This window comes from Schistocerca americana, chromosome 8 (assembly GCF_021461395.2).
Source record: "Schistocerca americana isolate TAMUIC-IGC-003095 chromosome 8, iqSchAmer2.1, whole genome shotgun sequence".
NCBI lineage: Eukaryota > Metazoa > Arthropoda > Insecta > Orthoptera > Acrididae > Schistocerca > Schistocerca americana.
This window is the reverse complement of record NC_060126.1, coordinates 154,143,772-154,432,129: the sequence shown is the minus strand read 5'-3', so window position 1 is coordinate 154,432,129 and position 288,358 is coordinate 154,143,772. Positions and strand designations below refer to the sequence as shown.

Genomic DNA, 288,358 nt, shown 5'->3' with positions numbered 1-288,358 from the left:
CCTTAAGAGGTATGAGTACTTGTTTAGTAGAAGGGATGTTTCACAGTAGCAAGGGCGGAACAAGTTCTCATAGCTCTTAAAACATCTTTGGTGGACATTTTTTCTTGTTTGGTCCATACTAAATTTGGTCCATACTACTTATTCCCAAAATATGGAAAACGAAGGGCTTGAGGTAAAAGAGGTCCACTGTCAGAGGTATCAAAAGGATTTTCGCTTATAACTTTCGACAAGTTCCCTTAGGGTCCAAGGCCCTTACTTCAGATTGTCACATTTACCATTCACTGTCATTCCTGAAAGTTTGTAACATCATCAAGGAATCACCCTGTACAAATAAGTTTAATTTGCAGCTCCGTTATAATCCCTAAAGCCAGAATATAGAAACAAGCAATAACAGCGTAAAATTTCTTCAGCTCAATGGCAACCGAATAAAAATTTGCCCCATAGTATCAAAATTGCGCAAACAACAAAAGTTTACAATATATGGCTCCTGGCCAGAAGAACAATAATGACAAATGAAAATAGCTTCCTCATACAAGCACTAGTACAAGCAATAAATCAGAAAACAGCCATCCGTCTTAGTTGGGCTTCTCTACATTTGTACTCAACTACATCTACACTACCACTCCCGCCAGCAGCTACTCAGTAAAGCAACGTTACTACCAACAAACTAAAATAACACCTACGCAAATATAGCAGTACAGTTCTCTTTAGACTGGCATACAACAATTTCAGTTACGCCCACAGTGTAATAATAACAATAATAAAATGGCTCTTCCTTTGAGAAAACGACCGCACACCCAATGTCCCCGCAAATACAATAAGCCCAACACACTGCACTTCATGGACGGTCATTCTTTGTGGAATATTACTTATAATTCGTCAGACTCGATGCACAGCCTGTGTCCTCCACTGATGACTAATTAACTTCACTCAACTGACCAAAATACCACTGACTGATACTAATGCACTCTGTTAGTGCTCTTTTCTGGAATCGCCATCCTTTCGTCTGAGGAAAGACAACAACCACCCTCCTGGGTTGTTTGTGTCCACACACAGTGGCCATGCCCCAAAATGACACAGTATAGCCCCAGTCTTGGCTCCCCAGCACACCAATTCTAGGGAAGGCTTTGCAGTCCATCGACTGGCTAATAATACATTCTCGGGTTTCAAGCCGCTTCACGCACGAGCTTTCGGCAGAGACCGCCTCTGCCACTGTCAAGTGGATGTCATCCAGAGGAGATCTCTGCCGAAAGCTCGTGGGCAGTAAACCACTTGACGCTGTTTGAAACCCGAGAATGTTTTAATAACGTATATCGCCGTGGAAGCATGCATTCGTACACACCGACTGACTGCTCTCTCTCCGCAGCCCCGTAGCTGCGACTGTGGTCTCTCTGGCATCTTCAGCTCGCTGTTCTGATTGAGACGAGTCAGGCCAGTGCCCCAGTTCTGGTCCAGCACTTCGACGCAATTTCTCAGCCACTGGTACCATGGTTGCTGGCAGAGTCTCCCCTCGTCACCGCATCTCCTTCTCCACTGTCCGCACCTCCAAGGTAAAGCTCGGCTCAGTAACGTGAGCCACCATCCCCACCTCAGACAATCCTCATTCTACCTCCGGCGACGCCGCTAGCTTGCCGACAGCTACATATTCAAGGCACAGTTCAGAACTATTCAGTAGTTAAAAAAAAAAAAAATTCGAAGCTCAACTGAATTGCATAGACTGACACTACTATATACATATCTATATATATCTCAGTCTCTCTCTGTGTCTGTCTCCCTCTCTCTCTTAGAAAAACATACCCACACACACACACACACACACACACACACACACACACACACACACACACAACGTCTAATATTGTACTGCCTCATCGGTAAATTTCATCTCTTTCTGTCACTCTTTCTCTATAATGGCTACAGTACAATATATTACAAAGGGAATGAAAAAACTCTAGATATAAATTTTATTGTAAATATTATTTTTAAATTTTCAAACAACAAATTAAGCAGACCACTTTTCTTTTTCTTTTTTTTTTTTTTTTACACTTCCGCTACCATCATGTTTAACTTTCTTTTGCAGCACAAATAGTTTGTCATCTAATGCTGCCACACAGTTTAAACATATGAAGTAATATATATTCTTATTAGCCTTCAACACTATTTAGAATATCACCTACTGTGGACAGAAGTTTGTTAAAATTAGAGTAAATATGGGAAACATCTCCAGCAGTTAATCAAGTTGTAATAGTTGCATGAGACTTAATAAAATTAAACTGACACTGAATTGGATTTTGTGGTCAAACAGTACATGGTACGAACATATGTGCATCAACCGATCTTGCACTTACTGTGACCGACAGCTGATAACATTGGCAATATAATTCTGCCTGTATTTTCAGTTTTTCTTTGCAACTGAATATATTTCGCCATCTGTTCCTAAGATCCAAAGCGTGCTGTTCGATATGTGAATCGTAGGCAATAATTACGTGGATTGTTTCGAATTTGCCGAATATACATTTTGCGGATGTACTTCAGCTAACAGAATGTTTTCGTAAGAAACTTTCCACTCTGAAATTGAGTCTTCCACTTTATTTTCGACAGACATCATAAACTTCAAACAACAATCGCTGCTTACTGAGGGTCCTCTTCAATAGATATTATTTCGTTATGTTGTAAATTATTGCCTGTCACTTTTGAAGCAAGCAAGAACACTAATCACTTTGCAATTTCATTTGGGTTATTCCAGAGGCCGTATCTGTCATGTTTTGCTGATTTGTCGGGCAGAATTTTCTAATTGTGAATGAAAATTTTCATTCCATCCGCATGTGTACATACCCAGGCCGATATGTATGTCATCATCTCTTCACAATGATATGCTATTTTCATCAACTGCAAACATAATGACTTCATATATTCACAGCCACTGTTGGAGTTTTCTAATCTGTAGAAGACTAGATTTTCTAATAAGCATTGGTATCCCTCAGAATTTTACTGCAGTTTTCATTATCTCTTGTTGTGTAACTATTTTTATTGGCTTTCATTTTAAACAATAGATAATACACTCGTTCCCCATCTTGTGCCACAGGCCCACCTAGCATAGCAGAAGGATTCTGTGACTGACTCGGATGAAGACATCACAACACGGGTGATGCAAAAAACGTCAGTAACAGGGCAGAGAGGTGTTCTTACTTAAAAAGCAGTATTCACACTACGCTGACATTGCAGAAGGCACTGCCGAGGACTCTGAAAGGGGAAACTGCTATGTCATTGCAACGCAGGTAGGACAGTCAAATCGCTAACACGATGGAAAGGCTGAGACAGTGATGTCGTGGTAGCCCAGTGGCCGACCTTTATGCTTTGATTTTGTTGTAACCCAGGAGAGAGATATGCTACCGCTTCAGAAACCATGACAGGCCAGGTTCGTATAATTAACACCCATTTTATATAGGCAGTATCAGTCAGAACCAGGGGCCAGGTACGAGGGGAAGACTACTCCAGACATCGTTAAAAATGGATTATCTAGCTATTGCCGCCAGATGGTCTTCACTACCTGTGGGCCTGCTATCCACAATGAGTCCAAATGTTGCAGAATTGGTGTCTTCCAGCTGGCAGACCACATTCTGGTTAGCTTCCATCCACAGCGGGTTTTTGGTTCATGCTTGGTTCATTAAGCCACCCAGCCACCATACCCAGCACGGGCAAACTCCGTTTGTTGATCGACGCCATGTGCACGCATATTCTACTGCTGATCGAGATTCTTGCTGGAAAACTTTGTCACTATAAGCCACTGCTGTCAACAATGGAGTCCACAGGTTGGTTATGCATGATTTGGAACCCCCTGCATTAAGCATTTTATCAGTACCAAAAGCACAGCTGTCTTCTCCCAGCACTGCACTCTGATCTACGTCAGGTGTGAGTCAGTGCCACAGCACTGGTTACTGACAACATAGCTTCATCTGCTGCCTGCTGGATGGGGGTGACGCTGCATACTAGCTGTGAAAAGAGGCTATCTGCTGATCGAAGCCCACTTTACTGCACGATATCAGAGGCGCCTTGCAAGTACTAACCACCACCCAGTTCCCTGAAACTGATGTATTTTGGCACGAAATACATGTATGATTGGAAGTGCTGCTTGTATGATAATACATTGACAGCCACCTCATACCCATCCACCACATTACTGCAACCAGAGTGCAGAAGCCCTTCCTGACAACTAGCAACTCAGCTCCACCACCCAGCATCGAGTTAATACACATTCAACTTCTACACTTGGTACCTTACATTGTGAATTACTAAATCAACCCATAAACATCAAACAGTGAATCACCAGTCATCCACACTTCAGGAATCAGATCAGATCTGAAGCTGTATATAGTATCACATGTTTTATCGATTACTTTACTAAAATATTACACTGCTAGTCTACCTACAGTATCTGGTAAAATTTTCTTTTGTAACAACCCTTTGTCTTTATTATCATCATCATCAACAACAACAACGTTTTTCTCATTTTTTCGTTTCTTTCTTCGTTTCCAATATCTCCACCACCCTCTCTGCCCTTTGCACTCATATATACTTTGTTTTTTCTGGGTTTACACTCATTATCTTCATTACCATTGTATGCTTTCGTTTCCTCCTTTGGGAGCAGCTCTCCTTCTTGAATCAATCACTGTACCTATAGAGAAAGGCGTCTGATGGAAAGTCTAAGTGCATGCTTCTTGCCTGTCTGACAATACCTGGTAAGATTTTTCGTATCTAAGACTTGGAAAAGTTGCAATAGGGTCTGTCATTGAGACTAATATAATATCACATTAGTATCATCACTAAGAGAGGATAAGAGACTACATAAATACTGTATTTCTCTATATATTGCTTCACTGTATTTGTTGTGAATGCTAGAAGCAAATGTGAATATCTAGTCACATTAAAATATTCACTCAGTTACTTTATATAAAATAATATTTTTCAGCACAGTAGCTGTAAAATTATGTGCACCTATAAATATTCTTACTAGCAAAGTCAGTTTTCGTTTTAAACAGAACCATTGTAGCATCATAAAATTTATTCCACATTTATTAGTAGCCTTCTACAGTAAAGAACTTTCTATTATTTCTTTTTCCAGTTTGCTACATGTTTCTTTTGGTAATATGCCTCTATTCGTCTTCTTTTTGCACTTTCTCATGTTGCTGTTCCAAGATAAATGCGTAATACGAAACTGTATGTGACATTGCACAAGCTGTTACGCCGTAAAACAAAATGTAAGGAACTGTCAGTACAACACCATTTCATATCCAGTCACATACAAGCATGAAACAAAATTATAACAACTTTCCCCGTACTTTGCTATTGTTACCGTGAAGTTGTAACAAACTGCCCATGTTACAGCGAAATTGTAACAAATTGCCCAAGGCTGCAGCAAAGATAAAAAGAATGATCCCATGTTGAAGCAAATTCCCCCATATGTTGCTATTTGCTATTTGCTTGTAGATAAACAGCAAACAAAATTCTAAGAAATCGCGCCAAACATATCCGTCTTATGGCAAAATTGTAACAAAAAGAGGAGGTACTGGATCGAATTGGAGAAAAAAATTACGACACGACACAAATATGGAATTTGTTGATAGGACACATACTGACGCATGTCACGCTCCAGCTCTCAGCTGATATACCATACAAAGGGGCAAGTTAGGTGTTTACGTTTTTCTGCGTTTTCCTCGTACGCTATTAAATTTCGCGAGTGTTTTTTCTGTTAAAGAGGTTTTTTAGGTGTAAATTTATTCACTCTGTAGCGTAGTAGTTGCTTATTTGTTTTCGTTTGAATGGGACCGTCCATTCGTTTAGCAAGCCAGGCCAGTCTCTCAGGTTCCAACTTTCAGCTGATATACGATTACAGAGTGGCAAGCTAAGTGTTTTCGTCGTAATACGGTTTTAAATTTCATACATGTTTTTCCGTTTAAGAGGTGTAATCTCCCGTTCTTGCATATGGAAACTCACTCAGTCTGTAGCGCAGTAGTTCACTAAGCAGCCAGCAACATAGCTCATTACCGCATGAGCGTCCATTGGTGAAACATCAGGAGGGTAGCAAGTTGCTTTAATAATTTACTTCTTGAGTTAGTATTGCTAGGGTGGTTAGAATGTGTGCATGCTGCGTGAGCACGCAGGAGGAGCTGGCCGAAGTTTGCAAACAGCTGAATGCGCTTTTGGCCACGGTCAGTCAGCTTCAGGCTTCCGCTTTGGGGTGCAGTGGTGGCGGAGAATCTGCCGCGTCGCAAGGAGCCCCTCAGCTGTCGCTTTTTCTGCCCACTGGCTTTGCTTTCGAGGCACCTCCTAATGACCGCCCCCGGTAGCTGAATGGCCAGCGTGACGGTTTGTCAATTCTCTGGGCCCGGGTTCGATTCCCAGCTGGGTCGGCGAATTTTCTCCGTCCATGGACTAGTTGTTGTGCTGTCCTCATCATCATCCTATCATCCTCATCGATTGCAGGTCGACAAAGTGGCGTAAAATTGAAAGACCAGCACCCGGCGAACGGTCTGCCCGACGGGGGGCTCTAGCCATACGATTAAATTTTTTAAAAAAACTCCTAATGCACCCGACGCGGTGGATCCGCCCTCAGAGCCTGGTGAGTGGCTGTTGGTAACGCTTTCGCGTCGCTCGAGGCGAAGGCCCAATGCGGAGACTGGCCGCCTGGCCTCACCCAATCACTCTGTGAGTGGACAGGTGGCCGCTTCTACAGCAGCGTCCGAGCAGGCACAAGAAGGGGAGGGTTTATTAATTACTGTAAGCTCCAAAGTTTGGCGCATTATGGAGCCCCTTGAACAGGGCTGGAAAGGAAATCAATGTGCACTCGGTATGTCTGCATGCCTGCCACTGTCGAGCGTGCAAGGAACAGTCTTCTGAAAGTAGTGGCTCATGTCGGCACCAGTGACACCTGTCGCATGGGTTCTGAGGCCATCCTCAGTTCATACAGACGCTGCCGGAGGTGGTGAAGACTGCTGGCCTCCACCGCGGGGTGCAAGCAGAGCTCGCAGTTTGCAGTACTGTTCCCACAGTTGATGGGGGCCTCTGGTTTGGAGCCAAGTGGAGGGCCTCGACGAAGGCTTCATTGACTCTGCGATGGGCTTGGCTGCAGTGTTCAAGACCTGCGTTATCTTTTGGGGCTTTGTAGAATTCCTCATGATACGCCAGGGGTGCACGACACGAAGGAAGCAGCTACTCAGGTAGCAGAGTACTTGTGGAGTGCACTGAGAGTTTTTTTAGGCTAGGCGGTAGCTTGCAGTGCTCTGTCGTGCACTCACCAATAGGTATGCAGCGAGGGAAGTCAAACGGCGTTCAGAAAACAGACACTTTGTCTGTCATAATTTTATCAGTAAACTGTCGAAGCATTCGTAATAAATTTCCCGACATTACTGCCCTCCAGGAAAGTACTTGCGCTCTCAAATTATTCTAGGGGCCCACAGTTAGCTGAAACCCGAAGTGAAAAATTCTGAGAAATTTAGTGAGTCGTGAAACGTATATCTGAAAGATAGATTACAGGACATAAGAGTGGGAATGTTCATTGCAGTTCACAAAAATATTGTCTCTCTTGAGGTTGAAGATGAGTGTGAAGTCATCTGGTCGCCTGTAACAGGTGTAGGTGAAACCAAGTTAATTGTTAGATATTTTTCCTGGTCACTTGATTCAGCTATGACAGTTCTAGAGTCATTCAGAGAAATTCTACGGTCAATAGCGCGCAAATACTCAAATCATGCAATAGTAGTGGGAGCCGACTTTAGCCTATGGAGTGTAGACTATCATGTCTGTGGATTCATTACAGGGGGTATAGGCAAACAATCATGCGAAGTACGTTTGAACACGTTTTCTGAACGCTGTATTGAGCAGCTAGCTCGGTGGCCCACGCGAAATGGAACTATCTTGAAGCTTGTAGCTACAAAAAGGCCGGACCTTATCGACAATGTCAGTATAGAAACGGGGATTAGTGATCATGTTGTCATTATAGCAACTATAGTTACGAAAGTTAATAAATCAGTAAGGAAAACTATGAGAGTGTTTCTGCTAGGCAGAGCAGTTAGTATCTCACTTAGACAGTGAATTGACATAGTTCCAGCAAGAGGGATGCAGAGGAATTATTGGCAAAGTTTAAGCAGATTGTAAATCGTGGTCTGGAGACTTATGAGCCTAGTAAGTGGAAGAGACCCATCACCGTTTAGTAACGAAATTCGGAGGATCCTGAGACACCGCAGGCTGTTACACTCTCTGTTCAAAAGGGATCGCAGAAATGACGACAAGAAAAGGTTAGCAGAGATTTGTGCGTCTGTGAAAAGATCCATGCGCGAAGCATACAACTTCCTCCTTAGCACACCTTAACAAAAGATCTGAAACTGAACCCGAGAAAATCCTGGTCTTATGTTTACTGCCAAGTGGATATAAGGCTTTATTCAGTCCCTTTTTGACTAGTGTGGTAGCTGAAGATAGCAAAACGATAGTCGAAGTTTAAATTTCATATTCAAGATAACGTTCACACAGGAGAATCGTACAAATGTACCGCCATTTGCCCATTGGACAGACTACCTGCCGTAGAGAAATAACTGAAAGATATGAAATCAAATAAATCACCAGATCCGGATGGAATCCGAGTTCAATTTTACAAAGTGTACCCTATGGCATTGGCACCTTACCTAGCTTGCATTTATCGTGAATCTCTCGCCCAGCGTAAAGTCCCAAGCCACTGGAAAAAAGCGCAGGTGTCTCCAGTATATAAAAAAGGTAAAAGAACGGACCCGCCAGATTACAAATCAATCAGATCGGTTTTCCGCAGAATCATTGAACGTATTCTCAGTTCGAATATTGAAACACGTATGCAGCGATGGCGAGCCATGACAATCTCTGACCAGAGAGTAGTAGCGCGTGCGAGATGATTCAGTTGCGAGAGAACAGTTTCATGTAGGGAGTCAGTAGTGGGAGTTGCTAGTTGCACTCAGTCAGGGCTAGTAACGCGGAGAGACAGTCGCAGTTGTGTGAGGAGTCGGCGGGCGTCGACATGGGTCTCTGGTCAAGATGCTGAATGGGGTATATTGTTAAACAAGGTAATGAAGCTGCATTGCGCATATCAGATAATGTAATGTATATTTATTGTAATTAATTTTCAAGAAGTGCCCCAATAATAATTTTGTTTTCAAAGCATCTTTAACAAAAGAGCTATTGAATTGAAAAAATGTTTCCCTTGCATTCCTTAAACAAAAGTTTCAGTTAAATTCAAAGAATATGTGCGATGGCGAAGAATAAGAGCAGAATTTAGACATGCAGTTTTACTGAGGTAAGAATTCGTATTATTGCACAGGGCCAAAAGATCGACATTTCGGTCTATTTGCGTTTTCATTGTCACTGAGATTTCATTATCATTGAATTATCTTACATTTTGTGGGGAACTGACTTTGCAACATTTTGTATGTCTTTCATTATTTTTGTGGGGAGCTCACATTTGGGTCAGATTGCTAGTTCTCACATTCATTGTCATTAAATTTTGTTTTTTGAGGGAGGTTACACATGGCGAAGAATAAGAGCAGAATTTAGACATGCAGTTTTACTGAGGTAAGAATTCGGATTATTGCACAGGGCCAAAAGATCGACATTTCGGTCAATTTGCGTTTTCATTGTCACTGAGATTTCATTACCATTGAATTATCTTTCATTTTGTGCGGAACTGACTTTGCAACATTTTGTATGTCTTTCATTATTTTTGTGGGGAGCTCACATTTGGGTCAGATTGCTAGTTCTCACATTCATTGTCATTAAATTTTGTTTTTTGAGGGAGGTTACACATGGCGAAGAATAAGAGCAGAATTTAGACATGCAGTTTTACTGAGGTAAGAATTCGGATTATTGCACAGGGCCAAAAGATCGACATTTCGGTCAATTTGCGTTTTCATTGTCACTGAGATTTCATTACCATTGAATTATCTTTCATTTTGTGCGGAACTGACTTTGCAACATTTTGTATGTCTTTCATTATTTTTGTGGGGAGCTCACATTTGGGTCAGATTGCTAGTTCTCACATTCATTGTCATTAAATTTTGTTTTTTGAGGGAGGTTACACATGGCGAAGAATAAGAGCAGAATTTAGACATGCAGTTTTACTGAGGTAAGAATTCGGATTATTGCACAGGGCCAAAAGATCGACATTTCGGTCAATTTGCGTTTTCATTGTCACTGAGATTTCATTACCATTGAATTATCTTTCATTTTGTGCGGAACTGACTTTGCAACATTTTGTATGTCTTTCATTATTTTTGTGGGGAGCTCACATTTGGGTCAGATTGCTAGTTCTCACATTCATTGTCATTAAATTTTGTTTTTTGAGGGAGGTTACACATGGCGAAGAATAAGAGCAGAATTTAGACATGCAGTTTTACTGAGGTAAGAATTCGGATTATTGCACAGGGCCAAAAGATCGACATTTCGGTCAATTTGCGTTTTCATTGTCACTGAGATTTCATTACCATTGAATTATCTTTCATTTTGTGCGGAACTGACTTTGCAACATTTTGTATGTCTTTCATTATTTTTGTGGGGAGCTCACATTTGGGTCAGATTGCTAGTTCTCACATTCATTGTCATTAAATTTTGTTTTTTGAGGGAGGTTACACATGGCGAAGAATAAGAGCAGAATTTAGACATGCAGTTTTACTGAGGTAAGAATTCGGATTATTGCACAGGGCCAAAAGATCGACATTTCGGTCAATTTGCGTTTTCATTGTCACTGAGATTTCATTACCATTGAATTATCTTTCATTTTGTGCGGAACTGACTTTGCAACATTTTGTATGTCTTTCATTATTTTTGTGGGGAGCTCACATTTGGGTCAGATTGCTAGTTCTCACATTCATTGTCATTAAATTTTGTTTTTTGAGGGAGGTTACACATGGCGAAGAATAAGAGCAGAATTTAGACATGCAGTTTTACTGAGGTAAGAATTCGGATTATTGCACAGGGCCAAAAGATCGACATTTCGGTCAATTTGCGTTTTCATTGTCACTGAGATTTCATTACCATTGAATTATCTTTCATTTTGTGCGGAACTGACTTTGCAACATTTTGTATGTCTTTCATTATTTTTGTGGGGAGCTCACATTTGGGTCAGATTGCTAGTTCTCACATTCATTGTCATTAAATTTTGTTTTTTGAGGGAGGTTACACATGGCGAAGAATAAGAGCAGAATTTAGACATGCAGTTTTACTGAGGTAAGAATTCGGATTATTGCACAGGGCCAAAAGATCGACATTTCGGTCAATTTGCGTTTTCATTGTCACTGAGATTTCATTACCATTGAATTATCTTTCATTTTGTGCGGAACTGACTTTGCAACATTTTGTATGTCTTTCATTATTTTTGTGGGGAGCTCACATTTGGGTCAGATTGCTAGTTCTCACATTCATTGTCATTAAATTTTGTTTTTTGAGGGAGGTTACACATGGCGAAGAATAAGAGCAGAATTTAGACATGCAGTTTTACTGAGGTAAGAATTCGGATTATTGCACAGGGCCAAAAGATCGACATTTCGGTCAATTTGCGTTTTCATTGTCACTGAGATTTCATTACCATTGAATTATCTTTCATTTTGTGCGGAACTGACTTTGCAACATTTTGTATGTCTTTCATTATTTTTGTGGGGAGCTCACATTTGGGTCAGATTGCTAGTTCTCACATTCATTGTCATTAAATTTTGTTTTTTGAGGGAGGTTACACATGGCGAAGAATAAGAGCAGAATTTAGACATGCAGTTTTACTGAGGTAAGAATTCGGATTATTGCACAGGGCCAAAAGATCGACATTTCGGTCAATTTGCGTTTTCATTGTCACTGAGATTTCATTACCATTGAATTATCTTTCATTTTGTGCGGAACTGACTTTGCAACATTTTGTATGTCTTTCATTATTTTTGTGGGGAGCTCACATTTGGGTCAGATTGCTAGTTCTCACATTCATTGTCATTAAATTTTGTTTTTTGAGGGAGGTTACACATGGCGAAGAATAAGAGCAGAATTTAGACATGCAGTTTTACTGAGGTAAGAATTCGGATTATTGCACAGGGCCAAAAGATCGACATTTCGGTCAATTTGCGTTTTCATTGTCACTGAGATTTCATTACCATTGAATTATCTTTCATTTTGTGCGGAACTGACTTTGCAGCATTTTGTATGTCTTTCATTATTTTTGTGGGGAGCTCACATTTGGGTCAGATTGCTAGTTCTCACATTCATTGTCATTAAATTTTGTTTTTTGAGGGAGGTTACACATGGCGAAGAATAAGAGCAGAATTTAGACATGCAGTTTTACTGAGGTAAGAATTCGGATTATTGCACAGGGCCAAAAGATCGACATTTCGGTCAATTTGCGTTTTCATTGTCACTGAGATTTCATTACCATTGAATTATCTTTCATTTTGTGCGGAACTGACTTTGCAACATTTTGTATGTCTTTCATTATTTTTGTGGGGAGCTCACATTTGGGTCAGATTGCTAGTTCTCACATTCATTGTCATTAAATTTTGTTTTTTGAGGGAGGTTACACATGGCGAAGAATAAGAGCAGAATTTAGACATGCAGTTTTACTGAGGTAAGAATTCGGATTATTGCACAGGGCCAAAAGATCGACATTTCGGTCAATTTGCGTTTTCATTGTCACTGAGATTTCATTACCATTGAATTATCTTTCATTTTGTGAGGAACTGACTTTGCAACATTTTGTATGTCTTTCATTATTTTTGTGGGGAGCTCACATTTGGGTCAGATTGCTAGTTCTCACATTCATTGTCATTAAATTTTGTTTTTTGAGGGAGGTTACACATGGCGAAGAATAAGAGCAGAATTTTGACATGCAGTTTTACTGAGGTAAGAATTCGGATTATTGCACAGGGCCAAAAGATCGACATTTCGGTCAATTTGCGTTTCCATTGTCACTGAGATTTCATTACCATTGAATTATCTTTCATTTTGTGCGGAACTGACTTTGCAACATTTTGTATGTCTTTCATTATTTTTGTGGGGAGCTCACATTTGGGTCAGATTGCTAGTTCTCACATTCATTGTCATTAAATTTTGTTTTTTGAGGGAGGTTACACATGGCGAAGAATAAGAGCAGAATTTAGACATGCAGTTTTACTGAGGTAAGAATTCGGATTATTGCACAGGGCCAAAAGATCGACATTTCGGTCAATTTGCGTTTTCATTGTCACTGAGATTTCATTACCATTGAATTATCTTTCATTTTGTGCGGAACTGACTTTGCAACATTTTGTATGTCTTTCATTATTTTTGTGGGGAGCTCACATTTGGGTCAGATTGCTAGTTCTCACATTCATTGTCATTAAATTTTGTTTTTTGAGGGAGGTTACACATGGCGAAGAATAAGAGCAGAATTTAGACATGCAGTTTTACTGAGGTAAGAATTCGGATTATTGCACAGGGCCAAAAGATCGACATTTCGGTCAATTTGCGTTTTCATTGTCACTGAGATTTCATTACCATTGAATTATCTTTCATTTTGTGCGGAACTGACTTTGCAACATTTTGTATGTCTTTCATTATTTTTGTGGGGAGCTCACATTTGGGTCAGATTGCTAGTTCTCACATTCATTGTCATTAAATTTTGTTTTTTGAGGGAGGTTACACATGGCGAAGAATAAGAGCAGAATTTAGACATGCAGTTTTACTGAGGTAAGAATTCGGATTATTGCACAGGGCCAAAAGATCGACATTTCGGTCAATTTGCGTTTTCATTGTCACTGAGATTTCATTACCATTGAATTATCTTTCATTTTGTGCGGAACTGACTTTGCAACATTTTGTATGTCTTTCATTATTTTTGTGGGGAGCTCACATTTGGGTCAGATTGCTAGTTCTCACATTCATTGTCATTAAATTTTGTTTTTTGAGGGAGGTTACACATGGCGAAGAATAAGAGCAGAATTTAGACATGCAGTTTTACTGAGGTAAGAATTCGGATTATTGCACAGGGCCAAAAGATCGACATTTCGGTCAATTTGCGTTTTCATTGTCACTGAGATTTCATTACCATTGAATTATCTTTCATTTTGTGCGGAACTGACTTTGCAACATTTTGTATGTCTTTCATTATTTTTGTGGGGAGCTCACATTTGGGTCAGATTGCTAGTTCTCACATTCATTGTCATTAAATTTTGTTTTTTGAGGGAGGTTACACATGGCGAAGAATAAGAGCAGAATTTAGACATGCAGTTTTACTGAGGTAAGAATTCGGATTATTGCACAGGGCCAAAAGATCGACATTTCGGTCAATTTGCGTTTTCATTGTCACTGAGATTTCATTACCATTGAATTATCTTTCATTTTGTGCGGAACTGACTTTGCAACATTTTGTATGTCTTTCATTATTTTTGTGGGGAGCTCACATTTGGGTCAGATTGCTAGTTCTCACATTCATTGTCATTAAATTTTGTTTTTTGAGGGAGGTTACACATGGCGAAGAATAAGAGCAGAATTTAGACATGCAGTTTTACTGAGGTAAGAATTCGGATTATTGCACAGGGCCAAAAGATCGACATTTCGGTCAATTTGCGTTTTCATTGTCACTGAGATTTCATTACCATTGAATTATCTTTCATTTTGTGCGGAACTGACTTTGCAACATTTTGTATGTCTTTCATTATTTTTGTGGGGAGCTCACATTTGGGTCAGATTGCTAGTTCTCACATTCATTGTCATTAAATTTTGTTTTTTGAGGGAGGTTACACATGGCGAAGAATAAGAGCAGAATTTAGACATGCAGTTTTACTGAGGTAAGAATTCGGATTATTGCACAGGGCCAAAAGATCGACATTTCGGTCAATTTGCGTTTTCATTGTCACTGAGATTTCATTACCATTGAATTATCTTTCATTTTGTGCGGAACTGACTTTGCAACATTTTGTATGTCTTTCATTATTTTTGTGGGGAGCTCACATTTGGGTCAGATTGCTAGTTCTCACATTCATTGTCATTAAATTTTGTTTTTTGAGGGAGGTTACACATGGCGAAGAATAAGAGCAGAATTTAGACATGCAGTTTTACTGAGGTAAGAATTCGGATTATTGCACAGGGCCAAAAGATCGACATTTCGGTCAATTTGCGTTTTCATTGTCACTGAGATTTCATTACCATTGAATTATCTTTCATTTTGTGCGGAACTGACTTTGCAACATTTTGTATGTCTTTCATTATTTTTGTGGGGAGCTCACATTTGGGTCAGATTGCTAGTTCTCACATTCATTGTCATTAAATTTTGTTTTTTGAGGGAGGTTACACATGGCGAAGAATAAGAGCAGAATTTAGACATGCAGTTTTACTGAGGTAAGAATTCGGATTATTGCACAGGGCCAAAAGATCGACATTTCGGTCAATTTGCGTTTTCATTGTCACTGAGATTTCATTACCATTGAATTATCTTTCATTTTGTGCGGAACTGACTTTGCAACATTTTGTATGTCTTTCATTATTTTTGTGGGGAGCTCACATTTGGGTCAGATTGCTAGTTCTCACATTCATTGTCATTAAATTTTGTTTTTTGAGGGAGGTTACACATGGCGAAGAATAAGAGCAGAATTTAGACATGCAGTTTTACTGAGGTAAGAATTCGGATTATTGCACAGGGCCAAAAGATCGACATTTCGGTCAATTTGCGTTTTCATTGTCACTGAGATTTCATTACCATTGAATTATCTTTCATTTTGTGCGGAACTGACTTTGCAACATTTTGTATGTCTTTCATTATTTTTGTGGGGAGCTCACATTTGGGTCAGATTGCTAGTTCTCACATTCATTGTCATTAAATTTTGTTTTTTGAGGGAGGTTACACATGGCGAAGAATAAGAGCAGAATTTAGACATGCAGTTTTACTGAGGTAAGAATTCGGATTATTGCACAGGGCCAAAAGATCGACATTTCGGTCAATTTGCGTTTTCATTGTCACTGAGATTTCATTACCATTGAATTATCTTTCATTTTGTGTGGAACTGACTTTGCAACATTTTGTATGTCTTTCATTAATTTTGTGGGGAGCTCACATTTGGGTCAGATTGCTAGTTCTCACATTCATTGTCATTAAATTTTGTTTTTTGAGGGAGGTTACACATGGCGAAGAATAAGAGCAGAATTTAGACATGCAGTTTTACTGAGGTAAGAATTCGGATTATTGCACAGGGCCAAAAGATCGACATTTCGGTCAATTTGCGTTTTCATTGTCACTGAGATTTCATTACCATTGAATTATCTTTCATTTTGTGCGGAACTGACTTTGCAACATTTTGTATGTCTTTCATTATTTTTGTGGGGAGCTCACATTTGGGTCAGATTGCTAGTTCTCACATTCATTGTCATTAAATTTTGTTTTTTGAGGGAGGTTACACATGGCGAAGAATAAGAGCAGAATTTAGACATGCAGTTTTACTGAGGTAAGAATTCGGATTATTGCACAGGGCCAAAAGATCGACATTTCGGTCAATTTGCGTTTTCATTGTCACTGAGATTTCATTACCATTGAATTATCTTTCATTTTGTGCGGAACTGACTTTGCAACATTTTGTATGTCTTTCATTATTTTTGTGGGGAGCTCACATTTGGGTCAGATTGCTAGTTCTCACATTCATTGTCATTAAATTTTGTTTTTTGAGGGAGGTTACACATGGCGAAGAATAAGAGCAGAATTTAGACATGCAGTTTTACTGAGGTAAGAATTCGGATTATTGCACAGGGCCAAAAGATCGACATTTCGGTCAATTTGCGTTTTCATTGTCACTGAGATTTCATTACCATTGAATTATCTTTCATTTTGTGCGGAACTGACTTTGCAACATTTTGTATGTCTTTCATTATTTTTGTGGGGAGCTCACATTTGGGTCAGATTGCTAGTTCTCACATTCATTGTCATTAAATTTTGTTTTTTGAGGGAGGTTACACATGGCGAAGAATAAGAGCAGAATTTAGACATGCAGTTTTACTGAGGTAAGAATTCGGATTATTGCACAGGGCCAAAAGATCGACATTTCGGTCAATTTGCGTTTTCATTGTCACTGAGATTTCATTACCATTGAATTATCTTTCATTTTGTGCGGAACTGACTTTGCAACATTTTGTATGTCTTTCATTATTTTTGTGGGGAGCTCACATTTGGGTCAGATTGCTAGTTCTCACATTCATTGTCATTAAATTTTGTTTTTTGAGGGAGGTTACACATGGCGAAGAATAAGAGCAGAATTTAGACATGCAGTTTTACTGAGGTAAGAATTCGGATTATTGCACAGGGCCAAAAGATCGACATTTCGGTCAATTTGCGTTTTCATTGTCACTGAGATTTCATTACCATTGAATTATCTTTCATTTTGTGCGGAACTGACTTTGCAACATTTTGTATGTCTTTCATTATTTTTGTGGGGAGCTCACATTTGGGTCAGATTGCTAGTTCTCACATTCATTGTCATTAAATTTTGTTTTTTGAGGGAGGTTACACATGGCGAAGAATAAGAGCAGAATTTAGACATGCAGTTTTACTGAGGTAAGAATTCGGATTATTGCACAGGGCCAAAAGATCGACATTTCGGTCAATTTGCGTTTTCATTGTCACTGAGATTTCATTACCATTGAATTATCTTTCATTTTGTGCGGAACTGACTTTGCAACATTTTGTATGTCTTTCATTATTTTTGTGGGGAGCTCACATTTGGGTCAGATTGCTAGTTCTCACATTCATTGTCATTAAATTTTGTTTTTTGAGGGAGGTTACACATGGCGAAGAATAAGAGCAGAATTTAGACATGCAGTTTTACTGAGGTAAGAATTCGGATTATTGCACAGGGCCAAAAGATCGACATTTCGGTCTATTTGCGTTTTCATTGTCACTGAGATTTCATTACCATTGAATTATCTTTCATTTTGTGCGGAACTGACTTTGCAACATTTTGTATGTCTTTCATTATTTTTGTGGGGAGCTCACATTTGGGTCAGATTGCTAGTTCTCACATTCATTGTCATTAAATTTTGTTTTTTGAGGGAGGTTACACATGGCGAAGAATAAGAGCAGAATTTAGACATGCAGTTTTACTGAGGTAAGAATTCAGATTATTGCACAGGGCCAAAAGATCGACATTTCGGTCTATTTGCGTTTTCATTGTCACTGAGATTTCATTACCATTGAATTATCTTTCATTTTGTGCGGAACTGACTTTGCAACATTTTGTATGTCTTTCATTATTTTTGTGGGGAGCTCACATTTGGGTCAGATTGCTAGTTCTCACATTCATTGTCATTAAATTTTGTTTTTTGAGGGAGGTTACACATGGCGAAGAATAAGAGCAGAATTTAGACATGCAGTTTTACTGAGGTAAGAATTCGGATTATTGCACAGGGCCAAAAGATCGACATTTCGGTCTATTTGCGTTTTCATTGTCACTGAGATTTCATTACCATTGAATTATCTTTCATTTTGTGCGGAACTGACTTTGCAACATTTTGTATGTCTTTCATTATTTTTGTGGGGAGCTCACATTTGGGTCAGATTGCTAGTTCTCACATTCATTGTCATTAAATTTTGTTTTTTGAGGGAGGTTACACATGGCGAAGAATAAGAGCAGAATTTAGACATGCAGTTTTACTGAGGTAAGAATTCGGATTATTGCACAGGGCCAAAAGATCGACATTTCGGTCTATTTGCGTTTTCATTGTCACTGAGATTTCATTACCATTGAATTATCTTTCATTTTGTGCGGAACTGACTTTGCAACATTTTGTATGTCTTTCATTATTTTTGTGGGGAGCTCACATTTGGGTCAGATTGCTAGTTCTCACATTCATTGTCATTAAATTTTGTTTTTTGAGGGAGGTTACACATGGCGAAGAATAAGAGCAGAATTTAGACATGCAGTTTTACTGAGGTAAGAATTCGGATTATTGCACAGGGCCAAAAGATCGACATTTCGGTCTATTTGCGTTTTCATTGTCACTGAGATTTCATTACCATTGAATTATCTTTCATTTTGTGCGGAACTGACTTTGCAACATTTTGTATGTCTTTCATTATTTTTGTGGGGAGCTCACATTTGGGTCAGATTGCTAGTTCTCACATTCATTGTCATTAAATTTTGTTTTTTGAGGGAGGTTACACATGGCGAAGAATAAGAGCGGAATTTAGACATGCAGTTTTACTGAGGTAAGAATTCGGATTATTGCACAGGGCCAAAAGATCGACATTTCGGTCTATTTGCGTTTTCATTGTCACTGAGATTTCATTACCATTGAATTATCTTTCATTTTGTGCGGAACTGACTTTGCAACATTTTGTATGTCTTTCATTATTTTTGTGGGGAGCTCACATTTGGGTCAGATTGCTAGTTCTCACATTCATTGTCATTAAATTTTGTTTTTTGAGGGAGGTTACACATGGCGAAGAATAAGAGCGGAATTTAGACATGCAGTTTTACTGAGGTAAGAATTCGGATTATTGCACAGGGCCAAAAGATCGACATTTCGGTCTATTTGCGTTTTCATTGTCACTGAGATTTCATTACCATTGAATTATCTTTCATTTTGTGCGGAACTGACTTTGCAACATTTTGTATGTCTTTCATTATTTTTGTGGGGAGCTCACATTTGGGTCAGATTGCTAGTTCTCACATTCATTGTCATTAAATTTTGTTTTTTGAGGGAGGTTACACATGGCGAAGAATAAGAGCAGAATTTAGACATGCAGTTTTACTGAGGTAAGAATTCGGATTATTGCACAGGGCCAAAAGATCGACATTTCGGTCAATTTGCGTTTTCATTGTCACTGAGATTTCATTACCATTGAATTATCTTTCATTTTGTGCGGAACTGACTTTGCAACATTTTGTATGTCTTTCATTATTTTTGTGGGGAGCTCACATTTGGGTCAGATTGCTAGTTCTCACATTCATTGTCATTAAATTTTGTTTTTTGAGGGAGGTTACACATGGCGAAGAATAAGAGCAGAATTTAGACATGCAGTTTTACTGAGGTAAGAATTCGGATTATTGCACAGGGCCAAAAGATCGACATTTCGGTCAATTTGCGTTTTCATTGTCACTGAGATTTCATTACCATTGAATTATCTTTCATTTTGTGCGGAACTGACTTTGCAACATTTTGTATGTCTTTCATTATTTTTGTGGGGAGCTCACATTTGGGTCAGATTGCTAGTTCTCACATTCATTGTCATTAAATTTTGTTTTTTGAGGGAGGTTACACATGGCGAAGAATAAGAGCGGAATTTAGACATGCAGTTTTACTGAGGTAAGAATTCGGATTATTGCACAGGGCCAAAAGATCGACATTTCGGTCTATTTGCGTTTTCATTGTCACTGAGATTTCATTACCATTGAATTATCTTTCATTTTGTGCGGAACTGACTTTGCAACATTTTGTATGTCTTTCATTATTTTTGTGGGGAGCTCACATTTGGGTCAGATTGCTAGTTCTCACATTCATTGTCATTAAATTTTGTTTTTTGAGGGAGGTTACACATGGCGAAGAATAAGAGCAGAATTTAGACATGCAGTTTTACTGAGGTAAGAATTCGGATTATTGCACAGGGCCAAAAGATCGACATTTCGGTCAATTTGCGTTTTCATTGTCACTGAGATTTCATTACCATTGAATTATCTTTCATTTTGTGCGGAACTGACTTTGCAACATTTTGTATGTCTTTCATTATTTTTGTGGGGAGCTCACATTTGGGTCAGATTGCTAGTTCTCACATTCATTGTCATTAAATTTTGTTTTTTGAGGGAGGTTACACATGGCGAAGAATAAGAGCGGAATTTAGACATGCAGTTTTACTGAGGTAAGAATTCGGATTATTGCACAGGGCCAAAAGATCGACATTTCGGTCTATTTGCGTTTTCATTGTCACTGAGATTTCATTACCATTGAATTATCTTTCATTTTGTGCGGAACTGACTTTGCAACATTTTGTATGTCTTTCATTATTTTTGTGGGGAGCTCACATTTGGGTCAGATTGCTAGTTCTCACATTCATTGTCATTAAATTTTGTTTTTTGAGGGAGGTTACACATGGCGAAGAATAAGAGCAGAATTTAGACATGCAGTTTTACTGAGGTAAGAATTCGGATTATTGCACAGGGCCAAAAGATCGACATTTCGGTCAATTTGCGTTTTCATTGTCACTGAGATTTCATTACCATTGAATTATCTTTCATTTTGTGCGGAACTGACTTTGCAACATTTTGTATGTCTTTCATTATTTTTGTGGGGAGCTCACATTTGGGTCAGATTGCTAGTTCTCACATTCATTGTCATTAAATTTTGTTTTTTGAGGGAGGTTACACATGGCGAAGAATAAGAGCAGAATTTAGACATGCAGTTTTACTGAGGTAAGAATTCGGATTATTGCACAGGGCCAAAAGATCGACATTTCGGTCAATTTGCGTTTTCATTGTCACTGAGATTTCATTACCATTGAATTATCTTTCATTTTGTGCGGAACTGACTTTGCAACATTTTGTATGTCTTTCATTATTTTTGTGGGGAGCTCACATTTGGGTCAGATTGCTAGTTCTCACATTCATTGTCATTAAATTTTGTTTTTTGAGGGAGGTTACACATGGCGAAGAATAAGAGCAGAATTTAGACATGCAGTTTTACTGAGGTAAGAATTCGGATTATTGCACAGGGCCAAAAGATCGACATTTCGGTCAATTTGCGTTTTCATTGTCACTGAGATTTCATTACCATTGAATTATCTTTCATTTTGTGGGGAACTGACTTTGCAACATTTTGTATGTCTTTCATTATTTTTGTGGGGAGCTCACATTTGGGTCAGATTGCTAGTTCTCACATTCATTGTCATTAAATTTTGTTTTTTGAGGGAGGTTACACATGGCGAAGAATAAGAGCAGAATTTAGACATGCAGTTTTACTGAGGTAAGAATTCGGATTATTGCACAGGGCCAAAAGATCGACATTTCGGTCAATTTGCGTTTTCATTGTCACTGAGATTTCATTACCATTGAATTATCTTACATTTTGTGGGGAACTGACTTTGCAACATTTTGTATGTCTTTCATTATTTTTGTGGGGAGCTCACATTTGGGTCAGATTGCTAGTTCTCACATTCATTGTCATTAAATTTTGTTTTTTGAGGGAGGTTACACATGGCGAAGAATAAGAGCAGAATTTAGACATGCAGTTTTACTGAGGTAAGAATTCGGATTATTGCACAGGGCCAAAAGATCGACATTTCGGTCAATTTGCGTTTTCATTGTCACTGAGATTTCATTACCATTGAATTATCTTTCATTTTGTGCGGAACTGACTTTGCAACATTTTGTATGTCTTTCATTATTTTTGTGGGGAGCTCACATTTGGGTCAGATTGCTAGTTCTCACATTCATTGTCATTAAATTTTGTTTTTTGAGGGAGGTTACACATGGCGAAGAATAAGAGCAGAATTTAGACATGCAGTTTTACTGAGGTAAGAATTCGGATTATTGCACAGGGCCAAAAGATCGACATTTCGGTCAATTTGCGTTTTCATTGTCACTGAGATTTCATTACCATTGAATTATCTTACATTTTGTGGGGAACTGACTTTGCAACATTTTGTATGTCTTTCATTATTTTTGTGGGGAGCTCACATTTGGGTCAGATTGCTAGTTCTCACATTCATTGTCATTAAATTTTGTTTTTTGAGGGAGGTTACACATGGCGAAGAATAAGAGCAGAATTTAGACATGCAGTTTTACTGAGGTAAGAATTCGGATTATTGCACAGGGCCAAAAGATCGACATTTCGGTCAATTTGCGTTTTCATTGTCACTGAGATTTCATTACCATTGAATTATCTTTCATTTTGTGCGGAACTGACTTTGCAACATTTTGTATGTCTTTCATTATTTTTGTGGGGAGCTCACATTTGGGTCAGATTGCTAGTTCTCACATTCATTGTCATTAAATTTTGTTTTTTGAGGGAGGTTACACATGGCGAAGAATAAGAGCAGAATTTAGACATGCAGTTTTACTGAGGTAAGAATTCGGATTATTGCACAGGGCCAAAAGATCGACATTTCGGTCAATTTGCGTTTTCATTGTCACTGAGATTTCATTACCATTGAATTATCTTTCATTTTGTGCGGAACTGACTTTGCAACATTTTGTATGTCTTTCATTATTTTTGTGGGGAGCTCACATTTGGGTCAGATTGCTAGTTCTCACATTCATTGTCATTAAATTTTGTTTTTTGAGGGAGGTTACACATGGCGAAGAATAAGAGCAGAATTTAGACATGCAGTTTTACTGAGGTAAGAATTCGGATTATTGCACAGGGCCAAAAGATCGACATTTCGGTCAATTTGCGTTTTCATTGTCACTGAGATTTCATTACCATTGAATTATCTTTCATTTTGTGCGGAACTGACTTTGCAACATTTTGTATGTCTTTCATTATTTTTGTGGGGAGCTCACATTTGGGTCAGATTGCTAGTTCTCACATTCATTGTCATTAAATTTTGTTTTTTGAGGGAGGTTACACATGGCGAAGAATAAGAGCAGAATTTAGACATGCAGTTTTACTGAGGTAAGAATTCGGATTATTGCACAGGGCCAAAAGATCGACATTTCGGTCAATTTGCGTTTTCATTGTCACTGAGATTTCATTACCATTGAATTATCTTTCATTTTGTGCGGAACTGACTTTGCAACATTTTGTATGTCTTTCATTATTTTTGTGGGGAGCTCACATTTGGGTCAGATTGCTAGTTCTCACATTCATTGTCATTAAATTTTGTTTTTTGAGGGAGGTTACACATGGCGAAGAATAAGAGCAGAATTTAGACATGCAGTTTTACTGAGGTAAGAATTCGGATTATTGCACAGGGCCAAAAGATCGACATTTCGGTCAATTTGCGTTTTCATTGTCACTGAGATTTCATTACCATTGAATTATCTTACATTTTGTGGGGAACTGACTTTGCAACATTTTGTATGTCTTTCATTATTTTTGTGGGGAGCTCACATTTGGGTCAGATTGCTAGTTCTCACATTCATTGTCATTAAATTTTGTTTTTTGAGGGAGGTTACACATGGCGAAGAATAAGAGCAGAATTTAGACATGCAGTTTTACTGAGGTAAGAATTCGGATTATTGCACAGGGCCAAAAGATCGACATTTCGATCAATTTGCGTTTTCATTGTCACTGAGATTTCATTACCATTGAATTATCTTTCATTTTGTGGGGAACTGACTTTGCAACATTTTGTATGTCTTTCATTATTTTTGTGGGGAGCTCACATTTGGGTCAGATTGCTAGTTCTCACATTCATTGTCATTAAATTTTGTTTTTTGAGGGAGGTTACACATGGCGAAGAATAAGAGCAGAATTTAGACATGCAGTTTTACTGAGGTAAGAATTCGGATTATTGCACAGGGCCAAAAGATCGACATTTCGATCAATTTGCGTTTTCATTGTCACTGAGATTTCATTACCATTGAATTATCTTTCATTTTGTGGGGAACTGACTTTGCAACATTTTGTATGTCTTTCATTATTTTTGTGGGGAGCTCACATTTGGGTCAGATTGCTAGTTCTCACATTCATTGTCATTAAATTTTGTTTTTTGAGGGAGGTTACACATGGCGAAGAATAAGAGCAGAATTTAGACATGCAGTTTTACTGAGGTAAGAATTCGGATTATTGCACAGGGCCAAAAGATCGACATTTCGGTCAATTTGCGTTTTCATTGTCACTGAGATTTCATTACCATTGAATTATCTTTCATTTTGTGCGGAACTGACTTTGCAACATTTTGTATGTCTTTCATTATTTTTGTGGGGAGCTCACATTTGGGTCAGATTGCTAGTTCTCACATTCATTGTCATTAAATTTTGTTTTTTGAGGGAGGTTACACATGGCGAAGAATAAGAGCAGAATTTAGACATGCAGTTTTACTGAGGTAAGAATTCGGATTATTGCACAGGGCCAAAAGATCGACATTTCGATCAATTTGCGTTTTCATTGTCACTGAGATTTCATTACCATTGAATTATCTTACATTTTGTGGGGAACTGACTTTGCAACATTTTGTATGTCTTTCATTATTTTTGTGGGGAGCTCACATTTGGGTCAGATTGCTAGTTCTCACATTCATTGTCATTAAATTTTGTTTTTTGAGGGAGGTTACACATGGCGAAGAATAAGAGCAGAATTTAGACATGCAGTTTTACTGAGGTAAGAATTCGGATTATTGCACAGGGCCAAAAGATCGACATTTCGGTCAATTTGCGTTTTCATTGTCACTGAGATTTCATTACCATTGAATTATCTTACATTTTGTGGGGAACTGACTTTGCAACATTTTGTATGTCTTTCATTATTTTTGTGGGGAGCTCACATTTGGGTCAGATTGCTAGTTCTCACATTCATTGTCATTAAATTTTGTTTTTTGAGGGAGGTTACACATGGCGAAGAATAAGAGCAGAATTTAGACATGCAGTTTTACTGAGGTAAGAATTCGGATTATTGCACAGGGCCAAAAGATCGACATTTCGGTCAATTTGCGTTTTCATTGTCACTGAGATTTCATTACCATTGAATTATCTTTCATTTTGTGCGGAACTGACTTTGCAACATTTTGTATGTCTTTCATTATTTTTGTGGGGAGCTCACATTTGGGTCAGATTGCTAGTTCTCACATTCATTGTCATTAAATTTTGTTTTTTGAGGGAGGTTACACATGGCGAAGAATAAGAGCAGAATTTAGACATGCAGTTTTACTGAGGTAAGAATTCGGATTATTGCACAGGGCCAAAAGATCGACATTTCGATCAATTTGCGTTTTCATTGTCACTGAGATTTCATTACCATTGAATTATCTTTCATTTTGTGGGGAACTGACTTTGCAACATTTTGTATGTCTTTCATTATTTTTGTGGGGAGCTCACATTTGGGTCAGATTGCTAGTTCTCACATTCATTGTCATTAAATTTTGTTTTTTGAGGGAGGTTACACATGGCGAAGAATAAGAGCAGAATTTAGACATGCAGTTTTACTGAGGTAAGAATTCGGATTATTGCACAGGGCCAAAAGATCGACATTTCGGTCAATTTGCGTTTTCATTGTCACTGAGATTTCATTACCATTGAATTATCTTACATTTTGTGGGGAACTGACTTTGCAACATTTTGTATGTCTTTCATTATTTTTGTGGGGAGCTCACATTTGGGTCAGATTGCTAGTTCTCACATTCATTGTCATTAAATTTTGTTTTTTGAGGGAGGTTACACATGGCGAAGAATAAGAGCAGAATTTAGACATGCAGTTTTACTGAGGTAAGAATTCGGATTATTGCACAGGGCCAAAAGATCGACATTTCGGTCAATTTGCGTTTTCATTGTCACTGAGATTTCATTACCATTGAATTATCTTTCATTTTGTGCGGAACTGACTTTGCAACATTTTGTATGTCTTTCATTATTTTTGTGGGGAGCTCACATTTGGGTCAGATTGCTAGTTCTCACATTCATTGTCATTAAATTTTGTTTTTTGAGGGAGGTTACACATGGCGAAGAATAAGAGCAGAATTTAGACATGCAGTTTTACTGAGGTAAGAATTCGGATTATTGCACAGGGCCAAAAGATCGACATTTCGGTCAATTTGCGTTTTCATTGTCACTGAGATTTCATTACCATTGAATTATCTTACATTTTGTGGGGAACTGACTTTGCAACATTTTGTATGTCTTTCATTATTTTTGTGGGGAGCTCACATTTGGGTCAGATTGCTAGTTCTCACATTCATTGTCATTAAATTTTGTTTTTTGAGGGAGGTTACACATGGCGAAGAATAAGAGCAGAATTTAGACATGCAGTTTTACTGAGGTAAGAATTCGGATTATTGCACAGGGCCAAAAGATCGACATTTCGGTCAATTTGCGTTTTCATTGTCACTGAGATTTCATTACCATTGAATTATCTTTCATTTTGTGCGGAACTGACTTTGCAACATTTTGTATGTCTTTCATTATTTTTGTGGGGAGCTCACATTTGGGTCAGATTGCTAGTTCTCACATTCATTGTCATTAAATTTTGTTTTTTGAGGGAGGTTACACATGGCGAAGAATAAGAGCAGAATTTAGACATGCAGTTTTACTGAGGTAAGAATTCGGATTATTGCACAGGGCCAAAAGATCGACATTTCGGTCAATTTGCGTTTTCATTGTCACTGAGATTTCATTACCATTGAATTATCTTACATTTTGTGGGGAACTGACTTTGCAACATTTTGTATGTCTTTCATTATTTTTGTGGGGAGCTCACATTTGGGTCAGATTGCTAGTTCTCACATTCATTGTCATTAAATTTTGTTTTTTGAGGGAGGTTACACATGGCGAAGAATAAGAGCAGAATTTAGACATGCAGTTTTACTGAGGTAAGAATTCGGATTATTGCACAGGGCCAAAAGATCGACATTTCGGTCAATTTGCGTTTTCATTGTCACTGAGATTTCATTACCATTGAATTATCTTTCATTTTGTGCGGAACTGACTTTGCAACATTTTGTATGTCTTTCATTATTTTTGTGGGGAGCTCACATTTGGGTCAGATTGCTAGTTCTCACATTCATTGTCATTAAATTTTGTTTTTTGAGGGAGGTTACACATGGCGAAGAATAAGAGCAGAATTTAGACATGCAGTTTTACTGAGGTAAGAATTCGGATTATTGCACAGGGCCAAAAGATCGACATTTCGGTCAATTTGCGTTTTCATTGTCACTGAGATTTCATTACCATTGAATTATCTTACATTTTGTGGGGAACTGACTTTGCAACATTTTGTATGTCTTTCATTATTTTTGTGGGGAGCTCACATTTGGGTCAGATTGCTAGTTCTCACATTCATTGTCATTAAATTTTGTTTTTTGAGGGAGGTTACACATGGCGAAGAATAAGAGCAGAATTTAGACATGCAGTTTTACTGAGGTAAGAATTCGGATTATTGCACAGGGCCAAAAGATCGACATTTCGGTCAATTTGCGTTTTCATTGTCACTGAGATTTCATTACCATTGAATTATCTTACATTTTGTGGGGAACTGACTTTGCAACATTTTGTATGTCTTTCATTATTTTTGTGGGGAGCTCACATTTGGGTCAGATTGCTAGTTCTCACATTCATTGTCATTAAATTTTGTTTTTTGAGGGAGGTTACACATGGCGAAGAATAAGAGCAGAATTTAGACATGCAGTTTTACTGAGGTAAGAATTCGGATTATTGCACAGGGCCAAAAGATCGACATTTCGGTCAATTTGCGTTTTCATTGTCACTGAGATTTCATTACCATTGAATTATCTTACATTTTGTGGGGAACTGACTTTGCAACATTTTGTATGTCTTTCATTATTTTTGTGGGGAGCTCACATTTGGGTCAGATTGCTAGTTCTCACATTCATTGTCATTAAATTTTGTTTTTTGAGGGAGGTTACACATGGCGAAGAATAAGAGCAGAATTTAGACATGCAGTTTTACTGAGGTAAGAATTCGGATTATTGCACAGGGCCAAAAGATCGACATTTCGGTCAATTTGCGTTTTCATTGTCACTGAGATTTCATTACCATTGAATTATCTTTCATTTTGTGCGGAACTGACTTTGCAACATTTTGTATGTCTTTCATTATTTTTGTGGGGAGCTCACATTTGGGTCAGATTGCTAGTTCTCACATTCATTGTCATTAAATTTTGTTTTTTGAGGGAGGTTACACATGGCGAAGAATAAGAGCAGAATTTAGACATGCAGTTTTACTGAGGTAAGAATTCGGATTATTGCACAGGGCCAAAAGATCGACATTTCGGTCAATTTGCGTTTTCATTGTCACTGAGATTTCATTACCATTGAATTATCTTACATTTTGTGGGGAACTGACTTTGCAACATTTTGTATGTCTTTCATTATTTTTGTGGGGAGCTCACATTTGGGTCAGATTGCTAGTTCTCACATTCATTGTCATTAAATTTTGTTTTTTGAGGGAGGTTACACATGGCGAAGAATAAGAGCAGAATTTAGACATGCAGTTTTACTGAGGTAAGAATTCGGATTATTGCACAGGGCCAAAAGATCGACATTTCGGTCAATTTGCGTTTTCATTGTCACTGAGATTTCATTACCATTGAATTATCTTTCATTTTGTGCGGAACTGACTTTGCAACATTTTGTATGTCTTTCATTATTTTTGTGGGGAGCTCACATTTGGGTCAGATTGCTAGTTCTCACATTCATTGTCATTAAATTTTGTTTTTTGAGGGAGGTTACACATGGCGAAGAATAAGAGCAGAATTTAGACATGCAGTTTTACTGAGGTAAGAATTCGGATTATTGCACAGGGCCAAAAGATCGACATTTCGGTCAATTTGCGTTTTCATTGTCACTGAGATTTCATTACCATTGAATTATCTTACATTTTGTGGGGAACTGACTTTGCAACATTTTGTATGTCTTTCATTATTTTTGTGGGGAGCTCACATTTGGGTCAGATTGCTAGTTCTCACATTCATTGTCATTAAATTTTGTTTTTTGAGGGAGGTTACACATGGCGAAGAATAAGAGCAGAATTTAGACATGCAGTTTTACTGAGGTAAGAATTCGGATTATTGCACAGGGCCAAAAGATCGACATTTCGGTCAATTTGCGTTTTCATTGTCACTGAGATTTCATTACCATTGAATTATCTTTCATTTTGTGCGGAACTGACTTTGCAACATTTTGTATGTCTTTCATTATTTTTGTGGGGAGCTCACATTTGGGTCAGATTGCTAGTTCTCACATTCATTGTCATTAAATTTTGTTTTTTGAGGGAGGTTACACATGGCGAAGAATAAGAGCAGAATTTAGACATGCAGTTTTACTGAGGTAAGAATTCGGATTATTGCACAGGGCCAAAAGATCGACATTTCGGTCAATTTGCGTTTTCATTGTCACTGAGATTTCATTACCATTGAATTATCTTACATTTTGTGGGGAACTGACTTTGCAACATTTTGTATGTCTTTCATTATTTTTGTGGGGAGCTCACATTTGGGTCAGATTGCTAGTTCTCACATTCATTGTCATTAAATTTTGTTTTTTGAGGGAGGTTACACATGGCGAAGAATAAGAGCAGAATTTAGACATGCAGTTTTACTGAGGTAAGAATTCGGATTATTGCACAGGGCCAAAAGATCGACATTTCGGTCAATTTGCGTTTTCATTGTCACTGAGATTTCATTACCATTGAATTATCTTACATTTTGTGGGGAACTGACTTTGCAACATTTTGTATGTCTTTCATTATTTTTGTGGGGAGCTCACATTTGGGTCAGATTGCTAGTTCTCACATTCATTGTCATTAAATTTTGTTTTTTGAGGGAGGTTACACATGGCGAAGAATAAGAGCAGAATTTAGACATGCAGTTTTACTGAGGTAAGAATTCGGATTATTGCACAGGGCCAAAAGATCGACATTTCGGTCAATTTGCGTTTTCATTGTCACTGAGATTTCATTACCATTGAATTATCTTTCATTTTGTGCGGAACTGACTTTGCAACATTTTGTATGTCTTTCATTATTTTTGTGGGGAGCTCACATTTGGGTCAGATTGCTAGTTCTCACATTCATTGTCATTAAATTTTGTTTTTTGAGGGAGGTTACACATGGCGAAGAATAAGAGCGGAATTTAGACATGCAGTTTTACTGAGGTAAGAATTCGGATTATTGCACAGGGCCAAAAGATCGACATTTCGGTCTATTTGCGTTTTCATTGTCACTGAGATTTCATTACCATTGAATTATCTTTCATTTTGTGCGGAACTGACTTTGCAACATTTTGTATGTCTTTCATTATTTTTGTGGGGAGCTCACATTTGGGTCAGATTGCTAGTTCTCACATTCATTGTCATTAAATTTTGTTTTTTGAGGGAGGTTACACATGGCGAAGAATAAGAGCAGAATTTAGACATGCAGTTTTACTGAGGTAAGAATTCGGATTATTGCACAGGGCCAAAAGATCGACATTTCGGTCAATTTGCGTTTTCATTGTCACTGAGATTTCATTACCATTGAATTATCTTTCATTTTGTGCGGAACTGACTTTGCAACATTTTGTATGTCTTTCATTATTTTTGTGGGGAGCTCACATTTGGGTCAGATTGCTAGTTCTCACATTCATTGTCATTAAATTTTGTTTTTTGAGGGAGGTTACACATGGCGAAGAATAAGAGCGGAATTTAGACATGCAGTTTTACTGAGGTAAGAATTCGGATTATTGCACAGGGCCAAAAGATCGACATTTCGGTCTATTTGCGTTTTCATTGTCACTGAGATTTCATTACCATTGAATTATCTTTCATTTTGTGCGGAACTGACTTTGCAACATTTTGTATGTCTTTCATTATTTTTGTGGGGAGCTCACATTTGGGTCAGATTGCTAGTTCTCACATTCATTGTCATTAAATTTTGTTTTTTGAGGGAGGTTACACATGGCGAAGAATAAGAGCGGAATTTAGACATGCAGTTTTACTGAGGTAAGAATTCGGATTATTGCACAGGGCCAAAAGATCGACATTTCGGTCTATTTGCGTTTTCATTGTCACTGAGATTTCATTACCATTGAATTATCTTTCATTTTGTGCGGAACTGACTTTGCAACATTTTGTATGTCTTTCATTATTTTTGTGGGGAGCTCACATTTGGGTCAGATTGCTAGTTCTCACATTCATTGTCATTAAATTTTGTTTTTTGAGGGAGGTTACACATGGCGAAGAATAAGAGCAGAATTTAGACATGCAGTTTTACTGAGGTAAGAATTCGGATTATTGCACAGGGCCAAAAGATCGACATTTCGGTCAATTTGCGTTTTCATTGTCACTGAGATTTCATTACCATTGTATTATCTTTCATTTTGTGCGGAACTGACTTTGCAACATTTTGTATGTCTTTCATTATTTTTGTGGGGAGCTCACATTTGGGTCAGATTGCTAGTTCTCACATTCATTGTCATTAAATTTTGTTTTTTGAGGGAGGTTACACATGGCGAAGAATAAGAGCAGAATTTAGACATGCAGTTTTACTGAGGTAAGAATTCGGATTATTGCACAGGGCCAAAAGATCGACATTTCGGTCAATTTGCGTTTTCATTGTCACTGAGATTTCATTACCATTGAATTATCTTTCATTTTGTGCGGAACTGACTTTGCAACATTTTGTATGTCTTTCATTATTTTTGTGGGGAGCTCACATTTGGGTCAGATTGCTAGTTCTCACATTCATTGTCATTAAATTTTGTTTTTTGAGGGAGGTTACACATGGCGAAGAATAAGAGCAGAATTTAGACATGCAGTTTTACTGAGGTAAGAATTCGGATTATTGCACAGGGCCAAAAGATCGACATTTCGGTCAATTTGCGTTTTCATTGTCACTGAGATTTCATTACCATTGAATTATCTTTCATTTTGTGCGGAACTGACTTTGCAACATTTTGTATGTCTTTCATTATTTTTGTGGGGAGCTCACATTTGGGTCAGATTGCTAGTTCTCACATTCATTGTCATTAAATTTTGTTTTTTGAGGGAGGTTACACATGGCGAAGAATAAGAGCAGAATTTAGACATGCAGTTTTACTGAGGTAAGAATTCGGATTATTGCACAGGGCCAAAAGATCGACATTTCGGTCAATTTGCGTTTTCATTGTCACTGAGATTTCATTACCATTGAATTATCTTTCATTTTGTGCGGAACTGACTTTGCAACATTTTGTATGTCTTTCATTATTTTTGTGGGGAGCTCACATTTGGGTCAGATTGCTAGTTCTCACATTCATTGTCATTAAATTTTGTTTTTTGAGGGAGGTTACACATGGCGAAGAATAAGAGCAGAATTTAGACATGCAGTTTTACTGAGGTAAGAATTCGGATTATTGCACAGGGCCAAAAGATCGACATTTCGGTCTATTTGCGTTTTCATTGTCACTGAGATTTCATTACCATTGAATTATCTTTCATTTTGTGCGGAACTGACTTTGCAACATTTTGTATGTCTTTCATTATTTTTGTGGGGAGCTCACATTTGGGTCAGATTGCTAGTTCTCACATTCATTGTCATTAAATTTTGTTTTTTGAGGGAGGTTACACATGGCGAAGAATAAGAGCAGAATTTAGACATGCAGTTTTACTGAGGTAAGAATTCGGATTATTGCACAGGGCCAAAAGATCGACATTTCGGTCAATTTGCGTTTTCATTGTCACTGAGATTTCATTACCATTGAATTATCTTTCATTTTGTGCGGAACTGACTTTGCAACATTTTGTATGTCTTTCATTATTTTTGTGGGGAGCTCACATTTGGGTCAGATTGCTAGTTCTCACATTCATTGTCATTAAATTTTGTTTTTTGAGGGAGGTTACACATGGCGAAGAATAAGAGCAGAATTTAGACATGCAGTTTTACTGAGGTAAGAATTCGGATTATTGCGCAGGGCCAAAAGATCGACATTTCGGTCAATTTGCGTTTTCATTGTCACTGAGATTTCATTACCATTGAATTATCTTTCATTTTGTGCGGAACTGACTTTGCAACATTTTGTATGTCTTTCATTATTTTTGTGGGGAGCTCACATTTGGGTCAGATTGCTAGTTCTCACATTCATTGTCATTAAATTTTGTTTTTTGAGGGAGGTTACACATGGCGAAGAATAAGAGCAGAATTTAGACATGCAGTTTTACTGAGGTAAGAATTCGGATTATTGCACAGGGCCAAAAGATCGACATTTCGGTCTATTTGCGTTTTCATTGTCACTGAGATTTCATTACCATTGAATTATCTTTCATTTTGTGCGGAACTGACTTTGCAACATTTTGTATGTCTTTCATTATTTTTGTGGGGAGCTCACATTTGGGTCAGATTGCTAGTTCTCACATTCATTGTCATTAAATTTTGTTTTTTGAGGGAGGTTACACATGGCGAAGAATAAGAGCAGAATTTAGACATGCAGTTTTACTGAGGTAAGAATTCGGATTATTGCACAGGGCCAAAAGATCGACATTTCGGTCAATTTGCGTTTTCATTGTCACTGAGATTTCATTACCATTGAATTATCTTTCATTTTGTGCGGAACTGACTTTGCAACATTTTGTATGTCTTTCATTATTTTTGTGGGGAGCTCACATTTGGGTCAGATTGCTAGTTCTCACATTCATTGTCATTAAATTTTGTTTTTTGAGGGAGGTTACACATGGCGAAGAATAAGAGCAGAATTTAGACATGCAGTTTTACTGAGGTAAGAATTCGGATTATTGCACAGGGCCAAAAGATCGACATTTCGGTCTATTTGCGTTTTCATTGTCACTGAGATTTCATTACCATTGAATTATCTTTCATTTTGTGCGGAACTGACTTTGCAACATTTTGTATGTCTTTCATTATTTTTGTGGGGAGCTCACATTTGGGTCAGATTGCTAGTTCTCACATTCATTGTCATTAAATTTTGTTTTTTGAGGGAGGTTACACATGGCGAAGAATAAGAGCAGAATTTAGACATGCAGTTTTACTGAGGTAAGAATTCGGATTATTGCACAGGGCCAAAAGATCGACATTTCGGTCAATTTGCGTTTTCATTGTCACTGAGATTTCATTACCATTGAATTATCTTTCATTTTGTGCGGAACTGACTTTGCAACATTTTGTATGTCTTTCATTATTTTTGTGGGGAGCTCACATTTGGGTCAGATTGCTAGTTCTCACATTCATTGTCATTAAATTTTGTTTTTTGAGGGAGGTTACACATGGCGAAGAATAAGAGCAGAATTTAGACATGCAGTTTTACTGAGGTAAGAATTCGGATTATTGCACAGGGCCAAAAGATCGACATTTCGGTCAATTTGCGTTTTCATTGTCACTGAGATTTCATTATCATTGAATTATCTTACATTTTGTGCGGAACTGACTTTGCAACATTTTGTATGTCTTTCATTATTTTTGTGGGGAGCTCACATTTGGGTCAGATTGCGATTCTCACATTTAATTGTCATTGTCAGTAGAATTCATTGTGGGGAGGTTACACTTGGCTCCCATTTATTATTTTTTTATTTAAATATTTCTGTGGGGACGATATTGCTTCGTGGCTCCATTTTTATTAACTTTGTTAGTCATACATAATTTTCGGTGGGGAGGTTACACTTGGCGACACCCGATCCAGGATCGTATTTCGTTGAGAATCTTTTGAAAAGTAGTCAGATTTTGCTCTTATTTGCTTAAATATAATTAGGATTTGGCGCAACGCTTTTACTAATTTTGTGACTTTCTTTCCACAGATCAACGGCAATTCGTTGCTCTCTGTTGTACTTGTATTTGTTGAATTTTTGCATTGTTCTTGTTTCATTTGTGAATAATTGTGATTTGTGTTAAAATGCCGCGAAAGACTATTAATAGTACATCGCGAGGTGTAGTGAATGAAATTACCGACTCAAACAATTTTACCGGTAGGACTTGTGACACGCAGTGTAATGATGACAATCCTGCGTTCACTAACAATCAGTGCGTTCCAACCACTAATGATGACTTTTACCCTAATGATGAGCAAACGAACTCAATTGTGTCCTCTGTTAATTTGACGACAATTGAAGACGCGGGACGCCCTATTGTAATGAGCGATACCCAGCTTAACACACCTGGTTTGGAAAATTCAAGTAACGTACAGATAAATTTTTCTAATGAAAATGGACAGGGTACTGAAAGTACGACGGATCCATTTAATTCCGAAATAGTAACCGACAGTGTACATTTGAGTGGCAAACAATTTTGTAAATTACAGAATGACCAAATGGTCACACAGAACGTGGCAATTGCAGGTATGCCGTCAAATAGCACAGAGAGTAGAGGTTAGGTTAGTGTTTTTTAACGTCCCGTCGACAACGAGGTCATTAGAGACGGAGCGCAAGCTCGGGTTAGGGAAGGATGGGGAAGGAAATCGGCCGTGCCCTTTCAAAGGAACCATCCCAGCATTTGCCTGAAACGATTTAGGGAAATCACGGAAAACCTAAATGAGGATGGCCGGAGACGGGATTGAACCGTCGTCCTCCCGAATGCGAGTCCAGTGTGCTAACCACTGCGCCACCTCGCTCGGTTTCAGAGAGTAGAGTAGGTAATGTTACTGAGGATGAAATTACAGCATTATTGCTACAAGTTCTTGAATCGTGCGAACAACGTAATGAAAGTTTGAAACAATTGGTGAAAGAACAAGAGAAGTTTTCCAATAAACTTGATGAACAGCACAAACAACTTAGCGAAATGATTGATGAAAGTTTCAAACAGACGAATGAAACGTGCGACAAACTTAATGAAAGTTTCGACAACCATTTCAAACAACTTGATGAAAGTTTCGACAACCATTTCAAACAACTTAGCGAAACAATTGATGAAAGTTTCGAACTGACGAACGAAAAACAAGACAACCTTAACGAACAGAACAAACACGTTAGTGAACAGATTACAGGTGTTACCGTGCAATGTCATGACACTAGAGTACAATTACGTGAGGATACTAAGGCTTGTGCTAATAACAGTAATGAAGAAGTTGGCACTGTTGCACAAGAATTAAGTGGTACACGTATAGACACAGCAGAATCACATAAAGACGAAATTAATGCAGTCACTGAACAATGCTGTAAAAACGCAGTACAGATACGCGACGAGTTTAATTTAGAGTCACTGGAAGTTAAACACACTCTGAATACGGAAGTCAATAATAAAAGTGAACGACATAACAACCAAATTGACGAAAGTATTAAAGTAACAGAATTTAAAACTATTGCCGTCACCAATACGTCACAGAATCCGCCACGTTGCGAGCATTTGTCAGAGTCACGCAGCGCGTATAATTTGAACAATTTACAGCAACTACACGACTTAAAATCCGAAAAGCTACGCGACTTAAAATCTGAAAAGCTACGCAACTTGAAATCCGAAATGACACAGACAAACAGATTCTCGCAGAAACCTGAACGTGTTCATAAATTCAGTGATAAGAACGTTGAGTATAAGCAATTTGTATGTGTAAAAAAATCGAAAGAGCTTAATAATGACAGAGCACAGATACACGATTTGCACCGTATACGACAATTTATTTTTGTATTTTCACCATTATTGCCTATAATGCAGAAACTGGAATTAGCATGGATACAACAATTTGCTTTTGAAATTTTACCACCATTGCCTGTAACGCAAAAACTAAAATTTATTTGCAGTGCGTAATGAACCTCAGGGGATTCATTACGCTTTGATGAATATGTGCCGTAGCGTGCATAGGGCCCCGAGCTGTAGTAGTGTTGTTTCATCTTTAGTTTTCTGCACTGCTGCCTTCTCTTCTACTATCCTTTATGTCTATCAAAACAGCTCTTTAACTATTGCTCTACCTAGAATTAAGAAAAATGTAATGAAAACCGGATATGACAAAGTTTTACCGAATGTGACAATTTTCATTAGGCACTCCAGAAATGACAACCACGAGAATTTTAATATGAGATAAAAATTATAATCATCAGTATGTGTAAAATTAGCAGCAGTCGTAAATATATTTTAGTAACAATAGAGGTTTTTCACCACAACAGCATGAAAATCAGTTCCGCACAAAATCAAAGATAATTCAATGATAATGAAATCTCAGTGACAATGAAAACACAAATTGACCGAAATGTCGATCTTTTGGCCCTGTGCAATACTCCGAATTCTTACCTCAGTAAAACTGCATGTCTAAATTCTGCTCTTATTCTTCGCCATAGCTTGGAGGAAATGCATCGCACATATTCTTTGAATTTAACTGAAACTTTTGTTTAAGGAATGCAAGGGAAATATTTTTTCAATTCAATAGCTCTTTTGTTAAAAATGCTTTGAAAACAAAATTATTATTGGGGCACTTCCTGAAAATTAATTACAATAAATATACATTACATTATCTGATGTGCGCAATGCAGCTTCATTACCTTGTTTAACAATATACCCCATTCAGCATCTTGACCAGAGACCCATGTCGACGCCCGCCGACTCCTCACACAACTGCGACTGTCTCTCGCGCGCTACTAGCCCTGACTGAGTGCAACTAGCAACTCCCACTCTCGCACGCGCTACTACTCTCTGGTCAGAGATTGTCATGGCTCGCCATCGCTGCATACGTGTTTCAATATGCTAAATTTTCTTCAGCCTAAGAAGCTTATGTCCTCGAATCAGCACGGTTTTAGAAAGCATAGCTCGTGCGAAATTCAGCTTCCCCTTTTCTCACATGATATACTGCGAACAATGGATGAAGGACAACAAGCAGAGCCGGCCGAAGTGGCCGTGCGGTTAAAGGCGCTGCATTCTGGAACCGCAAGACCGCTATGGTCGCAGGTTCGAATCCTGCCTCGGGCATGGATGTTTGTGATGTCCTTAGGTTAGTTAGGTTTAACTAGTTCAAAGTTCTAGGGGTCTAATGACCTCAGCAGTTGAGTCCCATAGTGCTCAGAGCCATTTGAACCATTTGAACAACAAGCAGATTCCGTATTTCTATATTTCCTGAAAGCATTTGACACGGTGTCCCATTGCAGGCTGTTAACTAAGGTACGAGCATATAATGGCTCGATGTAATAGAGCTCAGTATGTTGTCCTCGACGGTGTGTGCCCCAGGGAAGTTTGATAGGACCGCTGTTGTTCTCTATACACATAAGTGATTTTGCGGACAGGGTGGGTAATAGTCTGCCATTATTTACGGATGATGCCGTGGTGTACGGTAAGGTGTCGAAATTGGGTTACTGTAGAAAGATACAAAACGAGTTAGACGAAATTTCCAGTTGGTGTGATGAATGGCAACCAGCTCTAAATGTGGAAAAACGTAAGTTATGCTGATGAGTAGGAAGAACAAGCCTGTAATATTCGGATAAAGTATTATTATTCTCCTCCTTGACATAGTCGAATCGTTGAAACAGCTGGACGTATCGTTGCAAAGCGTTATGAAATGCAATGAGCATTTGAGAACTGTGGTAGAGAAAGCGAACGGCGACTTTGGTTTACTTGTAGGATTTTAGGAAAATGTGGATCACGTGTAAAGGAGAGCGCAGATAAGACGCTGGTGCAACCTAGTCTTGAGTACTGCTCGAGTGTTTGGGATCCACACCAGGTCGGATTGAAGGGAGACATCGAAGCAATTCAAAGGCGATGTGCTATATTTGTTACTGGTAGGTTCGAACAACACTTCAGTCTTACAGAAATGTTTCGGGAACACAAATTGGAATCCCAGGAGGGAAAGTGGCGATCTTTTCGAGAAACACTGTTCAGAAAATTTAGAGAACCGGCATTTGAAGCTGATTGCCAAACGACTCTACTGGCGCCAACATACACTGCGCATAAGGATCACAAAGAGAAGATACGAGAAATTAGGGCTCATGCCAGTCGTTTTTCCCTTGCTACATTTCACGATTTTTTTCTTCTTTGTTAGCTCAGTCTGTTCATTTAAAATAATGCCAGGATGCTTCGTTATATATGACAAAACTTCTGTTTCTTTCAAAATATTTAGCATATTGACTTTTTCCACAAAATGTAGGACTGATAGGCACTGCGTCACGTCAGTGGCTCTGTGGTTTTCTTCTTTTCAGTGTTCACTAAATGAAGATATGTTCGTGCCAGTCAGGTTCAGATGTACTTTAAATCTTAAGTTGAAATTTAGTCCAATTTGTCCTATGGAGTTTTTCTCACAGTAAATTGACTTCAACATATAAACCCCTGAACTTGCAAATTTATGGGCCTGTTCTATTTTATGACAGATTTCTGATCGTAATATGTTTTGTGTTCTCAAACCTGTTTTTAGGTAGATTTTTTGAAGTGCGAGTCTGATTTTATCTTTTTTTTCCTTTCTAGTACGATACCGACTTGCTAATTTTTGTTATAATTTGGTCTTGTTAACGTAGTCTCGTCTTTTATTTTATTTTCGATTGTGTGTATTCCTCTGGTATAAATTTTGTGCACTATGGCTGGGTTGTAACCATTAATTTTTGCTGTTCTTTTTAGTGTTTTTAATTTATATTAGTCAATGGATACATCATTAGTCTCTTTTTACAGGTTCCATAATACGTTTCTTCACGTTCTTTCAGGTGATAAGAACTATTGTGTATTATATAGGCTGTGGTTGTCTGTTTTTATTAGACACCGAATTTTTGCATTGGTCCATTTCTTGTGATTTCGAGATGTAGAAAATTTATTTTATAGTCTTATTCACATTCGATTATAAATGTGACATTTTTATATGAGCTGTTCCATTATGACTGGAAAATATCTATTTCTTGTTTTGTTTCTGGATATAAAGTTAATTTGTCATCTAAATTTCTGCAGTATTACTGTATTTTGTTAGTCTGTTTGGATGGTTTGTAGAAAATTTACTCTCAATGTGGTGAAGAAAAGTTAGGTAGAATACTATCAAGGCAATATCCCACTGCTAAAACATTTTCTTGAATTTGTATTTAGTTAATGAACTCAATAATTGTGGAAGAGAGTCAGTTTTAATAAAGTGATAAATTCTTCTGTTTCGGTTAGATAACATTTTACCATGTGTGTGTAAGTTATGTTCTACAATTTCAGTAGTTTCATTAACTGCTACATTAATGCATGTGTAATTTGTATCTAAAGAAATAAGTTTTGCATTCTCTGTGATGTGAACAGTTTTAATTTGTTGTTGCAGGTCACTTGATTTCTTTACTATGAACTGATTATAATATACATAATTATGAGTCATAATATAATTTAATTTTGTGCTATTTCAGAATGCTGGACTGCTCATATTATTGTTGATTTCACAGATATGTTTCCTTTACGAATTTTTGATGGGGTCGTAATTTGCGTGCAGATCGGTTCATCATGGTGCAATATGCTTTTTCTCTTTTATATTTCAAAACAGCAGTTTTATTTTGGTCTTTCTTCATTAGAGCTCGAAATCGATCAGCTGGGTGTTTTTCATGTGAGTAATGTTTTGGCTGGAAAATTGTAAGATTTTATTTACGTAATCTTTTGGGGACAACGGTTACAGCACCACCATAGTCGACAAAATTAATACTAGAAAACTGCACATAAACGTAAATAAAAGGCAACATTACCTCATTATGCACAAATTATAGCATGCTGCGGAAAAATTTCAAATATAAGAAATGCACATTAGAAAACAAGTTAAAAAATAATCTTCAGAACACGCAAAACATTATAACCAGAAAAATGTCATAATGTGAAATAGTTTTGTAAATTTGTGCTTTCAGGTGTGTATTAATTCAAATGGGATAACTGTGAGAAAGTCTCCTTAGGACAAACAGCACTAAATTTCAGAACAACATTAAAGAGCATCTGAAACTGACTGGTATGGACCTATCTTCATTTAGTACACACTTAAAAGAGAAAACCACAGAACCACTGATATGACACAATGTCTATGAGTCCTACACGTTGCAGAAAAAAGGCAGAATACTAAATACATTGGAAGAAACAGAAATTTTCACATATGTAACGAAATATTTTAACATTGATTTATATGAACAAACCGATTTGGAAAATAAAAAAAATTGTCGAAATTTTCACTAGTATTCTTTAATGACGACACATTTCTTTGTTCTGCTAACAGAGATAATAACTAGAAGCAGCATTATATATACAGGGTGCGGCAGCGTTCATAGTAGGATATTAAAAACACACCATCAGGCAGTAACTGTAATTTATTTATTACCTCTTATGTCAATTAATAGTTAAAGGTGTGCCATTTACTAATGTGTAAGTCATTAGCCACAGCGTGGATTACTTTTTGAAAATGACTTCTGTCAAATGGTGCCCCCTCTGCACAACACATTTATCTAGGCGGCGATGGAAGCTTTCCATAACTCGGCGTAACGTATTCCCTGGGACACTGCCGACGGCAGTTCTCATGTGATCCTTCAAGCCAGGAATGATGGCCAGAATCTGCATGGATTTCTTGCGACAGATATTTCCCGGTAGTTTCCCGTTTTGGTGATATTTCCTGGCCACCCGCTCACCTGACTTTTGATGTGCAGACTTTTTCCTTTGCGGCTACCTAAAGCAAGAAGAGTACCGAACACGTTGTGCCACCATTCCTGAGTTGAAGGATCGAATATTACAACTGTGCCAAATGAATCGGACATTTGAGATAGAGTTAAGAGTACATAGCAATTTCACCCTAATTTCCTTGCATTACACAAGAACAGGTGAGGTTGCGTTTCAATGGATATAGTTTTTAATTGAGAACCGCAGTCTTACTCCTTGCTTGCAGAATTACGTTGCAGCACATGGGGGGAGGAGGGGGGGGGGGGGGAGTAATATATGTAAACTCATAATGTGAAGCCAGTGGTGTTACCAGACCTTCAACAGTACACTTCTTCTTCATTAGCAAGCACTCTTTGCAAAAGCAGTGGCTATGTCCTTTGTGAAGAGGTCTGTAATTTCTGTTGTCAATTTCACTGTGTGTCATGGGCTCAGTCTCCCACAACACATGAGAGTAAGGTGATTAACTTGTGATAAAACTCTGCTGAGCTTCTTATCTTTGACAACAAATATTGAAATATTTTTGCATGAAGAAAACAATCTTTTGGAAGTCTGCTCACACAAAGAATATCAATTGGAAGTAGCTTCCCTGGCTGATGTTACTCTCCATCTTAATTAACTGTATAAAAGCATTCAAGGGAGGACAATATTATTTGTGACCATTTCATGCACGTTAAAGATTTGAGACAGAAACTGATGCATTATTAACACAGCGTCAGACAAGAAATTTCTCACACGTCGCCAGTTTGCCAGTTGTTGAAGGGCCAATAAGGTTAAAGTTTTCCATTCTTACTTGCAGTGGAATCTTTTGGTAATCTGAGGGCGTTTCTCAGATTTAAATAGCCAATCCAAAGAGATTTAAATGTTCAAGAAACCCTTTTCCTATGAAGTTGAGGTAAATCATCGATCTACGGGCTGAGGACAGAATTTAGGACAAGTTCAAAGAAGGGAGCGCTGTTCAGTTTATAAGAAAAGTGCCCCACAATTGAAGTCTTCACGCATTGTATATTATCTATATTTGGCACTACCTACAAGAGTTAACAAACATTTTCTTTGCTGAAATTTAAAAAATCCAAATACAAAAACGTTTAAGAGATATTTTACTTATGCAACATACTAAGTTACAATCACAGTTTGAGAATATTTTGAATTTAAAAGACAGATTTCGTAGTCTCACTAAGTGTACTAAAGAGTAATAAAGCGCACCTGAGGTTTTCATTGAATGTTGTCTTTGTGTTAAAAAACAATAAAGAATTACATTATGCTTTGCTTTTTCAGTATTTGACAAAAACGTGTTATGTGGCTCCTGCTGAGATTCAAAATTTGATATGTGCCCCTCTTGCTCCAGTATTTTGAAGACCCTGCACTAGACAGCAGTCCATGAGACCAAAACACAAAAGTTTTCTACATATTATCCCAAGTTTATTGTAAATTAGGTCTCTTAGAGTCACTATATAAAACTGATATTTCACCATAGCTGCAATGACCATCCTCTGGGTCTTGTGTAACTGTGGTCAAAATGTTGGTTTTGTTCAGTGACAGTATTTTACAATATGATACAATGCCATGCCGAGGAAACTTTCATTTCAGTCGAGTCCTGCTGCAGAAACCCACACAATTATATCATATAAAACTATGTTACTGTCATGGTGTTCCTATAGTTTTACGTCTATTTGCATAATGTATGATATGGACACCACATTCACTTATGTGGAACTGGTACTGATGGCTATATTTATGTTAGTGCCCATACATGTTTAGAAATTTCTGCATAAATATGAGTAATCCTGGAAACATCAATAAAATAATTTTGAACAGTTATAAGTAAAAATGATCATGCTCATTTGTTATGTATATATCATTACATGGAAAGCCATTCAGAGGCCCACATACAACAATTAATGGCCATGTGTCTTCTATCCACTGAAAACTCTCTGAGATGTACAAGATATCTGTTTACTTTCCTTTTTTCAATGAAGAAAAAGAAATTTTACATTTCTTTTTAGAATAATTGGGCAAATTACTAGAATCCAAAATAAATTTGTTTCATGTTCACTGAGATTTCCATTATAAAAAATAATGCAATGAATTGAGATCAAAGGGAAAATTAGCTTTCCATAAATGTCTTGTGTGGCATCATGTCTCAGTGGTAAGGTATTAGGATTTGTATTAGGTATTAGGATTTATATTACCTCTTGTTTTAAAATGTAAAAAATATCGAGCTGCACTGTAATTCAAACATTGTAGTCTCTGACTGCAATGTAACTGGACTGATAGATCATTTCAAAGAAAGGTAAGAGGACACCACCATGAACAGGACTGTAATAAAGTACAACAGTGTTTAAACCAACATTATGACACAGGATGGCTTTACTGTATCAAATAACTTATACTAGTTTAGTAGTTATGAACTGATGGACTCTTTCCAGTGTCATTCATAACAATATGGGGGAGAAGAAAGACAAAGTATATATAATTAGTTTCTACACACAGTAGACTACAAATGATCATAATAACTAATTCTTACATAGTTTCTCATGTGCTCCAGTCCATTCAAGGAAGTTAGGCAAAACTCCTTGTATTTTGACAATTGCCATGTTTCCCACATAATAGAACACAATGCAGCACTCTCTACTACAGATGTTGCCACTGTGCAAACTTTTTTTCTGCCCATTGGCATCACTGAAATAAGGACATAAAGCCCTCATGCTTTCATATCATGTGAAGCATTGTATAAACATGCTTGCATGCACATAATTCTTCTTGTATTTTTCTATGTTTTAACTGTTTTGTGTCCTTTTTCTGAGGTGGAGCATCTTTTTGCAGCATAATGTTGTAGAACACTGCAAAATTTAAAAAATCAAGTGCAATACCATACTCACAGTATATTAATTGCAGACACTATGAGAAGATTTTACCATAGCCAACTGCGGCGAATTTTCGTCATTTAGTCTTAGATTTTCAAAGATATGAGGGATTAATCATAAGGAATAGGAACTATAATTATCTCTTACAGTACCCCAATATTTGGCTACCATGTTGTTCCTCTCTGTCTCCTTCCATTTATTGTCCCTTTATGTTCCATGTTTTTCTTGGAATATATGCACTTTGATGTCATGTGTCTGCATTACATTCGAATTCATTTATTAAAAGTACCACATTTTTATGCTTTCTATTTATTAACCAGAAGAACACTTCATTGGTGTTTATTAAAGGAACAAGGCACTGTACAAATACAGACAATAAAATAATTCTACACATAACACATTTGTAACAAATCTTACAAATAAACAACAATTATTTGAATTTCCAATTATAATGTCAATTACAGGACAAAATACTGAATAGGCAACGACTACATACACATTTCCAGGCAGTGACAATACATTTGGCACAGTGAATAAATGCGTGCCGATTTCTTCAAACAGTCTTTGAAGTGATACAATTACAAATGTTAAGGTAAATTTAGTTTGTAATGCTTGTATGGAGAACCGCACTTATGGCAAAATTGCTCTGGAGAGCTTTCCAAGTGATTTTCCAACCTGTATTCAGTGTCTTCTTTGACACCATGGCAGGTGAAGTTTCTCGTTATGAATTCATATATGATGCATTAAAATTACTGTTAATACACTACTCAAAATGTCTGCCTTATTGTTTTGTGCGATGAATGCTAAGCAGATACCAAGTGTATTTAGAAGTTCCGGTTCATGCACATACAAAAATGTTGCTAAAGCTATCTTTATTTCAGTCTTAATGACATTTTTCTCTACTGTGTGAAATACTCTTCCATTTCTATGGATCAAAAAGTCGGACACATTTCTTTGTCCATGTAAAAAAATCTCACATTAATCAAACTGATCTTTAGGAGGCGAAGCACACCTGAAGTACTTGCTGCAATTCACACACTTTTTGTTATTATGTCCCAAGAAGAACGTAAGTGACATGCTGGGTTGTCTTCAACTAAGAACTGGTTTCACTAGAGACATATAGCTAAATGAGAAACACTGTACAATAGTTCACCCTTCTGATCCCTTTCAAAAGTTTTGGACTACTCACAATGTATTCAGCTCCTTACCTAAAATTAGCATGCGGGCGTATCTTGCCTTGCATGCTTCAGTAATTACAGTGTAGTGGCAAAAAACAACAGGGGCAGCAGTCAAGGAATTTGTAACTCATACAGTATTGGTATCCTTAGTACTTGTACACACTATTTCTTAACACCAATGCTCCCTACTATGACAATTCTGCATTCTTGACCCAAGGAATAACAAGGGCTTACAACAACATCAACAGACGTGGAATTCGTAACCTCAGTTTTCTCTGAACTGTGCATTATTATAAGACTACTTAGTAGGTTAAACTTAAGATGACGTGCTATATTATATGATTGCACTGTACACCTGACGAATCTATTCTGAACGTAACACATTTCAATTTTACAATAAATAATTGTTAAATTGATACAAAATAGGCACTATGCTAGTATTACAACCATTGTTTCTGTGAGAGGGGTTGCTATGAATATTTTGTAACCATATAGACTTAGGAACTAAACTAAACTGTATTATTTATGACGCTAAAAAATGAAACGAAAACGTCGTATAATCACAGATATGAGGATCAAAGTTGGCTTTGAAAATTAGGTCTCATAAACAAGATTAACTATAAATCTTTACAAAAATCCAAGTTTGGTGATTGTAACCTGCCATCTTGTTGACGCAAGCTCTGAGTAAATGCAGTAATGAACAACTGTTTCTTACATGCGAACACAGTAGGAGTGCCAGTTGAGTATTGCTTGAGGGTTACTGAAAACGTGCGACAGTCTATGAACCAACGAGTGCTTGTGTGCAGAAGAATGGAGGGCATTTCGAACCTTCCTTGAATAGTTTCTGACGTTAGAACTTTCATACGTCGTTGTTTCAATAAAAATTTAGAACCTAATGATTTATGTACACATCCGTGTTGCCTTTTATCTTATTTTCGCCTCTTGAAGCGCCCGCCCAATCCGAATATCTATCCCCCCTGCCCCTCCCCCAAACCTGCCCCTTCCTGTAGTTTTAAAAATATTTGTAATACACTCTTTGTAAGGGTGTCTTTAAGATGTGGTTGGAAGATAGTTCAATGTGCGCTTGCCTGCACTGACCGATAGGACCAAAATCATTTTGGGTTCCAAAGGCATTTAGATACACATGATATCATACTCACCTTCAAAGAAGATAGACTGATGAAAAACAAGCTTATGTTTGTAGCATTTGTAGACTTAAAGAAATGTTTTGACAATGTTCATTGGAATATATTCTTTCAAATTCTCATGGTAAAACAGAGATAGTGAAAAGTTATATATATCTCTTACAGAAACTAGAGTGAATTCGAAGGACATGAAAGGAAAGCAGTAATTGAGAAGGAATGTAATAGTTGTAGCCCGTCGTGGATATTATTGAGCGAGCATTAAAGGAAAACAAGATAAATATTGGAAATGGAACTCAAGTTCAGGAAGAATAAATAAAAACTCTACGTTGTCGATGACAAAGTAATTCTATCAGGGACTTGGAAGAACAGGTGAATGGAATGGATAGTTAGTTGAAAACAGTTTATACGATGAATATCAACAAATGTAATAGAATGAAGTTGACTTAAGTCAACCTATCCTGATAGAGTTAGAGTAGGAAATGAGATATTAAAAGTAGTGGATGAGTTTTTCTATTTGAGCAGCAAAGTAACTGACGATGGTCAAAGTAATGAGGATTTAGAATGCAGACTAGCAATATTGAGAAAAGCAGTTCTGAAAAAGAGAGTTTGTTAACATCGAATACAGTTTTAATTATTAGGAAGTTTTTTCTAACGGCATTTGACTGGAGTGTAGACTTTTACGGAAGTGAAACGTGTACGACAAGCAGCTCAGATATGAAGAGAATGGAAACTTTTCAAATGTGGTACAACAGATGAATGTTGAAAATTGGGCACACCTTTACTAAAGGAAAGGATCAAGTGATAGGATGCACCCTGAGGCATCAAGCAATCGGCAATTTGTTGGTGGAATGGAGTGCAAGGGATAAAAATTTTAGAGAGAGAGAGAGAATAATGCTTGATGGTGGCACGAACCGATCGTTGCGGCAATACATATAAACAATTTCGCTTGCTGAGCTAGTATGAGTGTGTAATAGCTTTCTGAGCCATTAAAGTCTCTGATGATCTCTCCGGCAGTGGAAGACGAACGTTAGGCAGAAAATTATACCTTGAACCACGGCCCATACATCAGATTACCAGCAAAAACGGATGTAAACTGTGGCAGTTATGCAAAGAGAGTTTCATTGCTTTCATTTGGTTTGACGGATTATTTTGTGAATCGCCAAATTACAGAGGCTTTAGCAGGGCTTGAAGAGAGTGGTAGTGACATAACTGAAACTATGAAGGGAGGTCGTACGTCGTGGCTGGATATCTCAATTAGTAAGAGAAATATACGTGAAAGGTAAAACACTGGTACATCACAAAGCATTAATGTCGCAGCAGGTTACGGAACAGCTCATACTCTGCTCCAGAGTGACATATATTGGGTATAATAGGATTATGGACATAAAATTATAGTATAGGTGAGATGATCGACGTGAACTAGGAGCTGACCAGTGTGGGTGTGGTAGCTGATTGCTCGCTATAAGCTCGCATCTCTTGGCTACAGATCGAGTACGGCCCCTGACAAAAACAAAGTGAGGTGCTTCGCTGAATTGACCAGGATGCAGTTGCGAACGCAACACGACGAAGTGTTACACCGTTTCCTCCCGACTGCTTACGCATGAACCATATGGAAAATGCGATGTTTGTTGAGAGCCAGTCGAAGATAGTGGATGAAGAGACGGTACGTGTTCTGCCAGCAACAGGGCACCGGAAGGAAGACGCTGACCATCCCACTGGTCGACCGGCTACTGCAGACATGGCGGCGAGAACGGGGCGATGTTGATGGAGTCTCGCATGCTGAAGTAGGTGGCTGCCAGAGACGCGGCGATGCCCGCCACGACGACGGAAGAGACCAGCAGCGTCTCCCAGATAGACAGAGGGCCCTCATCCGAAGCTCCCTCCAGGGACAGCAGGCGACACGCGGTCGCTCGCAGCAGACCGCTGCAAAGGCCAACACACAATATACCATGAGCCGTGGCGTGGTGTGCAGTGTAGTGTAACACACAGAAAATAACCTATAGAAGTACACGATATCTCTCTTAAGTATACATCACGAAGCACCGTAAGTTCGTTGCATGCAGAAATGTCGTAAGATAAGGGGAAAATGTGATCATCACGTAACAAATGTTACTTTTAAAATATTCAGCACACACTTTATTAGTTCAAAAGGTAAGACATTCAAGTTTGTAGTTAGTGTTATTTTAGGTAATTAAAATCGTAATTTCTTTTTTGAAAAATCTTACACAGTTATATTTAAATGATTTTACGCAATTTAAAAGCTCAAATAAAACTATTATCCGCGTCAATAACTCTTTTTATTTCATCCCAAGACGCATTTCGAGACTTTACACTCTCGTCCTCAGGTGGAAGAATATTCTAAATGGATGCAGCCAGTTTTTTGTGGTTCATTTTGCCACAAAAACGTATAACAGGCACTTGTTATCGTAATATGGGACTAGGATTATAAATTTTAAACGATGATAGAGCTACTGCACTGGAGTACACTGTAAGTAACTCTATCACCGTTATAATTTATAATTTCAGTGCCATATTACGGTAACAATTGTTTGTTATACGTTTTTGTAGCAACATGAAACCACAACAAACAACCGGCTGCATCCAGTAGCAAACTTGAAACATAATATCATTGTTCCAACTGAAGATGATAGTGTAAACTATTGAAACGCGTCGTGGGAAGAAATGAAAAGAGCGACTGAACGCAGATAATTGTTTTATTTGAACTTCTATTATCATAAACAGTTGCAGTTCCTTTGAACAGTCCAACAAAGACGACCTACGTTTACGCAATTTAGCACAGAGTACACTTTAATTGACAAAACTATTACGTAAATACACACACACACAATAAAGGTGCGGCCAAACTTTCAGGAAACATTCCTCACACACAAATAAAGAAAAGATGTTATGTAGACATGTGTCCGGAAACGCTTAATTTCCATGTTAGAGCTCATTTTAGTTTCGTCAGTATGTACTGTGCTTCCTCGATTCACCGCCAGTTGGCCCAATTGAAGGAAAGTAATGTTGATTTCGGTGCTTGTGTTGACATGCGACTCATTGCTCTACAGTACTAGCATCAAGCACATCAGTACGTAGCATCAACAGGTTAGTGTTCATCACGAACGTGGTTTTGCAGTCAGTGCAATCTTTACAAATGCGGAGTTGGCAGATGCCCATTTGATATATGGATTAGCACGGGGCAATAGCCGTGGCGCGGTACGTTTGTATCGAGACAGATTTCCAGAACGAAGGTGTCCCGACGGGAAGACGTTCGAAGCAATTGATCGGCGTCTTAGGGAGTACGGAACATTCCAGCCTATGACTCGCAACTGGGGAAGACCTAGAACGACGAGGACACCTGCAATGGACGAGGTAATTCTTCGTGCAATTGTTGATAACCCTAATGTCAGCGTCAGAGAAGTTGCTGCTGTACAAGGTAACGTTGACCACGTCACTGTATGGAGAGTGCTACAGGAGAACCAGTTGTTTCCGTACCATGCACAGCGTGTGCAGGCACTATCAGCAGCTGATTGGCCTCCACGGGTACACTTCTGCGAATGGTTCATCCAACAATGTGTCAATCCTCATTTCAGTGCAAATGTTCTCTTTACGGATGAGGCTTCATTCCAACGTGATCAAATTATAAATTTTCACAATCAACATGTGTGGGCTGACGAGAATCCGCACGCAATTGTGCAATCACGTCATCAACACAGATTTTCTGTGAACGTTTGGGCAGGCATTGTTGGTGATGTCTTGATTGGGCCTCATGTTCTTCCACCTACGCTCAATGGAGCACGTTATCATGATTTCATACGGGATACTCTACCTGTGCTGCTAGAACATGCGTCTTTACAAGTACGACACGACATGCGGTTCATGCACGATGGAGCTCCTGCACATTTCAGTCGAAGTGTTCGTACGGTTCTCAACAACAGATTCGGTGACCTATGGATTGGTAGAGACGGACCAATTCCATGGCCTCCACGCTCTCCTGACCTCAACCCTCTTGACTTTCATTTATGGGGCCATTTTAAAGCTCTTGTCTACGCAACCCCGGTACCAAATGTACTCTTCGTGCTCGTATTGTGGACGGCTGTGATACAATACGCCATTCTCCAGGGCTGCAACAGCGCATCAGGGATTCCATTCGACGGAGGGTGGATGCATGTATCCTCGCTAACGGAGGACATTTTGAACATTTCCTGTAACAAAGTGTTTGAAGTCACGCTGGTACGTTCTGTTGCTGCGTGTTTCCATTCCATGATTAATGTGACTTGAAGAGAAGTAATAAAATGAGCTCTAACATGGAAAGTAAGCGTTTCCGGACACATGTCCACAGAACATATTTTCTTTCTTTGTGTGTGAGGAATATTTCCTGAAAGTTTGGCCGTACCTTTTTGTAAGACCCTGTATACACAGACCCACAAACACACACGCTCACATTTACCCACAAGCTCGCACGCACGCGTGCACGTACCATGATGTCATACGTGAAATTACTTATATCTGTCTACTTTTAAATTTTAGCTCAATTGAAACACTAACGATAATAATAGTAAAATTGTGAGTTATTGTCTAGCCGGCCGCGGTGGTCTCGCGGTTCTAGGCGCGCAGTCCGGAACCGTGCGACTGCTACGGTCGCAGGTTCGAATCCTGCCTCGGGCATGGATGTTTGTGACGTCCTTAGGTTAGTTAGGTTTAAGTAGTTCTAAGTTCTAGGGGACTAATGACCACAGCAGTTGAGTCCCATAGTGCTCAGAGCCATTTTTTTGAGCCAGTTATTGTCTAATGTCTACATTAAGGGTCAGCGTTAGGTCGAAACAGTTAGCCAAATGTTGCAGAATTGCTGTAAGGCTGCAGCTGTCATTAGTATGTAAGTTTTTTTTTTAAGTGAAAATGGTTAATGAAAAGAGAACATACATAGTGCAGGTGTCGAAATTTGTTAGGAAAAAAGTATAAGACCTCTTCCGCATCACGTAAACAAAAACCAACGAAAAATCCAGGACGTTTTCTGGGAACCAAAATGAACAGTTGTCGTAATCAATAACTTATAACTCCATTGATTTAATCAAGTAAAGCATCAGAGACCTTGTGTTACGTTTCCTGCTTCAAAAAGCTAAAGATTTCTCAAAAATCTCGTCCTGGCCACTTCAGGAAATAGCAGTTTGCGACAGTTACACCTTTTTGTGAAAATTTTCGTAAGTTTATACGTTGGAGGAGCTTTACGACAAGAACTCGAGAAAATAATTCGAACACCTAGAGTACATGGTAATGTTATCAGTAGATCAATACTAATTACAAAATGTGTTATTTCAGTCTTACTCAGCGTATGATGATTTTGAAATGTACTTCAGTATCCAGCATGGTGGCGTCGTCGGAAAAAAAGATGCAATATGTAGGCCAGCTGACTTGACGTTTACAGGTGGTCCCGATGTCTGATTTTTCTTCCGATGGGCCCCGCCTTACAATGAGCTGACGAAAGTCATGGGATAGCGATATGCACATACACAGATGGCGGTAATATCTAGTACACAAGGTGTAAAATGGCAGTTCATTGGTGGAGCTGTTGTTTGTACTTAGCTGATTCATGTGAAAAGGTATGGGACGTGTTATGGTCGCACGAATGCCATAAACAGAAATGGTTCAAATGGCTCTGAGCACTATGGGACTTATCATCTGTGGTCATCAGTCCCCTAGAACTTAGAACTACTTAAACCTAGTTAACCTAAGGACATCACACACATCCATGCCCGAGGCAGGATTCGAATATGCGACCGTAGCGGTCGCGCGGTCCCAGACTGAAGAACCTAGAACTGCTCGGCCACAGCGGCCGGCTCATACACAGACTCTGAATGCGGATGTAGTTGGAGCTAGACGCATGGGCCATTCCATTTTGGAAATCGTTTGGGAATTCAACAGTCTGTGATCCACAGTCTCATCAGTGTGCACCTGTTCCGATTTCACAGTCTTAGCTCCATCGCTTTCTGGGCCGACGTATATCCCTCGCCCAATGGGGAAGGCCGTAGCTACTCCTATAACGTCTCGAAAACACAGTGGTATAGTTACTCAGAAGATGGTGCCCAAAGACTTACAAGAAGCAAAGGTGAGGGGCGAAACCATCGAATGATCCCCTACACACAAGGCTCCACGTTGCACAGGAGACTTATCTAGCGCAAGTATGTTCTCCAGATCACAGGAAAGGCATTCGGAAGACAGGGAACTTTACCTCCTCTTCGGCCCCATGTCTTCTCTTCCTTCACGTTCGCCTCACCCTATACAAAACAATGGTGTTGTCGATACTGGAATATGTTGCTATTGTATGGGGCAACACAGCATAATGGAACCTACTGATGCTGCGGACAGTATACAACCGCGCCTTAAAACGTGAACTGGAAATATCTTCTTGGTATCTTACATAAAAGATTCACGATATGGCGGGGATGCTGCCCCTCCATGAGTGTTTCAAGAAACAGGCGCGACAATTCTATGAGAAAACGCCCACGGAAGCAGTGCAAAAATTCGTTCTCCAGGCCAAAAAGTCCAACTGCGCGAGACTACCACTGCCCGACCTGCTTCGCAACAGTGTTACTGCACTACCTGGCCAGGGCGCAATGACAATAGTGACGAACACTTTCAATTCCCACCGACTTCGTTGTGCCTGATGCTGCGCATCATGTTGTTGTTGTGGTCTTCAGTCCTGAGACTGGTTTGATGCAGCTCTCCATGCTATTCTATCCTGTGCAAGCTTCTTCATCTCCCAGTACGTACTGCAGCCTACATCCTTCTGAATCTGCGTAATGTATTCATCTCTTTGTCTCCCTCTACGATTTTTACCCTCCACGCTGCCCTCCAGTACTAAACTGGTGATCCCTTGATGCCTCATAACATGTCCTACCAACTGATCCCTTCTTCTAGTCAAGTTGTGCCACTCCTCTTCTCCCCAATCCTATTCAACACCTCCTCATTAGTTATGTGATCTACCCACTTAAACTTCAGCATTCTTCTGTAGCACCACATTTCGAAAGCTTCTATTCTCTTCTTGTCCAAACTGTTTATCGTCCATGTTTCACTTCCATACATGGCTACACTCCATACGAATACTTTCAGAAACAACTTCCTGACACTTAAATCTATACTCGATATTAACAAATTTCTCTTCTTCAGAAACGCTTTCCTTGCCATTGCCAGTCTACATTTTATATCCTCTCTACTTCGACCATCATCAGTTATTTTGCTCCCCAAATAGCAAAACTCCTTTACTACTTTAAGTGTCTCGTTTCCTAATCTAATTCCCTCAGCATCACCCGATTTAATTTGACTACATTCCATTATCCTCGTTTTGCTTTTGTTGATGTTCATCTTATATCCTCCTTTCAAGACACTGTCCATTCCATTCAACTGCTCTTCCAAGTCCTTCGCTGTCTCTGACAGAATTACAATGTCATCGGCGAACATCAAAGTTTTTATTTCTTCTCCATGAATTTTAATACCTACTCCGAACTTTTCTTTTGTTTCCTTTACTGCTTGCTCAATATACAGATTGAATAGCATCGTAGTTGTGCCTAATGCTGCACATCATAGTTACGATTGGAGAAATAGCGCGACGCCGCACTTGGAAGTACAGAATTTCCACTTATCAGCTGTCACACCTCCTTTATAGCGTTCAATGAGATCTTGTACTCCATCGTGTAGATAAACGATACACAATGATAAAAAATAAACAACCGACAGATGCCGGAGTCGGGTCACAATACCTCACGTAATGGCCAATTGAATTAGAGGCAGCTGATGTGTTGCCTAAGAGAAGAGCATAGTTCGGCGTGTCACGTAACTGGGATTACGACAAGCCGTGTACTGGCCATGGGCGTGACACCTGATTGCAGCCTGGGTAAGACCCACGGTATCACCTCTTCTGATCGCACCTAGTTAGTGGGTCGCATTGGCTTCTGGCAACTCACGCAACACTGTGCCATAGTGAGGCCCCTGAGTACATCGATTCGAAGAACTTCACCGCCGCCAGAGGCAACTGTCGTGTTGATCACAGTGGCTCTCATGACTTTTAACAGCAGATGGTTGGTTGGTTCTGAAGAGGGGACCAAACAAAGAGGTTATCGGTCCCATTGGATTAGGGAAGGATGGGAAAGGAAATCGCCCTTTCAAAGGAACCATCCCGGCATTTGCCTGGAGTGATTTGGGGAAACCACGGAAAACCTAAATCAGGATGGCAGGACGCGGGTTTGAACCGTCACCCACTCGAATGAGTGTCCAGTGTGCTAACCACTGCGCCACCTCGCTCGGTTACAGCAGATGTGAGGACTGCAGGCCAGTGAATTACGAACTATCTCGGTGCTGGGTAGCATCAATTCTAGACCAGCCATACCCTCGAGACTAATGCAGGTCGAGTGTGAGCTGTAACTATCGCACGGCAGCAAAACCTAGTAGAAGAGCTAACGCGTTAATGGGGTATCGATACGCCGAGAAAAATTAGTTCCAATTTCGGAGACCAGGTGCAAATCTGGCGCTGTACGCTGTTTACATGACGATACGACATCCACGGTGTCAGATGGTAGAGCACTTGCCCGCGAAAGGCAAAGGTCCCGAGTTCGAGTCTCGGTCCGGCACACAGTTTTAATCTGCCAGGAAGTTTTATATAGCACATACTCCGCTGCAGAGTGAAAACCTCATTCTTTCCATCCAAGGTGTTATTTGACAAGCCATGATGTGAATCAACGATATGGCTATCGAGAAGATAGAAATCTGTAGCTTTTACTAATAAGTCACAGTGCAGACGGAATGTCGCAACGAAGAGGAATTACGAAGTACAGTGATTCAGTAACCGCCCAAAAGACACATGGCTGACGAAACATCCAACCTGCTGACCACCGTCGGCGTTACGTCAACATGTGATACGACCACTGTAATTAAGCACGGCACAGCACTGCAGCAATCTTCCCTGCTTGCCACCCACCATCGGCCAGCAAAACAATTCGGTGTGGAGGGACTACCAACAAACAGGCTCGGTGGTCTGCCAGCAGCAAATAGTTCAGTAGAAGAGGGCAGCGGAGTTGGGTATCGGTTTAAACGGGCTCCACCATCCAAAAGTCAGCCAGACTCTTTGGGGTCCACGGTTCGATGTCAGCAGACTGTCCACAGAATCTTGTGCACGCGACGGGCCAGCGCCAAGTTGCCACTGGCTTCGCTTTTCGCAGTTGCTTCCGCCTACAAGAACACTGCACTGTCATTAGCTGACCACTAACTCACATAGCGCAGTGCCTCATCAGCGCAAGTTGTCTCCAGGCATGGCTGCCTTTGCTGCGTCTGTTACAACGACCACTGAATCGGCTCTAGGCCGCAGCCAGCAAATGAGGGCGCACTCCAGTGTATAACCGAGCTTGATGCAATAGTAAAGAGTTTTACTGTAATCTGTATGACTTGGAGCGGCCACCATCACCTTTGTCGGATTCCTGCCTCCTCCGTCCCGCCAAATGAAACCAGAACGCCTGGGCAGAGAAGAGGCTACGTCATCGTGATGAATCGAATCAAGGCACCCCCATCTGTGGAAACGATTCGTTATAGTAGAATAAACGTTAATAAATGCTGACAGCAACATACGAGTACGTCGGAACCCATATCAGATGACCCATCTCATCTGCCTTCAGGAAATTATTCATGTAGGTGGTGGAAGGACTTTCACCCGAGGATTATTTTGGAGGAATGAAAAAGAGTCCTTTTACGTCTATCGTCGTCAGTGAACTCGGCAAGCGAAGAGGTCTTTTAGTGAGGTAATGTTTTACTCCATCGCATTCAAACTGAGTCTGAACTGTTTGTAACACACTACTCATTTGAGTCCCTTGTGCGATTCTCACCCCCCCCCCCCCCTTTTCACAAATAACGTCATAGCAATCCTTCACTTGGTCGAACAGTCTCTGAGTGCGATCCATGATGTGTGGAGTATCTGTGGAAAGGCCAGGCTAACCCATAATCCTGAAGAGGGGCAGCGTCCTTTTTGGTACGAGCACAGGTTAGTGAACGCACCACAACAGTACGAGTGTATACGTCAACTATTTCTGCAGATGATGAAGAGATTGAAACAGTATGTCATAACGTGAACGAAATTATTCAGTTATTAAAAAGATACTGGAATTAGGTGGTAGTAAAAGGAAGAGAAGTAAAAATAGTAGGAAAACATGGATTGAGGAAAGGAATGACAGACACCTCGTAGAATTTTACGCAGAACATAATTTAATCATCGCTATCGACTTAATAATCGTGAAAGAGATTCTATATGTGGAGGAAACCTGGATGCACTGGAAGGTTTCAGACTGATTATATGTCGGTAAGAAAGAAAAACATATCTTAAACTCTAAGACAATTCCAGGGGCCGATGCGGACTCTGACCATAATTTATTCTTTATGAACTGCTGACTGTAAGACGCTGCAGAAAGACAGAAAATTAAGCAGAATAAATCTGGTAAATTGAGGGGACCAGAGATTGTTGACAGCTTCTGAGGGAGCGTTAGGTAAAGTTATACCGAAACAGGAAAAAAGGTATGCAACAGAAGACAAACGGGTAGCTTTGAAAAATGAAATAATGAAGGCAGCTGAGGATCATGTAGGTAAAGCAAGAGGATTAGTGGAAATCTCTGGAAAACATGTGAGATATTGAGTTTAACTGGCGGAAGGAGAAAATATACAAAAATGTAGCAAGCAAAGCAGATGAAAGGAAATACAGTCATCTGAAAATGATATTGACAAAAAGTGCAAACTAGTTGATCAGGAAAGGCTAGACGACAAATGCAAGACTGCATATCTAGGGCAAAGACAGATGTCGTGTACAGGAAAATTAAAGAGACCTTTGGAGTAAGGAGCAGTTGTATAAATATGAAGAGCTCACAGGGCAAGGAGTACGCAGCAAAGAGCTGAGCGATGCAACTGAACGATTATATAGAGGGCCTATCTGAGGTAAACAATCTTGAGGACCATATTACAGACAGAGAAGAGCAAGCAGGTGAATATGACATGGGAGACATGATACTGCCAAAAAAATTGTATAGCACACTGAAAGACATAAGCGGAAACGAGGCCCCTTTTGTAGACGAGATTCTCTCAGAATTGTTGGCATTCTTGTGTGAGCCAGACACGACGGAATTATTTTATCTGCCCACTTGGTCTGTAAGAAATGTGAGAGAGGCGAAATATCCTCACCTTTAGGAAGAATGTAGTAATGTTAACTACAAACACAGCATGTGATGACACGTTTGAATGCTACCGAACCATCAGTTTCGTAAGTTATGGTTGCAGAATGTTGACAGAGATTATTTAGAGAAGAATGCCAAAACTGGTAGACTTCAACCTGTTCTGGATAAATCTAGGAACATATGAATCAGCACTGTCCTTACGACTTATCCTAGCAGATACTCGTAGGTTGAAGAAAGGCAAACCTATGTATATGTCATCTATACATTTAAAGAAAGCATTTGATAATGTCAACTGGAGTGCACTCTACGAAATTCTGAAGGCATCAGAGACAAAATACATGAAGAAAATTTTAGCTCTGACAAACATGCTCACTGCAGCTTTCGTTTTAATGAATGAATACTCCCGTGCGCAACCAATCCTATTTGTTTTAGAGCTACAAATAAATTAGACTGTTACTTAACGAACCCAAAAAAACAAGAAAAGAGGTTCATATTATACAAAACAAGCTCCACCGTACTGGAAACTTCTGCCCATTTCTTCCTTTCTTTTCAAAACTTTTAGTTTCGATTATTTTATAGTAATATGAAGCAATTTTTTGATATTCTGTTATCTTCAGTTCACGTACTGGCGTCAACTACATGTCCCGATTTTTCTGTATCACTTTTACCATCGATATACTGTTATCGGAGCTGAAGTACTCAAGGCGAAGTAATTTATCGCGTTTTTGGCACGTTACACCGTGACTACTAAAACATTGGTCCCGCCACTTTACTCGTAAGCGTTGCTGAAGGCACCATAGAATTACGCTTCAAAACAAAACCAAAAAATGACGAACTACGAAGGAATTACTCAAATAATCAGAATGCGACGGGGACTGGTAGATGTGATGTTCATGTACAAACAAAGAAATGAGTACAGTCTCAGAAAAATTGGATGATTTATTCAACGGATAGAGTTTCACAAACTGAGCTAGTCAAAAGTGAGTTGGTCCACCTCAGTCTTTATGCAAGCAGTTGTGCGGTTTGGTATTGATTGGCAGATTTGTTGAATTTCCTCCTGAGGGTGAGCGTGCCAAATATTGTCCAATTGGCGAGTTACATCGTTAAAATCCCGAGCTGCTCGGAGTGCCCCGCACATAATTATCCAAGCGATCTCGAGTGGGGAGAGATCCGGCGACTTTGTTGTTTCCCAGACACGAAGACAAGCAGTAGACTCTCTCATCCTGTGGGGGCAGGCATTATCTTGCTGAAATGTAAGCGCAGGATGGCTTGCCATGAAAGGCGACAAAACGGGGTGAAAAACATCGTCGATGTACCGCTGTGCTGTAAGGATGCGGTGGATAACAACTAAATGGATCCTGCTATGAGAAGAAGTGGCACTCTAGACCATCACTCCTGGCCAGGTTTGTACCCCATCACTGTCTGGGGCGTCTCCAGACACGTCTTCGCTGGTCGTCGGAGCTCAGTTCGAAGTGAAACTCATCATTGAAGACAATTCTACTCCAGTCAGTGAGGTTAGAGGTCGAAGACACCACGGAGACCGTCTCAAGACACGTCTTTCACCAAAATAACGTGACCAAATTACGTATATCTAGCGTCCTGTCTGCTGTTCAATTCAGCATCCCAGTTTGGGTATTTCAAGGCTGCCTGTTGTGTATCTGTCTTACACGCTTATCTCAGGTATCTGTAGGCGCTTTTATGGTTCATACGTATGTTAATGTCATTATCACTATATTCCGTCTACTTGTGAATATAAATTGTTTTAATCTTTCTATTTCAGTCAATGAGATTCTAGGCCGAAGATGTCTCTGAAAACGTCCAGGACAGCAGTAGGATATGAACCTGAATGCCACGCGCCATACGGCTCTACAACCAGGAGTCTGGGGTCCATTTCATTTCATAGTTGGACCTCTCTGGCTGTCATCTGCGGCAGCTTTACAGCAAAGCGGCCGGTCGACTATATCAAAGTCCTACTTTGCTGCCCTTCATGGCAGATCATCCTGGGCTTACATTTCAGAAACACAATGCCCAACTGCAAACGGTGCGAGTTTGTACTGAATGTCTTCGTGCTTGCCGAGCCCTACTTTGACGAGCAACCACACTACAGTTATAAGAGTTGAAGGATATGAAAGGGTGGCCATAGTTGAGAAGGAAGCGAGGCATGGTTGTAGCCTATCTCCGATATTATTCAGTCTGTACATTTAGCAAACAGTAAAGGAAACCAAGGGGAAATGTAGAGACTGAATTAAAGTATATTGTGAGGAAATAAAATCTTTAAGGTTCGCCGATTTCGTTGTAATTCTATCAGAGATGGCAAAGGATTTGGAAGAGCAGATGAATTAAACGAATAGTGTCTTGAAAATAGGCTATATGATAAACATCAGAAAAAGTAAAACACAAGTAATGGAGTGTAATCTAAGTGAGAGGCCGTAGGAATTAGATCGGAAAATGAGAAACTAAAAGTAAGTAGATGAGTTATTCTGTTACTAGGGAATTGCGTTGACGGCTGTTTCGTTTGGACTCAATGTTAACTGCAAATGCGCAGACTTTCTTAGCACGCATTCGCTAATGCAACTCCCTAATAAGCAGGCGATCCTGAATTCGAATCCCAGTCCGGTACACATTTTCACTCGTCGCGCTGATTCCGCGTAAAGTTCTGCTGTAGCTGACTTCAGTAGTTTCTTCCCTTTCCTTTCCTTTCTCCTCCCTCCACCTTCAATTTGCATAAATTTAAGTGATGGGGTGTCTTTTCTTAAGGTATTTGTCTAGAGTATGGACGATAAACAGTTCAAGTAAAAAAAAGAATAGAAGCTTTTGAATCGTGGTGATACAGAAGAACGCTGGGGATTAGATGGATAGATCAAATAACAAGTGAGAAGATCCTGAATCAAATCGTGGGAGAAACAAAATTATGATACAGCTTGAATTAAAAAGGAATGGGTTGATAGGACACATCCTGAGGGAATAAACAATCGCCAGTTTGATAGTGGAAGGAATTGTGGTGAGTAAAAATTGTAGAGGGAGACCAAAGCTTGGATACAGAAGCAGGCAGTTACGCCGAGATGAAGACGCTTGCACAGGACAGACGAGCATGGAGAGCTTCATCAGACCAGTGTTTCGACTGAAGAAAGGAACATCTACATCGCAAAGCACGTGCAGTTGGGAGAAACCGAAGCGCATAACGTCAGCGCAAACTGCAGTCGGCTGTGCCATTAGGCGAGGCAGCATCGGTCATATTCGGCAGCTTCCGTCGAGCCACGAGAAGTTAATTCGCCCTCTCTCTCTCCGGTGTAGACCACGCGGATCGTCCGCGTGCCGGCAGCGCTCTACCAAAGCCTTCTAGGCCTTCAAGGCCTACGCACAGCGGCCATATTGACACGTGACGTCACATACTGTTGGCCATCTTATCTTTACGCGGCAGTCCTGTTGACGTGTATGTTGTGTTGAAAGTGTGCGCCACGTGAAACTGATATAGATTTCATACAATATTCGCCTACAGTTCATCGAAGTATGGGATACAAGTGTTGCGTTCCTTTTTGCCAGGGAAATTATAAATCCCAAAAAAACATGAAAGTGCACATGTTTCGATTTCCCAAAAGTGTGAAGTTGAGAAATAGCTGGATTGCACCTATTCCCAGACAGGAATTTGTGTCTACGCATAATTCAAGGGTAAGTAAGTGATAAAAATTTATAGGGCGTTATTTGTTTCCATTGCACCACATTTGCCACTTGTTTTTAAAAGCAGTTATTTATCATTTACCAGTATCATTTGTTTCATAATTCTGGACCATTGCTGCGAGGTTAATACTAAGCTGGCTGTGAAATATCTCTCATATTTGCAAGTATTGTCACACAGATTAGTTATATTAATTAGTGTGACTCGAAAATTTTTAGTATTCCTTATAATTCCTACCAGATTATTGAGTTTCCAGTACTTATATTTGGAAGAGCTACAGAATGATTTTTTTTTCAGTTTTTACATATACAGCTATTCGGAAATAATTTCAATTTGAGCAAACCACCTTAGAAAATTGTTTTAATGAATTCAGTGTTCGACAGATTAGGCAGTATATAAAGCAGAATTTCGAGATAAGTGCATTGTGATTAAATCAACAGCACTCTGCGACACGAATTTCAGTCAAGGATATAGGGGAAACAATCTTTTCATGTTTAAGGTTCTAAAGTTCAGGGAAACAGGGAAATTAAATATTTTTTCGGGTTTTTTTGATTTATTAAATATTATGTCAGGAGGTTCAAATGGTTCAAATGGCTCTGAGCACTATGGGACTTAACTGCTGAGGTCATCAGTCCCCTAGAACTTAGAACTACTTAAACCTACCTAACCTAAGGACATCACACACATCCATGCCCGAGGCAGGATTCGAACTTGCGACCGTAGCAGTCGCACGGTTCCTGACTGAAGCGCCTAGAACCGGTCGGCCACACCGGCCGGCTATCAGGAGGTGCTCCATTTCGTCGAATGATGTGAGCTTCGTGTGAGGTCAGCAAATTAAGTGGAGAGGAAAATTTACGAAAATAACCGGAGAAACACATTCTTAAATTCTGTAGGAGCTGCAGCTGCTTTATTTAAAAACTAAAACGTCTGCTTGTTGTTGCATATTGCCGATTTTTTACTGCAAGAAAACGTAGCTCCTGAGGTAAAAGACGGAATTTAAAATTAGAGTCTGTATTCAAGCATGGAAATGCGTATTTAAGGCAAATCGTCAAAATAATTTTACATCTTGAAATAAAATAGGGCAGTTTTGTTCAGTTGCTTTTCGCAATGATATAAATTTCCATACTTTCATTACAAGGCCATGTAGAAGAGGAAAGCGCGAGAATCCCTATGCGGTCTCAGCTCTACAACTCGTAAAGTTCTTACAGCTGCAGAGTGCTTAACAGGAGCGTTCCGATACTGATCCGGCCATCAGTATGTGACGTCACGAGTGTGCGCGCAGGCCTGTAGTCTAGGCGGTGTTGGCTCTACTGACCTCTCGGCAGCGCCGACAGGTGGCAGACTCGGCGGCAGCGTCTCGTCGACGCTGTCGTCGGTGGCGGTGTAGTCGGGCGCCGGGACGCGCCGCGCCTGATCCTGCAGGGTGCGCAGGCGCGCGTACACGAGCGGCGGCAGCAGCAGCATGAGCGGGCCCGTCAGAGCGCCGCCCACCAGCCCCATCAGCAGGTCGAAGCGCGGCACGCCCTCCGCCGCCAGCACTGCCAGCCCCACGAGGGCCGTGCGCAGCAGAGCGCGCTGCCACCCGAAACCTGCCGCACAGAGCGCGCTCCCTCACCGTGGGCTTCACCACACACACTCGTGTCCGCGAGCTAAGGCATCTGCGGACAGACACTCGTTCATGGTTATCCACAAAATCCGCAAGCCATCCAGTAGTCGGTGTTCCAACCATCAAAAAATTATTAGTCCTGTTGTACGTCTACGTCTACAAAGTCTTACCTAACAAGTTAAGTATACAAGTAGCCCATGAAGTCTCTTCACAGTTTCAAAAAAAAGTTGCAAAGACGAGCGGTATCTTCTTCAGGTTTGTACTATGCACTCTACAGTTACATCTACATCTACATCCCTACTATGCAAGCCACCTGACGGTGTGTGGCGGAGGGTACACTGAGTACCTCTATCGGTTTTCCCTTCTATTCCAGTCTCGTATTGTTCGTGGAAAGAAGGATTGTCGGTATGCCTCTGTGTGGGCTCTAATCTCTCTGATTTTATCCTCAAGGTCTCTTCGCGAGATATACGTAGCAGGGAGCAATATACTGCTTGACTCCTCGGTGAAGGTATGTTCTCGAAACTTTAACAAAAGCCCGTACCGAGCTACTGAGCGTCTCTCCTGCAGAATCTTCCACTGGAGTTTATCTATCATCTCCGTAACACTTTCGCGATTACTAAATGATCCTGTAACGAAGCGCGCTGCTCTCCGTTCGATCTTCTCTATCTCTTCTATCAACCCTACCTGGTACGGATCCCACACTGCTGAGCGGTATTCAAGCAGTGGGCGAACAAGCGTACTGTAACCTACTTCCTTTGTTTTCGGATTGCATTTCCTTAGGATTCTTCCAATGAATCTGTCTGGCATCTGCTTTACCGACAATCAACCTTATATGATCATTCCATTTTAAATCACTCCTAATGCCTACTCCCAGATAATTTATGGAATTAACTGCTTCCAGTTGCTGACCTGCTATTTTGTAGCTAAATGATAAGGGATCTATTTTCCTATGTATTCGCAGCACAATACACTTGTCTACATTGAGATTCAATTGCCATTCCCTGCACCATGCGCCAATTCGCTACAGATCCTCATGCATTTCAGTACAATTTTCCATTGTTACAACCTCTCGATACACCACAGCATCATCTGCAAAAAGCCTCAGTGAACTTCCGATGTCACCCACAAGGTCATTTATGTATATTGTGATTAGCAACGGTCCTATTACACTCCCCTGCGGCACACCTGAAATCACTCTTCCTTCGGAAGACTTCTCTCCACTCAGTAGTTATCGAAGTATTTAAATTTAAATACAGGAAACAGCAACCAGTCATTTTTTTGAATAGTTATTTATTGATTCTATGACCCGGTTTTCGAGCCACTCAGGGCTCATCTCCAGATGGTTTTCCGGAGGTTGCATGGCTGTTTCAGGCGTGGTGCTGGCTTGCGACAGCTTGGGGGGCTTTTGTTGTTGGCATCCACCTGTCTGCTGCCGTTGTGATAGCCAGCTGGCTCCACGTGTACTGGATGCTGGCAAAGTTTCTTTATAACAGTGTATATTCATAGATGTGTGAAAGTGTGTGAGTGGTACCATGTGGCCTTCAACGGCAGTAGTCGTTTAATGGACAAAGTAAAAGCATATGGACTATCAGACCAATTGTGTCATTGGATTGAAGAGTTCCTAGATAACAGAACGCAGCATGTCATTCTTAATGGAGAGAAGTCTTCCGAAGTAAGAGTGATTTCAGGTGTGCCGCAGGGGAGTGTCGTAGCACCGTTGCTATTCACAGTATATACAAATGGCCTTGTGGATAACATCAGATAACAATGGAAAACGGTATCGAAATGCAGGAGGATCTGCAACGAATTGACGCATAGTGCAGGGAATGGCAATTGAATCTCAATGTAGACAAGTGTAATGTGCTGCGAGTACATAGAAAGGAAGATCCTTTATCATTTAGCTACAATACAGCATGTCAGCAACTGGAAGCAGTTAATTCCATAAATTATCTGGGAGTAGGCATTAGGCGTGATTTAAAATGGAATGAGCTTATAAAATTAATCGTCGGTAAAGCAGATGCCAGACTGAGATTCATTGGAAGTATCCTAAGAAAATACAGACCGAAAAAAAAGGAAGTAGGTTACAGTACACTTGTTCGCCCACTCCTTGAATACTGCCCACTGCTTGATTACTGCTTACCGGTGTGATAGGGTTGATAGAAGAGATAGAGAAGATCCAACGTAGAGCAGCGCCCTTCGTTACAGCATCATATAGTAATCGCGAAAGCATTACGGTGATGACAGATAAACTCCAGTGGAAGACTCTGCAGGAGAGACGCTCAGTACCTCGGTACCGGCTTTTGCTGAAGTTATGAGAACATACCTTCACCGAGGATCGAGCAGTATATTGCTCCCTCCTACGTATATCTCGCGAAGAGACCATAAGGATAAAATCAGAGAGATTAGAGCCCACACAGAGGCATACCGAGAATCTTTTCTTTCCTCGAACAATACGAGACGAATAGGAGAACCGATAGAGGTACTCAAAGTACCCTCCGCCACACACCGTCAGGTGGCTTGCGGAGTATGGATGTAGATGTAGACGTAGATAGCACATAGCACTACTAGTCATTTCCTTTCTTGTTCCACCCGCAGATAGAGAGAGGAAAAAAGGACAGATTATACAAGCCCTTGCCAGCCGCTGTGACCGAGCTGTTCTAGGCGCTTCAGTCCGGAACCGCGCTGCTGCTACGGTCGCAGGTTCGAATCCTGCCTCGGGCACGGATGTGTGTGATGTCCTTAGGTTAGTTAGGTTTAAGTAGTTCTAAGTCTAGGGGACTGATGACCTCAGATGTTAAGAGTCATTTGAACCATTTTATTTCTCTTGTTTTCGCAGTCCTGCAGCTTGGCGGCTGCAAAGTCGTTCTCTACAGTCAGCTTCCAATGGCGGTTCTTTAAATTTTTTCAGTACCGTTGCGTGAAGAGAACGCCAGCTTCCCTTCAGGGATTGGCATTTGAGTTCCCAAAGCATCTCCGTGTTACTCGCGTGTTGATCGAACCTACCGGTAACAAATCTACTAGCCCACCTCTGGACTGCTTCGATGTTTTCCTTTAATTGACCTATTGGGGATCCCTAACATTCGAGCAGTACGCAATAATGCTTCGCACTAGTGTTCCATACGTGGTCTCCTAAAAAGCTGCATCCACATCTACATCTGTACTCTGCAAACCATTATGAAGTGTGTGGCAGGGGGCACGTCCCACCGTAACTGCTATTAGGGCTTTCCCCCGTTCGATCCACGTACCCCCCGCTCTCATCAGTATGTAGTGTGCTTCCCTTCGTAACTTTATTATTTCATGTTAGTATAAATGCAGGAGAGCAATGTCCGGCTCATTTTACTACTGACGATATAATACATATTAGTATTTGAGAACAGTGACGATGACATTGATATTTATCTCCTTGTAAGGTGTAAATATTTCGGGATATCTGTTGATCTGTAGACACGAGACTGATTCTACAGTAAAGAAATTTTTAGCAGCAGTTCTTGGCGATGAATCGCGAGATTTTTCAAAAAAATGGTTCAAATGGCTCTGAGCACAATGGGACTTAACATCTGAGTTCATCATTTCCCTAGAAATTAGAACTACTTAAACCTAACTAACCTAAGGACATCACACACAACCATGCCCGAGGCAGGATTCGAACCTGCGACCATATCAGTCGCGTGGTTCCAGACTGAAGCGCCTAGAACCGCTCGGCCACAAAGGCCGGCGAGATTTTTTAAATATTTACTAATTGTGAGGCATACAGTCTTAAAATTACATAACTGACGCCTGGTAGTCTTTTTGGAACATGATAGAATGCTAGCCCGAGAATTAGAGGTGGTCTCGTGGCTGAAATGTGCCAGTGAATCATTATACATATGTTGCAACACCTTTTCTTTTTTTCGTTGATGTCCTTCTTTACATAAACTGAAGCTGTACACAACTGTGTAGAGAAAATATATGTACAGGGATTTGACTAAAATATGGAAACACCGCTAGAAATGCACGCTTGAAAATAAATGTAGATGCAGGGCAAGCGTGTATTTAACCATGAATCGCAGCAGTGCAATGTCCTCAATGCTTTGCAAGCGTCAGTCATGCTCAGAAACAGTGTCCTGACGCGTGTTGAGTGCCTTATGTCGCAGCTTAGTGCATTCGAGATGGGCAAATTGTTGGTGCTCCTATGGAGGGTACTTTCGTAACCAAGGGAGACAAAGTGTATGGTGTCTCAAGAGGCATCGTATCGAGGATTTACACGGCATACAAGGGAGGCGGAAAATCGTTATCCGAGAACGAGGACGAAAGCGTGTGTTAAGTTATCGTGACACGGTAATTGAAGAGGACTGTGACGAAAGAGGATGACGGCTGTAAATGCCACTGCAGAACTGAATATCGCACTCGCGATTTCTGTCAGCACCAAAACAAAAAGAAAGGTGGTGCTTTTAAGTGGGAATCGCAAGGAGGGATGGAATTCCAAAATCACTCATCTGTGATGCAAATGCCCGTAACAGGAAAACTTGGTGCCGAAGTCATAAAACTTGGACTATGTGACGATGGAAGAATGTCGTTTGGTCGGAATAGTCTTGTTTCACACTGTTTCCAACTTCTGGTCGAGTTAGGTCCCAAGAGTGAAACATGACGGAGGTTTGGTGATGATTCGTGCAGCCATATTGTGATAGTCCATGGACCTCATGAGTACTACACAAGATCGCATTACTTCCAAGGATTTTGTGGCCATTTTGGCTGATCAGCTCCATCCCATCGTACAATGTCTGTTCCGCAATGTTCATACTGTGATTCAAGATATGAGAGCTGCTGTTCACACACCTTACATTGTCCAGGACTATTTTTGTTAGCACGAGGATGAATTGTCCCATACCCCCTGGCCATCGCCGTCACGACATCTCAATACTACTGAGTCTTTGTGATCTACTTTGCAGAGAAGGGTGCGTGATCGCTTACCACCTTTATCATCATTACCTGAGCTCGCCACTTACTTGCTGGGTGAATGTTATACACTGTCCATAGACATTAAGGCGACGACCTGTCAAAAGCCTGAGTAATCATTTTTGAAATGTGGGCCATTGCGAGACGTACAGATAGAGTGTCAATGAGGTTCTGGAGGATACAGACAGGGAGGTGGAACTTGGTGATTCCAGTGCCGTGGCCAGCTGCAGTAGATTACTCGGTTGAGGATCCATGGAGCAAACAGCTGGATCGAGTTAGTCCCAGAGAGTCTCGACTGCGTTTATGTCTCCTGGATTTGCTGGTCTAGGGAGTACGGTAGACTAGTCGTCGTGCTGTTTGAGCCAAGCGCGTACCCCGAGAACTGTGTCCCACTTGGCATTGTTCTACTGTACACGCCATCGTGTCGAGGAAAAACAAATTTCATGTAACTGTAGACATGGTGCCCAAGAATAGATGCACTCCCCCTTCCAGAATGGTCAACCAGGGAATGGCAGAAAAATGTTTCCCAGACCGTAACGCTCCCTCATCCACCCTGGAGCCTTCCAAAGACTGTTGCAGGGTCAGACTGTTGCAGGGCCACCAGTCACCACCCAGCGAACGCCAGCAGCCTTTCCCACCGATTTACAGCAGTCAGCATGCGAGCGTGAACCAGGCGTCTCTTGCGGATGGCCATACGTAGTAACGCTTGCTGAATGGTCGTTGTGGAGAGAGTGTAGCTGTGAGTTGCCCAACAGCTGCATGTCTATTCGCTCATTCACCTCTCCACAGACGTCGTTCACCCCTATCGCGAAAGGCCCGTGCTGCACCACAATTGACTCGCCGCCGGTTTTGGATAGTGCCACTTTGGCATGCACAACATACCTAAACGACGGCGGCACGCGAACAGTTTGCAAACTTTGCCATTTCGAGAATGCTTCCACCCCTGGCCCGAAAGCCAATGGTCATGCCCTTTTGGACGTAAGGTAAATCGCTCTGTTTCCGCATTACGACAAGGACTGCACTGTTTTTCCGCGTCCCAGAAACATCGTCTTCCACTGTCAAAAGCCTGAGTAATCACGTTCACGTTTTTCACGTTTTGCGCGACGACGTGGAACAAAGGCGGACCGTGTTAGATTGACTTTATGATCATACGGAACCTGTGTTTATCCATATCGAAGATGTTTCGAATGCCAACCAGTTTCCAAAAAAAAAAAAAAAACAAAAAAAAACAAAAAAAAAAAAAAAAGTTCAAATGGCTCTGAGCACTATGGCACTTAACATCTGTGGTCATCAGTGCCCTAGAACTTAGAACTACTTAAACTTAACTAACCTAAGGACATCACACACATCCATGCCCGAGGCAGGATTCGAACCTGCGACCGTAGCGGTCACGCGGTTCCAGACTGAAGCGCCTAGAACCGCAGGGCCACACCGGCCGGCGCCTACCGTTTTCCTAGACCGTATTAGGCCTGGTAATCTGTTGTATTTTTGGCGTTTTCATATTTTTTCCCATCCTTGTAGAAACACTATGTGACCAAAAGTATCCGAACACCTCAAAAACAAACGTTTTTCATATTATGTGCACTGTGCTGCCACTTACTGACAGGTACTCCGTGTCAGCGACCTCAGTCGTCATTAGACATCGTGAGAGAGCAGAATGGGGCACTCAGCGAAACTCACGGACTTCAAACGTCACTTGTGTCATACGTTTGTACGCGAGATTTCCACAGTCCTAAACATTCCTAGGTGCACTGTTTGCGATGTGACAGTGAAGTCCAAACGTGAAGGGAGACGTAGAGCACAGAAGCGTACAGGCCGACCTCGTCTGTTGACTGACAGAGACCGCCGACAGTTGAAGAGGGTCGTAATGTGTTATAGGCAGACATCTATCCAGACCATCACACAGGAGTTCCAAACTACAACAGGATCCTTTAAGAGTACTAAGGTAGGCGGGTGGTGAGAAAATTTGGATTTCATGGTCGAGCGGGTGCTCATAAGCCACACATGACGCCCGTAAATGCCATACGACGCCTCGCTTTGTGCAAGGAGCGTAGGTGGACGACTGAACAGTGGAAAAACGTTGTGTGGAGTGGCGATCCAATGGCAGGGTGTGGGTGCGGCAATTGCCCGGTGAACGTCATCTGCCGGCGTGTGTAGTGCCAACAGTAAAACTCGGAGGCGGTGGTGTTATAGTGTGGTCGTGTTTTTTTATGGAGGGGTCTTGCACCCCTTGTTGTTTTGCGTGGCACTGTCACAGCACAGGTCTACATTGATGTTTTAAGCACCTTCTTACTTCCCACTGTTGAAGAGCAATTCGGGGATGGCGACTGCAGTTTTCAACACGATCGAGCACCTATTCAATAATGCACGGCCCGTGGAGGAGTCGTTACACGTCAAGAACATCCTTGTAATGGACTGACCTGTACAGAGTCCTGACCTGAATCCTTTATAACACCTTTGGGATGTTTTGGAACGCCGACTGCGTGCCAGGCCTCACCGACCAACGTCGATACCTCTCCTCAGTGCAGCACCCCGTAAGGATGGGCTGCCATTCCCCAAGAAACCTTCCAGTACCTGATTGAACGTATGCCTGCGAGAATGTAAGCTGTCATCAAGGCTAATGGTGGGCCAACACCATGCATTACCGATGGAGGTCGCCACGAACGTGTACCTCATTTTCAGCCAATTGTCCGTATACTTTTGATCACATAGTGTATCAGTGTGGAGAATACATGCGTCACATCAGTATGCAGCAATGACAACAGTGCCGCAGTCTGGCACGGCAGCGCAGCCGACCTTGTGGCATGCCCAGCTTGTCCTCGATGTCGCCGAAGCAGCGCGCGGCGGACAGCACGAGCGCCAGGCAGAGCTGCGCCGTGGAGAGCAGCAGCGCCAGGTAGAGCTGCGGGCTGGACGCGAACCCCTGCAGCAGGTTGGCGCGCGCCGCGCCGCCGAACCGCGCCAGCACCACGCCCGTCGTCGCCAGCGACAGGCCGCCCGTCACTGCACAAACGGAAACGATACATAAAACTAATATTTATCTATTCCGTAAGCAACCTAGCAGTGTGCCGTGGAGAGTATACAGGGTGAAAAGTATTTAAACCGACAAACTCTGGGAGGTTGTAAGGGACATCAAAACAAATATTTTTCCCTAATGTCATTTTTTCCCACGAGGATTATTTAAACCGTTGGAGCCCTAATTACGCTCTTCAGTTGATAGAGGCCGTGTTACGATCTTCAGTAGTTAGAGGGCGTATTACACTCTTCAGTTGTAGGCAACTGCTGTCCACCAGTGTAGTAGTGCATTGTCTCTGTTTACTAATGAAGCGATACACATGGAGTGAGTACACTGATATGGTTGGTGCGTACTACGTAGCGCACCACATGGGACGAACTGCACAGCCGGTTTATCAACAACAATATCTCAATCGCCGTATCCCGCATCATACGACCTTTGCTACTGTGTACCAACGTCTGCGTGAGGCCGGATCAGTTAGCAGATTACCTGGAGAGGGATGCAGTCGCACGGAAAGAACGCTGCAATTTGAGGAAGCTGTCTTGCAGCGTGTGAGGCGGGATCCTTCAATCATCACTCGTGCAATTGCACGTCACATGCGGACGAATCAGACGAATGTAAGAACAGTCCTTCTAGAGCAATTCTTACGTCCATTTCGCTTACAGCGTGTCCACAACGTGGAACCAGTTGATTATCCACCCAGAGCACAGTTTTCGCAGTAGTACCTGGAACAATGTGAAACGCATCCTACATTTCCACCCGCTGTGTTGTTTACCGATGAAGCAAGGTTCGGACGTGATGGAGTCTTCAACATGCACAATTCGCATGTTTGGAGTGAGGATAACCCACATGCCACAGTAACTAGCGCTCATCAAGTGCGGTTCGTCGTTAATGTGTGGGTCGGTGTTGTTGGAGACTGATTAATTGGGCCGTATCTGCTACCTAGTTGTTGTCTCTTGGTCATAAAAAAATGGAAAAGTGTTTTGTTGGTTTAATTAATTTGCCGCCACAGAAATCTTCCTCTACCGGTTTAAATACTCCTCATAGGAAAAAATGACATTAGGGAAAAATATTTGTTTTGATGTCCCCTACAACCTCCCAGAGTTTGTCGGTTTAAATACTTTTCACCCTATATACGAACTGCTCCCCCCTTCTCTCTTTCACACACGACTGGCGCGTGGGAAGAATTATTACCGTCGGTAAGCCGCTGCATAAGTTCTAATTTCTCGATTTGCATATCGTTGTCTTTACGCGGGATGCATGTGGGAGGAAGTGACATATTGTGAGGGTCTTCTTGAAAGCGTTCTCTCAAAATTTCGGTCCGCAGCTCGTGGTCTCGCGGTGGCGTTCTCGCTTCCCGAGCACGGGGTCCCGGGTTCGGTTCCCGGCGGCGTCAGGGATTTTCACCTGCCTCGAGATGACTGGGTGTTTGTGTTGTCCTCATCATTTCATCATCATTAATGAAAGTGGCGAGATTGGACTGAGCAAATATTGGGAAATTGTACGGGCGCTAATAACCGCGCAGTTGAGCGCCCAACAAACCAGACATCATCATCAAAATTTCGATAGTAAGCCTTTCTGTGATGCACAACGCCTCTCTTGTAGCGCCTGTCACTCGATTTTTGTCGAGCATCTCCGTAACACACTTGCGCCGAATAAATGATTCCGTGACTAATCCGAATAATTTTGTCATTTCCAGTTTTTTAAGGACATTGTCAGTATAAACGTTAGAAGGAGTGGATGAAAATAATAAACCCGTGTCTCACTTCTCGACTGATTTTTCTCTCATTTATCCTTTTTCTCTCCTGTTTTTGTAATCATTTTCGTTTCATGATATAACCTTTCCCTTGCTCTTGTTAGGTGTGATGGATAGCCATTGTCATTCATTATTGTAAATAATTTATAACTCAAAACTTGATCGAAAGGCTTTTCAAAATACAGAGGGGTCCAAAAAAATGTATCCACTGTTTAAAAGTCCACAACTTGCTAACTAATTGACGGAGTTGTCCCATTTTTGCTGAAAGTGTAGCTTAAAGTCCAACTTAAAGATATCACTGTAGGTGTTCGAAATGGCCATCATTAACATCCACACACAAACGATGCCGCCGAACTGCAGCACGAACTAGTGTCTGCAACTCGTTCAGTTGGATATTTGCGCATGAATGTACGATGGATTCTCGAAGTTCATCCAATGTGCGTGGCTTTTGTCGATAAACGACGTCCTTTAATGTTCCCCACAGGTAAAAGTCCAGACGGATTAGTTCTGGGGAACATGCTTGATACTCCACAGCAACTCTACGGCCTATCTGTCTTCCTGGTATATTTTCGTCGAGATACGCCCTAACACGATTTTGATAGTGGGCTGGGGCACCATCTTGTTGAAAGTAAACTCTTCCGTCTCCATACAAGTCTCGGATGGCAGGTAAAATTGATGTCTAAAGCTTCTGAAGGTACACCTCACCGGTAACTGTGCCGTTAAAGAAGAATGGTCCAGTCGAGCCCCGGTAACACAACCCACAACACACATTTACTCCTGGCAAATTCACGGCTTTGTCTACATGGACGTTCGGATTTTCGGCGGCCCAGTAGATGCAATTGTGGCGATTTACTGTACCATTGAGTTTGAACTGTGCCTCATCAGACCACTCAATCATCTCTGCAAACTCTTCATCGTTGCGCACCGTGTTGGTAAACCACTCACAGTACTCCATTCTACGATCCGGGTCGTCCTCGTTCATTGCGTGTAGCAATCGTGGGATGTAGCACTTCCACTTTGCTGTCTTCAAAATTTGCCGAACACTTGAGCGACTCACTCCAGTTTCACGGGTACACTATCTCACAGAACTGCGGTGAGCGAGTGAATTGTTGTAACACACGACGGGAGTCAGTTGGGCTTGTTACTGTTACCTGTCGTCCAGATCGTTGTTTGTGTACATCTTTAACACAGCCTTCGGATTCAAACTTGTCTAGAATTCGACGAATCGTTAAACGTGTCGGTGGCTCTGTTTCATACTCATTTCGCCATTGCCGTTGAACCTCATTAATGTTTTCGTACTTAAAATACCACTTCAAAACTGACTTTCTTTCATCGAATGTAACGCCTTGCGCCGGCCATGTTTACTCGAGTAACCAGGTGCAACTAAGAACAAAACACTGACTATCTGGCGACTGTCATCTGACAAAACAAAACAACGCAATACAACGCTTGTGTGGCGATTGCTGGATCTACAAACTACTACACTACCAAAGATGAGACAACTACGTCAATTAGATTGCTAGTTATGGACTTTTAAACACGGTGTACATTTTTGGGACCCCTCTGTATATAAAAGCGATGTGGATTTAAGGCTGAACTCCCTTTGTTTCGCCACGCGGGATTAGCCGAGCGGTCTTGGGGGCTGCAGTCATGGATTGTGCGGCTGGTCCCGGCGGAGGTTCGAGTCCTCCCTCGGGCATAGGTGTATGTGTTTGTCATTAGTACCCTCCGCCACACACCGTCAGGTGGCTTGCGGAGTATGGCTGTAGATGTAGATGTAGGTTAAGTAGTGTGTAAGCTTAGGGACTGATGAAAATGGTTCAAATGGCTCTGAGCACTATGGGAATTAACATCTTAGGTCATCAGTGCCGTAGAACTACTTAAACCTAACTAACCTAAGGACATCACACACATCCATTCCAGAGGCAGGATTCGAACCTGCGACCGTAGAGTCCCGCGGTTCCGGACAGCAGCGCTTAGAACCGCATGGCCACCGCGGCCAGTGACTGATGGCCTTAGCAGTTAAGTCCCATAAGATTCCACACACATTTGAACATTTTGTTTCTCCTTTGTTTCCCTATGATTTGTTTTACTGTACGAATGTCCTTTTCTATCTCCACATTGTTACTGTCGGAGAAATACCTCAGCTAGTTCTACTATAGGTTACTGGTGACTGACGTTTAGTGTAGATTTTTTTATAACTCTCAGTCTGCAAACAGTTTCAATCCGCGCGGAAGTTTCAAATCAGCGCACACTCCGCTGCAGAGTGAAAATTTCATTCTGGAAACATTCCCCCCCACCCCCCCCCCCTCCAGCTGTAGTTAAGCCATGGCTTCGCAATATCTATTCTTCCAGGAATGCAAGTTTCGCAGGAGAGGTTCTGTGAAGTTTGGAAAGTAGGAAACGAGGTACTGGCGGAAGTAAAGCTGTAAAGACGGGTCGTGTGAGTCATGTTTGTGTAGCTCCATCAGTAGAGCACTTGCCCGCAAAAGGCAAAGGTTTATAGTTCAAGTCTCAGTCTGCACACAGTTTTAACCTGCCAGGAAGTCTCAATGTATAACAGACTTTTATTCAGTTAATATAATCCCTAACAGAAAGTAAGCACTTATTTTTGAACTATCATCTGAGTAACACATAAACATCAGTCAAGGCACTGAAACCACCTATCACATTTACTTTTATCAATTGCTTTTTACACAAATAAATAGGTAAATAAATCATGTCCATTTGCAATAAACAAAACTATTAACTCAGTGAAACAACTACACTCAAGTTGCCAATACTGCACCCGCGAGATCATAGTGAATTCTGCCTCCACAAGTAATGTGAATAAGATATTAGAAGCTACATTTAAACGATTCTTCTTGTTATAAACATAATGTAAGTTTACTTACATTACTGTAAGTATTAGTGTTGTGTTAAATAAGGTAAATGGATGCATTATTTTTCTCTGGAATACAGTTCTAGCTTTAGGCCTACTTTAACGTGAGAGAAATGTGCAAAAAGAGTAACATAAATTTCTGTTTCATTACTTCAATTGTTTTGTTTCATTGTATATGGTGTTGAAGTTTTATAACATGGATCAGTCAAGTGTAATAAGCGTGTCTATTGCTGCAGATTTGTTAAACAGTGAGTGTTTTGCTACAATTGAAGGTTACAGTTTCCCTGGGACGACTGCAATGGGAAACAGAATGAGGCTCTTCCACGAAACTGTAGATTATGCCGGAAGCACCTGAAAATCGAGAAACAAGAGGCGAAATTCTGTGCTCTTCCGGCAGAGTTATAGAAGGCTGAAAAGCAAAGCAGGAAAGAAGAGTTCTGCTGCTAGGTAGGAGTCATGGGAGTTATGTACATGGGCGTCCGTATAAATTTATCCAGGGGTGGCCAAGACTCTAAAATTACCATTTTTGACATAAATTAGTTGGTCGATTTTGATTCGTGTCTCATGCCACACAAAAAAAGTTGTAAGTGATTCAAAAAAACTTATTATACACTAGAGACTTAATGGTTAGCCATTCAATATTTCTCCTTCTAGAAATTTATGAAATTGTCTAATGAATAAAAACTCTATGCTTCAGATTCCAAAGGAGTGTGAAGATGCCTTCTGTTTCCGCCTCCTTGCAGACGTTTATGGGTGTAGGCCAGCAGCTATAGGAAAAATTAGATGGTGAATACCAAGTCTCAAAAGCTAGTCTTCATCACGTAACAGAATAACTACGACAAATGTGTAAGAATTTCAACAAAGTATGTCAGGTGCTGGTAGTTGTGGGAACAGGAAGCTGCCTGTTTAAAAACGAAAAATAAGGTATTAGAGGTGAGGTAAGGTAAGGTAAAATCTTATGGGACCAAACTGCTGAGGTCATCGGTCATTAGAGGTGACCTGACATAATAGGAGCAGTTACCGAGCATACAAATATGAATTTCGTGGAGGATCTGTGGCGCCATCGTCACCACTGACTTATCTCTGCTGTTAACCAGGTAAACATGGAGCTGAGAGGACTCCCTCACCAGGTGCAAAATCTCTTATTGGTGCTGTTACCGCAGCTTCTATAGGAACATAGGTATATACTACTCATGATCTACACCGGAATAGGGAGTAATGAAAAGTTAGCAGATCTGTGAGCAGAAAACATAAGGCTGCCAGTAGCACACAAAGGCAAATCCCTGTGGTTATTCGAGTCTGGTGAGACACTGATTTTAGATCGGATATAGAATTCAGACGTACAGAATTAAACGAAATTAAATTAATGGAGTCTGCCAGTTCATATTATAATAGTACACTGCAAATGAAATCAACTTGCTTCATTAGAATTGCATTATATTAGTAGTACAAAAGAAATTGATGCCATTTATCTCTTTGAAGACCATATAACCTAAAGGATAGAAAATCTTAATGTAATGTGTTGTAAATTAGCTGCATATTCACGTATATCCAATAGGGATAAAGAAGGAATTGTCACATTCATAAAACAGGAATACAAATATAAAAGTATAACAATAAGTAAATTTTTATAGGTTATGGGACACAGAACCATGGTGGTTGTGAGTTAATATTAGGGAATGTAACACTTGTGATCGTTACATCACACAAGTCTCCACTGGGTAATTTGGAAATTTTCATGAAAAAAAATTTGATGGATTGCTGTATTGTCTGTCAGACAGAAGGAAAGGATTATTAGTTTATGATGATTTTAATGAAAATTTTTTGAAAGACTCTGAAAGCAAAAGAAATCTAGAGGTGCTGTTAGCTGCTTATAATTTAGTCTTAGTAATAAATTTCCTTATCACAGTTGCACAAGATAGTAGTATAATTAGCCAAATAACACTAGTCAACAGCTATTTTCCATATGGGGTATGATACATCAACTAGTATGTATTTTGGTATGTAGAATCTGAATATACCTTTGAAAATGTTCTAGCACGTATCATTATTGAGTTTTTAAAGGCTTTTTATTTTTCGTATTCAGTATTTCGCTTTTTGCTGTTCTTGTTTTGATGTTTAATTGTTTGTTTTTGATTTGCAGAGGACAACTAGAAGATCTACAAATCGTTAGTAAATGGTTGGTGTGGTAATACAGTGGTGTGAAGGAGATCTTCAGTGAGTGTTTCCTGTGAAAGATAGTGCAAACTTTTTTATTTAAAACCTACACTAAGAAAAATGGCAACTAGTAAATCTCGTTGCTGTCTAAACCATCCAAACAACTTTTATTATGTGCGTGGGAAATTCACTCCAAAAGCCCAAAGAAAACCAATCACTGATTTGGTAAAGAAAGCATATAAATTGTATTTTGATTGCCCTGTTGGCGATCAAGATAAAAATTTTGCACCTCATGTTGCCTGAATAACATGTACGACAACCTTAACCGAGTGGTTGAAAGGAAAATGCGAACTCATGCCATTCGCTCTTCCGTTGGTGTGGTGTAAGCCTAATGATCATTATTCAGACTGTTACTTCTGTCTTACAAATATTTCGGGACATTCGAGCAAAACTAGACACAAAATAAAGTATCAAAATGTATCTTCAGTGCATTTGCCTGTGCCCCATGATGAGGGGTTGTCTGTTCCTGTCTGTAACTTGAAAGCCACCTAACCAGACACCATGTCAAGTGAATCAGAAAGTATTGAACATATAGAAGAGTACTGCCCTCAATATCATGACGCTTCGCCTCAGCTCTTTAATCAAAAGGAACTGAACGATTTGGTTCGCGATCTAAAACTTACTGAACTCTTGGGGTCGAGACTACAACAACGGAAGCTTCTGGCTCCAGGGGCAAAAATTTCCTGTTTCAGATGAAGAGGTGCTTCCTTCGCTCAATATTTCGATATGCTGAATTCAATGTGTGTATGTATAGATGTCAATGGTTTGATGATGCAGCTAGGTGTACAACATAATCCTCAGGAGTGGCAACTATTTATTGACTCCAGTAAAACCAGCTTGAAAGCAGTACTACCGCATAATGGCAATACATTTCCATCGGAACCTTTGGCTTACGCAGTAGACATGAAAGAAACTTATGAAACTATGGCTTTGCTGCTAGAGGCAATCAAATATAAGGATCATGAATGGCAGCTTTGCTGTGATTCAAAAGTTGTTGCTCTCCTCACAAATTTACAGGCTGTATTCACGAAATACTGCGACTTTTTGTGCTTTTGGGATAGCCGTCACGCCAAGAACCACTATACAGTCAAGGAATTGCCTATAAGGCAGTCATGTGTTCCTGGAAACGTAAATGTGAACAATGCCCCACTGGTTGAGCGCAATAAAATCATTTTGCCTTCCCTTCATATCAAGTTGAGCCTTGTCAAGAACTTTGTAAAAGCTCTGCATAAAGAAGGTGAGCCCTTCGAACACTTAAAATAAAAGTTACCCAAATTATGTGAGGTAAAGCTGAATGATGCTATATTTGAAACTTCCTGGCAGATGGTTATTTGTAGGAGCACAAATAAGAAAATTGCGGAAAGATTCAACCTTTGATACTAAAGTCACAGATATCCAATTAGTTGCTTGGTCTTCTTTTCAAGCAATTGTGAAGGATTTTTTGGGTAACAGAAAAAATAAAAACAATGTTACCAGTGTGAATGATCTGTTGGACAACTATAAGAACATGGGGTGTAGAATTCCGTTTAAAATTCACTTTTTACTTTCTCACCTTGATTTCTTCCCGGAAAATTCGGGAGCCGTAAGCGATGAGCATGGTGAACGCTTTCACCAAGACATTCTTACCATGGAACACCGTTACCAAGGCCATTGGAACCCTTCTATGATGGGTGACTACTTCTGGGTTCTTGTTAGGGAGAGTGATGAAACTTCAAACAAAAGAAGAGCTCCGTCGTCGCATTTTTTAAAAACCAGAGTCGATAAAAAGGTGAAAATATCTTCTGAACTAATGTGGACCTTTCATTGGCATCATGCCCATATAGACACACAAAATAGTATTGACTTCAAGCGTTCTGAATGTGTAATTTTGTTTGACTTGTCAATTTTCGCTATTACCATTTTTTACTCTACTGTGTATCTAGGAAATGACATAGAGAAAAACTGATTTCACCAATTTATTCAGCTCCACAAAATTAAGTAAATCCACCCATTTACAAACCAGATGCAGAAAAAATTGTTCAAATTTGTTAACTAGTGTAACATAACTCAGCTCCAGTTACAATGCAGGAACACTCTAAGAAAATAGAGAGGCTGATTAATTTCAAAATTACTGAAGATGTTAAAGGAAGCATAAATAAATAGTGACTAGGGTCAAGTTTAACACGAGCATAACGTTAGCTCAAAATTCAATATACTTCTTAATGAGCTCGTATTTTGTAAAACAGTTGTCCTAAAAAGATAATTAAATATAATAAGGGAAGTCATTAAAGAAATCTTGAACCACTACAGGTACAAAAGTCTCTTCAAAACAGCCCTAAAAGTAAGGATATAGAAATAATTACAAGTTATAAACAATACTGTAAAATATCAAGAGAAGTAAAAAGGACAAGGAGTATGCACATCTTGTCTGAAATTGATACATCAGACAATAAAATAAAATTAATATTCAATATTGTTAAGAGAGATATTGGGAAAGAAGCCATAGAAGACAACATTAATTCTGTTAAAGAAAATGAGAACGTTTTAAGACAGTTCATATGCAGCAGATATTTTTAATAATTACTTTTTAAAAACAGGTGTGAAAGTAGATCCAACTGAAGAAGCGACACAGATGATATGTAGAGAAACAAAAATTAAACTCACATACTTATTTGAAATAGGGAAGATCGTTATGACTATAAGAAGTAAAAGATCATTTGAGGTGGATAAAATCTCTGGCACCAACGGCCTTGCCGCAGCGGAAACTCCAGTTCGTGTCAGATCACTGAAGTTAAGCACTGTTGGGCTTGGCTAGCATTTGGATGGACACCGTCTGGGTCTGCCAAGCACTGTTGGCAAGTGGGGTGCACTCAGCCCTTGTGAGACCAACTGAGGAGCTATTTGATTGAAATATAGCGGCCCTGGCCAGGAGAGTAATGTGCAGACCTCGTGCCCCTCCATATCCACATCCAGTGACGTGTATCAGCAAAGGATGATACAGCCGTCAGTCGGTACCGACGGGGCCTTTAGAGGCCTGTTCGGTGGAGAGAGAACATTTCCAGTAAGATATTAAAAATTTGTGGCCTTGAATTACTTGATGTTTCTCGTTACTTATGCAATGCGTCAATAACTCACACTGTTTTACCATATAGATTGAAGTATGCCTTTCTTAGGCCATTCTGTAAAAAGGTGACTCAACAGATGTTAATAACTACGACCCAGTTTCACTTCCCAAACCCTTTTCTATCATTTTGGAGACGGTAATGTACTTCACTGTTGTAACACACTGTGTAACAATGGGATACCTGCCCAGTCACAGTTACAATTTCAAAATGGCTACTCTAATGAATCAGCTATTTAAATGTTTATGGTACACATAATAAAATATTTATACAATAAAATATCACCAGTTGGGATACTCTGTGCCTTATCAAAGGTGTCTGATTGTGTCACTCATTGTATTCTGTTAGACACATTAAGTTTTTATGGAATGTGTAGTTCAGCACATGCACAGTCTGATACTTATTCCAATAACAGAATGCAGAAAGATATCTTAGGCTATTTGAATAACACAAAGATATGTTTCACATCATCTGCATGGGGAAAAATTACAATAGAAATCCCAAAAGGTTTGGTCAGTTACTGACTACTGTTCTTGCTTTACACTAATGATCAACCATTTTAATCAGGAGGCAGAATTAGTCCTGTTTGTAGGTGATACAAATATTGTTGGGAAGCTCTGCAAAGAAGCATCAACAACTAAAATAGTAAATGACACTTTTGTGAAAGTTTCTGACACGTTTTGCACAAATGGGCTAGCTTTAAACTTTGAAAATCACTGCTCAATCAGTACTGTACAATCAAATATATCTGAGTGGTCATTAACATAGTATATCAACAAGAAATAATAAACATGGTAGAAAACTATGAGTTTTTAGATGTATACATTGATGAAAACTTTGGAAAGAAAAATCATATAGTAGACCACCTGAAATGTTTACGTTAGGCTATATTCATAATAAGAACAATTACCAAATTTGGGGATACAGAATTCAGCAAATTATCATATGTTGCATATTTTCATTCGGTGGTACCTTATGGGGTAATATTCTGGAATAACTCCTCACTTAGGCAAAATGCATTCATTGCACAAAAGAAAGTAATAAGAATTATTCACCTGGCCATACTTCTCAGGAATCTTCTTAAGGAGCTGGGACTATTAACCACAGCCATACATTACATTTATTCACTTGTGAAATATGATATCAACAATTTATCTAAGTCTGAGAGTAACAGACATATTCGCAAATACAACACTAGCAGGAAAGTGGTCTGTGTTATCCTTTAATAAATCTAATTTTGACTCAGGAAGACGTAAAACATGCAACTATAATTCTGTTTGACAATGTACCCATGGAGATAATATGTCTGAAATTGCAGAAGTGTTTTCAAATGTAAATTAAACATGTATCTCCTAAACAACTCCTTCTATACCAAAGAAGAATTCTTGAATAGAAATAAATTGTCATTTTTAGAATGTAAGCCCTTAATGGTCAGCATGTAGGTGTACTTGGGAACATTAACCACAGCTATACATTAGATTTATTCTTGGCCAACAGAACGATTTCATATTCCGGTAGAGCACAGGAATGTGCTAGTAAACATGTACTGTAAAACGCATATTTTAGGAGTTATAATCACATCTTCATCTTCGGTACTGTGAAACAAGTATTTTCTACTGCAATCTCTTTGATTTACATATTTTGCAAGGAGATCAGTAGTCATGGAGCAAAGGCTCTGCTCGATTCACGGATGGGGAATAAAATTGGCTGTGCCCTTTCAAATGAATCATCCCGGCATTTGCCTGGAACGATTTAGGAAAATCACGGAAAACATATATCTGGATGGTTGGATGCAGATATGAAGTATAGTCCTTCCGAATGCGAGTCCACTGTGCTAACCACTGCGCCACCTCGCTTGGTATGACCTCTGAATCACGACATAAAAAGAAAGGACATATTTCAGTTCTTTATTATACACAAACCATGAAAAATAGAAACACGTTGCGCATACAACTGGATAGAGAAATGTTCGAAGTTTTATGTTCGCACGGACGCTATACCACACAATCAACATGAGCAGCATGCGTTGTTCGAGAAACATCGAAACGGTAGCCCATTTCATTCCACACACGAATCGACAGGTGCCTGTTTATTGAGTCGATATCTTCAATAACTCCATTTCTCAGCTCTTGGATATGAGTACTAGCTGCCATAGACGGGACAAAGGCTCTATCTTTTCTTTAAACCCACAGAAAAAAATCGCAAGTTCTGATTATGGTAACCTGGATTCCCAAATCCAATGAACAAGATATTGCTGTCCGCCTCTTCCAATCCAACACTGTGAGATGGTATTGTCAAGATAATGCCGCACCTCAAGATTTAAGTGAGGCACAAAAGTCATGCACAAATATCATTTCATTGGTATCTTCTTAGAAGTTGAGGAAACAATTTTGCAGCATTCCTAGGTATGACATTACTGTCACAGTTTCCCCTGCAAAACCTGTTCGGTGAGTCTTTTTCTTGTCCGACGACAACGCCAGGATTTTGAGTACATGTTCTTAGATTATGCCGGATTACGTTGCACGGTAGATGAAACGTCGATTTGTCCGAGAAGATGAGTGCCTCAGAAAAAGTATCCTCTGCCATATCCTGGAGAACTGAAATGCAGAATTTGCACGTTCTGTTATGGTCGCCGGGACGCAGTTTCTGCAATAACTGCAATTTCTAAGGCTCCGTATGCAGGCGTCGTTTCAGAAAACGCCATACCTTTGTTTAGGGAAGTTGAAGATTCCGGCCTGCCCGTCTTGTGGACTTCCGAGGGCTCCGTGGGAAAGCATCTCTGATACCCTTGACATTTTCATCAGACCTGTGTGTACGACCAGTGCTCTTGCTTTTGCATATTCATCCAACTTCCAAGAATTTTCTGTAGAAGCGCCTTCTTGCTGAATCGAAAGCGGAATGCTCGTTGCACTTGAACAATGGATTGACATCCCGCAAATTCCAACACAACCGATTTCTCTTGTGGCACAGTCGCCATGTTGCTACATATAAACAACAGTACAGCTGTGTCAAAACTTTGAGCCAGTGACATGCGTAACGTGTTTCTATATTCTATAGTTTGTCTGCAATAAACAACTGAAATCTGTTCTTTTTTTTAATCACCCTGTATACATATAATCGGAAAAATTTGTATGACTATATGCTGACCATGTATAGATTTTTTCCTCCGATAATGACTATTTCTATTAAAGAATTCTCCTGTAGTACAAAGGAGTTGTTTACGAGAAACATCTTTAATCTACACTTGAAAACACTCTGCTATATGCCTGACACTTCATTTCCATGTATAAATTGTCAAACACTTTTTATTGCTGCATACTTCACCCGTTTCTCAGCCAAAGCCAGATACATTGAAGAGCAGTGCGGAACGTGTCTTCTGCTCGTGTCGTACTTTTGAATATATCTGCTACTCTCAAACTCGTATCCATTAAACAAGTAACTAATTAATCGATTAAGACTAACACAGCGTCACTCTTGTTAGCAATGTCTGATCTACTTTCGGCTCAGCAATAAGCACACTGACGTATCTAAATGAATTAAACATTACAGCAAGTATGGAAACTTCATATAAATACTTTGAAACATGGCAGACAATGTACTAAGGAACGAAAAAACGTTTGCAGAAGCAGCACTAACTGACCTAAGTTATCACTAACCTCAATTCAGAGGGGTGGGTTTCAGATTGATGAAATATTCTGCTTGGTGGCAGACAGTTTCGTTTGGCTGTGTATGTCGTTAGCTAGAAGGGTAGTTAACAAATAATTTTTGACAACAAAAACTGCAACTCAAACAGTAGCTGTCGAGGAAATTCAACAGAAGTTCGTAGTAACGCAAAGCAGAAGAGAGTGAAATAAAACATGGAAATAAAACACTTGTGTGATTTTTAACACATAAAACGTAGTTTACTAAATTAAAGGAACGAAGAATGTATTCAACTACTCCAAAATACCCAAAATTTTACGCCAATGCTTCAGTGCTTCAAAAACACCGCGCTTGCTTGCGCAATAATAGAGCCGATCATGGCCTCCGTTTATATCATTGCTCGCCACCAAATATGCGCATATTGTCGTCAATGGTATTATTAGTTTCATTTCGAAACTGCTAACTTCCGCCCCCCCCCCCCCCAACAGAAGGCAAAGTGGATGTGGGGTACCTCTGCCGTATATGCTGTAAGGATAAACCGCCTCTGTGCAACAATACAACTGTAACATGAACAGTTACATTAAATAATTTCATAAAAGCTCAGCTGAGGCTACTGGAATTTGTAATAATGGTATATTAACTCACCAAAGAATGCTCCGAGGATGGCATACCCGATATGATCCTTGCGGTCCATCTCCATCTGCACGCTAAGGATAAGTGGGTGTACGTCAAACTGGAACAGACGTAAGCAAATTGTGTTACATAGCTCTGTGGTATAATTCACGCATTTTATAAAAATGGATGTACGTATATATGAATATGTATGTTCCACATCTCCTAAACCACTGGACCGACTTCAACCAAACTTTGCACACACATCACTTACTGTCTGGAAACAATCGCTGTAGCAGTAAGAACAATCTGCGGATCAGAGGGTGGGGGTGAAAAAATAGTGTAGCTCACCACGCACGAATTCATAGGCTTTACTCATCCACTATTTGATAATGAGAGCTCTTAGTGACTTGCTATCAACTTTACCCATAATTTCAGACCTTCACGAAACTATTTCTTGCTGACAATCCCCATAAAATGATGAAAGGGAAAACATATACCACTTACTACATTTTCGCTGTTCATGCATTAAAACAGCCACATCAAGCACGACGTTTTAATCCACTGAATCTATACTACTAACTGCATTCACGACAGATTTTGTGGACATTATTTGCCTATACTACTGAATGAACGTGCAAAATTATATCACTGTACGACACACTGTTCAGGAGGTATGACGTCATAGAGATTGAGCTGCGGGAAAACGAAACTGCAGGACGAATTAGCTACAGAAACCAGTGAAAAATGTGTACAAGTACCTGTGAAATATGTTAAAAATACATGAAATGCACGGGACGTGTGAGTATTATGATAGAGCTGGAGGTAAAAAGCCCTACTTAAATACCTGGACATGCACTTCTTGGCATACATGTCTATTAATTACTACCTGCAAGGAAGTACTGTGGGGGTGAGAACCAATAAACTGCTGTTGCGATGGGAGTGATAACGCGGAGAGAGAAGGGGGGAGAAGGAGATGGACAGACAGAAAGGAAAAGGAAGACATGGACACAGATATGAGAGAGGAGGATTTGGACAGAGTGAGGGGGAGGGAGGACTGAAAGACGAAGAACGAGGATGAGATAGACAGGGAGTGGCGAAGAAGAGATGGACTGAGGGTATGTGGGGGAGGAGGGGAGATGGACAGAGAGACGAGCATGAGGAAACATACAGAAAATGTGTAGGAGATACAGAGAGGGGGCGAGGTTATAAATGACGTAAGAATGAGATAGAAGGGGCGTGAAATATTAAATTGGTTGGTAATTTACTTTGTGGAAAGTAATTGTGTTTTGTTTTCATTAAATTTTATTTAGTTTCGGAATTAAGAGATTTCTAGTCTAAATTACTTGTAGTAATCTCACTGGCTGACATTAGAAATAACACGAGTATAGAAGTGCTGAAGTTGATTTGATTGGCTGTTTAACATACCAGCCAATAGGAATTCAGCGTTTCCCATGCATCTGAATAGGATTTTGTGCCTTAGCTCTGTGAGTCGATACAGACGCTCGGGAGACGTCTTCCGGTAAACACCTATGTTAAACTGTGTGTTAAAGACAATAGACCAACTTAAAGGAAATTCTAGACATTTTTTCAAATGAGTCATGCAAGAATCACGAACGCTCTATAATTTAACTAATGGACTGGAGTTATGTGGGCTTTGCATGGTAGGAATTTAGTCGAATTTTCATCAACGCTGTATTTGTCGGCTAAACCAGTATCTACCACCACAGAGCGAAGGGTCAGACAACCTGAAACAGGTAGGTGGACTGACTGGATAGTGAGAGTTTAACCTGTCCCACTGCAGACAATTATCTTTGTAAGTCCTTCATAATAGTCAATATAAAAGTTGTTTTGGATAACCAGCCAATAGTATTAACTTCACTACGTGTTAAGTTAGGTTTTACCCATCTCCTCAAACTTATGTTTTCTGGCTTGTGAAGAATTAGTGATATGTATTTTCCTTCTTTGGCATATGCAAATAGACAACTCGCACATAAAATATGTGTATGCTGCTCTTAATGGTATTTGTATTTAAAACTTTCGTTACCTATATTTAAAGTTGTCTAATAAATGTTAATTTAAGATTATTGTATTTTGGTTTATTTGTATTTGTTCAAATAATTTACTTTACCTTAAATATAGGTTACAAGTTTTTGGATACATACTCGTACATTATCTAATTGTTTGGTGTATTTTCTTCATTAATACGTTTTTTTGAATTAGTTACACCTTACCACAATTTAATCTGAATCCCATGCTGAACATAGGTATAGCAGGGATCAGATTCAAATAATTTAGCTAGCAGTTGCAAATTGCAATGTACTTCTGGCTATGTTTGGCATAGTTAGTTGCTAATGAACATTATTCCTTAGCTACTCAAAATCATACATATACTAGTACAAATGAAATTCTAATATAAAAAACAAATTTAGTGTAGTTAGACAGTCTAATGTCTGCAGACAGAGAATTGACAACTTCTCCACATAAGCCACATAACAAACTTGAACTATCCTAATTTTGTTAATTTATTACATAAAATCAGTACCACAGATTTTATATGATATATGAGGACTTCATCTGAATACCACATTATGCCCACAGTACTCTTCGTTAGCATCTGAATATGTATGACGTACCACTAGCTGTTTTTAAGATTAGAACTTATGACTTCATGTTGCTGTTAACTTATTATAAGAGTAAAAAATTCTGATTTTAATTGTAATATTGTTATATTCCCAAACATATTAGTTTCATAATAATGAAGATGTGCATTACTACTAGCATCAAAACTAATGTACGATACATATTTTAGTTGATATTTACGTAATAGAGCCCAATGATATTCATGTTTGAAGAAAATGAACTCATTCAAACATATTGGAAATTGAGATCATGTCACTAGGTTATTAGTAGTCTGAATAAGAGAAATCCAAAATGAATTTTCACATAGCTTTGCTCACAAATTTTACATTACCTTAATATAAAGATGCTAGTGTATTCATTTCAACATCAGTAAAAGATATACACAAATGAATCACGAAACAACCAAATGTACATTATTTATTGAACCTCATTTATATCACAATAATTTACTATTTCAGTTTAAATAAAAATAATCAAATCAACAAACTAGAATATTGGTCAGGTGAGATAAAACAAAAATCGTAAACATCCCTTTGGATTTCGAGACTGTAGAAGCATTCTGTAAAATATGGAGAAGCGCTACAAAACAATTCATTCACACACCACCTGTTTTGTATATGTTACACTGGTAGCAAGTACATTTGTGGTAGTTCAAGTGAACTATGGAGCTTGCAGTTGACATCACTCATATTTGTAATTGAAAAGTATAGATCTCTAGGCATGGTTAGTAGCTGCTCTGAGGATGAATCAGTTGCATGTCAAGCAGTAATTTTAGGAGAATTAAGAAACAACACAGCAACACCTCAGTAATTGAATGCTCGGCAATCCAAGCCTCCATTTAATCTGAGTTGGATGACAAATGACTACAGTGTTGAAAAGAATTTTAAAAAAATCAAGTATAAAATCGGAAATACACAGTGAGTGACTGTGATGAGCAGTAGAGATATGTGCACATACTTTGTTTACAATTTTGCCCACTTTAGCCTCTATTGTTGTTTTGCATGTCACCAGTCAGCAGTGTCTGCTCAGGCTCACTGTTGTGTGCATGTGTAGCCAGGTCCTATTACATATATACTGTATTATAGTTGAGTTTCTACTTGACTATTATTTCTAAAATAAACTCTACGTAATACATTAACTGATGAAATAACTTTGTTTACAGTAATAAAATTGTGAACATCAAGTTCTGAAACTATTTCAAATAAAAGGTCTCCAAAATTGCCAAACTTAATGTAATTGAAGTTTTCTCAAATTCGAGCTCTGCTCAGTTCAAATTATCTCGAATTACTGAGGTTTTACTGTAGTGCTAATGACAAGCACAATGTTCATTCTGAGGATACTGCTTCATAGGAACCAAATACAGAAATCATTAACAATATTTCTGTCAGAAGTACCACAAACTTTCACCATTTCTTAAAATCTTGGATCAGTTTTGCATGTGACATAAGTAGTGAACACAGATGTGACCGATTTCGTACTGATCTTACAGCCACAAACACATTACATGCATTAGCTGTAACCCCGTTTGTGTTACTGCCCCTTGCACCAGATGAGGTGTCAGCATATGTGTTGGCTGTGTTCCTCTTTTTTGTGACTTCAATGGACTACCACAAGGCATGTTTGAAGAAGGGTGCATCTGGATCCCTGATTCATGATACAGGACTTTCTATGGATTGCAAATGTTCGTAGTCAAATAGGTTCATATTTGGTGGGGCCCAAGAACTCACTTCGTCGTATTCTGCAGACAGTGAGAGATCTGTGACATGTGGGACTGGTAGTTCGCTATTTCCCAAACAGTGTTAATGTTTGGGGTACATAGCCAATATCATGAAACGCTGGTGAAACACTGCTTGACTGCATTCACACACGTATATTTACACAGATTTTTTAGCTGTTGCTGAACAAGATTATAATGCATAACTATCTTGCAATTTTAGTCTTGTCAGAATTTTTTGGGTCGCCTTTATCTTGGTGACGCCATTCAGTGAATTTAATGACAATATTATTCAGTTTTTATGAATGTCCTTACAGTCTGTCTCTTGCCTTACTTACAGACGTGGAACAAGTTGTAAGGAGAGATTTTTATTCAGGAGGAGAAAGATTTAAATCACCATCCAGCCAGCTATATTTAGGTTTCCAATAGCGTCCCTGTAAGGGAAAAGTTTCGTTATAGTAACTCCGAGTGTGATCCAGAGCTTCAGGAACAACATGAAGTGGAAATACTAGTAGAATGCAGGTAATTAGCCGTGAACTGTGAAATCTGCGTGCATTCAAAGACCACAGTAGCTGCAATGATGACATAATCGATATATCTTCCTATTTTCTATTCTTTCATTTCTCTTATAAATTTCACGTTAAATTTCTTTAATTTTCCGCATATTTTGTATCTGTTAGATAATGATAGGCTTTACAAAGAATTAGTGGTTAGACGTCAATTATTGCAATTTAAAATCAGATTATGTACATGGAGTGTAGCTAAACGTTATAATTGCATATGATTTTATTGCTGTAACTATGATTGGTTGATGTGTCAGTGATTGAAAGAACCATCTGACAATAGTATCTAGACAGCTTGCCATGAAGTTATTGCTGGAAATAAATAAATTAGTAAGTAAATGTCCCTACATCAGTTAAGGTGCACAACAGACCGATACATTTAGCAAAATAACAATCAAAGTTTTCCTCCATCATTGTCCAATTCAGCTACTGCTCAAACTCGAATAACTACAACACTAACAGGACATAAACTGTAGTTTCTGTTTGCTGATGCACAGGTCTCGTCGACTGCATATATATGTTGCAAGAGACTGCACCGTTTGTTAGAGCACCTGTTCAGAAGCAACTCGACAGTGGATGATAGAGTGGACGAAGTTTATGAATTGGCATATGAGGTCATTGTAGATGAAACACACGCTTGGAATGAACAAGGATAACGATGAGGAAGAAAATAGGACATATCTGTTTTCAAAGGAACGAACCTGGTTTCTGGCTCAATCCATTTAGGCAAAACACAGAAAAACCTAAATCAGGATGGCCAGATAGTTATTTGAAGAGGTGACTCCTCATATGTGACTGCTGTCTCTAGACCAATGCGCCACGCCAGTCTTTCACAAGTGTCGATTCTGTACATGTTGAGATGAACCCTAGAATTCATCACATGGATGTACAGCAATTTTTGTGAAATGTCCCCAGCTCGGGAGGAGAAGTTTAGGTGGTGCGTCATCTGTGTACCTAAGAATGGTCTCAGTTCAGTATGACACGTACCTGGAAGGCGAGAACGCCGTATGCGATAGCGACAGAGTCCCAGGCAGGATCGGGGAGTGGGACGGGCCTCCATTCGCCGCCGCTGGCGACCAAACACGCCCACACCAGCAGCGTAGAGGACACCACCAGCATCACTGATAGTGTCGTCACCCATCTGTCGATGCACAAAGAATACTCTGTCACACAGTATTTGACTTGGTCTAAGGTCTCTGATATAAAATCCAGCAACAAACATCACAATAGACTGGATTATCCTCCCAAAGCACCGAAGCATCAGTACGTTACCCTCTCGGTGTCCACAGAATTTGAACGGCTGATGGAGGCTGACCTACGTAACCCTTCTTTCTGCAAGAATCATTTTAATGTGATAACGTAATGGTTCAGAGAAAAGCTGTCTAGTTGCTGTCTATTTGGTGTTGTTCTGGTTTTCAGTCTGAAGATTAGATTGACGCTGTTATCTGCACTAGTTCCCATGCAAGCCTCTTCGTCTCTTTGTAAACTACCCTAACATGTATCAATTTCAACATGTTTATTTTACGAAACAGACAATTATTTTATGTCTCAGGATGTAACTTATTAACTGATCCCTTCTTTTAGTCAAGTTGTACCACATATTTCTTGTTTCTCAAATAAGGATCTGGGTAGAGACCCTTTCTGTTATTGGGATGACAGAGCTTGGAGTGTGGTGCAGCAGATCAGACGACGCTGGGCGCTAATGATACAACATTAACGGCATAATAATTTATTACATTAAACTTTACGATCATGTGTTCTCCTCTATGGTGGAGTCTAGGCCAGCAGCAGAGCAGCGCATGGCCTCAGAGAGTGTTGATGTTGTCTCAGAAATCTTCGGAGAACATCGCCCCAGTGGCGTCCATTCACGTAAATACGGTGTCGAGTGGACAGCATATCACACTAGTGGCAGACGTAGCCAGTGCTGCAGGTGTTTCTGCCCAGAGCACTCATGTGAACTTCGAAAGAACGTGTTTGGGTAAAGTCTCAGCAGCCGTGCACGGTGTGGAAATGAAAATCAGTACAGACCTTCCACCAAAGAAGGACAGGGACGTTGATGACTTCTTACAGGTACTAGTTGGGAGCATTAGCGGTTAGCACGCCTCCTGAATACTGCGTCAGGTTGACTGTGCTTCCAGACCTCGTCAAATCATCTCAGGAAACTAAAGGTAGAATCTCCGAGTCTCCTGATAAGTGAGTGAGAGGTCAGCGGCTCACAGCGACCATGTACAGAAGACCAGATAGGTAGCAGTTGGCAGAAGTCATTTTTAGGAATGGTAGCAGCGCATCACAGGTTTTGCATTGTAGTTGATGCACTGCAACGTAATTATTTATTATTTGTTATTGGTCGTCTGAGGCGATGACGTTATATCTGACCAGCGATGAACAAATGAGGCCTACTTTTCTGGACCCACCAAGCCAGTGATGACCAAATGTGGTCTACTTTTCTGGGCCCATCACCAGTCTTCACCACCGATAACTTACCGAAAAATGGCTTTCAGAGCTTCATCTTGTCTTTCCACCATTTCAGCAGGGTGTTCGTATGAAACTTTTATTCTCTCTTGTGAAATCAATATGTGCTGTCTAAATGACATTAGGTCTTCTCCTCACTGAAGTCACGTTGCTGGACTCATGATTCAGGTATTTCGCTTGTGTAAAGTGAGGCAGTATCATCCAGGTTTGTTTTGCTATTCGCAGTGCCAGCTTTCATCCTGTTTGTCATCCTGATTCCGACGTGGGGTGTTAGCCGCCTGGAAACCATGTTGAGAAAATCTTACACATGCTCCTAACACATGTATTCTGTGTAACAGTCCCAATTCAAATCAGCATTACTTCATTACTTATCTGATCCACCTGTCGAATCTTCATAGTTCTTCTGTAGCACTGTATTTCAAAGGCTTCTATTCTCTTCTCCTCTGGACCGCTTATATTCCATCTGTCGCATCAGAACAAGGCCACACTCTAGACAAACACTTTTAAAAAAGTCTCTTTCTCTTGTTCAATGTTAACTTTTTTCCACAAATTCTTTTCTTGCTATTCTCATTCTGTATTTTACATCTTCCCTACTTCCGTCATAATTAGTTATTTTTCTGTACAAATAGTAAAAACTCATCTACTATCTCCTGAGTCTCATTTCCTAATGTAATTCCTCTAGCATTGCCTGGTTTAATTCGAGTAAATTCTTCTATTACACTTGATTTATAACTTTCTGAAATGCGTGATAACAATGCAAGACCTGGTAATCTAGATCCCAATTCATGTCGGCATAATAAAAGAGAAACTCTAAAAAGATAATAACTGCAGTTAAGGAAATCTTTCGAAATAAAATGATCATTTTTTTCTCTTGGAAATACCACCTGAATTTGCAAAAATAAACTAACTGTTGACTATTTCGGTAAGTCGCTACACATTGGTCGAAACTGATAACTCGAATTCCTCTTTCTCCTTTGAACGATATAAGATTTTTATTTCCACTATTAATGGAAAAATTCCAACTAGTGTAAAATATGTGCAATCGTTCGTTTTCTGTATGCAAAAGACGCGAGATGTGTATAAATTCATTGAAGGATTTATGATGTTTTTGGAGATACACCAAGCACAGTAAACAGGATTAGTAAAGTTAAAGATATCTCACTAAAGTTCGTAATGAAATGCAGTGGTATATGACTATCTGCCATCAATGAAGACTTTGTGCATAAAGTTGATTCCAGGTCTAATGCGAGGGTTAATCGCAAAATAAGGGCTGATTTCTTATGAAACATAAACTAACTTTTATTTCAAATAATTGTTTTTATTTAAATACTTAAAAGTTTTCGTATTTTTCTACATAGTTTCCATACTTGTTTAAACATACCTCATAGCATTCTCAAGCATTTGTATCTAAGTCATAGACGTCTGGCGCCTGTGAGGATAACCTGTCTCTTACTGCTTCTTTCACTTCGTCATCTGTTACGAAGCGCTTGCCGCCGATAAACTCGTTGAGATAGTGAAGCAAGTGAAAAACGCTCCGAGCCAAGTCTGAACGGTTCAGCGTGTGGACAGTCTGTTCTCACCCGAAAGATCTGATCGGGTTGTGAACGGAGAAATGGGATCTGGCATCGCCATGCAGCAACAAAACTCCAGATGTTAGAAGGCGACGCCACTTATTCTTTACTGCACGTTGAAATTTAGCCAGGACAGCGCAGGTAGCGGCCGCAATTATTGTTATTCCTTGCTGCCTAAACTCGACTAAAGAGACTCTACGTTTATCCCAAAACGTGGTTGCCATAAACTTGCTCTCTCCTTGGTCTTTGCTTTAACTGTTGATCTCGCGTGACGCCGTTCCATTGAGTGACACTTAGACTCCACAGTCATGTGAGAAACCAATGTTTCATTTCTGTGATAATGTTGTCTAAAAAACTGATCACCTTCTGTATGATTTTGGTCCGAAAAAAACAAAAGCATAAGTCGTGCTTTTCATTTTGTGTTTCTCAGTGAGCAGCCTGGGAATACAACGAGCGCACAATTTGGGAAACTGTAAAAAATTGTCTCTAAAAAGTTACGAAGTTGTTCTACTCACTTTTCGAAACTCCCATGCTAAAATTGAAATTGTTAATCGCCAGTATTCACGTATCTTTTCGTCCACGCCTTTGACCAAATCTTCTGACAACACTGATGGTCGGTCGGTTCACGGTTCATCACGGATATTTTTCCGTCCGTCCATGAAAGTACTCACCCACTCAAGCACTTTTCTTTCACTCATCGCATCGAGGCCATGCAACTCACTTGTCAGTCGATAAATTTCCACTGCTGCAACGTTCGTTGCTGTCAAAAATCGAATCACTGACAGTATTTCGCAGTCGCCGGGCTGGTCAATAGTTTTCAACATTTTTAAATGATATTGCAAACAGCACAATTGTGCTAATACCAATGCAAATGGCTTCGTTTCTCAGGCAAGGTATGACTGGAGTCAGTCAGATTGCGCATTTCGATGTTCGCAGGACATCGGTGATTAGGACGTTACTGTCCGAATAACTCTCGTAAAACACAATTCACAATTTTGTCTTTTTCTAATGGTTTCTTCAGCTTTCGAGAAGTGTTCTATGTGACATAGTAGTGCTACGACAGTGTAGATTACTTTGGTTATACTAATTTGGTTATACTAAGTTCGCAATTCACGTTTCATAGAATCGAATGGTGGCGACAGCTGGTAGCCAATCGCAGGAATTTCTCGTCTCCGCGTGCTTCCCATGTTGCCCACTTTTTAGTATCATTGGCTGCCCCTGTCACTGCAGCCTGTCAACCAAAAATTTGTTTCATTTAACCTAGAGCAGTGGTTGCCAAACCAGGCAGTAGATTTTCATGAGATTGGAATACAAAAGAATACTAATCGTTTCGATAAGTGGCATAATTTTGTCGGGGATCATGCTGAAGAGTAGATTAAGGTACGAGGGGACTTCAAAAGATAAGTAACACATGCCGTCCCACACAAAGGTCACTGGGCATAAATGTATTCCATGTATCAAATGCTCAGTCAGTATTTAATCTAGAGTGGTGCATTTTTAGAAGAGAGTACGTCATCAGGGTGTCCTGAAGACACAGTTCTGCTGCGATATAGATAACAGGTGCATAACATTGCGGGAGTGAAATAGCGTGGCAGCAGGAAACAATTTGTGGGCACATTTCACACAGATTCACCGTTAACTTCTAGCAATATATTTACCACACGCAATGTAGGATCCATCCGTACTAAAATGGTGTCAACAATTTGACCAACGCTGCACGGACAGGGATGATGCTGCTGTGGAAGGAAGAGCCCCGACATCGACCACAATGTCCAGGAAGTCGAGGAGCTGTCACACACCAACTGCAGGTTTTCTGACGTTGAGGACCTTCACGCAGCAGTTCTCGAACAGCTCCATGTCTAAGAGGCAGATTTCTATTGACAAGAAATTGAATTATTGGGACAAGTTACCGCTTACAGTGCCTTTTTGACAATGTTGAAAAACAATGTCTCGCATTTATGTCACTTTCAGCCCAGGCTACATTGTTGTCAGATTCCTCCCACTCCACGATGTTGAAAAATTACCCACTCCAATATGGCATACCCTGGGATACTAGGCTAGCTTGCATAGTTGTCAGATTTTCCCCACCCCTATGACGTCATAATCTAAGATGACAGACTTTGGGATACTCGGCCAGCCCGCATGGTTCTCAGATTGTCTCCAACCGTATAATGTCATAATCCTAGATGGCATACCTAGGGACACTGGGACAGTCGGAATGATTGTCAGATTCCTCCGTTCCACCATATGACATCATGTAACATTGCCACATTTCCCTCTTCCCTCACCTTCCTAATGTATACCAGTTGCCCTAGGTATAAAATGGTGGCAAATTCTAAAATTGGCAGCAAATTCAAAATAGCCAGAGCTTTCCCCGAGACCTCTAATGTCACTGTGTAATTAAGTCACTTGTCGTAAGTTTAAATTGGCAGCAAATTCAAAAATACAACAATCCTGTTGATGTAAAATTAAAAAATGTAAGATGGCGATCCAAGATCCTGACCCAGGTGTACTAGGACAGTATGTATGGTGTCACAATCCAAAATTGTAGTCCAAGATCGTGACCTGGGCATAAATGTATTCCATGTATCAAATGCTCAGTCAGTATTATATCACATGTATGTACCTAAAGTATCATGTACAATTTACCACAACTACCAACAATAGGATGAACAAACAGCTGCTGAATATCATGTAGTGTTCAAAATGGTTCAAATGGCTCTAAGCACTATGGGACTTAACATGTGAGGTCATCAGTATCCTAGACTTAGAACTACTTAAACCGAACTAACCCAAGGACATCATACACATCCAGGATTCGAACCTGCAACATTAGCAGCAGTGCGGTTCCAGACTGAAGTGCCTAGAAGCGCTCGGCCAAAGGGCCGGCTTCATGTAGTCTCCTGACTTGCAACACTCCCGGCAATATACCAATACACAGAAACACGGTAAACGTAGATAGACACAAACCATTTCAGATGAGAATAGCACAAGGTTCTACCGAGACCTTCTTACCTGAAACAGGTAGAAATAGGCCATTACCAACCAACATGCTACATGGGCTATATTTCACATCCAGATACTGTGTATCACTTCCCTTTACATAGTACAGATTATTTCCACCACACTCGTTGTATTACGTTTTTCCTTTTATTTTTCTTTGACATTTGCGTGTATAAATTATATTCTCATCCGATAGGCACAACCAAATTGTATAGAACCATTTTAACAACTGTTAAGCACTAAAGGCGCTGTAACCTTAGAAAAAAATTTATGTTGTGTTTTTTATATTATTTAAAAACAAAGCAGTAACAATTGTATACCAATAACAGTGTAACACTGAAAAGTTTTTGCTGTTGGATTCAGAAGCAACTGACCCACCTTACATTTCAAGGCAGTGGGTTACTCTGCACTGTTAATGAAATAAATAAATTACTAGGATCCTAGCTGAAAGACCAGATGATACTAGGACAGCTTACATGGTTGGCAGATTTCCCTCAGCCTTATGACATCAGAATCCAAGATGGCAGACTTGGTGCATGCTGGAACAGTCTGCATCGTTGGCATGTCACTTATTTAAAGTAAAGATTTCAAGATGCCGATCCAGGACAGTGATTTGGTTTTTCCTGATGGAACATAGCACTTGTCCTAAGTTTCAATAATTTCCCCCACCCCTCTGACATCATAGTTTAAACGATCATCACGCTATAGGATTCAACAATTAACTTCTCTAAAATATTCAAAAAAAGTTCATGCTCTATGTCTAAAATGGTATAAATTCAGACTCTACTTGTCCTAAGTTTAAAATAAAAGGATTCCTACTTCATGCCACCTATATGCTTGTCATAGTAAATTTAAAACTGCAGAACACTGTTTCAGCCTGCATCCTTGTCTAACAATTGCCAATGCCGTTTTCACTAGCTTAGGATAGGATGTGAACAATCATGTCTTTATTTAAACTTATTCCACATCATATTGGAGTGAACTACATGTCGACAACGCCTTGCCCATGCCGCCACCGACGATGAAACCGTGCACATCACTCAACAGCCACTGTGCACTGTGCCTGATGGGGCTGAAGGGGTTAGAATGCCACTAGCAATGAGTCCAGCTCCCCATGCGCTCAGGCAGCCTACAGTGGATGCTTGATGTAATAAAACAACAGTGCTGTAATCATAACCAGCACTGTATTCATACCTGAGTAACGGTAACAGAGCATGATCCCACTGACTACGCTCCTGCTCCCCTTCCCCCCACCCCCCCCCCCCCCCACCACCCCAAACCAGGCACCTGCATGAAGTTAGTGGTCCATCACAAAGCTTTCACCAATGCATGTTGGAACAAGAAGTATATCTATGTCGTCACTGTGCCACATAATCAGTTAGGAATATGGGGAGTTGTCTGTTATACACTGTAGACAGTACAGTCCACCACAGCTGCCTACATGACATTGCACTTAAAACTGCGCTAATTTTAGAACAGTGCACCGATCTGCAACAGTTACAGGTCACACCAAGGTAATACCATTATGGTTACTGCACTTGACCGCTCCATTGCTAGATGGTATCGACATCTACAGTCTCTGTAGCCTTGTGGACGTGTAAAACGAGCTGAATTTCACGATGTCATTGTTTATGGAATACATGCTGATAGTCCGCCTCTAGAAAGGTTAGGATACAGGAGTACAATATTTCTTTCGTAATCCTACAATCATTCGATATTAGCGATATTGTGTGCGTGAACTCGATGGCAGTTCTTAGAATTGGGAGCGTCTGCTTAATAAATCGTTGACCACCTGTTTTTGCTCACAGTACTCCATCTCGATTCCGTGTTACATGGACTGGATTAGCCCTTAATAGATTGAAAGGAACTGAAACGCGTATTTTTGAAACGGTACAACATTCTTCGCCTTTCTTGAATGAAACATATGAAGATGGATACGAGTCCTGTTGAATGCGATTATGTACACAATACGAGAATTCAGAACTCGCAACATGAACGTGGTGACAATGATTTAACATCATCCATCAGCGCCTAGGTCTAAATGTTCAAGTTAAATCAACGGAGCAGTACTACTAGATACGCACATGCAATTACTGTATAGGTACCAGACTTTTCGTCACAACATAGACGAAGCTACTTGACTGAAGACACATAGTATTTCTCCCATCATTCAGTTTTGGAGTTCAATGGGAAACAGAATGACTAGCTGGGATATAAGATACCCTTGATTACACGCTGTATGATGGGTTGCACAGAACGTATGTTTATATGATTTTGAAATAGAAATTTATTGTGTCGCATCTAAGACATAGCTCAGTGCACTTTAAGAAGACAACTAAGTCAGATTTATAAATATCACGAGAAACGTGGAATCACTTGTACCGAAATCCAAAAACATACAATCAGTGGAGCTGCTGGGAAACGCTAGAAATCAAGTAATTCACGTCGTCATGGCGAACACACGAGAAAAGAAGAAAAAAGATTTGTGAAACTACATGTATCAAAAAAACAAAATATCTAGGGGGTACCTTGGAATAATAAGATTATTTGACATGTTTAGCAATACTTCTTTCCTCATCTACACTATGTTTAGGCATCTAGTTGGTAAAGTATAGAATTACACTGCATGTTGTTGTTGTGGTCTTCAGTCCTGAGACTGGTTTGATGCAGCTCTCCATGCTACTCTATCCTGTGCAAGCTTTTTCATCTCCCAGTACCTACTGCAACCTACATCCTTCTGAATCTGCTTAGTGTATTCATCTCTTGGTCTCCCTCTACGATTTTTACCCTCCACGCTGCCCTCCAATACAAAATTGGTGAGCCCTTGATGCCTCAGAACATGTCCTACCAACCGATCCCTTCTTCTGGTCAAGTTGTGCCACAAACTTCTCTTCTCCCCAATCCTATTCAATACTTCCTCATTAGTTATGTGATCTACCCATCTAATCTTCAGCATTCTTCTGTAGCACCACATTTCGAAAGCTTCTATTCTCTTCTTGTCCAAACTATTTATCGTCCATGTTTCACTTCCATACATGCCTACACTCCATACAAATACTTTCAGAAACGACTTCCTGACACGTAAATCTATACTCGATGTTAACAAATTTCTCTTCTTCAGAAACGCTTTCCTTGCCATTGCCAGTCCACATTTTATATCCTCTCTACTTCGACCATCATCAGTTATTTTGCTCCCCAAATAGCAAAACTCCTTTACTACTTTAAGTGTCTCATTTCCTAATCTAATTCCCTCAGCATCACCCAACTTAATTCGACTACATTCCATTATCCTTGTTTTGCTTTTGTTGATGTTCATCTTATATCCTCCTTTCAAGACACTGTGCATTCCATTCAACTGCTCTTCCAAGTTCTTTGCTGTCTCTGACAGAATTACAATGTCATCGGCGAACCTCAAAGTTTTTATTTCTTCTCCATGAATTTTAATACCTACTCCGAATTTTTCTTTTGTTTCCTTTACTGCTTGCTCAATATACAGATTGAACAACATCGGGGAGAGGCTACAACCCTGTCTTACTCCCTTCCCAACCACTGCTTCCCTTTCATGTCCCTCGACTGCCATCTGGTTTCTGTACAAATTGTAAACAGCCTTTCGCTCCCTGTATGTTACCCCTGCCACCTTTAGAATTTGACAGAGAGTATTCCAGTCAACATTGTCAAAAGCTTTCTCTAAGTCTACAAATGCTAGAAACGTAGATTTGCCTTTCCTTAATCTTTCTTCTAAGATAAGTCGTAAGGTCAGTATTGCCTTACGTGTTCCAGTGCTTCTACGCAATCCAAACTGATCTTCCCCGAGGTTGGCTTCTACTAGTTTTTCCATTCGTTTGTAAAAAATTGGTGTTGGTATTTTGCAGCTGTGACTTATTAAACTGATAGTTCGGTAATTTTCACATCTGTCAACACCTGCTTTCTTTGGGATTGGAATTATTATACTCTTCTTGAAGTCTGAGGGTATTTCGCCTGTCTCATACATCTTGCTCACCAGATGGTAGAGTTTTGTCAGGACTGGCTCTCCCAAGGCCGTCAGTAGTTCCAATGCAATACTGTCTATTCCCGGGGCCTTGTTTCGACTCAGGTCTTTCAGTGCTCTGTCAAACTCTTCACGCAGTATCATATCTCCCATTTCATCTTCATCTACATCCTCTTCCATTTCCATAATATTGTCCTCAGGTACATCGCCCTTGTATAGACCCTCTATATACTCCTTCCACCTTTCTGCTTTCCCTTCTTTGCTTAGAACTGGGTTTCCATCTGAGCTCTTTATATTCATACAAGTCGTTCTCTTATCTCCAAAGGTGTCTTTAATTTTCCTGTAGGCAGTATCTATCTTACCCCTAGTGAGATAGGCCTCTACATTCTTACATTTATCCTCTAGCCATCCCTGTTTAGCCATTTTGCACTTCCTGTCGATCTCATTTTTGAGACGTTTGTATTCCTTTTTGCCTGCTTCATTTACTGCATTTTTATATTTTCTCCTTTCATCAATTAAATTCAATATTTCTTCTATTACCCAAGGATTTCTACTAGCCCTCGTCTTTTTACCTACTTGACCCTCTGCTGCCTTCGCTACTTCATCCCTCAAAGCCACCCATTCTTCTTCTACTGTATTTCTTTCCCCCATTCCTGTCAATTGTTCCCTTATACTCTCCCTGAAACTCTGTACAACCTCTGGTTGTTTCAGTTTATCCAGGTCCCATCTCCTTAAATTCCCACCTTTTTGCAGTTTCTTCAGTTTTAATCTACAGGTCATAACCAATAGATTGTGGTCAGAGTCCACATCTGCCCCTGGAAATGTCTTACAATTTAAAACCTGGTTCCTAAATCTCTGTCTTACCATTAAATAATCTATCTGATACCTTTTAGTATATCCAGGGTTCTTCCATGTATACAACCTTCTTTCATGATTCTTAAACCAAGTGTTAGCTATGATTATGTTGTGCTCTGTGCAAAATTCTACCAGGCGGCTTCCTCTTTCATTTCTTAGGCCCAATCCATATTCACCTACTATGTTTCCTTCTCTCCCTTTTCCTACACTCGAATTCCAGTCACCCATGACGATTAAATTTTCGTCTCCCTTCACAATCTGAATAATTTCTTTTATTTCATCATACATTTCTTCAATTTCTTCGTCATCTGCAGAGCTAGTTGGCATATAAACTTGTACAACTGTAGTAGGTGTGGGCTTCGTATCTATCTTGGCCACAATAATGCGTTCACTATGCTGTTTGTAGTAGCTTACCCGCATTCCTATTTTTCTATTCATTATTAAACCTACTCCTGCATTACCCCTATTTGATTTTGTGTTTATAACCTTGTAGTCACCTGACCAGAAGTCTTGTTCCTCCTGCCACCGAACTTCACTAATTCCCACTATATCTAACTTCAACCTGTCCATTTCCCTTTTTAAATTTTCTAACCTACCTGCCCGATTAAGGGATCTGACATTCCACGCTCCGATCCGTAGAACGCCAGTTTTCTTTCTCCTGATAACGACATCCTCTTGAGTAGTCCCCGCCCGGAGATCCGAATGGGGGACTATTTTACCTCCGGAATATTTTACCCAAGAGGACGCCATCATCATTTAATCATACAGTAAAGCTGCATGCCCTCGGGAAAAATTACGGCTGTAGTTTCCCCTTGCTTTCAGCCGTTCGCAGTACCAGCACAGCAAGGCCGTTTTGGTTATTGTTACAAGGCCAGATCACTCAATCATCCAGACTGTTGCCCTTGCAACTACTGAAAAGGCTGCTGCCCCTCTTCAGGAACCACACGTTTGTCTGGCCTCTCAACAGATACACTGCATATGGTTTTTATATTTAAAATCTGCTATTGGTTTTAACCAATGCTTACCGTGAGATGGTAGCTTTTCACAGTCTGTTATCATTAATACAGAAACCGACTGTTAACAATACACATGTATCTGCCAGGAAGTTTCAATACACATGTCATTGGCGAATGCGGTGAAAGCGAGCTCCTTGGTGGGAATAGACAAATGCGAGGCATTAGCGTCTAAGGTCTGAACTTAACAGTAACTTGCTGATAATGCACAGATGGCGTTAACAAGGCAGAAGAAACACTAGATAACCTTAGACTCTGTCTCACAACAATTGTCAAGCAAGAGAAAGGGCATATGACGTTTTTTGTGTGTAAACTTGATAGATCTCTAATGATGCTTTCATGATAATGATCAGCCTATTGCTATGGTATTCAGAGCACAAGCGTCGAGTCCATTTAATGTCTATCAAACCTAGAAGCCAAGGATAGATAGTGCGGATATATGACTTCAACGCTACGGAAACTGCAACAGCTATTATAGACTGCCCCGTATCCCCAGGTCAGTGAACTTGAATAGCCATCTTGGATGTTGACGTCATCGATGAAATCCTGGATCGCCATCTTGGATTGTAACATCATAAGCTCGCCATCTCGGATTTCTGTCTTGAATTTTAAACTTAGGACAAGTTGACTACTTCCACTGCGACATTTTGAAGAAACCCAGCAGGACACAACAGTGCTGGAGCTAAGGCGATTTTGGTACCAGCTCCAAACACTTGTGAAAGCTATGAGACTGCATCTATTGACAGCCCCTTATGAACATGATCAGTGTGCAGATTGCATTGATTGTGTGGCCATTGGAGACAGTGCAGAAGCTAACAATGGGGAATGAAGTCAGTTACGTCCTTTCAAAAGAACAATCCTGTCATTCACTTTTAGTGATTTAGTGTAATCATGGAAAATCTAGATGGGGATGTTTCATTGTCTTACCACTGTGTGTGTGTGTGTGTGTGTGTGTGTGTGTGTGTGTGTGTGTGCGCTTGCGTGCGTGTGCGTGTGTGTGCGTGCGCATGCATGCACATGCACTGTATATGCAGAAATATCCAGCACAGCAGTAACGCATAGGCAGGACCAGGCGCCAGAGTGCAGACTCACTTGGTGTCCCTGGGTGTGCCGAGCCAGGTGATGGGACAGAGACAGATGCCCAGGACGATCGTCCAGTAGCAGAAGGAGAAGTCGAATTCCCAGGAGGACGACTTGAGGCCCAGCAGCTGCAGGTTCTCTGCCGCTGTCATCACAAAACATACACCACTTCACTCAAAGAAGACCTCCATCAGCACTACAAACTAGCACATACAATAATGATAATTAATAATACTCCGAATTTAGCCAACTCAGTACCATGAGAAACAGCTGGCCCATTCCCTTTTTTTTATTTGTAGTCTCCAACACTTCGTTATTCTTGTTATATGTTGTTCTTTTCTTCCTTCTGTCGGAGTCCCTCTTCTCTGTTCTTTCTTATAAAAAGTCTCGACTTTTTCGATCTTTCTCATGAATTCATGTCTGTTCTCTATGTCTTCGTCTGTTATTTCCGACTCCTCTAGATCTTTATGAACTTCCACAAACCATGAATTTTGGGTTTTTCAGTTTTTGTCGAACAAACTGGATACTTATATGTCAGCCTTGTGCAATCAATTATTTTTGAGCACCTATAAAATATAGTCCTCCACCTTCTCGTTGCAGCTATTATGCTCACAGTTTTTTCGTATACTTCCTTGTTTCTTCTCAGTTCCAAATATTATTTTCATACATTGGACCCAAAATTTTTCGAGTAACTACTGAATAGACTAACAATATTTTTTTAATCAAACCTTTTATATTTTTTGTTTCCAAGCAGTTTAACTCAAATATGAGACCCATTATTACTTTAAAATGGCATGCTTGTAGAAAAATAATTTTATTTGGCAAAGCTGAGATTTTAGGAATTTATTTAGTAACCTGTTTTGTCATCAAATATAGCTGAGTAGGCAGGAGAAACAAAGGGTCAACATGACGAGCTTAGCGAACTGGAAACGATTTCTGAATTTACCACGTGGAGGGGTACAACGGGCGAAGAAAATACTGCGTAGATTCTCTACCAGTACAGCCCCTTTTCTGAAATAGTGCTATCTTTTTGCTCTTGTTTACGGAATGATAGTCATGAAAAACGATATACGCCATCTGATAAAAAGTATACGGACACCTGTTGGTGGGTATTAATATAGGTGTATCCACTCTTTGCCTCTTTGATAGCTTGAATTCCGCTGTGGACATTTTCAGTGAGATCTCTGAATGTCTATTGAGGAATAGTAGCTCCATCTTCCTCAACACACGAAACGAGACAAGGTAGTAATGCTGGACGCTGTGGTCTGGAGCGAAGTCTGTTTTCTGACTCATCCCAAAGGTGTTCCAATGGGTCTCTGGACAGGTCATTCTATTTCAGGAATGTTATTGTCCATAAATCATTGCCTTACAGAAGCTACTTTTGACAGGCTGCACTGACATTCCGATATAATCATCTTCTCGACACTGTACTACCACAGTACAAATACACAATACTGTAAAATGTGCTCATATTCATTCGCGTTTTAATAAGTGCAACAATGGAATCATAACCTAACCACGCAAAACAATCCCCTACCGTAACATCACCTCCTTCGACAAACCCAAAGCCTTCCACCGGACTGCTACAGAGTATAGCTTGATTCATCACTGCAAATCGCTCGTTTCCAATCGTCCATGCCATTCTTTTCAACTCGCCACGCACAGTCATTGTGCAGCTGGACTGTTGGTAGCACTTTGGAATTCACGAGCGATTTCATCCGCTGATTTCATGTTATTCTTACAATCACCCTCGGCTATGCTCGATGGTCCATGTCTGTTTCACCTTAGCTGTGGTTATTCCATGATGTTTCAATTTTACAATATCATCACCAACAGTCGATTTCGGCAGCTTTAGAAGGATTGAAAAGTACCTGATGGACTTATTGCTCATGAGGCATCCTATGCTTAGCCCATGTTCGAAGTCACTGAGCTCTCTTGTCTGATCCATTCTGCTTCTCTACTGACAACACAATACTCCCGGCTTCCTTTTACAATGGCCGATCTACCTCTTGTTATATTTAGTGGTCAACACCACATTACATAGGGGTATCCAGGCATTCTTTATCAGATGGTGTATTTCATACGCTGACGATGTACAACTCACTAACAATGGATTTTAAATAGGTACGACATTCTAAAAAACAGAAAACAGAAAAGAATGTAATAGTAACAAAGCGTCAGAGAAGTTACATAACACGACACCTCTCCAGCCAGAAGGAATAATGGTCCGGAGGATCGTCGAAAGAAGTAGCCCGTGTCGCTTCTGCGCTGTCCGCCGTCCCTGGCCATCTTGTCAGAATTAGGGCAAACATAGCGTATAGCTGGCAGACTGTCGCACCTACGACCCTCTCTACAGAAGCAGAATGACTGCTTTCGAGCTCGTCACCACTAAATGAAAAGAAACTACGTTGAGCTTGTTGGAAATTGCGTAATTTACTGTTAGCCCATAACTGCGTCTTTAATTCGGCGCAAACCAGCCAAGGATGTATTTCCTGCGTTTCTGTTTTCTGATGAAATTAACGATCCAAATAAGACAAACAGCGCATACCGTCGACGTCTGCACTGTTGTACACTATTTTCAGTACAATACAAATACAAAGCTAATTGGGGCAAGAAAACAAATTAAATGCAATAAATCTGTAAGAAGCTGGCGGATACTGAGACTTCTTTATGCCAAAATACTCAGAAGGTATACCTGAACAACACTGAAAGTTTTATCAGTCTAGTTCTGATTCACCTTGTATATTAAATGCAACTTTTTTTTTGTTCCAGCTCAGAGAATAAAATTCGCCGTGCCTGATTTGTAGCTTGTACTTTATACCACGTGCTTTAAGTGAATCCCTTGTTTTCGTTTCTGCCTGTTCACAGCAAGCCATGATTCTTCTGACTGGTGTGATGCGAACCTCTTCATCTCAGAATAGCACTTCCACCATAGGTTCTCAATTATCTGTTGTATATAATCCAATCTCTGCCCTCCCCTGCAGTTTTTACCCTCCACAGTTCCGTCTAGTATCATGGAGTTTATTCCCCGATGCCTTCACGTACGTCCTATCATTCTGTCCCCCCTTCTTGTCAGTATTTTCGATATGTCCCTTCCTTCAACGATTCTGCGGAGAATCTCTTCATTCCTTATCTTATCAGCCAACCTGACTTCAAAAATCCTTCTTTAACATCCCAATCGCTTCGATTATCTTGTGTTTCCGTTTTCCAACTGTCCATGATTGACTTCCTTACAAAGCCGTGCTCCAGGCGTAAATTCTCAGAAATTCCTTCCTCAAATTAAGTATATTTCTCTTGGTTAAGAATGCTATCTTTGCCTGTGCTAGTCTGCTTTTTATGTCCTCTTTTATGCCTGCTTTTATGTTCTGTTCTCGTTAGACTGTTCTTTCCATCCAACAGATTTTGCAGCTCTTCTTCACATTCACTAAGTACACCAATGTCATCAGGGAATCTTGTCACGATATCGTTTCACACTGAATTTTAATCCCACTCTTGAACCTTTCCTTTATTTCGTCTTTGCTTCTTCGGTGTACTGTAGGGGTGAAAGACTGCATCCTTTTTAATCCGAGCACTTTGTTCATTGTCTTTCAGTCTTAGTTATCGCTCTTATTTCTTGAACATTTAGTATATTACCCGTCTTTCCATATACTTACCAATATTTTCCTCAGAGTTTCCAATGTTTTGCACTTTTTACTTTGACGAATGGTTTTTCTAGGTTGATGAATGCTATGAGCGCATTTCGATTTTTCTTCAATGTGACTTCCACTACCAAGCTTAACGTTAGAATAGTGAAACCTATCGTCAATTTTCTTTTCCATTTTCCTGTATATTATTCTTGTCAGCAACTTGAATGCATGAACTGTTAAGCTGATTGTGCTAGAGTTTTCGTGCTTATCTGCCCTTGCTATCTTCCGAATTTTATGTGTGATATTTTTCCGAAAGTCTGATGGTGCGTCGCCTGTCTCACAGATTCTACACACCAACTTGAATAATGGTTTGGTTGCCATTTCCCCAAATGATGTTGGAAATTCCGATGGAATGTTATCTATCCCTGCTGCTTGATCTGATCTCAAGTCCTCCAGAACTCTTCTAATTCTGGCTCTAATACTGATCCCCTATGTCATCCACATCGACTCCACGTTCTTCTTCTAGCACGTCATCAGACAATTCTTGCCCTCATGGAGACCCTCGTCTGCTTAAAGAAAGCTGTTTGTCACACTGTCAGCACATATTTGAGAAATAAGAGTAATTTCTGTTTCTTTTAGTAATTTTGGACAAGAGCGCCATCAGAAAATGCTGTAATATCCTAACACACACTACGTTATCAAATAAAAGATTGTTTATTTCATCACTATAGCACTTAATGTAGCACTGATACTACACTCGTCAACAACCAACAATTTCACATTCTAGCGGCACTGCTCTCTTAGTTATGAGGTGTTGAATCTTCTGAGTACTGCATATATTTCAGTTATTTTTTAGCAAAAATAGTAATCAAATTACATTCTTAAATTTTGGTGAATCACACCAATTTGCCGGCCGGAGTGGCCGAGCGGTTCTAGGCGCTACAGTCTAGAACCGCGAGACCGCTACGGTCGCAGGTTCGAATCCTGCCTCGGGCATGGATGTGTGTGATGTCCTGAGGTTAGGTAGGTTTAAGTAGTTCGACGTTCTAGGGGACTGATGACCTTAGAAGTTAAGTCCCATAGTGCTCAGAGCCATTTGAACCATTTTTTGAACACCAATTTTTTATATTTGGTATTTCAATACTGTTTTGTAACAGAGCAATGCACTGATCGCAAATTACACTTTTCATTCATAAAATACAAACTCAGGACTGAGGAGGGTATTTCAGCATCACATCCGAGAACAAGACCTCCTATCAACAGACTCGATGTCTGAACTAAAACACTTGTTGTTTGTGTATTGCATTCCGTTTGTTTCCACCTGGTTGTTACTACTCGAAGCACATGGTGGAAATACTTCGAATTATGTCCGATGAGTTAATTAATTCAGGAGCATCGTAACAGGTAAGATCAACAAGGAAAAGGTAGTCAGTTTATCATCAGCCGGCGCTGTGAGGAAATAGTAAGCGTAAGAAACATTTTATTACCGGATATTTCCTTAAATTCGTGAGAATAAGATGCAAAGCATACAAACCACGCTAAACCAATAAAGTAGGTGTTTTAATTTTGTACAGTATGTAACAAGTTGTCCGAAAAATAACTTAAGATGCGGATATGCACTGTTGGGCCCAGACTATATGAACACTGCCCACCTCGATCCTGAATGTCACCTCTCTTTCTTGTAGACACGTCACACGGTAGCTCCAAAAACGTAACATAGTCTACTCTTCGCATTTCATTATTTAAACAGACTGTAGTTGTAAGCTCTAGTATTATATGTGGTGTGCTATATGCAGTTTAACATGTACTGAACAATGTCAACATTGAACTACAATCAGTTTGTTTTGAAACATTCTATGGCGGCTTCTCGTCCTTTCGTTATGCGACCTACTACTACTTTTCTTCTTGTATCAGTAATTGTACGTTAAGAGAAAAAAAAAGACTAACTCTACGGGACCGATTACCATAATATCTTACCACAAATTAATATACATATATTACATTTTCCCGAAATTTGGGTGCACAGATCCTGAGAATTCAGTACCCAGGACAACCACCTCTGGCCGTAATAACGGCCCTGATACGCCTGGGCATTGAGTCAAACAGAGCTTGGATGGCGTGTGCAGGTACAGCTGCCCAAGCAGCTTCAACACGGTACCACAGTTCATCAAGATTAGTGACTGGCGTATTGCGACGAGCCAGTTGCTCGGGCACCATTGACCAGACATTTTCAATTGGTGAGAGATCTGAAGAATGTGCCGACCAGGGCAGCAGTCCAACATTTTCTGTATCCAGAAAGACCCGTACAGGACCTGCAACATGCGGTTGTGCATTAGCCTGCTGAAATGTAGAGTTTCGCAGGGATCGAATGAAGGGTAGAGCCACGGGTCGTAACACATCTGAAATGTAACGTCCACTGTTCAAAGTGTAGTCAATGCGAACAAGAGGTGACCGAGACGTGTAACCAATGACACCCCAAACCATCACGCCAGGTGATACGTCAGTATGGCGATGACGAATACACGCTTCCAATGTGCATTCACCGCGATGTCACCAAACACGGATGCGACCATAATGATGCTGTAAACAGAACCTGCATTCATCCGAAAAAATGACGTTTTACCATTCGTGCACCCAGGTTCGTCGTTGAGTACACCACAGCAGGCGCTCCTGTCTATGATGCAGCGTCAAGGGTAACCGCAGCCATGGTCTCCGAGCTGATAGTCCATGCTGCTGCAAACGTCGTCGAACTGTTCGTACAGATGGTCGTTGTCTTGCAAACGTCCCCATTTGTTGACTCAGGGATCGAGACGTGGCTGCACGATCCGTTACAGCCATGCGGATAAGACGCCTGTCATCTCGACTGCTAGTGATACGAGGCCGTTGGGATCCAGCACGGCGTTTCGTATTATCCTCCTTAACCCACCGATTCCATATTCTGCTAATAGTCATTGGATCTCGTCGAACGCGAGCAGCAATGTCGCGATACGATAAACTGCAATCGCGATAGGCTACAATCCGTCCTTCATCAAAGTCATAAACGTGATTCTACGCATTTCTCCTCCTTACACGAGGCATCACAACAACGTTTCACCAGGCAACGCTGGTCAACTACTGTTTGTGTATGAGAAATCGGTTGGAAACTTTCCTCATGTCAGCACGTCGTAGGTGTCGCCACCGGCGCCAACCTTGTGTGTACGCTCTGAAAAGCTAATCATTTGCCTATCACTTCTGTAGCACGTCATCTTCGTGGTGTAGGACATAAGGTGCCCTGTTGCACAACTTACTTGCTTCGTATTCAGAATGGATATGGCCATATGATGGACGTGGATGTGATAATCAGTTACCTTTGAGATTGGACGTGGGGAGTTGATGCTAATCAAGAATGCCTTTAAGATGACAAATACGTCATTATCAGCACCTCACTGAGTTCGAAAGTGGTCGTGTAATAGAGCTACGAGATGCCGGATGTTTCTTCTGTAATACTGTAGAACACTTGGCAGGAATGTAGCCACTGTACATGACTGCTGCCAGTGGAGGTCACGACAATGTACGGTCGCAAGAAGACCGGGCTTCAGACGACTAAGTGGCACTACCATGTTCGTCGTATGGCTCTGGTGCATCGTACTGCATCTGCAGCAGCAATTTGACCATCATCTGTCACCACAGTGACACAACGGACTGCTACGAATCTGCTACTTCAAGAACAGCTACGAGCCAGTCTCCCTGTAGCGTCCATTCCACTGACCCCAAACTACCGTCATTTGCGACTTCAGGGGTGTCTAGCGAGAGCTCATTGGAGGGCAGATTGGAGGTCTGTCGTGTTTTCTGAAAAAAACTGGTCCTGCCTCGGGTGCCTGTGATGGCTGCGTGTTGGATAGAAGCAGGCGAGTTGAGAGCCTGCAATCAACCTGTCTGCGTGCTTCACATATTGGACCTATACCTGGAGTTATTGTCTGCGGTGTGATTTCGTATCACAGTTCTCGTGATTACCTACGTACCTGAGTACAAAATTATATGTCATTCTGCTGATTCTACCTGTTGCGCTGCCATCCATGGATAGCATTCCGGAGAGGGTCTTTTCCAACAAGTTAACGCCAGCCCACATACTGCTGTTGTAATCCAATGTGCCCTACGGAGTGTCGACGTGTTGCCTTGGCACAGATCTGTCTCCATTCGAGCACATATGCGACACTACTGGACGAAAACTCGAGGGTCTTCCACAAACAGCATTAACAGTCCCTGTATTGATCCACCAAAGGCATGGAACTCCTGCCCACAAACTGACATATGGCACCTGTGGAATACGATGCATTCATGTGTACATGCTTGCATTCAACATTCATATTTGTAATGCCTTATCTCGCGTTTACATTAACCTGTCATCTTGCAATATTAATCACTGAAGTATTACCTACACAAATGTGTTCCCAAAATTTAACTACTCTAATTATTTTTTTGTGTTGCAATTTTTTTACTGCCAGTGTAACTAAAAGTTATATGCACACAGATCTGTTCAAATGGTTCAAATGACTCTGAGCACTACGGGACTTAACAGCTGTGGTCATCAGTACCCCAGAAATTAGAACTACTTAAACCTAACTAACCTAAGGGCATCACACACAACCATGCCCGAAGCAGGATTCGAACCTGCGACTGTAGCAGTCGCGCGGTTCCGGACTGAGCGCCTAGAACCGATCGGCCACCACGGCCGGCCACAGAACTGTAATTAATTATTTTTTCTTGTGGACATTTACCAAAATACGTTTCACAAAACATAGAATAGAGCACCGATTCGAATTGAAAATAATGTGAAGATTGGTACTTTTATGTTTTACTTCATGATAATTGGCACTCTGTTGGATAGATGGGAGTCAAATAAACAAAAATGTTTTTAAATTATATTGTAATATTGTAATTAATTTAAAAGTGAGAAGAGTGATCTATAAATCCATTTAGCACAAATATTGTCAATGTTATACATTTTAAAAATGCTCCAATGATAATCATTTTACAATAGTCCACATGTACGGCTCGGAGCAGTGTTGTGTGGATTGAACACCCCCCTCACGGAAGGGTGTATATCACATTTTTGTAAATGTTGAGTTTTCACTTGAATGAAGTTGAACGTCGCAAGAGACATGCTTCCATAGAAACGGACGTCTTCCGTTCTGTTTTCAAGCTCAGGTGGGAAAAACGTTGTATATCAATAAAAATGGCGGTTATGGCTGCTACGTGTTTTGGTCCAAAGGTTATTGTAACGTTAAATAAAGGCAAAAAAAATGAAAACATATCCATCAAATTAGAATCATAATGCCAAGAAAATTAAAAGGAACAGTGGACAGACTTACAATTCTACTGTTGTCGAAGAGGCACGTGGAAAAACTACGTGAAACGTGGTATGTACAAGAACGTTATATATCACTATAACCTTAAACTTGTACACAAGAATAAAGTAAGATAAGTTGAAAGGGTACAGTACCGCCCGACATTGAAAATAGGTACTACATTCTTCGTTATTCTTGTCAGAACAACATATTTTTTCTAATAATAACTCAATTTCAATTAATACAGCGAAGCCGGATACCAGTGTGGGAGAGATTGACAATTTATTTATTTAATTGATCACATGTGCACTCCCACAAAATATATCCCTACATCCAGTTTGGTGAGATCTGTGAAATGAATGAATGTATGGTCGTCTGCTAACCGCAGATAGTGAATGTGAATATATGATCATCTTTGAGACGGTACTTGGGTCACCTTTGGTGGTACCAAAGAGATGAAATTTACCTGAGCTTTGAGCGCCTGAAATGTGGCTGACTAATACGGTAGGAAGGTGCTCCCCCACTTCGGCAGCGGTGCGAGAGGACCTGAAGAACGGCCATGTTTCAGCACTCTGCCGCTGTATCTAGTGTTGGTAAGACCTGTCTTAGGTGTGCTCCGTAATGACAAAAGAATGGAGACGTGGTATGCATGTGAGATACTTAAGAATAGTTTAGAATAATAATTTCTGTATTTCAGGAACTTTTGTGGGGAGGATTAAATGTCAGGCAGGTAATATTAAGGGGATCGTAGTAATCTTCGGAAGTGACCAACGGTCACAATGAAACCACGTGTAGCAATAAGTTGAAATACTTCCGAGTGCTTAAGTTAAGCTGAATTACTAGCGTGTGTACTATAAGTTGGAAATATTTATGAAATGGCGTGTGCAGGACTTGAAATTAGAGACGAGTACTTCCACGTGGTGAGTACTGTGTGAGTCTCAATCTGTGTATGAGACAAAGGATAAAGAGAAGTACTCGTCCATGCTATCAGTTGAGGACTCGCGTGTGTGATGAATATGTTCTTAATATTACTTTGCGTGTTATGTTTCCGTGTGACGCTTGATTTCAACTATAATACTCTGAGAGAGAAGCAAGGTGAGTCAGCCGTCTATCCAGCAACGCCACTTGGCTTGCATTGCACAGGAAGACGTGCATATATCGTCCAGAGTTCGTAGTAGGAAAGAAAAGTTACGAAGTGGAGGGCAGTGTCGTGTGAAACTGGGATGAATACTAATTGAAGTGATGTGATTATAATGTTGTGACTATTCCTTATGTTGTATTCCATGTTGCAGTGTGGTGTATGTCATGTAATTTAAGTATGTGTGGTTTGCATGGGAGAGTAGCAAGGTAGTTTCAGAGGTAGTGGGTTATGCATGTTCCTTTTGTACCGCTCGGTCTGGAGGAAAGTTTCGTGGTGATGGTTGTGAGAGTCGAAGTGTGAGATATAAAAAAAAAAATCCACCATCCTATCCAGAAAGTGCACTGTAGCATTAAATAATTACGAGACCATAAGATAGAGAACCACCAATGTAAAGCCATGCCCACTGGGCGGAATTTCTCATGTGTTATTGTTGTAGGTTATAGAACTTGTGTGTTTAGGTTATAGAATTTATCGGAATAAATAAGAGAGTGAAAAGAAAAAGATTGGTGGCCTTTTCCTTCGAATTGTATGTTGTCATGATATCCAGAATTTATAATGTGTGCGCCATTCATATTCAGTGCGATGGCCACGTGTTGATAAAAGCCGCTAAATAAAAAAAAATAAAAATGAAAATGTGGTATTGCCAGTGCGTAGTGAACAGTCAGAGTAGTGTAAATTACTAATAGTCAAAGATGCGTTTCCGTTGCGTAATATTCATACAGGAGAATAATTTGTAACTTAATTGTGAGTACTAGAGTTCATGTTACTCGACAAATAAGAATGAATCCACTCGCTTGGCAGACCACTCATCTTGCAGGCCTGACTGCTTGATGCCACAGTATGAGCAAGGCATGTGGGTGCCTCTCAAAGTTTATTGTATTCCTAAACCATTATCACATTTATAATTTTCCAATATTTAAGTTTCAGAGCAGAATATGTAACGCCCATGGCTGCTTTAAAATAGTTGTTCTTTGATAAATAAAGATATAAGAGAGCATTTATTTAAGGATGACTACAATGCTCGATCTCATCAACTAAGTAACTTAACTGAACTGTTGGAACCATTCAGGAGAAGAGATCATACTGATGCCTCATCACATGGAGTCTACATTTCGTTATTACTTATCAATGAAGGTAAGAATGTTGATATTTGTCTATAAACGTACTGTGATGCAGTTCCAGTTAGACCTCGATGCATCTGGATTCTACAGAATAAACTCAGATTTCTAATTTGGAGCCTACGTGATAACTACGGTAAAAATTATTGCGCAATAATGCAATTACTGGTGCTCTGAAGGACCAAATCAGAGCACACATGAAAAGTGGCGAAGCAGCCCATCTACTACAGCAGGCGAAACAGACCAAGTACCTATCACTTGATTTTATTGTTGGGTAAAGCATATAAACAAGGAGATGCGTCCAAGTAGTCCAGCAAGTAAACATCTGCGTAGAGATATTATTAACTTTGAATTTAATTTAAAACGTGGTGCACCTAGATTAAATAACGTGTAAATATTGTGATCAGTTGTTTGTTAAGCTTTTTTTCCGGACGACGAGGAAAAAAGACAACAAATTTAGACAAAAATAATCTCCACCATTCCCAAGCTGAATTAGCATACAAAACATAGCATGTTGATATTGAGAAAGCAAAATTCAACAAAGATTTTGTGGTTATGTAAGTGTCGACATGCAGCAAATTTTATCTTGCCTGCATTACGACAAGCAACTATGTATTATCAGCGGCATCTTACTACATATATCCTTGCTGTCTTCAATGCAATAGTAGAGGAAACTCGAGAACGCTCGTGGTATGAATCCTAAGAAAAATTGGGATCAGCTGAAACTGCCGCACGTCTAAATAAATATGACATCTGTGCAAGTGATAGAAACAGACGATTTATTGTTTGGTCTGACCGTTGTGTTGGGAAAAAGAACAACTAGACGATGACACTTTTGTGCAACTAACTTGTTGTGGAAATGTATTTTACGACAGCAGAGCAAAAGTTCCTGGTTTCGGAGCATACCTTTCTCCCCTGGGCCAGCATTTTTGCATAAATACCTAAAAAGACTATCCTCTATTTTCTTTGTAAGAGCACAACTATTTCCAATGCCACATATGCAATCATATGGATCTCTAGCACTGCGATATTGTATGATGACGTCAGAATGACGATCTGGAGAGTATGGGGTTCTCATGGTCTATTCATTCAAACATGGCATGTACATTCGGCCATACAATTTCTTATTGTGAACTCAAGCTGCAATGTTGTGTGTTTCAAAACTGAGTAGACACTCACCCACGATCAGATCAGGTACTGCGTTGCCGAAGATATGGAGGTCTAGCAGGATGGTCACAAACTTCCCAAATTTGCGGCCGTAGGAAAGTTCAGCCAGCGCCGCATATGGATACCTGTTAAAACACAGTCTATAGTTAATATACTTGAGACAACTCATTCTTATCCTTCTAATAAACGTCGATAAAAATAAAGGATGGCTCATCAGTACAGGGATCGAGATCGAAAGTATTAAAGACTGAAAACGTTTAAGTAATGAAGAATAGTTCACAGTGTCCGATCAACTTTTGGCAGGTGTAGTGAAGCAGCCTGGCGTGACATGAACTCAATATGTCGTTGGAAGTCCTCTGCAGAAATACTGAGCCATGTTGCCTCTATGGCCATCCATAGTTGCGAAAGTGTTGCTGGTGCAGGATTTGGTACACGAACAGACCTCTCGACTATATCGCATAACTCGTTCGATGAGATTCATTTGGGGCCATCTGAGTGACCAAATCGTTTACTCGAATAGTCCAGAATGTTTTTCAGAACAGTTCCCCAGTGACATGGCGCTTTGTCATCTATAAGAATTCCATCGTTGTTTGGGAACATGAAGTCTATGAAGGCTGAAATTGATCAATGATCAGTTCAGTTGCCTCAGAGGACCCGGTCCATTCCACGTAAACACAGTCCACACCATTTTGCAGCCACCACCAGGTTGCGCAGCATTCTTGACAACCTGGGTCCATGGTTTCGTAGGGCTGCGCCACACTCGAACCCTAACATCAGCTCTTACCAACTCAGATCGGGATTCGGCTGATCGTGCAAGATCACAGTCCAAGAGGCGTGCGGCATGCGATGTCGCGTCGTGCTCTTAGCAAAGACACTCACGTCGGTCGTCTGCTGCCATAGCCCATTAACGCCAAATTTAGACGCACTGTCCTAACGCATACGTTCGACGTACGTCCCACGTTGATTTCTGCAGTTATTTCATGCAGTGTTGATTGCCTGTTAGCACCGACAACTCTACGCAAAAGCCGCTGCTCTCAGTCATTAAGTGGAGGCCGTCGACCACTGCGTTGTCTGTGGTGGGAGGTAATGCCTGAAATTTGGTACTGATAGTACACTCTTGATACTGTGGATCTCGGATTATTGAATTCCCTAACCATTTCCGAAATGGAATGACCCATGCGTCTAGCTCCAACTAATATTCCGCCTTCAAAGTCTGTCAATTTCCGTTGAGCCTTTTCACATGAGCAAATGACAACTGAGAAGAAATGACAGATCCGCCAATGCACTGCCCTTTTATACCGCGTTGACGCGACACTATCGTCATCTGTATCCTGCATATCGCTATCCCACGACTTTTACCTCAGTGTATATACTATGCGTTGGAGTGTGTCGATGACCTGGCAAACCAATGATCCACATTCTATGTTCTTTATATCCAGTGAGTTCAGGTACGTTTCTAAGACCTCATATTACTTACTACTTTTGTAATCAACAGCTAAGTCTGTCTTTTTACGATCCAGTGCTTCTTTTTACCATTCAGTGTATCTGAAGCCTTCCTTTGGATTACGCAGGAGCTGAATTTTTCACTGTCTTGCTTTTCTCTTTCTCCTCCATACTTCTTTGCCGTTCGCTCTGTAATACAGCCAGTTCAGTTTTTCTTTATTTTTATTAACCTGTTCCTCTTTTTCCTTTGTGTGTTTTCCATTGTAAGCAGAATCCACGTTTCAGGAACATACAGCCTTTTCCTGTCCTCCAGGTCTCTACAGCGTACGTCAGAACACATAAAAAAATATTTTATGAGTCGTTACATTAGTCTGAGAGCAAAGTTGCAGTAAAATACCCACCAGACATTTATAATGCTACCTTTGCAATTGTTATTTTGTTTTTACAGCTATACAGCTCTATCTCTGAATTTTATGAGCTTAATGCAACAGCTGAAGCCTTTTTAATACTATACTTTTTAATACTATACTTTTCAGTACTATATAATAGGAGAAATTTTCATACTAAATGAGAAAGAGTAGACTGGAAAAAAAGAGATTATTAACCGAGGGTTGGTAATATTGCATCTGATTTCAGTTGGTAAGAGCTGATGGTGGTGTTCTAGTGTAGCGCAGGTTCCGCAGGGTCGCAGGAGAGGCGCTGCAGGTGATGTGCTGTTAGCGAGGGCACTCGCGTCGGTCGTCTGCTGCCCATTACTGCCTGATTTCGCCGTACTGTTCTAACGGTTACATTCGTAGTGTGTCCCACTGATCTCTGCGGTTATTTCACGCAATGTTGCTTGTCTGTCAGCAGAGACAACTCTACGCGAACACCATTGCTCATGGTTATTAAGCGAAGGCCATCGGCCACCGCGTTGTCCAGCTGGTGCGAGGTAATACCTGAAATTTGGTATTCTCGACACACTCTTGACGCTGTGGAGCTGGGAATATGGAACTCCCGATTTCAGAAATGGAATGTCCCATGCGTCTAGCTCCAACTACAATTCCGCGTTCAAAAACTGATTATTCCCGTCGCGAGTCCGTAATCTAGTCGGAAACCTTTTCGCATGAATCGGCTGAGTACAAATGACAGCTCTGCCAGTGCTCTGGCCTATTATACCTTGTGAATACGAGGCTACAGCTATCTGTATACACTACGTGATCAAAAGTATCCGGACACCCCCCAAAACATACAGTTTTCATATTATGTGTATTGTGCGGCCACCTACTGCCAGGTACTCCATATCAGCGACCTCAGAAGTCATTGGACTTCGTGAGAGAGTAGAATGGAGCGCTCAGCGGAACTCACGGACTTCGTACGTGGTCAGGTGACTGGTTGTCTCTTGTGTCACACGTCTGTACGCGAGATTTCCACATCCCTAAACATCCCTAGTTCCAAAGTTTCCGATGTGATAGTGAAGTGGAAATCTGAAGGCACACGTGCAGCACAAAAGCGTACAGGCCGACCTCGTGTGTTGGGTGACAGAGACCCCCGATAGTTGAAGAGGGTCGTAATGTGTAATAGGCACACATCTATCCAGACCATCACACAGGAATTCCAAACTGCATCAGGATCCACTGCAAGTATTATGAGAGTTAGAGAGAAAACTTGGATTTCACGGTGGAGCGGCTGCTCATAAGCAACACATCACGCTGGTAACCGCCCCCGAATGTTACTGTTGCCACTACACACGCTGGCAGATGACGTTCACCGGGCATTCGCGATACCCACACCCTGCCATCGGGTCGCCACGTTGTGTACCGTCATTCATCACGTCACACGACGTTTTTCCACTGTTAAATCGTCCAATGTTTACACTCTTTACACCAATTGAGGCGTTGCTTCGCATTTACCAGCGTGACGTGTGGCTTATGAGCAACTGCTCGACCATGAAATCCACGTTTTCTCTCCTCCCGCCTAACACACTCTGTATGAAAATCACTGACTGTGCTGTGTGCAGTCTGTCGCTGGTTGGCATTGTTGGAATATTCACTATTGTAGTGTTGGGCAGTTGGATGTGAACAGCGCGTAGCGTTGCGCAGTTGGAGGTGAGCCGCCAGCAGTGGTGAATGTGGGGAGAGAGATGGCGGAATTTTGAGAGCGGACGATCTGGACGTGTGTCCATCAGAAAGAGTAAATTTGTAATATTGGATATCATGGATATATATATATATATATATATATATATATATATATATATATATATAATGACTTTTCAACACTATTAGGGTAAATACATTGCTTGTTCTCTATCAAAATCTTTCATTTGTTAACTATGCCTATCAGTAGTTAGTGCCTTCAGTAGTTAGAATCTCTTATTTAGCTAGCGGTATTGGCGCTCGCTGTATTGCGGTAGTTCGAGTAACGAAGCTTTTTGTGAAGTAAGTGATTCGTGAACCGTATAGGTTAATGTTAGTCAGGGCCATTCTTTTGTAGGGGTTTTTGAAAGTCAGATTGCGTTGCGCCAAAAATATTGTGTGTCACTTTAGTGTTGATCAGAGTAAGTAAAGAGAGAAATGTCTGAGTACGTTCAGTTCTGCTCAGTTGTTTGAAAATCAAATAATGTAAGAGGTTTATCTGCATAGTAATTCATTAAGTTTTCTAAGGGGACGTTTCACCATGGGGCAAGAGGAGGTCCGAGACGGTATTAGGAGGTATCCCATGACTTTTCTCACGTCAGTGTATATTTACTGTCTATCGGTGTTTTTTACTACAAGTATAGATATTTAGCTTGTGTGTGCAGAGAAAATGTAGCCACCTGCTGCGCCTCATATATGATAGATAAATGCTGAGGCTACCAATTGGACCAAAATTCAGTCAAAAGAAAAGAATTGACACCTTTATTGAGTCACTATGAGGAAATTAACAACAGATGAATCAAATTTAACAACAAATTAAACTCATCAGGCAAGAAAATTAATCACCTAATCACGTGGTGGTGATAACTAATACTAGCTTCAAGTGCCTGTATGCAGTGTGGAATGAGCTGGATCAAGGTGTCATCAGGACATAAAATAAATCCTTCACGACCATCATTGTCACAATTTAAAATTTCCCCTTCTATAATAGCATAACTGAATGAATTTCTCAACGTTTCGTCTGTGTAGGACATCTTCAAGTGGGACACTAGGAGAGTGGAGTTCCTGGTTCGCACTACACACAAGTATTTGCTGCTTACTCATGCAGCCGGATGACATACACTGATGAGCGAAAACATAATATCCACTACTCATTGTGAGACTGAATGCCACCTGGTAGAGCTATGGTCAAGAGAAAGTACAAAGTTACTATAAATGGTTGAAGCAATTTTACAGAATTGCTGTAGCTGTATTATTTGGGTTATCACCATAGTGCTTTGCAAACACACACACACACACAGAAAAAATAAACAAAAGTCATGTACTACAAGTGCTCCATGTGTACCGTCTTAGTGGCTCTGTAACTATGAATAATAAGTTCTTCCCAGTTTCGATCCAGCGTGCACCGATCAGTCTGTTCAAGACCACTGTTGATGTGAACTCGCAGATCTGGTAGGTTTGTTGGTAGAGGAGGCGAAAAACTGAATCTTCCACATAACCCCAAAGAAAAAATTCGCCTAGGATTACGTCGGGAGAGTGTGGGGACCATGACATGAATTTCTGATCACCAACTGTACCGAAAATTCAAAGCGTCTGACTTTGTCATCGGTAGTCCGGGGAAGAATTAAAGCTTAAGCTTCACTAGTTCCTTAAGATCTCCAAACGATCTGTTGCGCTATTTTCAACTCTGTGCTTGCTTTTTTCGTTGTCCTCTGTGGGCTACGTGTGAAACTCGCCCGTACAAGGTCAACCGTTTCTTCACTCACACTTTTGCAGAGACGTCCTAAAGCTTCAAAGTGGTATTCCATCGCCACATGGAGTTGGCAGCTGGTGGATCTTTGTTGAATTTCGTTCTGATGTGACGTTGCACTGTTACGGCTGACTGATGTTAATGCATTTCAATCGCAACATACTCTTTCTCAGGGCCTGTTGCCATCTTGCCTAAACCGAGCGAGGTGGCGCAGTGGTAGCACACTGGACTCGCATTCGGGAGGACGACGGTTCAATCCCGTCTCCAGCCATCCTGATTTAGATTTTCTGTGATTTCCCTAAACCGTTTCAGGCAAATGCCGGGATGGTTCCTTTGAAAGGGCACGGCCGATTTCCTTCCCAATCCTTCCCTAACCCGAGCTTGTGCTCCGTCTCTAATGACCTCGTTGTCGACGGGACGTTAAACACTAACCTAACCTAACCATCTTGCCTAATTTTGCACTACTGTGCTCTCGTGGCAGAAATCTGAAGTGTAGCTGTATCAACACAAAAGTTTTTAGTTTTGCTATGTGAGTGTTCAGTTTTGTGACAACATCTTAATTAATGTAGCTACGGTGAATTTATGAAATCGCTTCAGTCATTTATTACAACTTTGTATATAAGCCGCAAATGGGGAAATCCTCTGACCTGGACTTGTCTCTCGTATTCTCGGTTGCATATGACAAAAACTGCTTGTTGGAAATTGATTCTATTACTGTAGCCAAAGCTGCAAAGTGGGTCTTTGAGGCAGCTAAACAGGCAACAATAAGAATGCAGTGAGAATGTATTTACATCTATTGGACGATTGTTATGAAAACAAACACTCCAAACCGACGTTCCACGTAAGTCACATGCAACGAAAATCTGTAACGCAACCATCTGTCCGTGGCGTGTTTATAATCATGTATTATTTATATTTTGGGACAATTAACCTGTAAAAAACACACCGCATGTCATAAAGAAAGCGTGTAAACCGCCTGAGGATGAATCACAACGATTCGAAACCGGTAACGGTACCCTTTGAATAAAGGAACTGAAAGTAAATTTGTGGCTGGTTGCTGTCCTAGCACCATCAACATTTGTCTTCAAACAACAGCCACGGTCTCCATAATGTCACCATATGACAAAATTGCAAACCAATTGAAATTTATCGTGACCTTTGCGATGTGTACGGAGAAGGAATAATGAGTGAAAGCCGAATGAGACAATGGTGGACTGATTTTAATAATAGTGCACCGGTGTTCACGATGAGAACTGCAGTGGTACGCCTAGTTTTGTGACTGACGAACTGGTGATGAAAACTAACGATAAAATTCGTAAAAATCGTCGTTTCACGATTACTGAACTTTCACATTTTCCCCAAAATTTCAGTTTCGTGCATAAAACTGTGGCGGAGAAGCTTTAATACCACAAATTTTTGTACTAGGTGGATTCCTAAACTCCAATCGCAGGCCCCAGATTTCTACAGAGACGGTGTTGAAAAACTTGTGCCACGATATTATTAGTGCCTGACTCAGAATGTCGATTATGTAGAAAAATTGCTTAAGAGTGTACCTTTAAAATTTACATAATAAAATTTGTTTATTCCATATTGTTAATTTTTTTATTTCAGAGCGTCTGTTATTTTCTGGATAGCCCTCGCATATCAAAATGTTCTGCAAGAAGGCCTCCTTTGTCCTACAGTTTCATCCCAATAAGAGTTAACGTTTTTTTAGATATGAAAATTGTTAGTATTTTTCGAGGTGTTCACAGGCAATATAACTTAAGGCAAATGACAAGATGGCTCCTTTGAAAACGACGCGACCGATTTCCTTGCCCATCATTCCCTTCATCGCAGCTTCAGCTCTGTCTCTAATGACATAGTTGTTCATCGGACTAACGCTCCTTGCTTCAGTGAACGTATAAATCGGTGTTAGCACTAAAGCGACTAATTTGATGTGATCAGAGTTTTTGTTCGAGTGAGTCTACGCTTAGAACGACGCACCTGCTGTCGTAGACGATATCTGGATGTAGAGTTTCTGCGATGATCCAGCAGCGGCCCAGAAGCAGCGCCGTGTAGATCTGCAGCGTAAACACCAGCAGCGTCAGAGGGATACCCAGCCACCCTGTGGGCATGCGCACAAACTGGTGGTGAGTATCAGTTCTACACAAGGGGCATTCTGGCAGTGGAGCAAAATGCCGCTCTTCATCCACGGTGTACATAGTTTTATTCTGAAAATTTAGTCGTCATTTGCACAATCAGAAAATTTATTTCGCTTTACCGGTATCAACCGATTTACCTGTCGTCTTCAGAAGACTAACATTGGTTGAGTAGATGACAATATCTTCATCACGAAAGCATAATGACACGACGTGTCGAAACATTTACATATTCTGTGTGATACTTGTAAACACGGACTGGTAATTTACAGTTAATTAATCACATTTGTTTACATAGTCAAGTTGTTGTACACAAATGTGATTCTTTCGATGTAAGTTGATTGTGTTGGTCACAAAATATTGCTCCAGAAGTTAGACCATTACAGAATAAACGGATTAGCTCACAATTGGTTCACCTCTTACTTTAGCAACAGACAGCATAAGGTCATTATTCACAATGTTGAGAATGGCTGTGATGTGGGGTCTGAGTGGGGTACCGTCAAATTGGAGGTGCCCCAGGGATCAGTATTGGGGCCACTCTTGTTTCTTATTTATATAAATGATATGTCCTCTAGTATTACGGGTAACTCTAAAATATTTCTGTTTGCTGATGACACTAGCCTGGTAGTACAGGATGTTGTGTGCAACATTAGCCCAGTTACAAATAGTGCTGTCCATAACCTAAGCTCATGGCTTGTAGAAAATAAACTAACTCTAAATCACACTAAGACTCAGTTTTTACAGTTTCTAACACACAATTTAACAAAACCTGACGTTTTAAGTTCGCAGACTGGGCATATGATTAGTGAAACTGAACAGTTCAAATTTTCAGTTGTTCAGATAGTAATCTGTCGTGGAAAGCCCACGCTCAGGGTCTTGTTCAAAGACTTAATACTGCCATTTTCACAATTCGAAAGGTATGTGAAGTGAGTGGTCGTTCGACACGAAAATTAGTCTACTTTGCTTATTTTCATTCGTTTATGTCGTATGGTATTACATTTTGGGGTAACTCTTCCCATTCTAAAAGAATATTTTTAGCTGAGAAACGGGTGGTTTAGGCAATAAGTGGTGTAACTTCGCGCAACTCTTGTCGACCTATGTTCTCTAGTCTGGGTTTTTTGACATTTGCCTCTCAATATATATATATTCCTTACTGTCATTTCTTGTTAACAATAGTCGTCCGCTGTGACCGAGCGGTTCTAGGCGCTTCAGTCCGGAACCGCGCTGCTGCTACGGTCGCAGGTTCGAAACCTGCCTCGGGCATGGATGTGTATGACGTCCTTAGGTTAGTTAGGTTTAAGTGGTTCTAAGTCTAGGGGACTGACGACCTCAGATGTAGGTTTAAGTAGTTCTAAGTCTAGGGGACTGATGACCTCAGATGTTAAGTCCCATAGTGCTTAGAGCCATTTGAACCATTTTTGTTAACAATATTAGCTTATTCGCAACAATAAGCAGCTTTCACTCAGCTAATACTCGGCAGAAATCAAACCTGCATTTGGATCGGACTTCCTCAACTCTTGTGGAGAAAGGTGTGCAATATACTGCTGCATCCATTTTCAGTTAGCTACCGTTCGAATTCAAAAATCTTAGCAGTAATCAACGCGCTTTCAAATCGAAACTGAATAGTTTCCTCATGCGTCACTCCTTCTATTCTGTCGAGGACTTTCTTGAAAAATTAAGCTAATTCTTCTTGTATTGTTGACTGCGTTTACTTAAACTTATGGATTGACTTTTTTCCGGTTCATAACATTTAAATTTTATCTGTTACTACTTTTACGTTGTAATTTTATGCACTGGCAAGTTCCATGACCTTGAAGATTTGCTCCTCAATTTGGTCCTACGGAACTTGACGTATAAATAAATAAATAAATAAAAATACATTATCTGCGCTTACAATTATTACATGCAATATGCACTGAAGTGATCCATAACGATATGCAGGTATACAGATGGCGGTAGTATCACGTATACAAGATATGAAAGGGCAGTGCACTGGCGAAACTGTCATTTGTGCTCAGATGATACACGCGAAAAGCTTTCGTGAACACGGCAGCGCCACGGAAATTAACAGGCGCTGAATGAGGAATGGTAGGTGGAACTAGACGTATGAGACATTTCATTTCGGAAATCGTTAGGGAATTCTAAGACAGAGAGTGTGCCGAGACTACCAAATTTCAGGCATTACCCCTCACCACGGACTACGCAGTGACCGACTTACTTCGCTTAACGACAGAGAGCAGAGGTTGCTTGAAATAACCGCAGAAATCATTGTGGGACGTACGACGAGCGTATCCCTTAGGACAGTGAGGCGAAATCTGGCGTTAATGGTCTATGGCAGCAGACGACCGACGCGAGTGCCTTTGCTAACAGCACGGCATTGCCTGCAGCGCCTCCCCTGGACTCTTGACCACATCAGTTGGATTGTTGACGACAAGATAACCGAGGGCTGGTCAGATGAGTCCCGGGGTCAATTGGTAAGAGCTTACGGTGGGAGCTCGAGTGTCGCACAGATCCCCGAAGCTATGGACTCAAGTTGACGACAATGCACTGTGCCAGCTCTGTGGGGCTGTGTTTACATGGAATAGACTGGGTCCTCTGGTCCAGTTGGACCGATCATCAACTGGTAATAGCTATATTCAACTTCTTGAAGACCATTTGCAGCCACTGATGGACGGAATTTTTATGGTTGACAATGCGCCATGTCACTGGGTCACAGTTGTTCGCAATTAGTTTGAATAACATTCTGGACAATTCGAGCGAATGATCTGGTTACCCATCGAACATTTATGGGACATAATCGAGAGTTCATTTCCTGCACAAAATGCTGCACTGGCAACTCTTTCGCAGTTATGGACGGCTATAGAGGCAGCAGGGCTCAATATTACTGCAGAGAACTTCCAGTGAGTGACCTGTTGAGTCCATTCCCATGTCAAGTTGCTGCTCTATGCCGGTCAAAAGGAGATCCGACACGATATTAGATGGTGTCCCATAACTTTTGCGACCTCAGTATGTGTCCTTTCTTATAAGTTCTGCATTATGCTTCTGTGATGAAGATACTGTCATCTACTAAACCAATATTAAGCTTCTGAAGACGACAGATGAATCAGAAGTGGAAAAGAAAAATATATTTTCTAATTGTACAACTGACGACTGAATTTTATTCTGAATATACACCACAGTTGCTAAGAAAATAACAGCTGTGAATAAAGTTAGGTGTACATAGTTTTACAACGAAATAATTAAGCATACGAGGTTATACAGGAGTTAATCATGAAGTTTTAATTTATCACCTGTAAGAAATAAAATTATGTAATTATTTTTTTGTTAACAGCTACATAATTACAAACCTTATACACAATGAAATCCCTGTGCCACAGGACCGTAGCACACCGCAAGAGGAACCGAAACACAATCGTCAAACCTGTCCATAAAATAAAGTACTGAGGAGTAGTTCGTTTTCGAGAGATTTGGAAATATTGCACCTTTATTAGGATAACCTAGATGGCTCAAAAAGTCATCTGAATTGACCTGACGCATTTGCAACGTTTTCGCTGCTCTCAAAAACGAATTACCGATCGATAAGTCAGTGGTGCACTACAGATAACAGAGTATTTGTGGAGTGTACTTGGAGGTTTCTTAAGCTAGACTGTAGTTTGATGAAGACTCGCCAGTCGATACGCGGGAAAGGAAGTCGGATGGCGTTTAGAGTAAAGGTACTTCGAGTGTCAAAATTTTATCAGTAAATTGTCTAAGTATTCATAACAAAGTTTCCGAATTTACTGCACTCCAGGAATGTACCTGTACTCAAATTATTCTTGGGAGCGAGAGCTGTCTTAGATCTAAAGTAGAAAGCTCTGAGATATTTATCGAGTAGTAGAAGAAATATCGGAAAAATGCCGTAGGAATGGGAGTGTTCATTGCAGTTGGCAAAAATATTATTTCAATTGAGGTCTAAGTTGAATGTTATCTGCTTGCGTGTAACAGGTGTAGGTCAAACCACGTTAATTGTTGGATTTTTTACCGACCACCCGATACCGCTGTGACAGCTCTAGCGTCATTCAAAGAAAGTCTATGGTTAGTAGCTCGTAAATAACCACATCATGCAATACTAGTTGGATGTGACTTTGACTTAGCGAGTATAAATTGGGACTTCTATGAGTTCATTGCGAGGTGTACTGACAGACGGTCTTGGAAGTAATTTTGAACACTTTTTCTGGAAACTGTTTCGAACAGCTAGTTTGGCAGCCTACAAGCAGTGGAAATATCTTAGACCTCGTAGCTACAAACAGACCGAACCTTATCGACAGTCAGTAAAGTGACAGGGAATAGTGGGAAAGATTTAATTATAGCAACTGTGGTTACGAAAGACAATAAACTGCAACTGTACATGGGCTCATTCACTACCTGTTTTATACGTGGCTCATCAGCAAAGGGGTTTGGTAGTGCAAGGTTGCATTTGCGCCCCTAGTACTGAGTCATATATTGGCTAGCCTTTGAACAGCAGTGATCTGAATACATAATTGTCTATACCACAACCTTGCACAAAACGAGGTATACTATACAAGATCAGATTGAAACTTATTTATTTAAAAAAAAAAAAAACTTCTAACATCTTGGCTATGCATGTTAAAGTATTAAAGTTCACAAATAAATCCGATCTGGATAAATGATAATCGGTTCAATTCGTACACATGGTTTATTGCCACGGACCTACACACTTTCACGTTGTTCCCTCACAGTTTATTCGCATACACTGGCATCCATGCTTACTCTCGCCACACTTTGCCGTTCCGAACTTACCACCACGACAGACAACGACCAAAACCCACACTTTCACGCTCATATCCCCAGTCCTGAGTCGGTTCACGTGACACTACGTTAATCAAAATAATTCCTAAACATAGCCACAATTCGTTTACAACTCTCAGACTTCAAGAAGAATATAATAATTCCAATCCCAAAGAATGTAGGTGTTACAGATGTGAAAATTACTTAACAATCAGTTTAATAAGCCACGGCATCAAAATATTAACACGAATTCTTTACAGACAAATCGAAAAATTGGTAGAAGTTGGTAGAAGCCGACATCGGGGGAAACCAGATTGGATTCCGTAGATATGTTGGAACACGTGAGGCAATACTGACCCTGCGACTTATCTTCGAAAATAGATTAAGGAAAGGCAAACCTAAGTTTCTAGCATTTGTAGACTTAAAGAAGGCTTTTGGCAATGTTGACTGGAATACTCTCTTTCAAATTCTGAAGGTAGCAGGGGTAAAATACAGGGAGCGAAAGGCTATTTACAATTTGCACGGAAACCAGATGGCAGTTATAAGAGTTGAGGGGCATGAAAGGGAAGCAGTGGTTAGGAAGGGAGTGAGACAGGATTGTAGCCTATCCCCGATGTTATTCAATCTGTATATTGAGCAAGCAGTAAAGGAAACAAAAGAAAAATTCGGTGTAGGAATTAAAATCCATGGAGAAGAGACAAAAACTTTGAGGTTCGCCGATGACATTGTAATTCTGTCAGAGACAGCAAAGGAACCTGGAAGAGCAGCTGAACGGAATGGACAGTGTCTTGAAAGGAGGATATAAGATGAACATCAACAAAAGCAAAACGAGGATAATGGAATGTAGTCGAGTTAACTCGGGTGATGCTCAGGGAATTAGATTAGGAAATGAGACACTTAAAGTAGTAATGGAGTTTTGCTATTTAGGGAGCAAAATAACTGATGATGGTCGAAGTAGAGAGGATATAAAATGTAGACTGGCAATGGCAAGGTAAGCGTTTCTGAAGAAGAGAAATTTGTTAACATCTAGAATATATTTAAGTGTCAGGAAGTCGTTTCTGAAAGTATTTGTATGTAGTGTGGCCCTGTATGGAAGGGAAACGTAGACGATAAATAGTTTGGACAAGAAGAGAATAGAAGCTTTCTAAATGTGGTGCTACAGAAGAATGCTGAAGATTAGAAGAGTAGATCACATAACTCATGAGGAGGTACTGAATAGAATTAGGGAGAAGAGAAATTTGTGGCACACCTTGACTAGAACAAGGGATCGGTTGGTAGAGCATTTTCTGAGACATCAAGGGATCAAAAATGGTTCAAATGGCTCTGAGCACTATGGGACTTAACATGTGTGGTCATTAGTCCCCTAGAACTTAGAACTACTTAAACCTAACCAACCTAAGGACGTCACACACATCCATGCCCGAGGCAAGATTCGAACCTGCGACCGGAGCGGTCACGCGGTTCCAGACTGAAGCGCCTAGACCGCACGGCCACACCGGCCGGCATCAAGGGATCACCAATTTAGTACTGGAGGGCATCGTGGAGGGTAAAAATCGTAGAGGGAGACCAACAGATGAATACACTAAGCAGATTCAGAAGGATGTAGGGTGCAGTAGGTACCGGGAGGCGAAGAAGCTTGCACAGGATAGAGCAGCATGGAGAGCTGCATCAAACCAGTCTCTGGACTGAAGACCACAGCAACGAGATTTAAATACTTAAACCTAAATACATTACATAGTTTTACACATTTTTATCACCGCATAATTTTATAATTCGTTGCAGTTTAAAAAAATTAAACACAATGCAACGGAACTACGAACGCTCATCAAAACACAAAACAAGTATTTTCATGTCCATTTTACATTACACTATTTTCTCTCTGCATTTAATACATATTTTTATTCTTAAGCACGGAAAATTAAAATCAGTACTAATTTATGACATGCTATCAGATTTACATAATTACGAATAACTCCATTTTTGGGACAGTTTCACCCCTCTCCCTTCATTTTATGATGTCTTTGAACGAGATATGAGACGTACAAATACTTGTCTGGCACTACAAAGATCGAAACTGAATGTTGTCTTCATAATAAAATAATGACTTACTTTGCAGTTGTTCTAAACATCTTCATAACTTAATTCTACTATGAAAAGTTTTGATTGAAGTACACCACACCATCATATTATTTCTGCTACTGTGCTTTAAATTGAAATTACTAACTACCTGGAAGAGCTCGTTCTCACATGACTTCTGTTTCAATGATTAAGTATCCAGAAAATCCAAGGACTCACATTACAAGCACTCCCTACATTATTCATTGAAGTGCAAAGTCAGGTACAGTAATTATATGCAGTTATGTAACCAACTAATTTAAACCATCTGAAATTGCTGATTGCTGCCTTCTCTTGATCAGGAAAAGATGATACTATAAATGTATTGACTTTGCGCTTTTCACATCCTATCCATTTTTCCGTAGCAAAGCTGCTGTAAGGCCATATTATCCCCCGTTACCTCACAAAATCCTTCAAGAATGCTGGGAGAGTGCTCCTACCAGAAACAGCGGGTAAACAGTTTTTAGCATCTCACTCAGATACCGGAGATGACACCATTTAGATCCAGTGAGATGGACGTAGAGGAATTATGGGCAAAGTTTAACCAGATTTTAAATCGTGGTCTGGAGAACTTCGTGCCTAGTAAGTGGATTAAGGACGCAAAAGACCCACCATGGTTACACAATGAAATTCGGGAAATGCTGATGAAGCAAACGTTGTTGTATTCCCGATTCAAAAGAGACAGACAAAGCTTAGTAGAAATTCATGTGTTTGTGAAAATATGTATGCTCGAAGCACACCACAACTACCAGCATCTTACTTTAGCAAAATATTTGGTCGAGACCCGGAGAACATTCTGATCCTACGTAAAATGGCTAAGGGGGTCTAAGGCTTCCATTCAGTCACTCGTTGACCACTCTCATGCGGCAGTCGAAGACAGCAAAGTTTTAAATTTCGCGTTCAAGAAATCGTTCACACAGTAGAACCGAAGAAACATCTGTCGTTTGACCATCTAACAGACTCCTATATGGGCGACGTAGCAATAAGCATCCCTGGGGAAGAGAAAAAGGTGGAAAAGTTGAAAACAAATAAGTCGCGATGTTCGGATGGAATCCAAATTCGGGCACTCCACTGACTTAGTTGCATTTATCACGAATCTCTGGAAAAATAGCGCAGCTGACTCCTGTGCACAAGAAGGATAAAGGAAAGGACCAGCAAAATTACAGATCAGTATCCCTAACATAGGTTTGCTGCATAATCACTAAACATATTCTCATTTGGAACATTTTTTTTTTAAGACCGATAAGCTTATGTCAACGAATCAGCACTGTTTTATAAAGCATCACTAGTGCGGAACTCTGCTTGCCATTTTCTTAAATGATATTCTGCGAAATATGGATGAAGAGCAACAGGCGAATTCCATATCTCTAGATTTCCAGAAAGCATTTGACACGGTGCCTTACTACAGGCTGTTAACGGGGGGGACGAGCATACGGAAGAGGCTCCTAAATATGTGTGCAGCTCGAAAACTTCTTAAGTAATACAACCCAATATCTTGTCCCTGACGGTGAGTGTTCATCAGAGACAAGGGTATCGTCATGAGTGCCCAGGGACGTGTGATAGAACCGCTATTATTTTCTATATACATAACCGTCTGGCAGACAGGGTAGGCAGCGGTTGTTTGCTGATAATGCTGTAGTGTACGGGTAGGTGTCGAAGATGAGTGACTATAGACAAAATTCTTAGTTGGCTTCAACTTTAACTTGCCAGATGTAAACTGGGACTTCTATGGGTTCATTGTGGGGCGTACTGACAGACTGGTTTGGAAATATGTTCGAACACGTTTTCTGAAAACCTTTTCGAGCAGCTAGTTTGGTAGCCTACAAGCAATGGATATATCTTGGACCTTACAGCTAGAAACCGACCGAACCTTATCGACATAGTCAGTACAGTGACACGCATTACTGGTCAAGATGTAATTATAGCAACTGTGGTTACGAAAGTTCATAAATCCGTCAAGAAGGCTAGAAGAGTGTTCCTAGCTCTCCTATCTAGGAGAGTGGCAGCTCTAAATGTAGAAAAATGTAAGTTAATGGGGAGGAATAGGAAAAACAAAGCCGTAATGTTTGTATACAGTATTAGTAGTGTCCTGCTTGACACAATCACGTCGTTCAAATACCTGGGTATAACATTGCAAAGCGGTATGAAATGAGATGATCATGTGAGGGTTTTGATAGGAAAGGCGAATGGTCGACTTCTGTTTATTAGGAAAATTTCAGGAAAGTGTGGTTCATCTGTAGGGATATCGCATATAGGACGTTGTTGTTGTTGTTGTTGTTGTTGTTGTGGTCTTCAGTCCTGAGACTGGTTTGATGCAGCTCTCCATGCTATTCTATCCTGTGCAAGCTTCTTCATCTCCCAGTACCTACTGCAACCTACATCCTTCTGAATCTGCTTAGTGTATTGATCTCTTGGTCTCCCTCTACGATTTTTACCCTCCACGCTGCCCTACAATGCTAAATTTGTGATCCCTTCATGCCTCAAAACATGTCCCACCAACAGATCCCTTCTTCTAGTCAAGTTGTGCCACAAACTTCTCTTCTCCCCAATCCTATGCAATACCTCCTCATTAGTTACGTGATGTACCCACCTTATCTTCAGCATTCTTCTGTAGCACCACATTTCGAAAGCTTCTATTCTCTTCTTGTGCAAACTGGTTATCGTCCATGTTTCACTTCCATACATGGCTACACTCCATACAAATACTTTCAGAAACGACTTCCTGACACTTAAATCTATACTCGATGTTAGCAAATTTCTCTTCTTCAGAAACGATTTCCTTGTCATTGCCAGTCTACATTTTATATCCTCTCTACTTTGACTATCATCAGTTATTTTACTCCCTAAATAGCAAAACTCCTTTACTACTTTAAGTGTCTCATTTCCTAATCTAATCCCCTCAGCATCAGGACGTTAGTGTGAGCGATTCTTGAGTACTGCTCAAGTGTATGAGCTAAGTACCAGTTCAGAATAAAGCACGACTTCGGAGCAATTCAGAGGCAGGCTGCTAGATTTGTTACCGGTACTTTCAAACGACACGCAGGTGTTGGGGAGATGCTTCGGAAAGTCAAATGGGAATCTATGGAGGGAAGGCGACGTTCTTTTCGAGGAACATTATTCAGAAAATTTAGAGAATCGACATTTGAAGCTGACTGCCAAAGGACCACGTAGATAACATACGAGAAATTAGGGTTCAAACGCAGGCATATACAGAGTCGTTTTTCCCTCACTTTATTTGCGAGTGGGACAGGAAAGGAATGGTACACGGTATTCTGCGCCACACATGGTGCGGTGGCTTGCGCAGTACGTATGCAGATGTAAATGTACATACTCCACTTTATCAATGGGTTTGTCTCCTCTAGCAGTACGCTACAGCACTGTTTCACTGGGAAAATGGAGTCAACTAATTAATTTGCTTCAAATTGATATACGTAAAAATTGTCGCAAGAATCCCGTCGTCCCAATACTAGTGTGATTGTCAGTACAAGAATCTATTAAAATTTTATGCCCATCCATGATAATGAGCTTTGCCCAAACTTTCTCACAAGTAGCTTCAGTTTCTGTCTTGGGGGTTGAGAAATATACCGACTCCTTTTCGCATTTTCCTATTCTTTCATTATACACTTAAACTTTTCCCAAAGATCTCACTACTATCAAATCCAGGTTTTAACCAACTTTTTGTATTATGTGAGCTTCAGTGCTTTTTAGGAGCATTTCAAGCTCTGGAACTTGCTAGAATTTTAATACTTTGAGATGCAGCGGGCATTTCCTTGGATCTTATTTTTGGGTTGGTTGGAGAGTCGCCGAATCTTTAAAAAAATAAAAAAAATAAAAAAAATTGTCTGAACCCCACACACACAGTCAGCTACCTGGGTAGTGCCTCTGGTTGGTCGTGCAGACACATTTAGGTAGACCCTACAATTTTCAACCCTATGTCGCAAGTCTAGGAAGCCAAAGCTTAGCTTGTCGCAGAACCTTTGCAGTATTCCCATCAATCCTTCCACTCGAGTCAGAACCAGTAGGCCACGATATGTTCTGGGGATAATGCTGCAGACCGTGTACTTCGTTGAAACTGAGTGAGCAGTCTTCTGTGCTAGTCATTGGAATGATCCGAGTTTGACCTCACAGCCCAGACAACACCGTAATCTGTAGTTAGTGGCACCCTTCTCCATCAATGGTTACCGGAAGAGCGTCTTCAACATGCTGAATGAGGCCACCAGGCATACACATCGAGTGTTCCTGATGTTACTATCCACCCCTTGCTCCCTTTTCCCTAAGGTGTACCATTATTCGCCGTATGTTTGAATCGCCGACGATTAGTAGACCACTGCCCATTTGCGTCCGCTACCCTTTGACACAGGTCACTGCTGGTTTCTCAACAGATGAGGTGAATCTCATTGGCTCAGTTTCGGTTTCAGCGGAAGACATCACCTCGAACTTGTTGGTTAGCTGGATTGGTGGAACATCATTGAAACGCCACTCACAGTTAAGTGGACGAGTAATGATGGCTCTTGTATTTCCTGCAGGAGAGACAGTATCCACAGGACAGGTACATTTGGTACCTCTACTATACAGCCTTTAGTAGCCGTCTCAACTACGCGCTATCGTAGTAGACACTGATCACTTGACAGGAGACATGGTGATCAGCTACTTGCGAATAGCAACCGACTTATCCCCTGTCCGAGAACAGCAACACAGTGAGGATGAATTATGCCTCATGCAGTATTTTGCAGAACAATAAGCAAATAACTTACGCCTAATACAGTGTTTTACAGAATAATAAACAAATCAGTTTATATGAAGCTTGCTCATCGTCTTTTAATTTATGAGTCTGGTAAGCTACAAGTATTACCAGTAGCTGTCAGGAACTGCAGCTATTTACAACCAAAAATGAGATAGCTACTACGACAACAGAATACTTGTTATAAGTTTAACTGATTCCCTGAAACGTTTTTCATATTGTGGTCAATAATAAAATTCGATAGTAGTGTTAATTTGCGGTAAATGCTGATAATATACACTTCTAATGTGAGATGATATGTTGCGTAGTTACAGTAACTGTAAATCACAATCACCGATGTATCACGAAATAGGTTGCGCAATACACTCGTAATTTACCAAAACTTTTGCAAGCGTCTGAAACTTCTCATAAATATACCTTTTTCACGCAAATGTATAATTAAAATTAGGAACTGTCAGTTGTGAACAAGGATCCTGTGGGAGAAGTTTCTGAACAGCACAGTTAAGTTAACAGTTGACTATACAATACTACACAATGTATCACGTTCCTGAAAAGCACCCATGTTATGTCTACAAACGATGATTAAACACTGCACAATATCTCACAACACCTGCACGAGTTTTTATAAAATCAAAACGATAATCACATTTAAATTTTATGTCAAGTCTTTGTTCCTATATTTACGAAATGAATTTATGTGACGCGCGAGATTTTACTCGAAGACAAAGGAATTAACTGGAGTCAGCTTTAGATACATAAGTAAATAAATTTGTGAATCACACGGATTTGGCAGTTTAGTTGATTTTGCCCCGTCTTGAACACTGGCGTGGCAAGAATGAACACTGTAGCTTCAGTACATCTCACAAAAACGACGTGAAATGTCGAGTACAACAAACGCACATGTGCTTGAGCCGGCTAACGCACACGCCGAGCGGGGTAGCGTGTGCTCTTGGGCGCCCTGTCACGGTTCACGCGGCTGCCACCGTCAGAGGTTCGAGTCCTCCCTCGGGCATGGTTGTCTGTGTGTGTTGTCTGTAACGTAAGTTAGTTTAAGTTAAATTAAGCAGTGTGTAAGCTTAGGAACCGATGACCTCAGCAGTTTGGTCCCATAGGACTTACCACAAATTACTAATTTTTATAAACGTACGCTACAAAAAATAAAAAAATAAAAATCTTTGAATTACTCTACATGAATTGCTGTCAGAGGTGTATAGCTTTTATGCGACTACTGCACCGAATTATAATTTCTTATTTTTGATCTAAAATGATTATAACTTTTCTTTCAGCGTTTCAGGACTCGATAAGACTTGCTTCATCAAATCATGATCGCTGGTGTTACTCTACAACATCTACAAGACAATTAATTTTGTAATTTATGATACTGCACTGGAAGAAGCTCTAGGTCTCATTAATTCCTATCTTACTGTATATGTCCATTGATCGTCATTATATTACAGTGAAAACTGGTTCTTGCTGTGCTTATATCGCGAAGTAAAACAGATGGTTGTAAGTCAGACGCTAATATGAATGCACTCGGCCTATTTCTCGATGAAGAGATGTTAATTTAAAAATGAATTTACCGAGGGAATTATGTCACGAAAATTTTCAATATTTTTTTGATGTAGCTTTGATTTTGCGCTACGGAGAACCTGTCTGCCCTCGTAGACTCATAACGGGGAAATAACCTGGTACGCTGAATCGGGATACGTCTGTATTTGCGCTTGCAAATATCAGTTATTGCTTTGAGAAACCATGGGAAGAAGGTTGTGTAAAATAGTAGATTTGGACTGAAGAAACCGCTAAACCAAAGGTACATGCAGTTTAGTCCATTTAGAGATCTACTCACTTAAAAATTCATAGGGGTTTAAAGACAAAAATATACCGTAACAAAAATAATTAATTTGAATTACTCAAAACAAATAAAAGGTAATTTTCTCTCCGTCAAAAGTTGAAGATCTACAGCTCAATTTTCAAGACGTTAAAATTACGGAAAAAAAATTAAAACAGAAAGCATCAAAACTGTTGAAAAATATTTAGCGAGACACTTGGCTTTGTACATCATTGACAGTTTATTATAACCTGGAGAATAATTTGTCAAAAAGAACCTTACGCACTCTGTGGCAGTTATCTGACATATCAATACAAACATCCACCCAGGGTTTCCGCAGCACGAAGTATTTAATTGACAATTACCTCCGTCGAGCACGTTGTTGTTTCGTGGAGACTGGAATAGAGATTTTTTATTGCCATTGCCTACTGGAGGTGCAGCTTGTTACAGCAAACCCTGAGCAATCTCCCCCCACACCGCAACCCCCTCCCCCCTCAGAATGCACTAAGTTATAGATTGCGAGTAGTGACCTCACCATACAGGAGGAAATAAAACTTGGTTGGCGCGAGCGTTATGAAGCCGGTGAAATGCAGGTGGAGGCGAAAGAGGCGGACTATTATCGTCAGATTTATCACCACAAGATACTGTGCAGAACTGTCAACAAATTGGAATTTTGCAAAACAGCGCATTTAAACAGATTGCGGACAAAAGTACTGAAAGATCGACTAATAAAGCCATTGCGATAGTCCGGTCGATCGCGATCGAGGAGTTGAGTACCCGTGGCGCTAAACAAATGACTGTAATGTAAGCAACATTAGAGAGATCGCCATTTGTTTGTCTTCAGCACCACAAAAAACTTTGTCCAGAAGGAAAGTAAAAAATGCATCGATTAAATGTTGTTTAGTCCCCATGGCGGCAACAACAAGTATGACTGCCTTTCTTGTAACTTTGTTTGTCACGTAGGTATGAAAAGCAATAGATATTTTTTACAACATAACATACATTATGTGATCAAAAGTATCTGGACACCCCCAAAAACATACGTTTTTCATATTAGGTGCACTGTGCTGCCACCTACTGCCAGTTATTCCATATCGGCGACCTCAATACTCATTAGACATCGTGAGAGAGCAGAATCGGGCGCGGCGCGGAACTCACGAACTTCGAACGTGGTTAGGTGATTATGTGTCACTTGTGTCATACGTCTCCACGCGAGATTTCCACATCCATAGGTCCACCGTTCCCGATGTGATAGTGAAGTGGAAACGTGAAGGGACACGTACAGCACAAAAGTGTACAGGCCGACCTCGTCTGTTGACTCACATAGACCGTCGACAGTTGAAGTGGGTCGTAATGTGTTATAGGCTGACATCTGTCCAGATCATCACACAGGAATTCCAAACTGCATCAGGATCCACTGCAAATGGTTCAAATGGCTCTGAGCACTATGGGACTTAACTTTTGAGGTCATCAGTCCCCTAGAACTCAGGAACTACTTAAACCTAACTAACCTAAGGACATCACACACATCCATGCCCGAGGCAGAATTCGAACCTGCGACCGTAGCGGTCGCGCGGTTCCAGACCGTAGCGCCTAGAACCGGTCGGCCACTCCGTCCGGCGATCCACTGCAAGTACTATGACAGTTAGGTGGGAGGTGATTAAACTTGGATTTCATGGTCGAGCGGCTGCTCATACGCCACACATCACGCCGGTAAATGCCAAACGACGCCTCGCCTGGTGTAATGAGCGTAAACATTGGACGATTGAACAGTGGAAAAACGTTGTGTGGGGTGACTAATCACGGTACACAATGTGGCGATCCGATGTCAGGGTGTGGGTGTGGCGAATGCCCGGTGAACGTCATCTGCCAGCGTGTGTAGTGCCAACAATAAAATGCGGAGGTGGTGGTGTTATGGTGCGATTGTGGTTTTCATGGAGGAGGCTTGCAGCCCTAGTTTTGCGTGGCTGTGTGACAGCACAGGCCTACATTGATGTTTTAAGCACCTTCCGGCTTCCCACTGTAGGAGAGCAATTCGGGGATGGCGATTGCATCTTTCAACACGATCGAACACCTGTTCATAATGCACTGCCTGTGGCGGAGTGGTTACACGAGAATAACTTCCCTGTAATGGACTGGCCTGCTCAGAGTACTGACCTGAATTCTACAGAACACCTTTGGGATGTTTTGGAACGCCGACTTCGTGCCAGGCCTCACCGACCGACATCGATATCTCTCCTCAGTGCAGCACTTCGTGAAGAATGGGCTGCCATTCCCCAAGAAACTTTCCAGCACCTGATTGAACGTATGCCTGCGAAAATGGAAGCTGTCATGAAGGCTAAGGGTGGTCCAACACCATATGGTATTCCAGTATTACCGATGGAGTGCGCCACGAACTTGTAAGTCATTTTCAGCCAGATGTCCAGATACTTTTGATCACACAGTGTATATCTTCTATTTAGTAGCCTTATTCCTCTTTATGAAACCAGTGCAAAAAATATCACAATGCACACTTGGCGCAAACATGACGTTATTAAAAACGTAACACAAAAAGATCTACTCCTAGTACCCGGGGTATCATAACACGCTCACTTGCTGGAGCTGACTGTTCTTGGTGACTACTTCTTTTGTAACTGTAGATGTTCTCTGTTTAGTTGCTTTATATCTTTAAAAAATGGCCCTGAGCACTATGGGACTTAACTTCTGAGGTCATTAGTCCCCTAGAACTTAGAACTACTTAAAACTAACTAACCTAAGGACATCACACACATCCATGCCCGAGGCAGGATTCGAACCTTAGCGCCTAGAACCGCTCGGCCACTCCAGCCGGCGCTTTATAGCTTAATGCTCGTGTTTGAATAATTTCTACTTGGATATCTGAGTTGAGCTACCTCTGTCATTTTGCTAAACTGAGTTGCTAGAGACCAGTCATAGAGGTACCGTGACATCGATCCATCGACTGGTGGGCGAAAGGGGGAGGGGCAAAATTGATCAATTCTTAGAAAAATTACTAAATTACATGCGAAATCCAAATAAAGTAAATAAGGGTACATAGTGTGTTATTAGCTCTTTTTCTCCAATGAGGTGTCGACTTCCTTTTCCAACACAAAACTGACTGAGATGTATCATGGAGTAATAATGGTTTTTTTTTTTAAGTGGTATCAAGTAGAGATTGTTTAATCATTCCTCTTGTTTTCCTGAATATTTTAATTTTTTTCCCCCGCGTAAACTATACTCTGCGACCTTCAGTTTGTATCTGAGTAGACGTCCAACAAACCTATGTGCACCTATCCAGCACATAACTGCTGACTTACTTGCCGTATGTGAGTGAGCGCAAAACATAGGTTTGAACGCATCTAAAATGCAATCAAGCGCTCATAAAAGACTTATTACCGTGCTGTTCAGAGACTCTCTTCCACCTTTAACCTTTTCTTCTCATGCAGAGTACTTGGTGCAAATTCTGGACCATCACTTACGAGGGAATAGTCCAATCCAGTACGTCGGAACCTACCCTGAAATTTTTCGCACAGCAAGAATGCACCGTTTTGTAAGCCCTGGTCGCCAGTTTTGTAACAGCCTCGCCGCTACTACTGTGAAGGCCGAGTTGCCACTGCTGTTACGGTAGGCCGAGTTTGTGAGTTCGTGCAACGGCTTCTGGTGCAGTACACCGCTAAGACAATTTCTCCCTATCACTATTACACAGCTATGAGCCAGGGTCAGGTAACAGGATAAGAGATCGAAGCGTCTACAACATTCCAACAAATTAGTAACGAGGTCACACAAATAAGTTAAAAAGGTTTACTTATCTTTGTGGCTTGTCGAATAATGAACAGTACATATAATACACTCCTGGAAATTGAAATAAGAACACCGTGAATTCATTGTCCCAGGAAGGGGAAACTTTATTGACACATTCCTGGGGTCAGATACATCACATGATCACACTGACAGAACCACAGGCACATAGACACAGGCAACAGAGCATGCACAATGTCGGCACTAGTACAGTGTATATCCACCTTTCGCAGCAATGCAGGCTGCTATTCTCCCATGGAGACGATCGTAGAGATGCTGGATGTAGTCCTGTGGAACGGCTTGCCATGCCATTTCCACCTGGCGCCTCAGTTGGACCAGCGTTCGTGCTGGACGTGCAGACCGCGTGAGACGACGCTTCATCCAGTCCCAAACATGCTCAATGGGGGACAGATCCGGAGATCTTGCTGGCCAGGGTAGTTGACTTACACCTTCTAGAGCACGTTGGGTGGCACGGGATACATGCGGACGTGCATTGTCCTGTTGGAACAGCAAGTTCCCTTGCCGGTCTAGGAATGGTAGAACGATGGGTTCGATGACGGTTTGGATGTACCGTGCACTATTCAGTGTCCCCTCGACGATCACCAGTGGTGTACGGCCAGTGTAGGAGATCGCTCCCCACACCATGATGCCGGGTGTTGGCCCTGTGTGCCTCGGTCGTATGCAGTCCTGATTGTGGCGCTCACCTGCACGGCGCCAAACACGCATACGACCATCATTGGCACCAAGGCAGAAGCGACTCTCATCGCTGAAGACGACACGTCTCCATTCGTCCCTCCATTCACGCCTGTCGCGACACCACTGGAGGCGGGCTGCACAATGTTGGGGCGTGAGCGGAAGACGGCCTAACGGTGTGCGGGACCGTAGCCCAGCTTCATGGAGACGGTTGCGAATGGTCCTCGCCGATAACCCAGGAGCAACAGTGTCCCTAATTTGCTGGGAAGTGGCGGTGCGGTCCCCTACGGCACTGCGTAGGATCCTACGGTCTTGGCGTGCATCCGTGCGTCGCTGCGGTCCGGTCCCAGGTCGACGGGCACGTGCACCTTCCGCCGACCACTGGCGACAACATCGATGTACTGTGGAGACCTCATGCCCCACGTGTTGAGCAATTCGGCGGTACGTCCACCCGGCCTCCCGCATGCCCACTATACGCCCTCGCTCAAAGTCCGTCAACTGCACATACGGTTCACGTCCACGCTGTCGCGGCATGCTACCAGTGTTAAAGACTGCGATGGAGCTCCGTATGCCACGGCAAACTGGCTGACACTGACGGCGGCGGTGCACAAATGCTGCGCAGCTAGCGCCATTCGACGGCCAACACCGCGGTTCCTGGTGTGTCCTCTGTGCCGTGCGTGTGATCATTGCTTGTACAGCCCTCTCGCAGTGTCCGGAGCAAGTATGGTGGGTCTGACACACCGGTGTCAATGTGTCCTTTTTTCCATTTCCAGGAGTGTATAACCAAAAAACAGCCCTCAACGGCTAGGCGTAAATAATCGCAGGTAAACTACACAGTACATAGCAAATGCAATTTACAACAACTGTCCCTTCACTTATAAGAGGTCACTGAATGACGTTCCCCGTAGAAGTCAGCCCTATACGATGATCTATAACCAAATACGCGAAACTACTCTTCCATCTCCCGAGTAGGATTTGTCCGTTGTCTTCCGGTCTTTAGCGGATTGTATTCGACCGGCAATGGGCCGAGGAGACGTCGATACCTTCATCCTCAGCGACGCCCGTGGTGTGATGGTGGCGTGTCTCTATGGCACTAGCACCAACTCGCATCTTTTCGCCTGTGGTGCTTTTTCCCTGGCTGTATTTTGCTCGGACGACAGAGCACACCGAAAGGGAGTCACTGTCACTATTTTAGCTGCTAAGGCGAACTGCAACTATCTTTTTTTAAAAACTATATTACAGTTACTCATTTTTGCCGCACGAAGAGCTACTTATAACAGCGGTTTGTACAACCCTGGATATATGGGGTGAAAGGAATGGAAAGGAAACTGGATGGGAAAGAGATAAGATAGAAATAATGACTTTCAGCCGCATAGGGCGTTGAGACACTGCAACGGCGAGAGTTGAACATTTACGCGAGGCCTGACCTCGACCCGTATGCTCCGCTTTTCTAAAACGGTTGCCTTTACCGTGTTGGCCATCCGGGCAATCCATATTCCCTACTTCCTGCTAGCTGCACCGCATCGACCCGCGCCCATTAACCCCCTGCTCGCAGATTAGCATGTCCGGTTGACCTAGGCGGCTAGGGTAACCGTTCTAGAGAAGTGGGGCATCCGGGTTCGAGTCCCGGTGTCGTTGTGCTGTACAGCGCTACGTGTTGTAGCTGACTGGTTACGTTAACAAAACGGTAGATGTATATTTTGTTCCTTCTACAGCTACCAAACTTGTAAGTAAGTAGTGATATTTCTTGTTCACCGTCTTCACAATCTTTGTGTACAGTTCCCGAAGTGTACGTTCCACTTCGTACCAGTAAATAATGTCCATGGATTCGACCAGGAAAAATTAATTGAGGTTCGCCTTTGACAAGAATACATGTGGAAGTTCACAACTGGCTACCTGAAAATTTTGGTATTTGTGGTGATGATGCAGAAATTATTCAAATGGATAATGAGAAACACTGTGTTTTTGCTAAATTGCACAGGTCTGTTACGTTGTTGTTGTTGTGGTCTTCAGTCCTGAGACTGGTTTGATGCAGCTCTCCATGCTACTCTATCCTGTGCAAGCTTTTTCATCTCCCAGTACCTACTGCAACGTACATCCTTCTGAATCTGCTTAGTGTATTCATCTCTTGGTCTCCCTCTACGATTTTTACCCTCCACGCTGCCCTCCAATACTAAATTGGTGATCCCTTGATGCCTCAGAACATGTCCTACCAACCGATCCCTTCTTCTGGTCAAGTTGTGCCACAAACTTCTCTTCTCCCCAATCCTATTCAATACTTCCTCATTAGTTATGTGATCTACCCATCTAATCTTCAGCATTCTTCTGTAGCACCACATTTCGAAAGCTTCTATTCTCTTCTTGTCCAAACTATTTATCGTCCATGTTTCACTTCCATACATGGCTACACTCCATACGAATACTTTCAGAAATGACTTCCTGACACTTAAATCAATACTGGATGTTAACAAATTTCTCTTCTTCAGAAACGCTTTCCTTGCCATTGCCAGCCTACATTTTATATCCTCTCTACTTCGACCATCATCAGTTATTTTGCTCCCCAAATAGCAAAACTCCTTTACTACTTTAAGTGCCTCATTTCCTAATCTAATTCCCTCAGCATCACCCGACTTAATTAGACTACATTCCATTATCCTTGTTTTGCTTTTGTTGATGTTCATCTTATATCCTCCTTTCAAGACACTGTCCATTCCATTCAACTGCTCTTCCAAGTCCTTTGCTGTCTCCGACAGAATTACAATGTCATCGGCGAACCTCAAAGTTTTTATTTCTTCTCCATGAATTTTAATACCTACTCCTAATTTTTCTTTTGCTTCCTTTACTGCTTGCTCAATATACAGATTGAACAACATCGGGGAGAGGCTACAACCCTGTCTTACTCCCTTCCCAACCACTGCTTCCCTTTCATGTCCCTCGACTCTTATAACTGCCATCTGGTTTCTGTACAAATTGTAAATAGCCTTTCGCTCCCTGTATTTTACCCCTGCCACCTTCAGAATTTGAAAGAGAGTATTCCAGTCAACATTGTCAAAAGCTTTCTCTAAGTCTACAAATGCTAGAAACGTAGGTTTGCCTTTCCTTAATCTTTTTTCTAAGATAAGTCGTAAGGTCAGTATTGCCTCACGTGTTCCAGTGTTTCTACGGAATCCAAACTGATCTTCCCCAAGGTTGGCTTCTACCAGTTTTTCCATTCGTCTGTAAAGAATTCGTGTTAGTATTTTGCAGCTGTGACTTATTAAGCTGATAGTTCGGTAATTTTCACATCTGTCAACACCTGCTTTCTTTGGGATTGGAATTATTATATTCTTCTTGAAGTCTGAGGGTATTTCGCCTGTTTCATACATCTTGCTCACCAGATGGTAGAGTTTTGTCAGGACTGGCTCTCCCACGGCCGTCAGTAGTTCCAATGGAACATTGTCTACTCCGGGGGCCTTGTTTCGACTCAGGTCTTTCAGTGTTCTGTCAAACTCTTCACGCAGTATCATATCTCCCATTTCATCTTCATCTACATCCTCTTCCATTTCCATAATATTGTCCTCAAGTACATCGCCCCTGTATAGACCCTCTATATACTCCTTCCACCTTTCTGCTTTCCCTTCTTTGCTTAGAACTGGGTTTCCTTCTGAGCTCTTGATATTCATACAAGTCGTTCTCTTATCTCCAAAGGTCTCTTTAATTTTCCTGTAGGCGGTATCTATCTTACCCCTAGTGAGATAGGCCTCTACATCCTTACACTTGTCCTCTACCCATCCCTGCTTAGCCATTTTGCACTTCCTGTCGATCTCATTTTTGAGACGTTTGTATTCCTTTTTGCCTGCTTCATTTACTGCATTTTTATATTTTCTCCTTTCATCAATTAAATTCAGTATTTCTTCTGTTACCCAAGGATTTCTACTAGCCCTCGTCTTTTTACCTACTTGATCCTCTGCTGCCTTCACTACTTCATCCCTCAAAGCTACCCATTCTTCTTCTACTGTATTTATTTCCCCCATTCCTGTCAATTGCTCCCTTATGCTCTCCCTGAATCTCTGTACAACCTCTGGTTCTTTTAGTTTATCCAGGTCCCATCTCCTTAAATTCCCACCTTCTTGCAGTTTCTTCAGTTTTAATCTACAGGTCATAACCAATAGATTGTGGTCAGAGTCCACATCTGCCCCTGGAAATGTCTTACAATTTAAAACCTGGTTCCTAAATCTCTGTCTTACCATTATATAATCTATCTGATACCTTTTAGTATCTCCAGTGTTCTTCCATGTATACAACCTTCTTTCATGATTCTTAAACCAAGCGTTAGTTATGATTATGTTGTGCTCTGTGCAAAATTCTACAAGGCGGCTTCCTCTTTCATTTCTGTCCCCCAATCGATATTCACCTACTATGTTTCCTTCTCTCCCTTTTCCTACATTCGAATTCCAGTCACCCATGACTATTAAATTTTCGTCTCCCTTCACAATCTGAATAATTTCTTTTATTTCATCATACATTTCTTCAATTTCTTCGTCATCTGCAGAGCTAGTTGGCATATAAACTTGTACTACTGTAGTAGGTGTGGGCTTCGTATCTCTCTTGGCCACAATAATGCGTTCACTATGCTGTTTGTAGTAGCTTACCCGCATTCCTATTTTCCTATTCATTATTAAACCTACTCCTGCATTACCCCTATTTAATTTTGTGTTTATAACCCTGTAGTCACCTGACCAGAAGTCTTGTTCCTCCTGCCACCGAACTTCACTAATTCCCACTATATCTAACTTCAACCTATCCATTTCCCTTTTTAAATTTTCTAACCTACCTGCCCGATTAAGGGATCTGACATTCCACGCTCCGATCCGTAGAACGCCAGTTTTCTTTCTCCTGATAACGACATCCTCTTGAGTAGTCCCCGCCCGGAGATCCGAATGGGGGACTATTTTACCTCCGGAATATTTTACCCAAGAGGACGCCATCATCATGTAATCATACAGTAAAGCTGCATGCCCTCGGGAAAAATTACGGCTGTAGTTTCCCCTTGCTTTCAGCCGTTCGCAGTACCAGCACAGCAAGGCCGTTTTGGTTATTGTTACAAGGCCAGATCAGTCAATCATCCAGACTGTTGCCCTTGCAACTACTGAAAAGGCTGCTGCCCCTCTTCAGGAACCACACGTTTGTCTGGCCTCTCAACAGATACCCCTCCGTTGTGGTTGCACCTACGGTACGGCTATCTGTATCGCTGAGGCACGCAAGCCTCCCCACCAACGGCAAGGTCCATGGTTCGTGGGACTACTGAAGGAAAATAGAGGTTTTGAGCAAGAACAAATATCTAGGATAACAATTGCAAAATCACATTAATAATAAAATATACATGCCACGATAGAAACAAGAGCAAACAATAATTCAAAAAAGCAAAAAATGCACAATACAAGCAACCAAATGGTAATTGGTATTGAAACATCAGTTGAGCTATATATCTCATCTAGAAAGACCCACACCACTACAAAAATCCTAGGCCATACCACAAAAAGCCATGAAGCAACATCAATACACATGGCGAAACAATCGCGAAAACTATCAAAATGTGGTACTGACAACATCATCTAATCTATAGTGCACAACTTAAAAACACTAATACCAATACACAGAGACTAAAACTTACAAAACAAAAGTAAGTTCAACAAAACCAAGAATCAAATGTATTAGATGCCAACTTCCCCATGAATGTGGGATTGAGACACATAGATAACACACAAAAAGAGACCAAACAACAGTAATACAATTACACAATTCACAAACCACTTTAAAAACACAGAAACAATACAAATACACACCTCAATTAATAGAAAACAATTTCATTTATGAAACCTCACCCTCCCCACCCAAACAAACCTGCCACCATTTCAATTTAACACTCAAGCCAGGGCTTGCAAATGACTCACTCACTACTTTCTGATGTTTTCTGTGAGTTCTGTTACGTTAGATAGAATATTAGTAAATACCTAGGATAAATTTGAATTCCATCATCGTGATGATTCTGTCAGTATCGTTGATATTAGTAACACTAACGGCGTACTGAAAACTGTTAGGATGCTAAATCTTCCCCCAGAGCTAGATAATGACTTAATACAGGCACTTTATAATTACGAACAGGTGAAAAATATCGAATTCGGAAAGCGGTCGAGACACAAGGTCCAACAACGGGAATAGATCTGTGCGAATGTTTACTGTTTCCTACATCCCGACCCACATTCTTGTAGAAGGTAGAAAAGCACACATAATATACGTGGACAAATTCCACCATGTCAAGTGTGCGATGAACCAATACATCTTCGAGAAAATTGCCTAGGGAGTGTGTTTATTCGACGAAATAATCTGCAACAGCACGAGACTGCAGGTACAAGAATTGATTCCTTCAAGTACTGAAACGGGCAACACCGAGAATACTCACGTGGAATCCACTGACCACTCTCCTAGTTTAAGTGAAAAGGAATTCCCATCCTTGAATAACAGACTAGCAACAAAACAACTGCATAAGTATGCAGACAACGATCAAGAGGGTGTAACCGATACAAACCAGTCTGTAACTATTGATCAGGAAAACAGCTACAGAGTCCATGAGATTTCAGTTCAAGAACAAGAAAACGAAACAGAGATGGAAAATGAGAGTCTTTCCTGTTCTCATCGAAACTGGATCAACAAGAAACGACCATTAGAAAAGGGTAATACGAGTTCCGAAGAAGAACCTACAGAAAAATCGGCAAAACAACATGCCAGGACACAACACAGGAACAGCTGAGTGCAACGACATCAGCTGTGAGTGGATCACGTAAATGGGAAAGTAAAGCAGGAGACTGTGTAGAAACAGCGGTCAGTGCCACCACATTATCTGCCAAGCACACAGCTATGTCAACAGAGGGAAGTATTAGCAATCAAAAGGCTATAAAATCTCAAGGTGTTGAGAAAGCACAGAGAATGAATGCGGTGCATATGACCTGTGATCTTCGCACGATGCCGCTGGCAACAGTCTACATACGCAGAGGTGTGTTGGTGCTTGTCAGAGTAAGGTGCAGCGAGTAAGTGTGCAGACGTTTTCAGATATCCTAATGGTTACTGTGTGTTGAAAATGGCTTAAACAACACATATTGATGACGTTATGAGGAGTAGAATATTAGGGCGACTGGAGGATGGTCAAACACTGCAGGTCGTAGCACGGGCCCTTCGTGTGCCACAAAGTGTGATCTCAAGATTATGGCAACGATACCAGCAGACAGGAAACGTGTCCAAGCGCTACAGTACGGGACGTCCACAGCGTACACCACAAGAAGACCGATATCTCACCATCAGTGCCCGCAGACGGTCACGGAGTACTGCAGGTACCTTACCGCAGCCACTGGAACATTTGTCGCCAGACACACAGTCTACAGACGACCGAACAGACATGGTTTATTCGCCGGATACCTGCAAGGTGCAATGCACTGACCCCTGGTCGCGGGAGAGACCGTAAAGCTTGGTGTCAAGAATACAGTACATGGTCATTGGAACATTGGTCCCAGGTTACGTTCACGGACGAGTTCAGGTTTTCATCTCGCCGGGTTTTCATCTGGCGTGAACCAGGAACCAGATACCAACCCCTTAATGTTCTTGAAAGGGACCTATATGGAGATCATTGTTTGATGGTGTGGGGAGGGATTATGATTGGTGCACGTACACCCCTGCATGTCTTTGACCGAGGAACTGTAACACGTCAGGTGAATCGGGACGTCATTTTGCACCAGTATGTCCACCTTTTCAGGGGTGCAGTGGATCCCACCTTACTCCTGGTGGATGATAACGCACGGCCCCACCGGGGTGCCATCGTGGAGGAGTACCTTGAAACAGAAGATATCAGGCGAATGGAGTAGCCTGCTTGTTGTCCAGACTTAAACCCCATCGAGCACGTCTGGGATGCTCTCGGTCGAGGTATTGCTGCACGTCTTCAAACCCCTACGACACTTCAGGAGCTCCGACAGGCACTGGTGCAAGAATGGGAGGCTGTGCCCCAGCAGCTGCTCGACCACCTGATCCAGAGTATGCCAACACGTTGTGCGGCCTGTGTATGTGTGCATGATGATTATATCCCATATTGATGTCGGGGTACATGCGCAGGAAACACTGGTGCTTTGTAGCACATGTGCTTCGGGTCGGTTTGCTCAACTTATCAGAAATACCGTGGACTTACAGATCTGTGTCGTGTTTGTTCCCTATGTGCCTATGCTATTAGCGCCAGTTTTGTGTAGTGCCATGTTGTGTGGCACCACATTCTGCAGTTTTCCTTAATTTATGAGCATGAGTGTAGTAGCTCTAGTGATTGGCGTGTTCAAACAAATAGACAGACAAGACCGTTTTAAATAAAACTTTAAGTTGCAATATAGTTTATTTCGTGATCTGATTCTGATGAAGCAAAGGCTATATGTTGCCCCAAGCTATGATTAAGTTTGTTGTGAAAATTCCTTGGTTTTCAGTCTCGTAGTTCTGGAGATTAACCAAACAGACAGACAGACAGACAGACACAACCGTTTTACAGTTCTGTTATTAGTAAACGTGACAGAAATATCGGTAACGTAGAGGCGAGAGAAATAAAACAGAAGCTTGATTGGTTCAAATGGCTCTGACCACTATGGGACTTAACATTTATGGCGTCAGTCCCCTAGAACTTAGAACTACTTAAACCTAACTAACCTAAGGACATCACACAACACCCAGTCATCACGAGGCAGAGAAAATCCCTGACACCGCCGGGAATCTAACCCGGGAACCCGGGCGCAGGAAGCGAGAACGCTACCATACGACCACGAGCTGCGGACTAAACAGAAGCTTGAAAAGTAAGAAATGAATCAGGTCTGTTTTTATTTTATAACCTGGATCTGACTGACAGGGAAGAGTGTAGAGACGAATGATTTCGCCTACCATTTCCGTTTGGCGCGGATGAGAAACATGGGCATGAGCTGTCTGACATGAAACTCCGAGTGCACGCGCCGTGCGGGTCTTGCATAACAAGTGAAGCCAGAAGACTGCCAAACCATCGAGGGAGGTCACTACACCCCGGTCGGCGCTCGCTTGACGTAGCTTACGGGCCACGGCGTTTGTTTGTCTCCTTTCAATGTTGCAACGAGAGCGTTACCGCTTGATGTGCACTGCTGCTGCACTTCTACAAATGTGCTACTGACGTAATTCAAAGAGAAAGACGTGTGGTTAGAGCTGCAGAACAAAATTAGCGCTCAACGCCCATTCGACAGTGACATTATTACGAACAGAGTAGAAAAATGCGGACGCAAGCCACCTGCGATCTCTACAAAGGAATAGTCTCAGTTTTCGATTAAACAGTCTGGGAAAACCACTAAAAACTGAAAAAGGCTGACACAGATCCCGATTCATTTACTTTACGGTGATTCCTGGTCCCGAGAACCAACGGCATCGAAGATAGGTAATAGGATTTATCCATATATTTCTATTGTAGACCTCTGCAATATCAAATGTCCGATAAGCGATGACGTCACGGCTGTTAAAATTTTCTACACCTGCAACTTCATCGACTTCAGATCCACGTACTAGAGCAACGGTGACCCAGCCATTACCGTGCTGATTCGTATCATTGCTGCTATGGGTAAAGTTCAGAAATCCAGCACAGGGAACTGATGGACCATGGAGGACAACTTGTGCGCCTACATAATTCTCGGTTTTAATAGAAATATTGTCTATTGCTTTATACACTGTCGGACGGGTACGCCTTCTCCTCCAATAATAACACGGCATATCTGTCAGTCGTTATTGCAGTTGATAATTGCAGAGATGCCGCGTTATTATAGGAAGAGAAGGCGTACCCGTCCGACAGTGTATAAAGCAATAGACAATATATATATATATATATATATATATATATATATATATATATATATATATATATTAAAACCGTTATTATAGGAGGAGAAGGGGTAACCGTCCGACAGTGTATAAAGCAATAGACAATATTTCTACTAAAACCGAGAATTATGTAGCGCACAAGTTGTCCTCCATGGTCCATCAGTTTTCTGTGGTGGAGTTCTGAACTTCACCCTAGGCAACAATGATACCAATCAACACGGTAATGGCTGGGTCACCGTTGCTCTAGTACGTGGACCTAAAGCCGATAAAGTTGCAGGTCTACAAAATTTTAACAGTCGTGAAGTCATCTCTTATCGGACGTTTCAGATTGCAGAGGTCTACAATAGAGATATGAGTAAATCGTATTACCTGTCTTCGATGCCGTTGGTTCTCAGGACCAGGCATCACCGTAAAGTATATGAATCGGGATCTGTGTCAGTGTGGGTCGAAGGTATTGATAATTATAAAAAAATAAATGTCGTGGGTGATCTCACTCATTATTATAGAAATTAAATAAAGTTCCCTTCCTTATCCTTATTCCTTATCTACTAAAAGAACTACACATTGATCTTGCCAAAAGGCTACTTGAGCCGCGTCGTGAGTCCAATGCCTTAACAACTGCGCGACACCACTCATCTTACTGTTCGAGCATGCTTACTTATGACAGACATGCTAATTATGCCAATGAGTTGAGCCAGTCGACATGATTCGTTACCAGACTACTAAAATGTAACTTTAGAAAGTATTCTGTTGTATATGAACGGAACCTGCGTGGTAGCAAAAATGTATGTGCAATCTCATATCCAAAACTGAAAGTAGTCTCATACCCTGCAAAAAAAAGAGCGTAGGGAGGCAGGAATCCTGCACCAACGCTCTAGGCAAGGTCCTAATGGGAGTGGTTTACCATTGCCGTATTCCGACCCCTGTTATCAAGTTTCTGGTGAGTACGTGTGTCGTCTGGAGGAATGTCATGAGCGCTTGTGCAATGCAGTGTTGGGTTTGTGTTGTTATGGACGAAAGGGAGAGAGAGGGTGAATCCCAGTGCCGGCACGTAACCTACTCCTCGCGAATAGCAGCAAGAGAGCCGCAGAGGTAAGCATCCACATCCGACGGACGGATCACCATCTACACTGTCACAAGCGCGCATTTCATGCCGAGATGTTTGGAATTTAATCCAGGACATTGGCACAAAGACGTGATTAGACACTTTACTTCACCACCTCTCCTCTCTTTACCGGCCAAATACTGGTGGCGAAAATTTCATCCAACACTATGATTCGAAACAGTTTACCTCCGAATCAAATGTCACTGCATAGGATTCCTTCAGCGGCCTTCTCTGCTTGGAAAGCGGGTAAAACCTAGTACACACTACGTATATTCTCTCAGTTAAGTGAAATGTAGATAGTAGATACCTATTAAAAATGGTATAATTAGTATGTTTGGTGATAATAGTATTAAGTTTTATTTTATTACAAAATAATCCTTGGTTTCCTCCACCCATCCCGCTTCCACGAATTTGATATTAGTTGTACAGTCTCCCTGCCCCTCTATCCCACCCTCCCCCCTCCCCCTCCCTTCCCCACGCCAACAGTTTCAAAATGGTGAAAATGGCTCTGAGCACTATCGGATTTAACATCAGAGGTCATCAATCCCCTAGAACTTAGAACTACTTAAACCTAACTAACCTAAGGACATGACACACATCCATGCCTGAGGCAGGATTCGAACGTGCGACCGTAGCGGTCGCGCGGTTCCAGACTGAAGCCCCTAGAAGCGCTCGGCCACAGCGGCCGGCCCGCCAATAGGTCACATAGCGTGTAAGCTTTTTTTTTTTTTACAAAACAGTCTACCTTATTTCTACTATTCTATCAATAGAAATGTCACAAATTTTGCAGTAAATTGATTGTTTTTGTCGCACTAGAGTGAGTAGAACTTGTATCCTATTTCCTCTTCCACCCGCTATCTTATACGGCTAGTTCTCACCACATTCCCCCCCCCCCCCCCCCCTCTCTCTCTCTCTCTCTCTCTCTCTCTCTCTCGCTCGCTCGCTCTCTCTCTCTCTTTCTCTCACCACACACATACACACACACAAACTGGAGGAAAGGAAAGAAAGAAGATAATGCTTAACGTTCCGGCCACAACAAGGTTTGTAGTAGGATGGAGCAAAAACACGTCTGGGCCCTTTTCTAAAGAATCTTCTTGGAATCTGATGTTAGCGGTTTAGGGAAATCACAGAAGACTGAAACTAATGCCCAGACGGGGGTCTGAATCGCCGTCCTCCAAAATGCGAGTCCACTGTTTTAACCATTGCGCCACCTCCCTCGATTTCAATGGATGTTCCACCGATGTGAAATGACTGTACACTGATAGTGTCCGATTCGAACATTCCTTCTCATAGCCTTTCTTCCGTATATCTTACACAATGAGACAGAAACTGCCATGTCCGTGATTTCATTTTGCATCCACTCGCAAAACGATTTAGTTACGAAACAAAGTCGCTCAAACTCTTCGCACTTAATACGACCCAGTAAACTTTCAGATGAGAAAGAATAATCAATATGTACTGGACGCCAGACCGACACGTGATGGTCTGGAACATTGAATGTTGTTACCTAACCTAGCTACTTCAAAAGCCTGGTGCCATTAGGACTCTTTATTTCATTTTAGTATAATAACGTATAGCAAACATCCATCACACACCAAATGATATGTGACCACCACTTACGTTCGACATCAGTGTGCAATAATCCACTCACAGACGACCGATGGCAGCATCAGCAGTAGGGGGTATATGAAACGCGTTGAGGGAGGCGGAAAATAATGTAGTCTTTGTCGTAACGCGGAAACGGAGCGATTTATCTGACATTCAAAAGGGCTTGCTCATAGGCTTTCGGGCCAAGGGTGGAGGCATTTCCTAAACGGCTATGTTTGTAAACTGTTCGGGTGCTAAACTCTTAAACTCCTCCCGAATAGGCCATGAAGGCCCAAACGTACCGACCAGCTGCTGTGTCATCCTCAGCCCACAGGCGTCACTGGATGCGGATATGGAGGGGCACATGGTCAGCACACCGCTCTGGCGGCCATACATCAGTTTCCGAGACCGGAGCCGCTACTTTTCAATCAAGTAGCACCTCAGTTTGCCTCACAAGGGCTGAGTGCACCCCGCTTGCCAACAGCGCTCGGCAGACAAGATGGTCACCCATCCAAGGGCTAGCCCAGCCCGACAGCGCTTAAATTCGGTGATCCGACGGGAACCGCTGTTACCACTGCGGCAAGAGCGTTGGCGATTGAAGTATACCGTACATGGTAAAATGGCGCTTTCCAAAGGCGGCATCGAGGCAGCTGTGATAACAAGGGTAACGACAGCTGTGGACGAATAGACGGGCAACTGTAGGGCAACTGACTTCCCAGATGAACCAAGGGGCTGCCAGCAGTCAACGACCATTCAGCGAACGCTGCTACTTAGGGGACTGCAGGATGTACCTGTTCCATGTACCCATGCTAACTCCTGTTCATCGGTGACGAAGGCTGGCAGTCGCACGCCAGCACCGCAACTGCACGTCCACTGAGTGGCGACAGGTGGCCTTTTTAGATGACTCAAGTTTTATGCTCCATCGAAACAGATGAACTCTCTTCACTAATCGTCTAAAGGGTCCAGGCTGGAGGAGTGAAGGTATTGGGCTGGGGAATATTTTCGTGGCATTCCCTGAGTCATCCCGTCATTCTCGAAGACGCAATGAATGAGCACAAGTATGCATCTATCCTTGGAGATAATGACCATCCCCACATGCAGTTTGTATTTTCCCCGCATGATGGCATCTACCAGCACGACAATGCAACGCGTCACACAGCACGCTGTGTACTTACGCTACTAGCCATTAAAACTGCTACACCAAGTAGAAATGCAGATGATAAACGCGTATTCATTGGACAAATATATTATACTAGAACTTACATGTGATTACATTTTCACGCAATTTGCGTGCATAGATCCTGAGAAATCAGTACCCAGAACAACCACCTCTGGCCGTAACAACGGCCTTGATACGCCTGGGCATTGAGTCAAACAGAGCTTGGATGGCGTGTACAGGTACAACAGCCCATGCAGCTTCAACACGATACCACAGTTCATCAAAAGTAATGACAACGTATTGTGACGAGCCAGTTGCTCGGCCACCATTCACCAGACGTTTTCAATTGGTGAGAGATCTGGAGAATGTCCTGGCTAGGGCAGCAGTCGAACATTTTCTGTATCCAGAAAGGCCCGTACAAGACCTGCAACATGCGGTCGTGCATTATCCTGCTGAAATGTAGGGTTTCGCAGGGATCGAATGAAGTGTAGAGCCACGGGTCGTGGCACATCTGAAATGTAACGTCCACTGTTCAAAGCGCCGTCAATGCGAACAAGATATGACCGAGACGTGTAACCAGCCCCCCATACCGTCACACCGGGTGATACGCCAGTATGGCGATGACGAATACACGCTTCCAATGTGCGTTCACCGCGACGTCGCCAAACACGGATGTGACCATCATGATGCTGTACATAGAACCTGGATTCATCCGAAAAAATGACGTTTTCCCATTTGTGCACCCAGGTTCGTCGTTGAGTGCACCATCACAGGCGCTCCTGTCTGTGATGCTCCGCCAAGGGTAACCGCAGCCGTGGTCTCCGAGCTGGTCGTCCATGCTGCTGCAAACGTCGCCCAACTGTTCGTGCAGATGGTTGTTGTCTTGCAAACGTCCCCATCTATTGACTCAGGGATCGACACGTGGCTGCACTATCCGTTACAGCCATGCGGATAAGATGCCTGTCATCTCAACTGCTAGTGATACGAGGCCGTTGGGGTCCAGCACGGCGTTCCGTATAATCCTCCTGAACCCACCGATTCCATACTCTGCTAACAGTCATTGGATCTCGATCAACGCGAGCGGCAATGTCGCGATACGATAAACCGCAATCGCGATAGGCTACAATCCGACCTTTATCAAAGTCGGAAACGTGATGGCACGCATTTCTCCTCCTTGCACGTGGCATCACAACAACGTTTCACCAGGCAATGCCGGTCAACTGCTGTTTGTGTATGAGAAATCGGTTGGAAACTCTCCTCATGTCAGTACGTTGTAGGTGTCGCCACCGGTGCCAACCTTGTGTGAATGCTCTGAAAAACTAATCATTTGCATATCACAGCATCTTCTTCCTGTCGGTTAAATTTCGCGTCTGTAGCACGTCATATTCATGGTGTAGCAATTTCAATGGGCAGTAGTGTACTTGGGAAAGAGAAAAATGGCGAGTTTATCGTATTCCTCCGGCGATCAAAGTCCCCGGTTTTGAAACCAGTCGATAATAATTCGTGGGATCAACCGTGTAATCTAGCAGAGCTGTCATGGCACTGGAATCGACATGGTTCCATATCTCTGTCGGTACGTTCCAGAACCTCAATGACCCTCCAGTTGCACGTCTCGCCGCATCTGCGCTGCAAAACGTGACTGTTCAGGTTTTTGACAGGTTGTCAGATTTGCTCCACTGGACAGCGTATGAACTAAATTACATTAAAACTCCGTGTAGTTTGAATTTAACACGAAATTTGTTTTACATACTGCTATAAAAGCCAGCCACTCCAGTTCTTGACCTTCCCATCAACTCCTGAACTCCATTTTCATCGACGACTCGTGTCGTAATATGTGCCCAATCATTCTCTCTCTTCAGCTCACTATGTCTTCATTATGTTTTTTTCTCTTTGACTGGCTTTATCTCTTAAAGCATCAAAGCATCTCATCTTCAAAAGCTTCCTGTCAAAAACATTTAGGACAGTTCTGATCGTTTCATTTATGTCTTCCCCTTGTTCACGTTATATCCCAAACTGCTTACCTTTGAAATTTTCTGGTCTGAAGGTTCATATTTTTGGGTGTTAGAAATGTTACTTTTCTCTTGCATAACCACTGCCACTTCATTTTTGGTCCATCATACTGCATCTGCAGCAGCAATTCAAGCAGTAGTTTCTTCAGGAACAACTCTGTGCTATATGCCCTGTAGTATGCATTCCACTGAATCCAAACCACAGTCATTTACAACTTCAGTGGTGTCAAGCGAGAGCTCATTGGAGAGCAGAGTGGATGTCTGCTGCGTTTTCTGATGAAAGCTGGTTCTGCCTCAGTGCCAGTGATGGCTGCGGGTTGGTTAGAAGGAAGCCAAATGAGGGCCTTCAGCTATCCTGTCTGCATGGTACACACACTGGACCCACACCTGGAATAATTCTCTGGGGTGCAATTTTGTATGACAGTACGAGCACTCTCATGGCTATCCCACGCCCCCTGACTGCAAATTTGTGCATCAGTCAGATGATTCGACCTGTTGTGCTGCTATTCATGAACAGCAAACCAAGCGGTGTTTTCCAACAGTAGAACGGTCGCCCACATACCGCTGTTGTAGCCCAACATGCTCTTCAGAGTGTCGACATGTTGCCTTGTCCTACTCGACTACCAGATATGCCTACAATCAACACGTATGGGACATCACTGGACAACTCCAGTGTCATCCACAAATAGCATTAACCATTCCTGCAATAACCGACCAAGTACAAGAGGCATGAAGCTCCATCCCATAATCTAACATGAGACACTTCTACAACACAACGCATACACATTTCGATGCTTGCATCCAATGTTCTGGCAGTTATACTAGTTATTAACGCACCAGCTTGTGGCATTTGCAATGGCTTATCTTACATTAACCTGTGGTCTTGAAACGTTAAACACTTTAATATGTCACGTAGAGAAATGTAATCTCAAAATTCATTACGCTACGTTAATTGTATTTTGATATTGCGATTTTTTAATGTTAGTGTATTTACAACTATTTTATTGTTCCCCCTTTTATTATTGAATAACTGTTGATGAATGGTTAATTTTTCGATATTTATGTCATTTTTTATGATTTTTAATGCTGATTTAAATATAATCAGATATTGTTTTGATTTTTTCTTTTAGTTTGATTTTATTGAGTTCTTGTGTCTGTCCTTTAAAGATTACTGCTAGAGGTTCAGTTTATTTATCTTCTTATCACTCTAATTTCTTTTATTTTCATGTTTTTATTAATAGTTACGTTATATTGCTTGTTGTGTAGATTAAGGCTATTGTCTTTTTATATTTTCTTTAAATCTACAATGGTTCCTATTTTACTTTTGATTTTAGGCTGGGGTTATGAACCTGAGTGTTCTCAAGCCGGTGCTTATTTAATTTCTTACACTTAAATTGCAAGATAACGTTTGTTACTGGTTTTACTCAACATTTATTATTTTACTAATACTCTTTGTTTTCCTTTATTATTTCATTTTTGTTCCTATTATTTTAGTATTCATATTTTTTTTTAATTTTAGCGTTTTTGGTTATCATACCAATATTTATGTTGTCTTTGACTTTATAAGGCTCATGTAGAGCCTGCAGTTTCTGGTTTAATATTTCTTGCTGGTGTATAACTGAAATTAGGTAGATATGGCCGTTTTTCTCATTTAATTATTTTTAGCTTTAGGTTGACGAATCAGTGTTGTTAGATTTATTTCATTATATACAGGGCGTAAATTTTAAGTTGACAAACCAGAATAACTCGAAAAATAAGCTCCAGACAAAAAAATGTGTAGAATCCAAAGTTGATTATTTTCGAGGGGGCATCTGCTTGTGCTAAATCTAGCCCGCCACCACAGCCCGCTGGGGGTGGGGCGGGAGGCAACTTTAAAATTTCAAGTGGGAACCCCCATTTTTTATTGCAGAATCAGATTCTACATAAAAAAAACTGCATATATTTTGTCTTGAGCATTGGTTTTGGTTCTTGGTAGTTGGTGCTGTAATTCAAGAAAATCCATGTTCTCATTTCTGCGTGGAAAATGGTTACAGATAAATAAAAAATACTTATTTACTTCGTAAATTTTGATTTGCTAAAAGGGTGGGGTTTGAGAGAGAGGAATTAGAGTTTTATAAATGTTGACCCAAATACTGTATTAAGTTTTTCCGCAGATTCGAATAAGTTTTGTTTGTCTCGTGGTCATGAGGAAACATAAGTTTAAATTATCAAACAAATCATCTGACTAGCTAATAAACTAACCAAACATCCTACCTACTAATGAGTGAACTCAGTTTTTATTTATACGTAACCATTTTCCAGGCAAAACTGAGAACATGGATTTTCTTGAATTACAGCGCCTACTACCAAGAATCAAAACAAACGTTTAAGACAAAATATACGTACCTTATTATGTAGAATATGATTCTGCAATAAAAAAGGGGGTTCCCATTTGAAATTTTAAAGTTGCCTCCTGCCCCACCCCCAAGGTGATGGGCTAATTTTAGCACCAGCAGATACCCCCTGGAAAATAATCAACTTTGGATTCTACACTTTTTTCGTGTGAAGCTTATTTTTCGAGTTATTGTGGTTGGTCAGTATATATATATATAGGTGTGTGTGTGTTTGCAATTGTCGTCCTTTGGCACTCAGTACTATGTCATCGGAAGCTTCTCTATCCATGACAAACAAGTGCGATTTCAGAGCACACACTTGGAAGATGCTGGCTCACCACACTCAGCTATGGTCCTCGGCAGCACGATGATGGGCAGCACACCCAGCAGGTCTATGATGCTGAGCGTGGCCAAGAGCAGTGTGAGGCGGGCCCCCACACCGTCACTCGCTGCGGCGAACCGTGGCCGCAGCAGCGGCATGCGATCCGCCATGCCCTGCCCCCTGTGGAAGGACAATCACAAGTGGGTTCAGGCAAGCTCCAGGACCACTCTACAAACTATGTTATATTTCTCACTTAGGATGAGCCCTGTTGGAGCTCTGTTAAATGGTGTGAGTGCCAAAGAGCTCAGGGACTAAATCGCAATATGGCTCTGAGCTCTTCGAGGAGCTTTGATTACAGCGTGGAGCTGAGAGTGAACAGTATATTTATTTTGGAATCGAAGCGAAGGTAGTCCTAAGCTTCTTGATTTACACTAACGAGCCAAAACATTTTGACCACTGCCCACCACGAGTCTGAATGATGTCTGGTGGCACTGAGGCCAGATAACATGGTAAGGTAAGCGGAGAGAAGAATGGTAAGGAAGGATTAAGCGGAGAAATGATGAATGGTCGTTTATTCTACCAAAGATTTGGTTCATAACTGGGCAACCACAGTGACTTTGACAAAGAGAAGACTGTTATATCCCAGCTCCCAGTAACAATCATTCCACTAATGGCGAATCTCGTCGGATATTATATGTCAGAGTCACGAGCTTCAATGGTAAATGGTTGAAGGATGGTCAAACCATAAGTAGGAAATTACCTGCTGGGTGTCTCATCGCAGAACATACAGGTCGGAGACTTGCCTTATCTGTAAAGCAGGTTATGTGGTGTTCTGTGGCAGATCTACATCTACATGACTACTCTGCAATTCACATTTAAGTGCTTGGTAGAGGGTTCATCGAACCACAATCATACTATCTCTCTACCATTCCACTCACGAACAGCGCGCGTGAAAAACGAACACCTAAACCTTTCTGTTCGAGCTCTGATTTCTCTTATTTTATTTTGATGATCATTCCTACCTATGTAGGCTGGGCTCAACAAAATATTTTCGCATTCGGAAGAGAAAGTTGGTGACTGAAATTTCGTAAATAGATCTCGCCGTGACGAAAAACCTCTTTGCTTTAATGACTTCCATCCCAACTCGCGTATCATATCTGCCACACTCTCTCCGCTATTACGTGATAATACAAAACGAGCTGGCCTTTTTTGCACCCTTTCGACGTCCTCCGTCAATCCCACCTGGTAAGGATCCCACACCGCGCAGCAATATTCCAACAGAGGACGAACGAGTGTAGTGTAAGCTGTCTCTTTAGTGGACTTGTTGCATCTTCTAAGTGTCCTGCCAAAGGAACGCAACCTTTGGCTCGCCTTCCCCACAATATTATCCATGTGGTCTTTCCAACTGAAGTTGTCCGTAATTTTAACACCCAGGTACTTAGTTGAATTGACAGCCTTGAGAATTGTACTATTTATCGAGTAATCGAATTCCAACGGATTTCTTTTGGAACTCATGTGGATCACCTCACACTTTTCGTTATTTAGCGTCAACTGCCACCTGCCACACCATACAGCAATCGTTTCTAAATCGCTTTGCCACTGATACTGGTCTTCGGATGAAAGAATACAATTCTGATGCAGGCATGTTTCAGAGGTCACTGTAAAGCACATATTGTTGAACATTGGACTCCACAGAAGCCAACCTCTGTGTCTTCCTCCTCAACTGCGAGTGCAGTAGGCATCGGATCATAGGGATGGGACTATGTTGCCTCGTTGAATCAATCACATGCTGTCGTTCTGGCAAACAGGTTGCTCTAAACGTGCACTGGGTCATGGACGCAGAGTGGTGGAGGCAGTATGCTGCTGTTTGGCTCATATAGCAGGCCTTCCATGGGAGTAGTATAGCAATGTTGGTATGAACCAAGAGAATAATCTTATCTCCAAGTCACTGATGAGAACATCTTGCCTCAGGTTACACACTGTGGCTACCTACATTCAAAGTTAGCCTCCACTCCCCTTCCATTGGGTCATCCAAAGGAATCTCCACCTTACCCTCATACCTTAGGCAGTTCTGCACTCCTATTCATATTATTTTCCATAGTTATTTACTGGTCTTTTAGTACTGTCACAATGGGAATTCACTGGCAGTTGTTCAAAGTCATCCAAGAGAATTCCCACCTTACCCACATACCTTACACAATTCTACACTCCTATTCATATTATTTTCCAAAGTTATTTGTGGTCTTATAGTACTGTCACAAAATAATAACATTAAAACTTTTATTTGTATAAATATCGTAACTGTAATTATGTATCATTCCACCTGGAAGTGCTGTCTGGCTAAAAACGGGGTTGCCCAAGCGTTCGCACTAGTTTTGAAAGCAGGACGGTTGGAGAGCTTCATTCCTATTGGTCCAGACGGAAAGGTGGGGTGTGCTTGGCGCTTATCTGCACAACTGTTCACATACATTATGTGATGAAAAGTATCCGGACACGTGGCTGTGGCGCCCTCCATCTGTAATGCTGGAATTCAATATGGTGTTGGCCCACGCTTAGCCTTGATGACAGCTTCCACTCTTGCAAGCATACGTTCAATCAGGTACTGGAAGGTTTCTTGGGGAATGACAGCCCATTCGTCATGGAGCGCTGCACTAAAGAGAGGTACCGATGTCGGTCAGTGAGGCCTGGCACGAAGACGACGTTCCAAAATATCCCAAAGGTGTTCTATAGGATTCAGGTGATGACTCCGTGCAGGCCAGTCCATTACGGGGATGTTATTACTGTGTAACCGCCACAGGCCGTGCATTATGAACAGGTGCTCGATCGTGCTGAAGATGCAATTACCATCCCTGAATTGCTCTTCAGCAGTGGGAAGGAAGAAGGTGCTTAAAACATCAATGTACGCCTGTGCTGTGATAATCCCACGCGAAACAACAAGGGGTGCTAGCCCCCTCCACGAAAAACATGACCACACCATAATACCACACGCTGGCAGATGAAGTTCACCGGGCATTCGCCATACCCACACCCTGCCATCGGATCGCCACACTGTGTACCGTGATTCGTCACTCCACACGACGTTTTTTCACTGTTCAATCATCTAGTGTTTACGCTCATTACACCAAGCGAGTCATCGTTTGGCATTTACCAGCGTGATGTGTGGCTTATGAGCAGCCGCTACGGCCTACCTGTCAAAGTACTTCCAGAGGATCCTGATGCAGTTTGGAATTCCTGTGTGATGGTCTGGATAGATGTCTGCCTATTACACATTACAACCCTCTTCAACTGTCGACGGTCTCTGTCAGTCAACAGACGAGGTCAGCCTGTGCACTTTTGTACTGTACATGTCCCTTCACGTTTCCACTTCACTATCACATCAGAAACAGGGGACCTAGGGATGTTTAGGGGTGTGGAAATCTCACGTAGAGACATACGACACAAGTGACACCCAATCACCTGACTACGTTCGAAGTACGTGAGTTCCATGAAGCGCCCCATTCTGCTCTCTCACGATGTCTAATGACTACTGAGGTCACTGATATGGAGTACTTGGCAGTAGGTGGCAGCGCAATGCACCTAATATGAATAACGTATATTTTTGGGGATGTACGATACTTTTGATCACATAGTGTATTTCCGCTGACAAGTCATGTCCGGTTTGCTGTTGATGTGGTCCTTCCTGAGTTCTCGATTACATCATTAATTTTTCTGCCAGGGCAGCAAGACTGGAGACAGTTACACATATATTAGTTAAATAACACAAATTTCTTGGCCGTTGATGCGTTGCTAACTAGAATAGTGTTCAACGTCGCAGTCGGACTGTAAGCCCCCTATGCATCAGTATTCAAAGAGTGGTATTCCCGAAAGGCACATTACTTTTTGTTGGTAGTAGCTGGAGATATTGCTCACCTCTCCAGTTCCATGTTTTGTAGCGCTGTGCTAATTCGTATACACAAAGCGTATCTTTGGTTGACAATCCTGGATAATCAGGAAACCTCAGAATTTTGCTGTGACATCGTAAAATTTACTGAGATTCTGTGCAACAGGCAGTGAAGTAGAGACGTCATTATTTCGAACAGTGCGCTCATTTTAAACATACACAATTTAAGAATGGTAAAGCAAGAGTTTGTTACGGTATTTGTTTACAGTCTTGGCAAAAGCGTATTTGTTTTTAAATGATTAATTACTGTAAGGGCATATCCTCGTGTATTCTTGCACCCTTATATTCTTCATACAGACTATGGATGCCATGGAAAAAAATATGTAAAAATTGTTAAATTGATGATCAATTCGAAAATTTGTAAAAATGTGAAAAATAGGTAAATTGTGAAAATATGGAAAAATACGAATGTTGAGAAATGAGAATACTTATACATCTGCCTGGATATGCTCTCTGTGGGTGCCTTGAATGACGCAAATCGAATAATATTGACGAAATCAACACCCTAGACATTGAATGACATACCAGTAAAATTAATTAGCTATTAACAAATAGCTACAGCTGATCCTCCCGATATGATGCACAGCTCAAGAATGAACTCACCACTCAAGTGCTCTAGTTATAAAAGCAGGAAGTAAGGGGTGCACGGATAAGAGCAGGACGGTAGGGTTTCCCACCAGTTTTTTGACACACAAGACCACATATGATACCGAGTTACACTATGACCTTGAATATAACTAACCCAATTGCCTGAGTATGTGGGCAAGGCAGCAGTTTCTCTTAATACCCTTCAACAATTGTCAGTGATACCGGGGGAGGTAGGGGGGAAGGAAGGGAAGGTAGCACGGTTGACCTTGAATATAATCAGCCCACATATGTAACACCAGAAGTCCACATCAATGACCTAGACATAAGATTGTTATCTTGGCTCACATCCGCAATGTTATCCTACTCATGGAACCTGCCGCAGCAGTCAAATGTGTCATCTGTGTACAACATGAACATTACTGCAGACCACCAGCATCCCTCCCTACCTGATGTCTTCCCTGACACCAATGGCATCTTACAGCGGGGTAAATGTCTGTCTCACAAAACAACACTCTAGCCACAGTAGTTTGGGGAGCGTGTTAGTGATCTCAAGCTGATATCTGGGCCACCAAATTTGCTTGACCAGAACCCGATGAATCACATCTGGGACGCTATCGGCCACTGGTTCACGCTCGCAAACCACGAGGCCGTATTTATGGCAATTACTGACCTATGATTCCGGAATAGTCCCCCATTCGGATCTCCGGGAGGGGACTGCCACGGGGGAGGTTACCATGAGAATAAGATTGAATAATCAACGAAAGGATAACGTTCCAGGAGTCGGGGCGTAGAATGTCAGAAGCTTGAACGTGGTAGGGAAACTAGAAAATCTGAAAAGGGAAATGCAAAGGCTCAATCTAGATATAGTAGGGGTCAGTGAAGTGAAGTGGAAGGAAGACAAGGATTTCTGGTCAGATGAGTATCGGGTAATATCAACAGCAGCAGAAAATGGTATAACAGGTGTAGGATTCGTTATGAATGGGAAGGTAGGGCAGAGGATGCGTTACTGTGAACAGTTCAGTGACCGGGTTGTTCTAATCAGAATCGACAGCAGACCAACACCGACAACGATAGTTCAGGTATACATGCCGACGTCGCAAGCTGAAGATGAACAGATAGAGAAAGTGTATGAGGATATTGAAAGGGTAATGTAGTATGTAAAGGGGGACGAAAATCTAATAGTCATGGGCGACTGGAATGCAGTTGTAGGGGAATGAGTAGAAGAAAAGGTTACAGGAGAATATGGGCTTGGGACAATGAATGAAAGAGGAGAAAGACTAATTGAGTTCTGTAACAAGTTTCAGCTAGTAATAGCGAATACCCTGTTCAAGAATCACAAGAGGAGGAGATATATTTGGAAAAGGCCGGGAGATACGGGAAGATTTCAATTAGATTACGTCATGGTCAGACAGAGATTCCGAAATCAGATACTGGATTGTAAGGCGTACCCAGGAGCAGATATAGACTCAGATCACAATATAGTAGTGATGAAGAGTAGGCTGAAGTTCAAGACATTAGTCAGGAAGAATCAATACGCAACGAAGTGGGATACGGAAGTACTAAGGAATGACGAGACACGTTTGAAGTTCTCTAACGCTATAGATACAGCAATAAGGAATAGCGAAGTAGGCAGTACAGTTGAAGAGGAATGGACACCTCTAAAAAGGGCCATCACAGAAGTTGGGAAGGAAAACATAGGTACAAAGAAGGTAGCTGCGAAGAAACAAATGGGTAACAGAAGAAATACTTCAGTTGATTGATGAAAGGAGGAAGTACAAACATGTTCCGGGAAAATCAGGAATACAGAAATACAAGTCGCTGAGGAATGAAATAAATAGGAAGTGCAGGGAAGCCAAGACGAAATGGCTGCAAGAAAAATGTGAAGACATCGAAAAAGATATGATTGTTGGAAGGACAGACTCAGCATACAGGAAAGTCAAAACAACCTTTGGTGACATTAAAAGCAACGGTGGTAACATTAAGAGTGCAACGGGAATTCCACTGTTAAATGCAGAGGAGAGAGCAGATAGGTGGAAAGAATACATTGAAAGCCTCTATGAGGGTGAATATTTGTCTGATGTGATAGAAGAAGAAACAGGAGTCGATTTAGAAGAGATAGGGGATCTAGTATTAGAATCGGAATTTAAAAGAGCTTTGTAGGACTTACGGTCAAATAAGGCAGAAGGGATAGATAACATTCCACCAGAATCTCTAAAATCATTGGGGGAAGTGGCAACAAAACGACTATTCACGTTGGTGTGTAGAATATATGAGTCTGGCGACATACCATCTGACTTTCGGAAAAGCATCATCCACACAATTCCGAAGACGACAAGAGCTGACAAGTGCAAGGATTATCGCACAATCAGCTTAACAGCTCATGCATCGAAACTGCTTACAAGAATAATATACAGAAGAATGTAAAAGAAAATTGAGAATGCGCTAGGTGACGATCAGTTTGGCTTTAGGAAAAGTAAAGGGACGAAAGAGGCAATTCTGACGTTACGGCTAATAATGGAAGCAAGGCTAAAGAAAAATCAAGACACTTTCATAGGATTTGTCGACCTGGAAAATGCGTTCGACAATATAATATGGTGCAAGCTGTTCGAGATTCTGACAAATGTAGGGGTAAGCTATAAGGAGAGACGGGTCATATACAATATGTACAACAACCAAGAGGGAATAATAAGAGTGGACGATCAAGAACGAAGTGCTCGTATTCAGAAGGGTTTAAGACAAGGCTGTAGCCTTTCGCCGCTACTCTTCAATCTGTACATCGAGGAAGCAGTGATGGAAATAAAAGAAAGGTTCAGGAGTGGAATTAAAAAACAAGGTGAAAGGATATCAATGATACGATTCACTGATGACATTGCTATCCTGAGTGAAAGTGAAGAAGAATTAAATGATCTGCTGAACGGAATGAACAGTCTAATGAGTACACAGTATGGTTTGAGAATAAATCGGAGAAAGACGAAGGTAATGAGAAGTAGTAGAAATGAGAACAGCGAGAAACTTAACATCAGGATTGATGGTCACGAAGTCAATGAGGTTAAGGAATTCTGCTACCTAGGCAGTAAAATAACCAATGACGGACGGAGCAAGGAGGACATCAAAAGCAGACTCGCTACGGCAAAAAAAGGCATTTCTGGCCAAGAGAAGTCTACTAATATCAAATACCGGCCTTAATTTGAGGAAGAAATTTCTGAGGATGTACGTCTGGAGTACAGCATTGTATGGTAGTGAAACATGGACTGTGGGAAAACCGGAACAGAAGAGAATCGAAGCATTTGAGATGTGGTGCTATAGACGAATGTTGAAAATTAGGTGGACTGATAAGGTAAGGAATGAGGAGGTTTTACGCAGAATCGGAGAGGAAAGGAATATGTGGAAAACACTGATAAGGAGAAGGGACAGGATGATAGGACATCTTCTACGACATGAGGGAATGACTTCCATGGTACTAGAGGGAGCCGTAGAGGGCAAAAACTGTAGAGGAAGACAGAGACTGGAATACGTCAAGCAAATAATTGAGGACGTAGGTTGCAAGTGCTACTCTGAGATGAAGAGGTTAGCACAGGAAAGGAATTCGTGGTGGGCCGCATCAAACCAGTCAGTAGACTGAAGACCAAAAAAAAAAAGTGTAGACATCTGGTACGACACAGACCTGGAAATGTACCAAGGACTTGTCACATCCATGCCATGCGGAACTGCTGCTGTATTGTGTTTCAAAATTAGACTGACACGGTATTAAGCACATGATCATAATGTTTTGGCTTATGATTAACAATACCTTGCTCTTGTAAACTATACTGCATAAATATAAACACGCGATAAATTGAGAAAAAGCTCGTGTTTTACGAAATACCGATATCTTTCGAGATCCGTCTACTAGAAACAAAGTGTTTTTTTCCGTATTGGAGTTGCAACTACTGCGAAAATGGGACAATGAGTCACTAAAGTTATTAGGAAAGACTGTTAGATTGTTAAAACTGTAACGGACGATTTCAGAAATATAACAAATGACTACTACAACCTGTTAGGAATGTTTCTAAGTGCTTGGGAAAGATGCATTCAAGTTATTTGCACTGCTCATGCTGAGAAAGCAGAAGAATAAAGTTCTATTTGCTACAAACGAGTTTATGAGACTACTGAACACTCTATACCACATTTTAACTATTTTTCTCCCCTCCAGATAAAATTATGATTTTTCACTTGTCATGACTATGTGAAGGAGGTTTTGAAAATAAAAATTTCCTATCACATACCGTTTTCCAAAAACAGTGGTTTTATCATTTATGAAACATGCATAGTTATGAAACATTGGAAACACAAATATTTCACACAAGGATAAGTTCAGAAGTGAATTTTTGGGCGTTTTCTTTTGTATTCATGTTCTGTAGTGTCTTTAACTAAGGAGCAAGAATATGCTACCAATATGCTGCAGTTACATCGTCCAAAAGACCGCCATTCCATTACTGTAATGTCCTTGTGAAAGCTGTCCCCGCTTTCACCACTTGTATCCCCCAAGTTCAGATCGAAAAAGTCAAGATGGTAAAAAAGGAAACGTAGCTTTTGTGACGTATGACACTTCATTCGTTGGACACATCGTTTTATTCACAAGCTATATATAGCCATCAGACTTGTGATTTCCAAGATAGTGGGAAAACGCTGACGCGAAGGCGTTCCAGCATCTTTCTCAGTCTCACTTAACTAGTTGGTGAAATCTCTATCTTGCATGAGCTGTCGTATCTGAGAGCCAATAAACGCTACCTATTTATTTTTTCCGCCGCTGGTAGTGGGAAACTTTTTTCATCAGGTGTGCAAAAGCTTTCCTTCTCTGACCAGCGCTTTTATATATATCTTCATTAACTCCATTTTAATATGCAGGGGCTAGAGGCACACATCTTCAGAGTTTACTGAAGCCTCGTACGACGTATTCATTTTGCTGGAATGTAGGCGTTTCGCTGAGGCCACTCTTTACGTATACAGGGTGTTACAAAAAGGTACGGCTAAACTTTCAGGAAACATTCCTCACACACAAAGAAAGAAAATATGTTATGTGGACATGTATCCGGAAACGCTTACTTTCCATGTTAGTGCTCATTTTATTACTTCTCTTCAAATCACATTAATCATGGAATGGAAACACACAGCAACAGAACGTACCAGCGTGACTTCAAACACTTTGTTACAGGAAATGTTCAAAATGTTCTCCGTTAGCGAGGATACATGCATCCACCCTCCGTCGCATGGAATCCCTGATGCGCTGATGTTGCCCTGGAGAATGGCGTATTGTATCACAGCCGTCCACAGTACGAGCACGAAGAGTCTCTACATTTGGTACCGGGGTTGCGTAGACAAGAGCTTTCAAATGCCCCCATAAATGAAAGTCAAGAGGGTTGAGGTCAGGAGAGCGTGGAGGCCATGGAATTGGTCCGTCTCTACCAATCCATAGGTCACCGAATCTGTTGTTGAGAAGCGTACGAACACTTCGACTGAAATGTGCAGGAGCTCCATCGTGCATGAACCACATGTTGTGTCGTACTTGTAAAGGCACATGTTCTAGCAGCACAGGTAGAGTATCCCGTATGAAATCATGATAACGTGCTCCATTGTGCGTAGGTGGAAGAACATGGGGCCCAATCAAGACATCACCAACAATGCCTGCCCTAACGTTCACAGAAAATCTGTGTTGATGACGTGATTGCACAATTGCGTGCGGATGCTCGTCAGCCCACACATGTTGATTGTTAAAATTTACAATTTGATCACGTTGGAATGAAGCCTCATCCGTAAAGAGAACATTTGCACTGAAACGAGGATTGACACATTGTTGGATGAACCACTCGCAGAAGTGTACCCGTGGAGGCCAATCACCTGCTGATAGTGCCTGCACACGCTGTACATGGTACGGAAACAACTGGTTCTCCCGTAGCACTCTCCATACAGTGACGTGGTCAACGTTGCCTTGTACAGCTGCAACTTCTCTGACGCTGACATTAGGTTTATCGTCAACTGCACGAAGAATTGCCTCGTCCATTGCAGGTGTCCTCGTCGTTCTAGGTCTTCCGCAGTCGCGAGTCATAGGCTGGAATGTTCCGTGCTCCCTAAGACGCCGATCAATTGCTTCGAACGTCTTCCCGTCGGGACACCTTCGTTCTGGAAATCTGTCTCGATACAAACGTACCGCGCCACGGCTATTGCCCCGTGTTAATCCATACATCAAATGGGCATCTGCCAACTCCGCATTTGTAAGCATTGCACTGACTGCAAAAGCACGTTCATGATGAACACTAACCTGTTGATGCTACGTACTGATGTGCTTGATGCTAGTACTGTAGAGCAATGAGTCGCATGTCAACACAAGCACCGAAGTCAACATTACCTTCCTTCAATTGGGCCAACTGGCGGTGAATTGAGGAAGTACAGTACATACTTACGAAACTAAAATGAGCTCTAACATGGAAATTAAGCGTTTCCGGACACTTGTCCACATAACATTTTTTCTTTATTTGTGTGTGAGGAATGTTTCCTGAATGTTTGGCCGTACCTTTTTGTAACACCCTGTATAATGTTCATTCTTGTTAAGACTGTCTCGCTCGCACAGAAAACAGCAGTATATTTGTGTAACCTGGTTGCATACCAGTCAACAGCCTTATTACTTTCAGATCGGCACACCATTTCCAGATAAACATATCATGCTGTAAGTAACTGCACGAATCTCGCATGGTTTCATATGTCTCTTTCTTGTTAACCGAGTATCCGACTAGGATATTTATTAAAATTATGAATGAGGACTGCCTTTAAACTTGAGCTCGAGTAATCAATAAAGAGCCTTCCTTCCTCAGGGTTGTAAGCTGGACTCAGTGTTCCAATCAAATCACTGATGTCATTACAGTACAAAAACTCGTTGGAGAAGAGAAAAAAGTTGCAGCTAACCCCGGCACCTCCTCTATGAAGTCACTTTAACACCCTGAGCGAGCAAATACCAGCCTTGTAATCTCGACTCAGATTCTGCCTGTGACAGATTCAAATCCTTACAGAGGTCGTTAAGTCTTCGCAACGCAATGTAATGAGCTGATGATTGTGGTGCCAAATACTCTGTATCCAGACCAACACGTGCTGTGCTGAATCCTGGAACTGTTTCGTTCCCATTGCTGTCAACAATAGGGAACTGGCCTAGGACAGGTTTGGATGCTGATCAGCATGTTTTGATTTTGCAGAATATCCTTTCACTTTGCTTAAGCAAAAATAGCAGCCTCTGGCATGATCCTTCTGTTCTGTTGGTACCATAAATGGCACTGACGTTCGAGAAACATGTACCACTGTGCCACAACAAGGATGAGGAGCAAAAGGTTTATCTTGGTCCCCAACTCTGCAGTCAAAATACAACTCGTGTGCCTTCTTAACTATGGATTAGAATTAAGACTTTGGCTTTTCACTACATATTCCCCACATACTAGTATGTAACAAAATATATCGGGATTATTTAGACATTGTCTAAGCATTCTGTACAGAAATTTCTGGCAGAATATACTCACATACGCACAACACACTGTACATTAATAACTGCCAGCACGTTGCTGCAGTAATACTCTTTCTTCTCACGAGGGGCAGCACAAGGTAGAACTGTGACTTCTGTTTATGAAAGCTAACACTAAGTGGATAAACACAGATATCAAAATACACATGCAGAAGAAAGTTTTCCCACTGCATGTTGCATGTGAACTGAAACTTAGTTCTGTTAAATTAAAGCAAGCGCAAAAACTGATATCTAGGAGAAACGATACGTGATGGAGAGAAACTTAAGTCATTTCAGAATTCAGCATATGAAAATAAGTCACAATCGTCTATTTTCATGCCGGCCGAAGTGGCCGTGCGGTTAAAGGTGCTGCAGTCTGGAACCGCAAGACCGCTACGGTCGCAGGTTCGAATCCTGCCTCAGGCATGGATGTTTGTGATGTCCTTAGGTTAGTTAGGTTTAACTAGTTCTAAGTTCTAGGGGACTAATGACCTCAGCAGTTGAGTCCCATAGTGCTCAGAGCCATTTGAACCAGCCTATTTTCATGCAGAGGGCAACAAGTGTGTTGTGCAGTGTTGTTAGTTCATAAGCGTGGCGACGTAAATTCCTGCCTTAAGTTCGTTCTTGTCTGTGAAAATCAATAATACCTATAGAAAGTTAAGTTAAAGGAAAGCGAAAAACTGCACATAATTGCAAGCTGTAAGGGAACCAACGTGTGCAGTACGACGGAAACCATTACATGCTGTCAAGCCATAGAACAGATAAAAGCAGGCCAACTTGCACATTTACTGTAGTTTCAGAAATAAAACGAGACCCACTGAAGCATAGTTGTTGAAACATGTTTGGGTAAATAACAGAAAAAATAAATACATATAAATACGTTGTGTTTTACCGAAGATGGAGTTCTTAGAAACCCAAATATAATTCGCCACCACGGAAAAATGTCAACTGGAGTTTCCAACCCGAGCAAGATGATGATTTTGTCTCTCTGATCCTTAAATGGAGCCTGGCGAGTATTTCACCAATAAAATTCCAAACATCCATGCTCAATGCCAGCGAAGAAAACTGAACTAAGGATTACCGACGCCGCTATCACTGCTTAGTTTCTGAGCATGGCTGAAAGCGATGCCTCGGTATGAAACCTGCTGTGGTAATTCCGTTTACACTTCTCAACCATACGCAAGTATCGTTCCTGCTGTCGTTTATCGGAGCTCCAACATAAACGTACACTTACGCCGCCCTGTGACGGGCCGAAGCAGCTAATGTTGTTGTGGATGCGAGCGGGATATCTAACCTCGCATGTATCAGTTGGGACGTGCTGATTAAAGTGATTTGGGACTGTAGCGCTGTCCAGTGGCATTTCTTAGTTTTGTTTGGCTCGCAAACCACACAGTTAGTTTACGGAAATGGACCCGCATACAATCGTACGCACATTTCCTTCCTTGTCCACATGATAGTCATGTTGTTCTGTCTGCAGTATACATAAATAAAATCTTCAATAATCAACATCTTATAAGAAGTTCCACGTCCAGTCAGTGAGGCCACCAGCTATAAAACTTAACAACAAAACCTCACTCTGAGAGACAGCACCCTTATCTTTACATAACATCAGACGCTACAGAAATTACTATTATTATTAAATGAGACGTCCCACAGCCTTTTATAAAACAGGAAGGTGAAAAAAAGAAACCACTACGCATAGTTTCGTAACTCGGCGCCTCTGCCAACTACGTTACGCTAAACTTACGCAATGAACGACCTTGTATGTGGCTCCTCTACAAGAATGTGTTTGAAGTTGTAAAGAAGTTTGACAAACTTCGTAAGAAGAAGGGAAAATTGCTTAGTGCCCTCGATTTTCTACTGAGATGCCTGAATGAAGGGTAATACCTAAATTTGCCAGAACTGTTCATTACAATGGGACAAAAATGGTCAACAACGCTGAGAAGCGTGCTGGTGTAGCCTTGGTAATGGAGCGCATTCGTGTTACCCGCAGACAACTAAATTTCGTATCCAAGGCTTTATTTTATTTCCATTTGGAGGCATCGGAGCTGCTATCTGCTGAATCTTAAGAATGAGTTGATAGTTGCTCCTGGGCAATATCGGATTGGGTCCACGCAAACGCCATCAGTAGGCAATCTTCCAACTTTCAACGACTTTCTTCTCAGTCTACAATAACGGATGATGACACCCGTAGACATGTTGTGATTAATCTCACAACCAAACAACTGGACGATACTACGCCGGCTGTATTCTAAAAGAAATTAAACTTTCCCCCTACACCAGGAATGTTCCCATTACTTAATTTACTTCCGCGGTTGAACGAGCGGTATCCAAGTATTCCGAAGATCTAACTGATCGAGCTAGGCAAGAGGTCTCGCATACGTTGCGAAGAAAAATCTCCTCGCCTGAAAGATCCATCAGAGAAGACCAGGATTTAGTAATCCCAGCAGCGGACAAGGGCAATGCAACGGTTCTTCTTTCGCAGGACGATTATTTGGGCAGATTCGGCACACCGAAGATTAAAGAACGATCCAACTGAACATATAAAACGCAAGACGCTTTCACTTTTGAAGAAGAGTTCATTACCTGAAGATGTTCTTAAAAAACTTCGATCTGGTGCTGCAGCGCCGGCGAGACTATACAGTTTGTCAAAGGTACACAAGAAAGGGGTTCCTCTTTGGCCTATTGTTAGCAATTCGGGTGTCTCTACTCACAACTTGACCAAGTATTTAGAAGCCATTCTCAGTCCCCATGTCGAAAATGTGAATATCATATTTCCAATTCTCTCGTTCGTATTTGGCGTTTGAAGTCTTTGTGTGTCAGTCCCACGCATTTGATCGTTAATTTTCGAAGTTGTATCACTTTTTACCAGATTTTCTATCGAAGATTCTTTCCAGTTAATTGCTGTAAAATTGGACGAAGAAACAACTAAGCTTTTCCGCCGTGTGTTGACGTCGACTATTTTTTATTTAATGACAAATACTTTGAACAAACTGTCGGAGTGGCTATGAGAAGTTCATTATCCCTCATAGCCTCCAGTTTGTTTATGGAATATTTTGAGGACACGCACTGACGATGACGTTCTTCAAACCAACTTGTTTTTGGAAATATGTCGACGACACGTTTACGGTGTGGCCACATAGGACAGATGCTCTGCATCGTTTCCTAGATCATTTTAACTTTCTGTATCCTAATATTAAGTTCACAATGGAAACTGAAAAAGATGGAAAACTTCCGTTTTTAGATGTATTGGTCTACTAGAGGGATGATGGGACATTAGGACATAGTGTTTATCGTAACCCCACGCATAGGGACCGATATCTTCATGCATCAAGTTGTCATCCACTGTACCAACGCAAAGGGGTCCTACGTACATTGATAAAAGGGCTTACACCTTCTCAGATGAAGATAGTTTGATACAATAACTGAATCATCGAAAATCAGTGTTTAAGCAGAATGATTGTACCGACAATCAGATCCGTCATGCTCTACAGTTTGGTCCTTCGCGGAAACCAACAGAAGATACAGGCAAATCGGGGAGTTCCTACCTTTCGCGGTAAGCTTATCTTCAAAAATAGGAAGAATTCTAAAGAGATTGATATATTGAAAGCCTATTCCGTTCGCCAGCTAGGACCAGAGTGCTGTTCGGCTCAGTAAGGGATGATTGGTGTTTTTGGAGGCCTGTTGTCTACAAAATTCCGTTTCATTGCGGGAAAGTCTATATTGGACAAATGATTCGTACGGTCCAGGATCGAAGGGTGGAGCACCATCACCACACGGGTTTATTTTAGCCAGAGAAATCTGCGGTTGCGGAACTTTGTCTTATTGAAGGACATAAAATGTTGTATGATGAGACACAGGTGCTTGCCTCTGCGTCACATTATTGGGACTGTGTAGTGAAGGAAGTTATTGACATAAGGCTGAGAATATCATATAGAGTGAATCCTTTAAGTAAGAGTTGAAACCCAGTTTTGTTTGACGTTAAGAAACAAATGTCTTTGTTTCGGTCATCAAAAGATGTCAACAGTGTTTGATATCGATTTATCGTTTCCGCGAGTTTCCACCACTGGTGCGCTGTCGTGTTTTGCGCTAGAGGACAGTTACGTTCGAGCACGGGCGGCGGAGATGCCGACGGTGTATAAAGGAGCCGCCGCTGCGGTTTGATATCAGTTCCGGCGAGCTAGTGCGACTGCTTACTAACCTGAAGACGGAAGCCAGGTGGACCGCCGAAATATTGTGTCAAGATGACGCTATGTTCCTGCTGGAGAACCGATTTGAATATCATGAACGACCTTGAATTTCGTGATATGTTCTTCTGAAGGCTTTAATCGTCGATGTGTTGTTAACTGACTTTTCACTATAGCAAATTCTGCCAAGAACGACGCGATTTTGATAACTCTTCGATATGCCAGTGCTATAAAATGACATACTGTCGTAACACGCAAGCTATAAAACGAAAATAAAATACGAAAATTCTTTAACCAACAACTTGACGTTTCCCGGTATTTTATTACAACGAATTGTACAAATAAAGACGTATTTTCTGGAGATCCTCAACGTTCTGGTGCTTAGAAACAGCATATATTCATAGGATGTGAGTTACATGAGAAAAATTCTGAAAGTAAGATTCGCTCGGTCGTGTAATGGAAATCACACTGAAAATCAAAAATGTTTTACTTGCAACAGTTTACTACACTTTCTAGCTACCTCTCAACTTAGCCACCTCTCCGACTTCGAATTCTGCCGTACCGTTGTAGCAGTTTTCAAATACCCTCATTATAGAAGGTGGCCTCCTGTGCTTTCCGCCATTTCTCTACACTGATCTGCAGTTCGTTGGCTGTGCCAAAATATTGTCTTCATATCCAGCCGTTTATGTGAGCAGAGATGAAAATCAGAGAGATCCATATCCGTGTTGTATAGTGGGTGGCAGGAGCGTCCTCATTGTGATCCCGCAGTGTGCGGCCGAGGACTGTCATGAAGAAGGAAACGCATGACAAGTACGTTACGTGGGTTACATAAAATCTGGCGAAACCTCGCAGTGGGTACCCATATTTGGAGGGAGAAACTGTTGTCCTGGGCATCTTTACTTGCTCACTGTGAGCTCAGAACTGAAAAGAGCGACGCGACGCGATCGACAGGCGTACTAGAGACGTTGCCCTTGACATCTGTTCAAAGCTTCATCGTATTTTCACTGTTGTTTCCAATTCGCAACCTATCAGACTTTACTTACAGAATATCTCTCGTGGCATAATGTGGTAAGGTCTTATGGGACCAAACTACTTAGGTCATTGGTCCCTAAGCCTACACACTACTCAACCTAACATACTACGTATAACACACACACCCATGCCAGAGGGAGGACTCGAATTTACGACGGGGGGGAACCGCACGGAGCGTGACTCGTGGTATAAAACCCACCAAATACCGGTTTCGAATGAACACGAAAAATACAATACGGCATCTCGCAAGTTCTGCTTCTGACGTAGAGACCGTTCTTCCTTCTCTTTCGTTCTGCTTTACGTGGCACGTTGCCAAAATATTGCAGAACTTATTCTGTGTTTCACGCGGCGAAATGGCTCCTCAGTGTGAAGCAGCAGGAAGTGACGCCACAATTCCAGCACAGCTCCACGTCGACATTAGCTAACTCGTTCCGTGTAAGAACGGCTTCACACATATTTTTGTGCTCGCACACAAAAAATGCTATCTCTGTCTTAACAAGTCGCGATATGGGGAAACGATTCAGCTGACACAGTAGTCAAGGAAACGTGTAGAAGAGGTTTTGTGAATCAATATGCGATTCTCCTGCACGCTATCATCCCGTTATCGGACATATATCTATTTATTGCTGCTAGAAAACTAAACCTACGATCTCGTCACCTACTGCAGACTGTATAAGACAAATTAATATTGTAACAAATATTAAACGTGCATCCAAATAATCATTAATCACCGCTGAATATATCTGCTGAAGTTGGAATAACTTATCACAAGAATCCACCACCTAACCGCTTAAAACTATATACTAGGGTCGTCCAGAAAGTCGCAAAATGGAAACCACAGTGAAAATCAGAAACATTTTATTTGCAGTTAACTACACTTTCAAGATACCTCACTACATAGTCCCCACTCCGACTTAGACATCTGTGGAGTGTTATACCAAATTTCCAACACCATCGTCATAGAAGGCAGCCGCCTTTGTCTTCCGATAATTCTCTACGCTGGTCTACAGCGCGTAGCCTGCGCCCTAGTGTTTTCTTCGTATCCAGCGTTTCATGTGAACAGAGGTGATACTCAGGAAGAGTCAATTAGGGCTTTGTCGAGGGTGATCGAACACTTCCCATCGAAAAGACTGCAGAGTGCGGCTGACAATTGCCATGAAGAAGGAAGTGTGTGGCAGTTGTGTTAGGTGGGCTGCATTCATTAAGGCGAAGCCTCTCAGTGGCTCTCCTACTTTGCGGGAGACATCGTTGTTCTAGGCTCGCTCGCAGTGTCCTCACAGCTGAAAAGAGCATAGTGATGCGATCGACGGTCATACTAGAGACACTACCCAGATGTGTTCATCTGTGCAAAGGTTCATCGGGTTTTCACTGTGCTGTCCATATCGCGACCGATCGGAACTTACTTTCTGGACAACCCTCACATCAGGATTGTATTACGTCACTTTGAGTGATGTGCCATCTTTGTCAGGAACTATGACCTGGAGCAGCGGGAGCTCCGGCACTCAAAATTTGTTCTTGAGTATTTACGAAAATTTTGTCTTTCTGCAAAAAAATCAAATAAATAAAATATGCACATCGCATTTTTGGCCCAGAGAACACAACTGTGGTGTTCGTCCGCCTGGTGCAAGTCTCTTTTCATGACGCTATTTCAGCGACTTACGCACAGATGACGTCGAAATGATGATGAGGACAAAACACATACCCTTTCTCGAGCGGAGAAAATCCACGACCCGGCTGGGAACCGAACGCAGGACCGCGCGATTGAGAACCCCCAACGGTATCCACAAGACTAAGAGGTCCTGCCTAGACCTCTACTGTTAGACTGCTGCTACTGATGTACTCTGTCACGTGTTACATTGTTCAGTCCACTGGATATTTCTTTGATGCGAACTTGTTTTCTTTCTCTGAGCGTGAGACGACCACTGCGTTATCTGGAAACTATTTCTGGTATCACATCGGTCACTATGCCAGCATCCAACAATGCATCCCAGTCGAAGTCATCAGGAGTCATTTCTCATGGAATGTCCGGGCAGAGCACGGCTCCAGCATCCGGCCTGTCCCTCAGGCTCGCAGAAATGGTCTTCTGTTAGTAGTTCTTTCCTCAGTACGCTGCGTACACTTTTCATTACACCCTTTGTTGAAAGTGCCACATCTTGAGTTTAATATTTTCGTATCAGTATTCTCCATCTTTAGTGGTCGTTAAAACTTCGTAACGAACTATTTCGACCGCAACTAACATCACTTTCTCGTTTTATTCTCTCCGTGAAATTCACGTAGTTTAAATTTGGATGCATTATTCACAAAAGTATCAAGCAGCTGTCTCCTTTCCTCATTACAGTTTACATCACATTTTATTTTCACTTCCTAAGTTCAGTATATTGATCCTATTTAAATTAAACATGTTTAAGTGTGCCTCGTTGTCAGAGGCATTGTCAGGTACGATTAGAGATTGGAGAGGGTAGGCAAAAAAACTACGGTCAATCTAACCTACCGCCCAGGCGTGACGAACATCTTGCCAGCCACACAGATGAATAGAATTGATGTTAGCAAGATCACAAGTACAAACTCTCAACTAACACACTTTTTTCCTCGTCCATCATAATGTGAAGCTTGTGGAATATCATTTTCAGTACAACACATTTTACCAATGTGTGTCTCTCATAGTGACATGCGAAGAACCCTCAGCTTGACAACAGAGCATGCCAACATTCTAGCCAACAACGACAACACCGTAAAATGTATTTCAAAATTTTGTGGAACTTCGGGCTTTTTAACTAATTGTGGAGAGAATGTCAATGAACTTTGTTTTTCATTACGTGACGAACCATCCACATATAACAGATAGATTCATCCTTTTATTCTCGTTTCATTAAGTATCACTTCATGTCGGGATCAATAAGGTTTCCTTCAATTACGAAGAGAGTTTAATTATCCATCCTGGAAATAGAGAATTGAATATTTTAAGTGTCATAGCTGAGTGTGCCAAATGACGTTTTTCTCAAACGTTTAGTGGCTTTTAATAAATGACAAAGTAGTGACCAACTGATTTCATCAGTAGCGAACATTTTGAAAAATAAATGTTAACATGTATTACTGGGGAATCATCACAGTAATTTCGCTTGTCAGAACAGACATCGGTCAAGCCGCGAGATGAGCATGTTGACATCCAGTAAGGGTGCAGATGACCATGCCCGTCATCAGCTCCATTACGATCATCATCACCATCATCATATCTCCATCATTTCCACCCACATCATTTCCATCATGATCACTGTCATCTTCATTATGATGATGAACTACGTCGTCATAGTCCTTCTTTCAAATATTCCCATATGCAAATCCCTCTGGCTTACTTGCAGCTTGGTGGTAATTGACTACAAAGAACATAGCTCTATAATGAGCCTAAACGCAAATATCGAATTTTTATTTACCTCAAGGAAAGAAAATTTGGATAACTAGTGACAAAAATAAATTTGTCATCATCCATAAAAAGTACATTGTTGAAGGTAAACAATAAAATCAGTTTTTAGGAATGGGATACATCAATTCTCAAGCAAGTTTACAATCAGACTGTAATACAAACTCACACAACAAAATTTATTAATAGCTTTCTGTGTTTATGTGGTCTTTGCTTAGAAAAAGAACGTAAATGTGTCTCATCATCCCGCGTCCTCGGTGTTCATCAAGCGCCGCTGACAAGACGCGCGTTTTAATATTCAGAGTGCTATAGGCGTCTCTTTACGATTTGAAAGAAAATCAGGTGCAGTTATTTCCATACCCTCGTGAAAGTTGATACTACACCTCCCGTAATAATACTGAACGAAGAACTGAGCTTAAACTCCCGTCAACGGAGAGATCGTTAGAGACGAAGTGCAGTCTGCGATTGGAGAAAGAAATTCACTGTGTTCTCTCCCAAGGAATTTCCTGACAATTACTAATGATCTGAGGATAAATTAAACCCCAGTTCGTTCAAATGCGAGTCCACTGCCTTATCTACTTCACCCCCTCCTGTCTTAACAAATTTTGACCGAGTCGCTCAGTACCAGAGCGGGTTACAGTTATAGTATAAATAACTAAAAGGTACAAAAGTGTTCCCAGTACAGTTAAAGACGTCATTGAAGTGAAGTGTGGAATCATCGCACATTAATGTTGATCAATAGGTGTCTGAATACGATTGCTCGGATTGTATACAACGTGTGTGTTTATAGCATTCACCCCATGGCGTTCTTCTGCTTTTATGTGACTTTCCAGACTATCTGGATTTTCGATTATCTGGATTGTCCAGATAAACAAAGTTTCACAGTAACACCCAGTTACGTCTCGACAAAATGTCAGCCTCGTGCAAAGAATGGAAACTACCTCTTGATGAAGAGAAATGCAACGTTGTAGTCTTCAAAAAACTTGACAGCGCTATATTCTTGGACTGAGTCTCAACTAGAATCCGTCATAACACGAAAATGTTTGGGAGTAACAATGTGTACAGCTATGAAGTGGAACGACCAAAATGACTCAGATGAAGGTAAAGCAATTCTTTGTAAAATATAAATGTATAGGTACGTATGCAACAGAATGCGCTATCTAGTATGTTCCAGAAAGCCGGGCATAAAAACGGCATTTTGCCACGGCTCATACCTCGGTTCTACTGGTGATAGAAAACTAGCGTCAAGTGTTATGGGTAGCCCTTCGGCTAGGAACGTCTTATATACCCAATAGAAGGATCGTCTTACTGTAACTATCTTACAGGACAGGGTCAAAGTTTGAATATTACACATTTCCTCCGGCTTAGGTAAATGGAGCAAATGGTGTTTTTTTTTTTTTTTTTTTTTGCATTATATGTGGTCCATGATGCGCCTTAAAGAGCTTATGGATGCACCGTCTAGTTCATGGGTGGTTAGTGAAAAAACCCGAAAACGTGGTTTCTGGGTACCAAAACCGTGCCGCGGATTCGAAGACAGCTATGGAAAGTAAATAGCTGATATTTTTATAATATATTCCCAAATTCCAGATCTAGAACAACGGTGAAAATTTTCTTGATATTTTTATCCATTTCCGAGCTATAGAGGTTCAAACTTACCCTAATTGTACACGTAAAATATAAGATGAAATGTAAACAATAAATAATCATGGCAGATTGCCCACATTTTAATGGAATATTCTATAGGCATTTATCCAGGAGTGCCATCCTCCCATTTTCAAAAATATTTCCCTCGTATTAGGATACAGTTTTCGAGTATCAAAATCGAGCCGCGCATTCCAAGACGGCTATACACTGATTTATCCGTGTCCGAGATACAGAGGTTGAAAGTTACGCTACTTCTACACGTGAAACACGTAATATTCGCTGTGAGGCGAAACTGTAGTTTATAATGTGACGTAGCACAGAGAAATATTCTGTAAAGTGTCTCCGTTATCGTCAGAAGGGCTGTAGAAACTCCATGTTGTAGTACTGAAGTACATGCGTAACACTTGTGCACGTAAAATCTGGTTTGAGGTGTAAAATTAGTTTTTCGATATTCCAATCTCACGTAAGTAAGCTATCAAAATTTTAATGAGCAATACATTTCTTTTCATATAAATGACATCCCCTGCTTCAACAGAGAAAAGAACGGAACCAGCTGAAAAATGCTCCTATCGGACAACAATAAATGCGAATATGTTCACGTTTATTTAAAAGACTCTGACTGAAATGTGGAGTACCTGCGCCTCATTCACGTTACTCGGCGAATGTATACCAGTTTTAAAAGACTTTACGGAAACGTGGGGATCAGCTGAATACGTTCTATCTTCCTCAGTACCTTTAAAACTTTTCCAAAAATTTTGACACGCGAACATGCTCGCACTTTTTAATGCTGAGAGAAACGGAGTCAGGGACAATCGACGTGAAATTATAAATAGTGGAAGACAGATGTGTAGACCGACGAGAAATCACAAACTTTGGAGGACAGATGTGTATGAGCAACGAGTGAGACCTTCACGTTGTGAGTGATGCGAGAGTGACAGATGCATGCTGACAACGCATTGTGGTACATTAATGGCCGTAAAATGGGCGACGAATTGATATTGTGGTGAATGGCATATACCGACTGCGAGAATACGACGTCCCGTGCTACGAAAAAAAATTTTGTTTTTGAGACTGTAAGAAGGAAATGGAGAGAGATTGTATTGTTGCGAGACGCCATTATGGTATATAGTAAATGTTCAAATAGTGTTTTGCACTAAATGTAATCCAAGTTAATTATCACGGTACAGATATTACGAGACGTAGATCGCTCGGAGGTGAAGTTTGGGGCGATAGTGCGAACCTGCATTTTCCACGGTCAGAATTCGTCGAGAGAGTATCTCCGAAGTAATAAATTGTAACTTGCTAAATTGCTGGACGTATTATCCAGACTCATCAAACAACTTAGCACGCACTTGTGCCGAATGAGCTGCGTAGCGAGTACAGGTTTTAGAGATTTCAGGTAACGACGACGAATTTCCGAGAGATCGCCAGGGCGGAATACATCTCTTGCTCTGCTGTGGTATTTAAAGCGAAATATCTATATTTTCCAAGTTTTCAGTAGAGTAAAGATAAAAGGAAATACGGAACTAAGCTAAACCAACTAAAACAATGACTTAACCAATAATTAAAAGAAAATCACACGTAAAGAATATTTATTATTAATAATAAATAAATAACGAATACTTTTAATTCACTAACCAATAATAAAAATATTTTTAAAGTGACAGAACAGTGCAAGAAAAAGAAAGAAGGAAACAGTGCCAGTGGGAGAGGTGTAAAGAGAAGGAGAAAGTCGAAGTGAATGACAGCCAGTGATAATGAGAGACTGGATAGTCTATGACATTGACAACGAGGAAGAGAGAGAGAGACAGTGACTGAGAAGAGACATCAGCAGTGGTAAGGAATCAGTAGCAGTAAGAGAGAGCTCAAGTGAAACAGTAGTACTACGACAGAACGAAAGCGACTGTTGCTATGAAAAAGTGACAGAGAGACACAGAGAGATAATGACAATGAGTTGGGCGAATGAGCGAGTGAGAATGGGTAAGTGGGAGTGGATGGATATGTGCGACATACAGCCATGGACTAGTCGGTATGAGCGAATTACAGTTGGGGGAGCTTCAGTAAGATGTGTGTTCCATGTTAAAAGGAGCGCGAATATCTTCGCAAGCCAAAATTTTTAAAGGTGCTGAGGAAAATAGAACGAGGCAGCTGGTACCCCACGTTTCCGTCAGACTCTTGGAGCATATTCACCTTTGTTGTGCTCCGGCAGGAGCAATTTTCCGCTGGTGGCACTGTTGGCTGGGATATTCCACGCGGTGTGTTCAGTCGCCTGTCGGAGAGGGTGTTCTTGCTCTGCAAACATTGGTTCCTTTCCGCACGGATATGTGGTAGGTGTGGAGTACGTGTATCTGTAAAGTGTAGTGTTACGTGTGCGTTGGATGACGATGAAGAGAGAAATAGAGTGGAATCCGGTGTCGGCACAGAGGTTACTCCTCTCGAATAGCACCAAGGGGGCCACCAACCTTAACGTCCCCATTCCCCGGACGGATCACCACCAACACTGTCACATGTCTTCAATTCATGAAAAGCTGTAGAGAGGTTTGGAATAGAATCAAGAACATTGCCGAAATACCTGGGAGAAAAGAAAAACGTGGGAATATTAGGGTTTGATGTTCCGTTGACATCGAGGTCATTATAGATGGAGCCCAAACTCTGTTTGAAGGACGGGGATGGAAATCAACTGTACTCCTTCAAAGGAATCATAATTAGGGAAATCAGGGAAAACCTACCGCAATACGGCCGCAAGATATTTGAACTGCGTACTCCATAATGTGAGTCCAGTGTGTTAACCACATCTTTCAGTCAGTGCAAAACATGGTTATTCGAAATACTGCGCCACCACCTCTTCCACCTCCCCCCCCCCCCCTCCCATCCCTTGCCGGGCATATACTGGTAGTGGAAATTTCACCCACCACCTTAATTCGAACTTGCTTACCTCCAGGTCGAGCGTCACTGTACACGTGTACGTCAGTGACCTCGGCTATGGAGGCAGTGACGGATAAGGAAAAACCTCAAGGAGCGGGCACTACAGATATCTTGAGTTACCTTTAATTTTACCGTAATAAAAAATAATCAAATCACATGCAAAGTTTAAGAAAGTTTTATTTAAACTAATTGTACCCATATACAAGACAATGCCATCTTATGATATAAATGATATTAAAAAGTTACAATTGTGATTCTCTTCCTCAAATGATGAATTCTATGCGCCTATTCTTCCTAGCAAATAATTACATCGTCAATTGGACAATCAATGTCTAGGCGAGTGTTCAATAGGAGTCGATCACTACGTGCCAGACAGAAACGTATAAGATAACGCGGACGCGCGTGCTGTGTAGGAAAGTACAACTACTCGATAACTCGACTCAGACGAGTCGACTGGCGGAAGAAACGAACGAACAGCGTGCGGGCTGACTGGCGGGGGCGGCGCAGGTGGCAATGCGGTTGGCCCCGCCAAAGGGGCCTAGGGGGGGGGGGGGGGGGGGGGCGCCCCCCATATGTATCCGCCACTTTATAGGGGTGGGTGACTTTTTGCAAGGAAACCGCATAAATACAGTTTGAATACAGAAGAGATATCTTACAAATCAACTGTACGACCCATATTTGCATGCTGTTCAAGTACACTCCTGGAAATTGAAATAAGAACACCGTGAATTCATTGTCCCAGGAAGGGGAAACTTTATTGACACATTCCTGGGGTCAGATACATCACATGATCACACTGACAGAACCACAGGCACATAGACACAGGCAACAGAGCATGCACAATGTCGGCACTAGTACAGTGTATATCCACCTTTCGCAGCAATGCAGGCTGCTATTCTCCCATGGAGGCGATCGTAGAGATGCTGGATGTAGTCCTGTGGAACGGCTTGCCATGCCATTTCCACCTGGCGCCTCAGTTGGACCAGCGTTCGTGCTGGACGTGCAGACCGCGTGAGACGACGCTTCATCCAGTCCCAAACATGCTCAATGGGGGACAGATCCGGAGATCTTGCTGGCCAGGGTAGTTGACTTACACCTTCTAGAGCACGTTGGGTGGCACGGGATACATGCGGACGTGCATTGTCCTGTTGGAACAGCAAGTTCCCTTGCCGGTCTAGGAATGGTAGAACGATGGGTTCGATGACGGTTTGGATGTACCGTGCACTATTCAGTGTCCCCTCGACGATCACCAGTGGTGTACGGCCAGTGTAGGAGATCGCTCCCCACACCATGATGCCGGGTGTTGGCCCTGCGTGCCTCGGTCGTATGCAGTCCTGATTGTGGCGCTCACCTGCACGGCGCCAAACACGCATACGACCATCATTGGCACCAAGGCAGAAGCGACTCTCATCGCTGAAGACGACACGTCTCCATTCGTCCCTCCATTCACGCCTGTCGCAACACCACTGGAGGCGGGCTGCACGATGTTGGGGCGTGAGCGGAAGACGGCCTAACGGTGTGCGGGACCGTAGCCCAGCTTCATGGAGACGGTTGCGAATGGTCCTCGCCGATACCCCAGGAGCAACAGTGTCCCTAATTTGCTGGGAAGTGGCGGTGCGGTCCCCTACGGCACTGCGTAGGATCCTACGGTCTTGGCGTGCATCCGTGCGTCGCTGCGGTCCGGTCCCAGGTCGACGGGCACGTGCACCTTCCGCCGACCACTGGCGACAACATCGATGTACTGTGGAGACCTCACGCCCCACGTGTTGAGCAATTCGGCGGTACGTCCACCCGGCCTCCCGCATGCCCACTATACGCCCTCGCTCAAAGTCCGTCAACTGCACATACGGTTCACGTCCACGCTGTCGCGGCATGCTACCAGTGTTAAAGACTGCGATGGAGCTCCGTATGCCACGGCAAACTGGCTGACACTGACGGCGGCGGTGCACAAATGCTGCGCAGCTAGCGCCATTCGACGGCCAACACCGCGGTTCCTGGTGTGTCCGCTGTGCCGTGCGTGTGATCATTGCTTGTACAGCCCTCTCGCAGTGTCCGGAGCAAGTATGGTGGGTCTGACACACCGGTGTCAATGTGTTCTTTTTTCCATTTCCAGGAGTGTATATTAGGTCGAAGGGACGCCTAGCGTTATACCGGAGCCAAGGTAGCCCCTGAGGGCAGTAAACCCATATAACACCAAATAGGACGAGGTTGTCTATGCCCAAGGCGTACCCAAAAGCACCATGGTGAACACCGGCTATTTACATAGAAAATAATGGAAACAGACATTCCGAGCTCTACTTCCTTCAGGGGGAGCTCGAGCCACGGCCAGCAGTATCACTACGCCAAAACCTGATTGGCTGGTGACAGCTATTTAGGGGCTAGAACCAGACCTGAAGTTCAGTTCATGCTGGGTGCCGACCTCGTGTACTCCGACTGTTGAAGATTACGTCTTCGTCTCGGTGTTCGACTGTTAGTAGTGTGTGAGTGTGTTACCACGAACCTATGTGGAAAATTAGAAGTGAACTTTTGTTTGCCTCAATTAGGAGACTTTTTTCGTTATTGTTACCTTTCGTTTGTATGTTCAGTCATCAGCCTTGTGAACTTACATCAATAAAAGTTGTGTTTGTGAAAAATTGCAAATTGTCAGTCACAACACCTATAGTGTGAAAAGAAGGGCGGTGCCGGTAGTCACCAGCATGTCTGGCTGGCGAGAGTGTGTAACGGAAATGATGAAAATGCTGCAACGGCCGACAAGCGAAGAACGACACTGCAGATTCGCAAGGACGTCACACACATCCATGTCCGAGGCAGGATTCGAACCTGCGACCGTAGCGATCGCACGGTTCGAGACAGCAAATAACAAATCGCTTCGAGGCATACAAGCATTCTTCCCAAACTCTATCCGTGACTGAAAGATGACGAAACCTTAATAAGAGGATATTTTACAACAACAAGCAGCCTCTGTTCGCGCTTCACACTAGTTCACTTCGTATATCTATAAATTTATATATTACCAATAACCCCCTTACCGCCCCTTGTTCTTTATACAATCGAATTGCCAAGGAACAAATAAACTTCATTCGTCTCAGTACTTTACAAATAAGTTAATGTGTTGGATATTTGACGTTATGCATGTCAATAATACCAATATACCAAAACGTCATGACTGATGTTGAAGTCTTAGAGAGTGAACAGCGAGACCGTGTAAACAGCGATCGAAACGTTTCCGTTTGAGGGCATTGCTGAAACGTATATGCAACGTAGCGCGACTCCGATTCGGGTATATAAGAACCGACATGTAGGCAAGGGTTTTTTTATTGTTATTATTTCGTTTGGCATCAAGAATACATTAATTGAATTGAACAGCAATGATGTTACTGGTAACACAATATGCATATACTACAAATAAAATAGATTACATTCATTTATGGTAATAAAAGTCTTAGATTAGAACGATAAATCAATAATATACATATGGATAAAAACACTAGGATGAGTTACATGTAAAGGAGAAAATGTGGTTTTTATAAACAGTAATATTGGCAAACAGAGCTTCAAGTTGTAATAAAAGCTATAGGTTAATATCTAAAGTATCCAGCCAGGAGATTGCTTCCTCAGAGACCTCATGTATGCTGGTCAGAGTTCCAGCATATTTCCGTAGGGGACACTATGCGACTATGTGGTGTATTGTTTGTCGTTGGTGTCCGCAGTCACACTTGGCACTTTCAGCAATTCCCCACTTATGCTTCAAGTCCTGGCATCTTCCGTGCTTGGTGCGTATGCGATTTAGGGTGGTCCACGACCTCCTAAGTAAGTGGAATCCAGGAGGGACTCGTGTAGGATCAGCAATGAGACCTGCAGAATAGGGATTGGCTGCGAACCATTCTTCCCGCCATGCTGTTTCTGGTTGGAATCCTTCAGAAGTAAGCCTTTTTCCAAGTCTCCAGGAGGGCTTCCTGGACTTAAGACGTTGCCTTTGAGTAGCATCACAGTCCTGGTGTAGCGGTAACTCGGGATTCTTGGAGCATTTCTCCCATTTCCTTTTCAACGCTGCTTGACGTCGTAACTTCGGTGGTGCAATATTAGACAGAACAGGTAGCCATTCTGTGGGTGTGGATTTTATTGTCCCGGATACGCTTCTCAAGGCTACATTCAGCTGCGTGTCTACCATGGCTGTATGAGCGCTGTTCAGCCATACTGGGTTGCAATATGCCCCAACAGAGTATACAAGTGAGAGGGCAGTTGTTTTGAGTACTGATGCCTTAGCTCCCCAGCTTGTTACGGAGAGTTTGTGTAATATATTGTTTCTGGTTCTCATTTTTAAAGCTGTTTCAGTTAGGTGTTTTCTATATGTTAGAGTACGATCCAAGGTCACGCCGAGAAAGTTTGGGAATGGGTTATATAACAGCAACTGATTTCTAAAGGAAATTTGTTGTTTATAGCGAGCATGCCTATTACTCAGATGGAAGGTGGAGGATTTATTTTTGTTTCTGTTTACTTTGAGTCGCCATCCATTATAAAATTCATCTATAATTCGCAGATCCTGAGTGAGACTCATTTCTGAAGTTGTAAAATCGTTAGCCTGCGTCACCAAGGCTATGTCATCAGCATAGATAAATGTACTTGCTTTCGTTTCTGGCAAGTCAGCGACATACAAATTGAAAAGTAGGGGGGCCAATACTGATCCTTGTGGTAGTCCGTCATTTAAATTGTATACCTTGCTTACTTGGCCTTTTAGGTGAACTTGGAATTTCCTGTTGGACAGCATGTTATTGAGTAGTTGTGCAATTCTTTTACATGGAATTATTCTTAAGAACTTAAGAAGCATGCCTTTCCGCCACACTGTATCATATGCTGATGTTAGGTCAATAAACACAGCCATTGTTTTCTTCAGGTCTTCGAAGCCCTTCTCTATGTATGTTGCCAACGCCAGCACTTGATCGCTACACCTGTGGTCTCGTCTGAAGCCAGCCTGTTCTACAGGAATGTGTCTCAGGATGGTGCAATTCTATTATAGAATATTCTCTCCAGCAGTTTATAGCAGACACTTAGAAGTTCAATGGGTCTATAGTCTTCAGGATTGTTACCAGATTTTGACGGTTTCAGGATGGCAATTATTTTAGTTTTCTTAAAAAGATTTGGCAGTCTTCCTGTTGCGAGAATTTCATTAAACAGTGCAGTTAGCCACTGCACTGCACCTTGGCCAGCATGTTTAAGGAACTCCGGGTATATACCATCACAAACAGCCACTTTACCAGATTTCAGAGTATCTAGGGCTGAAACAACTTCGGCTGCAGAGATTTTCTGTGCAAATTCGGAAGGCTGTGCTTGAGACATTTTAGACCTTAGCTCATGTTTTATTTCTTTGGCTTTCTGTTTGTTGTTGTTGCTTGGTGTTCTTGTTATATTAACAATCCTGGCTGCTATTTTGTTAGGATTTATTTTGTCTGATAAGATATTAACTTTTGTGGCACTGCCACGCTTTCTTAATAAATTCCAAGCTTTCTTACTCGAGTGTTGGAAGACATGTTTTCAGTTAGTTCCATCCATTTCTTTTGCCTAGCTGAATCTAGGGCCGAAATCAATTCATCTGCTACCTTGGTGTTTCGAGTCGTTTTAAATTCGTCATACAATTCTTGACATCTAGGGCTCCATCCAGGAACGTAGTTCTCTCTGTAGCCTCTTGGAATATATTTTCTGGCAATGGAATGAATTAGTCTAACAAAGCGGTCGTAGTGCCTAACTTTAGGTGGAATAAACCGAATAATATGACCAACCTCTTCAGAGAATTTTTCCCATTTGGTTTTTTTGGAAGTTCCATCGTGGCTTTGGTATAGACTTCACAACTGGGATTTCGAGTCCAATTTTCACCAGTACAGGTTGGTGTTGACTTCTAGGGAAATCACTGAGCACCTTCCTGCTGCTCTGCAAGGGTAATCCTTTGTTGTTAGTGGTAACGAAACAGAGATCGGGAGTGTAGTCCTGAGCCCATCTAGCTGAGCGGAATGTCCCTTTGTCCTTCCCGTCAAATAGTAAGAAAAGTCGTTCCATTTCAGCCCATTCTGATACTTTCTCACCATCTTCATTCGTGGTTCTGTAGCCCCATTGTGTGTTATGGCTGTTGAAGTCTCCAATTACTATTCCTGGATGTGGAATATTTTGAGCAGCCTCATTTATCCATGGTTGTGCTGCGGGCTTAAAGATGTTCACAATATCTGTGTTGGCGACTTTCAGCCTGATGATATGGATGTTATTTTCCGTTTTTGTCTGGACATCTGTTACCTCTTCAACATCATTCTTGATATATGTTACAGATCCGTAACTTGCATGGTACGTCGCCGCAGCTAACGTGTAGCCAGGGAGCTTACATCTGGAATGAAGTTGGGTTTCGTCTGAGCAGTGGGTTTCCTGTAGTAGAACAACGTCCACCTTGTTTCCAATCAATATTTGAGTGAGATACTCACTTTTTGCTCTGCTTGTTCCCTCTATGTTTAGCTGTAAGAGCCGGAGAGTATTCCCTAAATCCTTTGTCAGGTAGTTCTGGGCAGAACTGTTTTGCTTCATTGCTATGTATCCTCTAACAGCTGGGATATCCTAAGGTAATTTGCAACCACCAGAGGTCCAGCAGCCTATATCTGTACACTATTTAGCCGTAACTTAGTTACGTTGCCCGGGGTACACCACTTGGAGGCTAGTCTACTTTGTACCCCAGGCAAGGGGTTAATGTGGTATTTGTGTCTTTCCAACGTGCGTGCGATAAATGCGGAAGCGTGAACTACCGACGTTATTACCAAAGGTGTCTAAGCAGGACGCAAACGATATATTTTGAGCGCACTACTGCCATGGTGCCAGATGTCGATTAGTTATTGCTTTTGTTTGAAGCGTTGATGACAGAACATCTTGTAACAGGGAACCTCGTCAGCAGCGCCCTACTGGAGCCGGTGTAGTGTCGGTAGACCCTACTCTTACCCCATGGAAGTTAATTCCGAAACTGTATATTGTGGAAAGTAGTTTAGACTTTTGCTGAGAATATCATTCATTGCCGAATCACGATTTTAGAGACTGCGCGGATTGTCATGGAGAGATGTGTGCGAGACTTGGTAAAAAATAGGACAGACTTTGATTTCCTGTTTCAGTTATATTGCACTTAACATCACAAAAAAACTACTTTCAGAAAACACACGTGGTTTGACAGATGTAAATTGCCGATACAGCAGAGTATAATTTTACTCTTGCTGGATTGCCGGCCGCTGTGGCCGAGCGGTTCTAGGCGCTTCGGTCTGGAACTGCGCGACCGCTACGGTCGCAAGTTCGAATCCTGCCTCGGGCATGGATGTGTGTGATGTCCTTAGGTTAGTTAGGTTTAAGTAGTTCTAAGTTCTAGGGGACTAATGACCTCAGATGTTAATTTCCATAGTGCTCAGAACCATCTGAACCATCTTGCTGGATTAAAGAATACACGTTAGCAGCCAATGTTTCAGAAACTGGATTATCTACAAAATACGGTTTGTGATTAGGTCTACTATGGTTTTTGTCGTGAGGTTTGTTATGTGACAGTGACGAACGGTACGTGTTTCTGGACCTGTGCTGGCTACTGCAAAAAATAATTCATCATAAAAGTGTAAGACCAATTATCTTTATATATTTCCTTTTAATAATTTTATATTGGTAACTGTGATCGTCTTTTACTGTGTCACATTTGGTTTCTATAACAGTTAACAATATTTAAAAGTCTGCTACATGTATTTTACCTAATGTGTTTTTACCATATTATGTATCTTACGTAAATGATGACTACATCTAAGCCCACACTAGCGACATCTATGAAAGATGTAGGCAAACAGATTTCTGGTAGGTACTGCACTTCATTAGCTAGTTGTAAAATGACTGTGTGGACGATGTTGCGTATTTTACACCATATTTTAGATCTATGTGACGATGCTGTGCTGAGTATATTTATATGTTTTGACGATGCCATTACAGCCTTATCACATTAAGACATGGTGTAGAACAGGTACACTTTACCGCATTTTATCTGTACATTTCCCTGGTTATATGAGAGTATATTGTGATATGTAATGCTGTATTGTCTTGAAAGACAGACTGCCCATTAGGTGTATATATTTCTATATTGTAGATCTCAAGATGGTCATTACTTACTAGAACTGGTCATCGTCAAAGGAATTGATATTGTCATCAAATACTGGAATAAAAAACATTTAATAAATAATTGGTTCTGGCTGCGTGCAGAAGTGGAAGTGATGAAGATCTGGATGACAAGTGCCGGCCGGAGTGGACGTGCGGTTCTAGGCGCTACAGTCTGGAACCGCGCGACCGCTACGGTCGCAGGTTTGAATACTGCCTCGGGAATGGATGTGTGTGATGTGCTTAGGTTAGTTAGGTTTAAGTTGTTCAAGTTCTAGGGGAATGATGACCTCAGCAGTTAAGTCCCATAGTGCTCAGAGCCATTTGAACCATTTTTTTCGATGACAAGTAAGATAAGTTTTAATTACTGTCTTCTTTTGTCGTTATTGTTGTTGTTACCGGTTCAAACAAAATCGATATCTGCCACCATGACAGTCGTGGACCAGATAAATATCGCTTGCAAGTGATCGTCGAAATTACCTTTTTATTTTCTTGGCTGCCGAAGGACAAACACTGATACACATCCGTTGGGGCATGAAGGATGTGAATGGGAGCAGCAGGTCTGCCGTAAGCCACCGCTGTGGAATGGTGCGCCAAGTTCTGTGCGACAAGGGGTGCTGCTGCTCCATGATAAAAGCACGTCGCAGAAGTTACGCCAACTCAAGTGGGAGACATTCCAGAACCCGCCCTGTAGTCATGCTCGCTTCCCATGTGACTACCCTGCCGTCGGTCCGTTAAAAATGTCCCTGAAGGGTCGACAGCTCCTGTCGGAAGAGGATGTGAAGCGTGCTCTTACGGACTTATTGACGAGTCAGAACACGATGTCTTACAAAATGGGTGTCTTCAACCTGGTGTATCGGTGAGATGATTCGTCTGAATGATCACGGCGATTTTACTCGATTGGCATACCAATTGTGGACTGCACGGACTTCGAACGGAAATTTTAATTGCCCCTTACAGTAAGCTATTGACTTTTCCCGTTCAGCCAGAAAAAATGTCTAAAAGGTTAGAAATTACGTGTAAGGTTCGTCGGAAGTCGCTAAGTGCTCTCGTTCTGAAATACCGGATGGATCCAGTGTCGGTGATTTGCGTGTCGTGAGTTATGCCTCAAGTCACACCCACAGTTTCTCACGTTAATACTTGATGTATTGTTTTAAACCCTTAACTTAAGACTGCAACTCCCAATGATTGATGATGAAGTCCCATACTCCCCGACAGAGCGTAGAGGACGATGAGGGAGACCGCCACCGCTGTACTAGGCAAGGTCGTAGCGGAGGTGGTTTGCCATTACCTTCCTCCGACCGTAATGGGGATGAATAATGATGATGAAGGCGACACAACAACACCCAGTCATCTCGAGGCAGTTGAAAATCCCTGACCCCGCCGGGAATCTAACCCGGCACGCTGTGCTCGGGAAGCGTAACGCTACCGCGATACCATGAGCTGCGGGCAAGAAGCTGCAATAGATTGCTCTCTGACAAAGTGGAGACTCTGTCATAAACCAGTGCAAAGTTTGTGCACCGTCGGACACCACCAGGCGTCGAACCGTGTTGTGAGAGCCTAGTTCTCCTATTGAGTAGATTAATTTTTTTAATTCGATCAATAATTATGTGAAATATTGAAAATCAAAATTTTATTGCCCCCGAAAGCCTCTACATAGGCAACCTGCAACTGATACCGTGTTTTCGTTTTAGACATTTAGTAATATAGGTGTCTTGTTATTGCACCAGTAAAGGTGGCACTAATAATCGTTTTCACAGAGGTTTGATCGCAGAGGTCAAATGACATTTTTTTTACGAAGTAACTTCTTATAAAACTATACTACTCTTACTTGTAGTCCGTCCCCGGTAGCTGAGTGGTCAGCGCGACAGAATGTTAATCCTAAGGGTCCGGGTTCGATTCCCGGCTGGGTCGGAGATTTTCTCCGCTCAGGGACTGGGTGTTGTGTTGCCCTAAGACTTACACCCGGTGAACGGTCTACCCGACGGGAGACCATAGTCACACGACATTTACATTGTATTTTTTACTTGTAACTTATACCTATGCTTTTACATTTCAGGAATGTTATTCTCCACAGACCATTGCCGCTCACAGTCCGCTCTATGACACGGTGCACTAACATCCTGACGGAAACAAACAATGTCTCCGAACTGTTCGTCTACTATATGCTGTACAAAATGCTGGATTGCGTGTCGATGGGGATGAAATGAAGATGATAAGGATAACACAACACCCAGTCCGTGAGCGGAGAAAATCTCCGACCCAGTCGGGAATCAAATGGTTCAAATGGCTCAGAGCACTATGGGACAAAACATCTGAGGTCATCAGTTCCCTAGAACTTAGAACTACTTAAACCTAACCAACCTAAGGACATCACACACATCCATGCCCGAGGCAGGATACAACCTGCGACCGTAGCGGTCGCTCGGTTCCAGACTGAAGCACCTAGAACCCCTCGGCCACAACGGCCGGCCAGCCGGGAAGCGAACCCCGGGCCGTGAGGTATGACATTCCGTCCCGCTAACCACTCAGCTACGAAGGGCGGACACGTTTCGTGATATATACTGTACTTGGAGGTCTTAAGCGCAGTACGGTGACCACACACAAACCACAGAAAAGACCCTACACAGTAACACAAATTCGCTAAACCGAAACCCTTCCATCGGATTGCCTCAGGGTACAGCGTGATTCATCACTCCAGTCCTCTCGTTTCCAGACATCCACTGTCCTGCTGCGTCGCACTTTACTCCACCTCAAGCGTCGTTTAGCTCTGACCACAAAAATGTGTGGCTTATGAGGAGCTGCTTAAGCACTGTGTCCCGTTCAACTCCCTACACACAGTCATGACGCTAGACGGATTTATGATAGGACTTCGGAACACTTGAGTGATTCCTTCCGTGTTTTCAGGCGATTTCTTACAATCACTCTCTGTCAGTACATGAGATTTGCCTGATTTTGCTTTAGCTGTGGTTGTTCCTGCGCGTTTGCGCTTCAGGATATCACCAACAGTTGACTTGGGCAGCTTTAGAAGGGTTCACATACGTCTGATCGATTTGTTATTCAGGTGGCATTCAGTCACTAGTCGACTTTCGTAGTGACTGGACGCTTCTGAACGACCCATTCTGCAGTTTCTGCTTCTATACTGACAACGAGTGTACCGTAGGTCTCTAGAAGAGCGTAGCGTTCCAAAGGGTTGGAAAACGGCACAGGTCCTCTCCGTTTTCAAGAAGGGACGTCGAACAGATGTGCAGAACTATAGCCCTGTATCTCTAACATCTATCAGTTGTAAAATTTTGGAACACGTATTATGTTCCAGTATAATGACTTTTCTGGAGACTAGAAACCTACTCTGTAGGAATCAGCATGGGTTTCGAAAAAGACGATCGTGTGAAACCCAGCTCGCGCTATTCGTCCACGAGACTCAGAGGGCCATAGACACGGGTTCCCAGGTAGATGCCGTGTTTCTTGACTTCCGCAAGGCGTTCGATACAGTTCCCCACAGGTTTAATGAACACGGTAGAGCATATGGACTATCAGACCAATTGTGTGATTGGATTGAAGAGTTCCTAGATAATAGAACGCAGCATGTTATTCTCAATGGAGAGAAGTCTTCCGAAGTAAGAGTGATATCAGGTGTGTCGCAGGGGAGTGTCGTAGGACCGTTGCTATTCACAATATACATAAATGACCTTGTGGATAACATCGGAAGTTCACTGAGGCTTTTTGCGGATGATGCTGTGGTAGATCGATAGGTTGTAACAATGGAAAATTGTACTGAAATGTAGGACGATCTGCAGCGAATTGACGCATGGTGCAGGGAATGGCAATTGAATCTTAATGTAGACAAGTGTATTGTGCTGCAAATACATAGAAAGAAAGATCCCTTATCATTTAGCTACAATATAGCAGGTCAGCAACTGGAAGCAGTTAATTCCATAAATTATCTGGGAGTAGCCATTAGGAGTAATTTGAAATGGATTGATCATATAAAGTTGATCGCCGGTAAAGCAGATGCCAGACTGAGATTCATTGGATGAGTCCTAAGGAAATGCAATCCGAAAACAAAGAAAGTAGGTTACAATACACTTGTTCGCCCACTGCTTGAATATTGCTCACCATTGTGGGATCGGTACCAGATAGGGTTGACAGAAGAGATAGGGAAGATCCAACGGAGAGCAGCGCGCTTCGTTACACGATCATTTAGTAATTGCGAAAGAGATGATAGATAAATTCCAGTGGAAGACTCTGCAGGAGAGACGCCCATTAACTCGGTACGGACTTTTGTTGAAGTTTCGAGAACATACCTTCACCGAGAAGTCGAGCAGTATATTGCTCACTCCTACGTATATCTCGCGAAGAGACCATGAGAGATTAGAGCCCACATAGAGGCATACCGACAATACGAGACTGGAATAGAAGGGAGAACCGATAGAGGTACTCAAGGTACCCTCCGCCACACACCGTCAGTTGGCTTACGGAGTATGGATGTAGATGTAGATGCTGTACTGACGGTAGTTCTGCTCCAGTGTCATTGTCGTCGGCCGCCGGCTGTCTGGTGTTCGTCTAACTGCGCTTTTATTTTATTTTAAGAGTGTGTTTGTATGTCAACTTCGTAATTTTATACTATTTAGCTTTTTTGCGATTATGGTTCTTTGGCACTTCATAAGCGTTGTTGGCTGTATGGTCCTTTTAACTCAAACCCAAAATTTTAAAAAATGGTTCCAATGACTCTAAGTACTATGGGACTTAACATCTGGGATCTTCAGTCCCCTAGACTTAGAACTACTTAAACCTAACTAACCTAAGGACCTCACACACATCCATGCCCGAGGCAGGATTCGAACCTGCGACCGTAGCAGCAACGTGCTTCCGGACTGAAGCGCCCAAAATAAAAACATTAAAAAATATATACGAAAAACGCAGTATTTCCCGCTTCCTTTTGAACTGGTGCGCCCACCTCTCGTAAATGTAAATGCCGTGTGACTAGGGCCTGAGTGATCAGCGCGACGGAATGTCAAACCTTACGGCCCGGGTTCGATTCCCGGTCTGGTCGGAGATTTTCTCCGCTCAGGGACTGGTTGTTGTGTTGTCATCCTCATTCTATGCCCATCGACACGCAAGTCGCCGAAGTGGCGTCAACTCGACAGACTTGCACCAGGCGAACGGTGTACCTGACGGAACGACCTAGCCACACGGCATTTCCATTACTGATCAATATCGCAATACACAAGTGTTTCTTGACACTTCAGATCAGATAGTTTATTAAGCATTATTTTCAGATAAACGTTGTCCAAATGTTGAAAACAAATCAGTGTATTTGAGACACATAAATTACCAGCGAATTTCTTTTGAGACGGATTTGTATGACGTGTAGATTGCAGCGCTATCACCAACAACAGCTCGGCGGAAATTCTCTCTGTCTGACGTTTCAAATAATCCACTATTTTTGCAGCTGTTTTGTTCTCTCTGTATGTGTCGTTATTTGTTCAGCCTGAGAATGATTTCTTCTGGCAATCGTTTACCATTATCGTCACTGTCAGTGGACAAACAAAAGGCGATAAACCGCTCTTCAGAAATCATACTGTAGTCATCATCATTGCCGTTCCGTAGATGTCTGAACTTCCTGGAATCTTTCCAATTGCTTCAACAACAAATTCAGAACCAACGTTTTTCACGATTCCCATTTATCCATCCGATGCAGAGCATCCAGTTTCTTTGTCCATGGACACTGCTACCTTCTTATTCTTTGGTAACATTGTGCAGTCGTAATAAACGTTAGCAATACTGTAGCTAGCAGCCCAATGTCAATGTGTTAACATCTTGTCAGGATATATGTATGGTTGTTGGCTGAATTAAAGAAAATAGTTTTCATCGTAGATTGTCGCCCTATCACGGTTTGATGGCTCTGAGCACTGTGGGACTTAACATCTGAGGTCATCAGTCCCCTAGAACTTAGAACTACTTAAACCTAACTAACCTAAGGACATCACACACATCCATGCCCGAGGCAGTTTTCGAATCTGCGACCGTAGCAGTCGCGCGGTTCCGGACTGCAGCACCCAGAACCGCGTGGCCACCGCGGTCGGCTATTACGGTTTGAGTATCAAACACTATGCAACTACTGTGCTAAACAAAGATGAAAAAATAATTCAAATGTGCCGGAGACAAGGATTAATCACAGCCAGATAAACGAGATGCCACTGCATTACAATTTTTTCCAGACAGAGCAAGTCATTAACGTAGTTGCATGAGATGGCTACCCCCAGTTTTCCAAAGGAACTTGGTTTTTGTTGAAACAGTCGATGTGGCACCGAATCAAAAGCTTTTCTGTTGACGGTAATAATCCTCAATAACCTTTCGTATGTCGTGGCTATGAGCTACGACGAATCATAAAAGTTGGCAGTCTATTAGGTAGCTGATATTTTCATTAGATCGAACTGGACATTCCTGAAATTTCTAGAGGATAGAATTCCTTCGTCGGTAATTGCATTATCTGCGAGAAGTGTCATATTACGGTTATTATTCTCTGTCAGCAATTTTTTGTTGCCTTAACAGCAACAGTCCTATAACATTCCTCTGGGGCACGCCGGTTATTACCACAGTATCTCCATCCAGGGTGTGAGAGGGATGGCGCTATGGTAATACACTGGACTCGTATTCGGGGGGAGGGGGGAATGACGATAAAAATTCCCGTCCGGCCATCCAGATTTAGATTTCCAGTCGTTTACCTAACCGCTTAAGGCTAGTGCCTGGGATGTTGCTTACCCTCTTCTGATCATCAAGATCAACATATCGATAATTATCAAATGGTTCAAATGGCTCTGAGCACTATGGAACTTAACTTCTGAGGTCATCAGTGCCCTAGAACTAACCTAAGGACATCACACACATTCATGCCCGAGGCAGGATTCGAACCTGCGACCGTAGCGGTGATAATTATCACGTCCACCATCGTCATCATCATTACATCTTCATCTTCATCATTATTATCAACATCATTTCCATCATCATCATCGTCATCTTTATCATCTCCTGTTTGTAGCAACAAACAGGCCGGACCTTATCGACGGAGTCAGTATAGATACCGGAATTAGATGTCATCGAACGGACTACGGTTACGAAAGTTAAAAAATCAGTCAAGAAGGCTAGGAGTATGTTTCTGGTAAAAAGATCAGATAAGCAGTTACGCTTCTCACTTAGACAAGGAATTTACATCATTTAGTTCAGGTATGATAGACGTAGAGGAATTACGGGGAAAATTTAAACAGACTTTAAATCGTACACTGGAGAAATATATGCCTAGTAAGTGGATTATGAAAGGGGAAGACCCACCATTATTTAACAACGAAATTCGGAAAACGCTGAGTAAAGAAAGGCTGTTGCACTCTAGGTTGAAAAGAGAACGCGTCAAGGAAGATAGCCACAGGTTACTGAGAGATTTGTGCGGCTGTGAAAAGATCCATGCGCGAAACATACAACTACCACCGTCGTATCTAAGCAAAGGACATGGACGAGAACCCGAGAAAATTCTATCCCTACGTAAAATCAGCTTACCGAGTCTAAGACACCCAACCAGTCACTCGTTGACGAGACTTGTATGGAAGTAGGAGACAGCAAAATTAAACCTGAAGTTTTAAATTTGGCGTTTAAGAAATCGTTCACGCAGGAGAATCGTACAAACATACCAATGTTTGACCATCGCCTAGACTCATCTAGGGGAGACATGGTAACAGGCAGTCCTGTCGCAGAGAAACAACTCAAAGAGTTGAAAACAAATAAGTCGCCAGGTCCGGATAGAGGTCCCAGCTCGGTTTTACAAAGAGCACTCCACGGAACTGGCCGCTTAGTTAGCTTACCTTTATCGAGAACCTCTCGCTCAGCGCAAAGTTCCAAGCGACTGGAAAAAAGCGCACGAGACTCCAGGATATAAGAAGGGTAGAGGAACGGACCTGCAAAACTACAAACCAATATCCTTCACATCGATTTGCTGCAGAGTTCTTGAACACATTCTCAGTCAGAATTTAAAAAATTCCCATGAGGCGGAAAACCTTCTGTGCAGGAATCAGCAGGGTTTGAGAAAGAGTCGTCTTTCCCCACACGATTTGCTGCGAACAATGGCTAAGAGCTATAGGCAGCTTTCACATTTTTAGAGTTCCGAAAAGCATTTGACACGGTGCCCCACTGAAGACTGTTAAAGAAAGTACGAGCTTATGGAATAGATTCCCAGATATGTTATTGGCTCCAAGGTTTCTTAAGTAATAGAACCCAGTACGTTTTTCTCGATAGTGAGTGTTTTTGAGAGACATGGGTATCGTCATGAATGCCCCAGGAAAGTGTGATAGGATTCGTATTACTTTCTGTATGGCAGAGAGAGTGGGCAGCAATCTGAAGTTGTTCGCCGATGAGGCTGTAGTGTACGGGAAGGGATTGTCTTTGAGTGACTGTAGGAACATACAACATGACATAGACAAACCTCCTAGGGACCGATGATCTCGCTGTTTGATCCCCTCCCCCAAAATCAACCAACCAACAAAACTCCTACTTGATGCAATTAATTGCAGATAGTTCTAAATGTAGAAAATTTAATGCAGTTGAGAAGGAAAAACAAGGCCGTAATGTTCGGATACAACATTAGAAGTGTCCTGCTTGTGTCCTCGAAGTCTTTCGCGACGGCATTCAAGCCGTGTCAATTCGAATAAAATGCTCGAGTTTTCGGTGACCATCTCCACCATCGTCGTCAGAAGTTCACTAATTGTCGAGGCTGCTTCGGTTTCTCGCTTATATAGGCATGATGACATCATCAGCAGCCAATCAGACAGACCCAATGTTGCGCGCGAGCGTAAGTCGACCCAGGCACCTAGCGGACCAATTCCCCGTGGAAGCACCGGTGACGTCAGGTGGCACCAGGGGCAGGCGCCACGTTTGAAACTACCGCTCTCACGTCGCGCATCTGTCTTTGCTTTCTTTCGATGTGAAACGCCCGCCCCCATGCCCTCCTGAGTGTGTACCCCTGGTCTCTGTTGAAATTGTTGTTGTTGTTCAAATGAATCTTGGCCGCTTCCTCTATAATGGAATCCCAATATGTAGATGCCAACACTTTTGTATTTTCGAACTGTATTTTATGTCCGTTTTCTAGGCAATGGCACCACCTGACGTCACCGGTGCTGTCAGGGGCAATAGGTCCGCTAGGTGCCCGGGTCGACTTACTCACGCGCGCCACATAGAGTCTATCTGATTGGCTGCTGATGATGTCATCATGCCTATATAAGCGAGAAACCGTAGCAGCCCCGGCAGCCAGTGAACTGACAACGATGGCGGAGATGGTCATCGAAAGCTCGAGGATTTTATTCGAACTGACGCGGCTTGAAAACCGAGAACATTTTATTCATTGTCCTGCTTGACACAATCACATTGTTTAAATGTCTGGACATAACACTTCAAAGCGATATTAAATCGAACAAACATGTGGCGATTGTGGTAGGGAAGCAAATGGTCGACTTTGGTTTATTAGGAGAATTTTGGGAAAAAGCATTTAATCTGTAAAGGAGACCACACACAGGACGTTAGCTCGACCCATTATTGAGTACTCCTAGAGTGTCTGGGATCCACATCAGGTCGGATTAACGAAAGACACTGGAGGAATTAAGAGGCGGGCAGCTAGATTCGTTACCAGTAGGTTCCAACAACACGCAAGTATTACGGAGATGCTTTGGGAACTCAAATGGGAATCCCTGGAGGGAAGGCGACGTTCTTTCCGAGGAACACTAGTGAGAACATTTAGAGAATAGGCAGTTGAAGCTGACTGCAGTACGACTCTGCTGCTACCAACATACATTTCACGTAAGGACTACTAAGTTAAGATACGAGAAATTAGGGCTCATACGGAGGCATATTGAGAACCCTTCTCCCTGGCTCTGTTTGCGAGCGGAACAGGAAAGGGAATGACTAATAATGGAACAGTGTAACCTCCGCCGCGCACTTTACGGTGGTTTGCGGAGTATGTACGTACAAGCCTATGTGATCAGCTCCATCATTCCAGAAAGAGATTTTCACTCTGTAGCAGAGTGTGCGCTGCTATGAGACTTCCTCGCAGATTAAAACTGTGTGCCGGACCGAGACTCGAACTCGTGACCTTTGCCTTTCGCGGGCAAGTGCTCTACCAACTGAACTACCCAAGCACGACTCACGCCCCGTCCTCACAGCTTCAATTCTGCCAGTACCTCGTCACCTACCTCCCAAACTTCACAGAAGCTCTTCTGCGAACCTTGCAGAGTCCGGCACACAGTTTTAATCTGCCAGGGAGTTTCGTATCAGCGCACACTCTGCTGCAGAGTGAAAATCTCATTCTCGAAACATCCCCCAGGCTGTGGCTAAGCCATGTCTCCCCAGTATCCTTTCTTCCAGGAGTGCTAGTTCTGCAAGCTTCGCAGAAGAGCTTCTGTGAAGTCTGGAAGGTAGGAGACGAGGCACAGGCAGATTTGAAGCTATGAGGAGGGGTCATGAGTCGTGTTTTGGTAGCTTAGTTGGTAGAGCACTACCGGCGAAAGGCGAAGGTCCCGAGTTCGAGTCTCGGTCCGGTACACAGTTTTAATCTGCCTGGAAGTTTCATTTCAGCGACTATTCCACTGCAGAGTGAAAATCTCATTCTGGAAACATCCCCCGTCTGTGGCTAAGCCATGTCTCCGCAATATCCTTTCTTCCAGGAGTGATAGTTCTGCAAGGTTCGCAGCACTTCTGTGAAGTTTGGAAGGTAGGAGACGAGGTACTGGCAGAACTGAAGCTGTGAGGACGGGTCGTGAGTCGTGCTTGGGTAGCTCAGTTGGTAGGGCACTACCGGCGAAAGGCAAAGGTTCCCAGTTCGTGTCTCGGTCCGGCACACAGTTTTAATGTGCCAGGAAGCTTCAACTCCGTTCGACATGGTGCACTTAAATGCTAATTTCGAAAACTTCTTATTTTCAAGTGCATGTGTGATGTTATGTATCAAGTGTTGTAATTATCAAATTATTTCTCTTTATACATACAAGCAGACGTCATATTCCATCTAATTTGTATGTACAAAGAAAATAATTATACAATTGCAAATTTAATACGTTAATACCATACAAGTGCCTGAAAATGACAAAAATTAGGTAATCGCACGATTTAAATAAAGCTCGTTTACATTACAACATACTACTAACCACATTTTCTTTTGTTAGGTATTTAGAGGCCGTGGATCCAAACAGGGATAAAAAAAAGTTGTAATCTTTAACCTTCTTCCTTCCACCCAGTGCAGGATAACGTTCTGCATGCTGCAGTTGTAAATCTGGCTAGATAGAAGAGTGTTTCCCTTAAAATGAGCCAGTGTGGTACTTAACCAAAAAGCTTTTTCTAAAGACTGCCGTTGACTGGGCTGAAATATAGTGACGATTCGTGGCAGCCAGCTCTTGGCGTGGCAGCTTCCTCAGGCCGGAAAGCAGCCGGCGCTGAGCAGGTCGGTCCTCTCACGACCGGTCTGGCCAGTTCTCCTCGTCCGGTCTACAGTTCCACAGCAAGTCACGTTATAACAGCAGCGGGCAGGGCACTTCCCCGACAAGTGGCACGTCCCTTAGGAAGGCAGTAGATCCGTATTAGCAGTGAAATCTATACAGTACCTGATCATAAGCATCCGGACATTCCCTAGGTAACGCGGAGATGACTACTAGATGTCAGACGTGCTGAACCCGCCACTATAGATGGAGGTAGGAGGTACTGGGCTGTCAGGAGAGAAACAGTAACAGCCGGAAGCGCTGAGTGACTTGGAACGTGGACTAGTCACCGGATGTCACCAGAGTAACAAATCCATCAGGGACATTTCAGTCTTTTTAAAGTTGTCCAAGCAGACAGTTGGTGGTGTGATTGCGAAGTAGAAACATAGGACCAGCAACACCTGAAACAAGACTAGGCAGATCTCATGTCCTGCTGATGGAGACTCACCATAGGTGATTGCGGAGTGTGGTTGTAAGAAAATGCATGAAATCAGAAGAAAGAACCACTCGTGAACTGCAAAGTGCTATCAAAAGTCGAAAGTAATGAGAAGTAGCCGAAATGAGAACAGCGATTTAAGGAATTCTACTGCCTAGGCAGCAAAATAACCAATGATGGATGTAGCAAGGAGGACATCAAAAACAGACTAGCACTGGCAAAAAGGGCATTCCTGGCCAAGAGAAGTCTACTAGTGGGAAACATAGGCCTTAATTCGAGGAAGAAATACGTTTGGAGCACAGCATTGAATGGTAGTGAAACTTGGGCTGACATGGGCTGTGGAAAAACCGGAACACAAGAGAATCGAAGAATTTGAGATGTGGTGCTACAGATGAATGTTGTAAATTAGGTGAACTGATAAGATGAGGAACGAGGAGGTTCTGCGCAGAATCGCAGAGGAAAGTAACATGTGGGAAACACTTACAAGGAGAAGGGACAGGATGATAGGACATCTGTTAAGACATGAGGGAATGACTTCCATGGTACTAGAGGGAGCTGTAGAGGGAAAAAACTGTAGAGGAAGACGGAGATTGGAATAGATCCAGCAGATAACTGAAGAAGTAGGTTGAAAGTGCTACTCTGAGATGAAGAGGTTGGCACACGAGAGGAATTCGTGGCAGGCCGCATCAAACCAGTCAGAAGACTGATGACTCAAAAAAAAGTTCAGTTAGTACAGTGACTGTATAGTGATTAGGGAGTTGAAAAAGAATGGAGTACAATGTTCGATCAGCTCCTTGATAGCCATAAATATCTGTAGTCAGTGCTAGGCGACGCTTAAGAGGGCGCAAAGAGCGACCACGCTGAACAGTCAATGGATGGGAACGAGTGACTTGGAGTGATGAATCACGTTATACGCTATGGTAATCAGACGAAAGAGTCTGGGTTTGGGTTTGGGGAAGGTAATAATGTACAGCGCCAACAGTGCGTGAAGAAGCTGATCCGCATCTCGTTTATGCTTAAAGGTGTGGGAGTGGAGGTTCTTGGTATTAAGTGTTAACCGTTAGGGACCCGTTTTAAAAAGACTGCACATTTAAAATTATAATTCTAAAATCTGTCCTTATTGCAGATTATTTGGTAATTTGGGTTTTCAGCTTTGCATTTTGGTAACGTAAGTATTTTGTGTAAACCTACATTTGACCAGTGCAGTCATAGGCTGCAAGGGAGAAAGCTATATAGAAAAAAACCTGGAAAACTGGTATGATTTCGCCATTTTCCGGCTCCAGAAATGAGCACAAGATGGTCCAGATCGGATATTTTCATTCTGCACTGCACAACACGTACGTACAACATTCTAAAAGGGGTGTGAGATGCAGACAACCTACAGGATAGCAGACCTGATTAATTCTTCTATTACCTGCTTTACCACAATGCCCTTTGCAGTCATTTCAGTCATCGGCATTAAAACGAGGTGCCTTTTGTTGGTGTGGTCAGACAAGAAAAAAATCTTGTAAACTTTAACGGCTATTGTTGCGAAGGAGACTAATTTTGTGCAGGAGTGTCTTTTTTTTTGAGAGTCCTCATACATGCTACAGACCGAATTGGCGGGCTGATGTATTGCATACAGATTTATGTAATAGCTATCCACCGTCAGTTACTGCACAGTTGCGCATCTTGAACGCTGCATACAGTGCGAACTTTTTCCTTTGCAGATACCGTCCTTATTCAGAAACAGATAGGAAAGGTGCAAGCTCAGCTCTGGATGCGTATCTACACTACTCTTCTACAGTGTCTGATGGAAGGAATGCGGGAACCTGTTAGTGGACATTAATATGCGGTGTGTCCATTCTTCGCCTTCATAACGGCTTGAACTCTGCTGGAGCGTCCGAATGGGGCTTTTCAGTGAGGCGTCTGAATGTTTGTGGAGGAATGGCAGCCCAGGACTGAAATGGTTCAAATGGCTCTGAGCACTATGAGACTTAACTTCTGAGGTCATCAGTCGCCTAGAACTTAGAACTACTGAAACCTAACTAACCTAAGGACATCACACACATCCACGCCCGAGGCAGGATTCGAACCTGCGACCGTAGTGGTCGCGCGGTTCCGCACCGTAGCGCCTAGAAGCAGCCCAAGGCATATCGTGTTTCGACGCTCCACATCACTCGTTTCCAGTCATCCACTGTCCAGTGACATCACTGTTTACACCACGTCAAGCGTCGCCATCTCTTACTACAGAAATGTGTGGCTTATAATGAGCTGCTCGACCGTTATAGCTCATTCTTTTTTTGTGATAACTGGATTAATGTTAGCACCTCGGGAGTTTCGAGTGATTCCTTCTGCTGATTTCACACGGTTTCTTGCAAATACCCTTCGCAATGGTCAACGATACCCGCAATACATGAGGTTTGTCTGGTCTTGTTTTAGCTGCGGTTGTTTCTTCGCGTGTCCATTCCACAATCACATTACTAACAGTCTGTTTCGCCAGCTTTAGAAACGTTGAAATCCCCCTGTTAGATATGTTACTCATGTGACATCCAGTCAGTAGTCCAAGTTCGAAATCACTGAGCCCTCCTGAAAGACGCATACTGCTGTTAAGGGGAGGTTTACTATCGTTTGGTTCAAAAAATAGAATTTTTTTAAATTGCATTTTTGTATCCATAAAAGTGTTTAGAATCCACCACTGAAACGGTTTTTCCGAATACTGAACGGAAATGTTTGTTATTCGCGGTTGAACAAAAAAATGCACCTGCCTGAAATCGGCCTTTTTCACGCACCAGTTTATTTTTCCGTTCGGAGGACGAGTTATTGTACCGGTGCTTGGGAGGAAACACACAAAAATCAAACCAAAGTTTGAACGCGTGCGTTTGGAAGTTAGCCCCCAAGCATTTGCATTCTGTTGTGAAGACCTAAGTTTCTAGCATTTGTAGACTTAGAGAAAGCTTTTGACGTTGTTGACTGGAATATTCTCTTTCAAATTCTGAAGGTGGCAGGGGTAAAATACAGGGAGCGACAGGCTATTTACAATTTGTACAGAAACCAGATGGCAGTTATAAGAGTCGAGGAGCATGAAAGGGAAGCAGTGGTTGGGAAGGGAGTGAGACAGGGTTGTAGCCTCTCCCCGATGTTATTCAATCTGTATATTGAGCAAGCAGTAAAGGAAACAAAAGAAAATTTCGGAGTAGGTATTAAAATCCAGGGAGAAGAAATAAAAACTTTGAGGTTCGCCGATGACATTGTAATTCTGTCAGAGGCAGCAAAGGACTTGCAAGAGCAGTTGAACGAAATGGACAGTGTCTTGAAAGGAGGATATAAGATAAACATCAACAAAAGCAAAACGAGGATAATGGAATGTAGTCTAATTAAGTGGGGTGATGCTGACGGAATTAGATTAGGAAATGAGACACTTAAATTAGTTGGTGAGTTTTGCTATTTGGGGAGCAAAATAACTGATGATGGTCGAAGTAGAGAGGATATAAAATGTAGACTGGCAATGGCAAGGAAAGCGTTTCTGAAGAAGAGGAGTTTGTTAACATCGAGAATAGATTTGTCAGGAAGTTGTTTCTGAAAGTATTTGTATGGAGTGTAGCCATGTATGGAAGTGAAACATGGACGATAAATAGTTTGGACAAGAAGAGAATAGAAGCTTTCGATATGTGGTGCTACAGAAGAATGCTGAAGATTAGATGAGTAGATCACATAACTAATAAGGAGGTACTGAATACAATTGGGAAGAAGTGGTGTTTGTGGCACAACTTGACAAGAAGAAGGGACCGGTTGGTAGGACATGTTCTGAGGCATCAAGGGATCACCAACTTAGCATTGGAGGGCAGCGTGGAGGGTAAAAATCGTAGAGGGAGACCAAGAGATGAATACACTAAGCAGATTCAGAAGGATGTAGGTTGCAGTAGGTACTGGGAGATGGAGAAGCTTGCACAGGAAGGAGTAGTATGGAGAGCTGCATCAAACCAGTCTCAGGACTGAAGACCACAACAATAACAACGTGAAGACTGTGGAGATTGCGACTTCCCTGGCAGCAATTCTGAAGACCTTGACTACAACGGACGTCACCCTGGGACTCTATTCGATGTAGTTCGCCAAGCATTCGGATGACCACCGGATTCAAGCGGCCGGAAACCACCAGCCACCGGCAGTACGAGCGGCTCTGGAGCATCGCAGGATGGCCCAGATCGAGCAGAACGTCCTCTATGAAGAAGAGGAAGGACTAGTTTATGGATCCGGAATAGCAGATTGAACGTACGTTACATAATCTTGCATTTATATGTAGTCAAAACTTCAAACGCGTTTCTCTCGAAATGACGTTCTTTTTTTATCGCATGGTATGGTACCTTCAAATCTACTGAACCGATTGACATGATTCTTGGTTTACGACGAAGCTAACTAAATTGTCTAGGAGTTGTACCACTTTCATTTCGATCCATCAACTATAAATATTTTTACTTGGCCGACGAAGTCGAAAAATCAATGAAAAAAACCTTTTTTTTCTTAAATGGCCCCCATTTTGTTTCCTATGGTCCTAGCGAGGTACAACTCCCAAAGAATCTTATATACTTCGCTAACGTCAACTCAGGTTTGATTTCAGACGAGCCGGCTGACCTGTGACATTCCGCGCGTGGAGGTCTATATCGAAATATTGTTTCGTTCCGACGGCACTTCTGCCTTTGCTCTTCGACATTTCCGGTCGAAAGAATTCCAGTTTGTAGAGGAAATATCAATAACCATTTTGACCAAATTTGACGGTGATATCTATAACAAACTCCGAGAAAACAATTCTCAAAGAAGCCGCTTTTTTCGGGCCAAAGATAATAAACCTCCCCTTAACGCTTCCTTACTGACAACACAATGCTTCCCATCTCCTTTTATACAGGCGGACCTACTTCTCATGACATGTTGTGGTTGATACTTGGTTGATTTGGGAGATAGGACCAAACAGCGAGGTCATCGGTCTCATAGGATTAGGGAAGGATGGGGAAGGAGGGTGGCCGTACCCGTTCAAAGGAACCATTCCGGCATTTATCTGAAGCGATTTGGGGAAATCACGAAAAAACTAAATCAGGATGAGCGGCGTGGCTTTGCACCATCGTCCTCCAGAATGCGAGTGCAGTGTGCTATCCACTGCGACACCTCGCTCGGTGCACCTAGTGGTGAATTCCACGTCATATAGGGGTGTCCAGATGGTTATGATCAGATAGCGTATAGATTTCAGTAGTTCATTTTCTCCTTTCGGGCTAATATGAATTTATTGCCTTCGAAAAAGCACGTCACATTTTCGAGATCTGCTTAATCTGGTAGCCTTAAAGGCGAGTGCTGTGGAGCCCTAGACCGGACGAGATGTCGAGAACTGGCCAGACCGGTCTGCGTAAACAGGATGGCTAAAAGTATGCACCAATGGCGACGACGCCAGATATTGCAACAGAAACCAGGGAACAGCACCTCTAAGAAGCGCCAGACTAAAGACATCTGGCATCAGGTTGCGTTCTGTAACTAAACATGGAAGTCTGAAGTCGAGATTCCAATTATCAGCTTAGTAGATTAGCGACGGCTAATGATACATACATTACAGTACACCAGGAAACACGCTTGAAAAATTAGGTTCAAATGGCTCTGAGCACTATGGGACTCAACTGCTGAGGTCATTAGTCCCCTAGAACTTAGAACTAGTTAAACCTAACTAACCTAAGCACATCACACACATCCATGCCCGAGGCAGGATTCGAACCTGCGACCGTAGCGGTCTCGCGGTTCCAGACTGCAGCGCCAGAACCACGCGGCCACTTCGGCCGGCTGAAAAATTAGGAACTAATTAAACTTTGAGGAGAAATTCATAGAAATAGAATTATAGCCGGTGTAACATCTTATGTTTATGGCTCTATAATAAACCTACGGCACAACATCAAGGAATATAGAGTTGTCACCTCTACTAGATAACTGAAATTTCAGGAATGACAGTAAGTCGCTCTTTAAGACCTTTATGTCGTTTCACAAATCCGCCTCTCCTAAACATAAACCACCAAGATGTATACATAGTGGCATCAATAGTCACCCTACCGACTGGGAATGCAACAGTTCTGTAGGAATGGCTGTACTGCCAGAAAATTGGATGGACCAGTACGAACTTTACTTAGTTTCTGACGACAAAGGATTATAACCCTCCCCCGGAGGAATATCGGACATTGAAACAAATCCAGGCCACCAAGAGCTGTTGCATAACGATTTGATTCACGGATCCAGTTATATGGCTCCTTCCGTGTATAGCGATTTTACGACTATGACGTGTGAGGCCTGAAGATGGCATCAATGTAATGCCGAAACTGGTAGCACCTAAGCAGTTCATAAAATAAATGTCTACAATACATACGGCTGTTGGTAAATTATTGCATCAAGAAATACATGCCAGCCGTTGTCCCACGGTCCATAATGGGTCTACAAAGACTGAACAAGAAAAGGCTATAAAAACGCTTGAAGTAGGAAAGGTTGCTTTACTTCATGTTATATTTCCAGAGTTCGTTACCTGGGACCCCATGCTAGAAACTGGTTACAACAATTATTTTTGACATCGGTCAAGTTCGTACCCCAGTAAAGATATCCAAAACACTTCATATTTTAAAACCAGAAAAACCACAAGATGACCCGACAAGTTATAGTCTCTTAGCACTGCTAAGTTCCGCTATAATCTTTTACTGCGCTTAATACACAGGAGCCGGCCGTTGTGGCCGAGCGGTTCTAGGCCCTCCAGCCCGGAACCGCGCTGCTGCTACGGTCGCAGGTTCGAATCCTGCTTCGGGCATGGATGTGGGTGCTGTCCTTAGGATAGTTAGGTTTAAGTAGCTCTAAATCTAGGGGACTGATGATCTCAGACGTTGTCCCATAATGCTCAGAGACATTTGAACCATTTGAACCAATACACAGGATCTCTCAAACATTTGGGTCTAATTGAAACAGGTGATAACGAGTCCACAACCGAATATATTGAGATAGGGAACCAATGGTCGAAAATGCATATTTATTGTGTTACAAGCATACACGGCATACGCCGCATAGCAACAATGAAGCTCATACTAATAGTTCAAAGAAACGATCGCCGGTCTCACTGCATGTATTGCAATGGCGCTTGCAGTTCTGCCGCACTCCTGCTAAGATCCCGAGTGTCTGTAATACACTGGAGCAGGTAGCTGGAGGTAAACAGAGTCTACCAAACATACGTACTGTGCACAACTTGTGTGTCATGTGAGGGCCGCATGCTTTGTACTGGCACATCAACATGTGCCACACGCACACCAGTATCCCTGTTGTCAGTTGTCAGTTGCATCAGCCAGCTTGTGACGTGTACGTGGTGACGTGTTTTACCGTGTACACTGCACGACCGGGCGAGGTGGCGCAGTGGTTAGTACACTAGACTCGCATTCGGGAAGACGACAGTTCAAACCCACGCCCGGCCACCCAAATTTAGGTTTTCCGTGATTTCCCTAAATCGCTTACGACAAATGCCAGGATGATTCTTTCGAAAGAACACGGCCGCTTTCGTTCTCCATCCTTCCGCTCCGGTCGCAGGTTCGAATCCTGCCTCGGGCATGGATGTGTGTGATGTCCTTAGGTTAGTTAGGTTTAAGTAGTTCTAAGTTCTAGGGGACTGATGACCTCAGATGTTAAGTCACATAGTGCTCAGAGCCATTTGAACCATTTTGATCTTTGAGAGAGCGCGGCAGAACTTCATGTGTCACTGCCATGCATGCACTCAGACTGGCCGTCGTCACTTTGAACAATTACTATGAGCTACGTTGTTATACGGTGTACACTGCGTATGTCCATAACACAATAAATATGCATTTCCGACCATGGGTTCCCTCTCTCAATATAATCTACTGCGGACTCACTGTCAGTTCTTTCAATTTGAACCAAAAGCCTTGAGACACCTTGCATAACAGTATTTACCAACATACTAATGAATCTGTCACTTCCTACCAGGCGGGGTTCTGTACAGAGCGTAGCTCTTGGGAGTAAGTTCTGGCCCTAGCATTATGTATTGAGGCCAGCTTCCGAAAGGGATTGAAAACTTCTGTGGCATTCGTCAACAGGACCCTATACACGGATAAGTAGACGATCTGATTCACAAAGTGGAGAAAACTGTTCCAAGTTTCAACATGACAAATTTTCTGGAAAATAAGCTGAAAAACCGCTACTTTAAAGTCACAGGCAAAGACGTCACTAGTAAATAACTCTCATCAAGAACGGAGTATCGTAGAGATTCGTACTAGCCCCATACCTCTACAATACGCACAAACGGAAAAAAATTGCAACACCAAAAAGGAGTTCTGCGCCATAAGCGCAAGACAGTAGACGTGTTTCTACATCTGAAAGAGAATGCGTATTTAAATTTTCTGGAAAATAAGCTGAAAAACCGCTACTTTAAAGTCACAGGCAAAGACGTCACTAGTAAATAACTCTCATCAAGAACGGAGTATCGTAGAGATTCGTACTAGCCCCATACCTCTACAATACGCACAAACGGAAAAAAATTGCAACACCAAAAAGGAGTTCTGCGCCATAAGCGCAAGACAGTAGACGTGTTTCTACATCTGAAAGAGAATGCGTATTTAAATTTCGTGCTTGTCGCGTTACACTGGTGCTACTAGCGCCTCTATCAACATGCAAATAAGGTTTGCTTTATGGACACGCTTTAACCATCTTGAGTGTTAGTTACCTCTGAGACTGGACGTGGTGAGTTGATGTTAGCCAAGAACGTCTTCAAGGTGATGAAGACGCCATAATCAAAACCTCACAGAGCTTGAACGAGGCCGTGTGACTGGGCTACGAGAAGCTGGATGTTCCTTCTGCGGTATTACAGAAAGACGTGGCAGGAATGTAGCCACTGTACATTATTGCTGACAGCGGTGGTCGCGAGAAGATTGTAGGGCCACGTGGCACTACCGGGAGAGAAGTTAATCATGTTCGGCGTATGGCTCTGCCGCATCGAACTGTATACGCAGTAGCAGTTTGAGCAGCAGTTGGCACCACACTGACATAGCGAACTGTTACGAATAGCTTACTTCAAGAACAGCTGGGCGTACCTGGAGTTACGGGCTGTGGTGCGTTTTCGTATGACAGCCGGAGCCCTCTCGTCGTTATCCCAATGCAGCATGACTGCAAATATGTTCATCATTGCCCGCATCTCGTGGTCGTGCGGTAGCGTTCTCGCTTCCCACGCTCGGGTTCCCGGGTTCGATTCCCGGCGGGGTCAGGGATTTTCTCTGCCTCGTGATGGCTGGGTGTTGTGTGCTGTCCTTAGGTTAGTTAGGTTTAAGTAGTTCTAAGTTCTAGGGGACTGATGACCATAGATGTTAAGTCCCATAGTGCTCAGAGCCATTTGAACCATTTTTTGTTCATCATTCTGGTGATTCGACCCGTTGTGCTGCCATTCATGAACAGCATTCCAGGGTGTTTCCAGAATGAGATTTTCACTCTGCAGCGGAGTGTGCGCTGATATGAAACTTCCTGGCAGATTAAAACTGTGTGCCCGACCGAGACTTCGAACTCGGGACCTTTGCCTTTCGCGGGCAAGTTTGGAAGGTAGGAGACGAGATACTGGCAGAAGTAAAGCTGTGAGTACCGGGCGTGAGTCGTGCTTCGGTAGCTCTGATGGTAGAGCACTTGCCCGCGAAAGGCAAAGGCCCCGAGTTCGAAGTCGGGCACACAGTTTTAATCTGCCAGGAAGTTTCATTCCAGGGTGTGTTTTCCAACAGAGTAACGCTCGCCCTCATACCGCTGTTCTAGCCCAACATGCTCTACAGAGTGTCGACAGGTTGCCTTGGCCTGCACGCTCAGCAGATCTGTCTCCAATAGAGCACATATCTGACATCACCGGACGACAACTCCAGTGTCAGCCAAAAACAGCATTAATTGTAATGCCAGACCAAGTGCAACAGGCATGGAACTCCATCCCCCAAACTGACAAACCGGCACCTCCACACACAATGCATGCACGTTTGCATGCTTTCCTTCAACATTCTGGCCGTTACATCGGTTATTTATGTGTCAGCATTTCACATTCGCAATGCCTTATCTCCCGTTTGCATAAACCTGTGATCTTAAAATGTTAATCACTTAAATGTCTTACCTAGACATGTGTATTCCCAAAGTTTCATTACTCTACATTAATTATCTTTTGGTATTGCGACTCTTTTGTGTCACTGTATACACGTACAAATGACGTCCCAGAATCAAACTGCGAAAAATACTGTGATGCCTATCACTTAGCGATAACCACATAATCTAAGACTGTGAGCAAGGTGGGCGAATACTCAGTAAGGAATTAGGTAGCATAAGCAAATATCACAAGGAGTGGAGGTTATGTCCGAACCCTCAGAAAACTGAAGTATGCTGTTATGATATGAGCAACTACACAGCAAGTAGAGAACTAAATACGTTCTTTCGTGATATGAAGATAAAACACAATCAGTTCCCAGAATATCTTGGAGTATACCTACTTTGCTATCTCACCTTTAGAAAGCACCCAGAAACTACGCGACAAAAAGTGAAAATCAGAAACAGCTTCATTAGAGAAATTGCTGGAACAAGTTGGAGTGCACAAGCAAAAATACTGCGCATAGCTGCACGAGCATCGGTCTATTGTGTTGCTGAGTTCTGTTCTCCTGCATGGAGTACAAGCCATCGTGTTCAAACGGCAGATATACACCTTAACGATACAATGAGGCTAACATCTGGAACTCTCAAATCTATGCATCTTCAATGGCTGCCTGTTGCCTCTAATATTGTCCTTCCTCGCTTCAGGCAACAACTACGGGTACTTCAAGAGTGGACCAAGATCGTCCGTATCTCGGTCGCCAAAGATATGCCAATACATAATAGGCTTAAATCTAGGAAACCTGTCTGGACCCACATTACACTCATCTATGGTTGGAAGAACAGTGGAGATCAGATGGGCATCCTTCCAGGACAACAACTACATGTTCCACACGGGTCCAACAAAACCACTTACAGGAATGCGTTGCCTCGAAAATCATGGAGCTGCCTCCACAGAATCTGAACAGGGCCTACCAGAACGAAATCAATTTTCTTGAAGTGGAAAATGGGGACTACGGTGCTCCAGAAAAAAAAAAATACAGCACATAATGACAGAGTGCCAACACTGGAAATTCTAAGGGACGTGGGACGATCTGCTAGCAACAACATATGAAACAACTGAGTGGCTGAACTCGCCGGACGTCCTCTGGCAACAGACACATACTGAAAAATTAAGTGCTACACCGAAACTAGACTTTAATTAACGTTTAAATATTGTATCTCCATTAAACATTCTTTTTTCTTCATTTATGTGTAATTCTTAATATATCAGTGTTTTACGTTTGAATGTAAGAAATTGATAACGCTACCACTGTAGGCGCCATACAATAAATAAATAAATCATACCAAAATCTCATATATTTCGAACATTTCTTAGGCCAAATGTACCTGCCAACTGGACTAATCGTCGTAGCGTACCATTGGTTCTTGGCCACCGCTACCTCTATGCTGCACTATCACGTTTTCCCTCTCAGTTACTTGTTGGACCGCCTCGACTTGTCCGTTATCTTTTTTGTTCCCAATCGGCGATCCACCGTTGACGACCGCAGATTGGTCTTTCAGACTCATCGCGCTTCTTTTCAGTCGTTTCTGACACTCGGTCGAATGCTGGCCATAGCATCCAACATTAACAAGGGTTACATCATTAAACCCGTATTTTCAAGATCTTTAAAATTACATTAAAAACAACATATCCGGGTATTTAAAAAGACCATGCTTGCTTCAATTTCTTGGTTGACACAAGAGTTAACGATGAAAAACATGCAGCAAAATTGCGTGTTCCTCTATGTAGTGTCATTTGCCGAAATCCAACTTCCGGTATTTTGAACGGTTCCTGTAATAAAAAGGATATTAAGTCTTACGCGATACTTCTGAACATCGTGTCGGATCTCCTTTTGCCCTGTCCAGTCCAACAATTCAATGTGGCAAGGGTTCAACAATTCGTGTGAAGTCCCCTGAAGAAATATTGAGCCATGCTGCCTCTATAGTAGTCCATAACTGCAAAAGTGTTGCCGGTCAGAATTTTGTGCAGGAAGTGAACTCTCGATTATGCCCCTAAATGTTCGATGGAATTTATGTCCGGTGATCTAGTTGGCCAAATCATTAGCTCGAATCATCCAGAATGTTCTTCACATCATTTGCAAACAGGAATTGCCACAATGACGTCGCTCATTGTCATCCATAAAAATTGCATCGTTTTTTTGGAAACATGAAATCCATGAATGGTTGCAGATGATCTCCAAGTAGCCGAACATAACCATTTTCAGTAAGTGGTCAGTTGCTACCAACGCCACGAATCGAACCGGGGTCTCCTGCATACTAGGCAGGTGCACTAGTCAGTAAGCCACTTTGGCACGGCAGTTCGCACAACTGCATGGGCCGCCCTGGTACGCCTCCCTCTTCGATCCAGATTCTCACTGCCGGCTCACTCTACTTTTAATTCGCCCTTATATATGAACAGAATTGCCGAGTCTCTCTGTGTTCTGGAACAGCACTTTAGCAACGAACGAAAATGTGGGATCCAGCCCGAAATCCAGGTGCAGTTACTTACACAAACGAAGTGACACAATTTCAGGGACTTTACTGGTCTCACAAAGATAGTGGCTAGAGAAAATTTTTACCGTGTATAGCCGGCCGGCGTGACCGAGCGGTTCTAGGTGCTACAGTCTGGAACCGCGCGACCGCTACGGTCGCAGGTTCGAATCCTGCCTCGGGCATGGATGTGTGTGATATCCTTAGGTTAGTTAGGTTTAAGTAGTTCTAAGTTCTAGGGGACTGATGACCTCAGAAGTTAAGTCCCATAGTGCTCAGAACCATTTGAACCATTTTTGAATTTTTACCGTATACAAATAAAATCATGACTGTATGAGACCAGTAAAATCTCTGAAATTGTGACATTTCATTTGTATAAGTACCTGCACCTGTGTTTCAGGCTGGATCCTCCATTTACATTCAATGCTGAGGTGCTATTCCAGAACATGGAGAGCCTTGGCAACTCTCTACGCGTGTAATGTGTAATTTAATGTAGACTGGGGCGGCAGTGAGAATTTCGTCGAGGGGGAAGATGTGCCATGGTAATCCGTGCAGTTGTGCGAACCGCTGAGCTATGACGGTGGTATCGTGGCTAGCTTGCCTGCCTAGTATGCAAAGACCCGATTTGGATTCCCAGACTTGGTATCAATTTTCACTCGCCGCTTCAATCTACACACATAAAATTATGTCTGTGTGGGGTCAGTTACGTCTGTGAAATTATGTCATTTCATTTGTAAGGGTCATTTCAGTTATACCAAATGACCCCGTCCATTCCATTTTGCCGCACGGTGTAGCCGCTTGGTCCTAGGCGTCTTGCCACGGTCCGCGCGGCTTCCCCCATCGGAGGTTCGAGTCCTCCCTCGGGCATGAGTGTGTGTATCGTCCTTAATGTAAGTTAGTTTACGTTAGATTAAATAGTGTGTAAGCTTAGGGACCGATGCCCTCAGCAGTTTGGTCCCATAAGACCTTACCACAAATTCCCAAATTTGCCATTCCATTCCAACACAGCCCACACCATTATGGAGCCACTACCAGCTTTCACAGCGCCTTGTCGACAACCTGGCTCCACGGCTTTGTGGGGTCTGCGCCACACTCTAGCCCTACCATCAGCTTTCGCCAACTTAAATCGGGACTCATCTGACCAGGTCAAAATTTTACAGACGTCTGGAATCCAACCAGTCCCCAGGACAGGCGCTGCAGTCGATGTCCTTTTCTTAGACAAGGCACTCGCTTTCGTCGACTGCTGCCATAGACCATAAAAGCCAAATTTCGCCGCAGTGCCCTAACGGACACGTTCGTCGTAAGTCTCACATTAATTTCTGCAGTTATTTCATATAGTGTCTTACCTGCTGGCACTGCGTTTTCCGTGGTGAGAGATAATGCCAGAAATTTTATATTCTCGGCAAACTCTTGTCACCGTGGATCTGTGAATATTGAATTCCCTAACGATTTATGAAATGGAATGTCCCATGCGCGAAGCTACAGCTACCATTCTGATAATTCAAGTCATGCAGCCACAATCACGTCGAACTCCTTTTCACATGCAGCACCAGAGTACAAATGACAGCTTCACCAATGCGCTACCCTTTTATACACTGTGTACGCGCCACTGCCGCTACTGTATATACACTCCTGGAAATTTAAATAAGAACACCGTGAATTCATTGTCCCAGGAAGGGGAAATTTTATTGACACATTCCTGGGGTCAGATACATCACATGATCACACAGAACCACAGGCACATAGACACAGGCAACAGAGCATGCACAATGTCGGCACTAGTACAGTGTATATCCACCTTTCGCAGCAATGCAGGCTGCTATTCTCCCATGGAGACGATCGTAGAGATGCTGGATGTAGTCCTGTGGAACGGCTTGCCATGCCATTTCCACCTGGCGCCTCAGTTGGACCAGCGTTCGTGCTGGACGTGCAGACAGCGTGAGACGACGCTTCATCCAGTCCCAAACATGCTCAATGGGGGACAGATCCGGAGATCTTGCTGGCCAGGGTAGTTGACTTACACCTTCTAGAGCACGTTGGGTGGCACGGGATACATGCGGACGTGCATTGTCCTGTTGGAACAGCAAGTTCCCTTGCCGGTCTAGGAATGGTAGAACGATGGGTTCGATGACGGTTTGGATGTACCGTGCACTATTCAGTGTCCCCTCGACGATCACCAGTGGTGTACGGCCAGTGTAGCAGATCGCTCCCCACACCATGATGCCGGGTGTTGGCCCTGTGTGCCTCGGTCGTATGCAGTCCTGATTGTGGCGCTCACCTGCACGGCGCCAAACACGCATACGACCATCATTGGCACCAAGGCAGATGCGACTCTCATCGCTGAAGACGACACGTCTCCATTCGTCCCTCCATTCACGCCTGTCGCGACACCACTGGAGGCGGGCTGCACGATGTTGGGGCGTGAGCGGAAGACGGCCTAACGGTGTGCGGGACCGTAGCCCAGCTTCATGGAGACGGTTGCGAATGGTCCTCGCCGATACCCCAGGAGCAAAAGTGTCCCTAATTTGCTGGGAAGTGGCGGTGCGGTCCCCTACGGCACTGCGTAGGATCCTACGGTCTTGGCGTGCATCCGTGCGTCGCTGCGGTCCGGTCCCAGGTCGACGGGCACGTGCACCTTCCGCCGACCACTGGCGACAACATCGATGTACTGTGGAGACCTCACGCCCCACGTGTTGAGCAATTCGGCGGTACGTCCACCCGGCCTCCCGCATGCCCACTATACGCCCTCGCTCAAAGTCCGTCAACTGCACATACGGTTCACGTCCACGCTGTCGCGGCATGCTACCAGTGTTAAAGACTGCGATGGAGCTCCGTATGCCACGGCAAACTGGCTTGCTCACTGACGGCGGCGGTGCACAAATGCTGCGCAGCTAGCGCCATTCGACGGCCAACACCGCGGTTCCTGGTGTGTCCGCTGTGCCGTGCGTGTGATCATTGCTTGTACAGCCCTCTCGCAGTGTCGGGAGCAAGTATGGCGGGTCTGACACACCGGTGTCAATGTGTTCTTTTTTCCATTTCCAGGAGTGTATACCTATCGCTGTCGCACGACTTTCGTCACCATGTTGTATTTAAACAAGGTGTCTTCCGTAGCGTCGTCAGGCACATTTTCTCTTTTGTTTCGGTAGATATTCGTAATTTCATGTTTGCAGTGTGTAGCTGCTGTCAGACCAAGAAAACACTACTCATCACATTTTTCATGCGGCGCCAAGCGTCGACACAAGGGTGGTTTTGTTTCCGTTTACAAACAAAATGATTTTTAAAGCGGGTTTTAAGTGTGTATTATATAGAGCGATCTCGCATTAGATTAGTGCAATGTCTGTTTAGCGATACGTATTAACAGGAACAATATAACAATAACCAGCATTGCAGCGGTGACTCGCGTGCTACCCTGCCCCGCGCTGACCGCTACCACCATGCAGCAGCGCTGGTTAGTTGCTTTTGGAGTACTGGTTATTCATCGTCTTTTAATGTGCCAGTTAACATATAGCAATAAAACGAATACCGTACTACATTAAAGTGAGACCGATCTATCGAATGCGCACGTAAAAATCCGCTTCAAAAATCATTTTGTTTGTCAACGGAAACGAAACCACGCTTTCCGTCGACGCTGGGTGTCGCATGAAAGACGTGACGAGTATTATTTTTTTGAGCTAATTACCGTTAGACATTGCAAAAGGGAAATTGCAGATATATGCCGAAATACTACAGAAAACGCGCGTGACGACTGTTAGGAGGACGACCATATACAGGGTGCTCCATTGATCGTGATGGGGCCAAATATCTCACGAAATAAGCGTCAAACCAAAAAACTACAAAGAATGAAACTTGTCTAGCTTGAAGGGGGAAACCAGGTTGCGCTATGGTTGGCCCGCTAGATGGCACTGCCATAGGTAAAACGGATATCAACTGCGTTTTTTTTTAAATAGGAACCTCCATTTTTGATTCCATATTCATTTAGTACGTAAAGAAATATGAATGTTTTAGTTGGGCCATTTTTTTTCGCTTTGTGATAGATGTCGCTGTAATAGTCACTAACGTATGAGTACATGGTATCACGTAACATTCCGCCAGTGCGGACGGTATTTGCTTCGTCATACATAACCCGTGTTAAAATGGACCGTTTACTAATTGCAGAAAAGATCGATATCGTGTTGATGTATGACTATTGTGATCAAAATGCCCAACGGGCGTGTGCTATGTATGCCGCTCGGTATTCTGGACGACATCATCCAAGTGTCCGGACCGTTCGGCGGATAGTTATGTTATTTAAGGAAACAGGAAGTGTGAAACGTCGACCACCACCTCCAACAAATGATGATGCCCAAGTAGGTGTTTTAGCTGCTGTCGCGGCTAATCCGCACGTCAGTAGCAGACAAATTGCGCGAGAATCGTGAATCTCAAAAACGTCGGTGTTGAGAATGATACATCAACATCGATTGCATCCGTACCATATTTCTATGCACCAGGAATTGCATGGCGACGACTTTGAACGTCATGTACAGTTCTGCCACTGGGCACAAGAGAAATTACGGGACGATGACAGATTTTTTGCACGCATTCTATTTAGCGACGAAGCGTCATTCACCAACAGCGGTAACGTAAACCGGGCATAATATGCACTATTGGTCAAAGGAAAATCCACGATGGCTGCGATAAGTGGAACAACAGCGACCTTGGCGGGCTATGGTGCGGCATTATGGGAGAAAGGATAATTGGCGCCCGTTCTATCGATGGCAATCTAAATGGTGCAATGTATGCTGATTTCCTAAGTAATGTTCTACCGATGCTACTACAAGATGTTTCACTGCATGACAGAATGGCGATGTACTTCCAACATGATGGATGTCCGGCACATAGCTCACGTGTGGTTGTAGCGGTATTGAATAGCATATTTCATGACAGGTGTATTGGTCATCGAAGCACCATACCATGCCCCGCACGTCCACCGGACCTGACGTCCCCGGATTTCTTTCTGTGGGGAAAGTTGAAGGATATTTGCTATCGTGATCCACCGACAACGCCTGACAACATGCGTCAGCGCATTGTCAATGCATGTGCGAACATTACGGAAGGGGAACTACTCGCTGTTGAGAGGAATGTCGTTACACGTATTGCCAAATGCATTGAGGTTGACGGACATCATTTTGAGCATTTATTGCATTAATGTGGTATTTACAGGTAATCACGCTGTAACAGCATGCGTTCTCAGAAATGATAAGTTCACAAAGGTACATGTATCTCATTGGAACAACCGAAATAAAATGTTCAAAGGTACCTACGTTCTATATTTTAATTTAAAAAACCTACCTGTTACCAACTGTTCGTCTAAAATTGTGATCCATGTGTTTGTGACCATTACAGCGCCATCTATCACAAACCGAAAAAAGTAGTACAACTGAAATTTACGTACTACACGAATATGTAATAAAAAATGGGTGTTCCTATTTTAAAAAAAAACGCAGTTGATATCCGTTTGACCTATGGCAGTGCCATCCAGCGGGTCAACCATAGCGCCATCTGATTCCCCCCTTCAAGGTAGACAAGTTTCGTTCTTTGTAGTTTTTTCGTTCGATGCTTATTTCGTGAGATATTTGGCCCGGTCACGAGCAATGGATCTCCCTGTATACAGTGTGTAACGGGTATAAGTGTAGGTATTTTTATATGTTGTACCTTAACATCCACACGACAGTATGCTGGTTGTTTTTTCTCAGTGTCAAACAGTATTCCTGGAAACATCTCACATAATTTATAACCAGATTTTTCTACACGGTCGTAACTGCACCACTAAAAGGACTACACCTGCAGTATAGACACCTGTTTTGCGTCCACGCGTCCACACTTCAACACCTGACATGCTCAGGGGAAAACAAGGATTGGCTTGCTCTTGTCACATGTATTTGGAGGTACCAACCAACCTAAAAACATAAAGCTCGTAAAAGCTACAATTATTAGTCTGTAAATGAAGAATATACTGGTATAATATTGTTCAATACACTCTTCTCAGAAACGAATAAAAATATCTGCACGGTTACCTGTTACACTCCGTATATCGTGAACCAGAACTCCACTGACAAACTTTCAGAGGTTGTTCAGGGATACATTCGGAGTATTTTGATATAAGGGATGGGTGGTCTCTGGCGGCTCGTTGCAGTTTTTCCATTTCGTTTGGTTTCTTGCTCCAATTGCTTTTGTATTTGTATTGCACTGAAAATAGTGCACAACAGCGAAAACGTCGAGTGTACGCGTCGTGTTTCTTGTTTGGAAATAAACTTTTTCCTTTCATGCACGATACATATGCTGTTGACAACAACAATGCGCAATTTACTCTTCGCCTTCAAGCCTGCATTCAGTAGCGCACTGTGTTAGTTGTGTGCCAACAGTGACACACAGCAGCATGGATACGTTTACTAATGAAGAGCTGACGAATATGCACTCCCTGTATGTTTTCACTATATGCAGTGAAAGAGTGGCAAAGCGACGCCTGAGGTGAGCTGTTCCCGCAGTGACAACACCCACATCACAGTTCTTTTGCATCTGTACATAGGCTTATACACACATCAATAAAAGTTTTGCATCACCTCTGTTACGCCGTCACCAAGGTAGCCCCTACGGCCCTGCAACACGTCACAGGACCGAGGTTGCCTATGCCCAAAGGCGTAAGCAATGGTAAACATTGGCTGTTTTGGAAACAGACATCCCGCGTACTACTTCCTGCAGAGGGAGTTCGAGATGGCCTGCAGGAAATATTACTACACCAACATCTGATTGGCTGGCCAATACAATTTAAAGGCCAGAACCGGCACCGGAAGTCAGTTCACGTCGAATACCGACCTCTAGGACGTCTCCACGGAAGATTACGTCTTCGACATCGGTATAGGACTTGGAATTAAGTGTATGTGTGTTACAACGCACTCTTGCGGGAAACGTAGAAGTTATCTTTTGTTGCCTCTAGTAGGAAATTCTTACTGGCTTTGTGATTGTGACTTTTAGTTGTTATTCAGTCATTTCCATGTAGACTCACGTCAATAAAAGTTGTGTTGTGAAAACGTTCGAATTGTCAGTTACAACAACCTCGGTTCCGAGAGTTCCGGAACCTGTACAGAAAATTGGAATAGAGATCAACATAAACATCATTTCCGACATTTTTATTGCTCATTAAAACCACACATTGCATGTTGTACCACCGTAAAGCAAGATCTTCAGAGATCGTGGTCCAGATTGCTGTACACACTGGTACCTCAAATACCCAGTAGCACGTCCTCCTGCATTGATGCATGCCTGTATTCGTCGTGGCATACTATCCACAAGTTCATCAAAGCACTGTTGGTACAGATTGTCCCACTCCTCAACGGCGAGTCGGCGTAGATCCCTCAGAGTGTGGTTGGTGGATCACGTCGTCCATAAACAGCCCTTTTAAATCTATCCCAGGCATGATCGATAGGGTCATGCCTATAGAACATGCTGGCCACTCTAGTCAAGCGATGTCGATATCCTGAAGGAAGTCATTCACAAGATGTGCACGATGAGGGCGCGAATTTTTGTCCATCTGGTAGAATGCCTCGCCAATACGCTGCCGATATGGTTGCACTACCGATCGGAGGATGGCATTCACGTATCGTATAGCCGTTACGGCGCCTTCCATGACAACCAGCTGTGTACGTCGCCCCACATAATGCCACCCCAAAACAGCAAGTGACCTCCACTCTGCACTCGCGGTACAGTGTATGGCGTTCAGCCTCACCGGGCTGCCTCCAAAGACGTCTCCGACGATTGTCTCGTTGAAGGTATATGGGACACTCATCGGTGAAGAGAACGTGATCGAATCCTGAGCGGTCCATCCGGCATGTTGTTGAGCCCATCTGTAACGCGCTGCATGGTGACATGGTTGCAAAGATGGACCTCGCCATGGACGTCGGGAGTGAAGGTGCGCTTCATGCAGCCTATTGCACCCAATTTGAGTCGCAACACGACGTCCTGTGGCTGCACGAAAAGCATTATTCAACATGGTGGCGTTACTGTCAGGGTTCCTCTCAGTCATAATTCGTAGGTAGCGGTCATCCGCTGCAGTAGTAGCCCTCGGGCGGCCTGAGTGAGGCAGGTCATCGACAGTTCCTGTCTCTCTGTATCTCCTCCATGTCCGAACTACTGTATATTGCTTTGGCTCACTCCGAGACGCATGGACACTTCACTTGTTGAGAGCCCTTCCTGGCACAAAGTAACAATGCGGACGCGATCTAACCGCGATATTGACCGTCTAGGCACGGTTGAACTACAGACAACACGAGCCGTGTATCTCCTTCCTGGTGGAATGACTGGAACTGATCGGCTGTCGGACTCCCTCCGTCTAATAGGTGTTGCTCATGCATGGTTGTTTACATCTTTGGGCGGGTTTAGTGACATCTCTGAACAGTCAAAGGGACTGTGATTGTGATACAATATTGACAGTGGTCTATCTTCAGGATTTCTGGTATCCGGGGTGTTGCAAAACTTTTTTTATGAGTGTACGAGAAATCAGATGTGTTTTACGTTTTGGTGTAGCATATTACAGTCTTTTTCATCGTTGTGGCTGTATTTGATCAGAAGATAATCGGGGTAACAAACTGAATAAATCATTATTACACTGGTACTCTGAAACGAGCAGCAGGAGACCGTGGGTCTCTGATTCGAAATACTTAGATGGGATTCCTGAACAACTTCGGAACCTCTGTCGTATTTCTGTTTCACCCCATACATTATGAGACATATCAGATCCCCAACATTCACAAACCTAGTGTACTGTAAGAATGACGCAAATCTGTATTACCATTTCAGGATAAAATGACGTACTGCCCGTCTACACACTATGGACAAGGGAGCGAATGTTCATTTCACTGGATATAGCAATAAAGAAGGATGATTTGTATAACACTAAAGTAACAACTCCACAAGAAAGATTGCCGAGCTGAGACCGTTGTCCACAGGCCGCAGTTAATGAGTCCAAAGGAATATCAAAGTTACTTTTTTAAACGCACGTGACAGTTAGTTGATCGATCCATCAACGTTGTTCGCAATCTCCTCCGCTCGTCTTCGACGACCGCTGTACAGAGCTCACTTAGCTATTAAATGTGCGTCCATTTTCTTAATAGGATATTCTGATTCGAACGCCGTATAGTCGTATATCAGACAACTGCCGCAGGAGAGCGCTACGATCGCAAATCACGTTAAGCAGAACGTTCCGTGTGACGACCAGCCTAATTCTCAGCTCGCACCAACCACGTTGAATCCCAAGGTTGGTGTGCTTCACGAAGGGAAACTCGTCTCGTTTGAGGACGGTTTTCGCGAGTTTTCTCCCCCGTACATTTAATGAGTCACCTTCTACCTCTACTGGACTTATCGTTTACCAGCGAAACACATGTGCGGTGCAATCGGTTAGTCCACAGATAAATTTGTGATTTAATGCTGAGCTGTTTGCCAAGGGTCTGTCTTGTGCACCGAAAGAAACCTCGTTCAGGTCTTAATTTCACAAAATTTGTGGACTGACACCTCAAACTGTAGTACTGAGGATACACACGTAAATATCATTTTGTTTTTCAATCTATATTTTCTGTATTGACTGTACATACACATTACTTGACAAGTCTGTATTGCTGTCTGTTGGCTGTTTACGTAACTCGTTGAAAATTTTTTAAATTATCATATTCATAATTAATTTAAAGTTTATAGCTTTATGTGGAATCACTCGTCCTGAAAATATTGTAACGTACTGAAAGCTCTTACTGGAAAGCCTTTGTAAACAACTCTCATTTAGTGTACGGCAATAAGTTGTTGTGTCACTGTTCAGCGACGGATATGCGGCCGTAGGAAGGAGGCTAGCTATGAGTATACAGCGGAAGTGTTTACTCAAGGAGATGTAGTGCAATTGCTCATTGAGGAAGTTGGCGGCGGTGGCAACATCTTTCTATGTGTCAACAGCTAGGGTAACATGCCGAAGATTTGCTATACGTTAGGTAGACCCCATTCAGATTTCAGATTGTCAATAACTTGATACACATTACAATTGAGAATACAGAGTTTTAGCCGGCCGCTGTGACCGAGCGGTTCCAGGCGCTTCAGTCTGGAACCGCTCGACCGCTACGGTCGCAGGTTCGAATCCTGCCTCGGGCGTGGATGCGTGTGATGTCCGTAGGTTAGTTAGGTTTACGTAGTTCTAACTTCTAGGGGACTGATGACCTCAGGTGTTAAGTCCCATAGTGCTCAGAGCCATTTGAACCATTTGAACAGAGTTTTAAATGAATATCGGCCCTGTTTATGTCCGTGTGAAATATTTTATGCCAGACTAAAAACTGTTCCTATGTACTGAATTATAATCAGAATCGTGAGCCGTTGTTGTTTCAATGTTCAATCACTTGAATTATTCCAAGTCCATTCGCATTGTAATTGGATCAAAATCATATACAACTTGTACAATGAAATTTAGATACATTTTTGCCACTACATTGTACTTGTGTAGATTATTCTAAATATTTATGATCAATATAGTAAGGCTACGACCATATAAATTTTTTTTTTTTTTTTTTTTTTTTTTTGGAAAACGGTATGTGATAGGAAATTTTTATTTTCAAAACCTCCTTCACATAGTCATGACAAGTGAAAAATCATAATTTTATCTGGAGGGTAGAGAAGAAGTTAAAATGTGGTATAGAGTGTTCAGTAGTCTCATAAACTCGTTTGTAGCAAATAGAACTTTATTCTTCAGCTTTCTCAGCATAGAGCTAGCATGAGCAGTGCAAATAACTCGAATGCATCTTTCCCAAGCACTTAGAAACATTCCTAACAAGTTGTAGTAGTCATTTGTTATATTCCTGAAATCGTCCGTTACAGTTTTAACAATCTAATAGTCTTTCCTAATAACTTTAGTGACTCATTGTCCCATTTTCGCAGTAGTTGCAACTCCAATACGGAAAAAAACACTTTGTTTCTAGTAGACGGATCTCGGAAGATATCGGTATTTCGTAAAACACGAGCTTTTTCTCAATTTATCGCGTGTTTATATTTATGCAGTATAGTTTACAAGAGCAAGGTATTGTTAATCATAAGCCAAAACATTATGATCATGTGCTTAATACCGTGTCAGTCTGCTTTTGAAACACAATACAGCAGCAGTTCCGCATGGCATGGATGTGACAAGTCCTTGGTAGATTTCCAGGTCTGTGTCGTACCAGATGTCTACTTTTTTTTTTTTTTTTTTTTGGTCTTCAGCAGTCTACTGACTGGTTTGATGCGGCCCGCCACGAATTCCTTTCCTGTGCTAACCTCTTCATCTCAGAGTAGCACTTGCAACCTACGTCCTCAATTATTTGCTTGACGTATTCCAATCTCTGTCTTCCTCTACAGTTTTTGCCCTCTACAGCTCCCTCTAGTACCATGGAAGTCATTCCCTCATGTCTTAGGAGATGTCCTATCATCCTGTCCCTTCTCCTTATCAGTGTTTTCCACATATTACTTTCCTCTCCGATTCTGCGTAGAACCTCCTCATTCCTTACCTTATCAGTCCACCTAATTTTCAACATTCGTCTATAGTACCACATCTCAAATGCTTTGATTCTCTTCTGTTCCGGTTTTCTCACAGTCCACGTTTCACTACCATACAATGCTGTACTCCAGACGTACATCCTCAGAAATTTCTTCCTCAAATTAAGGCCGGCATTTGATATTAATAGACTTCTCTTGGCCAGAAATGCCTTTTTTGCCATAGCGAGTCTGCTTTTGATGTCCTCCTTGCTCCGTCCGTCATTGGTTATTTTACTGCCTAGGTAGCAGAATTCCTTAACTTCATTGACTTCGTGACCATCAATCCTGATGTTAAGTTTCTCGCTGTTCTCATTTCTACTACTTCTCATTTCCTTCGTCTTTCTTCGATTTACTCTCAAACCATACTGTGTACTCATTAGACTGTTCATTCCGTTCAGCAGATCATTTAATTCTTCTTCACTTTCACTCAGGATAGCAATGTCATCAGCGAATCGTATCATTGATATCCTTTCACCTTGTATTTTAATTCCACTCCTGAACCTTTCTTTAATTTCCATCATTGCTTCCTCGATGTACAGATTGAAGAGTAGGGGCGAAAGGCTACAGCCTTGTCTTACACCCTTCTTAATACGAGCACTTCGTTCTTGATCGTCCACTCTTATTATTCCCTCTTGGTTGTTGTACGTATTGTATATGACCCGTCTCTCCCTATAGCTTACCCCTACTTTTTTCAGAATCTCGAACAGCTTGCACCATTTTATATTGTCGAACGCTTTTTCCAGGTCGACAAATCCTATGAAAGTGTCTTGATTTTTCTTTAGCCTTGCTTCCATTATTAGCCGTAACGTCAGATTTGCCTCTCTCGTCCCTTTACTTTTCCTAAAGCCAAACTGATCGTCACATAGCGCATTCTCAATTTTCTTTTCCATTCTTCTGTATATTATTCTTGTAAGCAGCTTCGATGCATGAGCTGTTAAGCTGATTGTGCGATAATTCTCGCACTTGTCAGCCCTTGCCATCTTCGGAATTGTGTGGATGATGCTTTTCCGAAAGTCAGATGGTATATCGCCAGACTCATATATTCTACACACCAACGTGAATAATCGTTTTGTTGCCACTTCCCCCAATGATTTTAGAAATTCTGATGGAATGTTATTTATCCCTTCTGCCTTATTTGACCTTAAGTCCTCCAAAGCTCTTTTAAATTCCGATTCTAATACTGGATCCCGTATCTCTGCTAAATCGACTGTTGTTTCTTCTTCTATCACATCAGACAAATCTTCACCCTCATAGAGGCTTCCAATGTATTCTTTCCACCTATCTGCTTTCTCCTCTGCATTTAACAGTGGAATTCCCGTTGCACTCTTAACGTTGCCACCGTTGCTTTTAATGTCACCAAAGGTTGTTTTGACTTTCCTGTATGCTGAGTCTGTCCTTCCGACAATCATATCTTTTTCGATGTCTTCACATTTTTCTTGCAGCCATTTCGTCTTAGCTTCCCTGCACTTCCTATTTATTTCATTCCTGAGCGACTTGTATTTCTGTATTCCTAATTTTCCCGGAACATGTTTGCACTTCCTCCTTTCATCATCAACTGAAGTATTTCTTCTGTTACCCATGGTTTCTTCGCAGCTACCTTCTTTGTACCTATGTTTTCCTTCCCAACTTCTGTGATGGCCCTTTTTAGAGATGTCCATTCCTCTTCAACTGTACTGCCTACTGCGCTATTCCTTATTTTCGTCCCCCTTTACATACTGCATTACCCTTTCAATATCCCCATACACTTTCTCTATCTGTTCATCTTCAGCTTGCGACGTCGGCATGTATACCTGAACTGTTGTCGGTGTTGGTCTGCTGTCGATTCTGATTAGAACAACCCGGTCACTGAACTGTTCACAGTAACACACCCTCTGCCCTACCTTCCTATTCACAACGAATCCTACACCTGTTATATCATTTTGTGCTACTGTTGTTATTACCCGAGACTCATCTGACCAGAAATCCTTGTCTTCCTTCCACTTCACTTCACTGACCCCTACTGTATCTAGATTGAGCCTTTGCATTTCCCTTTTCAGATTTTCTAGTTTCCCTACCACGTTCAAGCTTCTGACATTCCACGCCCGACTCGTAGAACGTTATCCTTTCGTAGATTATTCAATCTTTTTCTCATGGTAACCTCCCCCTTGGCAGTCCCCTCCCGGAGATCCGAATGGGGGACTATTCCGAAATCTTTTTCCAATGGAGAGATCATCATGACACTTCTTCAATTACAGGCCACATGTCCTGTGGATACACGTTGCGTGTCTTTAATGCAGTGGTTTCCATTGCCTTCTGTATCCTCATGTCGTTGATCATTGCTGATTCTTCCGCCTTTAGGGGCAATTTCCCACCCCTAGGACAAGAGAGTGCCCTGAACCTCTATCCGCTCCTCCGCCCTCTTTGACAAGGCCGTTGGCAGAATGAGGCTGACTTCTTATGCCGGAAGTCTTCGGCCGCCAATGCTGAATATTTATCAAAATTTAGGCAGTGGCGGGTATCGAACCCGGGACCGAAGACGTTTTGATTATGAATCAAAGACGCTACCCCTAGACCACGGTGAACCCCACCATATCAATACACTGTGATTTTGCTAACACGAATGTAAAAGTGAATGTGTTTCTGATAATTTAGTTTTACTGCTACGTTTCACTTACTGTCAAATTGCTGCGTAGTGAGTAAATCGGAGTTGCAAAGGCTGGTGCTCGCTCAAATTTTTGTGGAAAGTGTTTCATTTTCTCTGTTTTTATATTTTGAGTGGATTATTCTGGAAGGAGGATACGATTCCTGCGTCTTGTTTCTTCATCACATAGTAACGAACATCATGGCCTCAACCAGTTCACATAATAGCTTGACTGCATTCAATAATTAACTTTGTGAGTGAGAGATAAAATAATGGCGTGTGACGAGGGAGGAGGAGGAGGAGATTAGTGTTTAACGTCCCATCGACAACGAGGTCATTAGAGACGGAGCACAAGCTCGGGTTAGGGAAGGATGGGGAAGGAAATCGGCCGTGCCCTTTCAAAGGAACCATCCCGGCATTTGCCTGAAGTGATATAGGGAAATCACGGAAAACCTAAATCAGGATGGCCGAACGCGGGATTGAACCGTCGTCCTTCCGAATGCGAGTCCAGTGTACTAACCACTGCGCCACCTCGCTCGGTTGTGACGAGGGCCTCCCGTCGGGTAGACTTCTCGGCTGGTGCAAGTCTTTCGATTTGACGCCACTTCGGCGATTTGCGCGTCGATGGGGATGAAATGAAGATGATTAGGACAACACAACACCCAGTCCCTGAGCGGAGAAAATCTCCGACCCAGCCGGGAATCGAACCCGGGCCCGTAGGATTGACAGTCCGTCGCGCTGACCACTTTTTTTTTTTTAATCTCATTTTTTCGTTTTCGTTCGTTTCGCCTGTTCGGTGCGGACGTCGCAAGACACCCGTTTCAGTTCGTTGGTGATCCATTAACTCAGGTTTTTTTTTATTACAAAGGGCAGCTAACCCTCTGACCGCACACGCTGAGTTACCGTGCCGGCTACCTACTCAGCTACCAGGGGCGGACTGAGTGAGAGATAGAATCATGTCTGTGCCATTGTACTGCAAATGATTGAAATAACAGACACACAAATAGTGGCAACAGGTCACAGTACTTTGAGGCAGGTTAGCGTTACTTTGCTAACTGCACGTTGTGAGGTAACGGGCGAGTTGTGGCGCGCTGGAAATATTCTAAGTTCAGAGTTGGCGGCCACCGCTTGGGCAGCGCTGCAGGGCCGAGATCGTTAGCATCCGCGTGGCGACTCACAACCGGCGGAGCACGTGGTCCGTCGAGCACGTGGCTGGGAATTACTTGGTGACGCTGTGCGCCAGGAGGGCCGAAGATGGCGGACTTCGTCATGGCAGACATTTCACAGTTCGTATAGAAATTAATAGTAGCCAGATGCTACCTCAATAAGAAACATGTACATTACTATTAGTTGCACGACGATTCTGACGGTGTAAACGGATTTTCAATATCTTTATTAGTTTAAAGTTTAGTATCTGACGGTAAATTACACAAGTAACACGCAGCAACGAATTTCCAAAATCTAAACGATTCATCCCATTTCGTCTATCTACGTGTCTATAGAAAGCTATTAGTGCAAGCATAAATTGGTATAAATTACAGGCATGTAACTTGAATAGTACATCAGTTATTGGAGGTCAAAGCGGCCGATTACTATCGATGGCGTCAGGCCTTAAGTACTCCACAGTTGCCGGCCAGTTTGGCCGAGCGGTTCTAGGCGCTTCAGTCCGGAACCGCGCGACTGCTACGGTCGCAGGTTCGAATCCTGCCTCGTGCATGGATGTGTGTGATGTCCTTAGGTTAGTTAGGTTTAAGTAGTTTAAGTAGTTCTAAGTTATAGGGGACTGATGACCTCAGATGTTAAGTCCCATAGTGCTCAGAGCCATTTAAACCAACTCCACAGTTACACGAAAAAACGGCAGCAGCATTCTTATAAATATGTTTATTCATCTATGTCTTTGTTTATATCCGATATATACTGTTGTTGTTGTTGTTGCTGTTGTGGTCTTCAACCCTGTGACTGGTTTGATACAGCTCTCCATGCTACTCCATCCTGTGCAAGCTGCTTCATCTCCCAGTACGTACTGCGGCCTACATCCTTCTGAATCTGCTTAGTGTATTCATCTCTTGGTCTCCCTCTACGATTTTTACCCTCCACGCTGCCGTCCAATGCTAAATTGGTGATCCCTTTATGCCTCAGAACATGTCCTACCAAACGATCCCTCCTTCTAGTCAAGTTGTGCCACAAACTTATCTTCTCCCCAATTCTATTCAATGCCTCCTCATTAGTTATGTGTTCTACCCATCTAATCTTCAGCATTCTTCTGTAGCATCACATTTCCAAAGCTTCTATTCTCTTCTTGTCCAAACTATTTATAGTCCATGTTTCACTTCCATACATGGCTTACAAATACTTTCAGAAACGACTTCCTTACCCTTAAATCTATACTCGATGTTAACAAATTTCTCTTCTTCAGAAACGCATTCCTTGCCATTGCCAGTTTACATTTTATATCCTCTCTACTTCGACCATCATCAGTTATTTTGCTCCCCAAATAGCAAAACTCCTTTACTACTCTAAGTGTCTCATTTCCTAATCTAATTCCCTGAGCATCACCCGAGTTAACTCGACTACATTCCATTATCCTCGTTTTGCTTTTGTTGATGTTCATCTTATATCCTCCTTTCAAGACACTGTCCATTCCGTTCAACTGCTCTTCCAAGTTCTTTGCTGTCTCTGACAGAATTACAATCTCGTCGGCGAACCTCAAAGTTTTTATTTCTTCTCCATGGATTTTAATACCTACTCCGAATTTTTCTTTTATTTCCTTTACTGCTTGCTCAGTATACAGATTGAATAACATCGGGGAGAGGCTACACCCCTGTCTCAGTCCCTTCCCAACCACTGCTTCTCTCTCATGTCACTCGACTCTTGTAACTGCCATCTGCTTTCTGTACAAATTGTAAATAGCCTGTCGCTCCCTGTATTTTACCCCTGCCACCTTCAGAATTTGAAAGAGAATATTCCAGTCAACATTGTCAAAAGCTTTATCTAAGTCTACAAATGCTAGAAACGTAGGTTTGTCTTTTCTTAATCTACCTTCTAAGATAAGCCGTAGCGTCAGTATTGCCTCACGTGTTCCAACATATCTACGGAATCCAAACTGATCTTCCCCGAGGTCGGCTTCTACCAGTTTTTCCATTCGCCTGTAAAGAATTCGCGTTAGTATTTTGCAGTATTTCCTGGAGAAATTGGTTAAATATTTACTGTGTTACAGAAAGCACAGAGACATTAGGCTACTGACCTACCTTTTGTTCCATTCCTTTGATATATGTTTATTTAATTTGTTTATGTATCAAATAATGTGTGTTAGAGCGTGCTTATGTTCCAGCCGTAGGAATATTTATATAATTTCAAGTTATTTAAATGTAAATCCAGTACTTCGAATGTGTTTTATTATGTTTGTGTGGGTGCGTTGGCATGAAGACATGGCGCGAGCGCTCTAGCCAATCATAGCGCTTGTGAATGGGGAGACTGGATGGAAGAGAGTTCGGGAAGTGCTGACAGTGCTGTGCGAGGGAGAGTCGCACAGGAAACGGGCAGTGCAGCAGTTCTGAGCAGTACGGCGGAGGGCCTCGGGAAGGACCTGGATTGGAGCAGTTTGCGCGTGGTCGCAGTGCTGTGGGGTGCCGACTTGTGCACTTGTGAGATTTCCGTGGCTTCTACAGTGAAGACATAGTGTGCGTTTAGAAGTGAACATCTCGCGAGCTGTATTGTTGTTCATAACTAATTAAGAGCTGTAGGAATCTATTGTTTCCCTGTTATTCAAACTTTATTTTATTTAATTGCTGGACCATCGACACCAATAAGTGTTTTGCAGAAATATACAGCATTCTCAAAAGTACATCTACTATCGTACTCGTCATTTAAAGTCGTTAAGATAGTACCTGCAGATTTTATTTAATTGCAATCTTTTATTTCTAAATGTACATGTTACTTTCATCATTCGCAATTGCCGAGTGATAGAAACCTTCGACCATTCGACTCATGTGCGTATTCTTATCGTACACTTTAGACTCAGCAGTATTTGGCCTGTAATGCGGCAACTACGTATCCCAGCCCCTAGACAACGAAACCAGCCAAACCTTTAATATTTCAACGTTGAGTCGGAGGGTACGTAGTTGGTGGCAACCACACCATCATTTCATTTCATAATTATTCGAAAGCCCGCAACGTTACAGCACTTTTTAATAGCAATTTCAAAATTGTTGTGCTAGGGACATTTTTTACGAAATGCTTTTCCAGTGACGGCCGCGCGGGGTATCCGCGCGGTCTTAGGCGCTTTGTCACGGTCCGCGCGGATTCCCCCGTCGGAGGTTCCAGACTTCCCTCGGGTGTGTGTGTGTGTGTGTGTGTGTGTGTGTGTGTGTGTGTGTGTGTGTGTGTGTGTGCGTGTGTGTGTGTGCGTGCGTGCGTGTGTGGCGTCCTTAGCGTAAGTTAGTTTAAGTTAGATTATGTAGTGCGTAAGCTTAGGGACCGATAACCTCATCAATTTGGTCCCGTAGGATCTTACAAAAATCCAGTGACGGCTGAAATCTTACAAAAGAGCCTCCAAACTAAGACATTTGCCCGCGGCCTAAACTGGACAGACCGAGTAGCACCATCATCTGGCGTGACTGAACGTGCGGTTCGCAGACAGCTGTGGAGGTCACCCGGCCACAGAATGTACGCTTAAAGGCCGTGGGCTCAATGCCACATGTGACCGACTGGCTCCGTAATAAACGCTGCCTACGACTTCCAGCGCAGGTTGCTGGTGGACTCGTGACCGAAATGGCAGCTCCTTCGATGCTGACGTCCTCTAAAACTCGCTAACCTTGAGTTAAGCGCCAGATAATTCAGATCCACATTTTCTAGACTCTCTCAGAGATACTCGCAAGTTCCAGTAGCACGGAAGGAAATATGATTGGATACTGTTCCGAGACATATTGAAAACTTGAAACAAAATGGATGCTGGAAATTTTCGTAAAGTCAATCAGCGCGAAACAAAACAAATAAATTTATCACCACGATGTAATCACATGATCGCTGTTGTGCTCTTCAGCCCGAGAAAAGCTTAATGCAGCTCTCCATGCTAGTCTAACCTGTGCAAGCCTTTCAATTCTGGATAATTATGGCAATCTACATTCACCCGAACCTGCTTATTGAACTAATACCTTTGTCTCCCCATGCACATTTCCCTCCATTACCAAACTGACTATTATTTGATGCCTCAGGACGTGTACTATAAAGTGAATCCTCTTTTTAGTCAAGTTATACCAGAATCCTTTCTCTCCAGTTCGAATCAGTACCTCTTATTAGTTATTCAGTTTATCCAAGTAGCATCTAGCATTCCTCTATTGCACCGCTTACGTCCACGTTCTATTTCTATATAAGCCTACACTGCAAGCAAATACTACTAGAAACTACTTCCTAAAAATCAAATTTATATTTGATGTTTACAAATTGGCCATCGTCAGTTATCTTGTCACCAAAATAGCAAACACCATATACTACTTTTAATGTTTTATTTCCTAAGGTAATTCCCTCAGCATAATTTTGTGAATTAATTCTAGCCGCACGGAGTGGCCACGCGGTTTCAGGTGCCATGTCACGGATTGCGCGGCCCCTCCCGCCGGAGGTTCGAGTCCTCTCTCGGGCATAAGTTAGTTTAGGTTAGTTTAAGAAGTGTGTAAGTCTAGGGACCTATGACCTCAGCAGTTTGGTCCTTTAGGAATTAATACACATTTGAATATTTGCCAGCCTCTGTGGCCGAGCGGTTCTAGGCGCTTCAGTCCAATACTGCGCTGCTGCTACGGTCGCAGGTTGGAATCCTGCCTCGGGCAGGGATGTGTATGATGTCCTTAGGTTAGTTAGGTTCAAGCAGTTCTATGTCTAGGGGACTGATGACCTCAGATGTTAAGTCCCATAGTGCTTAGAGCCATATGAACCATTTTTTGAAAATCTGAATTCTACTACACTCCATTACTCGTCCTCAGCTCCTGGTTTGAAGTAGCATTCCCGCGCACGGGGTCCCGGGTTCGATTCCCAGCGGGGTCATGGATTTTTCCTGCCTCGAGATGACTGGGTGTTGTTTTGTCGTCTGCATCATCATCATTCATCCCCATTGCGGTCGGAGGAAGACAATGGCAAACCACCTCCACGAGGACCTTGCCTAGTATGGCGGTGCGGGTCTCCCGCATCGACCCCTACGCTCCTCGGAGTATGGGACCTCATTATCATTCCATTACTCTCGTTTACATTTGTTGGTGCATATCTTACAACCTCTTATCAAGATACTATCCATTTTTTGAACTTCGTCGTCGCTAACAGAATTACACTGAGGTGATAAAAGCCATGAGATACCTTCTAATATCACGTTGAACCTCCTTTTGCCCGAGGTAGTACAGCAACTCGACGTGGTTCAAAATGGCTCTGAGCACTATGGGACTTAACATCTGAGGTCATCAGTCCCCTAGAACTTAGAACTACTTAAACCTAACTAACCTATGGACATCACACACATCCATGCCCGAGGCAGGACTCGAACCTGCGACCGTAGCAGTCGCTCGGTTCCGGACTGAAGCGCCTAGAACCGCTCGGCCATAACGGCCAGCGGTGTGTTCTTGAAACCAGTCGCGAACAGTTGTGGCCCGGTGACAGGGCGCATTGTCGTTCACAAAAATCCCATCGTTGTTTGGGAACATGAAAGTCGTGAATGGTAAATGGTATCCAAGTAGCCGAACATAATCGAGGATCAAATCCACTGCATGTAAACACAGCTCAAACCATTACGAAGCCACTACCAGCTTTCACAGTGCCTTCTTGACAACTTAGGTCCATGGCTTGGTGGGGTCTGCGCGACACGCGGACTGTGTCATCTAAAATCGGGATTCATCTGACCAGGCCACGGTTTTCCAGTGTTGTAGGGTCCAACCGATATGCTCATGACCTCACGAGAAGCGCTGCAGGCAATGTCGTGCTGTTAGCAAAGGCACTCTCGGCTCTGTCTGCTGGCATACCCCATTAACACTAAATTTCGCCACGCCGTCCTAACGGACGGGCTCGTCGTAAATCCCACATTGATTTCTGCGGTTATGTTGCCTGTCTGTCAGCACTGACAACTCTACGCAAACGTCGTTGCTGTCTGTCGTTAAGTGCAGGCCGCCTGCCACTGCGATGTGATGAGAGGTAATGCTCGAAATTTGGGTTTCTCGGCACACTCTTGATACTCCGGATCTCGGAATATTGAATTCCCTAGCGGTTTGCGTAATGAAATGTCTCACGAGTCTAGCTCCAACTGCCATTCTGCGTTCAGAGTCTGCTAATACCCGAGATGCGACGCTAATCACGTCGGAAACCTTTTCACATGGACCACGTGAGTACAAATGACAGCTCCGTCAACGCACTGCCCTTTTACAACTTGTATATGGACATGTGCATATCGCTATCCAATTCAGTGAATTCTAAAGTAAAATTCTATGTACCGACTTGACAGAAAATCCTAGGAAGTTCTGGTCTTACGTTAAATCAGTTAGTGGATCGAAACAGCATATCCAGACACTCTGGGATGATAATGGCATTGAAACACAAGATGACACGCGTAAAGCTGATATACTAAACACCTTTTTCCAAAGCTGTTTCACAGAGGAAGACCGCACTGCAGTTCCTTCTCTAAATCCTCGCACGAACGAAAAAATGGCTGACATCGAAATAAGTGTCCAAGGAACAGAAGAGCAACTGAAATCACTCAACAGAGGAATGTCCTCTGGACCTGACGGGATACCAAGTCGATTCTACACAGAGTACGCGAAAGAACTTGCCCCCCTTCTAACAGCCGTGTACCGCAAGTCTATAGAGAAACGGAAGGTACCAAATGATTGGAAAAGAGCACAGGTAGTTCCAGTTTTCAAAAAGGGTCGTCGAGCAGATGCGCAAAACTATAGGCCTACATCTCTGACATCGATCTGTTGTAGAATTTTAGAGCATGTTTTTTGCTCGCGAATACTGTCATTTCTGAAAACCCAGAATCTACTCTGTAGGAATCAACATGTATTCCGGAAACAGCGATCGTGTGAGACCCAACTCGCTTTATTTGTTCATGAGACCCAGAAAATATTAGATATAGGTTCCCAGGTAGATGCCATTTTCCTTGACTTCCGGGAGGCGTTCGATACAGTTCCGCACTGTCGCCTGATAAACAAAGTAAGACACAGAGGAGTGTTATGGGACCATTGCTTTTCACAATATATATAAATGACCTAGTGGATAGTGTCGGAAGTTCCAGGCGGCTTTTCGCGGATGATGCTGTAATATACAGAGAAGTTGCAGCATTAGAAAATTGCAGCGAAATGCGGGAAGATCTGCAGCAGATAGGCACTTGGTGCAGGGAGTGGCAACTGACCCTTAACATAGACAAATGTAATGTACTGCGAATACATAGAAAGAAGGATCCTTTACTGTATGATTATATGATAGCGGAACAAACACTGGTAGCAGTTACTTCTGTAAAATATCTGGGAGTATGCGTACGGAACGATTTGAAGTGGAATGATCATATAAAATTAATTGTTGGTAAGGCGGGTGCCAGGTTGAGATTCATTGGGAGAGTCCTTAGAAAATGTAGTCCATCAACAAAGGAGGTCGCTTACAAAACACTCGTTCGACCTATACTTGAGTATTGCTCATCAGCGTGGGATCCGTACCAGGTCGGGTTGACAGAGAAGATAGAGAAGATCCTAAGAAGAGCATCACGTTTCGTCACAGGGTTATTTGGTAAGCGTGATAGCGTTACGGAGATGTTTAGCAATCACAAGTGGCAGACTCTGCAAGAGAAGCGCTCTGCATCGCGGTGTAGCTTGCTGTCCAGGTTTCGAGAGGGTGCGTTTTTGTATGAGGTGTCGAATATAATGCTTCCCCGTACTTATACCTCCCGAGGACATCACGAATGTAAAATTAGAGAGATTCGAGCGCGCACGAAGGCTTTCCGGCAGTCATTCTTCCCGCGAACCATACGCGACTGGAACAGGAAATGGAGGTAATGACAGTGGCCAGTAAAGTGCCTTCCGCCACACACCGTTGGGTGGCTTGCGGAGTATAAATGTAGATGTAGATATAGACTTTCATCACCTCATTGTATAACGTCATTACATTATAGCCAGAAAATCAATTTCTTAATCTGCCTGAGGCTGAAATAAGATTTTCTGTACACCGCAAAATCACAAAAAAAGCTGTTTCTTGTGTTGTTGAGGCACTGTTCGTCACGTTATGTAAATCGATATCTACATTTCATTGGCACTTTTTCCGGGTTGTACTGAAGGGCCAGTTGCTGCGTGACTAATCGCCACACATATGGATGGATGGAAGGACTAGAAATTGTTGGGCGCTAAATAGCATTGTCGTCAGCGCCCTTTCGCATGATCGTGGTACTAGTGAATGGGCAGTACTCTAGTTAAAATGAAAAGCTGAGGTCATAGATAGCGACAGTAATAGACAATTTCGCATACCGTTGCCAGTAGATCTACTCATTCCATTGTCACATGTTAAAAGAATTAGTAAAACAATGGAAGTCAGTAAGATGTCCTGTTCATCGCGAAACTAGAAAGATAACGCCACTGCTAAAAAAAATAAAAATAAAAAAATAAAAAAGTCCATCCAAGTAAATCGGGCAGGAGTCCAGACGCCACACGAAATTCCAATAGTTTTCGTGCTACTGTCACCCCCTTAAATAGATCCATGCCTTTCTTCCCATCGGCACGGTACACACAGGACCTTAAAACAGGGTGCACCGTGAGTTGGTCGTCGCAAACTCTGCATTCTGGTGCGTCTTTCTGCCGCAAGAGAGAAGCAGGCCTCATTAGTCAGTGTCAGATACGAAGGTGAGTGAGGACCACTTCGTCCCTTCTTAGATTCCGAAAGGAAATGAGCAATGGGCGAGTAGTCGGTTTGACCGACCGCAGCTTGTTGTTACCACTTCTAGCCATGCCTTCACCACTTAGCCAACACTCTGTCAACCAGGACACCTCAGCCTGTAGGGGGACGTGAAGTTGAAATGCGTATTTGCCTGGCGGGCTACTTTCGCTGCTTTGTAAGTTACTCATTCCCCTCGATTCCCATGTGGCCAGGGACCCAGCACAAGGCCACCTCTCTCTTCTACCTGTGCAAGTGGTGGATGGCGTTCTGGACCATCTGAGCTGTCCTGTCTCGTGGAAACATTTGCTGAATAGCCTTCAGAGTTGTAAGACAGTCAGTACAGACAAGAAACTTTCCTACACCAAGAAGTTTCATGTGATCCAGTGCCTTCTAGATCGCCCACAGCTCTGCATAGTACACAAAGATGTGTCTTAGTAGGCGTAGTTTAATTGATGAGAAAGTGTGGGGAGGTAACGGAATACCCAGAACTGTCTCCTTGCTTTGGCGCCTCGGAAAAAGCTCCATGCGCTCGCTACACTCCGATAAAACGCCGTTAAAACACCTTCTAATTAAAGATGGAGTGGTGACCTTGTTGCACTCTGTCATGCCCAAGTTAACAGTGGCCCCGTCAATCATCTGGGAGGGGATTTGCTTCATCACTCTTTAAGAAGTCTTATGTCTGCTACACCGTTGCTCGATATGTTCCTCATCACGGATATAAAAACTCTTAGTGCGACCGGTTTATACATTCGTTGTCAAACTTGCTGGCAGATCAAAATCGTGTGCCGGATTGAGACTCGAACTCGGGACCTTTCGCGGGCGAGTGCTCTACCATCTGAGCACGACCCGTCCTCAGTGCTTTAATTCCACCAGTACGTCGTCTCCTACCATCCGAGTTCGGGTCTCGGTCCGGCACACGGTTTTGATCTGCCAGGAAGTTTCATATCAGCGCACACTCCGCTGCAGAGTGAAAATCTCATTCTTGACATCTCCTTTGTATCTGTTGGCAGCTCCAAAAACACCGGCAACAGGATGATCGGAGATGGATCACACTTTGTACATATACATATGTTGAACCATCAGGAGTTCTCACCACATCGTAAGAGACGTCTCACATGCTCTGCATAAGGGCTAGGAATAGGACTGGTTCGGTGAGCCCCTGTGGCCAGCCTGCCTCAATGGTGGACAGCATCCAAAATCTTTAAATAAGAAGTCATAGCTGATCCGTACACCGTGCTGCCTTACTCAAGCCGTGTGCGGACAGAGATTCTATAGTATGTGAGCAAACTGGGCCGATTTTCTGCCCAGTGCTAAGACGTTTTAGGGTGTTCAGTGCCTTGAGACATCTGAATTTCAGGTCATGAAGGTGTGGCTGTCACGCCCACGTTAACTTCCCAAAGATGAGGCCTAAGAACCTCACTGAAGAAATGCAAGATAGTTCCTCTGAGCCGAATTCGTTCGGAGGAGAATTTAAAACCAGGTATCAGAATCGCCTCGCGCCACGGGCCAAGAGAATAGAGTCGGCCCACCCTCCACCTTCTTAAGGGTCAGCTGTAGTTGAAGTGTAATACTCGTGGGACTGTGGGAGAGCAGAAAGATGCAACGTCATCCACAAATTAGGAATTCCGTATTGTGAAAGAACACTATTTATTGCTATGATAAAAAGGTTGTCGCCCAGAACGCTACCTTGAACACCATTCTGTTGATGGAAGGGATCGAGGTGTGTAGCACCAACGCAATACGGGAAATAGCGTCAGTGAGGATAGGGGGACGCCCAAGAATTCTCCAATCGTGCAGTTGACGGATGGTATTGTGTCTCCTCGTGGTGTTATATACTTTCTCCAGATCGAAAAAGATACCCATAAACTGCTCTTTGCGTATGAATGGCCCTTGTAGCGTACCCTGTAATTGGAGGAGATCATCAAGCATGGACCGGTATTTCCGAAACCCAGATCGGAAACTGCTGAGCAATTCCTTGGTTTCAAGAGTTGATACTAGGCGCTGAATTACCACCCGCTCCGTAATCTTCTCTACACAGCTAGTGAGCTCAACACTCCTGTAGCCTGAGAGGCGGTATCAGAATCGCCTCGCGCCACGGGTCAAGAGAATAGACATCAACTCAAATTTGACGACAGAGGCATGGGACGATTTCTTTTGCCTCCATGCTTAGGTGTCGTAACATGCTTTATTGAATCCTATCGGGCTCTGGAGCAATGTCACGCGCAACAGTTTGTGCAGACTGCAGTTCCCGCATGAAGAAAGGGTAGCAATATGGCTCCGAGTTGTAAGACGAAAAGTCCAGTCTCTGCTGGCGGAATTGATACTTTTCGTAATACGTGGAGGTACAATCACGAAAGTGTTTCGTCAACGTCTGCGCTATTCCCTAGATGCTGTTTGAAGGACACCATTGTTTAATATGCTAGATATTGGGCCTGGAGCTTTATTCCCTGATATCTTCAGAACTGACTCCCACACCTTCGTTGCCGGTATGGAACTGTTAATGGACTTCAAAAATTCTCTCTGTGCACTCCGTTTGCTCTTCTGATGATTCCCCTAGCTTTAGAAATCGCTTTCCGGAAGGATGCGAGATGGTCTTCAATTGGTCTGCTCCTAAATCAACTTAATGCAGCACGCCTGTCCCTAATTGCTAATCGCCATTTCTTGTTCCACCAAAGGACTTTTCTTCCAAGCTGCCGAGAAGATGTAAACACGGAGGAATCACTCCTGATTTGGGCGACCCACTTCTGCGTGCTGTCACAGTGTGATGGTTTTCCCTGTTGAACACAGCTGAAATGGTTCAAATGGCTATAAGCACTATGGGATTTAACATCAGAGGTCATCAGTCCCCTAGACTTAGAACTACTTAAACCTAACTAACCTAAGGACATCACAGACATCCATGCCCGAGGCAGGATTCGAACCTGCGACCGTAGCAGCAGCGCGGTTCTGGAATGATGCCCCTAGAACCGCTCGTCCACCGAGGCCGGCGGACACAGCTATACCATCCTTTGCTCAATCACAACTTAGATCATCCTCCCTGTGAAGGAAAAACATGATTATTCATAGCCTTAAAGTTCACTAAATGCGTCAAATAACCGTTCACATACCACTGAAGGAGGGACGCATCTTAACCATTGAGTTTAACCCTCATTGTGTTCTCTACCCTAGGAGGGGAGTTAAAAAGGTTGGGGGTAGAGATAGATGGCTTGGTACATCGTCCACACGTATGTCTAGGTCCATTGTACTGTCTTCCCTGTTAGAAATTACTGAAGCACTACGGTTAGAGGGCTTGGCGTCATGCTTTTTACGCTTCGCCTTCCCACTCAATGGTTTTCCTTTGGGGAGAGTGCCAAGAAGTAGAGTAGATGTCTTATGACCATGCTTCTTTTTCGGAGCGAAAGTGACCTGTTTTTCCTTGGAACTCAATACTGGAGGGTGTGGCAAACTAATAACTGCAGCAATGGCTTCGGAGGTGCAGCTACAACAATAAGTGTATCCCATAGAATGTGCACTGCGAGTTTGCGTCTGAGGCGTCCACTGGTTGCTGCACGATGTTAGACGTGCTAGCATCTGCACTAGTCTTTTCCGTTGAAGCCTGTTGTTTTTAACCTAATTTAGTTCCACCCAAAGCTCCAAAACACGTACTGTCGATGTGTCTGGGTACAATGGGCGCAGGTAAACCGGTTGGGTTGTTTGGGGGAAGAGACCAAACTACGAGGTCATCGGTCTCATCGGATTAGGGAAGGAAGTCGGCCGTGCCCTTTCAAAGGAACCATCCCAGCATTTGCCTGGAGCGATTTAGGGAAATCACGGAAAACCTAAATCAGGATGGCCGGATGCGGGATTGAGCCGTCGTCCTCCCGAATGCGAGTCCAGTGTGCTGACCACTGGGCCACCTCGCTCGGTGATAAACCGGTGATGAGACACGTGGCGTCACGTTACATTGTATGTGCAAAGGCAGGAGAGCATAGGGAGATATCTAAAGCAGTTATTAGTTCTGCCACTAAAGGACTATATTATGAAACAGAATATTTTTGGTTTGTTAAGCACGTAAGAGGAAAACTTTGTCTACATGGCTACCATAAAAAATGTTCAAATGTGTGTGAAATCTTATGGGACTTAACTGCTAAGGTCATCAGTCCCTGAGCTTACACGCTACTTAACCTAAATTATCCTAAGGACAAACACACACACCCATGCCCGAGGGAGGACTCTAACCTCCTCCGGGGCTGCCATAAATGACTCATTCGTTTCCAAACTTCTGCATTTTCAAAACTGTAACATGTACAAATATAAATGATGCATGAATAGAAACGTAAACACACACATTTTTCATTGTGCCCACCTCTTGGCGTTACGAGTGTGGTGCCTTGACAAAATGACGAAAAGCAAGAAAAGAATTTGCGTCTGTTGGAATTTGCGAGATGTTTATCTGTTTTGACAGTGCAGTGTGCATTCAGAAGGAAATATGGAAAAGAGCAGCTATGTAAACATAGCATTGTTCGTTGGCATCAACAGTTTAGGGACACCATTCTCTCTACAAACAGAAAAGTACCGGTCGACAAAGTACGTCACATGCAACCGTGGAGATAGTGTGGGAATGTTTGGTACACAGTACAGTGAATCAACGATCCTCTTACCTTGATATGTTGCTGTTGTGGTTATCCACAATTGACTGCTGATTCCGAGAATTTTATTTACCAGTAAGACGAGGCAGCCTTTCACTGAAACATCGATGCTCGTCGCTATCTAAACGACGAACGTCCGTACCGCTAAATGGGTGTTTTGGTGCAGATGATGATGCCCTGTTTCCACGGCTCCCCAGATCGCCTGCCCTAACGCCTTGTGACTTCTTTTGGGCGTACATTGAGGACCTTATTTACTTACCCCTGCTGCCACGAACAGTGAAACATTTCAGAGAATGCATCAGTGCTATGCTGCATGAGATATGGAACGAACCTGGCTACCGCTTGGATGTGTGTCAGATGATGAGGGGAGCACTCATAGTACAACTGTAGAGTGCAAAACTCAAACTTGGTAAGTTCACGGTTCCATTCATGCATGAGCCACAGTTCTACAAGTTGAAAGATCTCTGTTGGATTCCTTTCATGTTAATCTCTTAAATCTGTTGTCATTTACGGCATAAATTCCTCGTCTAAATTTACTGTGGCGTTTCTATCTGGGAGGAGACTGAGTAGTGGAACGTGTTACTTTTACACATAAACAAGAACGATCTGTCACACTATTACACTTTAAAACACAGTTTATATGTAATTCATGTTACACAGTCTCATACGGAACCTACATCCGCTTTCTTTTATATACTGTATATGATAAGACACTGCCATCCCCCTTCCCTTCTGTGTGAGAGGATGAATGAGCAAAGGTATTTCTAGTTGCATGCTTGAGGGTAGCAGACAAGCCTGTCTGCTAGAGAACAGTAGGACCAACGTCGGAACAGGTAGCTACGCTTTCTAAAAGCAAAGAGGTTTCTATCCTTAGTACGGTCCTGTCCGTCCCTTGTCATGTTGGTATAGGAAGCTGCCTCTCTGGCCACTTCCGTTTGTATTTGTGAGCCACCCTCAGGAAGGGACCACGTCAGTCTGTCCGTGGCGAGCGTCTGAAGTGGTAAGATCTCCGGCTAAGCACGTGTCTGCTAAGTCCATAGGACAATGGATTTCTTAAGTTCAGCCTAACTGAAAATTTAATCACCTTTATTTCAGGTTTAGCTCTAAACTATCTAATGTTATCTTAAATTGCAACGCAGTGTAATTCGAGTGTGAAGTTCAGAATATCTTCCGGTAGTTGCTTTGTCACTACTTTATGAGTAAAGTGGAACCACATGTTGATCAGTAACTCTGACCAGCAACATCAATCTTCAATGCGAATGTGCGTGAGATTATAACGTTTCGTCTTGACAATATTTTTCAATATAGCAACTTTTCTTTATGTTCAACCCACGTGGGGTGTACTTTGTGAGACCAGTACCACGTGCTTATACAATTGTTTGACTCATCAGGTTAATAATAAGACGATAGTAACCAGTTTGAGGTTTTTCTTGTGTAAATTGCTTTTCGATCTAATTTATTTTAATTATCGAAATTTATTGTGGAGTTACACTCTTTGTGTAAACCAAGTTGACCACGTGAAGCATGTGGTGTAATCATCAAAGTAGCCCTCAGCTACTCTTTTCGGGAAGATTTCACAGGGAGTTAATATGAATTTAGTATACCGGTGTATGGTAATTACATGACGGACAGGATTGTGCTACGAACGTAATTTCTTTGGGTGAAAATTGAATCGGTTGGTTGTGGTTAATTTCCTCTTGCATGTGTTTCAACGTTCTTCGTGTGTTATTTTATGAATGCAGTGTTGTATGCAGTCTCCCAATCTTGGCTCCATATTTGATGTGCTCCGTAAGATTACAAACTCACATTTTCACAGTCCTAAATAAGACACCAGCTTAGTTATGACTCACGTTTAATATGCTGAAATTTCAATGATCAATGTTAAAATAAATTTCCGAATATAAACTGATTTATTTCTTTTTATTTAAATTCTCTTATATATATATCACCGGTTGTCGTATGACTATTAAAAGATTATAATTAATGTTAGTCTGGTTGGGAATTTGGTAATCTAGATTGGATACCTGGTGAAACAGTTGCTCAGTAATGCAAGGTTAACTTCCCCAGACAGCTCACAGCTTTTAACCCGCTTTTATTGTCTATCAGCACCGCTTACACCACAAATTAAAGCAACAACGTTACAAAGTAATACTTCGGAAAAGGTAGTGCTTTAAAAACGAATGAATCACTTGTAGTAGTCCTGCAATTATGGTTTTTCGCTGCTATGTACACTGAAGCTGTGAAGCATCTTTGCTGTGGCCGAGCGGTTCTAGGCACCTCAGTCCGGAACTGGCTGCTGCTACGGTCGCGGGTTCGAATCCTGCCTCGGTCATGGATGTGGATGTCCATAGGTTAGTTAGGTTTATTTAGTTCTAAGTCTAGGGAACTGATAACCTGAGATACCCCATAGTGCTCAGAGCCATTTGAGCCATTTTAAGCATATTTTGAGGCACGTCGTGTTCGTGTTTAGATCGGGATTTTGAGCAGCCAGTCCAGAAAATCTGTTTTCGTTGACCCAATATGTAACGGTCGTCGATTTGTGAACAGCAGAATGCGCCTAGTGTCAAAGGAAAATGCCATTTTTTTATCTCACTTGCCGCATGATTGAAATGCACGATCGAGTTGATTCACTAGATTGTCATATACTAGTAAACTGATTTCTAATTTTCGGCTTTTATTTTCTCAGATGGAATTGCTGAGTGGCGACACTTTGGTCAATGGACACGCTATGCCGAAACAGATCCGATGGAGCAGTAAGAAGTAAGGGTAATTGGCAGAGGCCACGCTCCGTCACACTCAGCTGGCTCTTACGTAAGCCACGTGATCAGCAGTGGGAGGCAGCTGCGCGAGGCGCATACCACACCTTGCCACGCGAGTTGCATAAACGCTGCACTCTCGGCTCTAACCTTCGATACTCGTAGACTGCAGAAGTACAGCTTACTACGCTACACTTTTCCTGAAACGAATTACTACCTCAGTTACTAATACTACACTCCAAGTCATTTGAATTGCAACGCCGGTAGGAGAGCAAATTACCAAGTTTTACTTATAATATAATGGGAAAAATACCGAATTAAACTTGTAGATGATTTTCGGGTAGTCGGAGCGCAAAATGTGGTAAACGCAGCTGCCACCTCTCAGAGAATTATGATTTTTTTGAAAAACGAAAGTCTACTTTATAAAAATCGACATGGGTCCTGGAGAGATCCTCCGAAACTCAGCTCGCTCTGTTCCTCCGTGAGATCCATAGCGCTATGGGCAACGGCGCTCAGGTAGATGCCATGGTTCAAATGGCTCCGAGCACTATGGGACTTAACATCTTAGGACATCGGTCCCCTAGAACTTACAACTACTTAAACCTAACTAACCTAAGGACATCACACACATCCATGCCCGAGGCAAGATTCGAACCTATGACCGTAGCAGTCGCGCGGTTCCGGACTGAAGCGCCTAGAACCGCTCAGCCACCGCGGCCGGCGGTAGATGCCATGTTGCTTGACTTTAGTAAGGCATCTGCCATCTTCCAGCACTGCCTTTACTGAAAAAAGTACGAGCTTACCGGGCATCGGATCAGATTTGCGACTGGATTCAAGACTTCCTTGCAGATAGAACTCAGCACATCCCTCTTAATGGAACAAAATCGACAGATGTAAAGGTAATTATCGGAGTACCCTAAGGAAGTGTGGCAGGACCGTTACTGTTTACAATGTATGCGCAAGATCTAGTGGAAAGGGTCGGAATCCCTTAAGGCTGTTCCCAGGTGATACGATTGTCTATAAGAAAGTGGCAACGCCAGAAGAGAGTATAGATTTGTAGAATGAGCTACAGAGGAGTGATGAATAGTGTAGGTTTTGATAGTGGGTCCTCGACGAATATAAATGCAATGTATCACGCATAAAGAGGAAAAGAAATTCGCTACTGTAGAGTAACAATACTGATAACAAGTTAGTGGGGACAACATATATCGTAAAATATCTAGGAGTAAGTATCAACAGCGACGTTTAATGGAACGACTACGTAAAACAGATAGCTGGAAAAGTAGATATCAGACTGAAATTCATTGATGTCTTTTGGGAAATGTAACTCATCCATGAAATAAGTGGCTTACAAGATGCTTATTTAACTAATTCCTGAGTACTTTTCATTATTATGGGACCCTTACTAAGTAGGACTGGTAGAAGAGAAAAGATCCAACGAAGAACGGTGCGTTTATCCTCGGGATGATTTATTCCGCGCGAGGACGTCACAAAGACGCTCAATAAACTGCAGTGGCAGACGCTACAAGAGAGGAGTTGTGCGTCACGGAGAGGTTTACGATTGAAATTTCGAGTGAGCACTTTCCCGTAAGAATCGGTCAACATATCACATCCCCCCAGATGATGATGATGAGGTCCCGTACTCCGAGGAGCATAGGGAACGATGCGGAAGGCCAGCACCGCCGACTAGGCAAGGTCGTAGCGAAGGTGGTTTGCCATTGCCTTCCTCCGACCGTAGTGGGGATGAATGATGATGAAGGCAACACAACAACACCCAGTCATCTCGAGGCAGGGAAAATCCCTGACCCCGCCAGGAATCGAACCCGGGACCCCGTGCGCGGGAAGCGAGAACGCTACCGGAAGACCACAAACTGCGGACTTCCCAGATACACCCCACAAAATGATCACGACGAGAAAATTTGAGAAATTAGAGCTAATGTCGAGGCTGAGCGAAAGTCATTAGTCCCACGCGCCATTCTCCAGTGGAACAGGGAAGGGGGTATCATTACAGTGTCACCAGAAGTACCCTCGATCACACACCGTTAGGCGGCTTGCGAAGGATAATGCAGATGTACATGTAAATGTAATGACGATAATCCAGCTGAGCATGAAGTCGAAGTGAGCCTGGATGACAGACGCAGTACGTTCTTTCATGCTGCTTCAGTTCTATGCCAAAGACCATCAGTCGTAGTGGCTGGCAAGCCGCTGTTCAAAATGGTTCAAATGGCTCTGAGCACTATGGGACTTAACTTCTGAGGTCATCAGTCGCCTAGAACTTAGAACTAATTAAACCTAACTAACCTAAGGACATCACACACATCCATGCCCGAGGCAGGATTCGAACCTGCGACCGTAGCGGTCGCTCGGTTTCAGACTGTAGCGCCTAGAACCATCGGCCACTCCGGCCGGCCAAGCCGCTGTATGGAGCATGTTCTGGCCAGCGCAACAATCGAACACACTCTGAACTGAGGCAGGTCAAGACAGTCAGGTCTACATGCGTTGTTGCGTTATCTTGTTGCTAGATAACGTCACGGAGATCTTGAAGACAGAGCACAGTCACCGGCGTTAACACGTCAGAAGTGTAACACCTTCAGTACCAATTATATCTACACGTGGGAAAAACGGGCCCTTAAATCTTTGCGTGCGATCTCTGATGTCTCTTATTTCATCATGACAATAATGTCTTCCTGTGTAGGTGGGCCCCAACAGAACATTTTCGCAATCGGAGGAGAAAGTTCGTGATTGAAATTTCTCAAGGAGGTCCTACCGCAAAAAAACGCCTTTGTTTTAATGATAGCCACCACAACTCGCTTGTCATATCCGTGACGCTCTCTTCCCTATTTCGCGGTATTACAAAACGAGCTGCCCTTCTCTGAACTCTTTCGACGTCCTCCGCCAATCCTATCTGCGCGGTGTCCCAGTGTTTAGCACAATGGACTCGCATTCGGGAGGACGACTGTTCAATCCCGCGTCCAGCCGTCCTGATTTAGGTTCTCCGTGATTTTCAGACAAATGCTGCGATCGTTTCTTTGAAAGGCAGGGCCGACTTCTTTCCCCCTCCTCCCCAAATCGGATGGGACAGATGACTTCGCTGTTTGGTCCCCTCCCCCAAATCGACCAACCAACCGTGTAGCAATACTTCAGAGGTGTCCGGAGAAGCGTAGAGTAGTCAATCTTATTAGTAGATTGTTTGTGTATAATAAGTGTTCTGCCAACAAATCGCAGTCTTTGGGTAGCTTTATCCACATTACCTGTGATCGTTCCAGTTTATGTTACATATAATAGTAATCCCTAAGTATTTAGTTGAATTCACAGCCTTCACGTTTGTGTGATTTATGAATGTTTCTCTTAGCTTAGGTTCGTTAATGTGCTTACAACTAAGCCACATGATAAATAAATAAACAGTGTGGCACTCTTTTGACTGTAAACTAACGCTATAAGATGTTTCTCCAAAGACGATCGACTCTTCGGTAATGGCAGAGCATTTTATTATAGGTGTTTATGAAAAAGGGACAGTTCCTGCACAAACTCGCGGGAAATTAGGCGTCGAAATGTTTCGAGCAGTGGAAGAAACGATTGAAGAGGTGTGTGGACTGAAAGACTGAAGGTGAGCAGCAATAATAAACATAATTGGCAAGAATACGTACCTCGTACACGATATTTTCATGCTGTGAACAAGAATGCGTCTAATAATTACCTTTGTGTCAGATTTTACTTACACATAGTAATTACAGTAAAAATAGAGTGTGGCATTTGCAGATTAATAGTAAGTAAACGGACTAGATGTAACACTTGTGCCGGCCGAGTGGCCGAGCGGTTCTAGGCGCTACAGTCTGGAACCGCGCGACCACTACGGTCGCAGGTTCGAATCCTGCCTGGGGCATGGTTGTGAATGATGTCCTTAGGTTAGTTAGGTTTAAGTAGTTCTAAGTTCTAGGGGACTGATGACCTCAGAAGTTAAGTCCCATAGTGCTCAGAGCCATTTGAACCATTTTGTAACACTTGTAGGAATTTGTGATTTTTCAGTTTGTAGCACATTGCTGGGCATTAAAACTGCAATACCACAAAAGCGGCACGAAATAACCATGGAACTGGTATTACGTGTACTTCATGGTTGGGTATGCCATTAACTAGCATTTCACCCCATTAGTAAGCAGGAATAACGACATCTACGTTCTGTATACAGGGTGGTCCATCGATCGTGACCGTGTGCTTATAACTAAGCCACACGATAAATAAATAAATAAACAGAGTGGCACTCTTTTGACTGAAAACTAACGCTATAACATGTTTCTCCAAGGACGATCTACTCTACAGTAATGGCATGGCATTTTATTATAGGTGTTTGTCAAAAACGGGAAAGTTCCTGCGCAAACTCACGAAATAAGCGTCAAACGAAAAAAACTACAAAGAACGAAACTCGTCTAGCTTGAAGCGAAAAATCGGATGGCGCTATGGTTGGCCCGCTAGATGGCGCTGCCTTAGGTCAAACAGATATCAACTGCGTTTTTTTAAATAGGAGCCCCCATTTTTATTACATATTCGTGTAGTACGTAAAGAAATATGAATGTTTTAGTTGGACCACTTTTTTCGCTTTGTGATAGATGGCGCTGTAATTGTCACAAACATATGGCTCATAATTATAGACGATCAGTTGGTAACAGGTAGGTTTTTAAATTAAAATACAGAACGTAGGTACATTTGAACATTTTATTTCGGTTGTTCCAATGTGATACATGTAGCTTTATGAACTTATCATTTCCGAGAACGCATGCTGTTACAGCGTGATTACCTGTAAATACCACATTAATGCGATAAATGTTCAAAATGATGTCCGTCAACCTCAATGCATTTGGCAATACGTGTAACGACATTCCTCTCAACAGCGAGTAGTTCGCCTTCCGTAATGTTCGCTCATGCATTGACAATGCGCTGACGCATGTTGTCAGGCGTTGTCGGTGGATCACGATAGCAAATATCCTTCAACTTTCCCCACAGAAAGAAATCCGGGGACGTCAAATCCGGTGAACGTGCGGGCCATGGTATGGTGGTTCGACGACCAATCCACCTGTCATGAAATATGCTATTCAATACCGCTTCAACCGCCGGACATCCATCATGTTGGAAGTACATCGCCTTTCTGTCATGCAGTGAAACATCTTGTAGTAACATCGGTAGAACACTACGTAGGAAATCAGCATACATTGCACCATTTAGATTGCCATCGATAAAATGGGGACCAGTTATCCTTCCTCCAATAATGTCGCACCATACATTAACCCGCCACGGTCGCTGATGTTCCAGACTGCATTCGTTATATGGACCACGTATTAATGTAACTACCACTCGTACTGAGGGTGTCTTCAAATTGTCCCGTGTACTCTCTTAGTCTGGAGGATATTGCTGGACTGTCTGCCTTTCTGCTCCACAGTCGCACTTCGGAGAAGTGTTTAGTTTCCATTATTATACAATAAGCCCGCACATTTGACATGTTTGGCTCTAAACCAGTTTAGATTTAACACGGATATTCTCGGGAGGTCAAAATCAGTGGGTTTTCCAGAGATGTATCGGAATTTCTTGAAATCCGCAATTATCGTATCTTCAGAGGCAGTCCAATATTGCTCAATGTCAAAGTTGTTACTTTCAATGCATATGCCTTCCACAAATGACGGTTCTCTAGAGCGGAGACGTTCAATATTTATGTACCCAGAGAACGAATGAAAGTCGATTGTTTTGAATTTTTCTGAATTCTTTAAGAAGTGCATTTTGTCTTCTTAAGTTGCGGTGGAGGTATATGACTTAGAACTCGTACCCGGAAGGCGGGAGAAATTTTAATCGCGCCCTAAATCATTCGTATTGTATAATTTCCAGTAGTTGCACGTCTATTTTCTTTCTGGGGGGTACTGTTAAGCCAGATGGGACAGCAGTATTCTACTGCTGAATAAACAAGAGTTAAAGCTGTTGCTGGTAGATGGAATGCCACATGGTTTCTATGTAATGTCATTCCTCGTACAGAGTTTTGAAGATGTCTTTGACAGGTGTTCCTTATAGCTTAACGTACTGTCTAAAGCAAGTTCTTCCAACTTAGGAGTTTCATTGTGAGTTGAAGGGCTGGCCGGAGTGGCCGTGCGGTTCTGGGCGCTACAGTCTGGAGCCGAGCGACCGCTACGTCGCAGGTTCGAATCCTGCCTAGGGCATGGATGTGTGTGATGTCCTTAGGATAGTTAGGTTTAATTAGTTCTAAGTTCTAGGCGACTGATGACCTCAGAAGTTAAGTCGCATAGTGCTCAGAGCCATTTGAACCATTTGAGTTGAAGGAAATTCTAAGTTCCTTAATAACGGAAGCAGTTTCGTTTCTTCCGCGTGTATTTGTTCACACTGCCACTTCTCCAAACATGGAATAATTTTTTAACTCCCTGTACAAAAGAACTAGAAGAAGCAGGAACGTCTCTCGCGATGCAGAGGATCCACTGAAAGCCGCATTTTTGCAACAGCCGCACGCTGTTGAGTCGGTTATTTAGCAGAGTGGAGAGGGACAGACCCCCCTGCCTTGGGGATCGATGAAGACTTAATAGTGCCTCCAGCGCACGAGGGGAACCTAACGGTCATCCTCTGCACAGTTTGGTATGACAAAGTGTCTTGTTGAGAGACGTTATCTTGTCCGTCCCAAAATGTGGTCCTGTGTTAGGAAGATAAGCGTGAGAATTGTGGTTTTGCCTGACGAACTGGTCACGTGCTCCAAGGCCACTCAGACAGTACAGTTTCCCTGAAAGTTGCAAGGAACTGTAACCGCTTGAAACTTTCATTTTTTGCCCACAATATTTTTAGTTTATAAAGTCGTGTCTTTGTTTTGCAATGTTTCGACATTTTATACTATGGCCAGCTTCAATTATTTGAATCAAGCTGGAGTATGTTTTTATCTTTGGGTACTACGAAGACACCAGCCAACAGGAAACGTTCGCCTGTGTTGAGTCACGAAACAAGATAATTCGAATCGGCTCACGCCATTCTGGCCCATGTTCTATTCGATACTGTTCTCGTCTGTGCTGCGCGGTCCTGCTTTCTGACCGAGCGAGGTGGCGCAGTGGTTAGCACACTGGACTCGCATTCGGGAGGACGAGGGTTCAATCCCGCGTCCAGCCATCCTGATTTAGGTTTTCCATGATTTCCCTAAATCGCTCCAGGCAAATGCCGCTATGGTTCCTTTGAAAGGGCACGGCCGACTTCCTTCCCCGTCCTTCCCTAAACCGATGAGACCGATGACCTCGATGACCTCGCAGTTTGGTCTATTCCCCCAAAACAACCCCCAACCCCCCTGCTTTCTGCTTTTGTCTGGTGTGTTTGTGGGCGACACAAGCTGGTTCAGCGTGCTTGAATGTTACAGATCCTGAGTGAGATCTTTATAACTATTTGGCGTGCATGATAGGCGATATTCATGTAGTTTCAGTTGGGCGTTCTAAATACAAGCACATTTTATCTTGCTATCATTCCGCGTACAGAACTTGTAGTGACTTGTAGCGTTGAATGGTATCCTTACGCGTGGCGACTCGAGGCTCATGGACTGCTTACTTTTCGTGAAATGGAAACCGGATCGAGTAATATTTTTTCCGTCCGTTGTGCTGTAAATAAATACTTATCGTCCTTTCTTGCATTCTAAATGGTTTATTGTCTAGCTGGAAGTTGTGTCTTGAGAACACGTAATTTCGTTATCTTTTTTCTAGAATCTTTCTTCATATCGTATTACTTAAGAACTGATGAAGTCTTTATGATTTAGTTACTTGTTTTTTTTTAACAATATACAAATTTCTTTCCTCTGCATTATTTCAATCAACCGTAAGTCATTTCTGTATTACGTAAAATAGTTCCACGCTTCCATACCGCCATCTTGTGATAACCTGTTACTGTAGACTTTGCCATATCAGTGAACAGTCATGGTACGATTAATTAAATGATTCAGTCCTACGTTACTACAGCTACACATTAATAATAAGTATTAGGCTTGTAACTCTTCAGGCTTTCCCGGCGATCTAATGACATCTTGGATTGTCGGGTGTTCTGCCGGATATCAGCGTCGTACTTGCACGATATTTCGGTCACGTAGCTCGAGACCTTCATCAGGTGCGACCTGAGACTCAGGTCGCGCCTGATGAAGGTCTCGAGCTACGTGACCGAAATATCGTGCAAGTACGACGCTGATATCCGGCAGAACACCCGACAACCCAAGATGTCGAGTATTAGGCTTTCTGAATTACCAAATTATAGATGTAGAAAGGCAGGTCACTGGACACTATGCTGGAATGGTGATAACTTCAGAATACTACACACTGTGGTTTTATATATTAGTGAGATACTTCATGGAACATAAGACAGCAAAGGTCTCTCTATTTTCAGTTGATGTGAAGATTTCATTCTCAGATTGCGTCACGATCTCTTTGGTTTAATGAAGCAACTGACTAATAGTTCTTTCGGGTGTAAATTCAGTGATTAGAGCTACGAGGAAACAGCCTCATTGATACAAGTTGACAGTGTACACATTATGCAACTTTTCTAAATGTCTTTTGATGAGTGATTATCTAGAATTTGATGACGGAATACGCGGCTATGCATTTTCACTATCGTTGCACTTGTATTAAGTAAATGTATGTGTGTGTGCGCGTGTGTGTGTGTGTGTGTGTGTGTGTGTGTGTGTGTGTGCGTGTGTGTGTGTGTGTGTGTGGCTACTTCATTAATCATTCGTGATGACAATATTTTCAGTAGAATACGGGGGCATAAATTTTCCTAAAACGGCAGATTTTAATATATCAGGGCTTCATTTAACTGCTCATGTTAGTAGTTGCACAGCGCACCCCGCTTACAAGCTTTGATACACGGATTAGTGTTGTTTGTTCCACATATTGTCTGATCAAATATTTGACAGCAACAAATGTTTGAGCAGATTATTTTGAGAAGGCGATGATTTACAGTTTTAAACATTTTTGATACAAACGATGGTCCATGCTGTAATTAGGCACAAAGATCACAAACCGAAAAGACACATACCCAAAAAGCATACGTCATATAACCTATGATTACGAAGAATGACCTTCATTAATAGTCATGTGTTCAACCATTATCACTTGTATCTGTATGAACGTGATAAAGTAACTCTAAGAAAACTATAGAATATAGAAAAATACCTTATATATCAGGTAATACGGTATCAGTCCGAAGCACATGCAATATGTCACTTCCGTCTGGCCTTGTGCCATGAGGGACCCCTTCTTCAGTTGTCGTCCATCTTCCTATGTGCTGAGCTCCAGCACGCCACGCTTTTAGGCCAGTTTGCTGTGGTAATGGTACAAGTTCCTCAGTTTGCAACGAAACCCTTTCTCGATTTCAATTGTGAATGAGTTCATGATGCTGCTGCTGCTTGGATCCTCACATTTTCGTCTATTAATGTCTCGTCGAAAGTCAGGAGGAATGATTTCAGCGACACAATATCGCTTCTCCAGATGAATGGGCCGTAGACAGCCTGTAATGATTCGACTCCATAGTTCAAAATTTACGAGACAACATGAAGTGAATATTAAGCTCCGAAATGGGAAGGAAAGAGTGCACTAGTGCTCAATACCAATCTCACTGTTTATCAAGCATCAGTTGATAACGTGCAAGACGTGGCATCTTGACGTGTTGTGCTAACTGTGGAGGGCATTTGTCCACGAGGTCTTCTGAGATCGACACGGACGTTACGTGTTGCCTACCCCAACAAACCTACCAAAGTCATCCTGCTAGATCCTATTTAAAAATTGGCCAAACAGTAGACTTTCAGGCTATGCACCATAAACGATCGTTCCTTGAAAAATCTGTGTGTCTCAACTGCGAGTTCTGAGAGAACTCTCCAGAGATGTTAGTTTGCCACTACCTGACTGATTCTAACCGCCAGTTGCCTCCCACGAATGTATCCTCTGTGGTTGCCAGTTATCATATGCTAATATGCTACAATACAATGTAAACATCGCACTATGCACTATAATTATGGCATTTCTATTCGAATTCGAACCAGAAATCGCGCTAAAATTACGCCATTTCTCTTGGAATGCATGCTGGTAAGCAAATAAAGCGTAGGAAAACATGTTTTGTAGTGCTCTCTCCGCAGTAACTAGAAACAAGCTGTTGGTCGGCCGCTTTGCAAATTAACTCAGAAAAGGGACGCAGTTGTCTGTTTCCGACTGGACTTGCTCTGACGTGACGTCATCCATTTCGGGACAATGAATGATACGTTGCTCACAGCACCAGGTCAGCGTGTTTGGTCAAAGGGATGGCCCCCTCTGTAATAAAAAACTGAGCGACGGATTCAACGACGAACTTCAAGGGGTGTCACGTGACGTCCGCCCAGACCAAATGAAGAGAACAGTGAGGGGAAAAAAGTGGTCCCGTACACTGACTGGCAGTTTGCAGGCTCGAGTTCGATTGCTGCTGCTACCTTTTCTTTCATTTTATTTTATTCCTCGCAATATTAAATTATTAATTATAAACTTTGACTACATTTAAACAATGTAGTTTATATACATAAAATTAATGCATTGAATTTAGTTACGATTACAACCTTTGACGGTAAAAAAAGCGAGTAGCGAGTGTACGAGTAAGTTTAGTACGAAAGTGTTATCTGTAGACGATCTGCTGAAGAGGCCCTTCTCCATTAGATCTCTGAAGGAAAAAGTGAGATCTGAAGAGTTAGGTAGATATACTCGAAGAGTAAATCTAATAACAAGAGGGCACGGAATGAGGCTCACCGATTTGTCTCAAGCTATGTCAGTAGAAACAGGTAGATGTCCCTTTTAACTTCATAGAATATTTCGTCTGAATGGGCCGTGGGGAAAGCTGCAACACTCTAAAAAAATTTACGCATAGGTTATGATGGAGATTCGAGCGAAATGTTACATATTGGCTCGATAGCACAGTGCACCGACTAGCAATTTGTTGGCTGAGGATCGAATCCTGCTATTATCATAAGCTTTTTTTTCTTTTATTCCTCGCAGTGTTAAACTCTTCATAAATAACATTTATAGATATTTAAACTTTTCAGTTTGTATATGTAAAATTAATCAATTCAATTTAATTATGACTTCTACCCTCGTAGGATAAAACGCTAAGGCCACCACATTGCAGCACGTTAGTAAAACGCCACTGGTATCCCTACACATCTTCAAACCGAGGAGCTCGTCTAACGGCCAACATCATCTTGGTAACTACTAACAATTTTAGTTTGAAAGATTTTGCTTCAACCCATTGCGGACGACAATCGTACCAGTACGGCAGCCTACGACCGTTGGGTAAATGCGCGCTGTTCTGTCATGTGTAACTGCCGCCGCATCGGTACCATTGCGCCATTCCGTGACTGAACAGTGCTGAAATCTGTTGCGGACATCTGTAACTACTTGCGTTTTCTGGAGGCCTTATATACATTCAATCTGTGGGAACTAAATTCGATACTTTCACTTGAGTTTTCGCGTTTGGTGAAAATGAAGCGTTCGAAAGATTTGAGTGGCGGTGAAATTAGAGAAATACTGTTAAATGAAGACTAAGCTGCGGAATGTGGTAGTGATTTCGAAGGCCACGAAGACTGCGGGGTATTGTCAAGATAAAGATTCATCGAATGACGTTGCAATTATTCACGAACCGGGGCCCTTCACGGGTGAGAAAGAAGGAAAAAGTCGGAAACAGTGGGTACAGATAGCTGACAGACGGGGCGTGTTTACATCTCATAATTACGTTTTTCTAACGATAATTCTGGAGTGATTCTTCACTGTGGACTAAGTGAGGAACCTAGTGAAAGTTAAGCAATTGGACAAGCAATTGATGGGACGCATTGCCAGTGAAACAAACAGCTTTTATAAAGTAGTGAATGGGCGATGTCAAGAATCATCCGGGGCCATACAGTGGACAGATGCAAGTACAGACGAGATGTATCAGTTTTTAGCAGTATGCATGCTGATGGCTCGCGTAAAGAAGGACAAAATGAAGGACTTTTGGTCCACAGACCCAATGACTGAAACACCTTTCCTTTAGAAAGTAATGCCTAGGTATTCTTTTCCTACATTTTTTCGAATGTTACATTTTAATGATGCAGGCGTTTTTGGAGACGCTGAGAGGGCGAACAGGCTTTATAAAATGAAGTGCGTTGTGAATTTATTGACAGTGAAGTCCAGTTCAATTCTAAATCCATTCAGAGATTTGTGCATCGACGTGTCTCTAATTCCGTGGGAACATAGACGTGTTTTCAAACAGTATATGCCAAGCAAAAGGCACAGATTTGGAATAAAACTGTTTATATCGTAAGATGTTAAAACTAGATTTATCTTAGATATTACAGTGCACACAGGAAGAGGAACAGAAATTGAATATAGATCTGGGCTTGTTGTTAATGCACTAATTTAACTGCTCTGTTAAAACTTCATCTCAACAAACATATTTACGCTTCCATGTAATACGTATCAAGTAATTAAATACAACAAAATGAATTGATGAGGAAATAGCAAGCCAACAGATTGTTTTATTTCAAAATCCTATGTAATTCAACAATCACAAAGTTACTCAGTAAAGAGAAGCAGGCGAATGTATAAAAACCTAGTCTTCAACGAATTAAAATGAAACCAGTCCTATATTACTGCTGTACAGAGGGAATGACATTAAGTAATTTCCGTCTCACTCTCGTCTCGGGGTAGAGCACAATAGCCGCAGTTTTTTTTTTTTTTTTTTTTTTTTTTTTTTTTTTTTTTTTTTTTTGGTTACAGCTAAATTCCCTAATAAAACAAATGTAACATCACATGTTCTTTGTTGAACAACACGTATGACCGTACAATCTAACTCATTTATGATATAGGAACAGTTTTGAAAACAGAACTTAAGTATCGTAATAATTAAAATCAATGGAGCAACAGACTACAGCTATAAAAGTTAGCATACGTAAAGTTATTTCAAATTTTAAAATAGAGTTGCAGCATGGCATATTGCGGGCTAGGATAAATCCACCTTCAGACGGTATTTACGAAAGTATAAGCAATCTGAAGACAAATTTTCCACGTACTAAACCTGTCATAATGCACTGATATTTTAAGACGCTCAGCAATTTTATGGTTAGTGCCTTTTTTAAAGTCGAAATTCCTGCAATATTCTAAACGGCGTTTCAGTCACATTCCTTAACATTTCTGTTACAAAAAGATTAATTCATAGCAGAAAGAATCGGAGACCAATGATCAGAGGATGCCCTGCAATTGTTGTGCGGTGTATTCAAGGAGCGGAGACTTTATTCAAATCCCAGTTTCGCTATCTTGTTGCAGAACTGCCTTATGTCCTTGACTTACATCCCGGTAGTTTCTAAAACTTCAGGACTTCTAATGAACGACATTTTTTCCGCAGCCTTACTAATACGCCATACTTACAACGATTCTTGGAAACGTAATTGTTGCTATTAGGTAGGAGACTTAGGTTTGCAGGAATCGTGAAGTAGTTTTCAGGAGAGGCGTGAGGTATGCTTGGGTGTTTCCACTGAAACAACTACCCTTGGATGGCAGCGTTTCTGTTTAGAGACCTGGTTAGTCTCACAGTTTAAAACCTATCAGCGAATTCCAGTTTTTGCTTAGTTTTGCTTTACCCTTGCCCTGCACACAAAATCTCTTTCCCCATAATCCACTATGCACGTTTTAATTAGTTTGCCTTGTTCCATTGAATTAGATTGTCCTCGGATTTTGTGTTACATTTATATTTATGATTCAGACACCTCCTGAATTTGCACTGATACTACAGTTGTTTGTGGACAGTTTCGAAAGTCATAAGCGAAACAAGTCTTGGATTGTGTTTTAACGGAGGGCGCGAATAATTCATTCCGCATACATTTCACAATCTAAGTACATTTTCTATCATTTACTAGCTTTTTTTCGATAGAACATTCATGAACCTTTTGGATTCCTGGAACTCATCGTCCCTTAGTCCAAGTATATTTCGATACTCAGAAGATTTCAAGGAAGATCATTACGGTCCCTTGACTAAATAATTTTAGCGTCCAGTTTCCATATAAAATTGTCTCAGTTGAATGTAATAACTGTTGTTCTCTTTGAGCTTGATATCCGCATCAATAAAACAGAATCCGGAGCCAATCTATTTCTATACTGACATCTCCAAAACCAGCACTAAATTCCACATTCCACGTTTTCTGAAGTCTGGAGTATTAAAATTTCCGACAGAGACATATATCATGATAAAAGAATTTTTTGCAAGAGTTGAAGCAATACGTTTCTCCTCGCAGATGACAGGACCTTCATATTCTCTACTCTAAAAGTAATTAAAAATTTTGCGAACTGTTTGACGGAAAACCGCATTGTATATAGAATTATGAAAGTGTTGGAAACGATATCTGTAGAAGGCAATGAATCTGTCGACCGCTCTTTGTCATCCTAAGTATGGATTACCGATATTTACTGTAAGAGACATATAGTAGTAATAATTTCGTGCTGTTCAATGACCGGAAGCAAGTCTTTTAAAAGAACGCCAATACGGCGACTAATGTGTCCAGAAACCACCCCAGTTATCCAACCGAGGAAAGGGGACCTGCCGTTTGACATGGAATCTGAACTACAAGTCGATCCTGGCAACTACTCACACCTCCGAGAGGCCAAGGCTAGATAAAAGGCAGAATAAAAATTTCGGCGGTCCTGCCGGTTTGCAGGCACATGCTTTACCACTGTATCACCTGGTATGATAGAGGTCGCAACGGGAAAGGGAAGAAACTACACGACACAAAGGCAAGAAGTAAGCAGTAATACACAGTCGGTCTCACATTTCGCGACATTCCACACACATTCGAGGTCTATACACCTCGCTCCTCTAATAGCCAGACTTGAATTAAGCTATGGATGTTTCCATAAAAATATTCACAAGCTGCACATCTTTCTCCTCTTTTGGAGAAGAGGAGAATGCAGATCACCTCCACTTTGGGTGCCCTTAGAATACAAGCAAGTACTTTAAACCTTTTCCAAGAACCTGTGAAGCTTAGTCATCCGTTGCCAACCTACACGGTGACCTCGTTAGCAACAATGGACCATAGACTGTCCACCGCGATATACAGATTCGCTGTTGCCGCAAGTATAAGCATCTCTATATTACAACGCCAAAATATTACACATAGTGGATTATACAAAAGTGTTCGATAAAGTCTGAATTTACAATGCTTTTACTGAATTGACCTGTCTGTAACTAACTGTGTATCCGTATCCTAACAGTAATGATCTATCAAAAACTGTTTATTTCATGCAAAAATAAGCTGCCTATATGATCTAAGTTATAGGCTAATTAAAAAAATCGTATGGCTCATCTAATTAAAACAGTATGCACATGTTCATGACACTTCCAACACCATCTATAGACATTCCAGAAAAAAATCGTAGTTTTTGTTACTCTTTATGCTGTCTCCATAGTTTTTTATTTACCTATCTAAATGGTTCAAATGGCTCTGAGCACTATGGGACTTAACTTCTTAGGTCATCAGTCACCTAGAACTTAGAACTACTTAAACCTAACTAACCTAAGGACATCACACACATCCATGCTCGAGGCAGGATTCGAACCTGCGACCGTAGCGGTCGCGCGGTTCCAGAATGTAGCGCCTAGAACCGCTCCGCCACATCGGCCGGCCTACATAGCTAACTACTGCGACAGTGGTTCAGGTTCGAGTCCTGGTGACCGCCATATGTTTATACGGAGTACAGCTGTCTGAGAACAGGATTTATTAGCCACATAACTCCAAAACATTGAAATCTTTAGTAGGAATGGGAATAAATGAGTACCACGAATTGACAATGAGCTGCCACTTTAGTTCAGGTGAATCATTTCATTTGTCAGCTTCCAAAGAAGCACCACATAACCGTTTAAATATCTGTCACAAATTAAAATTTTACACCGGACCGGGATAGCAACTCAGGCCCTTGCATTTCACAAGAATTGTGCAGAAATTCGTTAAAGCGCTCAAAGATGACATAGACAACAAGACCATGATGCCTTGAAAAATGTTCCGTTAACCTTACACTTCACTAAATAGCAATTTGTGGTAATGCATTCACGTAATTATTGATACAGTAAAGTGATAACAAGTACAAATGAACAGCTTTCTCACAGTCTAAAGAAATTCGTCTCGTATGGATGAGATGTGCCTTATCAAATACGCAAATAAGCGAAGAGTACGTGCGGTCAATCAGTGTTCATATTTCTCGAAAAAGATTTTTTGTTCTGGTTGGAATTCCACGAATACTTCTATTCGTTCGCCGTTAAATGTGATTTTTACACGCTTATCAGAATCCTTTTTGTGCTGTCGTCTTATTTCATCACTGTAGGATTTATATTATTCGATACTGACCAGTATTCTTTTATGGATAATGTGCTCTAATAACTTGTCACTACTCATTCAGAAGGGTTATTTATTGCTTTGGGACGTTTTTCACGTCTGGGGCAGTGAAACATCCTTGCTTGCCTGAAGCACCGACTCGTAATTGTCATTTATTTCACTCGGTATTTCCAAGTTTATCACACATTCCTTTATTTTTTTAAATTAAGCTTACCAACATTAAATTAGAAAGCAAATAATTTACTTTTAACGTCTTTTCATTAGGGTGCTGAATTTTGTTTCACATTCGCACAGCAACACGAAAGATTTACAAAAGTTACGAGCTGGAGAAGCGACTTCTGCTACCGTGAGTGAAGCAGAGAACGATGAAGGCGATTTTGGACAGCTCGAAGAAACAACGTGGTGGAATTTGAGGTCACTATAAAAACAAAATGAACAAAAGAAGCGTGTCCAGCCGAAAGCTTTGAACAGACAAAGCCAAACAGTACTATTATTTCACAAAGTAATTTCCTCTGATATCTCTGTAACGAATCTGTGGTGTAGGGAAAATACTTTGACGTTCCTCTATACTGTAACTTTTTACCTTTCTGGACCGTCAACCATGCTAACGTAATCCAGCAATACACAAACAGCAGTCCAAATCGTAAATGACAGTTTAAATTTCTTACCGCAGCAGAATCTTGATTCGCGTGGGTGTGAGGGTCAATGTTCTTGGCACTTCCTGCTGGTCGAGAGCGCGTGACAGACAATAATTATCCCCGCCCCCAAGGTTATGTAACACGCCAGGCACGTGGTCATCCTACAATTACAATGAATATTTACGTTCAGAAACTGTGTTTTCAGAGCTACATTTTGCCATCCTGTAATATGCGCTCGAAACGCCGTAAAAGGTGGTCAAATCGACTTGTAAATGGAGCGATATTTTCCAATAGTCGGAACAAAACGAAAGCACTAGTCATAGAAAATACAGAGCGCTAGACGTCGCAAAGTCTGTTCTGAACATCCAGATCTTAATTCACATTTACAGTTAAGCAATTAGTAACAGATATCACATTTAAAAGTCCAGCAAATAGCGGAATGCGTTCTTGCAAATGCACCGTTGACAGAATTACGTAAACTTTTCCTGTATCTTTCGATGCATCTGACAACTGAAACTGCATATGTAATACAACTGCCACAGTAGTTTCTGAGTACGGTATCGCAGCCTACAGAAGATACAGACAGTGTTTTGATATACTGTGCAAGCGACTATGCGACGCCAAGTTACCTGTTGTGCACAAATTCCTCACAGCAGCTCACGCAACCCGCGACGCGCGGCTAGCCAGATGAAGCTTGCGGTCGGCAAGGCGCTTAGAAAGACAGTCCACTCTGCAGCAGCTGAGGTAGTGCATCGTTCGACATCTTTGACCAGCTCAGTTACAGCGCTGTTCTCATGCGCTGCCAGCAGTTACTTGGCCAGCGACTCGTATGAAACGACCGGTTCTCGCGCAGACTGCTGCCCACGCGACAACGATATCACACCTGTTGTCTACACGTTCGCTAAAAGACCTTCAACGCCATATTACGCACGTAAAATTTCCAGGTCTTGAAACAACGGTTCAGTTCGCTGATACAATGTTAATACTGATTATGTCCTTTGCTTGTCTAATACAATGGACCTATAAGACGTCCTCACAGGTTTCTGCAATGAAAGGCAATTAGTGTTCCAAAATTAATAACATGTATTTCTCTGTTGATATACAAACCTTCAGCAGTAGTGGAAAACGGCTAATGTGTCAATTTCAGATTAAGAATAATTGGACGGAAACGACTGAGAGCCAAATGTGTTATTGGATAACTGTTCGAGAAACTGCGAATCATTGTCTGTACGATGTAGTAAATTGATTTTCAGTGCTAGTCATTACAATTGGAACATCATGATGGCGACATGTTAACAAGCATCAAATTGTCATGAAGTGAACTGTATACATCGATATTTATTTGCCATGACATATAACGCTTGTCGCCTATGACAAATCGTGTTAGCTACTAAATGAAAAAGAAACGTAGTCTATGCCAAAATTTCATTGTACTTTCTCTGTTCTTGCGTAAATTGCGGCATGAAATATTAGTGATCTATTCCAAGATATACACAAATGAAGTTAAAACTCCGTCTAGTCTAATCGTATTTCTGGTCTCTAATAAGTCCGTAGTACTAGTAGACTTAGATGCGTACGTCCAGAGCAGACACAGACGAATTCCTCTAGCTGATTAAATCGTCCATCGCTGCTTCCCTGACGCGCAAAAAACTCTAATCTACGTTAACTATTGCTACCTAATACCCAATATCTACTAATCTAATAATCCTCATAAAATCGGACTCACAATCTGATCTGTGCATTATGTTTATTTATTGCTAATTTAGCCTCACCAGATGGGGGCACTAAGGGTCTCTTTTACATTTGACGGGAGCGACACGCACTAAAGATATTCCAACCTTCCCAATAACAATAATGATACTAATAATAACAAAAAATAAAAATAGTAGTAGTAATAGTAGTTAAGGACATTTAGATTGATATCGATTACTTTAGCACATTTGAAGCCATGTTCACTATTATCAGAAGCTGAATGGATACAGGAAAAGGAGAAGATTGAAACAACAGTGACAGAGGTTTTACTCCAATTTATAAATGTAGCACTGCAGTCGTACTTCGTTTTGTATTCTGACCGTTAAGGCAGATTTTTTAAAATCAACTCTTAGATATCTGAGTAGCAAATCGTGGAACCTGCACAAGAAACGGTACGATTATGGCTCTGAGCACTATGGGACTTAACATTTATGGTCATCAGTCCCCTAGAACTTAGAACTACTTAAACCTAACTAACCTAAGGACAGCACACAACACCCAGCCATCACGAGGCAGAGAAAATCCCTGACCCCGCCGGGAATCGAACCCGGAAACCCGGGCGTGGGAAGCGAGAACGCTACCGCACGACCACGAGATGCGGGCAAGAAGAAACGGTACGGGTATCTCGTTCTCCACATCATTCTCGTGTTTCTTCCTTGGTGTGGCACTACATAAAATTGCATTTCCAGTGGCTCACAATTTGCAGAACAAAATATGGTTATATCATTGTTGGTGCATGCATGGAGGGTCAAAACAGAGAAGCACTTTCTGTTTATCCACATACCTGGCACGTCTCAATAGATTTCTGTTAACTATCCAAACTGTTTAGTAAACTGATGTACTTTTGGTCTCTTTTGTGGTACTCAGCTGACTTATCGGTAACTGCTTTTACAAGGAATCACTAAGTCTTTCACCACTATGTTCTATTCGTGCGAGAACTTACGAGTATATACACCCACAGAATCAGTCTATTTTTTTGTGTTATTGTTCTGATATTTCACGTGGTCCCCCGTCTTTTCCGAGATCTTGAGCTGTCCCATTCCTTACTGACGGTCCCTGTTCCTTTGCTGGCGCAATTCTATCCCTGGGTTTCCATAACTTAATGATTTTGTCCCTCGACATGCACCTTTCTTCGTCCGTTGTTCAGGGTGTTCAACGAGGAATGGTGAATATTCAGGGATATGAAAGGAACGACGTGTCGAGGCAAAAAGTTTGGTAAATATGAGCTCTAAAATGCATACCTTATGAGCTATGAGCACTTCTCCATCTCTAGTCATGTGAAACAAACCTCTTCCATTACAGGCTCTTCGCTTTTCGTATTTTGAGCGGTGCCAAAACAAGAAAAAAAAGTCTAGTAAACATGGGATCCAAAGAGCATACCTTACGAACTATGAGCAGTTGTTCATCTTCGCTACTGTGGAACATATCTATTGCACTGAATAATTGCTGATAGCTCTTAAGACTTGCATCTTACAGCCCATGTTTACTACACTTTTTAGCTTCGAATGATCCTTCCTGTCATATTCCTGATTACTGACAATTTCTCCGGGACACCCTGAGTATCTTTGAATCAACCAGTTACTGACAGTGTGTTCTGGCAACCTAATTTGTTCACAGTCACATATATGATTGTTTTTGCTTTTGAATCCTTTCCAAAAATTATTTGAATGCGCAGTGTCTGCTTCTTCGAAAGAACGGAAGGGGGATCACTGCTATCAGCTGCAGTGGGATATTTCGCGGAATCAGCGGTGACGCGTGAAAATGTGTACCGGACCGGAATTTGAACCCGGGATCTCCTACTTAGTAGGCAGGTGCAGTGATCCCTGTGCCACCGGGACGCAGCGTTATCGCAACCGCAAAGACTATCTCGGTACGCCTCACGGCCGAGCTACACTCCCATCGAACGCCACCTATCCTCAGTCCCTGTCCATTATACTCCTGTTCTCTAATTAGAGACTTCCACAGGAGATCGGACGTGTTTAAGCATTAGCACTGAAGACAGTGGAACCTGGCTGGGCAATGGTTCCACTTTCTTCAGTGCGAATGCACAAATACGTCCAGCCTCGTGTGGGAATCTCTGATTAGCGGACATGAGTGTAATGGACTGTGGATAGGTGGCGCTCAATGTGTGTGTGGATCGGCCGTAAGGCTTACCGAGATTGTCCGCGTAGTTGCGATAACGCTGTTTCGCGGATGGCGCAGAGGTTACCGCACCTGCCTACTAAGCAGGAGATCCCGGGTTCGAATCCCGGTCCGGTACACATTTTCGCTTGTCGCCGCTGATTCCGCTTAATGTGCCGCTGCAGCAGGTAGCGGTGATCTCCCTTTAATTTACATATAGTTTTTCAAATATATTGGGTATCTTCCGGATCCAGAAATAACTGTATTAACCCCAGGATGTATAGGCATCGCCCCTGAATAATACAAACACATACACCCAATGCACCGCGAAGGAAGTATCTGAATGGGGGAACAGAAGAGAAATCGGTAGATGTAATGCACACGCACAGACAAAAAATGATGACAGTTTCAGAAGAACTGGGCGATTAATTCAAGAAAAAGGGCTTCACAAATTGAGCAAGTCAGCGACCCAAATTCTGCCCAATTGGCGCATTAGATCGTCAAAAACCCGAGGTGGTTGGAGAGTCCTGCCTGTACTGCTACAATAGATCTCAATTTGGGAGAGATCGGGCGATCTTGCTGGCCAAGACAGGGTTTGGCAAGCACGAAGACAGGCAGTAGGAACTCGCGCCGTGTGCGGACGGGCATTATCTTGCTGAAATGTAGGCCCAGGATGGCTTCTGTGAAGGGAGAAAAAAACAGGGGCCTATAGTAACGTCGACATACCTCTGTGCTGTAAGAGCGCTGCAGATGACAACTAAAGCGATCTTGCTATGAAATGAAATTGCACCCCAGACCATCATCACCCCTCGTTGTCGAACCATACGACGGGCGACAGTTAGGTTGGTATACCACTAATGTCAGGGGAGCTCCATACACGTCTCCGGTCTGGAATCTCATTGACTGGAGTAGAATTATCTTCAGCGGTGAGTCCCACTTTTAAATGAGCCCCAATCAAAAGCAAGATGTGTCTGGAGACGTCCCTTTCACTGAAGGGATACCAACCTAACTGTCGCTCCCCTTACCGTCCAACAACCAGGACTGATGGTCTGGAGTGCAATTTCTTCCACAGCAGGACCCCTTTGGTTGTCAACCGTGACACCCTTACAGCACAGCGGTATACTGATGATATTCTGCGCCTTGCTTTGTTGCGCTTCGTGGCAAGCCATCCTGGTCTTACATTTCAGCAAATTAAAGCCCACCCTGTCAAGGCGAGAGTTTCTACTGCTGATCTTCGTGCTTGCCAAATCCAACGTTGGCCAGAAACGTCGCCGAATCTCTCCACAATTGAGAACGTTTGGAGGAGTATTGGCAGGACTCGCGATTTTTACCATTTAATGCCCCAATTGGACAGAATTTGGCACGGTAGCCCTCAGCAAGACATCCAGCAACTGTATCAATCACTTTCAGGCCGAATAACAGCTTTAATAAAGGCCAGAGATGGACCAATACGTTATTGACTTGCTCTGTTTGTGAAACTCTTTCTCTTGAATAAATGATCCATTTTTACCGAGACTGTAATCATTAGATTGTCTGCATCTACCGATTACCGTCCCATTCGGATAATTAGCTCGAGGCGCATCCGGTTTTTCATTAACATGTTCCTTATTTAGAATCTGCTATCAGCATAAATACCCAAATTGTCGCTGATCTCTCTGTGCTGTCTCCTGAGCCAGTACGCCTTTCCTGTGCATCTTATGATTTCGTCGGTAGACCATATCCCGAAACTCAGCATGAGGACATCTCCTTGTACATTACGGAAAGCTCCTGTAAGTCGTAACATGACCCCACTTTTTTCTCACATTAACGTCTTCGCCAGTTTTACCACGTAGCTTTCTATGAGCCCAAACAGTAGCTAGGTATGCCAAGATGCCAACTAAAAAGTATTTATGATACATGTGTAAATTATGTAAATGCAATATAAGTCTGTTTTGGCCTACATTGACTATTTTTTACATTATGAATGAAACTCTAGTGCTTGCATTTTAGCGTGAGTTAGCATGGATATGAAAGTGATAAGCATTTCTGTACATACGCACAAAGTAAGGCTGAGTGACACCTTCTAGATTCTGTAAATGAGAAAAGTTTACACAGCGGGTCTCTCATTCAGAATTTGCATATGAATGTTAGTTGTTTATGGTAAGTTCGTGTTACATCTCTTTTAAAAAAGATAATCTTCTATTAAAATGTGTATATATGTCGGAATTAGAAAGTGGTACGATTATGATCTGTCGAAAATGAAATTTATTGTTCCGCGATATTGCTGCTCGCGCCGATCGGCATCTCACTACTGTAATGCGAATAAATGAATCGATGGGTCCAGGAGGGCCATACTCGACGCCATATAGGATCTAAACCTCCCCAAGCGACTCACATCTGAGAGGGCAGATATACAGTTCACTTGGATTTGAAGGACAGCCACTTCACCCACGTTGATAGAGGAAATGGGCTTATTTGCCGTAAGACAAGTATCCACACGGACAGTGAGACGAGGTCTAGAACAGCAGGGACTGTTGCTATGGCGACTATTCTACACCTACATCTACGTCCACATGGCTACTCTGCAAATCACACTTCGTGCCACCTTCACAATAATTTTCTATTATTGCACTCTCGAACAGCGTGCGAAAAAAATGTGAGCACTAATTTCCCTTATTTTAATATAGTGATCGTTTATCCCTATGTAAGTCGGTGTCAACAAAATATTTTCGCATTCGGAGGAGAAAGTTGGTGACTAAAATTTCGTGAGAAGATCACGCCGCATCAAGAAACACATTTTTTTTAATGATGTCCACCTCAAATTCCGTATCATGCCCGTGACACTCTCCCCCCTATCCCTTGATAACACAAAACGTGCTGCCCTTCTTTGAACTTTCTCGGTGTGCTCTGTCAATACCATCTGGTAACGATCCTATACCTCGCAGAAGTACTCCGAAAGAGGACAGACAAGCGTAGTGTAGGCAGACTCCTTAGTAGATCTGTTGCATCTTCTAACTGTTCTGTCAATAATACGCAGTCTCTGGTTCGCCTTCCCCACAACATTTTCTATGTGTTGTAGTGGTTAGGGAGAGACATAACTTGAATTGTTCAGAGCTAACGTTCTAATGCAAATGCACGTTTAGCAGCACCAGAAATAGAAACGCACGGAGGTATGGATGCGTGAGGGTTAAGAAACGTGACAGAGCTGGAAAATTGATTGAAGGTTAATTCCTTTGAGTTCTGGTGCACGGCTTGATATTTACCACGTCTTCCTAACAACGTACAACAATGCCGGCGTGGCTGCGTCGGCTAATCTCTCTTCGTGTTCACTTCTTCTCCGAAAAGATCCATTTAAAAATGCAAGTCCTCGTCGCATCTGGATGTGGAGATTAGGACATAGCTCGGTAGGAGAATGAAAACTTGCAACTTTCGCGTTCATAACTTTTAATTAACACAATATTGGGAGAGTGCAAGTGTACGTCTCTATCGCACCAGCTCAAAAGACCGGCAGACACCAAGATCGGTGAAATAAACAACTGAGCTACATAAAAAAATTGATGGTATAGCCTTCAGTTTTCTGTGAGCTTACTCAGATATAATACCTCCCTAAGATATCTTTTCCGCACGGGGACGGCTCGAATAGGAAGCAGTACAAATATTTATTCATATGTGTAGGCTATTTAAAGAGCCTACGCAGTGTTCTTCCCAATTTAAGTTGTTAGTAATTGGAATCATTAGATATTAAGTTGAATTTACAATCTTTATATTTGACTGATTAATCGTGTAACTAAGTTTAACGGATTCCTTTTAGCACTCATGCGGATGACCTCCCACTTTTCGTCATTTACAGTCAATTTCGCCGGCCGCGGTGGCCGTGCGGTTCTAGGCGCTGCAGTCCGGAACCGCGGGACTGCTACGGTCGCAGGTTCGAATCCTGCCTCGGGCATGGATGTGTGTGATGTCCTTAGGTTAGTTAGGTTTAAGTAGTTCTACGTCCTAGGGGACTTATGACCTCAGTAGTTAAGTCCCATAGTGCTCAGAGCCATTTGAACCATTTTTGAACCAGTTGTCACGCCATACAGACATCTTTTCTAAACCGTTTTGCAATGTCTTTTTTTTTTTCTTCTGATGGCTTTACTTGACAATAAACGACAGCATCATCTACAAACAGCCTCAGCCGGCTGTTCAGATTGTCTCCTAAATCTTTACACAGATAATGAACAGCAGTGGGCATACAACATTGTCCAGGGGAACCATTGTTGCAGCTTTCCTTGCCAAAGCAGCAGAGAGAGGCGAGCCCACCGTGGTGCTGTCAACAATAACAATGAACACAAGAGTCGCACCACGTCGTCTTTTCAGATGAATCCTTGTCCTGCGAACAGCATCACGACGGACGATTCCGTGCGTGAAAACTTCCAAGAGAACGATTAATCATTTAGGTTTCCTACTATAACATACAGGGAGGTAAGAATCAGCCTTAAAATGGTTTTGCAGGGTAGCTTGTGCTGAACAATAAATGTTAAGAGGAAATTTCGATACGTTGTGCTTTTTCCGATTAATTAGCACTGAAATTAGCCAGTTAGATCGCTGCGTGCCCAAATTCAAGCCGCCTGCCAGAGGTGGCGTTGCCAAACGTATTCTTCGTTTGGTTAGCTGAAACAGAAAAAAAAACACGGGAAACGATCCTTGTTGCCATCCACCTTGCTGCCATCCAATGTCCAATTTTTGTATCGCTTTCTTGTTCCGTTTGAGGAAACCAAACGAAAAACATGTTTGTCGACACTGTCTCTGGTAGGTGCTTGAATTTGCGCACTCAATGACCTCATTAGCTTCAATGGAAAATAAGTCGGAAACGGTGCAAAACATCGAACTTTTTCGTAACAGTTACTACTCAGCACAAGCTACCCTATAACACTCTTACAAGCCTTTCAGACGTTTCCGACCACCCCGCATATGCACAATCAATAAAATTTTCGGTATTTGCGTCCTTCGTGGTCGTGCATATTTAACTGTGTTCAAATGTGTGTGAAATCTTATGGGACTTAACTGCTAAGGTCATCAGTCCCTAAGCTTACACACTGCTTAACCTAAATTATTCTAAGGACAAACAGACACATCCATGCACGAGGCAGGATTCGAACCACCGCCGTGGCCAGCCGTATAGTCCATGACTGCAGCGCTTCAGACCGCTCGGCTAATCCCGCGCGGCCGTATTTAACTGCTAGCAGTGCATAATGCACGTATTTGCTAACGCTGCAAGGTAAGCCCACCTAATGAACATGCAGGCACACACCTTGAGGAAACTCCGCTAACGCAGTGCAGACTGACGTAATGTTTACACGGGCGTCGTCGTTCCCGGCGTCAAGGTCTGGGAGAGTGCAATCTGCGTTTAGAACTTCACGTTTACAATAGATCAGCCGTAATGAAACTACGTTTTAGTCGGTTATGAAATCGACAGACAGTGTTATCCTACACAGACCAGCAAAACAGAAACTTCAGGGAAAACGACAGGGTGTATGGGGCCAAATACTCACTTATATGAAATGCGACGAACACTTTGTTTCCCATACTGCCCCACCGATTAAGGAAAACAGGTTACGTTTGACCACAGTGGAATGACCTAGGAGGCCAAATAACTGTACGTAAGAAACAGTGTTTGTTTGTACCGATGAGGAGCCTTTAATGAGCATTCAGACAACTGCATGTCGCAGTACGCCGTAAAGTTATGACACAGTGCAGAGCTGAGAGACATATGGTGAGCTTGTGTTACTTTTTTAAGTGACATCTTTAATGTATCAGCTTCAGAGTAGTAAATTAAACTACATAATTGTGTTTAGCGTCTCATTCACCGAGCGAGAGAATAGGACGTGAAGATTGTATACTTCCATCTTTCGGGTCTGAGAGAGGCGATCGCGGGAGACATACCAGACGAAGGCCAGCCCACAGGAGAAGTTGCCGCTGGAATCGTTTGAGTCGCTAGGAAAAAAATAAATATTTTATTTGAACTGTATCGTAAATCGCGATATTGTAAATCAGTTCTTTCTATGTCCACATAGCCTAGCTATTCACAACTTTGAACGTTTTACCTTTGTTCATGGCAGAGTGTTTGCTTATTTATTACTCTTCTGAGTAGCTGAGAGCGTTAACGAACCGCTTCCGGGATTCGGGGATGCTATCCTGGCCCGGATCAATTGAGCCTCACGGACTAACGACGAGGGCTGATCAATTGGCCAGCCTGGGTGTGATTTTTAGGTGGTTTCCCACATCCAACCAGATAAATACCGACCTCCGTTATCGCCACGCAAATATTTAGAAGAACTTTCTCACTCTTGAACATGAGATTAGAAGTACGCAAATGGGGTACACAATTTCCGTTCCGCCAGGAGTGGTGGCGTCAGCAAGGGCATCCGGCCACTAACGTTTCCAAAAAGCATATGACAATGTCGTCCCAACAGAAAATGGGAACAGGGGAACAAGAAGAGGAGAACTTTCTGTTTATTGTCTGTGATGAATCTCAAGATTGATTTTTTACGACGAGAGAAATACTGAGTTGGAAACTTTAAAATTTTGTAAGAAAAATTATCGTACAACTTTTAATGAACATATCCGAAGATATGATTTTACAAAAACCGAAATGAGTAACGCAATTATTTCGCTAAGATGAAAGCAACATTAGCCCAAGATAGGAAGTAAATAATCCAAATTATGTGTTAATGTTACTTCAGTTTTACGAAGATAGTATAAACCTCTACAGTCAATAATCAAATTTAAACAAGTCAAAATTCATTGACAACGCGTCGCCTGCAATACGATATAAGTCTTTGAAACTGCAAAGTCAGGTATAGCCATACGTTCCCATAGCTACAGTAAACTCAATACGACAAAAATAAATTCAACGACAGGAAGTTTTTTCCTTCCATTAGTTTAATTCTGTGAGAGCCGAAAAGAGCTTGTGATAATGGTGAGGATAACAGGTCAAAAAATAATTACAATGGATGTTTACATGATATATACGAGGGCGTGCTGAAAAGTAATGACTCCGAATTTCTATGTGAAAACTCTTTAATGTTCTTTTTTTAAATAAAACAAACGTTATCAACATTCTAGGTCTTTATTCTTCATGTCTACATATTTATTTCTCAACTTAGTCACCCTGGCGACGAAAAAATTTCTCGCTTGACTTTGTTGACGGAACCACAACCTCGCCTGTTATTGCACCGCTTCATCTCTGTCAAATTGAAGTGTTCCGTAAGTTTTGATAACAGATGACAATCGAATGGGGCCAGGTCGGAACTGTATGGAAGATGATCGACGACAGCGAGCACAAGGCGTCGGTTGCAGATGTCGCAGCGCTCATGTATGATCTTCCATTGTCAAACTGAGAGAGGGGGCGCTGCAGGGGTGAATGAAGTTCTAATTCAAAACTGTTGCTGCACGCTGTTCGTCACGCACCGACACAGTTATGTTTCGCACTGTTCGCACTGCCATGTTACCCGCTACAATTCGGAGCCCTCTAGCGGCAGAGGATAGCAACCTGTGCCAGCGAAGCGGCGAAGGCTACTAACATAAGTAACATGCATTAAACGTAATAAAACAGCATAAAAATTCGTAGACATTACTTTTCAGCATGTCCTCAGATACCTAAATAGTGCCTATTATGAACGACGAGGGTTTGCAATCGACTGCAAGCACATTCAGGCAACTGAAAGTCGTAAAACAGTACAATATGAAATGGACGTAGCGCTCAGTACTATGTGGTAAGTCCTTCGGTCTTGTTGTATCTATGGAAACTCCAGCGTCGCACAGTCGATCCTCGTTTTCCAGCATATTTAGTTTGTCGAATGGAACCTCCTTCTCCAGAGACAGAGTGCTCAATAGTCATAACAGTCATGTACGAGAGACCATCATAAAGATTTAAATATCGCCTCCAAAACGGTCAAGCTGCCGTCATAAGATTCATTCTCTTCATATTCACCATTCAGTGCTACACATTTTTTTTCCAGTGAATGATGACTTGGTGGAGACCATGGTTGTACGAGGGGCGTTTAATAAGTAATACAACACATTCTTTTCTCGGCCAGTTTCGGTTGAACAAATGAATTTGTTATGGGACATAGTGGAATTTTCCTTCTTGAACCACTATTGTTCATGAAGTTCTGACAGGTGGCGGCGCTATACGCAACCTCCAAAATGGCGTCTGTAACAGAGGTGCGTTCCAAGCAGAGAGCTGCCTCTGAGTTTCTTTTGGCTGAAAACCAGAGCATTGCAGATGTTCATAGGCGCTTGTAGAATGTCCACGGAGATCTGGCAGTGAACAAAAGCATTGTGAGTCGTCATCATAGCAACAAAGTCGAGGAAGCCTGTCCGATATCGCGCGTGCCGGCCAACGCAAACAGCTGCGATTCTTGCGATGCTGGAACGTGCGGACACTCTCATTCGAGGTGATCTACGGATCACAATACAGCACCTCTCTGCTCAGCTAGATGTATCTGCCAATAGTGCTGACACAAAAGGTGTGTGCACGCTGGGTTCCTCGCCGCCTAACAGAACACCATAAAAGGCAACGGAAGACCATCTGTGCGGTATTGTTCGCGCGTTACGAGGATGATCGTTACAATTTTTTGTCGTACATAGTGACTCGCAGTGAAACATGGGTTCATCACTTCGAAAAGAAACAAAACGGCAAGCCATGGAGTGGCCTCACACCACCTCTTCTCTGAAGAAAAAGTTGAAAACCACACCCTGATTTATGGCGACGGTCTTCTAGGACTCTGAAGGGGTTGACTTCTTAAGTAATAGAAGCCAGTACGTTGTCCTCGATGGTGAGTGTTCATCGGAGGTGAGGGTATCATCTGGAGTACCCCAGGGAAGTGTGGTAGGTCCGCTGTTGTTTTCTATCTACATAAATGATCTTTTGGATAGGGTGGATAGCAATGTGCGGCTGTTTGCTGATGATGCTGTGGTGTACGGGAAGGTGTCGTCGTTGAGTGACAGTAGGAGGATACAAGATGACTTGGACAGGATTTGATTGGTGTAAAGAATGGCAGCTAACTCTAAATATAGATAAGTGTAAATTACTGCAGATGAATAGGAAAAAGAATCCCGTAATGTTTGAACACTCCATTAGTAGTGTAGCGCTTGACACAGTCACGAAGATTAAATATTTGGGCGTAATATTGCAGAGCGATATGAAGTGGGACAAGCATGTAATGGCAGTTGTGGGGAAGGCGAATAGTCGTCTTCGGTTCATTGGTTGAATTTTGGGAAGATGTGGTTCACCTGTAAAGGAGACCGCTTATAAAATACTAATACGACCTATTCTTGAGTACTGCTTGAGCGTTCGGGATCCCTATCAGGTCGGATTGAGGGAGGACATAGAAGCAATTCAGAGGCGGGCTGCTAGATTTGTTACTGGTAGGTTTGATCATCACGTGAGTGTTACGGAAATGCTTCAGGAACTCGGGTGGGAGTCTCTGATGGAAAGGAGACGTTCTTTTCGTGAATCGCTACTGAGGAAATTTAGAGAACCAGCATCTGAGGCTGACTGTAGTACAATTTTACGGCAGCGAACTTATACTTCGCGGAAAGACCACAAAGATAAGATAAGAGAGATTAGGGCGCGTACAGAGGCATATAGGCAGTCATTTTTCCCTCGTTCTGTTTGGGAGTGGAACAGGGAGAGAAGATGCTAGTTGTGGTACGAGGTACCCTCCGCCACGCACCGTATGGGGGATTGCGGAGTATGTATTAGATGTAGATGTAGATGGGTTATACTGTTTGATGTCTTCCCTCATGTTGCAACGACCAACTCTGAAGTGTACTGCGCTAGCCTCAGGAAATTGAAGAAACAACTTCAGCGTGTTCGTCGTCACAAAAATGCAAACGAACTTCTCCTTCGCCCTGAGAGTGCAAGACCCCGCACAAATCTGCGTATCCGAGAGGACCTCATAAAACTTCACTGAACTGTTCTTCCTCATCCGCCCTACAGCCCGGATCTCGCACATTCTGACATTTGTTTGGCCCAATGAAGGACGCACTCCGCGAGAAGTGTACGTGGATGATGGAAAGATTATTTATGAACCAAGACGTTGGGTCCAACGTCGGGGCATACAGGCTCTTCCAGTTAACGTGGCTTAAGGGCGTCTCATTGAACGGAGATTATGTTGAAAAGTAGGGTTTTGTAATCAGAAGTGTGGGGAATAATACGGTGTATTGGAATCCTGAACAAAACCAACCTGCTTTCAGAAAAAAACTCTGCTGCATTACTTATTGAAAGCCCTCGTAGACGTCCGTATTTTTCCCGTTTGGGAAACGTTTCTCCTCGAAAATCACCCCGTCCGCATTCTGAAAACGACTACCGGGTAATAGTTTCTTCGTCCGAAGAAAGACCAAGAAGTCACTGCGTGTGTCGTAGTAAAATAAGGGAGCGAGGGGAGGGGGGGGGGGGAGTGAGAGGGAGTCGAAGAATTTGACTGCCCAAAGAAGCAGCAGGTGTGACTGTAACCAGTGTAGATTGAAATGAGACATTGTCGTGGACCAAAGGAAAATAAGAAAAAAGAACACCCACTTGAACAGCTTTCCGCAAGGCTTCGTCTCGACAGTCTACAGTATTCATGTCCGAAGATTTCGACAGTATGCTTCCCTGACCGTTTGCGCAAGACGAGCGTAATCTGTTAGCATCACACCATGCTAGTCCCAAAAACACTCAGTATCACTTTGCCCGACTATAGAAGGGAAACCAGCTGGTGTGGTCGAGCGGTTGTAGGTGTTTCAGTCCGGAACCGCGCTTCTGCTACGGTCGCAGGGCATGGATGTGTGTGATGTCCTTAGGTTAGGTTTAAGTAGCTCTAAGTCTACGGGACTGATGACTTCAGATGTTAAGTCCCATAGTGCTTAGAACCATTTGAACCATAGTTGGGACTTCATCTTCTTCAGAATACTCCATTTAATCAAACGGCTGCGCCACGTTGTTTTGGCTTTTCTAGCGACGTGTCACGGTACTGTGGCGCGAAAATCTCCATACATACCAGGTCTGCATGCGTGTACCTACAGAGAAACAAAAAATAATTTCGTAAATTTTTTCGATGAAGTAAATAAACTTTATTATTGCCCCTTGAAAGGGCTCATGCTCAAGCTACAGATGTGAAGAGTCACAGTCACGGATTTGCAGTGAACCATGATCACATAAAACGAATCGGGAGTAAGGCAGATTCCAGACTGACATTCATTGGAAGAATGCGCAGGAATTGTAATCCGTCAGCAAAGGGATCAGCTTGCAAGGAGCTAGTTCGACCAGTACTAGAATACTGGTCGCCAGTATGGGATCTCTGCAAGATAAGACTGACAGAGGAAACAGAGAAAATCCAAAGAAGAGCAGCACGTTTCGTTACAAGTTCATTTAGTAAGCGCGAAAGCGTCACGTAGATGCTCAGTCAACTCCAGTGGCAGACACTGCAACAGAGCCGTTCTGCGTCACGGTGTGGTTTGCTGTTGAGCTACCGAGAGCGTACACTCCCTAGATGAGGCAGCCAATATATTGCTTCCTCCTACGCGTATCTCGTGATAAGACCTTGAAGAGAAAATCAGAGAGATTTGAACCCGCACGTAGACTTACCAGTGTTCGTTCTTCCCGAGAAACATACGCGACTGGAACAGGAAAATGGGGGGTAACACTGTTCCATTGAGTTCCCTCTGCCACATGCCGTTAGGAGTATAAATGTAGATGTAGATATAGTGGGGGGGACGTAATCAATAGTTCCTCCCCGCTCAAATGCATCGGTCTCTACTACGTTCCTGAGAGATGTAGGGAAGGGTGTTGTACCATGGAACACTTACTGGACTTTCACCTTTAACAAATCCTGTAATAGATGTTTATTATATTTTCTTATTCCGCCTTTAAACGGTGGCGTTCATCTTTATACCCTGGAGTCCTTTTATGAAACTACAAAAATTACACCTAAAAATTAAGGTTTTCTCATATGTGAAAGCATTTTCGAAACCACAGCATGGTCATCTACCTAGGAACCAACATTCTACTGAAATTTAAAATCGTTGCAATCGGGAAAATTTTGTCAGTGTTGTATTTAATCGTCTGTATGTTGCATTGTTACTCTGTTACGTACCAATACTCAGTAAGTGAAATTAATTTCAGCAGAAGTATTATCAAGAACCAGTTACAAGTTAAATACATTTTGAAACAGAAACTACTGCAAACTAACATAAATTTTCATTTGCAAGACAGGTAAAATTGGCAACACTTTAACGAAACTCAGTTAATTTGCAAATATACAAGTTCCATGGTAAAAAAACCTCCTTCTGATTCAAGGTACAAGAAGATGTACGACCGACGACGAATGGCTTGACCGTTCTCAGTTATATAACTAGTTTTAAAAATATATAGAATTTTACTTGCCTTAAAATTCTGTAATTCAAGAATTAACAGTATACTCCAAATGGCTTTAATGTATTATACAGCAGTTAAACATGTAGAAATCTAAATATTTACAAATTATGCAAAAAGACGACCTTATGTTTAGCGACAACAAGAACTGTAGATAATGGCTGAAACTGCTTCTGGCCGTCTCTAGTGCGTATTCCGTCATTTGGTTCCAAAATGGACCAGAAAACCTCACGTGTTCCTGGGTACTATCCTTCAGGTACAACTTTCTCCCTTGCTTCTCCCATTGTAGAAAGATATCCTGCTAAGTCTTGGTACACGCATCTTATTTAATTGTAACGTAATGGATCCAAAGCTCATTTTGAACGTGTTATTTATGGATACCTACTTCAGACGTTCCCCGAAAGGTGGATACGAAATCTTTGGACTGAATATTAGACAACAGCAACAACACATTATAACAGAACGTTGAGCACACACACACACACACACACACACACACACACACACACACACAGAATGTCTCCTGTCAACCGATTCCTTCTTTGTTCTGTAGCACTGCCATTCTTTGGGTTATATGTCTCAGGATTGAATACCGGTACTTATCGCCTCAGGCGAGCTTGCACAAGCATCGACCAATATCTTAGAAGGAACGCCTGTTCAGACTGATCGTAGGTTCAACAAGATCCAGACGTTTCTGCGACCTCAGCAAGGATTCCCGTTGCATTTAAGCTACTGCAAACTGAATCTTTTGGCGTTCGTTCCAAGTTTTAGACAAAATTCGTCTGACAGTCCGAATGAATACGACCGGGTGAGGACATTTCTTTTCAGGCGTAAAGAACTCAAACTCCCGATGCTTAAGAAAGCTTTCTTCCAAAAGCGTAGCTGTTAATGTTGGTGACGCCCCCACGGATTCGTATGAGCATTTTGCACGTGGGCTAATAGGCCCTGTATGGTTGGAGAAAGTTTACTTACACGGACTAACTACTGTGCAGCTTTTCCTCAGTCGCGCCAGCATAGGTCATCACCTCACGCAACAAACTTTTATCTATTTCTGCTTCTCACTTCAGTTCAGTGACCTATATAGTGCCGTTTTCACACCCGTCCTGGCAAGTCACGGTTCAGTGTTTGCCGTAACTAACGAAGGTCATTGTGAATGGCTTCGCCTGAGATTCCTGGTTCAGACATAACTTCCGCGCAAACAGACTACATCGCAGTATGAATGTACTTTTCTGCTTTCTCTAGAATATCCGCATTCTTTTTGAAAACCTAGTCGTTAAAGGCTTTTGTAAACAGCGTCCTTTGAGCAGTGAGGTTATTGTTATCTTCTACTCCCTACTTTCAATCGTGATCTGAGCATCTTTTAGCGCCTGGTCATCCTCAGACTGGTTCTGCACTGAATCCAGTGCTTCGCGGCTAGCCTCTGCGGGGCTTGATAATTCTGTTTTGATTACTTCTGGATTTGTGGTTATTTGATAATTAATGGACTTGCCGACGCAGTCGAGCTTTTTATTCTTTCTAATGGATTATTATTTCGCGACCCCAGAAAAAATTTCCGTCGTCTTAGTGGTTTGCTTCTTCGCAATACGATCAAATCTTTTCAATGATTCTGAATCGCAAGCAGTCATCATTGTGGCTAATCTTTCATATAAATCACTGGATGAGGTGACTGGCTAATAGTTTTGCGTAAACTTCCGCACTGAACTGCAGTTAAACATCGGTCTCCTCAAATAAATAATGGCATTTGCAGTCGCGGATTCCGATATATCAGGACCAGAGTCTGCATTCTTCATTGAAATGAAATGAAATGAGCGTTTGGCGGCATTGATCGGGAGGCCCCTCGCGGGGCAGGTCCGGCCGCCTTGGTGCAGGTCTTATTACATTAGACGCCACATTGGGCGACCTGAGCGCCGGATGGGGATGAAATGATGATGAAGACAGTATAACACCGAGTCCCTGAGCGGAGAAAATCCTCGATCCAGCCGAGAATCAAACCCCGGCCCGTAGGAAGCCAATCCGTCAAGCTGACCACTCAGCTATAGGGGCAGACTGCATTCTTCATTGTCTGATCGGCAATGTAGCTGCTAATCAGCATTTGCCTGGTTTTCAGTTTCGGGCTCCGTGCCCATATTTTGCGCTTTTCTAGGTTTTGTCATCATTGAACGCATAAAAATATTATAACATTCATAGAAATAGTTGTCTACAAATTCAGACAGAAACAGAGTCTATAATTACGTGATACAGTTATTATTAAGCAAGGCAGAGAAGCCAGAAGGATGCCAACGTAACAGAACATACGACTGGCCAACTAACACCTCTTGCAGACGCGCAGCTTGAAAGACGCAATTTCTGAAAACTTTAATTAATAACATACATAATTATTGCATAATTTAAATCGCCCTTAAAATTCGTAACGGGTCATTCTTTAAGTGTCTGAAAGTGTCGAACTTGTGAAACAAGCGAAGGGCGATGGTATCCCTCATCTTTTGAACAGTGTGTTGCATAGCGTCGTGATAGCAAAAAAATTGTTCTTATTCAGTAACCAGTACAGCTTTTAATTAAATTACTTCCAGACAAATATCTTCATTTTTTTCTTTTTTTACAGTCATTTATTTTCTGATTTGCCCTCGTACATTTGACATGAAACGTAAATAAGATAATTTATAATATACATACAAAACGCATTTTCGTCGTCCCATGCTGGGCCTCCGCGTTTTCTGAAGCAGTGAAAGTTTTCAGAGAGGCGATTTAACTGAATTAAATTAAATGACATTTATGTAACAGATGCAGAGAACAGCCGTCACAAGAGGACAACACTTCACTTGATGGTGGATAGTGAATGTGTTACCGCACGGGGTTCCTGCTTCGAAAAGAAAGTACATATTTCCTGCCGTTGAATTCTGAAAAATAGTGAATGAACACATATTGAAGCACAACACTAGTTTAATCTTATGTAAGGTCAACGAAAAATACGTACACGGCACACATTTGCAGAACAAAATTCTACCGCGCCCAGGCTACCCAAAGATAGACTGTGACAGATGTCAGTTAGCGCTCAAAGACTGTCCATAATGAAAACATTTGAAAGATGAAACTACTTTTGCTGTAATTTGAAGAATTTTTCTACGTACGAAGGTTGGAACTTAAATAGTTGCAACTACTTATTCACAACCAAAAATGGTTCAAATGGCTCTGAGCACTATGGGACTCAACTGCTGTGGTCATCAGTCCCCTAGAACTTAGAACTACTTAAACCTAACTAACCTAAGGACGTCACACACATCCATGCCCGAGGCAGGATTCGAACCTGCAACCGTAGCAGTCGCACGGTTCCGGACTGCGCGCCTAGAACCGCGAGACCACCGCGGCCGGCCTATTCACAACCGATACAAAAGAGTTACATGATTGCACCTGTTACTGTCCTTCAAAGTAGTCACCAGCAATGTGTAGAACCCGTTGCCAGCGATGTGGAAGGCGTAGTGTACCGTTAGCAGAGCCCTGTTCAGATGCGAATGGAGCAGTCTAAAGTTATGGTGATTCTAGCGTATGACTGTGATGGTGTTATCCTATTGTATTACGGTCCTCCATGGCAAACCGTCAGTGCACAGTATTACTGTTCGTTTTTCGAGCATCACCTGCGACCAGCTTTGCGAAGGGAGCGGTGACACTCTCTCCGCTACCCACGCATCATTTTGCACGACAATGCGTGGGCACATACAGCGCAAGCTGTGGCCGCTCTGTTCAGTAGATGGGACTGGGAAGTACTGTACCATCCATCATACTCCCCGGACTTAGTCTTTGTGACTTGATTTGATTCCGAAGATGAAGGAACCACTTCGTGGCATTCGCTTCAGAACTGTTCCAGAGATTTGACAGGCAGTAGACGGCTCCATTCGCATCATCTACAGAACGGGCTCTGCTAATGGCATACTACGCCTTCCACATCACTGGCAATCGGTTCTACACAATGCTGGTGACTACTCTGAAGGACAGTAACAGGTGTAACTCTTGGGTATCAGTTGTAAATAAATAGTTGCCACTATTTAAGTTCCAGTCCTCATATTAAACTACTGAAGCAATTTTTATAATTTCCTTAAACATAATTTATTCATGATTCAGTGCATTATCACAAAGTTTTATTATGCTGTATGATTGCTGTTTTGAAATACGGGAAGGTGAATACCCATTAATACTGATAAACTGACAGTGCGTAGTCTATGAAAAGCAAACTTTACTGTCAAAATTTAGTTATAGTCAGCAGTTATATTTTTTGTGAAACCAAAAGATCCAGAGTTGTAGTGAGTTGAAAATGTTGTTGTTAAATAAAAATATAAGGTCTACTTTCGCAATCTATGCCACCTATTAATCTATAATTATTGTTAAAAGGAAAGGCATACTTTAGGAGGATAAGTGCCAGGTCAAGTGAATATGAATATAATGTGATGCTTGAAAAATCAGTTGTAATCTAGTGTATTTCTTGTATACAAGTACACGGTGTGTTGTCATAAGTGAAGTATGAGAATTGTATACAGAATATAATTTGAATATAGGTAATATGATGATCTTTATGAAA

At 42.2% G+C, this 288,358-nt stretch overlaps 1 protein-coding gene and 1 non-coding gene across 2 annotated transcripts; one reads left to right on the top strand and one right to left on the bottom strand.

Annotated features, from left to right (window-relative positions):
* Positions 1 to 48,467: 48,467 nt before the first annotated feature.
* Positions 48,468 to 268,274, bottom strand: LOC124545273 (amino acid transporter AVT1B). Its single transcript, XM_047124155.1, has 10 exons — positions 268,166 to 268,274; positions 161,106 to 161,269; positions 124,527 to 124,647; positions 117,246 to 117,358; positions 104,867 to 104,999; positions 91,860 to 92,013; positions 85,986 to 86,073; positions 71,524 to 71,730; positions 63,502 to 63,775; positions 48,468 to 49,232 (listed from the first exon to the last, which is right to left on the bottom strand). Exons 2-10 carry the CDS (start codon positions 161,257 to 161,259, stop codon positions 49,037 to 49,039), a joined length of 1,440 nt encoding a protein of 479 aa, XP_046980111.1. The 5' UTR covers positions 161,260 to 161,269; positions 268,166 to 268,274; the 3' UTR covers positions 48,468 to 49,036.
* A 3,203-nt stretch (positions 268,275 to 271,477) lies between these two features.
* Trnas-acu lies at positions 271,478 to 271,549 on the top strand. Its single transcript has one exon. It is a non-coding gene; the product is annotated as a tRNA-Ser (tRNA).
* The last annotated feature ends 16,809 nt before the right edge of the window (positions 271,550 to 288,358 follow it).

Bases quoted from the DNA above. Each gene is read 5' to 3' on its own strand.
- LOC124545273 (XM_047124155.1), bottom strand. From the start codon at position 161,259: ATGGCGGATCGCATGCCGCTGCTGCGGCCACGGTTCGCCGCAGCGAGT. The intron at 63,776-71,523 runs GTCGGCTGCGCT...TCTGTGCGGCAG, and splicing joins CAAGCTGGGCATGCCACAAG to GTTTCGGGTGGCAGCGCGCT. The intron at 49,233-63,501 runs GTCAGTAGAGCC...TGGCCTTTGCAG, and splicing joins CCTGTCGGCGCTGCCGAGAG to CGGTCTGCTGCGAGCGACCG.